The sequence below is a fragment of the Rhopilema esculentum genome, chromosome 14, assembly GCF_057945365.1.
Source record: "Rhopilema esculentum isolate cy_ngs chromosome 14, ASM5794536v1, whole genome shotgun sequence".
Lineage (NCBI taxonomy): Eukaryota > Metazoa > Cnidaria > Scyphozoa > Rhizostomeae > Rhizostomatidae > Rhopilema > Rhopilema esculentum.
This window is the reverse complement of record NC_142828.1, coordinates 6829407-7117764: the sequence shown is the minus strand read 5'-3', so window position 1 is coordinate 7117764 and position 288358 is coordinate 6829407. Positions and strand designations below refer to the sequence as shown.

At 35.3% G+C, this 288358-nt stretch overlaps 20 protein-coding genes across 25 annotated transcripts in view; 16 read left to right on the top strand and 4 right to left on the bottom strand.

Annotated features, from left to right (window-relative positions):
- The window catches only part of LOC135696452 (condensin complex subunit 3), a 31955-nt gene extending 10729 nt beyond the window's left edge, over positions 1-21226 (top strand). The window contains exons 10-18 of the mRNA XM_065215846.2: positions 774-1061; positions 1831-2012; positions 2479-2665; positions 3123-3293; positions 4041-4113; positions 5551-5682; positions 7360-7504; positions 7820-7861; positions 19682-21226. Coding sequence (XP_065071918.2) covers positions 774-1061; positions 1831-2012; positions 2479-2665; positions 3123-3293; positions 4041-4113; positions 5551-5682; positions 7360-7504; positions 7820-7861; positions 19682-19802 — 1341 coding nt within the window. The 3' untranslated portion in view covers positions 19803-21226. The remainder of the gene's footprint in view (positions 1-773; positions 1062-1830; positions 2013-2478; positions 2666-3122; positions 3294-4040; positions 4114-5550; positions 5683-7359; positions 7505-7819; positions 7862-19681) is intronic.
- Positions 7871-13980, top strand: LOC135696456 (E3 ubiquitin-protein ligase MYLIP-B). The gene is made up of 2 exons (XM_065215851.2): positions 7871-11010; positions 12025-13980. Exons 1-2 carry the CDS (start codon positions 10602-10604, stop codon positions 12702-12704), a joined length of 1089 nt encoding a protein of 362 aa, XP_065071923.2. The 5' UTR covers positions 7871-10601; the 3' UTR covers positions 12705-13980.
- LOC135696455 (ribitol 5-phosphate transferase FKRP) lies at positions 13930-17353 on the bottom strand. Its single transcript, XM_065215850.2, has 2 exons — positions 17080-17353; positions 13930-14965 (listed from the first exon to the last, which is right to left on the bottom strand). Exons 1-2 carry the CDS (start codon positions 17210-17212, stop codon positions 13977-13979), a joined length of 1122 nt encoding a protein of 373 aa, XP_065071922.2. The 5' UTR covers positions 17213-17353; the 3' UTR covers positions 13930-13976.
- A 2421-nt stretch (positions 21227-23647) lies between the features above and the next one.
- Positions 23648-34789, top strand: LOC135696459 (transcription factor unc-3). The gene is made up of 14 exons (XM_065215853.2): positions 23648-24277; positions 24418-24497; positions 27477-27630; positions 27775-27832; positions 28442-28497; positions 28894-28967; positions 29270-29338; positions 29763-29962; positions 30290-30423; positions 30725-30851; positions 31127-31215; positions 31961-32432; positions 33233-33400; positions 33752-34789. The coding sequence occupies exons 1-14, from the start codon at positions 24197-24199 to the stop codon at positions 33784-33786; spliced, it is 1797 nt and encodes a 598-aa protein (XP_065071925.1). The 5' UTR covers positions 23648-24196; the 3' UTR covers positions 33787-34789.
- Positions 34790-36694: 1905 nt separating this feature from the next.
- On the top strand, positions 36695-40816 carry LOC135695850 (autophagy-related protein 13). The gene has a single exon (XM_065215035.2). The coding sequence runs from the start codon at positions 36897-36899 to the stop codon at positions 38283-38285; it is 1389 nt and encodes a 462-aa protein (XP_065071107.1). The 5' UTR covers positions 36695-36896; the 3' UTR covers positions 38286-40816.
- Positions 40817-40952: 136 nt separating this feature from the next.
- Positions 40953-54984, top strand: LOC135695849 (triacylglycerol hydrolase DDHD2). Its single transcript, XM_065215033.2, has 17 exons — positions 40953-41181; positions 42049-42833; positions 43118-43325; positions 43808-43897; positions 44525-44663; positions 45321-45423; positions 46021-46126; positions 46557-46591; positions 47971-48053; positions 48685-48877; positions 49712-49807; positions 50477-50830; positions 51503-51514; positions 51920-52010; positions 52705-52914; positions 53308-53446; positions 53609-54984. The coding sequence occupies exons 1-17, from the start codon at positions 40986-40988 to the stop codon at positions 53661-53663; spliced, it is 2895 nt and encodes a 964-aa protein (XP_065071105.1). The 5' UTR covers positions 40953-40985; the 3' UTR covers positions 53664-54984.
- A 760-nt stretch (positions 54985-55744) lies between these two features.
- Positions 55745-67830, top strand: LOC135695852 (uncharacterized). Of its 2 annotated transcripts, none has more exons than XM_065215037.2 (9): positions 55745-56060; positions 56582-56654; positions 57969-58045; positions 58438-58501; positions 60381-60437; positions 61139-61252; positions 62183-62430; positions 63772-64066; positions 66650-67830. In XM_065215037.2, the coding sequence occupies exons 1-9, from the start codon at positions 56029-56031 to the stop codon at positions 66821-66823; spliced, it is 1134 nt and encodes a 377-aa protein (XP_065071109.1). In that variant the 5' UTR covers positions 55745-56028; the 3' UTR covers positions 66824-67830. The 2 variants fall into 2 exon arrangements, with proteins under 2 accessions (XP_065071109.1, XP_065071110.1); XM_065215038.2 differs by having other exon boundaries at positions 55844-56060; positions 66514-66792.
- Positions 67831-67981: 151 nt separating this feature from the next.
- LOC135695848 (uncharacterized) lies at positions 67982-90127 on the top strand. 2 transcript variants are annotated; one of them, XM_065215032.2, is made up of 12 exons: positions 67982-69474; positions 70939-71009; positions 71684-72016; positions 72785-72853; positions 73587-75059; positions 78206-78298; positions 79908-80270; positions 82313-82363; positions 82817-82945; positions 84524-84763; positions 85394-85690; positions 86073-90127. In XM_065215032.2, exons 2-12 carry the CDS (start codon positions 70940-70942, stop codon positions 86744-86746), a joined length of 3792 nt encoding a protein of 1263 aa, XP_065071104.1. In that variant the 5' UTR covers positions 67982-69474; position 70939; the 3' UTR covers positions 86747-90127. The 2 variants fall into 2 exon arrangements, with proteins under 2 accessions (XP_065071104.1, XP_065071103.1); XM_065215031.2 differs by having other exon boundaries at positions 72725-72853.
- Positions 90128-90666: 539 nt separating this feature from the next.
- Positions 90667-92668, top strand: LOC135695851 (merlin). Its single transcript, XM_065215036.2, has one exon. The coding sequence runs from the start codon at positions 90812-90814 to the stop codon at positions 91976-91978; it is 1167 nt and encodes a 388-aa protein (XP_065071108.2). The 5' UTR covers positions 90667-90811; the 3' UTR covers positions 91979-92668.
- A 17027-nt stretch (positions 92669-109695) lies between these two features.
- LOC135695856 (DNA mismatch repair protein Mlh1) lies at positions 109696-115542 on the bottom strand. The gene is made up of 6 exons (XM_065215047.2): positions 115369-115542; positions 113811-114725; positions 113147-113294; positions 112454-112590; positions 110971-111521; positions 109696-110667 (listed from the first exon to the last, which is right to left on the bottom strand). Exons 1-6 carry the CDS (start codon positions 115526-115528, stop codon positions 110353-110355), a joined length of 2226 nt encoding a protein of 741 aa, XP_065071119.2. The 5' UTR covers positions 115529-115542; the 3' UTR covers positions 109696-110352.
- A 20629-nt stretch (positions 115543-136171) lies between these two features.
- Positions 136172-152418, top strand: LOC135695855 (nucleolar complex protein 3 homolog). Its single transcript, XM_065215046.1, has 19 exons — positions 136172-136486; positions 140117-140301; positions 140804-140970; positions 141091-141200; positions 142198-142240; positions 142778-142871; positions 143295-143350; positions 143833-143967; positions 144638-144709; positions 145082-145138; positions 145539-145670; positions 146038-146118; positions 146450-146623; positions 147212-147275; positions 147923-147994; positions 148606-148676; positions 149539-149649; positions 151101-151327; positions 152198-152418. The coding sequence occupies exons 1-19, from the start codon at positions 136206-136208 to the stop codon at positions 152388-152390; spliced, it is 2325 nt and encodes a 774-aa protein (XP_065071118.1). The 5' UTR covers positions 136172-136205; the 3' UTR covers positions 152391-152418.
- A 140-nt stretch (positions 152419-152558) lies between these two features.
- LOC135695857 (uncharacterized) lies at positions 152559-166540 on the top strand. Of its 4 annotated transcripts, XR_016144563.1 has the most exons (11): positions 152559-154721; positions 155367-155438; positions 156840-157077; positions 157611-157795; positions 158431-158566; positions 160705-160793; positions 162380-162511; positions 163197-163397; positions 164476-165483; positions 166043-166095; positions 166400-166540. XR_016144563.1 is itself a non-coding variant. In XM_065215049.2 (10 exons), coding segments are annotated over exons 1-10 (2079 nt in total). In that variant the 5' UTR covers positions 152559-154705; the 3' UTR covers positions 166045-166234. The 4 variants fall into 4 exon arrangements, 2 of the variants coding, with proteins under 2 accessions (XP_065071121.2, XP_065071120.2); XR_010517307.2 differs by having other exon boundaries at positions 164476-166095; XM_065215049.2 differs by lacking the exon at positions 166400-166540 and having other exon boundaries at positions 166043-166234.
- A 408-nt stretch (positions 166541-166948) lies between these two features.
- Positions 166949-170743, bottom strand: LOC135695858 (chitooligosaccharidolytic beta-N-acetylglucosaminidase). Its single transcript, XM_065215051.2, has 4 exons — positions 170524-170743; positions 168632-169718; positions 167554-168054; positions 166949-167261 (listed from the first exon to the last, which is right to left on the bottom strand). Exons 1-4 carry the CDS (start codon positions 170583-170585, stop codon positions 167058-167060), a joined length of 1854 nt encoding a protein of 617 aa, XP_065071123.1. The 5' UTR covers positions 170586-170743; the 3' UTR covers positions 166949-167057.
- A 2934-nt stretch (positions 170744-173677) lies between these two features.
- Positions 173678-182859, top strand: LOC135695859 (sideroflexin-1). The gene is made up of 12 exons (XM_065215053.2): positions 173678-173827; positions 175690-175862; positions 176208-176378; positions 176680-176778; positions 178043-178118; positions 178934-179019; positions 179595-179655; positions 180194-180260; positions 180616-180665; positions 181608-181657; positions 182376-182423; positions 182654-182859. The coding sequence occupies exons 2-12, from the start codon at positions 175690-175692 to the stop codon at positions 182748-182750; spliced, it is 978 nt and encodes a 325-aa protein (XP_065071125.2). The 5' UTR covers positions 173678-173827; the 3' UTR covers positions 182751-182859.
- Positions 182860-186521: 3662 nt separating this feature from the next.
- On the top strand, positions 186522-200558 carry LOC135696081 (uncharacterized). The gene is made up of 10 exons (XM_065215358.2): positions 186522-186898; positions 188007-188233; positions 189248-189303; positions 192157-192213; positions 193114-193237; positions 194532-194734; positions 195244-195395; positions 196026-196163; positions 196816-197089; positions 197757-200558. The coding sequence occupies exons 1-10, from the start codon at positions 186635-186637 to the stop codon at positions 199238-199240; spliced, it is 2979 nt and encodes a 992-aa protein (XP_065071430.2). The 5' UTR covers positions 186522-186634; the 3' UTR covers positions 199241-200558.
- Positions 200559-200693: 135 nt separating this feature from the next.
- On the top strand, positions 200694-207891 carry LOC135696083 (galanin receptor type 1). Its single transcript, XM_065215361.2, has 3 exons — positions 200694-203921; positions 205044-205575; positions 207099-207891. The coding sequence occupies exons 1-3, from the start codon at positions 203609-203611 to the stop codon at positions 207331-207333; spliced, it is 1080 nt and encodes a 359-aa protein (XP_065071433.2). The 5' UTR covers positions 200694-203608; the 3' UTR covers positions 207334-207891.
- Positions 207892-208083: 192 nt separating this feature from the next.
- LOC135696120 (uncharacterized) lies at positions 208084-210853 on the top strand. Its single transcript, XM_065215400.1, has 2 exons — positions 208084-208607; positions 209449-210853. The coding sequence occupies exons 1-2, from the start codon at positions 208084-208086 to the stop codon at positions 210851-210853; spliced, it is 1929 nt and encodes a 642-aa protein (XP_065071472.1).
- Positions 210854-211462: 609 nt separating this feature from the next.
- Positions 211463-216013, bottom strand: LOC135696119 (uncharacterized). Its single transcript, XM_065215399.1, has 4 exons — positions 215042-216013; positions 214081-214596; positions 213284-213547; positions 211463-212602 (listed from the first exon to the last, which is right to left on the bottom strand). Exons 1-4 carry the CDS (start codon positions 216011-216013, stop codon positions 211463-211465), a joined length of 2892 nt encoding a protein of 963 aa, XP_065071471.1.
- Positions 216014-221937: 5924 nt separating this feature from the next.
- LOC135696199 (NAD(P)H oxidoreductase RTN4IP1, mitochondrial) lies at positions 221938-226181 on the top strand. The gene is made up of 2 exons (XM_065215502.2): positions 221938-222076; positions 224758-226181. Exon 2 carries the CDS (start codon positions 224773-224775, stop codon positions 225898-225900), a length of 1128 nt encoding a protein of 375 aa, XP_065071574.1. The 5' UTR covers positions 221938-222076; positions 224758-224772; the 3' UTR covers positions 225901-226181.
- A 3436-nt stretch (positions 226182-229617) lies between these two features.
- On the top strand, positions 229618-261673 carry LOC135695967 (protein RRP5 homolog). Its single transcript, XM_065215205.2, has 47 exons — positions 229618-229850; positions 230265-230381; positions 230940-231110; positions 231946-232125; positions 232605-232701; positions 233358-233458; positions 233643-233714; positions 234258-234371; positions 235034-235231; positions 235735-235802; positions 236061-236117; positions 236563-236623; positions 237215-237361; positions 237670-237875; positions 238192-238300; positions 238768-238827; positions 239094-239300; positions 240079-240150; positions 240856-240951; positions 241220-241288; positions 242314-242482; positions 243398-243450; positions 243890-243971; positions 244470-244603; positions 245606-245716; positions 246166-246236; positions 246691-246774; positions 247334-247433; positions 247999-248081; positions 248548-248704; positions 248981-249064; positions 249683-249785; positions 250141-250324; positions 251072-251131; positions 251550-251581; positions 252102-252198; positions 253072-253185; positions 253843-254027; positions 254581-254654; positions 255261-255293; positions 255847-255942; positions 256592-256663; positions 257280-257464; positions 258152-258320; positions 259035-259188; positions 260072-260237; positions 260788-261673. The coding sequence occupies exons 1-47, from the start codon at positions 229758-229760 to the stop codon at positions 260951-260953; spliced, it is 5313 nt and encodes a 1770-aa protein (XP_065071277.2). The 5' UTR covers positions 229618-229757; the 3' UTR covers positions 260954-261673.
- Positions 261674-288358: the final 26685 nt, after the last annotated feature.

Here is a 288358-nt window from a genome sequence, read left to right as displayed (position 1 = left end):
GCGGTACTATAAATACAGGTAATACGAAAAATCTTATAATTGTACAATATTACAAATTGAACAGTAAAAAACCCTTATCAGAATGCCACACCAGCAACATAATTTTTACATATCTGCATTTGCAGTGTAAGATTTTTTCAAATTACACTTTCTTTTTGTAGACTTGATGATGATTTTTTTCAGTTTTTATATAATTTGGCAATTTATCCCATATTTCCTGTCCCATATATCTGATAGTATCAGTTCCATATACGGTTGTTTTTACTGTTGGTAAATGTAAATCCCCCCTGGCTCTTAAATCATACTTCGTAGTTTTTCTTTAAGGTTATTTTTAGTTTTGAAAATTTCGATTGCAACCAATTGCAGGTTTGTTTACTTATAGTAGCACCTAGCTGCAACGTTGCTATTCTGTGTAATTCAATAAATTTGAAAATTCACATGCCAAGAAAGCAACCTGCTTTGGTCAAACGAAATTTACTAGAGCAAAATCATTAGCCTCCGAAGGCTTCTTAAAGCATTTTCAAAATGGATTCTAAAAAACACTTTCAGATGACGCAACCTGACAGTGTCTAATATCTGATATCAAAACATGCGTATGGTCATAAGAATGAGTATCCCAGAGTGTATGGTTTTAAAACATAAAAGCTTTAACGAACTAGTTACCCTTGAAGTATTTTAAGCCTATTAACCACAGATGTGTAAATGCGCGGATGTTTATATGCTGCTACAATTCAGAAAACAAAGCTGATAATTGATTCTCTCTTTTTCTATAGGCTGCACAGATTGACACGGAACTAGTTCAAATCACTGCAACCCAAGTGATCTTTGACTTAATCCAGCTGTACGGATTTGATGCATTTGAGACCAACAAAAATAGCGCCCCTGTTAATCAACAGCAGAACAATGGTTTCCCGGAAGATGATGATTCTTCTGAAGATGGCCAGAGTCCAACACAAAACTCTGACAGTGAAGCGCGTAGCCTTTTGTCTCTTGGCACTGGAGAGCAGGCTAGTGCTTCGGAGATAATATTAAATGCCCTTGTTGTGCTGTTAGATGGAGAGGTAAGAAAATTTAGAGTCTAGATATAATAGAAATGTACACAGACGATGAGAATGATTTCAATCTGTGAATAATTGGCGGTCGGGTATTCAGCTGATGCCAGGAAGGGCATTAAGAACAAAATGTTCCAAACAATTTTGTTTTCATTGTTTTAATAAAGGTTTGGAAATTTTAACTAGGAAGAATGAAAACGTTTTGGGCCTTGCCCTCTTCTTTTTCTAGATAAAAGAACATAACAGACATAACAAAAGTCTTTATATGTACTCTATACATTGCAATAAATCGACGCCCCGATACAACACGGGCATAGTGTACAGTACCCCCATTGTACAAGATCATAAAATCGAAATATATTAACTGGTCGTCTTTTTTGATTCTCAAACCGAGTTTTAAATCTCTAACCGAAATCCCCTCTCAAAGATTGTCGTACTTTTCTATGAAAATTCACGTTTTCAAAGAGGTATACAAATTATTATAAAGCTGAATGTATCTCGATGCAAGTATTTTTCTGTTTGCATTTTAACGTTGGCTAAGGTCAACAAGCTCTGATCGGAGACCGATCCTGCATTTTTCTCCTCGTCCACTCAACATTCTAGTTTTGCGACGTGATGTCAATAATTCTATGACTGACAGGTCAAAAATTGCGTTACCATATATTCAGTTTAAGATGAAGGCAGATTAAAAATGAAAAATCCCCAATTCGAAGTATATATGATTGATGGCTTTAAGTCGATCATTGCAGCAAGCCACGAGCGTGTCTTTTCTTTTTAGAGTCCCGATATTCGCTTTGTTGTTGCTGAAGGCATGTGCAAACTTTTATTGTCTGGCCGTATACGGAGTGCGAAACTTTACGCGCATTTGGTTCTTTTGTGGTACAATCCTGCAGTTTCTGACGATTTTAAGTTGAAACAATGTCTTGGAGTGTTCCTGCCAAATTTCGCGTTAGCCTCAAGGTATCTATGCATTCTATTCCGGTAGCCATTCGAAATGTCATACTTGATGACAACAGTTGGTATTGATATGACTGGAAATACGATTATATAGCATGTACTCTACGAAGGAAATGTGAAATATACTCATATTGTAGGGAGGAATATTGTATTATATTATATTATATTATATTATATTATATTATATTATATTATATTATATTATATTATATTATATTATATTATATTATATTATATTATATTATATTATATTATATTATATTATATTATATTATATTATATTATATTATATTATATTATATTATATTATATTATATTATATTAATTATATTATATTATATTATATTATATTATATTATATTATATAATTATGATAAGTAATATATTGCATCCTAACAAAATTAAATTAAATATGATATATATTTAAAAAGTAAAATTAATTCATCTGTGCTGCTTTGTCCCGTTATAGAAGCAACCAAGAACTTGTTGAAGAATCCTTCTTTCCAATACTGGAGACGTTATTTGATGCACCCGATTCGTCCCCGCTAACTGAAGTTGATCCTTTGATTGTCGTTGAGTTGTTGGTTCAACTTACTAGCCTTAGGAATCGACAGAACCATGCTACTTCAAACGGCTTTCCGCCTACAGCTGATCAGGTAGGTTGGGTTTACTTGCAAGGCATTCTTTCATTAAGTACAATCAACCGCTAATAATTGCACTGCCTGATAATTCAAATCTTTCTTTATTCGAACAAAAAGAGTTTCCTTTACACTTGGCCCTCTTTTGGCCAGCTTACGATAATTTTGATTCATGATAATTCGAGGTGTTCTTTCCCTTGAAAGTTCGATCCATTTGACGCTGAATGCAAAAATGTATTTTGATATTGTGCTTTTTAAACTTGCACAATCGTCTTGAACAAGAATCCCTCTTGTGTGGCAATATTTCTCTGTCGATTGCTATTTTGATTCAATTAAAACCGAGCCCATTTCAGTGAAACAGAATCTTCCCCTTGTACGATGCTATCACATCTTGATCCAAAGTGGGTTCTGTTTATATATTTTCTTCTTTCTCGAACTCTGATTACAAAATCCTCATGTTAAAATGTATTATTAGGATTTCAACGTACATGACTCGATGGCAGTCAAAGTGGCGAATGAAATTCTTTCTGAATCGGACAACATTGATCTTCGCATGTTGTGCAAAACCTTGTCATTGCTTGAGATATCACCTGGAAATGAGATGGTTGTCAAAGATCTGAGCATTCTCTGTAACCGTATATTGGAGGTTAGTTGTTCTAGCCAAAACTTTTTTATCTCTTACTGTCAAGTTATGGTATATACATATATTCATTTTGACAAGCTGGCTGGAGATAATAATTTCCACAGGAGAGTGCTGCCCAATCGAAGGTACTATTATTATTATACATTCATATACAGTACTCAGAATACATTGAATTCTTAAAGCTAATTTAAGCCTTCAAACTGCTCTTGCTAAGAATCTAGGCCCAGTCTGCGATGTTGAAAACAACGAACATTCCACTGACCCAAACGGCTTCACGAAACGAGCGAAGAACTTCTTGAGCCCCTGAAAATCTCCACCGAAATGAAAGCAGTTGCTTCTCCTGTATTAGCTATAGGCTTTTGTCAGAACAATTTTACCCTATATCTGATATACATTATTAATTGAGAATCTTATTAAACTATTACTACTTAATGTTTCTCAGTTTATAAAGGAATTTCTACATTACTACGTTAAGTTTATCGTATGTTTCTAAGATTTAAAAATGGCACAAAATCATAAAAGAAAGGAAAATTTTATCCGATGTGACTAGCTTTGTAACGGTATCTAAAACTGGCAGCCATACATGGTTGATCAGCAAATGATATTGTTCAACTTTGTTTGCAAATGAATCATACCAACTAGCATAGGAAAACTTTTTTTGTTTTAAAGGACCGAAATAAATTTCTTATAATTTTTGTCTTCGTGATGACTTATAATCGTAAATTTATTTTTCACAAAATATTTTTTCAGGATCTTGATGACAAAGTTTGTTATAAGTTTATTCAAAAGTTTCAAGCAACCTTGCCAGTTTTGGACAAAGAAGGTCAGGCAATTTTCTTTTAGTTTTTTTACCCTACTTATTTAATTAATGGTTTTTTGCGAAACTTTAAGCGTATCTGTAAATACACTTGGATTATAAGCTCTTCCAGTGTTGGAGGAAGATTCCAGATGTTAAGTGTTACTTACGCCGTTGTTCAGACGGGGTCGCTATTTCCATGACCAACTATACATGCTTTCTAGCCACATACTTTTGCATACTGCCAACGCTTCTTAACAGGTACACAATGAAATACCTGATTCCATTCTACCAGGAATATTCCTGACGAAAAATCTAGCAAACGTCTATAGTCAAACCAATGTCCTAGTTTTCTAAGGGGATGTCCTGGTTTTCTAAGGGGATATTCATAATTGCTTTTTCTCGTGCTTGTTTTTCTGCTTCAAGAATTTCTTTATCCTCTTGCCTCTGCTTCTCTTCTCGTTCTTGTTTTCCTCCTCTGCTTCTCCTTTCCCCACTTCTTTTATTTCATTTTCTACTGGTTCCTTTCCTTTCTACCCTTCCTTTCTTTCTTTCTTTCTTTCTTTCTTTGTTCCTTCTACATTTCCTTCCTTCCTACCTTCCTTCATTCATTCTTTCTTTCTTTCCATCTTTCTTCCCTTCCATCCTTCTTTACTTTGATCCTTCCTTCCTTCATCCCTTCCTTCCTTCTTTCCTTCCATCCTTTCTTTCTTCTTTCGCTCGTTTTTTCGTCCTTCCTTCATCCCTTCCATCCTTCCTTTTTCCTTTTATCTTTCATTTTGTCTTGCCTCCCTTCCTTGCTCTCATCGTTCCTTTCTTCATTCCTTCCTTTCTTACTACCTTCCTTCCTTCCTTCCTTCCTTCCTTCCCCCCTTCCTTCCCTCCTTCCTTCCCTCCTTCCTTCCTTTCTTCCTTCCTTCCTTCCTTCCTTCTTTCCTTCCATTCTTTCTCTCTACCTTCCTTCTTTCCTCCCTTTATTCTTCATACCCTACGTTATTTCCTTCCTTTTTTTATCTTTCTCATCATTCGTCTTTGCAGACTTAATTGCATCTTCTCTTTCCTTATCTATTTCATCATCTGATTCAACTTTCTTTATCATTGCGCTCTATCGTATGTTGTACCTGGTTCTACTATCTTGATCTGTTCTCCTGTCATATATTTTTATGCTAATAACATCACGGTCAAGTAACAATATTATTTCTCTTACTATTTTAGATAGCATAAACGATTTGCCAAGTAATTGATCTTAATCTTTTTGGCATTCCTATTTAAAATTGATTTCTTGTCTTAGGTTGGAATTATATCTCCTACCATAAATAGAATGTAATCGATTCAGCAGATCCTTTCCCTAAAACTATCATGTAAAAGTTAATAATTCATACTAGGAGACACAATTTGAAACTTCATAGATGACAAATATTCGTAGATGACAATGTCTTGACATCCATATAAATTATTTTGCAGTTTCAGATCAAAATTCTGTTCCTCCCGATTCAAATACTGCCATACAGGATGATGACAATCAAATAAAAAGCCCGGAAAATGAGCCAGAAGACGTTACCATGGTAGATGCTGCTGCAGGAATGTCGACACAAAGTATGCTTTTTCAACACAATATTTTCTGTTTATGTTTGACACCCAATAAATGAGTTTTAGTATTAAAGTTGATATTGAAAGTTCAAATTAACGATTATGTTATCTTCATGTGGGGAATCTTCAGTTTTGAAAGTCCTCAAAACATCTTGCAGTAATCTTAACAATTATTCTTGTTCTTGGTCTCTTTCTATCACTGAAAACCATATCTTACGCAATTTAGTCGTCTAGAGATGCTTTTTAGATTTCAGGCTATAAGATTAAAAGAGGGAATCAAAGCAGTGAAAAAATCCAGTTTTCTGCCATTGTGATGAAGCAGACATAGAACAAGGTTGTTATTAGATCAACACAACGACATGTATATGAATATACGCCTACCTAATGTAAGACCCTTTTTGTTAAAAAGGATTTTGTTAGAAAGAAGGGATCAGTGGATGAAACTGAATGGTGCATTATCTAACCATGATACCACATTAATCGAACCTCACTGTCTAAGCGAATTACAGCTGCAAACTAATTCATTTATATTATAAATATTATACATTAACAAGACTGAATCTTCACGTCATTTTAAACTTCTCAAAACAGGGCTGCAAGATTTACAAGTCGCCTGTGAAAAAAGAAGCCTACTTACAAAAAAAAGTTACTTTGATTATATAGATAATTACGATTTAATACAAAAAAGAAGAGAAATAAAAAATAGGGGATGGTCTGTGTAAGAGAACCACGTATGTTTTTGGTCTTTATTTGAAAAAATAAGTAGAAAATGCAATTTTTCTGAGTCAAGATTGTTCCAAACTTTTTCTCCGCGATAAGCGAGGATTTTTGTTCATTAAGGGTATCGTGAATGCGCTACTAAGCCAGGGAGCGTATTTGATTTTTGACGTTCCAGAGATGGGAGACTTAAAAAAGAGATGACTTATTAGAGAGGGGCTTTTCAGAATTTTAATATTAAGTCTATAGAAATTTATTTTTGTGTGTTTGTTCTGCATAGACATCTATAAAAAATAACCGATGCTAACAGTTTCTAAAGTGTAGTATAGTGAAAGCCAATAATAATGTATCGTGGTAAATTGATAAGTCTGATAAAAACCCGGAGGGGGGGGGGTCATTTCTAATTTTTGCTTCAAAGGAAGGTTGATAAAACTTATCGACATTTGCAAGCCGAATGTTCCTCTGTTCAAATGTTCCTCTAGACGACTCTGATAAGTACTGAGTGGAATTCTATAGCACTGGATTATTTATTTGTTTATTTATTTATTTATTTATTTATATGGTAGGCAAATAATGTGTTTATATGATCCATCGCCATTTCCTGGTTGTTTTTCATAACCAGATACCATCCTTTTCACAGGTTTGGAGCTATACGTTGTTTTGGGTAGCTGGGTTAGGGCTTCGTTGCAAAACGGCCAAGCTTGTAGAGGCAAAACACATGGGAAAGATTGTGTTTCAGATCCATGATGAAAAGCTTGTTGATAAATTTATAGCTTTTGTGATCTATGCATTTCAAACATCCCTTCGTGATACTTACGTCCCTGTCAGGGTGCCTTAATGCTACAGGCCCCTCTTTGTACCCCCTAGGACTTACCCCTATGTAAGCATCCTACGTTTGTTTGTCAGGTGAATGACATTGCCTGTCTAAATAGAATTCATAGTGTAAAGCAAAATCTTATTCTCTAGATAACAACACACAAAGCAGACGGATGCGGGGTACACGGCCTTCAGCTGCAAGATCAAAATCGCAAAAGAAAACGGGAAGAGGGACAAAAAGAAGTCAAAAGAAAGATATTGTTAAAGATGCTTCGAATGAGGAGAAGGAAACCAGGTATGCTATGGACAATTCAAATTTTTATTTCCAAGAACTGCAAGTAGGGTATCAGCTTTAATGCAAAACGTCCAACCCGGAACCTCAAATCGCTTGAAAGTCGCCAATTTTTAGAGATTTATTCGCATTTAGTTCGATTTTACCTAGATCTTTGTTCGATTTTGCTGTTTTTGCTTGCTTAAGCCATTTGTTTTTAAAAATCAAGAACTAATAAGATCCGGACTCTAGCTAAAGTAGCTTCTTTATGCAGGGATTTACTGTTTCATGTTATTGTTTTACTATTACTCATTCAGTTTTCACCGTTTTTCGTCTCAGTGAATCTAATGTAAAGCCAACTCGACGGGTGCTTTCAAGTCGGTAAGTGAATTATTTTCTATTGCCATCCACATTTCCATATATCGAGCTAATGCTCAATCTTTGAATGTGTACTTTTCTTATCTTAAAAGCTGTATAAACCAAGGTTTTTTAATGCATCCCAGTTGCAGCAAACTGTTTGCCCCCCAAATAGAAGCTGGTACCTCTAAGGAGATTCTGCGCTCTAGGAACAGAATTTATGGTGCATGTAAAGTGATTGGAAAAGCGACGGTGTCTCAGAAATCTGTTTTTAGATTCTGAAAAGATTGCCCTCTTACCTCAGCTTCCTTTGACTCAGGAGCAACAGAAGTCTGTTCTGAAACTGCGAAGATGTAAGAGTTACATCAAATTTTTTGCACCTTCAAGCTAGTCAACACATTTTCAAAATGTTAGTCTATAATAATCTTGAAGGACTTTTAGAAGTGTGTTAAGTGGCTTTGTTCCAGAAGTGGTCTCAAGACAGAAACTTTTCTGGATTTACTTCGTCAGGACTTTTAACTTCAAAATGCTTGCTTTTGGGCAAAGGCACTTTTATGGTTTTGGCTGAGTAATGCAGACGGGATATATGGATTATTGAATAGTTGCAGCAGCGTTTCTCGGGTCTTCAAGGGCCAGAATTTTGTTTTTAAGCCTAGCTGCAAAAATGACTTCAAAACAGATTAAAAATAAAATCGTAATCCGAGAAGTCCCTTGTGCCAAAAAGAAAACCTCGATGCAAGCGGCATCACCTTGAATTACATGTACTTTTGTATATGCGAAAGTGGTTTACACAAAGGTGTAAAGAGGTTGACATGGCTCGTAAAGTACATATTGTTTTAAAGAAAACGTTTTGTAAGCAATGTAACTGCTGTGACTCCAATGTGACTCAGAAATGTTAATCAACTTTTCAATATCCAATACGCTTCGAAAAAAAGAATAATGCAATTTGTTTCCCGTATTTATCAGAAAATTCAGAAAGTACCTTATGACATTCAAACCAAAGAACAGTTTTTCTATAGAACTGAGAATTCACTATAAAACTAAGAAGAATGCCGGGTATGATTGGAGTGAAGTCCATTTGCGCTAAGATTTAAGCAATTTTTAAGAAACTCGAAGAATTCACTCCTTGAAAAAAATAAGGAACTGCATGACTGCGAATTGCCATTATTTCTTAGAAAACAGAATGTATGAAATTGCGAGTTTGGTAGTGTATTTCTTTCCTTCACACAATGAAGATAATGCTTCTAGCATTGATCAAATAATTTGCCATTCTCCCGCGTGCCATGAACAATCTAACCTGATTTTTCATGAAATTGAATATATGATATTCCTAGCCTGATTTTCAAGGGTTTTCAAGGTTTATTTCCTTTTGGCACTTTGTTTTATAATAAGCACGCATTCCACACTTTAATGACCAACCAAAGAGAAATAGAAAACCTCTTTTTCTACTTTAATACCTGTTTGCTGTCCAGCTTTAACTTTGAAATGTTTTGCTGTGGAAATTGTGGCACTTTCAACAACGAGAAAATTTCGTGAGTCTTCGTTCAAAACTTTGCTACGTAGTAAACTGAAATTTTTGAAACAACTTTAATGACCAACTAACTTGTTTTTAACATTTGATATTTCCTTTGAAAGGATTATGTTTCATTAAGTGGGTCGTTAGCATGTGTTTATTGTGTAAAAAACTTGTCTTCAACCGTTTAAAAATTCATTTTTACTTGTCTTTTCACAACCCTATTTTTACTTGTTCCTGGGGCACTCAAATTTTTTCAGTTAAGGAATTATCTGTACTAAACCTAAAACCAAATTTCTGAAAGAAAAAAATAAAAGCACATTTGCCAAAAAATGTGCCACTTTAACAGACTACTTTTTAATGAATTGCATTAATGGCTTTGCTAGGCTACTTAAAAATATTCTAACATGGCTGTTTCTTGTTGTTTTTGATGGGTTTACTTCTTGTGACGTCACTACATCCAGCAAAAAACATCACCCTCCATCGCAGAGGCGTTTAGCCCGGACAACAAAGGTTGGTTGCTTGCCACAGCCTCTGCGATGGAGGGTGTAACACCATTGTACGTCGTAAAACTTTGGCCTTTTTGCAATTCCGTAAATGTGTTTTGTTTATCGCATTCCGACTACACACTAGACGTGTGATTTTTCACCCCTTCATAATAATAGGCGGGCATATGTAAACAGATCTGGTTCTGAACTGAAGTTCTCTGCATTGATCATTGTGATTGCATGCCACAAATAAACAGGTTATGTCAATTATTGCTGTGTATGTAGGCGTTTATGGTCATTTTATTCGCTTCTGGTTTTTAATGATCTTGCCCAACCTTGCCTCAAAAATTTGATCGAAGTGGAAGCGAGCACATGACAAGGTGTCTGCTTTGCATCATCAATGACGAGATCTGTGCTGTTTCAAGGTTTATTTTAGGGACACTTTTCAACAATCGAACTGATATTTAGCCTGCTGCAAAACTGCACATTGACAACTGATGCTCTTCCAATATCTTCATGTAAAGTTTTTAATCAGTGGATAAGCTGAGAAACAAAACGACAGAGGTGTTAGATCTTCTTTCTGACTCAAGGATATGCAAAGGATTCGATGTCATGTTATTACGCGCAATAATTACTGGCCAAGTGTCTTCATCTTTAGCAATTTAGTGTGGATTTTCCTTTAACAAACTCTTGTAATCGAAAGAAAAATTTGGTCAGATTCAACTGGGTGTTTATATACCCCCACCTTGGAGTCCACTTCAAGATGCACATTTCCATTATCCCTCCAAAAGGTAAGGAGATCGTTGTTCCTAAAACAAGCGAATGTTTGATGATACACGGACGCGATCTGCTTTATTACATGTATCAAGAGCTCGATATTGTTGCTTACAAAGATTACTTTGGCCTAACTTACTGTGGCGGAAAGGATGGCAAGCTACGGTGGTTGGAAGAGGACGATCAAATGAGAAAACTTGAGCAGAGTCTTGGGCGAAAAATGACATTCCAGGTAGCAGCAAGCTGTCACCCGGAAGAGCCAGAGGAAACTTTTGATTGTAGACCAAGTCGACGGCTATTTCGTGACCTGATCAAAGAGAAACTGCTCAAAGGGCAGTTAGGATGCGAAGTTGAACTACATGCGGAGCTTGATGCAATTATTCTACAAACAGAACAAGGTGCGTTGCCAGTCGTGTACTTTATTGTAATTCTATCAATTTTCCTCAGGCACCCAGGAGCCAGGAGCCCCTTCACTTTTTTGCTGAAGTGTGATATTAAGTTTTTGGTATCAGTGAAATTAGTGGAAAAATTATCATAAAAAATTGCCAGTTGGTCAAGGGAAAAAATGTGCTCCGACGTCCCTGTCCTTAACAGCATATTTTTACATATTCTGAAAATTGACATAAGGGCTGTTATGTTCTTTGTTAAAAAATTATTGGCAGTCATTTTTTAATAGTATTGGGGTTCGTAACAGAAATAACGTAATCAAGTGTTGTATGACTGCATATTGATTTCATTCTTGGATATATAGCAGCAATACATGGGCACTGTATAGGACTGGGGGTTCTTTGCCAATACCCAGCTTTTGTTTGGAGAATTAGACCTTCTAAATAAAGTCATGCTGCTTTTTTAGGCGGATTGGAAATCTGAGTTTGTCTTTGCGCAGCAGACATAATAACGTTAAAATAAATCTTTAAGGGCAAGTTTGTAACAGAATTACAGATATAAACTTACAAATATAAAAATTGCGAAATCGTAAATTTTCAATTATCTATTACATCACATATATATTTCTATATCTATTTTCAACAATGCTTTACCGAGGTCAGACCAGGCATTTAGCCTTGAACTAACTCGACCAGACGTCATTTTAGGTTTTTATTGAGAAACGGAAACGTTTAAACTTGACTGAGCCAAAGTCATACAACAAATTATTCATATATTCAACCATCCAAATAAATTACGGTGAATTCTGTCAAATTTGAATCCCCACAGACTGTTCTGTACTAGTATACTTCGAATACACCCTTTTTTATACAAACATGTTCTTAATTTGTTCTTATCTTTTGACCAATTTTGAGGCTCGTGTTCTTATAAAATTGTTCTTATAAAAAAGGAGTGTACAAGATCAAAGACTTCGCTTATAAGAGTAAATTTAATACCTCTGAAATCATTCGCATTGTGTCTTCTAGGCGACTACAGCAGCGACTATTCCAGCTACGAAGAAGCTCTTCTAAACCTGGATATATGTAGCCCAACATACTTAAGCTGTGGCAAAAGCCCATCCGAGGCCTATTACCTTAAACTGGTGAAGCAATACCACAAGAAATTAGCTGGTGTTTCCAAAAAAGATGGGGAGAGAATGTACCTCTCTAGATTAAGAGATATTCCTTTCTACCCTTACAAAGTATACCAGACGGTCGAGCTTAACGGTGGAAATGTCTCTGTTGGTCTTAGACAGAAAGGACTGTGTGTTTTAGAATATGGCACATGTGAAAGATTTGTTGCCCCTAAAATCACCAACGAGTACCTCTGGTCTGATCTTCGCTACTGCACGCACTCGAAGCATAAAGTTCGGCTTGGTGTATTCTCTGGTGCTCAGATGGAAGAACTTACATTGAAAATCAAAGGACCGAGGGGTGTTGACGAAGGGAAGTGCCTTTTTAAAGACATCACAAAATATAGAGACATATACCTGGCGAAGAAATGTGAGAATGTTGGCAAGGCCGAAAGGGCAGCAATCCTTATGCTAGGAGGAGCTAACAGTGGACCAGATCGCAAAATCAGTGCCTTCACAGAGTCGATTGAGAACTCTTTTCGCATGTTACGTCAAAGAGCAAAAAACCAACCTCTTCGTGAGTCCCTGGAGTAGAAACATAAAACTTATTGTCGGCAATGTAAAGAATGATCGATGCAAAATTTTGTATTTTGATCTGTGTAATATTGTTTAGTGAAATAGAAAAGTGTGCCCTGGTAATAGCATTTTGTTGGCAAAATAAAGTTTACTGGTAAATTTTTCTGCGGGACTTTTCAGTGATGAAATTTCATCTATCGAAACAACGGTTATTTAACCTTTAGATTTTTAGTCGGTTGAATCGTTCACCCAGAGGTGAAGGAGCGTACTAAAAAGGGGGCACTACAATAAAAGGGGCAATTGAAAAGCACGCCCACTGAGAAATTAAAACTCATTATTGGCTGTAGTAGCCATTGAGCAACACAGCTTGACAAGTCTGTCACTCAAGTTTATTTTGGACAATGTCATGGCACTTTTTTAGACAAATATAACAATATTTGAGTATGCACTTTTTGAATTGAGTTGTCTCATTGTTAACTAGAAGACAATGCTGGATAAGACCTGGATAAAAAACCTTCTCGCTTTATTTGAATTTATCAAAATATTGTTTGCAACTATCGTTGCGCTGTACAAAGTCTTTTGCATCCTTTTAAAATCTATCTTATCAGTCCTTTGCTGATGAGAATAAAGCATCAGTTGTTGCATTTCCGTTCTATTGTTCAAGGCATGATTTGGCAGGCTTTTAGGCGACTGCTCTCTAAGTTTAAGGAGAAGAAAAAGGGTGCTTCCAACAATAATTTATAGGTGCCTCGCCCAAGTGCCCTTATCGCTATCCCTCTCACACTTAAGCTACTCTAGACCAGGGCTATCGAGAGCAACGCTAGGCCAAAGGGCAGGCCCAATGCCTGGCTGTTCTTCACATCCAAATCAGTAAACCCAAATGCATTTAATATGAATTTAAAATGTATAGAAGTTTATTTGCTTTAAATATTTGATTGTAAAGCATGCTAAATTTCTCATCCCAGTACAGATATAATATGTGATGTTTTTCAGAGTCATATTTTAAACAGAGACAGTTCCATTGCCAGAGGGCCCCTCTTTGTTTAAAGGCCCAGAAGCAGTTGTCTCTTTGCCCCCTCTTGCCCATTTTCCCCTCTTGCCCCCTTTTCCCCTCTTGGCCCCCCCTTGCTCATTGTTGGTAGGTCCGACCTTGACACGATATTGGTATCAATTGTCATCTGTTAATGATTATATTTTATGTTCAATGGTAGCTACCAAGAGGCGTTTGAGAAAACCACATTGATCATATTGATCTTAGCCCGATATATATTAGTATCAAATACTCTTTATTCAAGCAATGCATTTATTTTTTGATTTGATTTTGCATAGTACTTGTTGTCTCCACTGGAACCGGTCTCGATAATGAATGTCCAACACCGCCTCCGGATCATTAGGTACCCACGTTTTCAGGCCAGAAAAATCAGTCCTCTTTAGAGGGAAGGTTGTATTGTAAAGATTTGGATACCACGTAAGAGTTGATAGTACTCTCACCCATTTGCTCCCATTCCGTTTCTCGATCTTGTATGGCCACATGTCGATATACACTCGATTTTTTTCGCTGTAGTAAACTCTTCTGAAATTTGGCACTTTCGGATAGAAGCGTGCCCAGTGTCCATATTTTTCTTTCAAGTTTACCAATGCTGCTTTAAGCTTTTTCGTGTTCCATCTTCGCCAGTCGACGTGTATGTCTAAATCGTTTTCATATCGCGGCATAGTTTTACTTTTTACCCAACCCACTAGCCCGCCGGCAGTTAGATAGTACCTTACTCCAATGTCATCAAGTGCTGACGTCACATGTGCAAACAGTTCTAGCACGTGAGCAATGCAACATGGTGGTCTTTCTATCATTTTGTTCAACTTTCTACTGAAATATGGCTGTTCCTTACATTTCCGTGTCGTTTTGGTGCAATTTGGATAATCGATGCTTCCATTCAAATAAATTATACGTTTTATTTTTAACCGTGCAATTGTCTTCTTTGACGGCCTCCCACAATTAGGCCGTCGAACTCGCATTGTCCATGTTGCCATATCGTATCTGAAGCAGTAACGTCTGGTTACATTTCTGTCTCCTTTGTTTCTTCCCAGAACCATTTGATCTGAAGATTTGTTTAATTTTACATGTGACTTTGGAAACATCTTTTCTGCAAAGTCCTTTATCGCCTTGACGGATTTTTTATTCTTACGTATTATCTCTGCTGTTGCTTCAGCCTTGGTCACATACGTCTTCTGTATTCCTGTATGTTCTGTTTTGCTGTTGTTTTTGCGAGCATTCGAAGAATCTAGAATATCAATAAAATAAGCTATCGTTAAGGCAAGCTTGCTACAGCAAGGCTGCCCCAGTCTCTAGAGTAAACTCTTTTTATACAAGAACACACCTTATAAGAACAACGGGATTCAATTACCCAAAAAAATAACAAGAACATAAGACCGTACCCAATCTCAAATAAATTTCAGAAGAATGAAAAAATGATATAAAAACATTAATCTGGTAGATAGTTTGGTCGAAATCTACGATCCCGTGACAATTTTTAGAAGACATTGTTTTGAAAGTTTCTTTGACATTTTGAAGTACACTCTACAAAACGAGTCTGCGCACATTTTCGATAGGCATTGGCCGGAAATGATGACATAAAACTGGCACCTGGAAAATCTCTTTTACGGCCATAATTCGAGATAGGTATGTCTAATTCATCAAAGGAATGCTTCAAAAGTTTTCGATTGATGTAAATTAAATCTCATATTGTTGGTGTCAGCAAATTATGTTATGACGTCATTGTTTGAACTCGCAAACAATGTATTGATCATACTGCTCTCAAGTCACTGTTTTAACAGAAATAGTTAAGTAGCATCAAAGACCCTCAAAATGGCTTTCAAACAAGAGGAGGAGTATACAGCGGCTTCCTCCTGATGAAGGTTCCCTGGCACAACTTTATCGAAAAGAAAATTAGCTACCAATGTTATATTTGGAGAAACTTTCACGAAGCAGAACCTCCTCTTTCCCTTATATTGCATGGGTGGAATTTCAATTCAGTAAGGCTGCTAGAACTAGTCCTGTTGTCATTGCAATCAATCCCTGATGATGTGATAGCTCTACGAGTTAATCGTTCCAACGGATAAGAGGTTGGTATCGTCGTAACATCGCATTAAATTCAAATCATAGTTCGAGGAGCTTTCAGACAGTAAGTCAGAACCTGATGGTCAGGGGCGTGCGTACCTTGACGATTTGGAGTAGGGGGTGTAAAAGTGTGGATTTACCGACCAAAACTCAACTCTTGATAGCCAATGTATGCACATCAAAATACTATATAAAGTCAAGATACGCATCTACCGACAATCCATGACATTTACCGACCATCCGTAAGATTTACCGATCAACTTTCCAAAAGTGGGGGGTGTACCCCCCCCCCCCCCACTCCCTCATTAAGTACGCCCCTGCTGATGGTGCAACGGATATTTTTGATGGATAAACATGGATTGACTAATCGACAGGGTGTAAAAGAACATATTTCTTCAGATCACGAATCCGTCGGATAAAGTTAAAAACATTTGCGAAAATGTTACTTAGTTATTTCTGCTAAGACAGTGACTTGAGCACATAACATGTTTTGGATCTCAGTTATTTCAGAGCAGAATGATCAATATGGGTGTTTGTGAAACGCTAATCGAAAATCAAAACTTACCATAATGTAGAGCGTACTTTAAAATACCAAGAGCAACTTTCAAAACAATGTCTTAATAAGGGTGTCACGGGATCGTAGGTTTCGACCCAACTATTCAATTCTTTGATGAAAAAGCCATTTAAGTGGATAAGAACCTACATTCCTTTAGGTTTTGCTACTTTGTTCATATTCTTTTGTGTGGTTAGTGGAGAGTGCGGAAAAATAACCGACCTGAGCGGGGCTCGAACTAACGATCCTTGACTTTGTACGTCAAGTGCTCTACCGCTTCTTGCATAATAAGACAACCCCTTTCTTTTGAAAAACTTTGAAATTTTGTTCAGTGTTTTTTGTTCAGGGCTTGGAAGATTAACCATCATTTTACTTTACATCGACAGCGCTGCTGCTTGAAACTTGGAAGAGAATTTAAGCTTGTCACTTTATGTCATTGCATAGGGGATATTGGGGCTAGGGAGGCTTCAGCCTCGTCAGCCAGACAAAATTTATCGAATTTCTGGCTCAGTTGGGCAATTTTATCTCCATGAAGCAATAATATTCGGGCAAGACCCGTACTAAGCCCCCGCTACCCCCATGTGTCCTTGTTCTATGATTATTATAATTTTAATATAATATACACACCATGTGTTTGGGGACATAATATTTATGAAATAAAGAAAGTATACTTCGGAATGAAACGGTTTGTATTGATTAAAAATATGACCGAATTTGAACCGTACCTTTTGAAGGGAATTTCATTGTTGTTCGCGGTCCTTTTGGATACGCAACAAAATATCGAATCTGCCAGAAAACAAGCAATACCACAGTAGCGATGCCTGTTTTGAAGACTACGGCCTTCCATTTTCGAAGCATGGTGTTGACTTTATCTTGCTTTGCTGCATGACCGCTCGCGGTTTCTTTCTTACAACAGAAAATTTCCGCAACGTGACCTTCTTCGTTCTTGCCTATTGAATGCTGTAATCGAAGTCGCTAGCTGTGAAAGAACGCCGATTAATGTGAGCGTCGCTCGAGCAGTACGACCGCTTTTGTTATAAGTTCGCTGTAATATCAATTTTGTACAGATACAACCACGGTTTGTTCGATAGGTCATTGAGGTCATAAAGTAACAATTGTTTTTGTTTAAGTCCAAACAGAGTTTGTCAAACATCACGACCACTGGCAGGAGAAAGAAGCAGGGGCGGTGGCCCAGAAAGGTTTTAGATACAAACAGGAGTTGAACAAGGTGGCCAAAAATTTGGAAACTTAAAGAGTTTTGCGTCTTGTAGTTGTGCTGAAGTAATGCAACAAAATTATCCAAAAGGTTTTAAATTCCAAACTTTTCTCTTAAATCATACTGATTTTTCTTTTTTATTCGGATTGCGACCGCAGGCATGTAGAGAAATTCATGCCCTGGGTACCAGATCCACAAATTTCGAGCGCGTAAATAGAAAACCAATCGTAGCAGCTCCTGCGCTTCTCCGCTCTTATCTTCTGTTTTCACTCTTGAATTTATGTGGTTCTCTTACCCAGGGTAAGAAATTCAGCACCTAGTAGGTGCAGGGGGCGCGGACGCGAGGGCTCTGCATGAAAATTCCCATTAGGAAATTCGTTGAAGGTTGATATGCGCAGTAATGGGAAACAAAAGCCTGCGCCCTGACTACGGAAGACAGGCCTGCCGTGAGGTGGGTAAGGGGGGCAATTTTCCCTGGGCCTGTTAGCAATGTGGGGTCCGTTTATAGAACAGGGTCTTTTTAAAAAATAGATCCATTAGCAAAGAGGCCAATTGGCCCTTTTTCAAATATTACACATCGCAAATTTACAATATTTTCCACATTGAAGCCCTGGTCAAACGCTCCAACATTTCACCCAACCTTTTTTTCGCGCAGATTGTTAAAGGACATGGTAGAAGCCGCTCCAAGGCAGCAAAGAAGAGTTAGCGAAATTTGGATCCAAAAAAAGAAAGGCAATATCCGCCTTCTCTATATGTTTTCTCTTCAAGGAAAGCGATGGCAGATATCCTTTCTGTCATCTCGGTCTTTCGTGACGAGCGTCGCATCCCCGATCAAAGCCTTGGCCTAAATTCGTCTCCTGCGCTTTCTTGTGGCTCCTCTGTGCTACAGACTCTTCATTGACACTTTATGCCTCTTCTTGCCCATGGAATTCGTGTTATTTCGTTATATTGTCTATAGTTAGAGTGTAACTGATTGTAGGCAAACGCGATTGTTGAAACGAATGAAACCAGCCCGAGAGACAACAACGATGCGATGATTAAATTTTGGCGCTCTTTAATTAAATGAGCTTGCGCAGAGCTAACAATGTTGGTTGGAAGGCCAAACGATCCAACATTTCACTCAACAATTGACGTGTGGTCATTAAACAGCTGACACCGATGTTCCGATATTTGAATTTACCTGAATAGATTTATAAACAGCTTATGAGATTTTGGTAGAATAAAGAGTTTTTAGGGAGTTTTGGGGATATTTTCTCTGATGTATTTTGCCTGAGGGCGTACGAGATTTTTGCGAAATGATATGCCTCTCTGAGAAGTATAAATTGACTTCATTGGAACATGAAGTGCAATTGGACTTAGGACGCTAATGGTGTTATTTATTTTACAAATTTTATACATTATAAAGGCACAAAAAATATTTTTATTACCTTTTTATTGAATTTGCAGCAAAACCAATATTTAATTTGTCCCCTCTCATTTAGGTCCACCCCCTCTGGGGCCATTAAAATTAAATTCTTTCCCCGTATGACAGGAGGGGCTTTTACTGTTTGTTTTCAAATTTTTCCTCGCTACTTGGCAATGCATTTAAAAGGTTTATCATGTAGGTTTGTATAAAATTTAAAAAACCTGACTCATTTTTTTCTGTTTCAATAAGATTTCAATAAAGTATATCTAGTCTAGTGAAAGTCACCAAGAATTTTTTTGATAGAGAGTAAAATTGCTCACGCAGTTGTCTGCCTCTATTTGTTAGTACTCGGGGGGTAAATTATGCCTAATTTTGGCCGGGGACGTGCCATTTTGGTTAGAATTTTTGACCCATAATTCCGCAAATGTTTGAAAAAATGTGACCCATAATATCGCAAACATGATGAAAACGATACCCATAATTCTGCAGAGCAAATAAAAATTTTAAAGCACATAAAAATCATCAACCAAATTTTGCAAGTCCTATGCCCCAAAATCTCAATATTACACACATTTCCTACTTTAATTTCTTACTGAAAATTCATTTTTTTAATGCTAAATCTCCCTCCTTAAAATCCCCCCCGAGAACAAATAATATTTGTAAATTGAAAGCTTCATTGTTACTTGATCATTGTTTCGACTTTTAGGGCAAGCAAAACGGCAGCCTTAGAATCGACAAGAATGAACCTCGAATCCGTTCTCCTTTCTGAAGATTCCAATGAAAGCGAGGAAGAAATACAGACTGACAGTTCGCCAGAATTCGACTAAAAATTTAGGACAATTCACGCAATATGCCTTTTGGTAAGGTACGTTGGTGCGGTTTTGTAATGGCATCGACTCGGCAATCACAAAACCAACGATTGATCATAACATGGACAGAGAAAAACAAGTTTTATTAACTCTAATCCGAATTTGTAAAGATGTATCTTAAAGTATTCTAAATTGGTCTTTTCAGTATCCAAGCACAGTTTTGCGACTCCTACTTATGCTTTGTCAAGAATTTTTCCTAAGTTCGAGAAATAGACCGCTTTGTAAGCTCCAGAGCGTTGGAAATAATACCGTTCTGAGAAGCCCCTTGGGGACAGGGTGGTTAGTTGGTGTCGCTAGTGTTACTTCAAAAGGGTATTCCGAATAATGGCCCATTTTTTTCAAAATTGATTACGAGTCCCATCCTTTCCTTCTGCTCAGAAGTAAAATGCGATGTGCTTTTTATGAGCACGTTGACTTTTGTTTTCAAGCTAGCTCCACGTGACATATTTCTGTTAATCCTCAAGTATATAAGTTAAATTGCCTCGGTACAATCTATCTTGGTAAACGACTCGTTTTACATTTCATAAACAACTAGTTGCTAAGGAACAAATGTCTTATTTTCTTACGTAACCATTTCGTCTCGAGTTAGCCTTTCCTACTTAATTTTGTTGTGGAGACGAACCTTAATTTGTTCGTGTGAATGAACTATATAAGTTCCACGGCTTTATTTTCACATCACATAATATATTCTGGGGTAGAAACATTCATGGAACTTATTGGAACAAGCCAGTCTAGAATCAAAAGACAATTTAGAGAAGCGGGTGTCTTGAGAAAAATGTGAATAAAACTCTGGTTTATAGGATGGAATTATGATGTATAGTTGTTTTTATTATTGTTTTCATGACTTTGAAGCGTTTTGAAGCCCTATGAAAGGGTAATTCCTTGTGCGAGCCTTTGAAACATTTTTCTCATTGGTTCGGACAAATTGATAGACCAATAGTCATAAACAATGGAAATCTTGATTCGTCTCCCAAACAAAAGAAATGTATTGTGAATTCTCCTCTAGCCTCTAGCCACGTATTTTATTGCTTATTTTCAAGTTTATTATATCCGTCCAGAAGCTCCTTCTAAAAATCTTTCCCCTTTCAAAGATGATTTTCATCAAAAGCCAGTCGATGCTCTTCTGTCCCATTGACTCTGAAAGAGCTATTATCAAAATGCAGTGGAATCTCCACTAACGAACGCCTCTATACAACGGACACCTCTCAACAACGGACAGTTTCACTGGTCCGAACGGTGTCTAATATGAGGGGGTAATTTAATGTTCTTATAAGATTGCATTTTGTTGTTGGTCTTGTATTTGGTCCCAACCAAAAAATGATATTCAATCTTTGAATAGTCTTGTATTTTTGAGTAGATTTAGAAACCATATGAAGTTAAAATTAGTGACATAAGGTTTTACATCTCTCTCTCTCTCTCTCTCTCTCTCTCTCTCTCTCTCTCTCTCTCTCTCTCTCTCTCTCTCTTTGGGTAAAGTTTCTAAAAGTGATTATTTTTATACCTTTGCTCGCATGTAGCAGATTGTCAATCAATGTGCATCATTTTCACCTCTAATTGATAAGTAGATCTAGTCTGCATTATTGTCAGTATTATCTTTTTTTCATTCTGTATTCTTTGCCCGAGGTGCGTTTAAACGTGTAGTCATCTATGACAGTAACCTCTGAAAAATTGGAAAGGTCTTAAAAATCCACTGAAAAGCAGAAATACGGTCCATATTTGTATTTCTATGCATTTTTGGTGTTAGAAACTTGATTTTTGATCATCTGCAAAATAGGACCTTTGCGTTTTCAACTTTTGTATTGTAAAAGTTTCTTTACAAATTCATGCTTTCTAGTTAGGCAATTTTTTTCCATATATGCCGCCCTCGAATGTGAGCTGCAGCAAATGAGGCTCTTAAAAAATGTAAGCCGCACCAACAAACCATGCAACTAAACTTGGTTTTCGATGACGGACCAAAAACTAATAAAAGCCTGATTATGCACTGAAACGAAACAAATAGACGTTAGAAGTTCAACCAACAACATCGTCAAGATGACAGATCATCAATATCGTCCAGGAATTTCTTCTTCATCTGCTACATTATCAAAAGCTTCAAGGTACCAGGAAAGCTTGGCAGGATCTGAATGAAATATTGTAAGCCACCAATGTTTATAAGCCGACCTTAATTATTTGGTATTTGTTTTTGCATTTGAAGTAGCAAGTATTTTGTCCCTAGTACAAGGCACCGCGAGAGTAAGAAACACAACGTTGCTTGCTCTATGAAATGTTAAACAAATTGTTGTTACAGTTTGGCGGCAATCTTATTCTAACAAATAATGCAGCGTGATCGGTAGCATGTTGGTCACCAAGAAAAAACTCCGTACAACTGCATGGTCATATACAACCATCCAAATTATTGGAAACAAAGTTCCATCCTTTCACAGTCAATTAAATTTTTGGGAGTCCAGCCTCAAATACCACCTTCAAACTCTATGTTCATTTTGTCAGAATTCTATTTTGAGTTGAAACAGTTTCAGGGTTGTCAAAACAAAACTTGGGGATTACCAAAAGAGTTTTAGTATGTATGATATGCTCCGTAGACTTTGTTTTGCACATTTTGTTTTGTGAAACAGAAGGAAACAGTTTTAAGTCGCATCTCAGCTTTTCGTGCTCTGTTCATTACAAACATTCAAAAAGAAAGTGTAGTTAGAAAAAACTAACACTACAAATGCAGATGTGTAAAAATTGTGTTGCTGGTGTGGGATTCTGATAGGGGTTTTATACTGTTTAATTTGTGATATTGTACAATTATGAGATTTTTCGTATTACCTGTATTTATAGTACCGCATTGATTATACTTAATATTTTTCATTAATCTGTTTTTATCGAGAACATTGTAAATTAATTAAATAGTTGGCTTGAATTAGCTCCACAGCTATGCATCAACCAACTTAAAGCAAATTATATTATTTTTATTAATTTTCTTAAATGCGTTCGCCAGGCTTGGCCTAAACGGCATGTTATAACACACCGGTAAGTACTACCCCTCCCCCAAACTCGCTCCAGCCCTCCTAGCCTTTTTGAATTCATCAAAGTCAATGGTGGTCGTTATCAGTTGTTTATTGTTTGCCTCGGGTTAATTCTTTTGATTTCTATTCACCAAACGTGTCAATCGTTACTTTTAATTCTGACAATAACTCCAATCGCAAGGGACCCTTCCATGGTAACATGGCGTACGCATATTATTTCCTCTAACGCCTTACAACAACAACGCCCAATTATTACTCATCATTTGACAACTCTTTTATCCACCGGTAGCATAAATTATATAAGTTGCTCTAGAAACCCACCATCCAGAGTTTTCCTAATGCTTTTACAAAATGGAAAGCTCGTCATTTTGCAATACAAAACTTTCTTGCTCTAAAAATCTCTAAAAGTTCTTTTGGAGAATTCACCCTTCAGAATGGTTTAGCTCCATTTCCTTATGCCTTTGTCAAAATAACTTTGCTTTGCCCGTGCAAGCCGTGTCATAAATCTAAATCTATTTTGCGATTGTTGACTCCCCTCTATCATCGCAATTATCATCGCAATAATCCCATCACTACATAGATTCTCAATAGGGTTATGAGAACGTGTCATCAGAACGTTCTCGCCATTTTGGATGATCTTTGACTGGTTCCATTACGGTCAATTTGCGCTTTGAAACCCTTTCCGCCCTATAGAAATACTGCAAAAAAGCCGGTTATTCCACTGATATATCTGTATGGTATATGTAAGCTAACCTTCGCCGAGATACAAACGCCTAGAACCGTTTTTGATACCTTAATTTACTACTAAATTCAGATATCTTTCTGTCGCGACAAGAAGCGCTTTCCTAAAGACTCTTCTTGAATGAAGGAAAAGGGTCGCTAAATGAAGGTGTTTGGAGACTAACTATTTAGATTAAGAAAACTTTACTTTATTTGGCCTGCTGACGAACTATGAGCTATAAATAACGGAAACAGATAGGTGGAGTTTCTTCTCCTCTTTACCAGTTTTGAAAATGGCTTATTTTGCAAGACAAAGGCACTTGTTTTGACTCAGATGCCCTTTTAAATGCTTCTTAACAAATTAACTAAACCAAGAAAGCACTCCGGCTCTTTTGGGGGTGAGCTCAATGTATCGCTTTTGTGTACGCAAGTGAATGGCGGGTGTTCAGTGCCCCCATGTGACATGTCCAACCCTTTTGGCGGTTGCTGATTGGACGCGAAGGTGTCGATGCAATGTGCGTCAAAGGATTTCAAAGAAGCGCGGTACATTTCAGTCTCTTGTTACGTATTTACAATGTAATAAATACGAAATAGAAGTGAACGCTCAATCTCCAGAGATTTTTGATGAGCAAGCAGCAGAGGAAGACTAAGAATCTCGAGAGAAACAACTCGCTGGCCGACGATACCAAACGCTTTCCCCTAATGGTAATTTTTGTATGCTTTTACCAACCTCTTGAGGGATTCTACTTTATACTTCTAATAGTCATTCGTTTCCTTTATGGTTTATGGTTGTTTATCTTTCGACGAAGTGATTTTGTTCTCATGGTGGATATTTTCAACTTCAGGATTCTTCACCAACTTCTGAACGAAGCATCACGCCTGATACCAAGGTCTGGGGTATTCAAGATGCAGATGACAAGCCGAGGTGAGTTCTCAAAACATGCTAGCTATGAAGAGTGGTTGATAGACAGGCTCTGAAATGGTTTTTGATTTTGTTGATATCTCCGGCCTAGAATTGTTTCGCTTCCCTGTTCTCAGTAAGAAAGTTGGTTGAACGCAACGCTGTTTCTCCTTCAAGCATTTTATTTTGCTTTCTCCAAGTCATGGGTACTGTTGCTTTCTTAAAACCAGTTTAATACCTTTTCTTTAAGCATAGCTTTCGTCACATTTCATAGGGATAAAGATTATGTATTACAGCGCAAATGATCAATATCAGGAAAAATATTGCCACATTGTAATATTTCTATTCCTCGTTTGCAGTTAAATGTTTCATTTCTATGAAGCGCTAATACCAAACAATTTCTATGTGAGCTTTTCTATTAACAAATATTCTGCGAACATTTATTTCTTCAATACCAATGTATTTTGATTGCTTTAGAAAGCAGCTAGCAGTAGTAATATATCAATTAATTACCTTATTTCTGAAGGGCTACAGTCTGCTAACAATGTAATCCGCCGCTTCTGATCATGATAGTCTGTTTATGCTAAACTTTGAGTTATTTTATATATCTGGCTTTTTAAGAGTCGAAGAAAGTAATTTGTAGAGGAAAATTATATCTTAATTAATATAATTATATCCTATTCTTTTATTGTTGACAAAACAGGTTATAAATGAATCTTTTGTAGTTTTTAAAGAAAATTGTGTTGTCGATTTCACTTCATTAACAATTACAGAAATTATTGGCCTTGTAGCAGGTTGCATTCTATGAGGTTTTCTTGACGTTTTTCTAGGCTCGTGAACTTTTTTCAATAGCAATTATTCACCGTTTTTTAAAAGAACTTTGGTTACATTAAGAAGAAATATCAAAAAGCCGGAGCAATGCTGCCATATCTTGTAAATTGATAGAGTACTTTAAATGTTTGTTTATCCAAGTATCAGAAATTGGAATTTTACCTATCAAGATTAATTTGAACAAGAAATCTGTGTAGAAGATGGATACTCTCACAAGAAGTGGACTAAATGCAAATTAATGGAACTCATTTAAAAAGAAACTAGATTATTGCAATGGAGGCATTAATACTCATTCACCCAGTGTTTCTTCAATGTGTAATATTATCGGTGAAAGCATTGGAAGGGAGTATTTCTAAGCTAATGATTTAGGAGAAGAACTATACAAGGCCTTTTGACTCCACGAAATATATCTGTTGTTTATGTTAGGTTAAATAATGGTTTGGTAGTCATTCATGTTTTCGCCTTCGTCTATATGCGACCTGTGTTCTCCTTATATCTATTATCTTTCCTAAAACGGTGACATTTGATTTCCATGGGAACGCTTGCAAAAATGTCCGAATTAATGTGGTTACTATAACGGAAAATGAGTAGAAACGACTAGGAAACATAAAGAAACAAATAGAAACAACTAGGAAACAAGTAAGAAACAACTAGGAAACAAGTAGAAACGATTTGGAAAATTTTTAACTGCGGCACAATTTTATTTATTTAGTGGAAATCCTGCATTGATAGCTATGATAGTAGATGTTGATATGGTATTTTTGTAAGAGGAATTAAACTATGAACGTCTGATATGAAGTGCCAGCATTGTAAGAGCAAATCTCATTGGCATTGGGATTAACATGGATCAACTACCGGGAAGGTCGAAATAAAGCAATTTTAATTCTCGGCTAATAATCAAGCCTCCCCCCCCCCCCCTGAATTCAACTGCTTTAGGAACACACTGAAGCTTTATAGATGCTTTAGGGTTGGGCTCCCAAACAAAACATTGTTCAAGAAGTAGATAGTCAACCTATACAGCTTGTTCCTCTAGTATATTGGAGTTCATTCTTTTAGTTTCGGTTTCTTTTGCTAAAGTTAGCTTTGTAGAAACATAAGTAAGCATTATCACTGGGTTTCCGTAACCCCATCAACAGCTTTTGTGGTGGAGAACGACATGACCGAACACTTAGGCCACTGCAACGAAGATGACATTGCTCACGTGGATGGATAAGCTTGCCTCGTTTTGGAGACCTAGTCGTTTTTGCAAAGTCACAAATCGTTTCATGTTGTTTCCTAATCGTTTCTTCTCGTTTGTATTCGTTTCTTGTTGTTTCCTGTTGTTTCCTGTTATAGCAAACGCGCCGAATTAACTGGTCTGCTATGTATCTGGTCCATTGAAGACTCGCAAATGCGTCTTGAAATGGAACATAAAAATTTTGGTTTCGAAAAAAATTAGGTTTGTTGCTTTGCTAGAAGGCACATATAACATATAAATTTAGTTGTAATCGATATTTGTATGAACGATCCCAAACTTTTTTAAAACGATAACTTGCTACAGCAGGCTCAGTGAGTTCAGAGCGCTCTATTCAATGGCTAAACGAAGTTTCGAGCACCTTAGCTCGATAACTAAGCGGCCCCAAATTTATTCGATATTCAGGTTTTTTAGAATTCGCTCAATTTCAGCTCCTCATTTTCAAAAACTTATGCAGCTCTACAGCGTTGGATTGAACGCTCTTTGCGGTCTGTAAACAGAGGCCCAGTTTAAGTTTCCCTTAGGGTCTAAGACTCATTTATATCTTAAGATTATAGGAAACAGCTTACGTGTGTCTTCAAAATCACTGGTACATCATTGCACCCTGCGCGTCTTGGGTTTTGTAAGACCAAACGGTTAGACGAAACCGTTCTAAGCCCCAAGATAGGTTCCCTTGAGTTCCCGATGTGTTCTGCTACTGGTTAGAGGAGATTTATAGGTCCGTTCCCCCGTGCCAACCAAAACCAGACACTGCGCCCCTGAAAAGGTGCTTGGATCTATGACAGGTTTGACCCTTTATTTGATTAGAATGGGCACCCCGGCCCACCCACTGATAATACTACTGAGGTGCTCAATATAAAATTTCTTGTAAATAAAACAGCAGTAAAGCATTTCATTTCATAATGATCTTTCATAATGTCTGAGCTCTTTGGTTGTAGGTTCGAAGTTTCGAGAGCAACTTTCGAGAAGCACCCGCCTAATAACCTTCGCAAGAGCAACTTCTTCCACTTTGTTTTGGCGCTGTATGACCAAAACAATAATGCTGTTGAGATTGAGAAAGGAACTTTCGTTGGGTTTATTGAGTTTTCAGAGGTGAGATACGTTGGCTCCAACTCTTCATTGCATGCCCTCTTTGTCGTGTATCTAACCTATATCGTACCTTGAAGCAATTAGCAGTGCCCCTATTGGGTAATGACTAGTGACTCAAAGTGACTTGATTTTTTTTTCAAACTTTAGGATGACAAGAAAAACAGAAACGGTATCCATTATCGACTCAATTTGGTTTTTGATGGAGGTGAGAAAGGCTAAATCTGAATATTATTCATAAGACAAAATCTTTGGACTGTTTAGACGCAGCAACTGTCTCTCCAAATTCTACCTTTATTTGCAAAGTTCATGTGTTATCTCCAAAGAATTACTCGCTGCTTTATTGAATTCCCTAGAAATTGACTCTCAGCAATATTTATACAAGAGCACTGGTCTATCTAAAATGCATTTTCCATATACAGTCTTTTTTATAAGAACACGAGCCTCGTGATTGGTCAGAAGTTAAAAACGTGTAAAGAACGAGGCTGAGGCTAAGCTACTGTAAAATTTAATTTTGAACAATGTTTCTTCTTGAAAACAAGAAAATTTTTGCAATCTAATGGGGCTTTTTCGGTGAATATTCAAATTTGTCGACAAATGAAGCATTTCTCACTCACTTTGTTGGCAAACGAGGCCTAAACACCTCCCTTTTGCGCAATATCTTGAAAAAATTAAGAAACATCAAGCCTCAGATTTTCAAAAAAATTAAGAACAGCCAGCCTGCACCTCAATTTACTTGTTCATAGAAAAAAGGACGTATCTAATATTTCTTTTCTGCTTGTGTAACTTACAATGCCATGCTCTTTTTATCTTTTAGAAGCGAGAGTTGAACAAGACATATTTATAAAGTTGGTCAATTCGCAGACACGAGAGGCAAGTCTTTTTTTACATGTTGCTATTATATCTGTGCACACCGAGTTTTTAACAGTGATGTTGTTTTGTTAGTTTATCCACAATTTGCAAGCAAAGTTTTTTACAGTGTAAAATAGATCTAGGGAAATTTCGTGCACATTTGAAGGTATGAAAATTATGAAAATAGCATTTAATCAATCTCAGTAGGCAAAGCTGTACACGCTTTGGTATATAAGACGGAACAATTAGTTGCAATTCTGAGCTTCACGCTTAGTGGGATCGTCAGGTATGCTCTTTGTTAAATAAAATAGATGAAAAAACCATCTAAAACTGGCAATTAAAATTGCTTTTATGGGACCTTTCTTTATAACCAATTGAATTTTTTGTTTATACATTTAATTTATTGTATAAAAACAGGTAATCATGTATGAAGGACAAGACAAAAACCCTGAGATGTGCAAAGTTCTACTAACCCACGAAGTCATGTGCAGGTATTTACACACTCTAACAAAATCTTCATTCCCACTCACAATAAGATCGTTTATTGCGACATCATTAAACATTGTTTAAAAACAGTAAGAAAAAGGGATTATTCATAAACGAAAAATCTTTCGCGGCTACAGCCAAGATATTCTATAATGTAGTAGGCAAAATAATTATGATGCCATTCTTACATAATTTCTTGTTATATACACATTTTTTAGCTACGATAGCAATTTTAGCAACATCATTTGATTTAATTATACTGTTGCTGTTTTTGTTAATAGTAATTGTATTTGTGATTTATTTGTAGCCGATGCTGCGAAAAGAAATCTTGTGGAAATAGGAATGAAACGCCTTCGGATCCGGTCGTGGTCGATAGGTTCGTCATTTTCCTACAATCCATGCACAAACTCAATTTTCATATTTGTACACATTTTCCTGTAACACACTTTCTCCATATTTTAAGCTCTTTCCTTTATTTTTATTATTGCTTGGTTTAAAAGCTACGTTTGTATTATAGGTTTGCATCCCTAGAGGTCATTAAATTGTTACTGTTCTTGTTTGTGTAAAGCAAGTGTTTTATATCAACTTTGTTGTTTGTATCATAAGATGGTGAAACGATCTTGAAAGACAACTCTAGGAAAAATTTCCTAGGTTTTGCCAATTTTTGCCTTAAAAAATTCAATTTATCGTGTAAGTGCTTCAGCACATGTTCACTATTGCTTACATCGTAATGTTGTTTTGCAATTCTGTCTTTTATGCTTTCCCTTAGCATTCAAGGTATAATTCCAATTCTTCTGCAGATTTTTTGTGAAGTTCTTCATGAAGTGCAATCAGAATTGTCTGAAAAACGCTGGTAATCCAAGAGATATGCGCCGATTCCAAGTTGCTGTTTCAACAACACCAGATTTGAAGGAAATTCTCGCTTTATCTGAAAATATGTTTGTCCACAACAACTCAAAGCACGGGCGAAGAAGCTCAAAGCGACTAGAACCTTTAGAAAGTGAGTTTCGATTTATCACGCTCCCTGCTATAACCTTGTTTCTTTATCTAAACAATTAGAATAGCTATTTATTGCCCATTTCACCAAAGTTTGTAGCTATTAAGATTAAAATGTACGGGGAATATCATTATAGCTTCTAAAACTATTGGTTCTGCTGAGAAATTGTTCAGTAATTAGCTCATTACATTAACACCGATGGAGTCCGAATGCCAGTGCAAAATGTTAGTTTACTCTTTTCTTATATTTGCGTTTTGGTATTAAATCAAATTTCATTGACATTGGATCGTCACACACCATACATTACTAACTGATGTTTATTACTTGTAGATCCTCCGCTTATAAAAGCAATGATCCCTTCTGAGGGCTGGACCTCAGGTGGTACCCAGATCATCATAATCGGTGAGAACTTTTTCGAGGGGATCCAGATCATCTTTGGAAACTGTATTGTGTGGAGTGTAGAGGTAAGAAATAATACTTGCGACAGAATCTTATAAAGCCGTTTCTTATTAAAAAACCTGTTGTATCAACGAATCCAGGTCATCATCAAAACGTCATGATATCGTCAACATAAAAATTTACTCCCAGCCAAATCAGATATTTGGAAGCTCATCCAAATCATTAATGATTGGGTACGTAATAGCTGTGGTCGCTAGAGTGACGTCACTGCTGGAAGAAGTAACCCGACCATTAGTTATTCTGGTGCAAGATCAATATATTAGTCACTAGGATATTTTTTGACTGAAACTGCTCATTTTTTTCAAGGTATTTTCCGCAACGGCACTTAGAGTAGTTGCCCCACCTCGACACATGCCTGGCATGGTTGAAGTCAGCATGGCTTTTGATTCCAAGCCATATTTTCAAGGCCCGCCTGGATGCTTTATATATTCTTGTAAGTATTTTTGAAATATTTACTATAATTATTTGAGTAGTGCCTTTGAACATACTGTTTATTGGTTCTATTAAAAGCCAGTCTGCTGCCATTAACTTTTTGCTCAAAAGGCAACAAGAAAGAATTCCGCTTTTGTTGTATAAATCTTGTGCCATGTAATTGTACTTTTACAGTTAGCCAGAATTTTTTGCAATTTTTTAGTCAAGAATGTGAAAGAGCCACAAATTTTTTCCAAACTCCTTCAAATTGTTAAAATCATGTTTGCTTTTTTTCAGCTTTAAGTGACCCAACCATCGACTACGGATTCCAAAGATTGTCTAAGCTCATTCCAAGGCATCCTGGTGACCCCGAAAGGATACCGAAGGTTTGTTTTAGACATTCATGGATACATATACCTTTTCATTTGGGAATTAAGAGTTTATATCCTCTATATCAATTATGTAACTACGAGAGCCACATGCTATGAATTTTCTGCTTTAATTTTAAATGGAAAACCCAGAAGCAAAGGGTACTGTCATTATGTAGATTTTTAATCCTTGTTTTTGTTTGAACTTGATCACAGGTTGGCCCAAATACTCATGTTTATGTTTATACCTTTGCTCCCTTATGGTTAAAATGCAAGGCATAAACTATTAGCTGTAACTCATATGGCATAAACTATTTTGATGAACGTTTTATCATGATTGATTCTAGCCTGCGCCCCAGTCCACAAATGCTGCCACATATTGATAAATATCCTGTCCCCAGTTTCCACCAAAATCCGGTGGTAGTTTATGAACCCTCCAAGATTATGCAATTAGTTGAAATTTAAACTCACTTACCATGCACTATTTTTATCGGTTCTGTTTGATTTCAGTGCAAATTTCTTCGAAGGATTTTTTATGAAAGATTTGAATGGTTATATTGCATATATTATTGTCATAAACTAGACTCAGCCCTCTGCCTGGACAGTATTTCTATCAATATTGCAAAGTCCTTAAATGTAGCAGCATTTGTGGACTGGGGCGCAGGCTAAATTGATTGGTGCATGAATCGTTTTGAAATATCCTTTCATGTAATAGGTTTTGGACCATAGTGGTTTTTTCACGTCATACAATTTTCTGTTTTAGGAGGTTATTCTAAAGCGAGCTGCAGACCTAGTAGAAGCAATATACGCCATGCGCAGTCCGGTTCCTCAATATATACCTTCGCCATTACCAATGAACGAAGCGAAAACGCCTATTATTTACGCTAGTGGCAACAGCCCAGGAATGCAAGGACATTTCAATTTTGGCTCTACTAACATCATGAGGAATGCACGGGATGAGCCGATGCAGACTGAAAACTATATGCAAGGTACATATAACGGTTTCGTTGAAAAAGACTACGACGAGAGTGAACGCGTCAGTAAAAAGCGCATTCGTGACAATCCGAGGCTGACTCTCAATGTCTCACTTCCACACGTGAATAGCCTCGCAACTGCCCAGTCGTCGTCTGCCCAATACCAACAGCAAAACTTGTTTTCTCCTGCAACGGCTGGATCATATGGCACATCGGGACAAATGATGCCGCCGCAATCAGCAGGATTTTTGGTTTCTCAAAGTAAGACCCCATTCTGGTGTAAATATCCCCGTAGTTAGGCACAATAACATGTCTGATTTGTGCCTTAAATTTGCAAAGAAAACTTTCTTCCTTGTTCTGTCTTCACATTCATCCTGGTGCGATGCGATGTTACTATTCACTGCTATAACCAACGTATGATATCGTAAACATATTTTGAAATTTAGTTCGGTAAAACTAAAATAGCTAGAATAGAGCTAACAGTGCTCCATCGAAGAAGGGATCAATAAATCTTATGCGTGTTCAATCCCTTGGAGCACCCTTGGAGTTGCTGTGTCTTGTTTTTGTATTTTCTGTTTTTCCCGAATGCCACTAGTTGCCGCTAATCTTCTCGCAAAAAAGATCCTACAAAAAATGTCTCCTTTTTTCATGCATGACTCACAGCATATTCCTTATATAAGTGGCCCAACATCATGGCAGTGAATTGTAGTTTTCCAGGCATCGAAAGTAGCAACACTCTCCCAATAAACTATCATTTGAAAGCATCTCTATTTCTCTAGTTTGTTAGAAAAGACCTGATGTTTCTTTTTGTAAACTCAGCTCTTTTAAATACTTTGTACTTTAACATGTGCTAAAAATTGAAATCATGCATCACTCAAAAGATATTCCTTGATAAGGTGGCCCAACATCGTTGCACTTATTTGTAGTTTTTTAGGCATCAAATACCTTTCCCCATTTTCATCGCAAATTTATTAAAAAGACTTGATTATTCTTTCCATAAAACCAGCTCCTTTAAAACCTTTGTACTTCAACATTTAATATACATTTGTTATTGTTTACAGCTGGACAAAATGTATATTTACCTCCAACACCCAACAGTGTACCTGTAAACCAATCGCACCCATCAAGTGGCAACGTCTTTCAATTTGGAACCACTGCATTGTCTTCAATGAGGCAGAAACAAAGTGCCTACAACCAGCTCAGTCCAGATCCATCACCAGTACCTCAAGGTTAGTATTTCAATTGTTTCTTGTTAATTCGTTGTATTCATTCGTAGGGAGCCTTCTGATAAATGATCATGATAAAGCCACTTTGTGATTAACCACGGACATAGAACAAGCATACAAAGAGACAGCGATAAAAATTTGTCATAATCAGCTTGAAGAACAAAGTAACAGGAATTTTCCTGCAATTTTTGCTGTTCTGTTTTGTCACATTTTATGACAGGTATGCTGCAATCCCATTTTAGTTCTACTTGAAGGGTTGTTGAATTTTGAATCTGACTTCAATTTTACTATGAATTTTATTTGTGCAAGTCCAAACTTAATGGTATTGTTAAAAAAATCTTCTTTCTGTTTTAGACATGATCAATGGAAGCTACATCGTCGCTAGCTAATGAAGAGCTAAATAAAACAAAAGAAACTGTTAAAAAATTAGCAGAGATGGCCATGTTATTGCATTTACAATTTACTGTGATGCACTTTGTATAAAAATCCGTTAAAAGTTCAAGGACAGAGCAAACACTTTTCATCCCAGTATCGCCTTTGAGCCTTGAAAATTATTCTCGTTAAATACCAAGTTTATGATTTTGTCGGTATGCCAGTATTAGAGTTCAGTAGATTGAATAAATTCATCCCAGCTAAAAGCAAGAAAGAAATATAGAAATGTCTCTAGCTCATAGCATTTACACTTCAACATGCAATTGTGACATAGATCCGTCATTTTTAGATAGTTTAAGCATCAAACAGTTCTAATAAGTAGCGAAGTCAAGCGTTTTCAATGTAAAATGTTTATTCGATACACCTGAAATGATATCGGGTTGCATATATTTTCGTTTTTATTTTCACCACATTGTACATAAACACCTAAGTTATTAGCCAGGCATCTATAGTTCGAAGATTAAGGAACGTCCAAACCTTGAGTTAAAGTGTTTTTAATTATTTATACAAAGATTTGTATCTTTAATCGTGTTGCATAGCTATTTATTTTGTTTATTGTGTATTTATTTGAACAACTATATGATGATAAATCGTCTGAGTGGAAGTCTGACTTTTTTATCTAGGTATTCTGCAAATTCCAATTTTGCGTCATTTCTAGCTAATGCCATAATATCCAATTGCAGAATCCTTTTTTTACAATTATATGAAGCCTCAATATTGTTTTACGAAGCTGTAATATTCAGCCATACATTTCCTCCCTGCTTATAAAACTTTTCAAACTAGTGGCCGCCATAAGTTTTTGTTTTGTAGTACATACAATGCTGCATGACTTTAATATTTTTCCTAGGCCAACACGCTATTTGGTAAATTTTCCTGTTTGTAATAAAATGCTGTGAGCCTTTGCCTTTGCTAAGTATACAGCCATACGCACCCATTGCGACGATTTTACTTACGGCAGTCAGCGTGCCAAATTTTGTTTCAATAAATGTAATAAAAATGATTGGACTGCAAATCCTCGAAAAATGATTGAACTACAAGTCCTGGCTACTTTAACTCGCCCACATCCTTAAACTTGGCATCATCAATATTCTGCACAATGCTAAAAGATGTATGACAATATAGCATCAAATGCAGAAAGTCTAAGTAAATTGTTTCTTTTTCGGTGGATAGTGGTAACAAAAACAAGAACCTTGAATAAAGAAATAACGTTTTAGAAATATAGTTACTGTTGGTTGTTCTACCATGCCAGCCTCAAGTGTAGATCGGTTTTTTTCCTTTTTTAGTGAATTTTCTCCAAAGATCGACACTCATTCTAAAAACTTAGCAATGGTGTGACAGTAGTAATAAAGAGGCAAAAATTTGGAAATATCGGAAACATTGATAAAAGTGATTCACGATGCCTCTCTCAAATTTAAAGAGTTGTAAACATCAAGTTTGAAACAGACTCTTGATGTTTTAAAAGTAAAAATCAATATCAAATTCTTATTTTATGTCTTAAATACTTTATGAAAGTACTACATGTTTCACAAACTTGCCATACTTGTTTTTATAAGTTTTGTTAATATTTTTTCGCACGAGTTTGCCGAACCAGCAATAAATTTACAGCTTTTATTAAAGCCATTTTAAAATATTTTTCCTCGAAAAATTGCTTATAATTCCATAGTTAATAAAATAGAATACTAGAAAGAAAATTGCTGCAAAAATATTAGATATATTCGCGTTAATAAACGAAATATGAAATATAATCAGTGCAAACGTCCATAGCGATAAATGAATTGTTTACTGATATTTGATTATTACAGATTTTCATCTGCAGAGCTTAATTTCATCTTTCTTTTAAAATTAAAACCAGTTTACAATTTTTCTAACATTACAGTCCCATGTCTACGCTCTCTTGTCTTGTTTTTGTGTTGCACGACTTCTTGTAATCCCGTGAAGCATAGGGGAAAAATGCATGACGCTGGTCATGGCGGCACGGAATCGCGGGCGCAAATACTCCACATGGCTTCAACATATGCAGTAAAAACTTCAAAGTCAAAGTATAAAAGTTAATTGTTTTCGGAAATCTAGTAGACATACTACTGGATGAAACTTATAAAACAGAAATGCTTGATCAAGGTATATCAAGAAAGAACTTTTAATCATTATTTCAAAACAACAAACAAAATTGCAGGTAAATGTCGAAATATCTACATTTATATAAAATTACAATATTGAGATGAAACATTGTCGCGATAAAAAGAGTAACTTACAGAAAAATATAGATTTTGCTACAAAACGAAACTATTGCCAAAGTAATTGCCAAACAACACGGTTTTTGCTGGTTCTTATCATTTGTTGTGAATGTATTGCCTTTTCATGTAAAATGGAAGAAACTGGCCGCTACTTTTGATTATTATGAATGTGACTTCGTGGTCGATAAGAAATATGAAAAGGCTAAGTTGCCGCGAGAAAAAGTGTAACCTACAGAAAATAATTGATCTTGCTACAAAACGAAACTATTGCCAAAGTAATTGCCAAACAACAAGGTTTTTGCTGGTTCTTATCATTTGTTGTGAATGTATTGCCTTTTCATGTAAAATGGAAGAAACTGGCCGCTACTTTTGATTATTATGAATGTGACTTCGTGGTCGATAAGAAATATGAAAAGGCTAAGTTGTCGCGAGAAAAAGGGTTACCTACAGACAAATCTAGATTTTGCTACAAAACGAAACTATTGCCAAAGTAATTGCCAAGCATCAAGGTTTTCCCTGGTTATTATCATCTCTTTTGGTTGCATTGCCTTTTCATGTAAAAAGGAGGAAAGTGATTTATGACGTAGGCGGTGATGAGGCTGCGCACGTACGAGGCGAAATCTTAGTTGTCGATAGTTTAAGTTTCAAGATGGCGCCAGGGTAAAGCCCTCAGCTGTAGTTAAAACCAGTAAACATTACGTCCGATATGTTAAGATGAGTTACTTCGAAACAACTGACCGAGTTCATCTTTGAGAAATTTAGCGAGTTCAAACTTGCTCAAACTTGTAGATTTTAAATACAGACTGCTGGGAGATTCAGATTTCAGAACCGCAATGGCTGCAGCACCCAAAACAGAACGGAAGGAAATTGAAAAATACATCAAGTTTTTCACTTACAAAGCATTGCAGACTATCGTCCATTCCAGAAGTGGAGAGAAAACAAGGACTTTCTCAAATGCTAATGCAGTCGGAGTTGACTGGTTTAATATTGCTTTGCCAGGAAGTAACATAGGCAATGAAGTGCAGAAGGAAGTTAAGACTGAATTCAACAACAAAATCGCAGTAATTCAAGAGCCGTTATTGCTTTGTGTCTATCTAAAAACTTCAGAAGGTTTTGATAGTCTTCTAGAAAGATGGACATTGAGTTTTAATCAAAAACAGGACCCAAGTGTCAAGAGCCCGATTGCAGTTTATAATAAACTTGCCTTGCTTTTAAAATCACTTGTCAGTGTAACTAGATCTTTGCCATCTTACAAGCTTACACGAAGAAAAGAGAAGGATTTTTCCTTTTATTACAAAATTCTTTCCAAAGGAAGTGGTGACAAAGGTGCAGCGCTTCCAACAGCCACCAAGGTGGGAAGTGTTGGTACACCATTTGGTTCCCTAACTCTTAAAGTTCAGTTTCAGACAAAAATTGATCTTTATTCTCAAAGTAGGCAAGCCAACGCAGTTGACTTTGCAAGGCAGAAAGTTTTGATTAAAATGACAAAAGATGACACTTTTGATTCTCTGGGACCTCTTGGACCAGCTGAAGTTGAAGAGCTGAGAAAAGCTGCCCTTGATGATATAATTGGTAGTACTGCATCACTTCCCACATCATTTACTAATATGTCACCAAAACATTTTGACATCTCTCTAATGCAGCAGGGTATATCAGACTTGCATTTTGATGATGCAACTGAGCTTCAAGCTGTAGGTGCTGTGAATAATGAACATGGTGCATTTGCTGCATTTGGGCATGTCTCAATGGAGAAATCAACACCAGATCTGCCAGACCTGCCATCAACTCCACCTTTCCTTTCTTTCATACAAAGCAAAATAGACGAAAGCACGATATCTCAGTCATCAAAAAACAAAGAAGATAAAGCTGCTGTGCCAGGCAATCTTGGTGATGATAAAGCTAGCACGAATAAAGAGGCTGATGGGAGCTTTGTATCCCTTGATGCTTCTGATCAAAGTGTTGAGCCGACTGCTCAGGCTGTTGGGTTTGAGGATGATTTTGTTCTTGTGGAAGTCAGGCCTGCCTTTGCACCACAAAGTGGCGATGCTGGTCAGCTATATAGAGAATGTCAAAACCCACCATATTTAGACATGTTCAATGAAAAAGCTGATTATGATAGTGATAATGAAGGGAGCATCACTGAACACATAGAGAAATTTGAAAATCAGCTTGCTCAGTACGATGAATTCTTTCGAAACTTAGAACATTTAAAAGTAAATTGAAAAGTTAAGCATTAACAAGCAGTCCTGGCCATAAGTATTTTAACAGAAAAGCGGTAAACAGCTCTTTTAGTATTTTCCAGTTAAGCTATTTGTGAATAAATAAGAACAGAAACAAAAGAACAATTTACTTCAAGGAAAGCAATTTCCTTTTTTGGGTAATTTAGGAGAGCAATCAGTAGCTCCCTTCCAGCATTTGAGGAGAGGCTGGAGGGGGACAAGAGTTATGGCTCACTGCATATGGCCAGGTCTGAACAAGAAACATTAGAGTGTTAGTTGCTTGTCCTCTAAATTTAAAACCTTGTTGAATAAAACCTATTTATTCATCTTGGACATTTTTAATGAAATGTACATATGTCAACGAGATTTCCCTAGTAATCTGTGAACTTCTATTCACTTTTTGTCACTGTGGCAGCTCTTTGACAATCATTTTCAATAAATAGTTAATTTAATCCACAGAATTTTTTACTCTCAAAGATTTCATGCTTTATCAAATATCTTCTCTAAATCTCAAAAAACTTGATTTTTTCAAAGTAATTTAGATAAATGTTACTACTCATTTTATCATCCTGGTTAGATGGATGTGTGTATCAACTATTTTGAATTCTGGCGTTTAACTGAATTCAACCTATTGTTGACTGTATATATTGTTGTCATTTAGGAATAAATGTTTCATCAAAAACACATTTCCAGTCATATTTTCTGACCTAAGCCAACAACACCAGACAATATTAAACCCCTTTTTTAAAAACACAGGAAACATAAGTGAGCTGAATTGACCCCAACACAACAGAAAAATGCTTTGGGGTTTTGATTTTGAACCCACCGCAAATATCTAGAAATACTCTAGGCACTTAGTATTTTGACTACAAAGCTAAGTCTTTATTTTAACTGCAAAGCCTTACTTGCCATAAGTTTTTTATAATACCTGACAGTCTCTTTAGAATTCCCTATGAAATGGGTAGGCATTTCAGCCAATGTTACAAAAGAAATCTTTCAAGGCCATTTCTTTATAATTGATATTCTCTGTGGAAAAATCAAGTACAATTTCACTATAACATTTCGCAATTTTTTTGTAGAAATCAAATTCCAAGCCCTTCTCATAACTTAGTTCTTGAATTTTCAAAACTCCCATGTTTATGTCTCAAGGCCTAAAGAATTTTATAGCTGATATTTTTATTAATTCTGGTATGCATAAGCGGCTTCGAAACATAGAAAATATCTTGCAAAAATTTCATGGAAATAGCTGCCGTACTTATTTAATGGCAAAAGATTTTGCAAAAAGTCTATCAGAATTTATTGCTTAAAATGTATTCAAAATTTCGAAGTTGTCCCAATACATTTTGAACGTCAAGAACTTGTTGTTGTTCAAGTAATACAATTATTTCTCTACCAGTAGTAGTAGAAGAGAAGAAGTAGCAGATCTATTTTGCATTTATTTATCAAATACAAAGTAAGCATTTATTTATCGATATACAATTTAAAATGAACATGGAAACCAATCAAAACCGATGAAATGTATGATGGATTTGAATGAAGGAAGTCAATTTTAATCAGAAAAATTATTTCCCTCATTATTTCGAGTAAGGTTATTGTTAGAAATTTCCTTCCCGGATAATCTTTGTCACCAATGCACTGGCTTTGGAAGCATTGCTGATAATCAGTCTCCATGTTGCAACTTTCTTAAAATTCAAACTGAATGTATTTTTCATTGTTTTGCTCTTTTCTTGATAAAGGATTGGTCAATATATTTTGCATAAATTATCCATAAATGATTAGCTTGTAATTGCCCGCAACTCGCGCGCGATAGCGCGCGAGTGAAGGGCTTATAGTCGACCCCGCGTATAAGTAGCATATGGAAGCTTCAGTTCATGTTGTCAGCACTTTGTCAGCAGATTTTGTCACTTTTCTGCTGCCATGACAACTGTCAATCAATTTCATTGTCAATCAATCGGCTTTGTCGAGGAGGTCGTTAACCGCCACCTCTTTGTGCGGAAGGCAATTATCCTCGGAGCGTTGCTCTGCGAAGACTCTGCTAAAAGCCTTCTTTTTTTGGCACGAAAACGGTGCTGCATCACAGCTCGGTTCTCCGCAATGGGTGGAAGTTTTGATTCGAAGTTTTGGGAATCAAAACCAGTCGAATGCTACACCTTTCTCCCAAAAACTCGAGACCGTACGAGCAAAAGTTATGATTGTCGTGATTATCGCCTGTACATCGCCGTACGATCAATCGCTGTACGAATCCTTTATCGCAATCGATTTTAGCTGTACCCGTTCTATCACGTGTCCATTTTCATACGTCTTTGTTTACTTCACGAAAACAAAAAATAAATGTCAAATCCTCGAAAAACTTCATGATTTTCAAAAGGGTGTTGGACTTAAATCAAAAGCAAACTGAACATCAAAAATTCTTGATAAAAAGAATAGTTTAGCATCAACTACAGTAGCTGTTTTTATAATATTGTGAAAACCCAAGATGGTGTCTTCTTCGAATGTCCTGACCTAAATTTTCAAAACAATAATTATCAAGGAACTGATTGTTTGCGGGCAGTACTAGCAAGAGCTATTTCTAGTTTATAAGTTTATTGCGGCTGACACGGTTGACGTAGGAATCGATGATTACCCATAAATTAAATTGAACCTCGCTTTGCCCTTGACGCGTGTACTTCACAGCCTCTCTCTCCTTGTTCAACGTAGGCCATCATGGCGGCCAACCAAAACAATCGGGAAAGAGGTAATCAGCCAAATTATGGACAGGCAGGACAGTCGCCATTCTTTAACCAGTCTCTCGGTGGTGGCCTTACTGTGGATAGCTTAGCTGGCCCTAGATTATTCACTCCGATTCCATTATCAGCCCCCGCGAATCCGTCCACTCCAATTCAAGGAAGTAATGCAGCAGGTAAATTGAAATTGTTAGAAGGAAGAACCGCAGGATACGCTGTCCGCCGGATTCTTTGAATCTATTTAATTTATTTTGAAAATTTCTCTCATTGGATTCTCCTCGCCGTTTTGCTTTTTCTCTCCTCGCCGTTTTGCTCTCCTCGCCGTTTGTGTCCTGAATTTCATCTTGGCAAATTTAAAGTTTACTTTAGTTGGCAGTTCAGTTAAAAAAGTAATTGCTTAGGCTAAACGGAGGATTTATGTGGATATACACAAAATATTTGCAAAGCCAAATTGCAAAGGGCTTCTTAGGTGGGGGTACCTAGGTAGGGTTTCAAAGTGAGTAAATAAAAACAGACAGTATCAAAATCTGTGATGTTTTGATACTTCTTTAAAATTTTATTCATATTTTCTTATTCTTTTAAATTATATTTAATTATATTATATTAAGTATTTTACAAAATCAGAGACCCATTAAGTTTCGTTATGAGGGTATTTTATAATGTAATGTCAATGATCCAGCTTCAAAATGCTGAACTTGAAAAGTTTTTACATAATTTCAACAATCAAATGCCTGTTTCAAATTATTTTAAAATCTCAATGTAGCTTTCTTCAAAATAATTTTATCATAACAATACAAGGCCCAGACTGAAAAGTTTCTGTTAACAAGAAAAACAAAGAATACAAAGTCTCTAGTTTGTAGGAACTGCCTTTTCCTAGAATTTTCTTTTTCAGAGGGGGCTAACAGTTTTATATTATGTACTTAACAAACATATTTAGAAATTCCAAGATGATATCTTTATGTCCCCATCATAAATAACTCGCTTTTTGTCACTGGTTTCAAATTATCTCTACCAAATGAATCCTAAAACTGTTAATATTCCAGCCAATATTGAGCCACCATCGCAAGCTCTTGGGTATACAACCTCATCTTCAACTCTGTTTGCATCACCATCCGTACCACCATCATCAGGATTTTTACAGGCTTCATTCTCACAACAAGAACTGTTCACTGCACAAAATAATCAGAACCAAGATCCATTTGCACAAAATTTTGTACCCCAAGAAACCCAACAACCCCCTGTCCAGACCTTCAATGAATATCAGGACCCGTCATACATGACACCACAGTTATCAGATGCCCCACCACCAAGCCAAGTTTATGATCAGTTTGGAGCAAGTCCAGGTATGCAGTACATGGAGACTCCTTTCCAAGATTACCCACAGAGGCAGACAGATCAAGGATCATTTCAAGATTTGGCAGGAAATATGCATAAGCCAACACAAGTAGTTTCACCACAGCCTAGCCAAGACCTGTATGGTAGGCCACCACAGCCTCAATTCTATTCTCCATCTGGGCATCCTGTCCAAGCACCAACATACTTTTACCAACCTATCCAGCCACACTGGTTTTATCACAAAGGTGGCAAAATCTGGCTTCCCTTTTCTTATGTTGATTCTAGAAACTTAGAGGCAGCTTTCCAAAGTAAAGAAAGGACTGTCATTGCCACAGATGGTGGTCGCTTTGATGTTGATATTGATTCAATGAAAAGAGAGGCTATCTATTGGGTGGAGGCGAGAACTGAAGTGCGTCGCTGTTCTTGGTTTTACAGAGGAGAGGGTGACACAAAGCTGGTTCCATACTCTGAAAATATGGCTGAGCTGCTAGAGGTATTGCTTATTGGTATCATCAATAACTATTTAACGTGGAAACGGTTCTCTAGAAACAAGACTTTAAAAGCAGATAGTATCACATTTACCGTTATGACTTTTCTTAAAATCTTTTCAAAACTTTTGACTCCTTTTTGGTTTGAGCTTATGTATATCATTTTTATATATTATTTGGAGCTTTTTAAACTTGCTAAAGTTGGTTTTAATTCAGAAAAAAGAAAAATACTTAATGGTAGCAAATCTGAATATAGTTGCAAATATAAATCTAATTGTTTTGGTTTTAGAAAGAGTACAAGCTTGTTGCAACTACTGGTGCATGGAACAAAAAGCTGGATTTAAAAAATGGAGAATCTGTGATTTTCCATAATCAGAATGTGATTGTACACTATTTACCAACCACAGATATGTATGACTGGACTGGAGAGGATTCTAAATCAAGGCCAAGGGTTGTACGAAGAGGAATAACAGACATTGTGGATGAAATTGTTGAGGGTATACATATTATATTATTTTAAGTATAGGTGCCTGGGGTTTTGGCAGGCTGCTGCCGTGCCAAATTGTTTGAAAAATTTGCAACACAAGGTTTGCGCTTCACAATTTTGCTGGAATGAGAAGAAATTCGTGGAATGAATTTCTGTTTTCCCATCCTTTTTATGCTGGAGGATGTTGACCTATGAATTTTTACAATTTTTCTTGAAATATTTATAGGTATAACCTATATCATTCTCAGGACTAGGCCAAGGACCTGGTCTCAGTCATTTTCAATGTGAATGATAACTTTTTAACTAGGAGCATTTTACTGCATCTAGCTGAGCGCGAAAGCACATAAAAGTATATTTACTCATTTCATTTTGACATGGTGAGCAAAAAAATGCACCAGAGACGCTAATAGTACAAGTTTTGATTGAGGTTTAGTGTATCCTTGCTGCTGCATTGCACCCATATGGGAATTATGTCGTATTTTTTAATCCTAGGTGAACCCGAACAAATCGATCACTTGGTTTTTGTAGTGCATGGAATTGGCCCTGCAGCAGATTTGAGGATGCGACCATTAGTTGAATGTGGTAAGCTTTGATTGGTTTTGTTATAATACATAAGACTCTATGTTTCATAATCTGCCCCTTTTTACCTTAGTCAGTGCTGGAATAGATGTGGGTGATATTGGTGCAATCGAAATCATTCACATCACAAATTTACGTCTTGCCTTTGTTGCTACCTCTATTTGTAAAATTTTCAATCTAATTTCGAATAAAAAAATTCAGATCCCAGTTCAACTTAATAGTTATAATCTCATACCAAAAGTCGAATTTTAACTACTTGAATAATATTCAAAAGCCTTGCACTCCCGTTGCTGTTTGAAAATATTTTCCCTGGCAAAAGAAACACAAATTATGTCCTTAGTTATTGTGTCTAGCAACTCGCACATATGCATAAGTTGAATTTCCTCTAATTCTATGGCATTTTGCTGATTTCTCCTGATTCAAATAAGGCAAAATTATCTGTTGCTTTGAAGTATTTCCCTATTTTCCTTGCCTCTAAATTTCATTTTCTTCATAGATGGCTTTTTGAGCCTAAAGATTGCTAATGTCATCTTAATTTTATTCCATACATGCTTTCTTTTGTTATATATTTACATTCCTGTCACTGTCACAAAGACCTGCGCTGAAAATTAATGCTTTGCCTTCCTTTAGTTGATGATATGAGGCAGCAAGGTTTGCATTTGTTGGGGACGCACCAGTTTGTTAAAGAGGGAATACCAGTGGGTCGTGTTGAATTTCTTCCTATCGAGTGGTATTCGAATCTTCATAGTGATAGGCATGGAGTAGACAAGTAAGTCAAATCTTTGGGGCACAATGCATGCTCACTTGTGTAACAGATTTACCTTAGCTCGCACAGTCTTAGATCAGAGATGTGCAACAATATCCTATCAGACGAAAGAGTTACTGTTGGCCAGTGCTTTATGGGCATAGTTAAGTTCTATTTGGTCATTTTGCATTCAATTTTGTTCCATATGTATAGACTCTGCCATGGTTTCTTCAATGAGCATTTTGGCTTAGTTACTCAAGATTTCACAAACATTTGCAGACTTCCTTAACATCTTCATCGGTGTAATATCAGCACCATGGTGCACCAAGGGTTTTGCGATAAGGCAGAAAGAGAGGCAAAAGAAAGATGTTATCTTGAAATGCTTATAGTGAAGATACAATCTCTCTATTTTATAGGTTCCATGAAAACCTCTACCTTGTCCTATACCTTGGTGAGGATAGTCCTGCACAATCCAAAGGTTTAAAAGCACTTGAGCATGCCGTCCCAAGCATATTCTATGCAAAGTTTTATAGTAGTTGACGTATTGTGGAACAAAATAATTGTCCTTACCGTTAGTAAATTTTTACTGAGTCTCATTTCCAGGCACAAACCATGCCTGCATTAGAGGTCCGGTTTTTCATCTTCAAGCTCACTAAATTTTTTCTTGTGTCTATGTTTTAGCCGATTGAATGCGATTACCTTATCAAGCATAAACAAATTCCGGAATTTCACAAATGAAACGCTCACTGATATCCTCTTCTTCACAAGTCCTATGTATTGCCAGGTATTTCCGATTTTTTCAATTTTTATTTGTATGTTTTGGTCTCAATCTTTTAAAAAATGAAATCAGTTAACATTTTGCTCACTTCATTTCGTCGAACCGCAATGTTAGCATGAAAACATTTTTTAATGGTTATTTACATTTATTGTACAATATTAATTAAGAAATGTTAAAGAAAGAAGTGTAATTTTTATTATTATCGATATCCTAGGTATAGATCTTGATAATTGGTTATGTATAGTATTATGTCATTTATGTATTCGTGGTAAGGTCGTAATTTCTCATTACATGTCATAAATTTATCATGTACTTCCTCTATTCACATAGCATCGTTTTCTAAATGTAAGTATCAATGGGCAAGAACCTATATAATGAATACTTTGCATATGAAGAAAATGAAGTCAAAATGTTTATTGACAACGGGAATTCACAAAACAGTTTGATTCAACGAAAGTGATAGCGACTTGAATTCGAGTTAAAGTGGTCATAATTTATGTTCGTTTTAACATCTTATACCCTAATCATTTTCAAAGGACTGCGTCATGGGACCTTTATATTTTTATTGTTTGTCAATCGTTTTCTTTTTGCCTCCTAAATCAGGCAATTTGTGATACAGTGGTGCAAGAAATGAATCGTTTACTGCTTTTGTTCACAAGCCGAAACCAGTCATTCCAGGGTCAATTATCCGTATGTGGTCATAGTTTAGGTGAGTGTGTTAGCATTAACCTTACTGTTTATACGTGTCGTTGTCTGTAAATTTGAAGTGCCTCTTCGACGCTTTAAAATAGTATTTTAATGGGCCATGAAAGTTTTTAAGCAATTTTTCTACTTAATTCTATCTAATTGTGATTGTATTTAATTTGTACGTTTTTCATTAGTATGAATCTTTTTTCTCGCCAATTATATTATATGATAGTATACTCTATTATGTAATATTTTGAATAGAGTGATCGCTCTTACACCTTGAAACTACAGCCGTGAAATCAACTGAAAACTGAAGAAATAAGGTGATTTTAGCCAGTGATTCACTATGGTATTTGAAAAATAGGGTAGCTTTCAATTGGCTTGACTACTGGCAATAATGGCAATAACTGCTGTATTCCTGGGTCAAATGTTTTTTACTTTGTGTCTTGTAGGTTCGTGTATCCTCTTCGATATTTTGGCCAACCAGGTAGGTTTCTTTTGAATTTTCTTGGGCTTACTTTTATTCATATTAGGATTTACGAAGACTTTTTTGTTTAAAGTAATGTTGTACTCTGAGGATTGTCAGGCAAAAAGTACTTCAATGTACTATGTTTTCTTTTTCTTTGTTATTTAATTATTTTGTGGTATCAAGCCTTCTTTGGCTAGTCTGCAATATCTGTTTCCATCATCTACAAAGTGTATGGCTGACTCGGCTATGGTGATGTTGTTGCATTAATTTTTTTTGTGAGTCGTCGTTTGATCCTGTAAGATTAATCACAATACTGTCCAAAACCAAGGCAGATATCTTCAATGTAAAGCAAAAAGTTTTCAAAGGATGCGACGTTTTGAAAGTGGGAAACAGCTATTTCAGATTTTGACTGCTGCTCTTTTTTTTCTTTATTTATTCCATTCTGGTACAAAATCTAGCCACACTAAATCTCATTAAAAAGAACTTCTTTAAATATCAATTGCACAATATAGATAATACAATGTTGCATATGTATTGCTGGCAACAGTGACAAGTACAATTGAACGATGGAAATTTTGAAAAAGAATTTCTTTGTATTTTTAAAATTGGGGAATAAAACTGAGTTTCATGTTTAGCTACATCTATATGGCACAGTGTTAAGTCCATATATTTTGTAATGTGGCTTGTTTTATTTTAAATTGGGAGTTTCAAAACATTCAAATCCTATGTAGATAAAAGGAAAAGTGTTGCTCTGTTTTTAAGGTGTTGCACTGTACTTGATGGCTGACATTTGCCCAATACAAACTTTATATTGAATGTCAATGTCTTACGCAGCCAATCCCTTATTTGACGAAACACCAATGATTATTTTCTGCACTGATATGTCGCCTCGTTGTACGAATCATAAAAATCTTAGCCAAATATAAAGTGGTAGAACAATTTTGTGTTGATTAGATTAATTCGCATTTGTTTATCAAAAAGTGCTCAATTGAACGAAACCCGCTCCCGATTGGCTGCTTTTTGACCAATCAAGGTCCTGTTACCAAAAAGTAGACTGTGGGGTTTTAGCAAGAAGACGGTGCCTGTATGGCTAAATCAAATATTTACTAATCAGTTGTTATATGACACTAATTTTGATGATGCAGGCACTGCAGAGCAGGGGCTTGGGGCGGGGGGGGGGGTTTACTTTAGCCAAATGCAAAATATTAAAAATCCTCTTTTTATTTGTTTTTAGCCTCCACATTCTTTTTAGACACCCCTCCCCTACTTTTCTCAATGCTCCGCGGTGCCTGTGATGATAATACTTTTCAAATAGTTTTTAGCGCATTATACTGCCTGTTACATGCGCTAGCCAATTGTAATTAGCAATCAATCACTGGATTACATTATCATTCCAGGTTAATATTGAAACGGCTGACGACACCAGAGAGGTTGTAGAGGAGATTCTTCATGAAAACACTAGTGATGAAAACACCGAGAGGTATGAAATAGCTGACAAAATCTGTCAATTTTTTGAAAATGTTCTCCTCTACCGCTATTAATAAAACGTTTTTACACAGAAAAATTGCACATGAAAGGGAAGAAGTATTACGATAGTGTTCATCAATCTTGAACACTGTTTTTGTCTTTAACTCTTTTTATTTTATCTCTGAATTTTCTTTCAAATATCGTTTAGGCAAAGGCTCTACAGATTGTCTTCGTCTTCGAGACCATCTGTAGACGCAAGCCTTATAAGATTCCTAAAGTAGCCTTCTGAAGAAATGGGAAAAAACAAAGAATTGACCATTTAACTTGATTGACTGTTATTTTACCCCTTCCCGTAGTGTCTCTTCTTATTTCCTAATTTTTCAAGATAAATTATTAATGGAGTTCTAATTGGTTTTCTAATAATGTTTTGTCTATCGGTGGAAAAATTTTTTGGCAATCAAAGATGGCAATTATTGGCTTATCTGCAAGCTGTACTGTCATCTTTGTAACATTGTTGGAAATGAAGCAAAAAGTTAGGTTCTTTTTTATCATAGGAGACAAAAAGCAATTATTTCATCTATAAGCTGGAAGAAGCAATTATTTCATCTGTAAAGATTTGTAATTGTTTACGATTAATTTTGCAGCTCACCTGTAGACGAAGACTTTGTGGAAACACCAGTTGCTCCTCCGCCAGTTCTTACTCATTCACTTTCACAGACATATGCATCCACTGTGCAGGAGGACTCAATACCTGATATCGAAGATGTTTTGAAAAAGCTCAGTCTGTCGGACTATTTATCGAAATTTCACGAAGAGAAAATTGATACAGAGACACTGGTACAAAGCTAAATGTTTTTAGACGTACTTTCAACAAAATCTCTTTTGATCTCTTGGAAGGAGACCACTGTCGTCTTCTGAATTAATCAGCCATTTTAGAAATTTTGCCAGTCGAGAAAGTAGTATAGTGGATTTCAATTCCAGTAAATACTAGCTACACTTTTAGACAGTACATTCCTAAAATGAGGTTATTGTTTTGTCGTTTTTTGTGAGCAACATGAGCTGGAAGTTCAACTATACTTCTTAAGGTGGAGTACAGAACCCAGAAACTCCCCCGAATCTCTCCTCGATAACAGGGAAGGCATGTTATTGCGTCGTGTTATGTCGAACAGACTCGGTCCTCATTTTCGCTTCAGTTTCTTTTTCCTTTCCTCGTTTTGTTGACTAAATCACAATACTCCAAGCTAATTGACAGCTTAATGGAAACGTTTTCTATCCTTTATGAAATTTATTGCTGCTGAAGGTGTATTCAATCCCCTTTGAAATCAGTATAATATGAAAATGTAATCTACGAAATATGTGTATCGAGATTCATTATTCATAATTATCTAAGGAGGCATACTGCTATGAAGGTGCTGCAGTTGAAATAAGACAAATTCAGAAATGACAGAGAGATAAGATATTTACCCCACTTCTCTATAGTAAGATCTCATCCTGAATGGTCAACAATTTTTACACATTCATTCAATATAGCTTATTCTGTGCCAATTTTCTGTATACAGTTCATTTCTTTCAGTAAAAAAATGCAGAAATATACCTCTTTGAGAAATGAAATACTTGAGGATTTACATAAAGTGTTAGCTATGTCATATGTTAATTATATTTGTTTTGTAGTTGATGTGCTCTGAGGCGGATATGAGGGATCTGGGGATACCAATGGGGCCAAGAAAAAAGTTAATGGGATTTGTTAGAGAGCAAGCACAGCATCAGGTATGGAAATTTCCAAGGAATTTTAGTCTCTACGTCTAGTTGAAAATCGTTTTTAATTTGGGTGAATGATCCAGTAACATTAAAGAAAGTTATAATAGTGATTGATGAAAAAATAGTGTCATTGAAAGAGTATTAATGTTATCAAAGAAAAAGTTTCCAAGGTATTTTAGCCCCCACATCTGACTAAAAATCGTTTTTAATTTGGGTGAGTGATCCAGTAACATCAAAGAACGTTATTATAGAGATTGAGAGAAAAATAGTGTGATTAAAAGAGTATTAACGGTATCAGAGAGAAAGTAGTTCTAGAATTTTTTGGCTTCTTGATATTCCAATTATTCAGTTGCTATTATATTTTTTTATTCATTTTAGTACATTATGGTTTAAAAATATTGAAATTGAATCATTAAGATTTCTGTTTCTTGATTTTTGATTCATTTTACTTGATTTGTATTGACGTAGACTCCAGGTTCTTTGTTGTAATTTTTTTGCTTTTTAGGACTTTATGTCGTGCCAATGTCGTTTGATTTTGCTAACTGTATTCTAAGAAGCTGGGGGATGTCAATTCCATCCCCCTTTCCAGCATAACGACTTTTGTGTCAAACAAGATGATTTTGATATTACATTTTTATATCTATAAGCAGTTCTTTCTTTGATATGCTATTTTTCCAGGAAAAGAAGAAAGCCGCTGACACAAGAAGCGAGCCTACTCCCAAGACTGTGGCAGCAGCTTCGAATTCTGCTGCAACACAAGCTTCCGCAGCGCAAAAGTCGGTTATTACGAAAGGCACCCAAACGTATTTATTCCGGTCATTCTCTTCGGCTAGCGTTGAAGTTGCTTACGAGCGTGGCGTGGCGGGAACCGGACAACCAACGGTCCACTACTCTAAACTGAGCTTTGAGCCGGTAAACATGTTTGCACTTGGCTCTCCCATTGGACTTTTTGTGACAGTCAGGGGCGTCACATCTTTTGGAATAAACTTCAAGCTTCCAACTTGTAACTCGTTTTATAACATATTTCACCCGGTAAGTTATTTGCATTTAAAATCGCAATTTAAAGGTAGAAATCTCATGGATGTTTATAACCTCTTCAATCTTGTACGGCCATGAACAATTATCTCTCTTTTCAAATGCAAAAATTTTTAAAGCAACTCTATATTATATTTACATTTAGCAAAAATTTATATAAAACTTAAAATCGTTCTTGTATTAATCAAATAGCATTTTGTAGTTTTGTTTTTAAGATTCATGTTAAATGCAATAGGGTAGTCACGATATTTAGCTCCCTCCTGGTATCATCTTCGTAGTGTTGCAAAGTAGTTTGTCAGTTAGTAATTCGTTAGTGTAAGCTTCTATTTGGGATGGAAAAATAACAAGAGAATCTTTCCTACAACTTGTAACTGAGCGTTTAGACAACTAAAGGTTCGCTAACTCCCGTGACAAAAAAACTACAAAGCCATTTTTCAATTCAAAACATTGTCTGTGCTTTATGCAAATTATATCTTAGCATTCACCCACATTGACTCAAAACTCATTTTTTTCTATATAAACATAAATTTATTATAAGAGTTGAAAAATTTTCTTGCCCTCGCATAAATTGTAATACTACATTCAATGAAACACTGCCAAATATTTATTTCGTTGTCCTTGATGTCTTTTCATTTTATTCTCTTCTTTTACATGTTCATTCGAATACAGTACGACCCGGTGGTAAGTACATAAATATAATTATTAGTAGACGGTTAAAATTCGCATTTTGCTCAAGTAAGAAATTCTCGACAATGATTTGACTATTTTTTTGTTCAGAGTTTGTCTTCTCACCAATCATGTATAATTTCTTTCTCTCTTTCTCTCACCACTAGAGTCTTTAAACTCTTGGTGCCTGTTTTTGTCTAAAATCGCAACGATTTTTGGTGTAAAAGTTTCGACTCATTATTGTTTATTGTTTTTCTATAACTTCTTGATTTGACGCTTTTGATTCCATTCTTCATCTTTTCGAATGCCAAATCTAAGGAAACTATTGATAACCAGGGTGAATTGTGTGCAAGCTTCTTTCAATTTTCGTTTAAACTACTTGATGTCTTTCTGAGCGTTCCTTCTGTCATTTTATTCCAGGCCTATAGAATCGAACCGCTTGTCAACCCAACAATCGAAGCTCCTCCAGTGCTTATGCCCCACCACAAAGGAAGAAAGAGGTTCCATTTGGGTAAATATACTGAAATTTTGATAAAAATTTCTTCTTTGCCGGTGTATCTTTTAGTGCTCGATGCCGTATAGACAGAACTGTGCACGCTTTCGTGTATAGAATAGAAACATTTGCCTGATGATTGCACTAAGTGTGAAATCAGTTGTTGCATATTTAAACAGTACTGTAATATACACCAAAAAGTACTGAAATTTTGAATAGACGTTTTTGCTTAGTCATTGTAACCATTTTTCCATTTACGTTTCTGATTAAATGACCCGTCCTTTAAATCTTGCGTTTATTGTTTTCCAAGTGAAAGATTCAATCAATAAGTTTATTGAATTAACAGGTTCTTTATTTTTGAAATCAAGACACAGTGAAAATTGCTTTCGAGTTTTTATTGTTAAGACTCTAAACGTTGCTCGTATTATCCTTCGCCGTAACCTCAGTTTTCGGACTGCATGATTTGAATGAAAGAACTGCTTTAAGTTCTCAGGACATGACCGGATGTGTCTATTCTGAATAGGCCGTCTAAAATTGCCTCGGCTTTCTTATTCTTCCTTGGCTTGCAAATTTTGAAGACTCTATAGACTTCTAAAAATGTAAATTAAACTCCCTGCTTTGTAACCCTGAAAACGTCCCCAAAGGCAAGAAAGTCGATTCTTACATTGCAGTTGAACTTGTTTATACGTATAAAACGTTGTTTTTCATGCAGAACTAAGAGAAAACTTAACGAGAGTCGGTGCAAATCTGAAGCAAGGCTTTATTGAAGCAGTTCGAAGCACGTGGGAAACTATAAATCATTTCGCAAGATCTCATCGAACAGAGGCACTGGATTCAGCAGAGGACGAAACAGAGACTGCGGTCGTGAAGCCCCTGCAAAATGTGAACGAAGAAACTCAAGTTGAACACCAAGAACCTGAGCGTATGTATCAAACCTCCATAGTCTTCTTATTTTATTTGTATTGGGAACCGAAAACAAAGCAGAGAAAGGCAAAGTGACTGGAAATTTCTTTTCCATTTGAGATTTTATTCCCTGCTCTGCCTAGTGCGCTGCAACAGCAACAATTTTTAGCATCTAAAAAGCCAGTAAATAGATTTTTATCATACTTTATATTTTTTTTGCCATCTCCTTTTCCCCTTCACAACAATGCATCCATTTTACCCCGGTCATTTTTTCATTCTTTCTCGCAGCCATTCCTTGCGTTCACCAGTATGTTATATTCCTACTTCAGTTAGTTTTATACCTTATGTATTTGATCATGTTTTATTAATTTATGTTCTCTTGCTGATTATTGCCTATGATTCTAAATTTCAGCTCAAATCGAACCAACTGGCCCTGAACTTGGTTGTGGGAAGCTAAATAACGGCAAAAGGATCGATTTTGTACTACAGGAAAGACCATTGGAAAGCTTAAACGAGTATTTATTCGCCCTAAGCAGCCACACGTGCTACTGGTAATAATTTCTTTAAAGTAAAGAACGTTTGTTTATGTCATTCTTCATATAGCTTGCGAATTTCGCTGGGTGTTTGCCATTCTCAGCGTAATATCCATTTTTCCCCTCCCCTCTGAAACCACGAGATTTCATATTTACACATATTCTTTTTTTTTGTTTTAGGACCTCAGAGGACACGGTGCTCCTGATGCTGAGAGCAATCTACGGAGCTGAATGAAGAGAACTGAGGATTTGCGTTAGTTCCCTTAGAGCCGTATAACTCATTGCAGATTTATTTAAACCTAATTGGGCTGGATGCCAAACTTATGCAATGCAGATTCTATTCTCCATACCTAACACTTTTGCCTGTTTCCATGGCAAAGTTTCATAGAACTAGAGGTTTTAAATAAGACATAATATCTTTGTACGTATTTTGTCTTCATTAAGTTTTAAAATGGAGTTGTGGTTGGACATTAAGTTGAACGCTGCTGCAGTTCATTTGATTTTCTTCGTCTGCAGTGTGCTTAAAATTGACTTCAGAATTACAATGGACAATGGCTACAGATTACAAAAAATCACAGCTCAAGAGAAATTTTCTTCATGTCATCGACAAATAAGATACTACATATATTAGCGATGTATGAATCATCAACAAAAATGGTCCAGTTACATTACAAGCTGAAATATAGGAGCTGCAACACAGCTTAAAATGTTTCTTCAGGTTTGGGTGGGGAGGTACTTAGTAAAGAGGCAAATAAGCAGAGAAGATATTTTCAGTTATTAAATTCAATATGTAGAGTTTTTCATCGCAGATATATAAGTTTAGCTCTTCAGATTATGTCTTTTTCGATCTAATCAAATTGTGAATTTTGCATAATGTTCGCCGATGAATTAGCCTTAGAAGTTATGAAAATATCCATCATTCGCAAACACATTGTTACAGAGAATTTTTCTATATTTACAAAAGTATGGTAAAACAATAGTCTTTGATGTCATGAAATGAGGTGCTATTTTGTTTGCATCGACAAATCAAAACTTCGATGAAACCCTTTATAACCGGATACCTCTTAAAAATAGCACCATATTAATATTGTTCCAAAATCTCTTTCCTTTGCCCCAAGCCTTCTGCAGATAACCCCCAAACAAGGGTTCCTCTCTAAGACCGACACCTCACTGCAGCAGGCAATTCTCAGCAACAGACACCTCCTTACAAAGGACATTTCCCTATCGTGCAGTAGCGAAGGAGCCATTAAATTATTTGCTCTTACATGTTGAAATTGCCCCTTTTGGTTTATAAATTTCCCTTTTGCCTGTCCCTTAGTTGCCGCACCCATTTCCCCATTGGCAAACATGACCTTACGCTCTCCCTACCACGGACGCCTCTCTTCAACAGAAAATCCTCTCTTCGTCCTCTGAATCTCCAAAAGTTTCACTGTACCTTGTAGCTTGATGACTCAATGTAGCATAAATAGATATATTTAGAATGTTTAGGTCGTTCATTATCTTGTTCCTATCTGTTATATAAACGATTTGTTATCAAATCTGGGAAAAGCAAATAAGCTATCGTTTTTTCCACGTGAGCTCTTGCCTGATTCAAGAATGAAGTAGCATATCTGCCTCCCCTTCCCGCAGCCTCGAACTACCATGATTGCCGCTACTGCATGTACACCATGTAAACTATCGCGAGTTTCTCTAAAACGAACAGGACTGTCGCAATTAGGGGGTTTTTTCTCGCAACAGCGATTTGCTCGATTTCTTATGCCGAGAGTCGTCACACCGCCACACCCCCATTCCCAATACGACGACCCTGGGAAAAAAGTCATAAATTGTTTTATTGTCGAGTGGTAACATGATGAACTAGCACCCGTAGCAACCTTGGATTTGTCATCTTTTGTGAATGTAAAAAGACTTTTGAATTTCCTCTATATTCCATCGGACTCCTAACTGGATACTAAACTAGAGACAATAGAATTATGATGCATCAACTGATAAGCATTCACTTTTGTGGTTTGACAGCAACAATAAGCGTCGCATGACGTGAAGCGAAACGGTAAGCCGCCGAATGAAGCTTGGGTGTTGGGGCATTTATTAAGTTTTCAGGGGATGTGGAAAGAATATATGATATTTTTGATCGAGAGTGTAACATAATGATTAAAGCAGAGGCACTGCCTCGATATTTTGCTCCAACCCGAGTTGTGGTATTGTTGTGGAAGACGGAGGGTGTACACCGCATGTCACCGCAAGCACATGCTTATTCTGCCACAAGTCGTTCCCTTAGGTTTGTGTCTACCCTCGCTATTCATATGTTAGCTACCAAATGGGCCTTAAGAATACATTGCATGTGAGGGGCTTGGAAAGGGGGTTCTGCATAGTTGTTTTCCTCTGGTGACGTCAGAATGTTTTGTTTTTAATGGCTTTTGGGAATAGCCTCGTTCCCAATTATCGTTTTCGGAAAAATTCTATAGCAGGTTCTACGATGCGGCGGCGAGAAATGCTGTTAAGAATTATTATGCCAAGAAGTTGACAACAGAATTCACATTTTACCCTCAAGTAGTAAATCCTTAATACAAAAGTGTTTCAGAAGGATTTGGTAAAAAGAAGCAATGATTTCGCAGCTAATTTCACGTCTTATGATGTAAGTAGAGGCATGTTGGCCTAGCGCCTTACCTTGCCGTATTTGTTTTCGTTTTTAAAGGTCCTTTATTTGTCATTATTTTGAAAGAGATATAGTTTTTTCTCTCTCTTTCAAAAATAATTCCAATTTATTTATCGATAATCAGTTGACTGCATAAGTTTTGGTAGATTTCGTACTCTCTCCAACGTGAAAAGTGGATAGTGGTATCTGTTTTTTTATCTTGACGGGTTATTTAGTTGTGAAATTAACTTCTCGTTTATATCAAATACTTATCACAACATTTTCAACTTTTAGAATTCTTACTTATTCCCTTAACACACAGAATTTAATACCGTCAACAACTGAATCTTCCTCCACTTATTCCGCTTGTTACCTCATGTTATGAAATATCTGCTTCAGAAATATGTTGTTTTGTTTTGTCATCGTCACAGAAGACGCTTTTAAAACAGGTTTAATATCTAGTGCTTCGCTTTTTCAATTTTATCTGTTTTTATTTCATTTGTAACATATTGCTTTCTTAGACTGAGCTTTGGAACATTATATCCAGCTTACCGTTCGTATAAAGCAGTCAAAACAAAGGACGTGAGAGAATACGTAAGCTTCTTACAGCTTTTGAAACAATATTCGCACCTCTAGGATTAAATCCGTGAAACCTCTTAAAGAATAACAACTTGGTGTTTTAGAAGCATATGATTGGTCTTAGTTTGTTGAATCACGATATTTCTGTTCTCCAATTGTATTTATCGGTTGGCCCCTAATTTTCAAACATGATATATACTTCTTTGTCCTTAAAGAGCCATTAAATGTGTAATTGCATAAACAAAGGACTTTTAGATTAATTTTAGTTTCTGGTATAAATTTTATTCTGAATTTAAGTAGGTCATTAGGCACTTCAATAAACAGATGTCATTGATTGAAAAGATATCTCTTTTGGTGAATCCAAAAAAGCCCTGTTCAGATTTTAGTATTTTATTTTGCAGTGTAGATTAAGTTTCATGATATTAAATTGCAAAAAGACAAACATATGTTTATCAAAACAGATTCGGCAATTTATATCAAGTCAAAGAAACATGATACAAATCATTCATCAAAACTAATTTGCCTCAATAGGCCACTTGAGCTGTTATACCATGTCAGGGCATGACACAGAGTTTAATCAAAATGTCACAGAAATTGTGTACACTTTCCTTGTAGCATAACGGTAGACAAAGAAAGTATTCAATGTTTTGATCTTTCTATCCAGTTTAGCATATCTTATCTCAATTGAATGAAGTTCACAATCATAAAAACTTTTTTCATTAGTGCTATTACAGCTGTTACTGTTTAATGTCAATAATATAGCCAGAAATATTGGCATTAGCAAACTATTTCTGGATGTAAGTACTTGCCCTGTGTAGCCAAAGACTTTTGGAAGTAAAGCAATGTGCCTAGAAAAAACAACAACAAAAATCAATGATCCTTTTCTGAAGATACTTTAAAAAATGCTTGTTAATTATACAATCTTAGGTCTCTATGCTAACTATCTTAATGAAATAAGCACATTTTCTCATGAAAAAAGAAATATGCTTCTGAGAAGTTCAATGTTTTAGGAATTTGATGAATTTCTTGTATCACAGTTATTTTCAGTTCATTTCATAGATAGTGCTATAAACATTTTGCAGTGGCCAACTTAATTTCTTTTATTTAATTGAGCAAAATGCTAAAGTGATGCTCAGAATTGGCATTAAAATTGAAGTTTGCTTTAATAGATAAAGCAGATATCAGTAAGTAAAAATATTGAAATTTCTTTGCATCCCTTGAAATTTACTTTATATAGCTAGGTTGCCCTGACACTGCTTATTTGCATTTGGCTGGCTTGAGGCCAGCAATAAACAAACATCCTTAATGGCGTGTATTTTTTACATTTAGGTAAAATGGATGATGTACTGGATAGTGTTTGCATTCTTCACAGCAGTGGAGAATGCTGCTGATGTTTTCATTTCTTGGTGAGTCAATCCATTAGACATCTATTATTGATGTGTTCGATTTATTCATGGACTCATGGAGTCAATCAACTTGAAAGAAAAAGAATGAATATTAGGAGCTAGCAAACATATTTGAGAGTTGATTCAGTCATGTTATGATTTTGTTAGGTGGAAAGTAGTAAACTTTGCAAATCATTGCTTAATATACATGGCTGAATATAGGAGAAATATTGAAAGAAACAAGTTTCATACCTGTGGAAGCATTGCATTATTACTATCTTTTACTATATATGTTATATTTTGATTTTAAAATTGAAAATCTCTTGAAATTTTGTGTGCATATTTCACATGAAAAAATAGTTTTATTTTTGTTTATAGAGAACACAATAATGTATATTTTGTACTTGTTTTAGGCTGCCTTTGTATTATGAAATAAAGATCATTTTCCTTTTATGGCTTCTGTCTCCTGCAACAAAGGTATTTTGTCAACAACTATACTTGTCCAGTTGTATGGTATATATACATTTTCATTATCAGAATGAAATTGTTTAAGATAGTTATATTCTATTTCCTGATAAAATTGTATAAGTTAGTTATCCTATCAGAATGAAATTAAATTTCCTGTATCCAAAAGTTTGACATATTATGATAGTTTTATAATATGTAATATTTTTTATCCAATCTTTATCTACAAGACACAATTATGAAGATTGTACAGACCAGCACTGTTCCAAATTCTATGTGATATGATGCATTTGAGATCACAAACATTAGTAGATTACGAGACATGTATGATATTGTACAAGACTTGAAACTAATTTTATTTCCATCAACTACTCACAGAATTATTACATTTGATTTTTACTTACTTAAACATAAACTTCATAAAAGTTCTATTAGATTTAACAATAATGACAAATGCAGCTTTTTTGCCAACTAGAAATAACTCTTTTGCTCTATCAAGGCAAGTAACCTCCATAAATTTTTTTATATCACAAAGGTTGGCTGACTAAAATTTATTTTTTCTTCAAAATTGTTGCTGATTTTCAAGTTTTATTGTAAGTAACTAGCTAACAAGCTAGCTGTCAAGTTGAGTTTATTAGCTTTAAAGCCATCCCAACTGTTAGAGGCATTCTGCCTAGCTACAGCTCCACTTCAATGGGAATGCAGCTATTTGATTCAAAAGCTCTGGAATCAAAGTTGTATCTGATTGGTTTAAATCATTTAATTATTGATCAAGCTCAACTGTGGATGAATTTTACTACCATGAAAATAAAGTTGAGCACAATTGATGACAGACTGTCTTTGAGTAAACAAAGTATGACATCTCAGATCATCCAAAATCATATTTTCCTGACCACAATTCCTTGAATGGCAGCTACATAGAATGAAAACAAGGGATACTCTAAGGCCCTTAATAGAAGGGGGTCTTGATAGTTGGGGGGTGGGGTCAGAAATTTTTCAAAAAATATATAAGCTGGGGGTGTCTTAGTAAATGGGGGGGGGGGAGTCAGAAATGTGAAAAATCTGAACAAACATGTGCTGATTGTTTTTGGGTGAGAGTAACTAAATTTCTACATATACTCATTAATAAAACTTTTGTACAAGACAACCTCTTCATTTAAGCGAAACTTTCTAGAAATTTCACAGCTGCAAGAACGAAAAAACAAATTAAATAAGGGATATGAATGACTGCATATAAAAATTAAGCTCGGGGGGTCAGGGAAAATTAATAAGCACCCCCCCTCCTTCTATTAAGGATTTTAGAGTAATTGATTAAACTTTATTTACTGGAAAAGGTGCACACAGTGTTTATGGAAGACTGATATTTTTTTTAAGTCCCAGTGTTGACTGCATTAAATTTATAAATTGACTGCATTAAATCAAATTTAATAAAATACTACGTTTCCAAAAGTTATTTTTATGATAATTTATTAAATCATATATTTTCTCCCTGTAATTTCCTTCTTTTTCTCAGTGTTTAGACTCTTCTGTTGTTTCTGCTAATTTCACCTAAATGCTTTTTTCAATATTTCAACAACATTGTTATTTATCTCCTCCTATCAGAATGATGCCCTACTTGGAATGGAGTATTTTAAAAATGTTGAAACTAATTGTTTGTTTCAAAACTAGAACAATTTTCCTGACATTTATTCAGAGCCAATTAATTCAATTTCATTAAGTAGTTGTCTTGTCAACTTGACTCAGTCTTCAGCTTTTTGTTTTTAAGAGGTCAGTTTTAGCTGATGCGAGTGATGTACTTGATATCAATTGAAAAAATATTCAATATTTACTTTCTGCAATAGATGTTTTTGAAACAGTCAAAATTTTATGGCAGTATCAATTTTCCATTTAGGGCTCAAGCATTCTATACAGAAGATTTGTCCACCCATGGCTTGCAAGGCATGAGCAGGTAAAAGTGCTTCCTATTGGTAATCTAACCTGATTTAAATGCTATTGAACCTCAGTTTTTATCTATGGTGGGACCAGAAAAATAGACTGAAATGTCAGGAGTTTGGAAGCCTTTTTTATCAATAAAAATCACAGTACACTTTTTTATATATAAAAACAATTTTAAGAACAACACAGAGGCTCAATTTGCAGAGAATAAGAACAATGTAAGAACTTTTCTAGCCTCAACAGAATAAGTAGAATTAAAATGCAAAATATTTTTACCAATTTTCTTTCTTTTTAACAAAACAGAGCCTTCTTTATCTGCTATTTGCAATATTCACAGATAGAATAATCAACGTGGAAATAAAAGCAACATTACTTGATTTTCAAGAAAATAACATTTGAATTTGGACAATTAATGGAATTAAAACACGTTATTAGAATTTTGCAGGGTATTCATAAAATGTTTTTATGGTTATTGAAGTGGTTGAAAGTAATTCATCAATTTAGCCAAAGATTTAATGAAATCTGTTTTACCTTATATATATTTTACCTTCTCAATATTCAACCATCCAACTATATTTCAGGAACAAGGGTCTTTTTTAAAGTTTATCCTGATCTTCATATTTATCGTTTTATAAATTCATTTCTTTTTTTAAAGTTCCTAATATTACTCATATCTTTAGTAATCTCCTTAAGCTAATTCTTGCTTTTATTAAGGATATTGACAGGTATATAGACAACGCAAAGCAAAATGGTTATGTGGCGCTGTTGCGTGTTGGCAGGCAAGGTCTCAATGTTGCCACGGACACATTTTTAAAGACCGCTGTAACGGTAAGTTTGGTTCCTCTCATTTTGGTTAAAGTGCTTACCATGAAGTAGCTCAGCCCAGGGTGGTAGGGTTGGGGGGCAAAGGCGATTTGAGCAAGGGAAAATATGGGTCAACACCCTTTGAAACACCAATAATGCCCTTTCTCGCAGATATTTTTTTCCATTGGAGGGGGGGGGGCGTTCTCACCCTTTTGCTTCCTCCGTGCTACGCTACTGTTGACCCTCTTGCAAGGCTACTGTTGCCAATGGTAGCACTCTGTGCCTCATACATTCTGCTAAACATACATTAGGAGTAAATGATTTAAAGAAAATTCTTTCAGCTGAACTCTTCTGCTATCACTTGGTTGGCAAGACTTTTCAGCAATATATTTTGTATTCTAGCCCAGTGTTGTCCATCTAGTGTAAAAGGAATGTCAGGACTTTCTATTACGATGCTAAATGCTGTTTATACAGCAATATTTACTTGACTTTAATCACTGAAGAATGTTTCCTAATTTAATGAAAGATTAATATGAAGATAAAAAATGTCGATACCCTGCCCAGCTGTTTTTCTGTTCAAAAACTATATGATGGTATGCGGAAATACATAGTCAAATCTATTTTGTAAAAAGTTTTCTTGTAGACGACTGCAAACATATATAGCTTTACGAAGTGTTCTGTTCAAAGATTGGTGTTAATTTGCTTTTGCCCTTAATTGGAGTTGTAGAACTTGATGGTTATTAGGCCTAACTGCGAATGTAGTCGCTAGACAAGTAGTCAAAGATTTCCAGGTATGACTGTCTACGTACTAAATTGTGGTCGTAAGTTATTATTGCTGTCGATTGTCGGCATGTCCTCACAATTAGAAAAAACGGACTGAAAGCTCTTAATATGCAGTATAAAAATTTAAAAGGAAAATTTTGCTGAATCCCATTCAAATTATTTTCATTATAGGGACAAACGACGCTGATTAACACATTACGAAAATACAGCAGCATGCAGGAGCTGAATAGAAATTTTGACGAAACAGACGCACCGCAAAATCAGACATCAAGAGTCACGTGGTATGGAAAACCTTCAGGACCTTTAGATGACAACCAATACGATTTTGAAGATGATTATAGGATTTTAGAAGAGCAGTATCAGCATCAGTATTCTGGGGAATATAATACCACGCTTCCAGGAGGAGCGCCTCTGCCCAGGTAATTTCTTTGATTCAATAAGTAAAGTCTCGATATGAAAATGTATTATACACTATCTGAGAAGAAATAGGCTTGTCTGGCTCGAAAAATGTAATATAAACACTAATATAAAACGCTAAAGGTTATGCTGAATCGCTACAATATGCTGAGTCGCTACACTAATACAGACAGACACCAATATAAAACGCTAAAAGTTATTTTGGTAGAAAATTCCAGCTATAACTGTACGTGGATCAAAAGGATTTACAAACCACTACAATATTCTAAAATATATAAAAATACAGACACTAATATAAAACGCTAAAAGTTATGCTGAATCACTACAAACACTAATACAGACAGACACCAATATAAAACGCTAAAAGTTATTTTGGTAGAAAATTCCAGCTATAACTGTACGTGGATCAAAAGGATTTTTAAACCACTACAATATTTTAAAATAACATGAAAGTGTAACATCAGTATTTCTATCACTTGTATTAATTTGAAAAATATTGTAAGTCAATAGATTTGTATGTTTTTGAAAGTTCTTTACGCAATCGTGCAAGATATTCTCTTAATTCTTAATCACCAATGCTATTATTCATTAAACTGCATAAGTGAAAGTACATTAATGGTTTAAAGCTAGTTCAAGTGATAAATATATTCAAAGAGAATGTTATTTGCAGTTTTTTGCATGAAAAATGTTTACAAAAGTACGTTAATTATTAATTATGGAAACTCCGCGGCCTAGTATTATAACTGTGTCTAGTATGCCTTGATGTGATTGATATCTATGTACCTGTAGGTGTAATAGCGATTAAGATGTTCATGTTTATCATATAGTGCTCGATGCTGGACAAGCAGGGTGGTACATACTTGTGTACAGAACAAGGTGTCTTTGAGTTGTGACTCGGAGTATCACGTTCTATACTAGCATCAGGCTTGTTGATGGATATGGCTTCTCTGTTTTAATCATATGTTGCCATCCAATATCATTTGTGTCATTTGAATGGTAGCTCGATCCGTGTGATGCTGATAAAAAATTTAAATTTGATACAAATTCCGATGTTGTCGCAAACAAGGACTTCTCTAAAAATCAACAAAGTGAAATTTTACGCATAAAATCAAGAGTTAAAGTTATTTTTTAAAGAGACCATGAATTGAAAATTTATGCACAAACTATAGCATTGCAGGACTGTGTTATGGTGTACACAATATCCTTTTTTATTTTAGCAAAAGAAAAATCCGTAAGATCATCACGGATATTCCTCAACAAGAAGTATTTTCCATTTCGTTCAACTACATTAAAGTGTGTATATAGACTACGCAAGGTTATAACTTATTTAATTGCTTTCAAAGGAACCCATCATTCCAAACATCAATACCCGAGGCAGCTGATGAGTGTGATGAAGAGACGCAGGCGCCACATGATCCAGAGGCTGATAGAGCTGAGGAGGAGCAAGAAGAATTTGTAGATAGCCACCCACCGCCTAGTGCTCCCCCGCAACACCAAAATACAGCCAATACGAAAAAGGGTATGAAGCAGGGAAACGTGAGCGCCAAAACTTCAAAAGCTGACGAAGTTTCATCAATGCGAGGCTATAGCACTTTGCCAAGGCCACGGACACAACGGTCAGCACCCTCTAGTCAGCCGGTAAGTGTCTCCGTGAGATTGTCAATAAACTTTCATTTTTAAGGTCCTGTGCTTTGGCATGTAATGAGGGTAGATCCACCTTAATACCTTAGATGCTTCTGAAAGCCAACACTCATACAGAGTAAGGCCTTAAAAATTCCTAAATAAACTGGTTTAAAAAAGAACTGACTTACTATAAACGGTTTTCTTGTGTGATGATTACCCATATACACTCCCCTTACGAAAGTATCCTTAGTAAAGTATCATTTTTGTTGAAATGAGAAACCTTTGCGCTACAAGCCTTACGTAAATCAACTGATGTTAAATAAGCGGAGAACAGCAAAGTCAGGTTACTTGGACTCAGTTAAAATGGGCCAATAAAACGTGGTAATTTTTTGCAAACTGGTTCTTGAGTCACAAATAATGTCAAATAAAGAGAAATACAGTTTGTTCATTCTCAGTTTGGAAAAATATTTGTGTGGAAATGCTGCTAATCTCTTATAAAACATGCAAAACAATTGGTAACATTTTAGCAAATCTTTAACTTTCTTGCAAAGAAGACACATCATTCAGTGCGGGGCCATAGAGTCACACTATTTCCTCACCGCTGCAAGTTTTGCTGAAATCGATCAGTACGAGGGTACATTTCCAATTCTTTATCATTTTCCTTGCAATATCTACCTACAGCTTTGGAAGGTTCAATTGTTTGTGAACATATTTTGCGATAATACAATTTTGCGTAATGACCCAAACCAGTTTTTGTGCAAATCAGTTAGGGAGGAACGTTCGGCCGTTGGTGTCGCGAGAGCTTTTGCTTTTTGACCGTGAGAAATTTTTTTTGCGTCTTGTTTTTCAAATTTGTTTGCATATGTTGAAAACGGCAGTCCTTGCGCATCCAATGATGGAAGCAATTTAATGATAGTTTTTCTCTATCATTGTGATAAAACATTATTTCTAGACACTGTTCAAAATTCAACAACAGAATTCACTGTTCAACAACCAAAAAGGCAATAAGAAAAAATTCGATGAAATTGATTAAAACATTTTCATGAAAACTGCCTTTGAAATTTGTAAACAAATTTATCTAACAACAGATTCCCAACTAAATTCGAAACTGTCCGGATACTTTCGTGAGGGGAGTGTAAAATCTGTGTGATTATCCTCATGTGTGATTAAAGTATGTCGTTTGTGCAGCTGGCTCCTTAAATGAATGTCATTTTAAAATAAACATAATTTTATTTATCATCAGTAGTTTTCGCTGTTAATGCTCATGTATCTCTTTATAAATATTATCTTTATACGTGATTATTAAATTTGTTTGATCTCTAAATCGTTTAAAGGGGGCATAAAATTCTTCACGAGAAAATTATTCCTCTTGTTTGCAACCTTTCTTTAGTTATACATACAACATTCTAGAACGTTATTCTTTGATAATACTATTTATCTAGGACCTGATAATCTTTAATGTACATTGAGTTCTCAACCTGAGCAATTAAAATTTTGTTTTATTGGTAAATTTAAAGCTATTCATGCAAAAATCTAAACGATCAACAACTCTGCCAATTTATGATAAAGTTAAGAAGGTGGTGAAAATCTAGCTGCAATGTTGGTAAGTCGAATTTTTTATTTTTTTCTGCGAATTCAGTTTAAAATACAAAGAATTATTTAATGTTCAATATTATAAACTTAGCATAAATGTTCAAAATATAAAGCTAAATATTTTAAAACTGCCAATGCCAAGATGATAGAGCGATCTCGCTTTATCATTTTAATCACCCTCTGAGCGATTGACCTCCTAATGTACAACCAATATTTACCTGTTTTTCACTTGATCAATTATCATGATACACATTACATCGTAATTCGCATTGATCTCTGCCTCTTAATATTTTTGCTTTCTTGAAAATGATTTGGGTAAAGAGAAAGAATAATTTCTGTCGATTTTTGTCCATTCTTGGTCACTTATTCATTGCTATTTGATTGATTTATTTTTTCTCATGTGTTTACTGTTAATTGAAAGTTACTTGACAAACTAAAATGCTGAACAGACACCCACTTTTGCCATATGTCGATCATTGTCTTTTTTTGTGAAATTAGAATGATCTATCGATGATTTTGAAAAGCTGGATGAAATTTCTTAATTTACATATGGCCAGGAATTAGTTATGTTCAATACATTACTCAAAACTGACTCAAGTTTATTTTGGAGAACATTTTGACATTGTGACTTTAGAAGGGTGATCTTTAAGTTGGTGTAAACGAAATACAATTGTGTTGCGATATTAGCAATCGTACCATTAATTTGATCACTTGTTCCGCCTGAAATGGGACTTTTGGGGAGAGGTACGGTGCTCCGACATTTTACTTGTCTCTACTTGTAATTTATGGTAAATAAAACTAAGTGATTTATAGGAAGGCAATTTACTGATACGAAGTTTTGTAGTAATGTGTTTTTGTATCTTTTACAGCATGGTGGCACCCTACCAAGACAATCTCGGCGTAGCAGGCAAAAGATCCAGAGAAGCCAAGAAACGTAAGATCTTTCAAGTTTTTAGATTCCACTAGGCCCTTCGGTTTTCCGCATGAAAATGTTCTTCCTTTTAGCTCTACAGTAGCAGCAACATGTACAGTAGTTATTCGAGACCCAGCTATTTCACAAGAAGCAGCCATGTTTATGACCTTCGACACAGAAGCTCCATGCCAGAGCTTGAAGCAAGATTGAAAGACGATCCACTTGGCAAGAAGATACTGTCTGCAAGAGGCGAAACGGATGCTTGAACTAACAAACAAACACTCTCAAGGACTGATTATTATTATTATTTGTCGTGAAGATAGTGGATAACATATAACTACGTCAGTTTTATAGTCAAACCACTTTAACTAAACTTCGTAATGAAACGCATGCCTTTGAAAGTAAAGTGTCCATAGCCTATGCAGCAGACTGATAAAGACAGGGAAGCCTTGTAAATGCGTCAAAGCTTTCTTATCACAGGTCGTGTCTGCTACGATCAGTTTCGTTTGTCTCAAGTATAGGCGCATCTATATCATTGATTAGTCTCTTGTTTTTCTAAAACGAGGCTCCAAGTCAGTAGACTAGGCCTTCATTTCCATTTAAATCAGCAAGTCAATGAATTGCTTTTGGAATACATTAGAGTTACTAACAAGTTTCTGGCATGCATTGCTTGCTTAAATACGAAATAGAAAGGGTCCCGTCACTGTCTTTCGTTCGTTGCTTTCGTATGCACCTGTCCTCTATACCGGCTGCCTTTTGAAAGCTTAAAATCCTAGTCCAGTTTGGTTTATCGATAGATTCAATTTATTGCAATATTCTCTTAAGATGTTCTACAGATATTCACACCCTATGTCAGTTTTAATTATTTAGTAATTACTGTAGTTTTGTGTGATATAACATCTTGCCGTTTGGTGAAGTTTGGTTCAGATACCTTCCTTTCTAGACTTTAGGTTGTGCTAAAAACCGGCTTATGGATTTTTGACGAATATTGCATTTTATCAAATGATAAAAAAATTGCTCAGACTTTGCCATGACAAAGTTTCTGTTAACCCCAAGCTAATTTGGGAAACTTTTTATATCTTGATATGGGTTGGTCTGTTTTCACTTGTTAATATATAATGTGTGTTATTTTAGAAGTAAAATTTTTGGATAATGGATTTCTTAGCCTTGTTGTAATCTAATTACTTTTGGTATTTAATCGCAAGTTTTGTTTCACCTTGAACAACTGAATTGTGACACACTTAAAGTTCTAGATGAAATGGCAAATAATTAATGTTCCTTTGTGTTTTGAAATATTCTTTTATTAGCAGCAGAAAATGCTCCTTTAGATTAGAGAGAAGCTAATGCGTAGGCAAACAAACAAAGCAAGTAAAACGAAGGAAAGAAAGACAGAAGAAAGATGGAGAAGATCAGACAGAAGAAAGTAGAAGATGAATGTCAGGTAGAAAGAGAGAGGAAATGTAAACTGAAAAAAATCAATGTTACCAAAATTTCTGGTGAATTTTTTCAAAGAAATTATTACTGTCCTTCACTTGCCTTTGTCTTGTTGTATGAAGGTACTTTTGCTGGAAAGGCAGTTGATAAAAATCTATGATAAAGAACCCTGCGACTAAGTTATTTGTAAACAAGCCACGGTTCTTGTTATGTTTGCGCGGACTTGTTTTATTCATCTACAACAGAGTTGCATTATTGGGTGTTTGTTATTCGAGATCCTCTTCCGTTGTCATCATCGTCTTCCACGTCATGATCATCATTATAAATCATTATGATCATCTTCAATCAATATCAATAATCATTATGATCATCTTCACACATTATTAAAAGTCATAATGATCGAGCATTATTATCATAATCAACAATCATGATCATCTCCAATCATTTTTTTAAAAATCCATCAACATCACCCCTTATCACATCAACATCAATTATCTCCATCAACCATAATCAACAATCATCGTGATCGTCTTCAATCATCTTCGTAAGCATCTATCAACATCACCACTTATTAATATCAATATCAATTATCTCCATCAACCATAATCAACAATCATCGTGATCGTCTTCAATCATCTTCGTAAGCATCTATCAACATCACCACTTATCAACATCAACATCAATTATCTTAATCAACCATAATCAAGAATCATCGTGATCGTCTTCAATCATCTTCGTAAGCATTTATCAACATCGCCACTTATCAACATTAACATCAATTATCTTAATCAACCATAATCAAGAATCATCGTGATCGTCTTCAATCATCTTCGTAAGCATTTATCAACATCGCCACTTATCAACATTAACATCAATTATCTTTATCAACCATAATCAACAATCATCGTGATCGTCTTCAATCATCTTCGTAAGCATCTATCAACATCACCACTTATCAACATCAACATCAATTATCTTTATCAACCATAATCAACAACCATCGTGATCGTCTTCAATCATCTTCTTAAGCATCTATCAACATCACCACTTATCAACATCAACATCAATTATCAGCCATAACAATCACCATGATTATAATCATCTCCACCAGACCATTCAACTGTGATATTAAACTGGAAATATGTTGTAATGCATCATTGAGCCTACGACGTTGAGACAGTACCACATATAACATTCTGCCGCGGAAGATGATTTTATTAGCATAAAGTGACGGCTCGTATGCTAATTTTAAATAAAAGCTCTTTCAAGATAACCTACAAGCGAAGACTGTACATCTAAACCTACTAGTGGCCGGATTGTTTCGTCTCAAGAATGGGAGGTCATGCGTGCAAGAAACCCTGACCTGGGATTTCTGGCATCATTACCACCAATTACTCGCTCTCCGCCCGTGTTTTTATCCTGAATTTTGTGATTTTTTCAAGTAAAATGCCATTCCTTGGAACGAGTACTTAAAGATTAAAAGGTAAGAGTTTCTATTTATTGCATTACCTTTCTTCTAACTCGTTTTTTGTGAGTATAAAAATCGGAAAAAATATTATGGTTAATTTGGCGGGTGGTTTTGTATTAATCGTTGCCCTTAAGTTCAATTCCTGTATGCATGAAACTCGTCTTTTATATTACCTTTGATTTGACTTTGATTTATCTTTAACAAATTTAATATAAAGGTATCATTAAAAGCCGTCGAGTAATTTCGTAATAGACAAAGACACGGAAATGTAGCCGATGCAGTGTAGTTCCTTGCTTCAAAACAGTCGTGATCTTAAACAATCATTTATTTTGATAAGTAGGCCACCTATGCTATCTTATAGATAAATGGTCTTATAGATAAGTTACCCAAATTAGTTTAATGCAATGACTACCTCTTTCTATGTAGTGGAATTTTTCCCATTCTATGCTTCGTTATGCACCACAAAAGACTTTACGATAATAAGACAAGAGTTTACAATAATAAATTGCATATACGGCGATAAATTCGACAGCTTCGCCAAACGTCTGTGAAATGAGACTATTTCAATTTAACGTGTTCTCTATGCTTAGTTTCTTTCATCTTTTTCTTGAGAACGGCTACATTTTCAACTGTATTTATCCCCACGGTGCTGTCCTTATGAAATTGTTATATTCTCACCCGATATTCAATTGATCAATGGCTTTTAGCGGAGATGACCTTTTTGCTAACACTGAATACATTTGTTTTTAATACATCTTAGGTGCAATGTAGGTCTTCATTAAAGAAAAAGTAAAAGTCATTTCGATTAGTGAATTTAAGTGCAATGCTACAATATCTGATACAGTTTATGAACTCTAAGTATGATTCATAAATAATTATCAGCAAGATTTGATTTAAATAGGCCATTAGAATATTATGGATATGTTAAGTTGAACAATTCTAAATTCAGACCTTTGTCATGTTTTTTCCTGAAAAAAATACAATTTGGTCTGGAAAATGCATATAAAGAAAAGGGAATTTTTTTAAAATGGTCTTGTCCTGATTTCCTGTTGTTGTTATATTATTCCAAGTAGGGAGCTAATTTTGAGTTATCGTTACGTGTAAGATTAAGAAGCATTTGAATTGTGTAGTACTTTTCGTTAGCAAAGAGAAATTATTTTACTGACATAATATTTATGGACTTCAAAAAAGGAGAGGTAGCATATAAAGACATACTTTTCAACCAACTCCCCCGTTCAAATCCTGGGCGTATGCAATTTGATATCAGAACCATAACGGTTAAACTCAGAGGAGTTGTACCAAATTGTCGTCTTTGAATTCATCTTTGAAAATTTAAACGATAGATAGAATTATAGATGTTGTAAGCAACGAGTGATATTTGTCAATTAAATTATCTGCATTACAAATAGCTACAAAGATACACACGTAATTCTAATAAGTTCTTCCCTAGTTTTTAATTGCTTATTTTCATTTCACTAGGATGCTGAGATTCCTCGCTGCATTTTCGTTGGCTCTAATAACTTTAAGTTTGACAGCTAATAGCAATGACAGTGAGTATTAAGCTTGTCTATAAGATTTTGCATACCTTCTACCATCACACATTTGCTACAGCCATTGTTTATGTTTTGTGAAGATGATACCAGTTTGAATCAAACACAAGAATCAGTTTTGGAATTTATCAGTATTGAGAACCATAGTTTTATTCTCCCTCCAACAACATCGTTTTTTTAAAAATGCTTCAATTCAGGATCGTTGAAGTCTCTATTTAAGTCGTTCAACATCGAATAGTTGATGTTAAGACATTATGCTTCTTTGTCTTCTTTCGACAATCTTCAAGCTCCAATATTACTCAACCGGACTAATAGTTAATGGTCTATGGATGAGATTGTTTACTGTATATACAATGCCTGCCAAAAGTCTTGGAACACTGACATTAATTTCCTAGGTCAAAACCAATCATCCTCCTCTCCCCCACGGAACAATGTTGGTTTACTATCAAACGGACTAGGATTTTGGGAAGCACTTTCTTTTGCGCTTCTTTTATGATACTTCTCTAAATCATCAACAATGTTTTAGGAGGAAGGGGGCGGAAGTAGCAATTTTTTTTCATGAAAGGAATGAGAGATATCAAATTCAGTGTAAGCTGCTGGGTGTTCCAAGTACTTTTGGCAGGCATTGTACATAGAAGAATGAAATTAACAATTCCTTCTTTGTTACCCTGTAGTACCAAAACGATACCGGCAAGCAATCCCTTTGGCCCTTGTGCAGGCTGATATGCTAGCAAGCGCCAAGCATCCTTCAAACAACGAAAAATCTAACTCGACTAACAATGGAACGCTAAACGAGTCGCACAATGCAACCAAAGATGCCGCTGCACAGGCAACACTTCTTCACAAAGCTATCAACATATACAATCCTGCGATTGCCACTTATCAACCCGAGGCGGTGTGGCGAGTAGACCAACAACCTAATTCTGATTATGGCACTGATACGAAGCAAGCGACTGTCTCTGAGAGCGACAACTCTGCACCAGCAAGTGATCAAGACGACTTCGAGGGTATGATCTTTACTATGAAACTTCGTTCAATCGCTTTAGGTTGAGAGCGGCAGACCTTAACATCGAGCGTGAGATATCGTATGATGTTGGAGAGTTTGTAATTGAAATCAAGATTTGATTAGATCAATGCAATACTGGTTATGCTTTGAAGTGAGAAATGAATCACTAAACGATCATATACTTTGACATGTGCAAGGTACCTCTTTTTCCCTTGGGCATACAGAGCAGACAAAGATTGAAGTCGATACCTTCTCAACACCGTTGACAGCACTTTAAAGCAAGTTGTAAGCATAATAAAAAGCAAAGAAAAATCTGGCAGTGAAATCATAAGCTCTTCCACACACCATCCCCCGGTGTAGCTTGTACCCCACATACCCTCTTAACACCGTTGACAGCACTTTAAAACAAGTTGTAAGCATAATAAAAAGCAAAGAAAAATCTGGCAGTTAAATCATGAGCTCTTCCACACACCATCCCCCGGTTTAGCTTGTACCTCTCATTTCGCAACTGGTTGTAAAATGTCCGACAGTTCTTGGTTCCTCTTTCCTTTCGAACCCGGGTGAAATTTTCGACATTCATTTGGTCATCCCCTATTTTGTACTGTTTGTAAAAGGGTCTCTATCTCTTGATAGAAACACTGCTTATCACCAACTAACGAATGCATGAAGCTATGCAAGTACAGCTTTCCCTTTCAATTTTTTGCCATAGAGTTTACGCGGTCTAATCACTCCCAAGAAATACTTGTTGGACCTTTAAAATCCCTTCCAGAGCATCCAAATGGCAATGGACCTCAAGATATGCGGCTAAAAGGACCCGGTGGATACAAGCGGAGCATAGGTTGGTCTGCACAGCAATTTAAATATAGAATTTAAAGATGTTATTTCATAGTACCATTTATAGGCACAATTTAAAGACAAACTTTTTCATTGTCAAACATTTTTTTAAGTATTAAGTGCTGTAAGCTGACCGTTTTTAAGGAAAAAATAGTTGAATACTTTTCACCCCCCCCCCCCCCTCTCCCTTCTGTAAACATACTTTTCGTTAACCTGAATGCTCACATATTTGTTCAGAATGAATGAATAAAAAGTCTTGATTTGCCAATATAAAAAATAATGCCTTCCACATTACTTGGTATACACTATGAACAATATATTTGTTCCTTAAATCTTTAATTAACCCAAAATGTGAATCTAAGGTAAATCTGGCGCTATTTTAGGTTAGGTTACAGGATGAGCCATTTATGGGCTTTACAAGATGAGCTTTTACAAACTAACAGCAGCTCTATATTCCGAAATTTCAAGACCTTAAAATGTTAGAAACCTATTCACATTTTAAAGCCTTGGACGAGTAAGATATTTTGCCTTTCTTGTTGGAGGTCAGGCCCCTCCGAGGTAGAGTTTCTGGCCCAACCACTATGTCAAACTGAGGATAATGCGTTTTGAAACCATGATAAATTATTTTAGTTGTAAATTTTAACCTCTTTTTTAATTATTTGCTAGTTAGAATTAGAATGATTCATAATTTGGCAAGATGCATACGAATTATAAACTCTTAATTTGTCTCTCTGCAGCTTCTGAAGCAAACAATGGTCAAGTCCAACAGACAATCAACCGATTCAAACGAGAGTTTGATGATGACGATGAAGATGAGGAACAAACAGTGAAGAAAAAGAGATCAAAGTCGTTCTTTAGAGAGCGTCGATCTAAAAAGGATAAGAAGGGCGTGAAGCGTAATGGTATTTTTGGTATGCCTTACATGCCCAGCCGATATCGCTATAACTATCCTGGTACGAACCGACAGCCATTCGATGAATCAGAAGTGATGGACGAAGAAATGTCAACTATACCTAGCTCTCAACCGGTAGGCATGGCATCAAGGTTTGAAGCTACGAATTACGATCCTGTTGAAGAGGAATCTCGTTCCGGCATCGATTCGTTTACGCGAAGTCCCGCGCCAAATCCACTGCGTTTGCAAGAGCTGTACGAGAGAAGCTCCTCATGGGAGCCAGTCGGTGCACCTTCTCGCTTCACCTCCGCAGATGAATACAGCTTGGGGCTTCCGGATCGAAATTATGAAAGGTCCATTGAGAGCGATGCACAGACAGTCGATGATCGTTTTGTGTCGAATTATTTCAACCAAGATCGCCGAGGCTCCAACTACAATAACCAAAACAAGAGAAGTGACCCTTCGCTCCTCGATTCACTGGGCATTGGCCAGTCTGAGATTGACGAAAAGTACTTGACTGAAGCTAGGAACATCCAGGAATATTTGACACATCCTGAACAGGAAAATGCTGCAGGCAGTTTAGGCCATGATGAAAGGCAGCATAACAGCATACAAATCAGCTCTTCGCCAGAGCTTTTGCACGAGAACCCAAATGTTTGGAACATGATGGACAGCGGAACTTATACGCCGATGGCCCAAGAAGCTGATTCCTTGCTGCCAAACAACCGTGAAAACGAGCAGGTCCTGCAATCTCAAAATAGCATGGGCAGGGTGTTTGTGCCTATGCAAATGAACAGAGTTGCACAGGCTGTGCAGCATGAACTATCTAGGCATTATTCTATGCCAAGGTTGCCACATCTTACAAGTGCAGACAAGGCTGTTGCAAACTATCCTAGCATTGTCAGTTCGTTCTATCCAAATGTTCCATATCAGACAGTTTCTGGGGCGTCTTTGAGTCCCCCAGTTATAGCCAATGGCAACTATAGGTCTTTTATTCAACAGCCTTCTCAAAATGGCCCACCATTTCAACCCGTGCCCATTATGCTCCCATTTGCACCTATGGCCGGTAACGGTTTCCAGAATATGATGGCAAGTAGGCAGTCTATGTGGGGTCCTGTACCTCTACCTATGTTTGGCAGTGCTTTTCCTATGCCCATGTCTTCACCAATGAATGAGGACAATAGCGACAGTCAGCCCTCAATGCGACAAGCTGCTGACACCAAGGCTACACCAAAAGAGCCTGGTATGCTGACAGTTAGTTCTTCAAGTGACGATGAGGTAGCAAAACATGAACCAGCAAAGTCAACAGATTTCGAAGGTAATTCAAATGGTCGTGTAAGTCATTAATTGAAACCCCCCTTTTTATCTCAACACAATCCCCCTTGTCAAAGAACCATCTATTTCTCTAGATAAATGTTTTTAGATTCATTCTCATCAACCTATTCAGTTGTTCCCATTTTCTCAAAGGCCTTGCCCCCGTCATCTTGAACTGCAGATCTATTTCAGGTTATCTAGGCCAAGCATTGTACGACGTGCTGTCTGAGCTCATGCTCGTTTCTCGCTGCTCAATAATGTTTCGCAGCGTATTAGAATAGAAGAATTACTGATTTAGAGGTCTGGGGCTAGGATTTCTCCCATACTCCTCTGCGGTGGTTTGGTTATATAATTTTGAGTGGTAAGCAACGTTGAGTATTGTCATCTTTGAAGGTCTTTTGGTGATAAATTATGGAAGATCATCACTTCCACAAAATATTCTGTCTGATATCAATTTTCTAATATTTTAATTTTGAAAAAGTTGAAAGAATCAACCATTTGTCAAAACAATTTAAATTCTAAAATCTTATTCTTTAATAATGTTAGCCAAAGGGTCCTTGACACTAGTCAAATCATTGTCTTTGACAATACAGACATCGGGCCTTTCCCATTTTCACAAATAAAGTTCAACAATTAATCGTAATATCTTCAGACTTTTGGTAGGCAGTGCATACTAGAAAGCCTTTACATAGATCTGACAGTGAATACGTAATGGATGCGGAGTGGAAACAAAACTGTAAATCAGAACCAAATTTTTCGAAATTAGAAATGGTTTACATGCATTGTGCTACCTTCTTGAAACTTCGATATCTGTTGCACGTTATGAAAAATGACTAGTCTGAATTTTAAGAATTTTTTACTAACTTTTTAAAAACTATGCTCCGCAACTCATTCACTAATATCTCAGTTATAAAGTTTTTATAAATATAAGCAATTAATGCTTACGTCATTGGTCACTGTAAATCAAATAGACGATCACTCTGAAAAATTAAAACTGCTTTCGAGGGACACTGGTCTTAAGGTTCAAGGGAGGCTAATTCTGCATATTGAAGAGAAAGATTTGGCTTTATGAAGATGAAAATGATGACTGATATAGACCCCCTTGCGCCAGTGTCTCTGCGTGTAGTTTGACTGTTTATCGAGATAGTCAACAAATTTTGACTTATTACGTCACGTTGACTAACTTGCGTTGACGTAATTCGGTGTGACCACCCTCAAACTTGGCCACCAATGTAAATCGAAACAATTAAAAATCCCAATTTTATCAATAACGATTAATAGTAAACTGCAATTAACTCTTTAAAGAAGAATATCGGTTGCGTCTGGGTTGACGTCTCAGAACCCAGAGTAAAGAAAAGGTTTAACCTTCCTCTAGACAATACCTTTGAGTTCTGATGAACAAAGAGAATTATAACATAAACAAAACAGGGTTGGGTTTGAGTGTGGCCTGTTAACCTCTACACTGGCGCTCCTCATTGCCGTTGAACGTGTGACCGGCACGTTTTCGGGCTTTCGCAGAACCTTGTCCTACCTAAAGCACAGTAAACTATACTAACAAGACATCGAATTGTAAATTTATAATTAAACTAATAAGAGCTAACTAAAGATTTCGATACAAATCTTAAACTGTTTTGTAACTAAAGACAAGAAAAATATGCAATATTGCATTTGAAGTGCAAAGTCAGTTTATCTGGCCAAACTTCCATCCATCTCATTAAACAAAGTACTTCAATAAGATATTTGATTGACTTCCTGCAAATGTAACAAAAGAATCTACCTTGATTTGGAAGTCCTCAAGCATGCCCATATACAAAAATATTGCATGTTCTTCTGCAGGGACTATGTTTTGACTAACCCTGTGTTTTTCTCTCTGTTTGATTCTATTGATGTAATAGACTTTTCTTGTAACAACAAACTAGCCAGTTACAAAAGCTAACCATGTAACCATGTAACACATTAAAGAACTTTATAACTGTATTTTAGTTGGAATTTGCAATAATATCTTTCCATCGGGATTATCAATTAACCTCGATTTAATGTGATAACCTCTGTAACTCCTAATGAATTTCAAATTCTATCAAATGTTCTGAATTCAGTTTCAAATGAAATGCAAATTCATTTTTTAAGGAACTTTGTCCCTGACAAATATTGTACGAGACCGACTTTATTAGACAAGACATGTAGTCAGAATCATAGTTGACAGAAAAACTGAATTCTACTATGTGGTCCTACAAAAACACTATCATCGGAAATTTATCAGGCACTTTTTGCCCGCTGCAACATCTATGGGTATCCTCACTTTTTTTAGTAAACACAACAGCAATTCTACCCTTTGTTAACCATTTTTCTCAGGCCTGGTCAGGAAGGAAGCACGATGTTAGGGGCTAGCGGAGAATCGAGTCATATGCACGCGTCATTCTGTCTGCACTGTCATAAGATTTTGGATTAAATTCCCCAAACATCATATTGTTGCTGTAAATAACCCATAATTACTTTAAAATCGTCTGCTTCAAAATTTCTCTCGTCAATGCACGAGTGATTCGGAAAACAAGTATAGACAATTTTTGTAAACAGGTCTATCATCTAGATATATTTTTGTCTAAACGGCAAATATACTGAACAACTGATGCTTATCACATAGTTATCAAAAAAGCCAACTTGTCCTATGAAGATTAGCCAGGCTCGTCGATAAAAATTCTGATCTCCTCGATTTGCCTTTGCCCAAGTCATTTGGCTAATTGTCCAGATTTTATGGCAAAGTGCAACTTAGATTTCTAGCAAAGCAGAGCAGCATTTTATGTTTTTTCTTTCATTCAAAAAAATAGTACTACTGTCTAAAATAAATAACTATTTTTGCGCTACTGTAATGAATGTATTTTGAGATAAATAGATCTATATTGCATCTTAAAAAATAACTTATAATCACTCAGTAATTTATAAATCATATCATAACTACATAAAATAAAATTAATTCAAGATTATCTGGCTAGTAAGGTACAATGATAAAGTTATTCTATAAATTGCGAGAAATGCATTCTATTTTATATTTTGATGTAGCTTTTAAGTTTTAATAAGTTTATGTTTTTTGATAAACATTGTATTTTAGGAACTTGCATTTCTAATACCAGTTGCAAATATCACATTTTGTAGAACTTGTTCCCAATGGCAATCATAATACCATACAGCGAGTCAATGTGCAAGGCAGGCCTAAAAATGACACTATTGGATATCTACGTGAAACAGGTAACAGTTTTACGTGATTCGCGTTTTAATTTATAATATTGCCTGGCAGCATGGCTAGAGAACAAGCCTACTATTGTTTTTCTACTTGAACTACTTGAAAACAAATTGATTGTGATTTATGTTAGTAATTAACTAGTTTATCATTTTATCTAGCTCTCTTTATTTAATTGCTGCATATTTTTTTACCATAGCCATTAAAAATCAAAGTTTTTCCTTTTCATCAAACTCGCAAGTTAGAACAATGAAATATCGTAGTTTCATTTCCAAATTTCAAATGATACTTCCAACTCAGCAATTAAAAGTACAGTATTGTTTTCGATTTATTGAATAAAGCGTTTCGTCAATCTCACAGTGGTAGCGTAAAAATACTAGAATAGGATTTGACAAAGAACTTTCGTCGTTCCATACTGGTGTGCGTCGTAATAGTTTTCATCGAACGGCCACACAAATGAAAGCTTTCTTTTGGAACAGTTTGGGACTGATGACATTTCAATAAACTCTCTGTCTACCAGTTAAATTATACTGAACCATTAAGTAATGAACGATTCTGTTTCGACAATAACTCGAATATCATAGAAATATAAGAAGCAACTGGCTATTTGTTGAATTTCTATTTCCTACGCTGTTTTCTCTATTAATTCAAAAATTGACTCACCTGTACTCATGAATCGCCAAAATCTAAGAAATCAAAAAATGTCAATCCATTTCAATCGAGCATCGTCAGAAAACTGCAGTCTCCGATAAAAACTGCACTCTGCTGCATCATTTTAATGACTGTTACTGATCCAGCCTACATTTTATTTTTATAATGGGACGTTATGACGTCAGATTAAACTGTAACAACGGCTGATTACACGACATTGCTAATGTGTTTGAAAAGGAGACTATACCAGACAGAGACACGCATGTTAGATACATCCCCAGCGATGTATGTACAACACTTGCGCAAAGCTGAAGCTTTTTTTGAAAAATCCCCCCCTACCCCCCATTACAATGTTGTTCAATTGGGATGTTTTGATCCTGAGGGTAAAAAATTTTTCACTGAAAGCTGTATGAAAGTATTGAGAAAATAAATCAACATTGTACGGGGGGAGGGGGTCGAAATTTTTGAAGCGGCAGTGATATTTTGGTGAGGTAGTTTTAGACTTGCTTTGTTTATTTGCATGCTGCAGTGGGAAGGTGTTCCAGTTATTTTTGGCAAGGATTGTAGGTGAATAACTTCTAGCAAAATACACAACTTTTGTCTTTGCAATCTATTTAAAGAGACTAAATGTAAAGCTTATGGAAAAATTGTCTTTTACAATTATTTTTATTGGCCAATACCTTTATTGGTCTCTCTTATTACCCAAAGAGCTGCAATTACTATAATGATTGGCGTTGAATTTTGGTGAAGAAACATTCTAGGTACAAACTCGGACAATTTCTTACCAATTCTTGCTATTGCCTATACATCTTACGCTTTGTTTTTACTTTATCAAGCTTATGGATCCCGGTTTTATGCTCCTATATGTAAAGTGTCTGCACAATGTGCACGCATTTATCTTGTGTTTGGAAGTCTGCCAGGATCTATGCATACCAATGTTTCTAAAATGTAGCCTTTTCCGTTTAGTGTCTTCAGATGTTGACAGCATGAAAATTGCCATAAAGGAAGTGCTCAAAAGTGCAGTTGTTGCTGGAAATATTACCACTGACCAATCGCAAGCCATTTCTCGAGAACTCAGTAATGCATTGCTGGCAAAAGAAAATAACCAAACGCTTGCAAATGCCACGGGCAAGCCAAAACCTGATGTTGCAGCAACATCTCTGGATAAAATCAATACACTTAAAAGCAACGTGGCACATGCGCAGTGCAGTGACACCATTCCAGGATGCACCAGGTTTAAAGATGCAGGGATCTGCCCGTTCGTTGCTACTTTCATGAATGGTGCATGCGCAAAAACCTGCGATACCTGCCTAACCAAAACCAAATCGAGTAAGTGTGCCAAAATTTCTGCATTACTTGTGCTGGTTTTCTGTATGCTAACTTTCTATAATACCTAAACTTTTGCTGAGCATTGTGTTTCTTCTGCAGGATCGTGTCGATCTCGTTTTATCTGCTATATGTCAGTGTCCAAAGACGTGTTCGCCTACACAGAAGTATCTTTTTGTGATAGATATGTGAATATAGAGAACATTTAGAAGAGTGCATGCATTCACCTTATAGAGCTTTTTAAAAGTCATATTGTTTCGCATCACGGAATATTCCATTCATGGAATATACGAATGTTTGCGTTTGCTATTCCATCAAACGATGTCATGACACAAAAGTCAGTTGCGCTGCCACTATTTTTGTTGGCTCGAAAAGGACGTATTTGCTAGCGATTCACAATGTTAGGTCACTCCAAAATTATTGAGATACTCAGAAACCGCAAGTGGCATGCTCAAATTTTCACAGTTTCTCAAAATACTCTCCACTGGCTTCTACGCTCAGTCTCCTACGATAAAACCATATATCAAAACAGTGGGCCCATTGTTCTACGGCCAGGTCAGAAACTGCCCCGTTGAAGGCGTAAAAGCCTATTTCCATTCGACATCTTCTGTACGTGCGGGCGTAGCGCCCATTTCTGTGCATGCGTAGTTCAAATCAAGTGGTCTCGATTTTGCGTCCGCTGTGAGCGCCAGAAAGTTGATAGGGTCTCAACTTTTTTGTGCGCTCGGCCACTTGACAGCAGCACTTAGCTGCGCATGCTCAGATTTTTTTCTTTCACCGTTGGAATAAGAAGTCACAAGATGCCAAATAATGTGAGTATGGCGGGTGGGTCATCAACTGAATTGACTTTTCGGACAGAGAGTCGATGGTCAAAGCAGCTGTGTGAGCGGAAGCGTTGTCATCGTGCCAAAGTAGACCTTTCAAGCCGGTCTCTGAACGTCTATTTCGCCAAACTTTTAGAACCTGTGGTATGCAGTGGTTAACATACCAATCCGCGTTCACTGTACGACGGTCTTCAACTTGAATGGGTGCGACATGACCCGTCTTTGAGATAAATGACGCAACCATCTTTTTGCCGACGCTTCTGGATCGCCGAAATTTTTGCGGCGGGTTTTCACCTGGAAAGATCCAAATTGAGGATTGGCCCTTTGTCGCCGGGTCAAACTGGTAAATCCAACTTTCATCGCCTGTCACAATGTCATAAACCCGTTTCGACTTCCCTCCGTTAAATTTTTGCAGCATAAACTGGCACCAATTGACGCGCTGCTTTTTTGCTCATTTCACAAGCAATGTGGCATCCAGCGGGCAGCCACTTTCTGAACTTGCAGGTTTTCATGCAAAATTGTGTTCAATGCTGCTGATCCAATCTTTACGTTATCCTGCATCATATAAAACGTCATCCGGCCATCTTGCCTTAGCATCTTCTCCACAGCGGCAACTGTTTCTGGCACAACAGCAGTTGGGGGCTTCCCTGGGTGGGTCTCATCTTTAAGGCTCTCCCTCCCTCTCTGAAATTTGGCAAACCATCGAAAAACTGTTGCCCTTGAAGGCGTATTTCTCCAAATGCCTGTAGATGCTGAGCTAGGCACTTCTTTTGTGTTTCAGATCACGTCTTTCAAGCTCCATTTTTAACAAATAAGAACATCTAAGGTGTTTAAATTCAAAACCTCTTTCTATTTTTTTGCCGCGCTTGAAATTAACAAAAATTACATACAAAACATGGGTGAAATAGATGGTACAAGCTACCAACAAAATTTCAAACTCATATCTTAAGCGGTTACTGAATATCTCAATGATTTTGGAGTGACTCTAGGGTTTAATTTCACATTGAGGGGCCTCAAACAGCAAGGTGGTTTTTAGATAGAAAAAGTCTCAGATACGCGTATTTGGCTATTGGTTTTTACAAGTGATCAATTAACATCTCCTACCGACTTGTCATTTTCTTTGACTTATTTTGCACTGCATCAAAAAAAAAGAAAAATGGAATTCAATTTGCGTTTTTTGCTTTCGGAGTTACGTTTTGACACACTTTTAATCAATTTTAGGGATTCAGCAGTTGCTTGAATTGAAAAAGGATGTTTCGTTTGACTCCAAAGGTTTGTTGTTACGCCCTTTTTGTTAACCAAGCAAAATTTGGTGCATTTTGTTCTTACGTCTCTATTTATTGAACTATTCAAACAGTTCGACGTAATTTCAATGTTTGGTGGAAAATAGTCAATCATTTATCTAGAAAAATCCACAACTATTAGACTGTTTCTTTTTATTTAACCCGTACCAATGTCATTTTCCGTTATTTGCAACCCACTCTTAGGCGATTTGCAATTCAGCTTGAAATTGTCTAATCATCCTGTTTTGCAGTTGTGGTTAGACTGATTTGTTTTAAAATGTTTATCTTGTATTTAGCGATCAAATTTTACTGCAAACATAGCAAGAATCACGATTTTTTGTTTGGGGAACCATTTTTTATCTAAACCCTTCAAGGCATCAAATTGCTACTAAGATACCTGGCTATATATATCAAAGCTTTTAAATATTTTCTTTTTACACAGAGCCACATGGGCCTTCGATGTATCTTGATTTCGAGAGTGCCAATAACAACAGTGTTGTTGAAGACAAGTCTGGGAATAAAAATGACGCAGTTCTTCTGAAAGGAGCCAAGATTTCTGGGCGAAAATTAGGTAAACATAATGCAAATTACTCACATTTGTAAGAGATTGAACTAGAAATTTGTTTCTTGTTTTAAAATATTTTGTCTTAATGTTTTCTTATACAGAGCTCCGAAGTGATGACGTCACAAAAATTTATTTTTAGAATTTTTAAATTTTTACCATACAACTCGTGTAATATGACCGTGTATAATCAGTTGAATGTGTTGGCTTTATCAGCACAGGCTCTTTCCTCCCCATCAGATCACTGTAATTTGAAATCTTTCATTGATCATATCTCGCCCAATTTTAAACATACCCAGCTGATCTTTGCAAATTGAAAATTACCTTCTGCTGTTCTTGCAGATTATATGGTCAAAGCCAGGAAATTCTAAAAATAGGCTTTAGATGACGTCATATTTGATTACCCTATGTTACTTCACAAAGCACATAAACATGTCATAACGTAAACCTAGTCAGTCGCAAGTGACTTATCTTTCTATAGATTTCCTTATTGTCTAAAAGAATGGTTTCCACCCAAACTTTAAAAGACGAATTTCTTGTGGTTGACGATGATCACTACAATGAATTCTTAGTTTTTTGACCATCTTGGGGGTCGGTTTCTTTTAAAGGGTTTGGTATAAAAATGCGTTTAGTTTGATGTTTGCTCTGTTCTTTCTCGATAATCTAGCATTTTTTCATGCGTATTATATATTTGATATATGATAGTAGATCTCGACCAAGAGGTTCAAAGCTGCATCCATAAGACCAAACTTTGTTCACAATACAGCTAAACTCAAAGAAGTCTGACCTCGTCGGACCAGGCAGAATAGTCCGACTTATGTGAAGTCCAACTTACATTTATGAAAAACCAAAATGATGCAACACAGAGGAAAAACCAAAATTTGACATTTAGGACTAAGGAGTAAAAACTCTTTATGCTTTTCAGGTGATTAGATATACAATCATGTGAACGACGTTAGTCTTATCAATATTACAGGCATTGTATCTGAAAAATAGTCAAAGATGTGTTTCTGAAGAAAGAAAGCCATTGAGATAAAAATATGTTACAATGTGATAGATTTTTTTCAAAAAATTTTGATGGGTACTAATTTCATCAAATACTTCGAAATAAGTCTGACTTGACGCAAGTATCAGACTTATACAGCCCAACTAATGCAATGAGAATGATTAACATTTGCATCAAGTAGACTGGGACCACGTATTAAGGACCGAGCCATGAAATATCCGGGCAATATGAGTTCGTCCTTTTTTAAGTTTGACTGTATCTTTTAATTGTCACATTAAAATTGCTATTTCAAACGCTATGTATTTTAATGCGCTATTCGAAATATTACTAACGTTTAATATTAACATAGTATATTTAAACTATTAGTTTGACCTGAATTCTATTATTTGTTATTTTTCACTTTAAAATCTATAATTTACAGCCCAGTGAAAAGAGCTATACCAACAGACAAGTTGGGCTTTAGTTACTTAGGAAAGGAACATGTCCTTTTTAGGAGATTTGATTATTTAGTTATTTAGCTGCTAGAGTTGCCAATGCTCTTATCTGGCTGACATCTATTGCTAGCTTTATACTGCTTACAGGAACGTGTGGAATGGGAGCGGAAATCAACGATGGTGACATAACTTGGGAAGGTAGAACCTTTCATAAGAAGCCAGTTGATGCAGTGACCCTTGCGATGTGGGTGAAAGTGCACAAAGGTGGAACAGTGAATTGGTTTGCCAGTGGTGACAAAGGTACAACATTCTACACGAGCACGAAAGATGCGATCATCCCTTCAAAAATTTGGACGCACGTTGTAGGATCGTATGATTCAACTACTGGTAAGTGAATGCTTCAGAATTCCATAATTTGGGTGGCAAAATTTTCAGGGTATGAATAGAGCCGCAACGTCTTGCTCTCATGCAAATCTATTAACAATGGCTTGTGGTTAATTTGCGCGATAAGCAAAGCTCTCCCGTCGTGAAATCTGGAATCAGATGCTAGGTGTGAACAAATTAATTACGAATCCTTTGTTGGAAGCTCTCATTTTGAAAAAAAAATATCTACCCAAATGCATCGTGCCGAATCAACTTAGTTTCTTTTTTGTCTCCAATTCAGAACTAAAATATATTTTTTAAGTACTGGACTTCAAGAAGTGATGCCTAATATTGTTTTAGGGGATTAAAATACATTCTTAATGAAAAATTAAAGATCATCTAAAGATGTTTATTTGAAAACTTCGATTCACAAAGCCAAACCTTTAGTCTCTGCCATTAGTAGTTATTGTTATGGTCAGTTGATTAAAGAGAAAAGATAAAGAAAAAAACATCTTTAGCACTCATTCCTGTATTCTCAAGTACCGTTGGGTCTTGCAATCCTTACTCTAGCAAACAATTTTTAAAGAGATGATTCAGCAAAAAGCACAAGCTTTTGTGTAAATGTCTCCTTTGTGTCCTTGTGCGTAATTTTAGGGCTTTCAAGCATTTATATAAATGGGCAACTGATAAAAGAGACGAAGCAGAAAAAAGGGCAGAAGCTTGTGCAAGACTGGCTGGTAAATGGGATTGGTCGGAGTTTTGGCGATGACAGTATGCATTACGTTGACGAGCTATACATATTTAATCGCGCGATAAAACCGGCTGAAGTCAGAGCACTCTACGATAAATGCACGTTCAACAGAATGGTGATTCATTATGGCTTTCAGAAGGGAAATAATTCTTTGATTTTGGACCAAAGTGGACTGCAAAATGATGCCATTCCAATTGAAGGTCAGCCAATTTCATGTTTTGATATTTCATAAAACTGGAGTAAGGATCATTTTTAACTACCCCCTTTCGTTGAATTCAAAGTTGTGGGCACTGAACGTGATCCATAAAATTAAACTTTTTCAGACAAATTTTTGTCCCAAAGAATTCGATATTTCTATCAATGGTGATGTAAGCAAAAAAGTTAAAATTTAAACAAAAAAAATACTTTTAATTTATTTTCGTTTTTTTCTAAAGTCAGCTGATATTTCAAAATATTTTCTTGCTCAAATGCTCAAAACATGTGAGCAAATAACATTTGCACAAACTCACATCTATTCGATCTAGTCAACTAAAAAAACGAGATATGAGGGTGCAGTCAAATAAAACTCTAAACTTGGTTTAGGTGCTGTACAAAAAGACGACTGCGAACGCTGCGGATCCTGCCTCGATTTAACTCATGGTCTCAACCCAACGCTGAAGATAGAGAGAATCTCTTTGAGTCACATACCCACAAGGTCTGTGTCTCTTGCTCTTTGGGTGAGTATGAATTCTACGAAGGGAATTCACGACTTGTTCATAACACAAGGACCACTTGACGGCAGTGGGTATCGCCTTAGGGTGATTGACGGGAAAGTTCGTTGGTCCATTGGCACTGACAACGGAGAAACAATATTTGATTATGAAACTAAGTCTGTTGTGATCCCAGAGACTCTATGGAGCCACATTATTGCAACATATGACAAAGAATCTGGTGATGTTTCCATCTTCGTCAATGGTGTCTCTAAGTTTAAAGAAACTGTAGATAAAAAGCAAAGAAAATTGCTACCAAGGGACTGGGAAACGGAGGCTAAGCTTGGCGATAAGTCATTTAATGGATATATGGACGAATTCATAATGTACAACTGGGCTATCGACGAATCAGAAGCAACTTACATTCGTAACTATTGCGCCGATCATCCAAAACTTGTAAGGTTTATCGTACACGTTCCGCTAACAAAGAGGGACAAAGTTTCGAGATTATCGAAATCAATGAATAAACGCTCTAGCGATCCAAATTTATTGGGAGAAATGGACTAGAAATAGACGGCTCACTTTCAGAGTAATTGTCGATTAAGAGAAGTGCAAGTAGTGGACGTTGATCTCCGCTAATCGCAGCCACTTCCACAACCAAGTAACTTAGCGCGGTAGGAAGAAGCGGCCAAGCGAATTCTTGGAGAAATTAGAATCTGGACTTTTTTGGGAAATTTTGTGCATCCAGCAGAAATCCATTCTTCCAGTTTCGAGAGATGTTGTGGATTGAGTAGACAGATGGAGACTATGGTTAAGTACGTTGGTCTACTCTTAACCATGTTCCAAGCCCGTAGCCTGTGGAGTAGGGGTGGCAAATCCCCAGACTTGTTGCAGGCAGACGTTTCAGCAATTCCTTTTATAAGTTTTGTTTAGCAGCGAAATTTTTTTTGAGCGCCAGGCACCATCTTGAGAGGCCCAAATAAACTTAATATATAGGTAATATATGGAAAATAAGAGATCCAAATAAACAATTCTCTTGCTCCAGGGGTGGCATTACCATCCCATGCCACCCCTTGGCTACGGGCCTGCCATGTTCACTCCAAAGAACTTTTTTTAAACTGGCAATGATCTGCTATCCCGGACGATGGTTATTTGAACAAATTTGTCGTTATCCACTTGGCTATAACGATCCAAAAGCAGTTTATTTTCATGAAAGTTTCTTTATGAACAAAATTTGTATCGATAGAGTTATTTCGAGGTGATATTTATGTTGGATCTTCCCAACAACGTAGTGCATTTTTTCACCAGAGGCCATTACCGGCAAAGACTCATGCTTTTAGAATATTCCATTTGGAATCCAAAATCGGTTTCGGAAAAAGGCAATTTGTATTTTGTTATTCATTTGACTACAGGAGATCGATTAAAGTGTTCTTAATCTTTAATTGTCAAAAACACCGCATTTATCTAACAGTAGTGCACATTTTTATGCAGTGATTTGGGCATGCGTCAAAATTGTTCTTAAGTAGTGACGTCACACAAATGCAAAATTAGTTGAATGTGTTAGGAATTGGCTAAGATCTCTCCATATAAGAACAGGCTTTTTCCCCGTCAAACCTCTGTATTTTGTTCTCTATTCATAACTTTATGAACAGAGCAAAAATAACAGTAAACTGTTAGAAAATTTAAAGTCTTACATTGGCTATATCTCACCAGGAATTTGACATATTTAACTAATTTTTCATAGTTAGTGGTCAAAATTCTTGAAATACATTTTGTATGACGTCACGTCACACTTTATGGTTATGGGTCACAAAATGATTTCTACTTGATCAATAGTAATATAAAATATTGTATTTATATATTTACTATGCTAACATTTAAATCAATATCTGATAAATATTCTGATATTGATGTCTTTGTAATGCTTTGTAATGCAGTATAACTTGAACGACCAAGTATGTATAAAAGGGATCTAATATTAATGTTTATAGTTTTCATGTTAGTAGCCGATGTAATTTTTAAGAAAAGAGGAAGAAACACAAACTACTTACATTGTGTCAATCAGTCATATCTTCGTAGTCTTTACACAGAAACTTTTACTAGGTAACCTTTCTTAAACGGATTGGCATTAAGCTATGTGCTTGGTGGGTGAATTGCATAGTGAATAGATATAGGAAATTGAATAGATAACAGATGATCGCATTGAACGTGAAACTGGGAGTAGCATACATCAACGCGTGCGCAGCTCTGTCATGACATCGAGCACTCAATAACAGACCGATATAAAATAACAGTAATTTTCGCTAAAATTTATTGATGAAAATGTTTGTGATGGACAGTTGTCAAAAGTTTTTCTTCCTATGGAGTTTTTTTACGTGTTTTTCGTAGGGCATTTTAGTATAAGCAGATATTTTATTTAGATTTTTTATTCAGAGATTTTTTACCCTTTATTACTTTCATTTTTAACCTTTTCATTTTTAGCTTGTAATTACTTTTCATTTTTAACCATGTAAATACTTTTATTTAGAATAGGGCCCTTATTGATAACAGTGCCTCTGGCACTGAAAAGGTTTTACCCTGTATAAATATTTCTATTATTATTATTATTATTATTATATTGAAATTTATATGATTTAACACTGAAAATGTATATATTTTGACAGTGAGACTGACCTAGGTGCTGGACGAATTAGGGTGCGACTCTCGACAATTGATTAAACAAAGATCAGATCTATGAAAAGAAAGGTTGTTGGGCAGAGTCCAAAAAAAACGGTCGCACGGTCATCGAACGAAGGAAGATTTGAGAAACAATCGAAATTTTGAGGAAGATTTTGGTAAAAAATAATTTCAAAAAACAATTAAGACACCTTTATTTTGCACTTTACAGAGTCGATTGGTGGCGCGAGCCACTAGGTTTTGAAATAGTGGGGGGGGGGGGTGTGGCCTAACAAATTTTTTAAGGCCAGGCCCTTTTGCCGCCAGAAATTACATCTGAAAAGAGAATACTGTTCGCGTTCCATGGTTTTGAAATTTTTCAATTTATATTATAGCATATTTTTATCGATTTTATTATTCGACATTTAAATATTATTCTTGAGCAGTAATGTTTTGATTGTTATTCACGCAAAGTTTTATCGTAGGCGATAATTATTGTCTTTGTCAGCCCTTATGCCCTAGCCACTCCCTAGCCACGCCCTATCCACGATGATTGCGTGAAAAATTGGAGGAAGGTTTTGACAAGGAAGAATTTGACCGGAGGAAGGTTAAGGACTTTTCTAGACTTTGTCTTTGAGAAGACTTCATGATTTTCACTCATATCATGCAAGTTGATTTTTATAAGCCCAGAAACCTACACGAAGAATACCCTGGAAAGCGATAGAAAACTTTTGTTGTTTCTTGGAAAATGATGTTACTAGGATTAAGTTAGATTACTACACACATCGTCAGAAACTGCAGGAGTACCAGTGGTGGATAGCTGTACTACATGCTGTGAGAAAGCAGTAGCTATGAATTTCCATCAAGAAAGGAGCTTTATCAGCTCAGGCCCTGAGTAACTCAGCGCTTTTGGATTTTTCGTTCACTTTCAAAGCAAACAGTTGGCATTAGTTGCACCTGTGAAGCCCGATAGCATATATTTCTGAAGAATTGATATACCTAGCAACGGACGAAAGACAATTATTCTTAAAAATACTGCTGAGAATTTAGTTTGAGTGCTAAGCAACGCCGAGAAGCAGGAACTGTTTCAAACAGCATCGATGCATATTCCAGCCAGTAAACACGCTAGAGTTTCTAACACTTAGACACAGAAGTTTCTAACAAGGAAAAAAGAATCTTCAAGAAGACTGGCTCTTCCTGTAAAAATGTTATAAAAGCCAGCTGCCGTGTAACCCTGCATTGAAAAATATACTTGATTGAAAACCCAAGTACACTCGGGGGGGGGGCACTCCCATTATGATCCAATCAGGGTCAAAGAGGGCAAAAGCTAAAGTGCTAAAAATACTCTCAAATGGTAGTCTTTTTTGACAACAAAACATAAAAACAAAGGAAAACTATAACAAAGAAGCAGTTGTTCACTTGCTCTCTACGCAAAGTATTTTATGTACGTTCCAAAATGCTGAAGAAAATCTTTAGTTTGATTGTCTTATGACTTCAATCAACTTTGTTTTGCCAGAGGCTTCAAAATTGTTTACAATATTTACTTTTTTAAAAGTCCTGTTTTTGTCCACAGAACTCTTGGTGTAAATTACCCTTAATAAAGCATTGGGCGGAAGATTTTTTGTTTCTAATTGCAATTAAAACAGTTTAGATAGTGCATTACAATTTAACGAAACTGTGGGACGTAAATGTTACACCTGTCGGTAGAATGTTTTTTTCAAAATACGCAGGGGAAACGTCCGTTGACATGGAAGTTGCTGCGTTTGTTGGTCGGACCACGGAATGGAAATTTCTTGATTTTATGACGTAGGAGGCAATTCAACTAGATAACTTTGACCCCCTGTGGCGACCATCAATATTTAAAAAGTTGAATGGTTGTTACGATCAACTGCAAGATTCACCTGCTTATTGCAGGTTAGTGATTCTTTCGTCTTTACTACAAAATTACTCAACTGCACTATTTGGAAACGATTCGAGATGAGGCACGTGGTTATATTGCCAAACGGTGAGGAAATCCAAGTTGAGCTTCCAAAGTCAGGCCAGCAACCTAAAGGTTCGGATCTACTGCAGCTTGTGTTCCAAAACATCGGTTTTGGCAAGGCCGACCAACAGTATTTTGGACTTTTATATTGTGATAAAGAAGATGGTCGTATGGATTGGCTTGAAAAAGATGACAATCTGAAAAGCATCCCTAAAATCAAATCTTCGGGCTTTGTTCTGGCGGCAAGGTATTACCCACAGCATCCAGACCTGGTTTTGAAGGACACGAACACCCGACGACTGTTTTGCTTCCAAATAAAGGAAAAGTTGATTCGAGGAGAATGGGGGTGTGACGTGGAAACACACGCCTTCCTTGATGGCCTCTTGGTACAAGCAAACCTTGGAGACTTTGATCCAAAGCTCCACCATTATGGTTACCTCAAAGCCATAAAAATGGTCGACCTGATAACACCAAGTCGATTGAATTCAGATGCTGATCCTTCTGAAAATCAGTACCTGAAAAGAGTCAGCTATTATCACAGGCATAATATAGGCCTTACACAAGACGAAGTTGAGAGCTTGTATCTGAAGAAGGCAAAAACCTTAGCCCTGTATGGGTTTATAATGCACACAGTTGTTGATAAGAATAACAATGAGATTTGTGTTGGGCTTAGGGAACAGAGCATTGCATTATTTGATAGTCCCTCATTTGCTCATGACAGGTCATTGATGATTAAAACTGAGCTGTATTGGAATAGCTTGAAATTCTGCATCAATATGAAATGCAAAGTCAAGCTTGGTGTTGAAATACAAAGAGGAAACATGACAGAGTTTGTTTGGAAAGTCAAGAACAAACATTGCTTCCATGGAGCACAACGTTTATGCATTGATATTAAAGCTTTTCAAAACATGTATGCTTCCCGAGATGAAAGTGACTTTATGACAAAGAAGAAGGAAGTAAAAAGAGCCAAGTCATTTGCAAATCCTTCAAAAACAAACAGAACAAAATTCCAACGTCTGAACAGTGTTGCAACAACTTTGAGACTTTCACTGAGAAAGAAAAAGGAATACCACAATGAACCAGATCTGTTGAATTCTAGTAAAACTTCAAAACAGGAAGGGGAGGAACGTCTTGAAAATAGCAGGGTTGTCCTTGTGGGGTAGATTTACTGCATTCAGATTTTGCATTTATTTTTGTTTTATGTTATTAACTTTGTTCCAAACTTTGTGTTCAAAAGTAAGCATTTGAAAACTTTTTCAACATTATTTCAGATTGCTTGCTTTGTATAATAATGGTAGCTTGTAAACAGTTCAAGGTATGTTCTATAAATCAAAAGCCCAGAAGTAGTTTTTTTGGAAAAAACATTTGCATTGACAAGTACCACAATTGACTCAATAAGAACTTGAGAAGCATGGGCAAGTCAGTTTGCTCAGATTTGCACCATTAGATGAATATGTGTATCCATTTATCTGGATAAAGCTTTAAGAATAGCTTTACAGTGTAGACAGATGTGACTGTGATTGACTGAGCAAATATATGTGAACTGCTTAAAATTTTAAATGATTAAACTTTTCTGCCTGTTAAATCGTTTCCAAATTGAAATGTCACTATGACAAGCTAAAGCTGACTCTTATATATCTTAAGTTTGATATTGATCATTTATTTTGTAGTTAATGAATTATGAGACTTGTTGTACAGCCATTTGTCACAGTCATTTGGGGACATGATTTTTAGACTGATTTGTGCCCTGAAACAGTGACATACACGGACCTATCACTAGAAAACAAGCATTGATGAGCTCTTAGAATACTGTTTAGTATTATCATGATATTAGATGAAATTTATTGCTTCAATAGTGCCATGAGTAAGTTTTTTTACTGTGGGTCTATTGTAAGAAACATTTCACTACAGTATGGTCCCAGACTGCCTCTTCTTTTAAAGCAGGGGTTCTTGATTGTTTTGGGTGCTGGGCAAGAAAAACATGTGGATTTTCTCGAGGGCCACTGAGTTTTCGACTTTTACATAGCTTGTGTCTAAAAAGTTGCACAAATTCACAAGTTCTTTATTCTATATTCATAAATTGTATGTAGTGTGCTTATTTTCATGAAATAAATTTGGGAAAGGTGGATTAGAGGAGAGAAAAAGGGAGGGTGACGATAACATCAAGGAACATGCTGGCTTGATGTTAGAGGGATTGGCTCAATGTGCAATACCCAACGGATTTACACGACAAAATTTAATGATTGTGTTTATATTAAAAAAGGCCGCCACCATGGTTGGCGCCAAGAAAAATTTTAGATTATAATAATCTAGGGATGGCCAGAAACTGCATCTAAAATAGAATTTGACTGGAGAAAAGCTAACGGCTCCATAGTTTTATCTTTTTTAATGTTGACATGAAAAGAAAGGGTCTTCCAAAGTTTAGACTTATCTTAACATAATCAACTTTTTTGCAAATGAATGGAACCAAAATAAGATGGAGAGAAGAAATAAAACACAGTTTGGCAATAGAGCATTGGCCAGTGCCCTAGTCCACACACGCTGCCTCATGCACATACGCTAATAAGCATGAACTTCATGAACTAATAAGTCGGGCCTGGGGTCTCAGAAAGCGGAGAAAGGGCTGAGGTCATGGTGAGTTTATCAACGACCAATTTATTTCAATGAAAGCAGTAAAATATTTTGCTATAAAATGTTTAAATGATTTAATAAAGTAATTCTTATTTTCGTACTTCCTTTCGGACCATACTGGTCAACGGGACGCACATTATCATTTACTGTAGAAAAAAAATCACCAGAGCAGTCCAAAAACAAAACTTAATCGAATTCAAAATTTTCAAAAGCGTAAGCCAAAAATATTTCTTTTAGATGAAGCGCTCGGCGGGCCGATAAAACCTTGGTGCTGGCTGTTTTAGAGTTTTAACAGATATCTCACTGTTTGGTAGCAGCATTAATCCAGCTTATATGACTTTTCAGGGGTCCAGTGAGAAACTCAGAAGTAAACTTGCAGGAGCACTCTTTCATTGAAAGGATTTGTAGACACAAGGAGACAATCACTAAGACAATCACATTGTTATTGCACACCCTGCCCTGGTTGGGGACTAATTGCAGGCTGATTAAATTCCCTATAGGGCTCCCTCAGTAGAATTCAATCCCGAGTGACCCACACATCCAATGAAGACATACCCTTTTCTAAGGGAAATCTCCTTGGGGGTTAAACATTTCTTCTCATAAGGGAGATGACAATAGCCTATCGTTTTAAAAAGATGGAATGTATTTTGCTGGAGAGAAGCCCCTTCCCCCCACTATTTAGGATGTTTGAAAGGCCTAAGATGACGATAAAAACAGGGTTGACAGTGTCTTGCTATTTAGTAAAGACTACATAGCATCTTTCATTCGTTTCCATTCAACTTTCGTCAACCGGGATTTGCAGATGTTTAATTGTCAGACAGACAGTTACCTAAGGGGCAATGGTCAACTGTACAGCGATACTGAAAAAGGTTTTAATCAGCATTTGTTTCGATTCTGCCGAACGATGCAACAAACAAACAACTGCTTAACGAATCTTCTGTCTAGTCTTTTCTGTCTAGTTGTTTCAAAGACAGGAAGTATTTCAGAACGAAAGTATTGGGTGGCAAAAATTGGAAGCCACAAGGACGCGTGCGGTTCGATTCTGTAAGTACATTTAGTTTCCATTCTCAGAGTAATATGCTCTAAGGAGACCTTCCTTCAATATCTGCAATACTTTGCTCCAGATATTAGTTCAAGGAATTTTCATTACTGCACAAAACAGCCTAAATGGCAGATTCTCAGGGCCAAATAGGGTGCGGCTAGGGATGTGGCGAAGCTTTGACTGGACCTCTTTTGGGGGCCTATTATAGGAGGACCAAAAGCTGCAAAAATCAACCAAATGCCGCAATCCGCAATGAAATTAAGCGCGAAGACGCGGCCGCGATAGCAAAAGAGGCCCTATAAAGGGTTTTTGAAATATGAAGTAATTAGAGTTTTCGGGGAGAAAATATGACTATTTAGATTTTTTGGTTTTGAAATAACTTTGGTTCCCAGCATGAAATATGAAATAACAAAATAACTGAATACATATTTTAATGTTGTGTTAGAATTATCTATTTGATAACAGCATTGACTGAAGTGACTTTTGATATGTGGAGCTGTTAGGATACCATATTACGCCTGGGTGGCTCTTTTAAATTTTTCAAACTTTTTTGGGGCATTTTCTCACAGCAGGCGCTTAAAGGCTTTTCATACTTCATGATTAGTAAAAAAGCCAATAGCATAGAATCTACCGCAAATTGCTTTGCCTTATATTATCTCATAAAAATAGACAAAAATAACAGATAAGATCATAAAAGTGTTTTTATCTACCTTAATTGTTCCACAACTTTATACTATGAATTCTTTCCAATACAACTAAACAACAGTTTTGTAAACCATTTAAGTTGCAGGATTGATTTGCTGATAAAATCTGTCTTCTAAATTTTCAAATCTCCAAACAGATATTGTTCATTCTTCAATTCTTTTTATCTGAGGCTAGACATGTTTCCCGCGAGGTTATTCTTATTTTAAACAAATTAGACGAAGACTGGCCCCTTCAGGTTGTACCCTCGACGCAAAAGACTTTAGACTATCAGTTTTGATACGTGTATGTTTTTCGAGTTTCTTTAGTTGTTCCCCAGAAACAAGTTGAGCAAAACAAAGATGGATTTCTCATCCAGTGTCCTTAGATTCCCCTCAAAAGTACCAAAGGATCACCACAGTTCCAAAGAGAATCAATTCCCTAATTTTACCTAAGTACGGGGCCCTTTGGCTATTCCTGAACATATTCTTTACACATTTTCAATATTTTATCTGCAAAGTTTGGTTTTGAAGACTCAGTCCATTTTGTATGTGAGTCGGTCCCATGTGTCCTGACATCTCCTAAAAACTTTCTACTTCGGGGGTAGAATGGAACATTTGACAATTTCGAAATACTTTACTTTGGTAATTTGAAATATGAATTAATTGTAAGATATCATCATGAATTATGAAATAATGTCCTCCCCTCTTATAGGGCCTCGCAAAACATCATGAGACACCAAAAGCCATCTACTTGAAAAGGGGGATAAGAAGTAACTGTTTCTAATGGTCCTCACTATATTTCGCAACAAGCTATCGTTGTATCAATCCAAACATTTTTAAACATCTATTGACACATCAACGTGTTTGTATCCAAGCATTTTTCACATCCCAACTTTTTTTAGAATATCTAATTTTTGCAGAGCCACAACATTTTTTAATTATTAAAACTCGCATTTTTCTTGCTTTGAACAAAACTCAAGTAAACCAAAAACTTGATTCTTGATGAAGCTTGAGCGTTGCATTATTCTTGAATTTTTTTAAATTTCAGCGATTTAAAGCCTTAATATTCCTATAGACTATTTTCTTATAAAAAGTGTGTACCCTGAATCATATGAATGGATTAAAATTCGAAAAAAGCTAGCCCTACTCAAGCTCTACTGAATAAATCGGTTATTGAACCTCACTGCGCAACCAAACTGTGCCCTGACTCTGAGGAAGATAGTCTCTTTTGCTAGTCGACCCGTCCTTGCATCACTTTTCTCGCTTCTTAGAAATAGAAACAGTTTCATGAGTTATTGAAAAATTAATTGAAAGCTGAAAACTTTGCCTCTGCAGCTAGATAAAATCCAATACATGAGCCGAAAAATACATTTATTGCTAGGCATATGAAAAATTAGAATTTTTTGCTCAATTGTTTATCGACAACAATACGTCCTTAATCTTAACAAAACGTCTCGACAGATTTACCCCTGGAGATAGCACCATGGTTGCCGTAGAAGGATGAAAAATCATTTTGAGCATAAGTGATTCAAGTTCACTGGAAAATGGACCTTTTGGAGCAATTTTGCCTTTACAAAAAAATTAGATGGTTTCTCTTTATATAGGAACAGAATCTCTCACATTGAATGGTTGGGATAAAGTCTTGATATCGGGACTAATAAGGAAGGCTGGGAGTTGGAAATAAAAAAGGAACATTTCCATAAATGCTGAAGTTGGTTTTGCCGAAAAGCTCCATAGGGAAGACCATATCTTTGGTACAGTAGTCTTTGTGCTCCTTGAATTATAAAAGCTGTTACAATGTTTTCGCTGACCATGTCATTGTTATAATCCAATGTTTTCACTTTACATGTTAGAAGATTGGGCAATTTCATCCCCTCGTGCTAATTTTAAATATTTATTTATTTATAAAGATTTTAAATACTTCCTTTCCCTTGGCCTTATCCTCTAAAATCCTGGTTATTTTCTTAATATAATCAAAAATGTTTCAAATAAGGTCCTCGTTTCCATTGAAGAAACTATGTCACAGAATAGAAATTAGGCAGAAGGGGAACTCCTGCCTATCAGGTGAAGCCTGAAAAAACTTGCGCCTGCGTTAACTTATACGAGGCTTAGAATGTTGGGAAATTTTAAAAAAGAATGAAAGTAGACAACTTTATTTGAGACGAAATGCCCCATGATAGTGAACAAATTCAATTATGTATCATAATTAGTTTATATCTGATTAATGAATGATAATTTTGTCATGGCTAAGTTCGTCTAATGAAATGGAGGTTAAAGGGGAATTAAATAATTCTATTGTTGACTCAGGCTTCAAAAACAACAAAGGAACTGATGAGAGTTACCTTTCTGCCTATTTCCTATTCTGTGACTATGTTTTGTTTATTTTGATCTCTTCGTAGCGGGAGGACGTGATTGTAAAAGCTCTGCCCATATAATTCCTATCATAAAATAAGTGGAAATGTAAGGAGGTAACTAAGAGTTTGTATAAAGTTTTTGGCAAAGACCTTATATGATTTTATATTGCTTGATAGTTGTATCAGGTTGTGTAGAAGCTATGACAGTTCATATGAGACAGAGTCATCTATATAAAATTTTGCAGCTTGTACATACATGTAAAGGTTGTGCATTGCATTCGGGCAGTGATAAGTAATGTAAAACTTGGTTCAAAAACCTGTTAAAGCACAAGTTGGTTTTAATTTTGTTTTTTAAATATGTTGCGCGGCCCCTTAAGTTTACGAGCAGATTATGACACCATATAAAACCTCAGCCTTCAAAATTTTTTGGGGCTAACTGCCACCTTGGCCCAGCTCGCTTTGCAAGGCCATGTTCACAACATTAGGATTGATTATTTATTCATTGTTTCAAATTTTTTAATGATATCCAGTTCAGTTATATCTAGTTGCCTTGTCTGTAAAATTATCTTCTGAAAATTCCCTAGTCATGAATATTACGTCAACCCCTATTATTGTGAATTAATTGGAACTGACCATCCCATGAATCATTCTGAAAACTGTACGTAGATACTTTGTCCGCCTTGCGGAGACAATGTTCTTCGAAAACATTTGACTCGTGTAAGAGAACCCTATGACACCATATAAAACTGCCGAATTTTTCTTGGGGATCCTATTTGTTTGTTGGCCCAGTGGGAGGTACGGCCCTGCTTACACGGCCATAGCAACCACGTAGCTGTAGGTGCCGGCTAGGGGGGGGGGCAAACTCGAGCAAGAACCATACCTGAGGGAGCAGCCTTTAAAACAAGAAAACAGATAGAAAACAAACAGATATATTTGGACAAAATCAAGGTCATAGATTTATAAATATGCCAAATTTTCAAAATACAATTTGGAAAAACTGTAGCCAGAGAGGGCAAGCTGTTGTCAAAATTTTCATTTGGGGGGCACAGCCCCCCGTGCCCCCCCCCCCCCTGCAGCTACTTGGCTGGGCCATAGAGGTACCAGTTACACTATATCACTGTGATATCCTACCTCTTTGGTATGGGCACTATTGTTTAAATTTTCTCTCCCACTCTTGTTCTAACTGACTGCAATGACTGACAGTAGCTTGTCCATTCTTACGTTTCTCCTATTCGACATGGAGCTCTTTTCAAAACCTTTGGTGTAAAGTGAAAAGCCTTGCCGCGGACCGTCTTTCATTTGAAAGCCGCAACCGTATTATAGAAGCCGTAAACCGTTGCGAATTTATACCGACGAAAGACGCAAGACGCACCTTTTGTTGAAACCGCAGTCCGTAGATAAACCATGTTTAAATCCGGAGGCCGCAAGTAAAAATAGGGTCCAAGCCGTGAAGCCGCAAACCTATAATAGGCCCCCTCTTTTGACGGAATATAAACTTTTTACATTATTTTCAGGGACACTTTCAGTGTAATTTAGCCTAACTGCAGCTGCCAATGATTATGAAATACATCTTACAAGAACATATCAAACCTGACCAAAAGAAAACAGAATGGTAATCCTGAAGACAGGGAGGCTTTTCTTTACTTCCACCCTATATATTGAGTCAATATAGTATATCTTTGGGAACGGGAGAAACGAAGTGGAATGCAATTTACACGCATTTCTTATAAAAAAACAGGTTATAAGAAACAGTAGGCTCAATTTTTCGAAAGTTAAGAAACAGCCCTACCCAAATTGATAAAAGCTAAAAATCTTTTATAATTTGCAGCTTTAATTTTCCAAATTGACACTCAAAACAGTCTTGACATTGAACACTACAATTGACATGCAGTTTGCATTCATTCTCAGTAAATTGCACACTCAAGAAAATTCCAATTGAAAATTTGTTTTGACTTCAACTTGACATTGATGAAGCTCTATGAGCTTATGTCTGAATGTGAGTGAACTATTTACTTTACCTTGGAAGCACGTCTAAAAATAATTACCTTAGAAATTTAAGAAACATGTAAGAAACTCTTCATAGTAAAATGGCCAGAAAATTTAAGAAACTGCCTACAAGCACCGGGCCTTAGTTTCTTATAAAAGATACGTGTACTGTGTTTGTTAGTTATTGATTGATCCTTCTTTCTAGGCAAATCAACTGTTCCTAGCTGTTTCTTTTCATAAGAAGCTGTCTTTTAGAGACTAGATCTCTTATCTTTTTACATATATCAATCTACCTAAGAACTATCCACAACATAGCCTTACTGTATTTTACATATTCTTTTATTGTAATATGAGGTTTGTCTTTTTTAACTATATAATACAAATCTGTAACTGCTACTAATCTTTTATAACTATGCCTGGCTAACTTTATGAATACCGAAACCAAAGAAAGTTCTTTTCCATATATAAAACAAAGATAGAATTGGGTCTTTTTGGCCATGCAATGCAAGAAAGCCTAGTTTCTGTTCTGCAAATCAAAGTAGGTGACTGTCGGTACGCACAGACCCATTATCAGGGGCGGCGCCAGGAAGTTCAAAGTGGGGGGGGGGGGGGCTCGAGCTGATAGCATTATTAGACTAAGAATCAACTTTTGAAAACGCATTTATATGCTTCACGATACTTTATGGCTATGACTTTATGGGGCACTTGATATGCTAGTGGTACATTGAAACAGGGTGGAGGAGGGGGGGGGGGGCGAGATGTTGTCGAAGGACCTAGGTATATCCAAGATAAAGTAAGAGAACTCTTGGTAGATCTGAAAGATGAAGCTTGCAGAAAATATTTACGGCCACGCCCTTTAGATTAGTTTAAAATACATTGCACAATATTTTTTGCAGTTAGCTATTTTCTTGCAAATTTTAGGCATTAGGTTTGATTTATTCCAGTCTTAAAATGGAATTTACTACTTTATGAGGCCCCATATAATAGTAGCCCTCGGCCTATTCCTTGGAAATTAAGCAATAAAAGGAATTATCGCACTTTTCTTTTTTCTATTTCTTCCGTTTATTCCTTCTATTTTCTTAAAAACTCTTTTTTGGAAAAGAGTGGGGGAGGGCTGAAGCCCCCCAGCCCCCCCCCCCTCTGGTGCCGCCAATGATTATCTAAAACAAGGAGAAAACCTTTATTGTCAAAGTTGGTTTTGGTTGAGTTCCATTCGTAGCTTGATTCCATTATCTTATTTGATTCTCGATGATATTTTGTATTCATTTGTCTTTGTTCTGAAAACATCCAGATCAGTAGTATTTGGAGTATTTCAAACTGAAAGGTGAAGAAATTCATCACTGCACATTTTTCAATTCACCCCTGCATATTTTCGATTCATCACTGCACAAATTGATCATCACTGCACCTTCAATTAATTAATCTTTGCTTTGCTCTACTTGCTCTAATCTCGTTTCTAATGTAGGGTATTTAATGTAGGGGAATCCTCGTCCTAGATAGAAATGGGTGTGTCTGCGGCATCCTATCTACTTTTGAATTCATACGGCTAACTACGAAGGAAAGGAATTAATGGGAATAGGCAATCTTAACAGCTTGACCGGCTGCAAATTAAAACAAACCATGTATATGACATCAACTAATCTCGCCATATTAAATGTTATTCAGGTCATTTCGCGACCGATCTATGAATAATGAATACAAGTAACTTCGTTTGTAGAATTATGTGATATTTCAGGCTATTAATCTCTGCGATTGAGCTGTGTAATAATATTCCTCTCATTTCTGTCCATAAATATTGTATTACCACACGCTGCAAATGGTACCCGACTTTTGAATATTTGCGTATGGCGCGAAACGATGAAAACATTAAACAAGCTTGTCTCTGTACAATGGAATTGAATCAATTGACACAAGGCCCGCGCCATCTGTCCTAAACTGGAGGGGCAAGTAAGGTGGAGAAAATGTCCTCTTACTCTGCCATCAGCCCCCGTTATGGCAAAATTTTTGCTGTTTTTACTTATGGAATTTGGTTCAATACGTTGGTTCTAATCCACAGGTTTTTCTATAGAAATGTTTCATTTAGCGAAAAATTGGGGAGGCCATGGCCCCTTGCCCTCTCTATGGCGCTGTGATTAATCAAGATTTCATTTGCCTTTACTACCTTGGTGTCTCATGTGAAATGACGGGAAAAGTATAAAACTGTTGATTATTTGTTGAATCTTGTCGCTGATATTTTGATTTTGAGATACAGGGCCCATGCCACAGAGGTGTTGGTCATGTCACACCCACATTTTGCTCAATAATAGACTAACATTACCCCATATACATTAGATTAACTTTAGCCCATATAGCCCATAACTTTAGTTGAATCAAATGTATAAAACGAAAATCCACAGGTGAAACAGCGTTAGTAAAATTTTGCCAAACGAGGGTAAGTCTGGTAAGACGACAATTTTTTGCGGCAGTTTGTGGCAAGACAAATCTTTGAGTCATTTTTCTATAAAAGATGTCCATTTTAATGGCAGTTACGATCTTGTCTAGCCTTTTCAGCAATATCGTTCAAATAAAATAACAACTGAGCAATTTATTCGCGAAAATAATCGTTAATTGTACAAAACAATCTTTTTTTATACCATCTGTCCACGGGTGTGCCTAGTAATAAAAGCAGTTTATGTGTTTGCTGAAAGGGAGTTAATAAGGATGAATATGCATGATGACATTGCATTCAGAAGCCCAAATGAAAGTGACATCGGGTCCAAATACAGTACGATATTTCTAAAAATGCTTTCTAACTTATAACACCATATTAGTTTTGCAATGAATTAGCGAATAAGTTACTGATGAAGAAAAAATCACAGTCTTCATTTGAAGAATAAATTCAAATATTATTTATTTTCTGGATTGTATTATTTTTCTGGCTGGCAGTATTTTGCTCATAGAAACAATTCCACGTTCAGTAGTTCCATTGAAACGCTTTAGAAGATTTACACGGAGGAAGTTCTAATCTCGACGACGTTATATATCATGAAGGATACGCTAAAGTATCATATCATATTTGCTGTCCAATGTGGATGGAAAATCCTGACAGAATCCAAAAGAATTATACCCAAATATTTCAATCCTCAAAAAAAAGTTACCCTGGGTACCAGACTCGCTGTATATGAAATAAAATTATTTTTAAAAGTTTTCAAAACCGATTTCAAAAGGAAGTCAATCAGGAAATTTGCTTACTCTCTCCGTGGATGCTTAACGCTTTTAAATGAAAGTCAGTTATATCAATACCGTGGTCTTATTCACATGTAGCGAATATCTCTTTTTAACCAAAATTAGGCAAAACATGCTCATATTGTTTGAAAAACCTAAGTTCCAAAAATTCATTGAGCATCTTTTCTCCCTTTTAAGTCTTCTTAATGATTAGAAATTAATGCTATCTCCCCGTTAAGAGGTCATATATAGAGGAGGAACAGAGGAATACTATGCGACAAACTGATTTTTAAATTATACGGCTTTTAAATTATTTTATAATAATTCTTTTGGAAGCCCTGTAAATAGGTCTCAATAGAAATAAAGACTGGATGAATTCATCCGTCGATAATCAGTGATTAGTTATACGTTCAAGAGCTCAGTGGATTATTTGAGGTCTATGACAAACGTGTTCCTTCTCTCGAACTAGTTCATTTGAAAAGAAATGAGGCAACAGCATTCAAAATGTATGGGGAAACATTCAGCTGCTACACCACGTGACCTATCGTTATCGACGTTTTTATAGGAACAGTTCTTTCATGCTCACTGACTGCACCATCTTTGCGACTCCTTTGCATCTTTCTATCATTGAGTATAAAACTTCACATATTCGATACAGGAACTCGCTGGCAAACTTGTTTAATATTGTCACTGCTATGCTAGCAATAAATTGGTAGCCACACAGTTGATCGTAGTCTGTAAAAGTGACAAATGCATCTCCGTTTACTTCGCCTAAATCGTAGCATCCGTGTGAAATAGCGTTTCTTATATGTATCAGTGGTTTCTTGTTTGGAAAGGTGTCTTCTTTAACGTCCAGTGGCGGAGCAATCTTCGAAAAAAGCTCATCGAATTGCTTTTTTATATCATCCGTTAACTGCCAGAGGTCATTGTTACTGTCTGTCTTGCTATTGGATTGGTTGTTGTTGTTGTTGTTGTTGTTTTCGCTATTTTCCCGCTCTAACCGGACACATTCAAGCACTCTGTCGAATGCTTCGAAAGGGGCGATCAAGACTGTGAACCAGTATCCCGGCAAAATATGCTTGTTTCCCAGCGGAGTTCCAATCGCTTTTCCATTTCTGATTGTTAGTCTCTGATACTCATTATCAGTAATCAGGCTGTTTATCGTATGGCCGGCAATATAGCCGTCATTTATACGCTCGATAAAACTGAGAAATGCCGCCTTTGCATCCATGTGTTAAACGCTGGTCTCGCTATTACAATCAATGTAAGCCAGATCTGATCAGTGCTCTGATCACTCACACAATGATCTGATCAGATCAGCAGCTAGTTTTGCAGATAGCCACGATGCTGAATGTTTACTGAGACATCTGCCAAAGGGCAGCAAATACCTGAAAAATAACGCGCTGTTAGTTTTGCCCTTCGTGCTGATCGCAGCATTGTGGGAGTGACGTTGTAAGCATCCTTATAAATGCATTTCTTTCAACTGAATTTTCGCTAATGGTAATGATGTGCTCTGGTGTGGTGTAGTGGATTCCTCTCTTAAGAAAGAGGGCTGACAAAAGACTAATAAAACAAGTTTTTACCTTTCGAAGGATAGCGAGCAAGCTCCGATAGCCCCAACCCTGCAGTCCATCCCTGGTACCACCCCTAGCCAGCCTTAAACCAGACCCCCCCCTCAAACAAATGCTTTAAAAAAATTAATATTCGATGTTCATTGATTTCATAAATAACGGGATTTATTCAATGGGTAGGGTTGTAACAGGGAAAAATTTAATCCTTATCAAATGATCACTCAATTCAGCTTTCTTCTAAAATCAGTGCCGTCGGAATTAAACTCATATGGGGGTGGCTGATAATCTAAATTTGTGATTTTAAAGACGGCATCTACAAGATAAAAGTTAGTAAACAAATCATTGGCATTAGCATTTAGTCTGTTAATATTTACAACGTTTAAACAACTAGAAAATAAGGAGGTGGGGCCCTGGCTCCACCTATGTGCCTATTCTGGTACCCTTTTGTCACTTCTTTGCTTGAACAAGTAAAAAAAGTGTTGACTAAATACTAGTATCTGGTTAAAAACCCTAGCCTAGCATATAAACTTTGCTGGACTAGAAAGATGGTCACAAATTTCAAGATTGTAAATTTATATGATTTTACATGCATCAAAACTTCTTGAAAATGCAGCAGACCAAAACCTGCTTTAACTAGGCTTGAAAAATCATAATAAAATCGCAAAACACTAAATGACGTCCTTTAGAATAAACACCATTCAACTGGTTTTAAACTCACGGCACCTGTTTATCATTCGAGACAACATATGTTTCTGATAATTCGTTTCTATTTGCTGATGATAAACATACCGATGTAGAGTTATCTCTGGTTCTATCTGACGAACTTTCGGTTTGCTGTGATCTTGAGGCTGTTTTCTCGGGTGCCAAATCCCTGAAAAATGTGTTTCCTTGTAAATGAAATACCTGGTGCTGGATGAGTTTGTTTATTTTCCAGAAGCAATCGATGAAGCTCCCTCTGTTGATAAATCGCAATCTCAAGTGGAGAGCTTTGTGTTTCTTGGATAACAGCTTGCAAACACCCTGCTCAGATGTTTCAATCTTGTTTCTGAAGATCCTCAGTTTTTCAAAAAGATGTTAACACCAGACCAGCTTGGTCGAACAAAGTAATCCACACAAGCGTAGTACCTGTCCTAAAAGGCGTCAAAACTGCAGCATTAATTATGAATAACAACACATGAATTTTTCAAAGCTAAATGAAATGAAATTTCTCAAGAGGTTGCGAGGCGTTTCCATTTCCTCATCGATACACCTGCTCCGTGTATTTCTTTGCACGCTTCCTGACATGCTGAATATGCGCTGTGCGAGATTCCCGTGTTCGTCTTCACAAGCAGTAATTGTACTAATGTACAAAATCCAAGCATGACCTTCTTTTCTACTTACATTTCGTACAAAATCCAAGTTGATTATTTTCATCAATTATTGAATGAGAAAACTTAATTTATACTGCTTTGCTTGCTATGATTAAACTTTGCAGTTCCGGTTCATGGTTCGCATACTAAATGCAATCAACACGAAATCCTATTGTTACTCAATATATATCTACACATCATCTCGTTAATTAAAAAGAAATGCTTACAAACTAGAAAAACACGTTTAGTATATTGTAAACTATAGAAGCAAGGTCATCCATAATCACCTTCGTTTTAGATTTATGCCTTTTCTCTGAAAGTCACAATTTCGTTTCAATAAAAACTGAATCTCTTGTGCTGTGCCTCCAAAATCTCACCTGGTGCCTGTTTTCTTACAATAGAAGCTATGTATTCAATGATAATTCTCTGTAGTTGAGCTCATTCAATCTATTACAGCATAGTTGAACCAACTTGTGAAAAACAGAATAGATTTTGACGGATGGATGGCTTGAATAGAAAGGTCTAAACATTTGTGGTTGTTGAAAATTGAAGTGATCACTGCTTCATTTTAAAAGAATTTTTGTAACTTGGGTTGATTTACAAAGCGTTTAATTGTTGTGGCTGCATACGTAGCTAACCAAAATTGATTAAAAAAACTAGCGAATTACAACCATCCCATTCTGAGAGTTTCTATCCCAGTGAAAAAGTCAATACAAAAGACTACGTATTAAATGTATTTTTTTAACTACTTTATGCGCGGTTTCAGTAATTTTTTACTACCAGAGGCAACCACCCTCCCAATCATAGGTAAGTTTCTTAATTTGGCATCCAGATTTTTCAGCTGGTTTCTTAGTTCGGGACCTAAAATTGCCTTATTGTTTTGAAGCTAGGAATTTCTGGAAGAACGTCAATGCAGATCGTCATGAAAAAACTCCATCTTTAATAAAATCCAAAACATGTTTCCTTTAACAAGAAAAACTAACAAAATGAAACTTTGTACTCTTTTCTTTCAAAATTGACAGTTTCTTAATTTTTTTAATCTTCGTACCAATGTTTCTTAATTTTTGGGCATCCTTTTACTAGTTTCCTATAAACCAGTTTCGTACAAACGTCTATAATGCTTTTAGTTAGATTTGGTGTTTAATGTATGTGCACAACTCTCTTTAACGAATGGATTTTGTAAAATAACATATGAGGGTAGTTTTAGACCGAGTTTTCAAATCATTCTAATTTGGATGGTACTTGTACGTGGACAAGGGTCTGTTGAAAGACTATCTTCATATACAACTGCCATAATCTTTCTTAAAAACGGGGTCGCAAAAGATAGAACGCTGGAATTGTGTTCACTATCTTCCTTGACACAACTGGCAAATTTATATGAGTTCCCAATGCAACTGTAGTATTGAGACTCTTTGAGAGGGGAGGGGGTACGGCAGTCAAAACAAAATCCTGTCATTTCTATTTATTCGATTGACTTACTTCCCACTTTGGCGATTTCTTGTGCAGCCAATCAAGATTTTTGAATGCTTTTATTTGAGCCTCCTCTAGGTCAAGAACGTCTTATTGCTTGGTCAGAACTACTCGCAATCACGAGGCTATGATAAATCGCCAACAGGACCATCCACTTTCCCACCTCTATGTCCCATTTAATTCCGATGTCACTGCTTGTAGGAAGATTTGAGAGAAGCAGCAACCTAAAATATTGCAATTGGTTATCACGAAGTAGAGACCGAGTAAAGATTATTGAAGAACAACTTGCATAGTTTTTTAGTAGATTAGAAGTATTATTCTGGATTGAAAAAAGTTGATTCTTATCAGATAAAAAGCTTCTGGTGGTTGAAGGAATTTTTCCAGATACCAAAGTGTTGACCTTGAGAAGTAAAGAAGTGCGATAGAATGATATCATTAGTTTTTAGAAAAAATTGTGGACTATCTGGAGATTAAGAAAATCTGCCTTCAATGATTTCATTATTCGCAGTACATAAGATGGCAAGCTTATTGCTAAGCAAATTGCAAAGAACGTCAAACAACGGTGGATCAAAGAACCCAAACATTAAGGGGAGTTGGCCGTGTGACACTGCCGCATTTTTTGGCTGTATTTTGGCTGTGTTAGTACTGAAAGGAATATGGACTTTCAGATGCAGACAAGCTCTATGTCCTTGATTATCCCACGTATACTGTATCCCACGTATACTGTATCCCACGTATATGTTCTTAATTATCCCACGTAACTTTCGTTTGATTTTGAGGTCAAGACTGACATATGATTTCATCGAAATACTCGACTCTCTCTTTTGTGAAATTGATGTATGAATATTAAGTAGCACAGTAAGAGAATTTATGACAGATGGCATGAAGGCACTAGATTAGAACCTGCGGAAGAATTGTTACTTTTCACATGAAAAAATGAAAACAAGAGAAATTTGATTTTCATGAAGGCAGATAATTCCCAATTTAATTTGATAGTTGGTTATTGGTTGACTTAAATGGTTGTAATAGTTGGCGAAAATTTTTCAAGAACCAATGATATTTTAAAAGAATTGATATAAAATTTTTTTAAGGAATCACATTCCCTTGTATATTATGCAAAAAGTATTTGGAACAATCAACACTGTGCTTTCTATTTTTCATTTATTTTCCGAATGCTACTACCTCCATCCCTTTTCCCCCCAGAACAATGTTGACAGTTTAGAAAAAAAATCATACAAGCCACACAAGCATATTCTATAACATCTTTTTCCATAGTAAATCAACATTATTCCTATAAAGAGAGGGGATGGATGAATTTGCCTTTGAAAACTGACGTCTGTGTTTGACGCCAAGATTTTCGCAGTGATTGAAACTGTAATATACAGTTACACTGGCTCGTACCGATCAACCTGGTGCAGCCAACAGATCTCGAATTGCAGAAATCCGAGAAAACAATAATATTGTTACTATTCCACTTCATAAAAGTATTTTTAAAATAAGAAAATATTCTACCTAGGGTGATCAGCTAAAAGAATTGACGAAAGAGTCCCAATTATTGTGTATTCCTAGCACCACACCAGATGTAAGTGTCAGGTCAGATTTAAATGATTTCGTGCAAGTCGCACAAAGATTTCCTGCTAATGCGATACTTTGGTAATTTTAAAAAGATAGGCAGCTGGTAATCAGTGATAAAGTATGAAATATAGCACTTACATCCCCAGTTGAGACAGAAATCCTTGTGAGTAACTTCATGAATTGGCAGCACTTTCCACTAGAAAACCGATTGCAATATCTTAATCCTACGTTTCATTGAATCTTTTAATTCAGAAATTTTGAATTCTCATTTTATAGCAGAAAGAAACTTGAAATTCTTATTTTATATCATAATACAATCATATATAAGGTGAATGAATGATGTCATTGCTATGGTTGTATATTTTCTCACCATCATTGATTCATGTGTGATGTTTAGCTTTTGTTTTGCTATTGTTCTGTGCGGCCTAGATAGCGCCTACACTCGTTTTTTGTATAAAACTTGCTATAAGAAAAGAGCACTTTGCATCCCCAAGAACGTTAAGAAACTTAAGTATATTTAAAAAAAACTCAACAAATCTTCCAAACCTATTTTGAAACCTTATATCTTCCGTAATTAAATGGAATACTATGATACAAAAACTTTTCCACGCATGAAAAATACACATATCCCAAAAGCATATAGCTTGGTCAAGAGTACATTCTTGCTCTGTCTCTTTCTCTTTCTTCTTTCTTTTGCGATTCCCGGCCTACCATATAAACCTAAAATCCCTTTGAATTAGAGAGGCAATCAGCAAGGAAAGGCTTGATTTCTACATCATTAATAAAGATTTTTTCAAGGACCATTTTACGTTTGTCTTTGAAAGTAACTTCTCGGATAGCACTCAGTACTAGGGAGCAGTTGAAATGTTTTTATTTCACATCGTAAAGATTAATAACTAAATGTGGGAGTAATATATTTCAGGGCTCATTTCTACGATTGTATTTCGACGCGACTTCTTCAAGGCACTCAAACACTGGTACAACAATAACATACAGTTGATAAGACGTCTCCTGCATGCCCTCGGAATCTGGACCGTAAGTTCACTTCTTTCTTCTCAAAACGTTTTATCAATACATAAGCTAAATATCTTACTTAATTTTATCCTATGTATAATAACGGGTGACATCATACAAACATGGTTGCTGCTTCCGTTGATTTTTGCGAAATACAAATCGTCTGATTACAAAATATCCTAAGTTAAATCTAGAGCAAAGACGTCTTTTGAAAATAATCGCAAACATTTCAAAACACTTTTTAAACAACTCTTACAGAAAAAAATTAAAACATTAAAAAGGGTGCAGCAAGTTATTCATTCGAAATGTAGGTTTATGTGAAATGACGGTGTCGAATGTTAAAATAGTAGGGTCGTTTTGGATTTTAGCTATTATTACATCTTCTTTATATAAAGTCACGTCGTGTTAATGATTAGTGCTTTAAACTTTTCCTTGTTGGAGAAATTATGTATGACGATGAAATTCGTGATGTAATAACTCTTGGATAACTCTTTTTAAAGAAATACAAAATAGGTGTTTTGTCAACAAATAGGTGCTACAGTTTCCTCAAGTTTGCAGCCTTTCAGACTTGTATTGCCAGCATTCTATTATAAAAACTACATGTCACTGTTATGATAAACCAATTATTATTTCGTGTAAAGACGGCAATTGTCTAGTGCTAACATCTTTCAAATACTTTATAAAGATCTGGAAGATTTGCAACTTGCAAGAACGTCCCGTCTTTCGATAGCCTTTTTGGGGGAACTAGGCCCTGACGTAATGCAGGAAATAAAACGTGTTGAACAATCCATTTCCACGGTTTTTCCTTAGAAGTTGCTCCCTGTGAATCTTCTTCGATTGGTTTACCTGATATGTTGGTATTCTCTGCATTGTCAAGCGGTTTAATATCTAATGAATTAGGACCAAAAGCGTACAGCATGCTGCAAATATCAGCGAATGTCTGAAAGCAAGTCTGCTCTGCCTCCCAGTCAACCTGCAAAAAGATTATAGCGATGTGCTAACTATCGTATAACTGATAACAGCAACAAAATAAACTCCATCATTAAATTATCGTACACTTGTTTTACAGCTACAATAACCAAGATTCAGTAAAGAAAAAGACAAACTTATAAAACATGATCTATCCAGAAGGTAAACAAATATAACTTAAACATTGCATAGGGAAATGACAAAATGTCCTTTTGGTGCAGTGCAGCGCTCTTTGGACTCACCGTAGATATCTGCTATAAAAAATCATAGGTTATATTCTTACGATGAAGGTGAAAAATACACTCACATCGGTTGCTAGTCTCAGCAAAAACATAGGAAGGCGATACAGATCAGGACTGTATCTACGCAGGAGCATGGGCAAAGAAATAATATTGCCTTCTTTGTCAATCTCTAACGAAAAGTAATCTGCCAACATTTCTGCTTTTGACTTCAGCAAATCAACAACGTATTTGGCTAGATCTTCCTTAGGCCCATCTGGCTGAGACCAACCACTTTGTTCTGTATTCAAAGCCATCATAGTTAATTCATAGATTGGTGCTGGGTTTTTGAGCCTCATGTAACCAAAGTTACCAAAACTGAAAATTATTATCTGATAAAAAAGTTCTTTGGTTAATTTTGTAACATTAACCAAGTACAGTTTGGTGCTGTGTTGAATCAAGGCCTGAGAGCGGTCAACACAACCGACGAATATATGATCTTCGATCAGTTCCTTTAAAGCATGATGCTCGTTGTCATCTATTGCTTTGCGTAAATTTTGTATGCTTGCTAGGCCAATGTTTCTTCTAGGGCCTGCTGATGTTGAAGTTTCTTCCGAGTATTGATCACGCTTTCGTTTCACTACAGAAAAAAGAAATGATGCTCAGAGATTATGGCTTCATACTCGGAGATTTCAATCGCCGTTTCACTACAGGGAAGTTACAAGCCAAATAGTTACTCAATACTTGAAATGGTAAATTTATTGATTTGGTGAGTAAAATATCTATCTTAGCAATTAACCGTTGTAAGAAATGTATCACGCATCACCTATCAATATTATAAACAGATAGAATTGTTTTTTTTTACGAGAATGAAGAACTTGAGATTCAGTGTTGAGACTTTGCAACCCCTCCTCAGTTTAATGAGATTCACTTTGCCGGCAAAGAAAAGGGCAATGTGTGAAGGTTAGACCCACCCCCCTTTCGACACACTACCCCAACGAACACTTTTCATGTACAATCATATAGTTAATGACATAATAGCAATGATACTGTCCACGAGCACAGTTACCCCTTTTGTTGGGGAAACGACCCATCTGAAGAAATCTTGGCTTGGACTCGGTATCTGCACAAGGATATGCGTTGGAATTGCGGAAATTAGCTTTCCTTAAAATAAGCAATCAGGATTTGATGTATTCTTTCTTACAAGAACTAGATAATTGTTCCGAGGCTCGGCTTGTCACAATTTTGGATAATTTGAGGCTCAGGTGTTCTTGATAATTATATTTTTTTCAACGTTGATTTTTCTACAACTACAAACTATCAATTGTTTCCAAGAACAATAAAAGCAGTTTTGCATGACATTTTTCGTAGCAAGGTTGATTTGCTGATAAAGTCTGCTCTGTTTTGCTAAGATGAGTGAACATTTTCAAAAATAAATTGTTATCTTCTCTAAGGCTGGGCATGTTCTTACGTTCTTCTTTTTTTGGCAAATCGAGCCTCCGTATTCTAATAAAATGCGTTTTTACAAAAAGAGTGTAATTTTTGACTGCAATTAATTCTTTATCAACTTACGAGGCAGCTTGTTGGAAGACCCTTTGCTTTCGCTTTTATTGGCATGCTGTCTTTCACCTTGAAATGTGGTATCATCAACAGCCATTCCATCTGCATGTGAAATGTTCGTTGATGACTTTGACGTTTTTACAAACGATCTGTTGATTTGGATAAAGTCTTATCATCATTCTTGACACAATCTCATCATTAATATTCATTCGTTGCCTGATAACCGTTAGACAAACAAACATAGGTGCCAACTAATTGAGGGGTTGGGGGCTCAGAACCCCAAACCCTTGAGAAATAGAAAGGTGGGCCACCTCTGACAGGTTTTCGGTGCAGAAATGATTTTCAAGGAACATTTAAGACAGTATATTTTCTAGATTTAAGAAACAGCAAATAAAAAAGGTTTTAGCAGACCATTTTTATGCTTGCACTTGCCAATTGTTGACATCAAAACACACCATTTATACATTGCATATGATATGAGCAACTTTTTTATAAAAATTGTAAAAGTAAACCACCCCTGAAAAAAGTAAAAGACGTCAAAGCAAACAAAATCAAAATATTCTTTTACAAGGGATTGCAGAAAAAATTTCCCATTTGCTTTGAAACTATACAACACAGGACCAATGACAATAATGAAAATGGAAAACAAACTGGATGAATACATGGAAAACAAAGTACAATGCTAAACAACCAATCAAGACATACTTCTCAGAATCTTTTAGACTTGAAGTGCTGGCAACATCATAAAAGGCATCAAGCTTTTGCTCTCTGGCATCAGTGCGAACCATTTGATGGGCATATATTTTTTCTTTATTTTTCTGACTAACTGCCTCAGAAGCCTCATCAGCAATATCTGTGGAAGTATTTCAAATTGACTTAATGAAACTGAGATACATACAAACTACAAGATGACATAAAGAGAATTGGAGTTTTGGTTGCATACCATAGATCAGTAATCATACCTACATGCTTTAGAAGGTGTACTTACTTGCTTTAAATCTCACCCATCATTTCCCTGCAGACTTTTGATGATAATTCAAGAGGTTTTGCAACAAAAACTTGCCAAAAGTAGATCAAAATCAAAACAATTGACCAGTGGTAATCACATGCAAAAAATAACAAAATATACCAAATTACTTTGTTTATCCTTACATTTCATCAAAATCATTTAAAATTGACACTTTTATTCAAATCTTGCTAACTGATAATTCTTAGAAGATTGCAAACCAACACTGCATCAATGTTAAGTTGTTTGCAATAAAAAATACTTTGCAAAAAATATTTGGGTCTTTGTTTTAGTTAACTCTGTGACATAGTCATATCTATTTCCAACTGACGATCAATCAACAATTATGGATAAAAAACTTACCAGACACTGAAGTAGATCCAAATGTTGGAAGAAGTGTTTGTGTATAATAATGTCTTGACTCATTGGCACCAAGAAGCTTAGCATCAACTGCTTTTTGTAAACTTTCAATGATCATATCTTCATGAAGAAAATGTACTTCGTGTTTTGTTGGGTGGACATTCACATCTATATTGCTTGGCATAATATTCAAGCTCATGTACACAAATGGGTGCTTGTCTTTTGGTAGATAATTAGCATAAACAACTTCCATTGCTTTTCTAAGATTAGTACAATCAACAAGCCTGTTGTTTATAAAAAGAAGAAAAATGATCTTTTTCACAGAGTAATTTGCATTAGATATATAGCCATTCATTTCAAATGCCAGTTTGATGTCATCCACTTTGACTTCAAGCAGCTCTTTTGCAATAGTTGGTCCATATATTGTCTTTATATTCTCTATTTTTGATGATTTCGACATTGTCCTTACATCTGCTAGAGTCTCTCCATGATTTTTCAGGGTGAATCCAATACCCTCATTGTGAATTGCATATTTGCTGATGACCTCTGAAACTTTAGTATGCTCCTCACTTGGACTTTTCAAAGCCTTTTTTCTTATACCAACATTATAAAACAGGTCCTCAACAAGAATCTGAGTCCCAGAATTCCCTGCACAAGCTTTTGGCTCACCAATTAAAGAGCCATCCTGGTACTTAGCTTTATATGCACATTTCCCCTGTGCTGTCTTGGTTGTGATTGTAACATGAGCTATATGACTTATACTTGCTAAAGCTTCTCCTCTAAAGCCATATGTTTGAATGGACTTCAGATCATCAAAATTTGTCAGCTTGCTCGTTGTAAATCTCTTGCAGACTATTTCTAGATCTTCTTTTCTGATCCCAGACCCATCATCTTGAATCTGAATAAGTTTTAGACCACCTTAAGGACAAAAGGCGATTTGGAGATAACATCACATCAAATCGAAATTAGCAATATGTTAAAATCTTTGAAAATGTAAATAGATGTAAATGGTACATTTTAGGTACCTAGGACACTGCATGTAAATGTATAAAAGCATAAAAATATATAAACATTTGAAAGTAAAAATACCAAGGTTGAATGAATAATATTAAATTAAAAGCTATTTCTAATGAATTGATGCTTGTTTCCGTATTTGTGGAGCTAAATGCATCCAGACTGTTGAAGAGGCTGATTGGGGCAGGCTGACCTGGTTACCTAGGCTGAGATTTATTAACTTTGCAAGGAAAATACTTTTCAAGTCTGAGCTGAAACAAGGTGACTGGAAATGTTTGTTTTTGTATTCGTTTGAGGCCAAGCTCGATCTTGTGGCCTTAATATACAGTACTTCCATGATTAGGACAAAGCTTTCTTAGGGAACTGACAACCCAAAATATGGGGTGCGGACTAGAAACTTTGTTTTTTGTGTGGACAAGCTTGCCTTGAAAGTTTGAGACTGTGCGTCTGAATTCATAAATTCTTAGTTATTTTATAGTTTATATTCATGTAATCAAATCGGGGTCAGACTCTAGGAAATAACGGCCTAATTACTGATTGAAGCTACCTGATTTCAGAGTAACACTAATATTTTTTGAGCCAGCATCTATTGAATTCTCGATCATCTCTTTGATTGCATTTGCCGGCCTTATTATCACTTCCCCTGCTGCTATTCTATTCACTACAATCTCATCCAACTGGCGAATGTGCGGGGTAGTGTCAGCCATTTTGTTGTCAATTTCCCGCGATGAACGCATATGAAATGCAGACGAGGCTCGAGGGTCTATACCGTACATCCTTATCCTCAATTAAGCCCCCGGGGCTTATTTGCAAAACGAATTTTCGGGTGGGGGTTTATTCATGGGGGGCTTATTCGAGGGGGGCTTATTCGAGGGGGCTTATTTCAAAGTTTGGTTTTTTCCTCAAAGGTCAACATAAAAATGACATACTGTAATTTTCTCAATGAAATATACTCTGGGTACCAGACTCACTATATAAAAAAATAGAGATCCACTTATTCGAGGGGGGTCTTATTTGTAAAAATGATTTTTTAGGTGGGGGCTTATTCGAGGGGAGGGCTTTTTCGAGTGTGGGGCCTTGTTCGAGGATTTACGGTAAGCTAATCTTTTTTGAAAAATAATCGTTAATACAAGTACGGTGCCCAAAAGGTCTCTTAGTTCAACGAACTCATCTTATGTTAAACAAGCCAACTTGCTATTTTTCAAATCCTGTTTCCACATTCTCGAGATTGATTTATATAGGCCTGGAAATTCAGACGATTCGCTCTGACAATTCGCACGCAAACAACCCTCCGGTTTTGCTTTAATAAACCTATCGTCTATGACCTAATTCGACTATGAGACTCATTTTAATTTTAAACATGACAAATACCGTAGTTTTCTGTTTTTTCGTATTTTCATAGATAAGTGAAAATTCGAAGTAACATAAAAGTTATCGAAATCTAGACAAAAATGTACGATTTGTGAAAACAGCCCTCCGGTTTTCCTTTAATAATATTTTGCAGAAAATTGATAAAAATATTATTTTCATCTGAATTTTCTTAGTATTCATGTTTGAAAATATAAAAAGCAGTAAATCTGTGGTATTTGTCATGTTTAAATGAGTCTCATAGACGAATTAGATGAAAAGTTATTCAGGCCTATAAAGACAGGAGCGTCTACATAGGGGGGGGGGGGGCTGGAGAGGCAGCTGCCTTCGAAGAGGGGCAGAGGGGGCAAGAAGTGCCCTGAAATATAAGAAAATACTGTAGAATTTTATCGATCATTGATGACCACTTTGACCACTCTCGTTATGTTAATATCTATTAGAAAATACTAGAAAGATAATAACACCAGCACAAAAACGCAGAAGATGAAAAGTTTATCTGTGACAAGGTCGGCCACAAGAGGGAGAATGGCGAAGATAATAGACGTGTTCCCTCAGAAGTACTCTAAGAACCTAAGGAGGATAAGTCGGTATAAAAACTTAGCGGGTAATAACAATTTTACAACCAGCCCATTTATAACAGCAATGACTTTTATGAAACCAAATATTGTGAATAGTGACAAGGCCATTTAAAACCCATTTTTGTATAGATAATTTCGTCAACAATTTCTCTATCTTTAGAATCTTTGGTAAAAAGAAACCCAACTGTATGGGTGACACATATTCAAGTTAATATTTTTTTTATCTTACCCACCATCGCCCCCTCCTACCTAGGAATACTCGACTTTGTTGGTAGAAAAATTTCATGATTTGCCCTCGGCACCAACACTGCTCCTCCTGCCTTAATCTTGTGAACGCGTCCCTGTATATAAATCAATCTTCTCGAGCACCCTTCAACTGTTCCCGATTCCCGTGTCAAAAAGTTTGGTGTCTGTTCACTTTTCTTCATTTGATTTTCGTTTACCCGGCCAGTACAGAAAGATTGACCGGACATATTTCCGGTGACTGTGCCTGAAATTTTACAAAGTTATTAGATATAAATCTCATTTTCAAATAACCTTGATAAGAGCAAACACTTTTAAACATACTTACCTCTGAAAGTATAAGAAGGATGATCGAAAATTCTAAGCTGGGAAATATATATATATACCTAGTTGTGGTTCGAAACAAGCCAATCAGCAACGCGAGCACATGACTGTTAAGGTTACCCAATCGGTGCCCCTTACATATTGGGTACTTCAATGAACATTCATTCATTAAAGATTAGGTACAAAACAAAACTGTATTCCCGAAGAAGATATGTACCCTCTCGAGGCCTGTCCTTCTGATTCCTCACAGTCTTGAATGATGACTCCTATTTTCCTTATAATTCGTAGCTCTTCATAACAAACCGAACTGACGCTGGATTGAAACCAGATTGAAACCAGATTGAAACCAGATTGAAACCAGATTGAAACCGGACTGGAACCGGACAAAAACGGTTGCACCCACTGAAGTTGTATCTGCCAGTTGTATCTCGCCTCTTTTCCTAGTTTAGTTTACAATGGCTGACATGTGCTAAAGCAACAACTTTCTCAGAGCTTTCTATACGTTACATGATTCTTGTCTGATTCAAGCACAAACAACGAGAGGTGCTGAGCCCCTCTGCTGTTTTGATATTTGGTTGGCAATAAAGTAAACTACCTTCCTAGAAATTAAATCACAAAAAGTGTTGTGTCCTTACCAACATGGCCTATGATTAAAATGAGACATTTAAACCTAGGGTACGAAGATAATACTTTTCAGTTTCTGAACATCCATCCAGATAGGTATCGCATTAGTTGCAGTAGGGCCAGTGAGCTCTGAGCCAAGAATACTGCTTGCTTACAGGGGGCCCCAAATTTTGGAATGTCTTTTTGCAGTACTTAAATACCTCAAAGTAATCTTTTCATTCATTTTGCATCCACTTTTCTCAAGAGTGTCTCTAAGTAACAGCAAGAGAAGAGGGCTCTTACCAAATAATACGAGTTAAAAGCTATATTAAAAAAATCGTAATAATTTTTGGAAGGTCCAAGGGCGGTCGCCCGGTAGCCCGACCGACCGGTCCACCCCTGCCCACTAGCTATGCCCCTAAATAAACATGTGTTGTTTTCTATCGTAGATTGTCTGAAAAATGCATATTATTGCACAATTGATTTTGTCAATTATTTTCCAGTATTCGTGTTGAACCTGTATTCTCACAACACACAAGAATGCAAATTTCTAGAAGTTCCGAGTTAATATTAGTAAACCTAATCAGAGAAAACTCCATCGTGTTGCAGTTGGTTGACACGTGCTACGACTGTAGCTGAAATGAACAACCTTAAATTAGTCTGAGCGTATGAGAAAACAATAAAGTCTCGGCAGTATGTTACATGCTGCTAAACAAGTAAACCGCAAGCCAGACTGAGTCCATCGATGTTGTCTTGAGCAAATCTGTGTCTTCGTTTGTGTTCAGCCTTGTTAATTTGAACTTATTGATCTGAGCAGGGATAAACATTTTTTCCTCAACATTGACGTCAACGTGCAACATTCATGTACGACTTACTCTGGATTTACCTACATATTCATTAAGGAAAGATGTCTGTTTATTTTTAATTTTGACTGACAATGGTGAGGCTGCAGGAAAGAGCATCTGGGTTTATTGTAAAAGCAAATGCCATTCTTGCCATGTGCGTATGAAGCACTCCATCGCAACAAACTCTTAATCAATTTAATCCTTAAGCACTTTCGGCAATTAGATCTTCAAGATTTTAGAAATACGTTGCAGCTTGACAATTCTGTAACTGAAACAAAAGTTTTACCAACAGCCTTAAATGTATTTCTTATTTTCGTGACCTTCGGTGTAAACTTCTTAGAATGCTATGCCATCGAAATTGCAAAAAAGAACAATTGTGTATGATATAACAGAATGCTGAGAAAAAATAAGAAAAATCGATCACGAAACGATAGTACCACAAGGATAGAGTATGACGACATTGATTGTTATAATTAATTACATTATGCAATTTCTCAATTCAATTGTCTGTAATTGCAATGAACACTTTGCAATTTTTTTAGACTTTTAACCACAATATGGCAAATATAATGAAAATGAGCAGGTTGAAGCAAATTCCAGAAATTGCTTGCTTAATGCTATCCCCTATTGCGATGAAATATATTTTCATTAAATAACCCGATGTCACTACAAAACCTGCTGGTTCTTACAGTGCTCAAGTTGATATAATCAAACTTAAAGCTAAAAAATCTCTCTTTGCCTTGATGTCTTAAACCAATGGCTGAAAACGATTCAACCCTAGGATTTTTCTATTCATATTTGACAGTACACTGAAAATTAAGTTAATTAAGGCACTGAAGTATGGAGACCTGGTTCATGGGCCTGTCTTGAAAAATTTCATCTGATGACTTACAAGTCAACCTTAAATGTTAAAAGTTCTACAACTTCCTTCGTGGTTTATGCAGAGTTAGGTCGATGTTCACTGCTTGATCATAGGAATATCAATATATGTAAATGTTGTCTTTGCATCAACATTCTGCTTTAAAAAATATGCATTAGGAAGGCTCTTGTCTTCTATTATTTAGAGGCAAAGCAGCTCGGCAAGTTCTGTTTGCTTTTTTGCAAAGAAAAAAAGGTTTCTAATTTGAGAGGGATTTCTTTCAAGTATCCAATTGGGACTCCATACTCAAGAAATTAATAAAACTTGATTTGAAACAGAGGAGTAATGCTATCAGAATAACAAGGGAGTTCTGCCACAAAATGTTGCCAAAACAATAGCAAAAGTAGAAGTAGTCTATTTTTTGGCATTAACAAGGGGGCTTATCCCTGGCACTACCCCCTGACTTGAAATCAGTGTTTATAACAAACAGGTCTTTTGCTTTGCACTTTCTAATGTTTGCAATGTGGCTGTGAAAGGTTGAGCCTTTCAAATTTGTTGTTCTTCCAATTGTTTGAGTCGTCTCTGAAAGCAGTATCAATTGTAAGAGAGTTAAAAAGTTAACTACTTCGTCTCTGACGAATTTCCGTCTGCAATGTAAATCTAATTAGGTGATTGACTTTTCATATAAGAATCTATACATCATAACAAAATCAAATTGTTGATAAACAAAGCAGATATTTGAGAAACCCTATGTTGGCACCTTATAAAAAAACATAATTTGTTAGATAAAACCAAGTCTTTAATTTCTCATTCCTTTACCCAAACAAAAGTTGCAAAATTCTTGTTTTCTTGCCAAGGGAATTATTTCAAAGCATACCTAACATGGTTTTTGAATCCATAAAAAAAATTCATGGTACGAGGAGAGCTTTTTCAGCTGAAGTGAATTAGGATATTTTTTACAATACTCAAAGATGGAATTGCCCCACCAGGCCCTCCGATTTCTCCCACCATTGATGACCAGATGCTTTTTTTACCCCAATTGCTAGGCCATTGTAGGGCCCTTTCAAAAGATTGTGCTGGTAAATATATCAACAAGGTGTTTTGGTGAAATGGGGCTTGGGTGCACTAACACATGACAAATGTGATCCCTATTGTGTTTTAACAATAGATTTGTTAACTTTGTCTAATTCCTTAAAAGCTCCGTCGCTCTGCCTTATATGCAAGGGATCGGGGGCACAAGGGGCACGTGTCCCCACTTTCAGACCTTCAGTTAAAATGCCCCTTTGCAGCTTACCAAGTTTGCCATTTTTCGCTAACTGCATAACTAAAAATTGTCCTTTAAATACTTAGGTAATCACAAACAAAGAGAGTGGGGGTGACCATGATCTGAAATGTTGCTATGCGATCTGCTTCTTAGGCCTGGTTCAAACGTCGCGCTTCTCATGTGCCGAACCTAACTCGAGAATTAAGTACATGAGGGGCGCGACGTTTGAATCAATTTGGTACGGCAGATTTAGTTAGGAGCGACAGACTAGTTTGGATCGGCAGAGCTTGCCGAGCTGCACGGCTCCAGCACGGCACGGTTTCAAGCGTCGAACTTGTCATGTACCGAACTCAATGTATAATTATATTTAATTTATTTTCCTTCCCAGAATTCATTTCTTTCTTGGAGGGCGCATGCGTTTCAAACAAATATTTGAGATTGCGCGCCTTAACCAAGATACTTCATGTAACAATCCTAAAACCCATTTGGCGCGACATAATTAAATTCGACGTTTGAAACGGGAGTCGCGCTAAACATGCTCAAGTGTCGCTCCAAACAGAGTTAGGTTCGGCACATGAGAAGTGCGACGTTTGAACCAGGCCTTAGAAACACCAAAACTACAAACTCACAACTAGGGCCACCGAAAGGTGGGGGCAGTAGCATACTGCCCTAGGGCCTTGAGGATTGGAAGGCCCCTCAAGGTTTCCAGTTTAAGAAAACAATAAGTAAGAGATAACAAAATTATGTCTAAAATTTATACAACGTTTTAAACAATTGCAATAAATGTCCCCAAAAAAATTCTGAAATATATTTTTAGCTAATCTATAGGGCATGGTCGCCAGACGTTTTTTGCTCTTCTCGCTCGCAAAAGGCCTCATCTTTCCATTTTGCCACAGGACCTCCAGATCCACTCGGCGAAACCAGTCACAATTAAACCGAGAATGATAAAATTGCAGCCAGGCTTCCAGAAACAGCCATTTTTAACCTCTCTGGAATTTGTGTTAAAAGTTTATCCTAGAAATCCAGATTCTTCACTGAAAACTTTTTAATAGAATCTCTTTTCTAGTTTAGTTTCATAAAAAAGGTTTCCAATTTGGTTTATGAACATTATTTAAAAACTTTTTAAAGATATTTTGCTATAGCAATTCGAGTAAAATTTTGAAAACTGAAGATTCAATCCTAATATAACTCGGCGATGAAACAGTCCTTATTTCAAGCTAAATTTTTAATTAATTCCCTCAGGTAAAATCCGTGGTAAGAGCAAATCTTAATCAAATCCGTGGTAAGAGCAAGAAATATGTGTGAAACATTCCATGTAGCTGTCGCAACAACGCCTGGACTTTTTTAGTGAAAATGAAAGCATATTACAATTTGAAGCACCGCACAATTTTTTGTCGTGAGTTTAGCCTCTTTTGTGAAAAGCCCAACTACTGAAAAATCCTAAAGAAATTTCCTGATGGATGCAGGAAAAATGAAATGCTTCTTAGAGAGAACATCAAGCCCTCACAAATTGAAAAAACCATAGCTGAATAGCTGTCATGGCGAAGTTCTTTTCTTTGAGAACTGAAGAGACCAGAGACCGGAAAAGACCAGAAAAATATCCCATTCGTATGATTTATGACACTTAACTTTGAATTAATGAAGGCTTTATCTCTTTTATCGTGTTATTTCAGTTCTAATGTCGTTATGTGATGTCTAAATTTTGGAGAAAAATAAAAGTTCTTATTAGATTTTTATGGGACAAGCTAAATTTCTCGCTCCTCTAATGCTAAGGGTATCTCATAATAGATTTGTATAAGAGGTCACACTGCAGAATTCTATACATGTTGCTGCAGGCTACCCATTGCAGAGAGGTGATAATAATAATAATGTTGTTGAATATGTTCTCTGCTTTATACAAACAAGTATAGAAGCTTTCTTTGATTTCAATACAGATTCGTATTTCTTTGGTAGGATAGCACAAAAGAGGAACTGAGTAGGATAGCACAAAAGAGAAACTGAAAAGTTTCGTGCAAACATTCAAAAGCAATACAGAAAAGCAAAAAGGCCTGAATTGCCAGATATTGTACTGACATGTGCTATCAAAGATTACGTGTTATATCCATATATTGTCTTGATAAACTTTGTTCTGGTAATGCACTTGTTCAAGCCGACAAATATTGTACGTAATGTTGTATGCCTTGGTGGTCTGCATAATAATCTCTTTGAAGTTGCTGACGTTGATTTTGTGAAGCTTTTCTGAGTCGGCTTGCATACAATAAGAAATGCTGCAATGACTAGGTCCTTGAAATATCAGCGTACATTCCATGTACATTGCCGATTCTGTTTTCTATCGGTGTGCTAAAGTGCCCCTTATTTCCTGTCAAATTTTAACATTGTATTGGGCATTTCATTTGAGTTCGTCAAGCAGTACTGGAAATAGAGGCATTTTCATTCTTGGCACAAGTTTTATTGGCGGAGAATATTCACGTGGTTACAGGGCCTCATAAAGATGCTGTTCACAAATAAAGGTTCTCTAATTCTAGCCATCCAGATCAAATAGAAAAAATGGGGAATCGGAGAAAGAATAACTGGGGTTTTATCTAGAAAGGACAAGAGGATGTATTTTGAACCTTGGCTGGGGGTGCTTGAAGATTCCCATAATTCTACGTCCTGTTCTAAGATATTGTATGTCTGATTCAGTAAGAAAAATCTTACATTGAGACATAAATTATATTAATTTTCAATAGTCGTTAGAACGTTGCTGTCGGGAATCAAAAGTAATCATCAATTTACACTCATCTTGTTTAAGCCTATGTGATGTCGATATACTCATGTGGATGAAACCACAAGCTGAGATAATATGTGCGTTTTTGTGGGCAAATGGTAGAGTGATTGAGTCCATAATGAAAAAAACCAAATACAAATAATTCTTTTAGACAATGTGAATGCTTTGAATGAATGAATAATTTCCAAAAAGTGAATGAGCTGTGCAGAAATATCTGGGAGGTAGGCCTCTTGTCCCCAAGAACCCACCAAAATGTAAAATTTTATTGGGTTTTCATTTTGGGTGTTGTATATCAAAAATCCTAAGACAAGACCAGTTTTTGGAAAAATACACGCAACTTCTTCGTTGTAATGTCATTCTAAATTCTGAGTTTTTTCTAAATTCTGAGTTTTTTCTAAGTTCTGAGGTTCTCAGGTTTGGACTCATTTCTGTGTATAAATGTTTCCTGAGAAGTAAATGAAGCGATGACTTTAGATTCTCTCAATTACTGTGTAAGATTCTCATGAAATAATCCACTAAATTCAAGTAACGCATAGATTATGGTACTAATGGAGATAGCTGTACTTAGGTATGGGTCTGGCGATGCTTGCATTCTCTGCTTGCATTGTTGCATTGTAGCAAACTAAATAAAATCATAGCATAGAGACAGCGTCCTCCATTTGATTAGATTCATAGATTCTATAAATTGCAAGCTGACGTTGGTGGCAATCTTGAGAGGAAGCAAGAAGGAACGTTTTTAGGGTCACGGACAAACACTTTTATAATCATTTAATAGCCATTCTGGAAACCACCAGGGAGCGGACGACCTTAATACATCTTCGATTAATCGAGAAAGATGATCTAGGAAGTCTGTTATTAGCATTGTCAATGCATAGATATTTTTCATCAGTCTGTTAGCATGGTTTGCTTTTGTTAATTGCAAAGTTTGTGAATATGCTTGTGAGCGTCCAGCTTCACATTGTGAGGGTCCAGCACGGGTTCACAATACTGCCCTGTCTGCCGTCTCTATCGACACAGGGTGTCGTTCCGTTTGGATTTTAAGTTTTATGTTATCTTCTTAACTAAGGCTAGCACTTGCTTGAATATTCAAACGCTTTAAATATTCTGGTTTAATTAAAGCCTTGTGTAAAATTTTCTCGAATTGGCAAACAATGAATGCAATTAGCATGTATTTAGTTAAAGAATAGGTCTTTGAAATGATTTCTCTATTCCCCTACCCATTAAGAACATTGCGTGCATATAGAGAGTTGAATGTGTGATCGTTAAAACTGCTTGTAAAATGCTGACACGAATTCTGCTGTTCTGTGATATGATTAGTTATAATCGAGGTATTTGTATGTAGATTGGTTGAGATTGAGCTAATCCCCCCCAACATTGTGCAGTACCCCCCTCTCCCAACAATTTGCCGTCGGCAAATTAAGGATTTTTTGCCGGGCAAAAGAAGCTATTTTTGTACTCACCCTGGAACTTTTTTCAACAATTATAAGGTATTAACTTTTCTGTCAGTTTATAAGAGTATTTATCTTTTGACCACACCCTGCAAAAGTGAGGCACGCCCTTTTTTGGCTTCGCCCCTGCCAGCACCTCATGTCTTACGGTATACTGAAAAATTGCAGATGATTTTCATATTGTTCAATGTAAATATCCTTATTATCATTCCAAGGTTCTTTAGATAACTTCTAACGAAAGCTTTGCTTTATTTCTAGGAAATCATACTACAGAGGTAGTGCTCTTGTGAAACAAGAAAAATATATCCCCGTTACGTAAGTGATCTTCCTTAATTTCCTTTGGTATGTTGAAGTTTAAACTCATTTGCATGTTTATCGTATTCTAGGAAGGATACGGTAATTTGAGAGTTGATTTTATCTCAGCTCTATCTTTGTTGCTTCCCCCAATCTCGAGCCAGAATTTATATATAACTGGTTAGATAATTTTCTTCGTATATGTGGCGCCATTTATTAGATAAAGCATCCAGGGATGCTTAAGCAACTGGGGGCAACGTATTGATCTTTAAATTCTGTTTGTTTATAAGGATTTTACTTTATATCTTTTGAATTTGGTAACGTATTGCTACGATTACCGTAGGTTGCTTGACGTTATCTGCACTCGTTAGCCCTTATCCTTCTTGGCCCACAACGGTCCTCTTTTCTAGAATCAGAGGGACCTCTCTAAAACTTTTTAATGGATTCACTTTACTATGTAAAGCGAATATGAGTTTCTCTTATTGAGATTGCTGCTGTTCATGATTTTCTCTTACCCTTGTATCGTGTGTTGGTACCTTACTTACGCCATGTCCTTCATTGGTTACCAAAAATTGCTGCGTAGCAACTAAAAACAAGACTATAGAGTTCTAAAGTGTGACGTCATCAAAAATCCATTTCTAGAATTTTTGAATTTTAACCATATAGAATGTTCATAAAATTATGAACAGAGACCAAAATACAGAGGTTTGATGGGGAGAGAACCAATAAACATGTAGCCATATCTCTGCCAATTCGTAACACACTTGCCTGATTTTGCACATTTAGAGGTATTTATTTCATTATGCTCTTTCAGGTTATGGGATCCAAATTAAAAAACTCTAAAAATAGATATTTGTGACTTCATCACTTTAGAACTCTATTGAAATTCTTTATTTCAGCATCTCAGAAGAGAAAAGAAGGAATTTGATTACGTTTTTTGCAAATCAGTGCTTTGGTAATAAGATTATGCTGAATTGATAGCAAAGGCATAAAGTTAGATTTTCGGTATTGTTACGGTTTACGTATGTATTATTTTGCCTTGATTTTTTCTACGTCACCACACGAGACCTTGAAATGGCTACATTAGGATTCTTTCACCCTTATTCTATTTGTAAAAACATGCTCAATTTGGACATTTTGGAACATCAAAATGCATTTAGGCCTAAATGAACCAACATAAATCAAAATTCAAGAGAAGAAAAGATATATCACAATAATACTGCAGATTCTCCAAATTTATGGTTTCTTTCATAACCAAGGACTGCAGTGTTGTTTTGTTTGCAAACATTGCTGCAAACCAATGACCTACACATTAAAAGTGTCAAAATTGAGAATCTCGTTAGGGAGGTTACGATCCTTCTTGTTTCACTTTTTCGTTATGCTTCAAGTCAAAAGCGCTTATCCACTCACGCTAATAAACTTAAAGTAAAAAGATAATGCCAAAAATGTGTTTATTTCTTATTGATGCCACCCTTGTTGACAATTTAATTGAAAAACAAGATTTGTCTATGTTAAATGGGACAATGAGCTAGCGTGCTCTTGTTGGAGCTATCTTTCTTGGAAAATCTCGGAGATTTGGTAAAAGTTGTTTGTTCTTACACTAACTTTTTTGAAGCAAGTAGAAAACAGGAAAATCTCGAATGCTTGAAGGGGGCCTGGAAGTGAAGAAGCAGTTAATATTGTTGATTAGTTGTTTTCATTTCAATAACCCGGCTTTACAAGACTGGACTCCTGAAGTCACTAATTTTATGAGTGAAAAGCAAAAAGAGCTAAAAAACGAAAAGAACCTGGTCTGCCACAGTTCCTCTATTCTTAAGGTGAATTTTAAGTCAACTTCTAACTATCAAATTTGCAGCTTGTGATAATATAAACATCAAGAGGTGATACAGTTACATATCATGCAAATGTGAAATAGTAAGATAGCATGACAGAGTATATGCTACTTGCATGTCATTTTCTTATAAAAAGGTTTCCACAAAATTAGATCCCTTCTGCACAGGACCATTTGCAATGGCTACAGTATGAATACTCCCCTAGTGGGAGCAGGCATTCGATATCTTTGAATATGAGTAAGTGGCACACTTTTATGCGATCGACTTTTGACTCAAATATTTCTATAATCGCAAAGAAGTAGGTTTTTGACTTTATCTCGACATTTTAAAGGCAAATCCGAAATTTCGAAATTCGAGAGCGACGCAATGTCATTGTGCCGGTCCAACCTATAATCGCCTGAGTCCCCTATCTTTTGACCTGGATCTCTCGTGAACAGCTTTGCATTTTTTCTTGCTAGCTTGCAGTTATTTTTTTGAACAAACAATATATTTTTGACTGACTTGTCTTTTCCAAGAGCATTGGTTATAGATAACGCTGGGCCAAATATGGCCTGTGCTTATAACATAGTTCATAGTTGTATGCACGTCCAATCGACGCAATGCTGACGTAAATTTCTTCCAGGAATCTTTTGGTTGTTTCAAGGATTTTAGTCTGCATCTGTCACGGCCAGCCACCTTTTATTATCTTTATCTTTTATTCAAGTGAATTACGTAAATCAAAAGAGAATGTTCTTTGACTTGATATGAAGATTAGGCCCATGGACTAAGTAACAATTTTCTACCCTGGGTACCAGAGCCTCAAGAAACCGGGGAATAAAGTATTGTAGACCGTTGCGGTGGCAATGAATAAGCGTACAAATAAAAACTACTGTGATCGGCTTTGTTTCTGAGATTAAATAATGGAGACTTTGGCACCCAGGGTGCCATTCTTTAAGCAAAAGTACCAAGTGGCATAAATTCGTCATCTGATATTTCGAATGCAGGTCTAATTAGAATGGTGGACAACGTTTTGTGAACGATGATGATGCCTACTGTAGGCAACGTACAGGGAAGAGAGTTGCCATCTTAGTTGACAAAAAGTAATCAACAATCACTTAGTTGGCCCTACGTTACATTGATTGACTAATCTCTAAATTTCCTTCAAAGTAACACAGGGTTGCTACGAAAAATCTGAACAGACTTTCACAAGAGAAAATCAATTTTTCTGATGCCCTTTGTTGCTAAAAGGTATCATTTCTGATGAGTTCCTAGCCAGAGCACGTCTTGTGACAAAGCAATCTTTTACCTGTTTTTGCATCAGGGTTAATTCGAACGCCCACGTCATATAACTGTTCATCAGACACTGTAATCCATTTCACAGTACACAATCATAAACTTCACCATGTGAATAATGAACAGGGATAAATAACGAGTGGGCAGTTATTCACACGATTTTGGGACGAATTCTTTTAATTCTTTTGACATTTTTCCTTGTTGTTGCTCAGGCAATTAATTGTCACAAGCCAATCACAATTGTTTTTGCATTTCTGCTCAAAGTGAAAAACAATTTCGTGTAGCTTAAAATTCTATTTCAAAATAGGAAATGTGGAAGGGACAATAATCAAAGGATGGTACTGCAAAAGTCTAGATATTCTTTCTTTTTATAGTCAACCCTTCAAAGCTGATATTCTTCGATTTCAGCGGAAATATGCTAATATTTCGTGACTGTATCTCCAATATTCGACAAACTGTTACCTTCTCTAATGAAATCTCACGAAAGCATATAAAAACATGAGAAATTCAAAAACTCATTTAAAAACTACTTAGACATTTGATCGAATCTTTACAATGCTTTAATTTTAGAACTGCGATTTCAGAAAAATTTATTTATCAATAAATAATGTGATCACACTGGTCTAATATATGAAACTTCTGGCTTTGTTATGATTTGTAGCCCGCAATGCAAGGCTGCATATCATATGAAATGTAGGCAATGCAAGGCATATTGTTGCAAGCTCGTATTGATTTTAGAAGTAACAGATCAATACTACACATCTGGATGTTTTACCGCTTTCTGCTATATGACTTGCACTTCGAGGAGTTAAGAAAATGTTCTTCGCCCAGGACAAGAAGCAAAGAACCATTAGCAAAAGTTAATAACCCTTCTCTTAAGGAAAATGCAAGGACATTTCTTGGCTTCTGTTTCTAATATGAAAGGAATTCAACACGATACCATAGTCAATAGAAAGTACCCTATTCATTTTGATGAAATGTTATGATCATAAATTCGATTATTTTCCAGAAGACAGGTTACAGTGACGTCTGGACCTTCAAGTTTCCTGTTTCGTTTTGGTGTCTATAAAACTTATTTCATGTGGTAACGTGGTCTCCAAGAATCTAGTTTCGACCTTGTTCCTTTACAATGCGATGCAAACCTTGTATTGCGTCGTTTTTACCCAGTTGACAATGGCTGTGAAGGAGACAATATCACATTCCTCCTTCGCAATAGACAAAAGGATTTAGTGGCTTTATAGTGGGGCACAATCGTGAACGATCAGTTGTCGATTAACGTCCTATGAGAGCACGTCAAGCATAAGAAGAAACACGAATTTCCTTGCTTGGAAAGGACAGGAAATTTTAATCAAATGTTGGTTTAAGGAAGCGTTGTCAAAATCTTGGTAAAGAATTACTTTTCAATTGTCTCTAGAATATTTTTGGAAGTGATTTTGGCAAAATCGGTATGGAGAGATGTGGATGTGCAAAGAGGAAATTGAATATGGGTGCAGAGCAAATATACCTCGTCATATTTTTATTAGCATCTTTGCTTCAAATTGCAGATAGCAGGCCATTTTTCAATTCACATTTCTACATGGACAGCCACCATCTAAAAGGACATAGACATGCGCATTACGGCAGAAAGACTCCTCACAACTCAGTCGATCATCCGATAGAATTACGGTTTGTTTCCTTTGATGATGGTGGAAAACCAGTTGAAAATAAAATCGAGTTCCAACCAGAATCTAATCATCCCCTCAGCCAAAGGCATGGTGACTTTTTTGTTAGCCATTTATGGAATGATGGAGTAAGAGATAAGAACGAACACAGGACAAATTTTGTTGTGCGCCGAGCAAGAAAACAGCGGAATCGGATGAAGACGAGGAAAAGAGTATCGCATGGACTGTTGGGACTGTGGGGTTAAACAGATCTCAAAATATATGCTATAATCAAATTGGCAACAATTATGAGAAATCGCGATAATCTTTCGTCCGTGAGACAATGCAACAACGATAGAATTTTCATAGAAGATTTTAGAGAAAGCTGTTCCTCTTGCATTTTCAATTTTTATGCACCTGCCTGATAATATCAAATGGCGGTTAGTATAACGTAAAAGTTTTTTGAATGAATTGCCAGCACATCTGAACGCAAATGAATGTATTATAGCTCTGTCTCCATTTCAATCGCCATTTACCAATTTGAATAAAAGCCTCGCGACCAAGGCTATTAGCGATTACTTTCTATTAGCATTTCTGTCTCAGCTTTTTGAAAAGTTTTTCAAATAGATATTGATCGATCCTCCCTTTTCACAGAAACAAAATTTCCTCGATTAACAGGCCCTCCCCCCTGTTTCCTAACATTTATATTTACTGCTTCGAGTAGTTGACCTGTTTCATGCGCTAAAAACGTAGTAGGTTTCATAATTATTGCTTTGAGCAAGACAAAAAACCAAGCTAGACTGGTTAATTTGTATGTAATTTTGTATGGCAATTAGTACGTCGTTTGCGATTACACGGAAAAGAGAATTGTTAGGCATCAAATTTGGCAGTGCAAGCAACCACACGTCGTGTATTGGCAAGTAATTTCAAGTGATTTCGCGGTAACTTTTCAACCTCAGCGTAACTTCATTAATAGTGAGCATAAAAGACCAGTGCATGCCTTGCAGAAAAACCCATCAAATGATCAATGTCCTTTATACCTTGTGATCAGTGTCAAAAACACATACAAGCAGCAGCTGCTTCTTTAGCATAGAATGTTCAAATGGACACGCCCTATTTACCAAGGGCGTGTCCATTTGATTTTTCCTACCCATAAGTTACTTACTATCTCTAGGTCCTGTCGTTGCTTTTGATGTTACCTATTTGGAGCAGGTCTCCTCGGTAACAAAACCAGCGACCATTTCTGCAATGCAAAGAATGCAGCAGATCTGAATAAGACAGGATATGCTTGCAACGCTAAGAAAATTTTCTGTCACGTTTTGCTTAATGATCGAAAACGTAAATCAACTAGTGTCTGTAATCATGTATATTGTTAGAAGCCGAAGAATGTATGTATTATATGTAATCTGAATATAGGGTGATAGAGAGTAGCTAATGAAATGTTCAACCAAAAAGGAATTTTGCCTTTTCTTCTTTTCTCACAGTGAGGGAAATTGGAGGATACGAGTTACGGAAAACGATTATTGTACGATGCAATAACAGGCCTCTTCCATCACTTCTATGGAAATGAGAATCTTCGTTCTTTTTCATGCAGCGCATTTCTTCTAAAATTGTGTGAGTAACACATTCAAATGTTCGTGTGTGACAAACGTTTATTTGACTGCGCAAAGGGTTTTTGTTAACGATAGGCTTGTGTTTCATCCAGGGGCGTAAAGAAGTGTGTGTCTCACTCTTCAGGGGGGGGGGGTCAAAATATAAACACTCTTATATGCCGCTTTTATGCGTTTCTGTTTCAAAGTTGATACTTTAGTGTTATACTTTAAAAGTTCAACTACTACAGAGATGCTAATACGTTACAATTGTTGCAAAAAGGTTACAGGGTGAGTGCAAAAATTGCTTCTTTTGCCCGGAAAAAATCATTAATGTGCCGACGGACAAATTGTTGGGGTACCGCATCCCCCGCACCTCCTCTTTCGGCGACACCCCTGGTTCCATCAGTGTATTTCTTGTTGCGAAGGAGCTTTGATGGGACAGCCTAACCGTCTAAGTAATCAGAGCGTGGTTCTTTCAAAGTTCACATTTATTCTTAATAGATTTCCTGAGGAAGCATTTCTGAAGGGAATTAATTTCTTGCCTCATGGTATTAAGCCCGATGCCAACCTATGCATGAAGGTTTCAATAGTGCAAACTGTAGTCGACATCCGTTTATTTCAAATCATCAAAGCAAACTAAACAAACATTCTTTTCACAGACTTCTATTCCAAAGATTGTTTTGGCTTTCCTCAAGATTCCCTATATGAAAGCAAGGGTAAAAGTATCAAAAGCTAGACATGCTCTACTTGTAGAAGATCCATTCGAAAACGAAAGGTGATCAATTGAAAGGAAGACGTCCATGTTCATGTTCAATACCAAAATTAAAAATTAGCAATAGCAATGTATAAAAACGTTTGCTAAATACCCTAACACGTTTTTTTTTACGAAAGCTTTTTTCAGCCCAGCTCTCAGACTTTTTTTAACTATTTCCTAATTTCAGCACTATATCTTTCTTAACACTTTCTTAAAGTAAGATTGGAAAGTTTTACGTTACTAACATGCGCAGTGATGGAGAAGATGAAATGCTACAAATATGCTATATTTCTCAAAAACCCACAACGTCATACTGTATCCGTCGTTTCCTGCTCAACACATTACTGTATTTTTGAAATATTTCACTCTTACACCCTTTAATTTCCTTTGAAACTTTGAATATCTAAATTTTTCAATTTTCTTAGGTTTGAAAGATCCAGCCCTGAATTTTTAAACTTTTTGAAGAACCGAGCACAATTTTGAAGAACCCAGCACGTCAACACAACGTTCTCCATTGTCTTGCAACTATGAAGAATGATTACATATGGTTATTTTGAGCATCTATTATCATTCAGCGATTTTGTCTGATTATTCACGATCGCTGCCAAGTCTATAATCTCGTAACTAGGCAGTGAATCGAAAGTAAACAGAAGAAATAAGCTTAAAACTTAAAACTTAGTCGTCAACGCTGGTTTAAGACGCTAGATCCCCTAGTTGCAGCAACGCTCATTCCACCTTTATAGACAATGGCCGACAGTCGTGTTTATCTCTAATACTGTTAAACACATAAACATCCATCATGAAGCGCATGGAATGGGAACAGCATAAGAATAAGTCTATTTACGATCATAAAAACACATGCTTTCTTTTGAGGCACTATAAAAAGCTAAACCTGATTATGAAAAGGAATGTTGTAATGCAAATCCTCAATTAACTGCATTACCCCGTTCGTGACATAGAGAAAAACACCTAAGAACTCAATTTACGAACATATTTCCTTCGCAATTCTCTAAATATTCACAGAAAATATGGCTTCCTTTTGAAACATATTGCTTTCCAATCGATAGAGTTTTGGTTCCCTTTTTTCCGTCATTTTTTATGTTAAAAAAGATCGATTCGTTTGGAAGCACAGCTCTAGCCGACTAGGGTAACATTGATATGCAATGCCATGTTGTTTTCCAGTTAATTTTGCATGTCTTAACAATAAAAACTGCTTAATATTATACTAAAAAATTTCCTGCTCCAACAATGCTTCTTCAAAGCGCACGTTATTACCTATGGTAATGAAAAATCTACTGGTCTCGCTTTGGATCTTGACGGGACATTTTGTCTATGCCGCTTCGAGTGGTTATTTTTCTCATTTTTTGTATTTTCTCTTTACTCAACCTAGTTTAATCAATTGTTGCAGAGAGTCTAAGCATCTAAGCAATTTGACTACCGAATCAGAGATAACGGAGACATTTAGAACAGCATTTCTCTTTATTCCCAATAAAGGACATTTATTTAAGACTCATATTCCACTTTTAGCAGGAATATTCGGTTGTATAAACTCGCTAGCTTTAGGATTGAAAAATATCACAGTTTGCGATATTTTGTTTAGATTATCACCATATCATGATTTAGTAACAACGTAGAACGAAGGCTGGCAGATGATATTCAAGAATTTTGGGTCATTCGTGTGGGCGAATGATCCGTAACTTGTTTTTTATTACACCAATACTGTCCTCTCACCGGATACACTGCAAATGAGATTAGCACTGCAAAAAATGATTAAGTTTTATTATTTTTTCAAAACAAAGTCTCCGCCTAGTTTATGCTATGAATATTTTGCCTTACAGGTTTGGCCTTTAGAACGTCAAAGTCAGACAAAACATCATTTCGACTTGATAAATTTCTTTGCTCCAAAAATATTTCTCCAACTGTGTGGAAGGAAAGGAAGCAAGATTAGAATCAGAAAAACAGCAGGTCATTTATTTCAACAAAATAAGGCAAGAAAGAAGTTGAAAATGTCACCTAGGGTCACCAGTTCTAATGCGTACCCCTGTATGTCCTGCAGTTAGGCACCAGCCCCTCGTTTGAATTTCTGTAAATTTTTTAATTGGCTTTCCTTATAATTAATGATCTAAGCATGAAGTCTGAGAGGGAAATTAAGGACTTTTCTGTGACTGAGGCAGCCAAAATATCAACAAAGCATCCCCTGTAGGTGGTTGGTTTAAATATCTGAAATCTGCTTTCATTCTGTTCCACAACTTACAAGAATGTTTTCAGTACTGGGAAGCCTTGAAGACTAAACCCATGGTTTATGCCAAGTTTTGCTTTTTTATATTGTTTTGGGGTGTATAAATAGTTTTCCCTCTTTGTTATTCCATAGAACTACACTATCTTTGCAATCTCTATCTATGAAATAGAACTAAGAATGATGGTTCTAGACAAAGATTTATTTAAAAGTTCATTCTGATTCTACTTACTTGCTTTTTGTTCATCAAAACGTGATTCACTGAAAGTCATTTACTGGTTGCATTGGAATTTCAACTTTCGATTAGCCCATGGTACAAAATAAAGCCGAGTATAGAAATCGGCTCGATTTTCCTTTTAAAAGTTCCGTAGATTACACCCTTAATAGCGAGACTTGAAGCATTTTGTCTTGTGGGTTTAATGACTACCTATTGATTGCCATACCACATTTCATCGCAAAGTATAATTCAGTATTAAAGATATACCAAGTTCAATCATTAACGACACTGAGCGCAAACGTGAATGTAAAGACCTCGATTGAACACACGTGTCTGCTACATTAAATCCTATCCTGATTTAATTGTCCTATCCTGACCATTTGATTTGCCAAGCTTTAAAGAACAAGACTGCCACAAAAATCTCGCTTGGTTTAACCAAATGGGGTGGGTTTTCTCCAGTCAAGTTTCAGTTAGTTTTTTACTATTTTCATGGCATTCTCAACAATCTTTCTAAAGCTTAAGTCTTTTGCACAAAATCAGAGCACTGTGCTCAAGCATTTCCTTCACACTATAGAATATTCATGCATTCGCATATCCTTATATGATTGGCTCTATCTTATGTGCATTTGAATAAAGTGACAGTTTTTACTACGCACTTGAAGTCAGTGGAAAGAGTTGCTACTAGAGCATAGTTGGGGATGTTTTTCAAGATCAACGTCATCGTGGTTCTAAAATTTCACTGTTCCTAGGAGAGGGAAAACAGATGATTATAAAAAGGTCATAGACTAACGGGTGCGAGATCATTAGCCTCTGATTATGCCTTCTGATTGTGTTTTTTTTAAAATTCTGCAAATTTCTACGAATTATACGAATTCCATACAGAAAGACTATCATTCCATTAAAACTACCTATCAAATAAACTTATTTTTGCTTCTATAGTTGTAAATATACAACTCTATAAGGCTTCTTTCAAACTATCCAACAATTTGCACGATTTTTGGGAATTAAATACGATACTTGAATTTTGCTTTATATCTCTTCCCAACCAGCAACTGAATCTCTTCGTATTGGAATTTAGCAATTATTTACCACATTCTTTGACCCTCTACTCTATAGAGGCTCATTTTATAAGTGTAGGGCAGCAAGGTTGCAGGCTCTCCCCATTACCCTTGGTAGACAGTTGACTTTTTTCTACATCCAACGAGACCTCGCTTTCAGGTGGCCTCGTCCAAATCTGTGATATTCAAAATGGGGAAGAAAACACATGCTTCAAAATCAAAATTAAGAAACAAACACCAGAGTAAGAAAAACAGCTCAAAAGACATAAAAAGAAGAAATCAAAAGAAGCCTAAGAATCAAAGTGTAACGATTCAGAAGCAGGATTTTGGTAATCCACTTGGAGTAGAAGACGATGATCAAATTGAAGATAGCGCGGCTGGTATTTTAGGCCCAGATGCTGCACTTGAAGATATCGATTATCTTCTGAGCAACCGTGGGAATTTCTCTTTTTTATCTCAAGGTCTAGAAAGGTAAAAACAATTTCAAGCAGTTGTTTTGGCTCGTTTTCTTTTGATTATTGTGATCCCAAACTCGTGATGTTGAATTCTGAGTGGAATCGGTGCCGTTGTTGATGTTGCTTGGCACCACACCGGAGACCTGTCAACATGGCACGGACAAAACCTTGCATTGGTTTGATAACAAAAAAATTATCAGTCATGAACATTTTCTTATCTTAGCTCATTTTTTTAAAATTAGTGTCCTTGGGCTCTAGAATAAATTTTCACACTACATAATGTGCACAACTGAACTACACATTTCTACCAAAGTGCACACTTGCACACTTGATATTCTGCTGTTGCACACCCAAGATTTCGTTGGAAACTGCTATACTCTGCAGTAAGGAATATTAAAGTGCCAGACTGCAAATTTTTTTTCTGTTCATGGAATGCAGAAATAATATTAAAATAATTGAGAAATCATGCACAGATTTTTTAGCAAAGGGTTTGGAAGAGATCCCGCATCACTTGTTGTTTATTGTAATCAGACATCCAGATGACTGGAAACTTTGTTTCTTGCGTGGACAAGTTCACTTTGAAAATTTGAGACTTCCTGCCTGAAATCATGCAAACAAATTTTGCATTGACTTTACTGCAGATTCCTAATCTGCAGATTGAAAGATTTCTCAGAACAAACACTTTTTAGGCCAGCTATAAAGAAATTTGAGACATAAAGACATTTAGAGAGAAATTTGTAGATAAATACTAGATGAATCAAATATATTTTAATGACCATAAAATAACTTCAGTGAATACATGAAACTTCCCAACCTGTTTAGCAAGGGTGCCCCTGGAACTTATATTCACACCTGAGCTCAGCACATCTGACTTTATTTGTTGTTTTGATTTATTATAAAAGAATGAATCCTGTTTGTTCTCATTACTGCCCACTCAAACCCTTGCACTTGCAGAAGAGGCATTTACTTAACTTTGCATGACATGAATGGTTTTGATTCTTGTATTTGTTTGTTCCAGTAAGGAACTTCCTGCCAGATAAAACTGTGACACAAACAACTTCAGATTCCTTTACACTCTGTTGATATGTTGATATCACCTCAACCAAGTCTAATGTTGTAGATAAATATTTGTTGCAAGGCCCAGGCCATGCTGGGAATGGCGTGCGATCGCACGCCCACGCCTTGGCACACGCCTTCCATTGCTCAGAAGTGCAGTTTATCGCACGCCTTAAATAATCTGAACACTTTATTCTAAAGTGACCAATATGGCCCAAAGTAATTTTTTTATCATAATTCAACTATGAACGAACGGTGATAATCACGCAATCGTTTCTATATGATTTCTACTTGACGGAAAATTTGGCGAATATTCTAATTTGTTATGGTAAACGTTTTCTGGATGAAAACATCCATTTTTCGATTTATTCATATTCTAGTAGCCGGACTTTCAAGGCACACGATGATACCATGTTTAAAACTAACAGAAGTTTTGAAAGTGGCGAAAAACCCCTGTAAACGAAGGTTTCCATAATTTCTTTATCAAAGTTTTGGGTTGAGGTCTGAAAATCGCTCGATCTTTTAAGCCCATGATCCTTGCTTTGCGGTTGTGGTTGCTTGTCTCATTTGCAATAACTGTAGTGGAATCACGATATAACGAACCCCGGATATAACGAACTTCCCGGTATAACGAACTAAATGCCTGGTCCCTTGGATTTTGCCTAACAAACTCCTTACAAATTCTCTCGGTATAACAAACCCCGGATATAACTCTCGCTATTACGACCCAAATTTTAGGGTCCTTCATATAATTACCCTCGATATAACGAACTTTTTATAAATTTTTCATATTTTTTTACGGTACTCATTTTTCACTTTATCTTGGGGGAAATCATTTTGTAATCGGCTGATGATTCATTTCAAGCACTGGCTGATAGACTCAGAGCAGGAGATGAAAGTTTGATTGCGTCAGAAATTACTGCGAATGAGTACTTTGACACTAACAAATAACTTCTTACATATGAGACATTGGCAATGAGAGACGACAAAACATTATTGAGAGACCCAGATGGAGAAGCAGAAGAAGACAAGTAAGAATGTGAAGTAATCGAAGACATCATTCAGGCACCAACTAGGAGCGAAGTTATACCAGCTTTGCCAATCTCTTGGTCCCAAGTTATAAAAGGAACATTAAGATTTTCATTTTCAATGACCAGCCAGTTGTATTATTTGAATTCAGATTGGTTTTTTTTAGTTAAATGGTACATGTATGGATGTACATGTGCACAGAGGTTTGAGATAGCCTAAAAAAGCCCACCACAGGTTTTTAGGCGTGAACTGCGAAAGGACCCCATGAAAAGTTATCTCTCGGTTTAACAAACTCCCGATATACGAACTATTTTCTGGTTCTCTTCAGAGTTCGTTATATCGCGATTCCACTGTAGTTACAACCCCATGGCACATGTAAGGCTGTATTTATTTAAACAGGCTTATTGATCTTTAAGCTTTAAGTGATTTGACCCAGATTACACTGTGGTTTACGAGTGTATCTTGCAAGTGCGATCAGTAAAATCCCGTTTTCTCAGGACTCACAATTCCACTATATACAGTTTACTTTATGTGCATTTTTTCTAATCTGTATGCAAATACAAAACTCTTTAGAAACTTTTACTAATGAAATGTGGCCAAAAATTTTCCAAAATTAAGAGACTTTGAATTGTGAGGATTTAGCTACTGTAGCTTTCTTATAAAATAAAAACGTGTAATTAACCATTTAATTTGTTTTCTCTATGGTGAAAACACAGTTAGAATTCTTAAATTTTGAGAACGAGATTGTCAGGAGAAGCAGACGAGAAGGGTTTATAAACTGCAGGATTACATATAAATCAACCTACCTTATTGTTCATGCTTTTCTCTTTAATATGTTGGGTTTGACGTTAATAAAGCTTGTTTAATAAAATGTATTGATTGGACTAGCCTTGCCTTATGTTTTCTTATGATCAAGTTATGTAGTCTAGTCCATATACAGCTGACTGTATTATTAAGTACTTTGGTGCAAAAGCACACCATTGCACGCCTTGGCACCACAAGGAGTGTGATTCATTGCACCCCTGCTATTTTATTCCCAGCATGGCCTGAGGCCTGTGCCATTGATCCTAAACTGGGTGCCAGAAATAAAAATAAAGTTTCCTCTTACCCCCTCCAGCCCAAATTGTGGCAAATATTTTGCTTTGTTTGGGCTTTGGTTCAATGTATTTATTGTAATTTAAAGGTTTATATAAATATATAATGATATATATTATATATATAAATAATTAAAGCCTCATTTTTAGCAAAAAAGTGGGTAGGCCATGGCCCCTCTGGTCCCCCCTTGTGGAGCGGGCCCTGTGTAGGCATTTGTGCTGACCTGAAAAGGGCTGTTAAATGTATAAATTATGATAATGACTTAGCTGAAAATCAGAAAGTAGTGGACATTTATTTCTTCTACATTAAAAAAGGGGGCATTTATGTCACTCAGCTGAAGAAAAAAATGTATTAAAAGGAAGCCTAAAAAATAGCTGTCAGGCAATGGAATATTTATCATAGATGTTCTGGAACATAAGTCTTCTGAAAGGAACATTTGATTATACTGTATACTTGAATTTAACAGTGATGAGCCACCAAAAAAACGAAAGAAAAATAATGAATTTGAAGAAAGTGGGTATGAGAAGCAGCCAAGAAAACTAGGAAAAGCTTACAAAGAAGATGTTGCAACTGAAAGGATACATCTGCTACCAGTCAAAGGAAAAGATGGCTTAATTCAGCGATCAGTGGCCAAAGAAAAAGAAGCAAAAGGTATGTTTTGTCTAGCTGTCCCTTTTGGTAAGTGTTTGAAAACAAAAGTTCAAATCCTGAACTGAATTGAATGTATAAAATTATAATGGAAAATAGATATTTTTATGAAAAAGGTTTGTGTCTGAGTGTATGGGGAAAAGGGCCAGGACAAGTCTTTGAGAGCCAGGACAAAAATCTTGATATTTATCTAAGATAAATTTTCAGTAAGCTTTGATTATAGTTGCACCATATGTCACTATATAACTATCACACAATGCAAATGTTGATATAAAGGGAGTGTACAGTTTGCATGTCTTATGTTTCTATATAGCCGAAGTACACTGTACCATTTTATAATCATTTTTGCAAAATTATGTCTTAAAAACTTTATAGAACGTAGCCATGTTACAAGTAAAGGCTATGTTTTCTGTAGACTGTTCTTTTTTGAATAGTTAATCTGCTTTGGCAACTTGAGCATTTCACGATTAACCGTTATTACCCCATGCGTTGCTCTTTTTATTAGAAACAGAAAATGACAAAGATGCTAATATGACAGATGATATCCATGAGAATTTCAAGAAGGAATTAACATTGGTTGAGATTTATGCTGAACGAGAAAAGTCTATTAATGAAAGTAAGGCATCCATTGCAGCAGCTTGTGAAGATATTTTGCAAGATCCTGAGGCAAATGTGAGTGTTTTTTTATCGCTATGGTGGAATGATGTTGTAATTTTACAAACGAATTTTATGGGATATTTATGTCATATCTATTAGTTCATGAAAGTGGAATGATTCTCATTATTTCCATAGTTGAAAAGCTTGAAGAAAATGCTAGAATTCTGCGGGAAGGACAAAATTGTTGTCATCAGAAAACTCTCTATGGTATCTTTGTGTGAAGTTTTTAAAGACATAGTACCAGGGTATGTAAATTTATTTCCTTCAAACGTTTCCATGTTGTTTAATACAGCTGCATATTCAGGTTATGAGGCCTATTGTATAAAGAGCTGTGACTTATCTCTCTTTCGATATCACCATGAGAGAGATGAGGATGTATGGAGAATAATTTCTGTTTTGATATCACGGTGAGAGAGATGGGGACTGTCACACCCTGTAGTTAATTGGCACAGAGATAGTGAAGTAATTTGCCAATTCAAGAATAAAAAAAGCCTTTTTTCTATGTGTTTTTTATATCACTCCATCGTAGCTTTCACCAGCTATCTTGCTTTCACTCTCTTGTGCTTTCTGACGACTTGCAAAATCTCCTTTGAAAATTGTTTGTTGAAATTTTTAGGACAAATATTTAACCTTTGTGGCCAAGTTTTGACGCTTTGTGGCCTAGTTTTGTCTTGAATTGTTTGGATGTGTCTGTTACATTTTGGTGTCCGTTATTTGGTGGTTTCACAAAGAAACCTTTTCTTGCCTTACACATGAACAATGTCTCCTTTGTTGGCCTATACCTGGACTATGAGAAATATCCTTGTTTTTGATGCAATCATTAAAATGATAAATTTATTATCCTTCTTTCTCAACTTGGGTTGAATTCTCACTCTAGGTCGAGCTGAGGAATTCGAATTGATTGAGCATTGATACTTAAACAGTTCTAGGTATAAATATACTAAAACTTATCCAGGGTTGAAATCCTCACGAAACGAAAGCCAAATTTTCCGCACTAATTTGATCTCAACACGTGTCTCTTTTTCTAATGTAAGCAGTCTTTTAAAAGCGAACCCTTGTTAAGTTTCTTCTGTTTGTGATTTTGTACATAGTATGTCTGAAATTGTTAAAAGGCCTGTCACCTGAACGGCTGAATTCAACTATGTTTCATATGCACCAACTAAATGACCTTCGTTTTGGTGTATCTTGTTTTTTATTGTATCGATACGATTTCGTGAATGTTTTGCTCAATTGATTTTACAGTTATCGAATTCGACCTCTTACAGATGCAGAGAAATCAGGAAAAGTATGTTATTAAAATTTGTCGAGATTTGATTACCAAAATGATTCATTTTGTTGAAATTCCACGATTCAGTGCCATCCCTTTGATTCTGCTTCATCTAATAATAAAGCGTACCCACATGGCAAGAAGCTTCAATGTCATAGCTTATATCGTATTTCACTCAACTGTACGATCCAGGCAACGCGGAGCGTTGAGAAAAGTGGGGGGTCTAAAAAAACTCGGGGGCTAAAATCGAATATAAAGAGGCTTTACTACTGTATCTCTAATTATACTACCCTTGTTTCTTAGCGTTTCCTCTCCAGGCTGAAAAATTGAAATTTATATAGGGCTAGGACGTATATAGACAAAACTAAGGGGGGCTGAGCCTCCTTGTTCATGCTGATAGGTACCAATTATCTCTTTTTTGCTACTAATAATTATTCTGGAAGGACCCCCTTTCTTGTCATAGCAGTAAGTTAATGGTCATGGCACCAATTTCTTAAACAAAATTAGTTAGAAGTCAATTTACTTGGATTGTTCCATCTTTTCTAACTAAACCAGGTTTCAAGAGAAGTAAAAAAGCTCCGTGATTTCGAAGAAGGACTTGTAACAAATTACAAGAAGTATATTGATGTTTTAGAGGAAGCGGTGCAAGGTAAGTCCATTTATGCTGTTCTTTGTAGATTTGAACTTAACAAGAACAGGAACTTTGCCGTTTTAACAGTCGTACCGAGGTTCCTTTTTCTTGTCGAGTTGAAAGTTGGTTTATATTTTACTGTAATTTTCCTTTCTAACATTATTACTTTAATTCTCTGAATCGAATTCTGTCTCTTTATGTCTATTTTACCATGCTATTAGAAAGTCTATTTCACGTATCTTTTTATTATATCGAGTTCTGCTTTATCAATTTATACACCAGTAGGTTTTCTCATATTCCTAAAGGTAAATGTAAAGCTCGACGCCCAATTTTTTTATGCCTAAGCAGAGTTAAATGAATGCTTTATGCGCTCTTCCAATGATGCGGAATCTGTAATTGTATCGAGTTTCTCCGCTGATTAAATTCTTGTTGTTTTGACAGATTTTGTTGGGAAAAAGAAAAAGGAATCAAAAGCCAGCCTGTCAGCTGCTGACAAGGTTAGTGAATTCTGTATGAGTTAAACTTGCTGAAAGATTGCATTGGATAAAAGTTTGTTCTTAAGCAATTGTTAGCCATCTGAATATTCTGATTGCGAAGCTCTGTCTCATAGTTATTTAATATTAGACAATTTCTAATTGATTGCCAGGAATTCTAGAGCTGTTGTTTTCTATTTACTGGCTTTTCACTCCATTAAATTCTTATGAGTTAGGCCTTTTTCTACAGCTTGCTTAATTTGGGATTGGATTTTTTGCTTCATTTCGTGTAGGGATATTGATGTTAAAATATCCCTCTATGTAAATACTCTATGTAAGGCGAACCCTAGAATTAATATGTTGTCCAGTTTTAGCCAATGTATCTCGTATCTCGTATTCATTTTATTCTCTTACATCTCCAGAGATATTTAACTTCTAAGCTTTGGCATCATTTACCTTGTCGATGCCGGTTTCTTCCAGTTTGTTAATCTTCGTTAATTTCTTAGGTTGCCAAAGGAGTTGCTATAACTGCTGTTAAATGCATGGTTGACGTATTAGCAGTTTTGAACCATTTTAATTACCGGACAAATCTCATTGTTTCTGTTGTGTCTAAAGTGAATTACGGTGGTGAGAAATCAGAGGTAACTTAACTCCTTTGTTGTTGAAATGATAAACGAAATCAGCCTTGGTCCAAGCCAGTTGTCTTATGCCCTTCAATTTCTATTCGTATTTGACAGCTGACTGGATGTTGTCATTGGTTTCACTCACATTTGCTGATAGTATTTCCCTTGTTATGAAAAGAGTATAGAAATCTGCTGATTCCACGGTGACGTTGCTACAATAATTCAATTCATAAGTTGCTATAGGTAGTTAATGACTGGACTAAAATCTTACGTTATTTACCAACAAAAGACATGGTTGCCAAGAAGAAGTAGTTGAATCCAGCTTCCTTTCACACAAATATTTACTTTTAGGCCCGTTACCAGCACAAATGATTATTTTTTGAACACCAGAGTGATAACAAATTGTAAAACAGTCTACAAATATGCCATAGATGAATTCAAAATAGAAATTTTTAAATTTTTGGGTCTTCTGCTACTGGGCCCGTTGATCTCTCTGATGATGTCTCTCCGAGATAAGATAATTTGGATAAGATTATCATTTGGCAAATGAAGGTTTAAGATTATAAGGATTTCCTTTTTTAAATGGGCTGTGTAATAAATGTATTGCTTCAGTTTATCTGTGGGATTTAGGCCCGCAACTCCGTAGTATTTGATTAATTTTTTATTCTTTTTTAAATTCATGCTTTAGATCTCTGATATTTGCTTGGGAGCATTGAAAAATCTATTCAGAAACGATGAAGTTGGAGATATTTCTTTGGAGGTATCCTTCTTTCAATATAAATATGGTTATTTTTTCTTTTCGGCGATATGATATTCTAGGGATACCAATAATTAAACGGTGCCACGGGATTGTTTGACACGGGATGTCTGTCTATCAGACAGCTATTTTCTGTAAGCAGAGCTTTAACAGCTATTTTTTTAACATAATGTTCTCTAAATAACATGTTTACTTAAGCTTAATTTTCTTTAAGGCTGATTTCTTTCACACAAATTGAGTATAGCTACGGAGCATTGATTTGGTAGTCGATATTCTATTGTTTTTTATTTGGAAGTGTTTTGAGTAGCATTTATAGGATCAAGCTGGCGACCAATATTACATACCATTGACCAACTCATCATTTTCTCTTCTTAGGCCATTAAAGTCATCAGTCGACTGGCAAAAACTGGCTTAGGAAAGATCAGACCTCAGGCAAGACAGATATTTGCTTTCAACATTCATGTTACTTGTTGGCTTCCATTCAAATTTCATTCTTGTGCAAGGTTAAGAATCATCACCGTTTAAACATCCAAAAACACTAATTTTTTCTTATATTGAAAACGATTGGCGGTGCTGTATGTGTTCTGTAACTCAAGCTCATTCCTGGCCTTTGCAAAATTCAACCAAAAATAAGAGGTTTCCAGTTTTACCAACTTGTACGTATAAAAATGATATGTAAGCAGAATTTGATGTAGAAAAATGACATTTCTACTTTCTTTCTATGGAATTCCTCGTTCGAAGAATTTTGCAAAGCAACGTCTAGCAAACCCATTCTAGAGAATAAAATTGCATCATAATCTTATAACGTATTTTCCAATTATAAAACATGCAGGTGTTGGAGACACTGTTGTTTCTCAATATTGACGCACAGATGATCAAAGATGCTGAAAATCGAGAAAGTAAGGTAGAAAGACTTCGTAAAAAGAAGGAGCAATTGAAGAAAATGTCTCGAAAAGAGAAAAAGGTAGCATTTTTGCGTCAATTTTAATTTTGAAGATGGTTGTATAGATGACCTACTGTCATTTCACTAAAGTATATGTCCAAAGTAAGTTGCTTTACTTTAGAAGTTTAAAGGGAAGGAAAAAGCAGGTATATTATCGTATTTTCTCCTAGCAACTTTTTTCACATTAACAAAGCTGTTGACTTCTATACTCTATAGACTGCCAGCTTTACTGCATGTACACATTGTTGGTACTCCAGATGAGATTTCTCTTTTGATACATACACATTACATTAAGAAACTGTACATTTTCATTTCATGCCAGTTTTCCTTATGGTATTATTGTGTATTTGGCATTAACGTTAAATTTCGTGTATTTTTCTTGTTTCAGAGAAAAAAGTTGGAATCCAAATTGGATAAAGAACTGCAAGAGACCCAGGCTGTTGAAAGTCGACAAAAAATTCAGAAATTTGTAGGTGAACTTTCATAAATGATTTGCAATTAGTTTTTTTTGCTTCTTGGTTCTTTTAAACGAAGGATTTTTGAATAACTTTTGTTAAAATATGCATCTACGAGTTTGCTTTTGGGACAACCATATCATCCAGAACGATTTGAAATCATCTATCTTGGTACTCTTCAATGTGAAACGAATCTTTGGTTATGGCAAAGCTATTTTTTGACATTTTGCTTCAATGCTCTTGTAGCGTTGCATTTAATAACGATTCAAATAGTTTTTTAAAAGTGAAAATAAATTTCGTACAAATAAGTTGGCCAGCATTTGAATTTCATCTTTCATTTTTCAGCAAACAGAAATTTTGAAATTCGTCTTCGTCATCTACTTTCGTGTGCTGAAGCAGGAAACCAAGACACCGCTGCTGACCCCCGTCTTAAAGGGACTATCTAAATATGCATATCTCATTAATGTGGACTTTTTCAACGATCTGATGACTGCCTTGAACAGACTGATAAACTCGGGGGTATGCTTTTATTTTTAGAGAAGTTTTATCCTGCCGTTACCTTGTTAAAATCTTGGGAGGGTTAAGTTAGGTAGCCAAAAGCTTTGCATGAATTTTTTAAATTGATAAGCAAAATAGCCCTTCTTATCAAAATGAATGTAATCTTTTCATATAGGACAGTAATATCAAAGAAAATTTTACTGGCAGTGAAAAATAACTTTTTTAACCTTTGTCAAATTTTTTATGAAAGTGCAAATAGATTTATTCGTAAATTTTGTTGGCCAGTTTTTTAATTTGTTGGCAAAAGAGAGCTGATAGAAAAATGGGGAGTGAATTTCCGCTCTTTGCGTAAATTTGAAGACTTTTGGCTACTAACTACAGGTGTTACATGACAAAATTATCCTTTGCAGATCAAAACTGTAAAATAGCCGAATCTGAAAATCTCTTAACAAACCAGTCTTCTCAGTTTTCAACGAAATTGTGAAAACTTTATTTCATTGAGGGTGTTTTTGATAATATTTCAAGCACTGTCCTAAAATTTTTTGTGATATTTAATATGCCATGTGTCACTTGTTTTCTTAGTGCTAAAGTTCTTTTGTCATCTTTAAGGATCTTTCATTGACGGAGTCGTTGAATTGTGTTTTGACAGCCTTCAAAATACTATCTGGCCAGGGTATGTATGTTTCAATAGTATCATTAAAACTGGTTAAGGAAAAGTAAACAAATATTCAAAGTGTCTCAAATTCGTTAGAGGTGATGATGAAGTTTTCTTTGCCCAAAATAATTAAATGGTATCAGTCAACTTATTTTACCAGACAGCTTTTTGGCATGGAACGATACAGCAGGAAAACTAATTACAGGGACGTTGAAACCAGCGGTGCACTTAGAGCACATTCCTCCCTCCAACGTTCGAAAAATGCCTTATTGTAGGAAGTAATATTTTTTGCAAGCGTGTCACTCTTTACGTCATGGTGTCCCACTCTACCTCTGTCTCTCTAATTTCAAAATGCCTCTGACGTCACTGACTAATGAACATAGCTTGCAGAAATTAAAGTCGAAAATACAAGTGTTAATATGAATATTAGAGGACTCAGCTAATGTTTGTTCTGCGCTGGTGGTTTTTATTTTAAATATTTTAAAATCAAACTAGATACAAGGTTAGAGAAGTGGGATTTCTAAACATTTTGATGATTTTGGAGTGAAAACATGCATAAATTAAGCATCAGTGAAATAATAATGTTATACTTGGTTTGAGTTATGTATCGGATTTTCTTTCAATCTCAGTTCAAACAGCTAACGATAATGGCTCCATCTTTTCAGGTGAAGCATTGAATATTGATCCCCATAATTTCTACTTGCATCTGTACAACTCACTTGTCGATGTTTCTGGAGGTAATGAAATTGTATATACTCGTTTAATTGTTCTGCAAGCTTTTGATCTTTGCTATTGCTTGCTACAAATATTTTAACAAACCGAGTGAATGTTAAGGCGAACAGGCATCGTGTGTATGCAACAAACCACTGAAGAATTTTCAGTTGTTCTATTATTGAAAGGACGTCTTTTATGTTTTTCCTGCGATTCTTTGCCCTTAAACTTGGTAATATCGAGTTTTTTATTGTGTTTTACATGCTTTCTAGACCTAAAAGTGTTCCTCCTGTCCTGTTTTCATCAAAGCAAATTTAGTATGCTAGTGCCTTTTCAGATTTTCTATGCAGTATTCCTGTACTTGAGAGCATTTTACTTTGCTTAGAAGTGTTTGTAGAGCATTCTTTCTTCCACGATTATTTAAGAGCCTTTCCTGGAGGCATTTTTTTTGAAGAAACATCCCTACCTTCATGTGTAGCGAATGTGTAATTATTGATAAATGATGCCTCACTGGTTCTAAGTATGTCATATATTTTAAGTATATGATTATGCACCCATTCTTATGATATATATTTTAAAATATCGAATACTTTACGCACTGATCAAGCCACGTTTGATTTTTTTATTTCTACTTTAGATTCAAAACACGAGGATATTGATCTGTGTATCGAATGTTTATCATTGATGCTAGTCAAAAGGCGCAAACAGGTAAGCTGCTGTGTATTTTTGTCTTCCTGACGTATTACTTTGTCTTTATTATCTAAGCTTTGCTAACGCCTTTTTAGCTTTCGTATTTATGAACTTTATTTATTTGAAGTACCATCTTATCTTCAAATGGCATCTTATTAAGAAAATGATTGGAAAACTCTGGTTAATCAGGTTTTAGTTCGCTGTGAGTGAACTTGAGGTAAAGAAACTAATTGAAAATATGGACATTGGTATTCTTATTTGTAAAACTACAAGATGCTTCATGAATCGCCTGTATTCCTCCATTTTGAAAGTCGAAAATCATTTTTCTTTGTAAGAATTATTGCTTCAATAATTCTGTCCAATAATTGAAGATTTTATTGCAGACCATAATTTTTTGTTCCAACATTTCTGCGTGCGTATAAAATGATATTGAAAATGTACTCCTCTAACCATTCGTTGTGCATTGGCACTTTCCTCTTGGTCAAAAACTACCACATCCAATGAGGTTTCAGACGCAGTACAAACGAAAAGTGTACCCCTTGTCATTTGGAAGCTATTTTTGCCGAATCGATTGCTACTTAAGCAATAAAGTGTGGCAAATGCCTTCTACACCATATTTTCTGATCCATAAATGATACCAAATGGATGAGACAGTAATGTCATAGTTACATGAGTGTTGCTAATATTGAAAAATTATCAATATTAAAAAATTATTTATTTCTTGATCTAGCTGATGTTTGCTGAAAAGGCCTGATTTGTAGGCGTTTTCCCAGCATGTAGAAAGTGAGATCAGCTCTGGTTTCGATCAGCGAGACTTTTTTAACTTTATCAGTTAAACGCTAAATCATAAAGACAACCTGTTTGTTTTTTTTTGCTGCAGGTTTCAATAAGACGAATTCAAGGCTTTCTGAAACGAATGACAACGATAACGTTGCATCATGAAACAGAGCAATTACTCGCGCTAATGTCCCTCCTGAGGAGCGTTCTGCAGGTGCCAATCAATTATTCACGAGTTTACATTTTCCTCTCATCTTATTCCACTCATATTGTGAATGTTCCTCATACATAACATTTTAGCATTCATGCGTTATCTAGGAAGCATGTATCTTTCTCTACATCGGACCAATCTTCACCTATTTTGATATTCAATTCAGTGAATATTTAAGTTAGATCTGCCACACGTAGATAGGGGCCTGGTGCATTTTTCCCCAGTTTTTATGCAAATTAATTTTCTAGATTTGTCCAAACTTTTTTATATCAAATCGAAGGTAAAAGTGAGAGGAAAAGAGATTCTTCACCTACTACTAATTAGTTTTACAGTGTACAGTCGTTATTCAGTTTACCGCAAAGCGTTTGCTTTAGACAATTGATTCTTGATGTTGCCAAAGAAAGTGAAGCGATGATAAGATGTAGGGAGAATAGAGGGAGAAAATAATTAATTCCATCATTAAAGGGTGTTATACCTTTGATAGTATTATTTAATGAGCTGATTTCATAAATTACGTTATCTTGAAGGGGTTTTATTAAGGGGAGGGGTTCTAGTAATTCTTTCCTTATATTAGTTTGTACTTGATTAAGTTCTGTATTCTTACTGACGTCATTTGCCGGTTTTGCTGCTTATTCAAATCATTGCCGAGCGGCTGTGTTCTCTGAAAGTGAAGCAGCTTAGATTGTTTGCACAACAAAACGAACGATTTGCACGCTATTTGTGTTTTGCAAATACCAAATGAAAAATCTGTTTGATCTTCTGAATAATTATAGTGGCAAAACCCGAACATCAGAGGTTCAGTTTAACGTAGATTTTTCTTTTTTGCAGCGATTTGCAGCACTAATGATATCGCACTGATTTTCAAAACTTTTGAATTAGATTTGTGCCGGCTGTTTCCTTTAATTGGTTGATGTCTACAATTGGATAGTACCAGATGCTCGGTTCGAAGGAACTCGATGCACATTAGAACTTTTTCGCTGATGGATTCATCCAAGGGCGGCTGGCAAGCAGTTCCAGTTCCAATTAGCCCGAATCTAGATGGGTGTGGCTAGGGTGTGGCTCACGACTTCCCCATGATTTTAGGCATAACTAAACTAAGCAAATTTCATCCACTGCTATAGTACATAAATTTAAATTCCTTTGCCTATTTAAATGAGCATACGATTTATGGGACTCTACAGCAACTATTTTTTTTGATATAATAAACCTGCATAGGTCTTTTTTGTTAACCTAAACTTGCCCCAGATTGAATGCCATGTTATGACAAAGTTCACTTATGACATGAAATGTGTGTTGCAGGGCCTAGAACTTTGGGATTGGGACTGTTTGCAAGCTATCAAGATTTGATTTGTACATGATTGTAATTTATTATTTACACAGAAAGAAAGATTCTCCTTTTCAAGATTTTACCTCACAAGGACCCGTTTCTAATTTTGGTCTCCACTGTATTTTAGTTGAATCAGAAGTGTGATGCTTTGCTTGACAACGAGCAGTTAGGCCGTGGAGTGTTTCAGCCTGAACTACCTGACCCAGAACACTGTAACGCAGACAGCACTGCCTTGTGGGAGCTTTCGCTACTCATAAAACACTTTTACACGGATGTTAATCAATATGCCAAGCACTTGCTACATGGTGCGCCATCACAGGGGCAGCATTCGTTGCCTGTCAGATTATCCCAGAGGTCAGAGTCATTTCCAATATTTACTTATATTTTGACAGAACGCAAGCTCTTCTGTTCAATTTGATTTTAAATTAGCAGTTTCTGCCCTTTTACTGGCTTAGCTGCATATAATTGATTTGTTTATCATCCTTTTTTATTAATATATATTTTTTTTGCCAATTTCTTAATATGAAGTTTATTGCATTGCCTCCGAGCATTTGTTGCTGGAGTAAGGAAACACAGGGTAGGAAGAGGCCTTCTTAATGAATCTTCGGCAAAAGCAAGCCTTTGCAATCGCTTCATATCTCACCATGCAATTGAGTATTATCCACCACCCTTAGGCCCACGATAAACATGGTGCCTTAAAGCAAAACGGGGTCATTGAATCTCTATTTAGCTTGAAATGAACTAAAGAACAGTCCATTGACAGAACCTCTTAAAATCTAGCTATTTACTGTGTTTTGTTCTGTACGAGGCACACATAAAAATCATTTTGCTTAACTGCTCCAGTGCAAACTGACTGGCTGTATTGAAACTTTTCCCTTTGTTGTTCTGTGCTTAATGTATCTGAAGCCTAGTTACGGATTTGTTTCCAACAATATGCGAAAGACATTCCATCTGCTAGTACAAGCAATCTTAGAAAACAAGAAAACAACAAGTTGTAATTGTTTGCAAAAAACATTGGGAATAACCTTAATAGACTTGAAGGTGTGGCTTTTGTGTTTGCGATGAAGACATAAGTTGAGGTCGTTGTGGTAAACAGATGAACTTGTCTAGTATAATTATAACCACACTATTACTTTAATTTTCCTTTTGCTTAGTTGAAGCTATTTTCTGGTAAGGCTACTCTCGCTTAGTATTATCCAATTGATTTTCTTGTTACATCCTTAGAAACGAAATTCCAGACATGACCTGTCCACCAATGGAGTTTTATTTCCCGGAGAATCTACCGACTCAAAGACAGAAAAAGAAGAACCAAAAGCTCGAGGACAAATATTTCAGACATAATTTCCAGGACCTAATCAATGACATTAATGGGTCGAAAACCAGTATAAGTTGTGATTTTGCTAAGTTTCTTAGGTAGCCAATATTACGTTTTCTACAGAAAGAAAGAGGAGTATTATTGTGGTAAAATACTTTCGTTTGACAGATGAATATATTTAAATTCTTATTTGTGTTCAGTTTCAAAGCTGCCATGAAGCAGTTGTGGTAAATTTTGGGTAATGAAAATTCTTTTTTAATCCGTTGTTTTCTGAAATTTCGAAAACCTTCCCAAAAAATGATATTTTTTGGATAAAAGCCAGATTCAAATAAAGCCTTTTCCGAACAGAGTTTTCAAATTGAGTCCAATTCTGCTGGTGAGATTTAATCAGTCTGAAATATTTTTGTCAGCTATTCAAAATAAAACTTTGTGCGATTCTTTCAATTGAATCGCTTTAAATTGAAACCTGGACCAAACAAATTTTCGTTCCTCAAAAGGAATCCAAATCTCATTTTAATTTCATCACATTAAAATAGAGAATAGGGAGACAGTGTATATTATAACTATTGCGTAACCTTGATATCTTTAAAAACCTATACATAAAAAGGATTAAGCATTGCCTTTTTGAATCAAAACGCTTCATGCAATCACTGATTTCATGAAATTTTAGGTTTTTATCAATTCCTTTCACTCTTTGATTTATTAGAAAAATAGTTAAACGACAATTAAGAGATATCGACGGACTTTTTCGCTAAATCGGCATCTTTACCTCAAAGGCTCGAAAACAGTGTTGTCTAAAAGCCAGCATAAGATATATTTTGAATTAGGAATATTAAAAATTAGTCTCGCATTTACATCAGATATGCTCTTTGAATAGTCCGGTATTCATTGATCATTTTTGCATTTTCAGCAAATTCAGACGACAGCCTACTGTCTAATTTCATCAAGGGCTTGCTTTTAAGAACGCAACGCTCACATTTTGCACGTGTTTCTTGAACGTCCAACGCTGGGTCAACATCTTGCACGTATTTTTTGTATACTGAGATTTTTATTTTTGCAGAGTATTTGATATTCTTTCAGCAATATTCTTTGAGCATCAAGTTCTGTGTAAGTAAACGAATTTTCATATTTCGTCGTATAAGAAATTGAAGAAAAATAAAATTTTGCATTTTTTGACAAGGAATAGAAAATTTTGTGAGGGTAAATGGCGGGATGTTGCTCTCTGTGCTTAAATATAGATTGTGGTTTCGACTTGATCTTGTGCAATTTTGTGTAATCTGCCGATAATTCAACAACTTTTTGGCGGTGCAAAATTTGAGAATGGCTTTGGAAAAAGCAAACATTTTACAACCAACTGATACCTTTTCATAAAGTTAGGAAGCACGTTTTAAAGGGCTTAGCGTCAACTATGAACTAATAAACTGCTTTCATAGTTTATTATTTTTAACTATCTATAAACACGGTGGCCGCCGGAAATGGGTGCCGCCGGATATGGGGGCTCGTTATTATTGGGGTTTAAATATTTCCCAAGCTGCTTCTAAAAAAATGAAAACAGTTTTGAGTGAGAGGTAAAATATTTCTCATGTTGCTTACAACCCCTAACCCCTGCCCTCCATTTCCCATTCTCCGTTACGAATTTTGTTCTGACGGTCTTGTGAAAAGTTACAATATTCAAGCTTCAAGTCCGGGAATGATTATATTTTGCTTGCTAAAAGTATTGTGAAATTGTCATGAATGTGCAATTAGCGTGAATTTCTTGTAGAAGTGAGAAGCAAATAATGTTTCCCCATCTTTGCAGAAGAAAAAATTGATTCAAAAATTACTTAACATTGTGCAGAGAGGAATTGTAAAATATACAAACCAAGAGACCATAGACAAATTTCAGACAAGTAGCACGATTTTTCTTAAATTGGCCCTTTCAAGGGCGTAGCGGATGCAATAAAGTTTAGGGGTGCGAGGGGTCTCGTATTATCTATACATTGCGACATTACTGCTCGAATTGGGCCTGAAATACGATTTGTGTTGACTGGTTGGGGGGCTGCAGCCCTCTTACCCCCTCCATTGCCCAGGCATATATTGTACGCATGTTGAAAAGGACTGTTTATTTGTGTAGGCAGATGGATTTTCAAGAAGGGTGTTCATTTGTGATTGTGATGTTGAAAGAAACCCTGTCTACATGAAGTACCTTCAACGTGACCCATGACCGCCCGGAGACACTTGAGTTCAACATCAAAGCTTGGGGATGTGCCTCACTATGTTTAGACTAAACTGGATGATGTTTACAATATTCAAACGCCAAGGGTCACATTTACCACGTGAATTCAAATATTAATGGTCTCAGCTCCGGAATATGGCAGCCGTATCGCAAGTTATCGTATGAATCCTCCGTTCTCTGACCTGCTGCATCGCCATCCGAGATGCTGTGCACGCAATGTGAGTTGAAGAATTTAACTTAATAACGGCATTGTTACGGGTAAAGTTTACTAATGTCATCCCTGTCTGTCATAGCGTTTGAAAATAAAGTATGTTTATGAATTAATTTTTTTTAATTAAAGAGTAAGTTATTTGCACCTAAAGTTACTGATTACTTTCGTCACAAGAAGTGCCCCCTTTTTAACGGCTTAGGCCAACATATTTAAGATCTATTTTTTGGAAGTTCAATGTTTGATTTAGAAAACCTGAACTCTGATCAATCAACACTTGAAAACCAAAATCAGATGCCGATGTTGAACATGACAGTGTGATAATCATTGTAGTATCCATCCCTAGCGAATCGTTAATAATGTATTGCACATCTTATAACTTTCCTTTCTGCTTCTATTTTGCTTATTTGTGCAATACATATATATTATCAACATTTTAAGAATTTCATGAAGAAGCCCTTATAAACTTTAGATTAAGGTCTTTTCATGAGTTTTCAGGATAATTCGATTTGGTACTTGCTGTCTGTCTTACTTTAACTTGGGCTTCTGTCAGTAATTATAATTACTTACGGGAAGCCTTGTGAAGAATTGCAGTTATTTTGAAATAGCAACCGTGTCAAGTGGGTTTTTGTATTCCCTCTGCTTTTTTCTCTAGACTGTCGAATTTTGGCTGTTTCAAACACCATCTCACTGTTTTTTGCGGTGAATGCTGTAATCAGTGCACATGGTAAGAATTACACATTTTGAATATTTCATTAATTTTATGATGGAAAAATGCCACCATTTCACCAGGTTTGAACAATATTTCTGCATGGTTTTAGATAATTTTATAATAAAGGGTATTCATTAATCAATGGCTTTTTAGAGACGTTTTAAGGATCAAATCTATGGCCACCAAGAGTATGAGAGTAAAAACAAAGCTTTCAATTGAAAAGTATATGTTGCCAATTATTATTTTCAAAATGAGTTTCTGTACACATATAAGCTAAGTATTGGTTTCTCTGTGGTCAGAAGTCCCAGGAAAAATTAGATCCAGATCATAAATAATTGAGCAATTGCTGGCAGCTGATGTTCAGTTGCAAATCTAACAAAGTTTGCACCTTAGAATTAGAGAAGTGCCAGAATCAGTAACATTTTGTGATGAGTAGACTCTCACAAAATATTTTGGAGTTTTTTTAAATTTTGTATTACTGTTACCAGCAGTGTGACTTTAAACATAGTCACCTGCTGCAATCAATTTTTTACAGCTTGAAATTAGTATAATTTTTACTTTGTGATTGCTCAATAATACCACAAACAAGGATCTCAAAAATGTCATGTGAAGTCTGTGATTTGCTAAGAACAGGAAACTTACAAAGAAATGTTTCTTCTGGAAATGAGATTCAAGTAGCAGAGATTAGAAAGATTATAAAAAACATTCCACAAATAATGACAATAGTTGTGACTAGGATTACCAGCAAAATAACTGTGATATGAGATATCTCTAAGGCATACCTGGGATACTATTCAATGGAACTTCATCCATGTTTTTGGGAAGGTGAGAGCCTTCCATTATGCTGCCTGTTCCTACATCCACGATGTTCCCTTTGAGCATTAGGTATGGAGGATCACCACGTGGATCAATGCTGAAATTTTTTTCACCTAATATTACTGTACTTAACAGGGGAGAAACCTCTGTTTCTTTGGCAAAAGAGAACAAGGGATTGTAGAGTCTTTTCTCCATATAATAATCAGTGGTTCAACAATATTTCCAGGCAACATTTCATTGTATTGCTTTTCATGTTTCTACAAGTTATCCCAGACCATTTCTGCTAAAAGAGTAGCTAGGGCTGCCGGTTTGATATCCCAGAATGAAAGACTCTTTGTATCATCACTAAAAAGAAACAAGTGGTCTGATTTTGAACACATCAACTAACCAGGCTAATCATATAAATCCTTTGCATCTGCTAAAGCAAAATGATGTGAACCACCTTGAAAATCCCCCTTCAAGGTCTACAAATTTCCTTTTTTTCACAAAAATTTGAGTATAATAGCTTTTTGGCTCTAACATGCTAGTACACAATGAGGCTTCTTCTTGAATAAAATGGCATTTGGATTGCGAATTTTGCAACACTGTTTCTTATTTTAGAGAAATGCACAACAGATTTATTCAAATCCAAAGGGGTGATCAAAAGCCCAAACAGGACACAGCTTCAAGACATTTTTCTGCATGAAAATCATGAGAGTAATTTGACATGCAGGTGGATTATTTATCCACAGTCTGGCATCATCAAGCTAGAGTTTCCTAAATTCAAGATGGGAGTAAAGACAGCAGCCAATGAATGTACTAACTCAGTAACTTTGAAGATGATTGATAGAAGTGCACGGTGAATTTTTTTACTTGCTACTGTTGTGATTCGATTTCCTAGTCGTAATGCAGATGAGAATATAAAGAAATCTGTCTAACCAGACTATTTAAAATTGAATCTTTGAGTTTCATGCGCCTGTTAGGATGGGCTTAAAAAAGCATTTGACAATACACCAATTCGACTTACAGCCTCATTTTGAAAAATTCTTCAAAATCATTTGTACAAAATTTCTGACCTCAGATTTGGATTGAGAGCAATTATTTTAGTGTACTTTGAGAGCAAGCTTTCATTATAGTATTGCTAACGATATTGATTTTATGATGACATAAAGATTTTATAAGAGATTTGGCCGTGATTGGCGACTAGAGAAGTGAAGTTTCACCCAGAATGATTTCTGTGGTCAAAGTTTTCAAACTTCATGGGCTTAGAAAAATTTTATATTTAGATTCAGAGAAATTTTCAAAACAAAGCCGTAAGTCAATTGGTGTATATTGTTCTTTTATTCAATCTACACTGGCCTTTTATCTTATTCTTTTACGTTTCTGTTACAGTTCTTTTGGTTCTCCAGAGGAAGTTCGACTGTGTGGTGTTAAGTCACCTCCGAGCTATTTCAGCAAAGGACCTATGCTGGAACTAAGACTCATGGGAAACCTTTTGCATCCTTCTTTTGACAATTTCTCCTTTGAAGCATTGTACACAACAGTCACTACTGTACCCACTGTCCAAGACAAATGTGGTAAGTTTGAGCTCACAGAAAAATATGATTAATTCTTGAAGTTTTAAAAAACAAAAGCGACTTAGATTTGCTTCCTTGTCTTTTGGTGTGATCCATAGACCATCTATGGTTAGGACTAGAAACCACAGAGTGTAATTCAGATTTAGGGGAGGGGCTTGGTGCGGAAAGATTATATATAATATTCTAACTGCTATAAAAATATTTTGTGGAATGTTGTAAGTATATCCAAATTGTGAGCCCAACAACCTGCTGATATCCACATTTATGATCATTTGCTTGGATTATGTCTTCAGCTGCCTTTATCAAGGAAGCTTATAACCAGTTGAATTCTGCCAATGAATTTAGGCCACGTGCCTCTTTTGCTGTAAGTAAACGCACTTTTACCAACAGCTTCAGAATCATAGAATTGCATCACAAAGAATATGGGGCCAAAATAATGCCCCTCCTCTAAATTTTTATCATCAAATTTAGATGAAACAAAAAGTCAATTCTGCCAAGAAACATGGGGGGGTGTCCCCTAGTCTCCTCCTGACGCTGCCCTTGATTTTTTCAGCTGATATGCATATCTGTTTCTAGCTGTATCATGACTCTCCAGTTTGTCACAGGGGGTGCCTCAAATTATTGTTTTGTTTCAGATCCTTGTGGTGGGAGGCTAAACAGAGAAACTGGAATGATCCGATCGCCTAGATACCCCAAAAATTATCCAAACAATTGTGATTGCAAGTGGATTATATCAGTTCGCAAGGGATACATAGTGAAGTTAAAGTTTTGGTATGTTTCTACAATGTATTATTTTCAATGCATTTTGAGCTTGTGGAAATTCTCCTTTAAATATAATTGAATGCTAATTGTTTCACAAAAGCCTCCATTCATCCAGTTAAAAGTTTTTAACACTTGTTAGGTTTTATAATTTGATTAAAAACAGCTGAGTAATGTTTTTTTCCCATTCTATCAATATCTCAAACAACCAAAAATTAACATTGAATTTAAACTGATATATATGCAACTATGAACATTAAATAAAACAAACATACAGATAATGAAGAAATTTTTATCATATACTTTGAACGAAAACAACAGTGTAAGGTTTTTTCCATTCTATCACTACCTCATCAAATTTCAGCGTCTACATAGAAAAGTTTGGAAATTGTTTGCTCTCATTTTGAAGTTTCATAATTTAAGCAATTTACACAACACAACACAACAACACAACTACTTTTCTTTACAACACAATTTGTAAATGTCCCAGAATAACAGTTATTTTTGGTGACACCTGAAAAGAGAATTTCCCACCTCTGCTCCTTCTTCTCCATTCTTCTTTGATTGCTTTCTTTTTTTTAAAATTTGATATAATTTGTCATCCCTGGTCTGAAAATGAATTAGAGCAATGAAATTTGTTCCTTTTTGTAGAATCTGAGGCGAATGAATATTTGTTCAAATATTTATTTCAAACACTTTGACACTTGACAATCTAGTTGGCTTTTTACAACTTCGAGCTTTTTTACAGCCCAGTTTACTAACTTTTCTTATCCATGAAAGTGGTAAATTACTGGAATGCTTGCAAATTTTGCGTTCATTAGTTGATATGATGTTGATATTTATTCTTGTTGTAAAAAAGTTGTGTTCCGTTCAATTTGGTTTACAAATTACTCGATTACACCCAGAGGTGGCGCCAGAATCTTCCGACAGAGAAGTTAAAGCTTCTGACAGGGGGCCCAAATGACCAGAATGTGCAGTTTCCATACGTTATTTTGTCAAATTTGCTCTGACAATAACCTAAAATTTCTTCCGATGGTGGGGGGGGGGGGGGGGCTAGATGCTTCCGACGTAGGGGCTGTAGCCCCCCTAGCCCTCCCCCATTCTAAATAACTCTAAATAAATTGAAGTTTTGATTGGTGGCTGTTTAACTTCCGATCCATTTCCATTCGCAACTTTCACACAATTAATTCGCATACCAAAAGTTTTCGATCATTCATGCGCCATTTCTCCTCCTTCAAGGTGGTGCTTTTGAAAGGGGAGTGTATTTGCAATGCAACGAAATAACATTACATTCATTTTTTTATAAGGAACTGGCTATAAGAAACGAGTACTGGACAGTCAGAAGAAATTAAGAAACTTCAGTACTCAAAGCAAAAAAATTAAGAAAATAATAAATCGTGATAAAACTGAGAACAACTAAATTTTATAAAATCCAAGAACATGATTGCCCTGTTGGCCTAGAATTTAAGACACAACGGATAAAAATAAACTTCCCACATCTAAATACAGCATCAGAACGGAAGCGAATTTCTTGACGTGACAAAAAAGTTCACGAACATTTCATAACATCATTCATGAAATCATAATTAAGAAACTCTTAAGAGACATTAAGTATTGAAAATTTAAGAGACATAAAGTTCACATGGTATGAGAATATAAAATAATCCATTCACGACCAAGTCGCATTTGAAGCGCTTTCCAGTCACAATAATCATGTAGTTTTTCATCCCGTGCGGCAAGAGGCCTTCGTACACGCAATCAGTGAGGGTATCTATCTTGAGAAAAACACTAAGTAAATAAATACCTAAAAAATACGACAAACTAAATTAAATAAGAAACTTACCACCACTAACACAAGTAAGCTCAATGCCGAAACAATCCGACCACGCCACGAGGCTAGGCAAGCCCCAACCACGCCACGAGGTGGGTGTGCGCGCAGGCTTGGCAAGTCCCAAATGTATTGAATAGTTATAAAAACCTCCCGGTGAGATCCTGTCTTATCTCCCTTCGTATCTTTCACCTTTCGTCTATAATTTGACCATTCAGTTGCCCGAAGTAATAGGTTTTTTGAATCTCTGTTTTCCTTATTTGTTACCTATTCTTATTTCTTCAACATAAAAGAACATTTACGAACATTGTTTCTTTTACAGGGCTTTTTCGCTAGAGGAGATGGAAGGTAAAATATGTCATGACTTTCTGTCCATCAATGATGGGACATCTAGCGATGCCACATTGCTAGGTATGTATTTCAAAGTTGTCTTCGACGTCAAAGTTACCATGCAGTAAGCTATTTTTCTGGAATTGGACATGTTGTTGTTTAGAGCCTGTTTCAGTTTGATGAAAAAACGGGCATTTATGAATCTCAGAATAAAGAATCGTTTGTCATGATTCTAAGTTCAAAGTTGGTTACCAATTTAGGAATTTAATGGTGATGTCACCTAAAGGTTTGTGTGTACATGTTGCTCTCAAGTGAGAGCTGTAAGGTGAACCTAAGTACCTTTGAATTAGGAATCTGGTTCAGCCTAGCCTTGATAAACGAAGCTCATGTATGCAGGGATTCACTCTATTCTACGGAGTTTTGATCTGCTCTCTCTCTCCAGCTCCCTTTTAATGATAACATGTGTTGCAAGCTGTATCTGCCATGGAATGTTAGGCCATGAGGATATTTCTATGATCATAGACCATGATCATAGAAGTTATGTTCGAGTCTATGATCTAAAAAATGAGGCAAGATGGCTGTTGTGAAGCACGCGTTTTTCATCGCTCTCCTTTTGGTCATCTGTTTTCGAGTAAGAAAGGCTGCTTTCGTTTCCAGTAGTAGCTTATATTTAAACCATAATGATGAAGACTCAAGCCAGCTCGGTGAGACTTACATTTTCTCTAGTTTTTGGCAGTCAAGTGGTGGCAGATTCAACGTTGCTGTATGTTCAAACTCAACCCTTTTAGGCCTATTGTTGTTGATATGTGGAGACGTCGAGCCTTGTCCGGGACCAAGTCAAAATACTAGATTTAACCCATAGCTGGAAAGACTTACTTTCAAAAAAGGAGTCAAGATACTTCACCAGAATGTGCGTGGCCTATCGTCAAACTTTGACCATATTGCTGAGATATTGAAAAGTTTTCCGAATATGGATGTATTAACATTGAGTGAGACACAGCTTCAGCAGGGAAAAACAGACGAGGACCCTGAGGCTTTGTTTTCTATACCTGGATATTTATTTGTAAACAAACCAAGAAAGTCTGGGAAAGAGGGTGGAGTAGCAGCGTACATCTCGCAAAAAATAACCTACAATAGGCGCCTCGATCTCAAAAATGATGAAAAAGAATGTATTTGGCTGGAAATGAAACAATTGTATTCGTATTATTATTATTATTATTACCTCTCTATGTTTGCGTTACAATTCCACATCACGATACAATAGGAAGAAAATGGCCGTGAAAGCATTAATAATGTAATCAGACTGTATTTGGATAGATTCGGGCAATGCCTTTTGGTAATTGTAAAAACTGCCAGGCTTCGTTCAGATACACACATGCAGGGATTTCATTAGAGGCCGGCAGCCGGCGAGAGTCCGTCACTTACTCATCAAGCCTTCGCCGCCTACTTTCACCTGCCTTAGTGAGACTGCACAAACCTTAGTAAACTTTTAGACTCCTACTTTTTAATGTGAATGATCTACCTCAAAATTTAATGAAAACCCTGCACGTGCAGTCATCTCTGTTTTATTCTATAATGTCAAAGAAATTGCATATCTCCCGTAAATAAATAGAAACTTTTCCGGTTGTTAATTTTGGTAACTTAACTGTGCTCTGTCTTTTATCAAGGTAAATATTGTGGAAACGAAAGTCCCGGAACTATAAAGACGACAAATAGCTATGCCTTTCTATATTTTCATTCGGATTTCTCCAAAGCTAGCTCTGGTTTTGAAATTATGTTCGAGTCGCAGAGAGATGAAGGTAATGTTGAATAGATTTTATTCAGAACTTTAAGGCATCGCTAAAGACCCTAGTGCCAAATACTTTATATCTGTTATTGCAGCATTCCTGTTACCTCAAATGATAAGTGTTTGATACTGTTGTTATAAACATCCAAACTTTTTTTTCTAATAGAGAAAAATAGAAACATGCATTTATAATGTTTATGGTTGTTTATTTAACTGAATCTACCTTTCTTGCTTGCGTTCATCCTTGATTTCAAGGTCCAGAATAACTTCCGCCAAGACTGAACTCTTTATTGTATAAGGCTCAAGGATATATGGTCACTTTAACCATAGTGTACTTGAAGGCTTCTTCCAAAATTCCCATAACTGCTGGTGAAAATCTGACACAACAGTCCAGCATCTTCAAAGTCCTTTACTTTGTTTATAACATCCCTCTATTATACTTGTAAAAAGATGTGGAGCTTACTGCTTATTTCTGTCAAGACTTCTCTATTATGATTTTTCTTTTTTAAAATTGTAGAGTACGGATTGGTATTTATAAGCGCAAATATTACACGCATAATTTTTCGACTCCTATGTTGTCTCTGTGTCACCCAGTGACTCTATTACCAGGCTCCTAGCACATTGATTCTGTTTACACTGATTCTGTTTACACTGATTCGATAAACACTGATCGGCGATCTTTTGATTTTTGACTCCAGAGGACCTGACCAGCCTTCGCTCGATTGCTGCTATTCTTGGTGGCGTAAGTTTTGGCATATTCATATTCATCTTGCTGTGTTCCATCGTTTACAAACGGTATGTTGGTGGGGATGATAGACGGAACACCTGCCCACCTGTAAATGGAGATGATGATTACTTGGACGCAGTACAAGCTGCTGCGCCTCCTTCATACCAGGCAGGTAAGTTGATTGCTGCTTTATCACTGTTTGGTCAATTATTGCTTAATCACTGCTGAATCACTGCACAATCACTGCTTAGTAAGTTGCTGCTTAATCACTGCTCAATCACTGCTTCTTCACCGCTTAGTCAAAGCTTAAGTGCTACTGTTTATTCCCTACTTTATTTCTGTTCAGTCACTATTAATTCACAGCTTAATCACTGTTCAATCGCGGCTCAATCTCTGTTTAATCATTGATCAATCACTTTTTATTTACTGCTTAGTCGCTGCTCATCATTTCTTATTCACTGCTCATCATTTCTTATTCACTGCTTAATCACTGCTTAATCACTGCTTAATCACTGCTTAATATCTGCTTAATCACTGCTTAATCACTGCTTAATCACTGCTTAACCACTGCTTAACCACTGCTTAAACGGCGATGTTTATTTACTGCTCATTCATTCCTTAATACAACGATCCGGAAAAGAATTAAACTAGTACCTTGCCCTGTCTATGTTACTTCATAACTGAAAAATACTGCTATCAATGGCGGTCTCGCATCTCACAACTGTAGTAGGCCTGTAGTATTGATTATTCGATAACACGGAACTTAAACAAAGGATGCTGACACGAGTGACCCTTCTGGTCATTTCTATTCTTGGATTAATCATCTCAACTGATTCTTCACTTCTTTGTCAGTATTCGTTGAGCACTTAATCCATCACTACTTAGTCAATGCCTGGACGTAAATACAAAAATCCGTTACCGTAAATATTCTTAGTGAGACTGTGCTTAGTACTGTATATCGTGTCCATGCATCCCGTTTCGTTGCAACTGTCGTGAGTTATTTTTAGTTGTGACTCTTGTGTGACCTCACTGGCGTCTCTCTGAAACCCAGGCACGCTAACTATAACCCTAGCCGTTGGGGGCTTTTACGTCCACTCACTTTACCCTTGTACACGAAGTCCCCTTATTTTGATAAAGTTTTTGACTCGGTTGAAATTGAGTTAATTGTATTATAGCATCAACCGTTTTTCTGTTTTCCTCAGTTTTTTGCATCTATCAGTATCACATAACTTAATCATTTTTTCCTTTAGTAATGGCAGATCCTGATCATTATCCAAGAACCCCAGAGGTAACTCCAGCAGCCTCACCAGCTGTTACTCCAATTCTGCCAAGACGAAATTTGATACGACCATCACCGTTGCACTATGATGGTACCCCTCATCTAGAGTCACTGGAAGAGGATGAATGGAACGGAGTAGAGACTCCACCACCACCTTATCCGGGAAACGTAGCGCCGAGTTTTGAGGAGGACATTCTTATCAGAGACCTGCCACCCCCACCAACATATGAAATGGTCTCAGATAATGAGGAGCACGAGGAGTCCGTGCCTTCATGGGCACCTTCGGATTTACGCGTAGAACCAACGATTCTTGCAACAACTGAAGCACATAGTAGCTCCTCGAATAATTCTGAAAGCACTTCAACACAAGTGACAGCATGTGAAAGTAGCTGTTGTAGTTCAAATGGACTCGTAAGGCTGGGTACCCCATCCGGAGACTGCAGATCGAGTTTCACGCGTCTACCTCACAGAGACGAAGTACTCTGTTTACGATGTATTGAAGAGTCTGTACCTGAAGTACGGATTCGTCGACAACGATCTGATGGAAGTATGCATGAAAATTATTTATTATTAAGAGATGACGGACATGAAAGGAGTTTACGCTGCCCACACACGCAGCCGCTACGCCGTCGAAAATCGTCTTACGAATGCGGTGTTAATGATGAAATTAATGCAAATACAGACATTACGTGCGATAAAAGGGAAGCTAAGTGGCTACAAGCTCGCAAAGAGCGATGTCGAAGCGTTCCTTCGTTAAGCCAAAGAAGCGAAACTGCAGTGCATCGCCGACGTAATGTGTTCACTAACCATTCCCCACTTACCATTCGGTCGCTGTTTGGCAGACATAATCACAATCATAATTCTAATCGCGTTTCACCTAGGAATTCAAGCTCAAATAGTCATGATTCAATTAGGGATTCACAGCCGAGAACTGACACGGCTACTGCAAACTCTGTTCCCAGCCATGATCAACAACTTTGTAGGTCTTCGCATATTTGAATTTTAGTTATGTTAGGTGAAAGGTTATTGTTTTAATACATATAGTCTATTGTTTTTTTACTTGTAGAGTATATATATGTTAAATAGAGGCAAGTTGATTAGGGAGCGATCATTGCTAATGCCTGAACTAAGGGGTAGGAAATTGATGATGATTTTTGGTATTTCTCAGCCATGCAAGACATTTTACTTGGTTCAAAATAGCTAATAAAGAGGGATTGTCGTTAGGTTAGTTATCTTATCAGCTTCATTTTGGCAACTTATTTTGCTTCGCTGTGCTTATAACTGGCCTTTGAAGCCGCCTAATAAATCAGAAATTATCTGTTCTCAAGATAGAAATGACTTATGCATTTTATTTGTGGCCTATTTTGATGATCGGAACCCAAAAAAATTTGTGCGATGTATTACTTATGTTGCTGTTGGGAACCAATAATGTGTTGCTCTTTGTACGTCTGTGTATATAGAATAAGTATTGAAAATCATAGTTTACGATAAAGGACCTGCTCAATTCAGCAGTTCAACTATCACTTTTATTTATTTAGAATAAACTTTGAGGGAAAAGCCAGCAAAGACAATGTTGCCGCGAGACGCTTAGGTGCTCATGCTTTATTTTAGACCATTTCTTACGAATAATTCAATAATATGTGTATATATTATAATTTAATCATTTGTATTGTATGTGTAGTAGATTTTGGTCACTATCTCAAATGATATTTGCAGATCTTGAAACGCCATGATCTTGTCATTTTTTACATGGGTTTTCGTTTTCATTAATTAAGCCGTAAAACAAATATAATGAAGATTTATTTTGGCTAGGAATTAATGGCAATGCTGCCACTGTTTTCCTTCATGAGAAATCTTTTGTATCACGTTCAATTTTTTTAGATTTTTATTCCTAGTTCTGTAGTACCTGCGTCACAGCGTCAATAAATGATCATTAGCGCAGTGTAATTGGTTGCAACTATGCGACAGACAGCGACTGACTAGGGCTGAAAGACTACGCTGCACCACCGCAAGCATCTGCACGACTTTTCAGGTTATATGCAAACCAGCGTTTACGACCGCAGTGCCACGAAGAGATCGTGAAATGTGTCGATTCTGAAGACGGAATTCATGCCTCCTTCCAAGTTGGTCGACTTAATACGTTTTCTTTGATATGAAAATTTCTTCATTACCCGATATTCTTGAAAGTCAGCAAAGATTTCCCCGCAGCCTCCCCTGCAATGCCTCAAGAAAAATGAAAGGGAAATGTTGTGATAAAATTATTCATCTCCAAGTACCCTTTCAATTTAATAGATGTTGCTCTACCGTTTCATCAATCCGACCGGGTCCAAATCTTTTCTTTCATCCTAATGTTTTTAAGACAATGCATATGTTATCAACAATCCCAACATAAAAATTTCTTTCATGAAAGATATAGCAGGCCTAAAAAAGAGAAAAATCAGTCATTTCTTGCATTTAGAAACTAAGTTTTTCTATTTCTTGATGAACCTCACCCTAGTACATCGCATTTATCTACGTATCACTTTAAATCATCAGCCAAAACGGTCCGATACACTAAACAATACATTTGCCTTCGTTTTGAAGACACCACAATGGCTGTAGAGAGTCACCAGCAATGCCATGATGAACCATCCTTTCCCTGTGCCTTAGCAGCCTGGCCTCTGCGGCACGCCAGTTGGTGTTAGGATCCGACCAAAGACGTTCTGCATATGCAGCTGCACGGGGCCATACTTTGGTCCCAAGGGCAGACTCATCAACCTAAAATAAAACATTTATCCTTATTCCTACAAAATTAGGGAATTGCTTCGTCGGATACATCGAAAATGGGGTCTGCGGGTGAAGCAAAGTAGCCTGTGAAATGATCGCATCTGGTTAAGATTACATGTACCCTGTTTCAATTGTTTGTTTATAGCGGGTCAGAATTGGCTTTTGACAGGCTTTGGCTTCGCTACATTAAAAATGTGCAAAGGTAGTCGAGTCTAAGGTATTTCTTGTGTTTAAGGTTGACTTTACAAATACATATACACTATTGTTTTGCCTCCAGCCCTACCTGTTCCGACCACATCGCTGATTCTCCTCCTAACACTAGTTTCAACTTAGCTGGATCTTTGATTCCAAAATCAGCGAGAATCTTCTTGGGATCGTTGTTGTATAATCTCTGCCATTCTTTGTACGGGGCACACCAGTTGTTGCCATCTGTTACCCAGCCACCAAATCCACAATCCAAGTATACCGCGTCATAATTGGAGAAAACAACACGATACCCTTTGTTGATCAAATTAGAAATTGTCTTGTCAGATTTTTCAGACCATATTTGAATGATGTATTTTGATTTGTCCACGTATTTTTCGATGTATTTCGGGTAAGTCATATGGCTGCTCCAAAGGATTAACGGCATATCTTGATTTTTGTTTGCTTCACGGAATTTTGCCGTTGTTCTGTCGAGGAAGACTTTCCACAAATCCATGAAATCCTTTTCTGTTCTTGCTTTTCCTTGATCTTCCATATGTTTGGTTATTTCTTCTGTTGAATTCCAGCACCCAATGTTCACCTGAAACAGTACTTTTGCTGTCAATTCTCTATTAGTTTGTTTCCAAAAGGACCTTGGTGCAGCTGGTCATTACTAAAAGAGTCGTCATTTAGTAACATGAAACTCGATCGTATCTCGAAACTGCTTAACCTGCCCTCCCCAAACAATGATAACTTAGAAAGCACAGGCTACGTCTTAAGCCTGGGAGACACCCTAGGGCGGGGCGGTCTTAAAAGAGAAAATAAGTTTATTAAAAATAAATATAAGAAGAAGTTTATATAATCGTTTTGTCTGTGTCTCTTTAGTCTGGTATGAATCGATGAGAAGTAACAATTAGCAGCTTCTTGAGCCAATGAAAATGGCTACATATCCTGTTTCAACGACAACTTAATTATGATAATGTCCTCGTCTACATGAAAAATTAGAATCATCAAAGTATATTAATTAGTCATAAAAATTAGGGTGTTTAGTTTAAGTTTTTGCTTTGTTATGAAAATGGGGGCTTTTATAGAAAGAAGAACTTTTACGGTATTTTTATTTTTTTGGGGAAGGTTTAAAACTGATCTTGATTCTACCTGCCACTGGAAGAAATTCTTACCTCGTCACCGCCAATATGGAATATGTCTAGGTCAAACATTTCCAGGTATGACTTGTAGATGGTACCAAGAACATTGTACATGTGATCATTTAGAGGATTAAGTTGTCCACACGGTGGTTCGACACAGTACGAGGTCCACGGGTCTTTATTGACACAGGTAGCCATTCTACCGAATCCCTTCTTGGGTCCCCATTGCCAACCATTACCACAGTGCGCTGGTTGATCAAACTCAGGCATCACTCGTATCCCGCGGGCAGCTGCGTATTGAACGATCTTCTTAACGTCATCTGGCATGTAGATATGGCGCTGGGAATAAGCTCCGTACTGAGTCATTTCAGGTTGCTCTTTGATGTATATTGGAAAGCTGTGTGTATCAGTAATATGCCAATGAAAAGTGTTGAGTTTATTCAGTGCCATACCGTCAATAATTTTCAAAATGCTATCAACTGAGAAAAAGTTACGACTCGTGTCCAACATGAAACCTCGTAATGGGTATGCAGGCGCATCTTCGATGTCAACGTCTGTTACGACTTGCATACTGCCGCAAATGTCGTCGAAAGTGATCAACTGGCCCAGCGTCTCTAGTCCATGTCGCGCTCCAAAGAAGGTCTCTGCGTCTATTTCGGCGGTAATTTGGGAATTCACGGTTCGAATGACAAGACTGTAGGATTCGTCAGTATCAAGATGAAGTTTGGCATCGGCAGCTTTAATGTTGATCTTCACGGAAAATTTGTATTCCCAGACAGGACTGTTACATTGAGCACCGTCTTTGGCAAGGGATTTGACGTTGAACTTCCTGTAAATTTTATTCAACCTTGCCTTGAATATCTGATACGCCGCTGTAGCTAATTGTTCTGCTTTCTTGTTTTGCGGAGCAGCGAAAGTGATCTTTGGTTCTGCAATGTTCCATAGCTGGATGGGCAAGGTCATGTTGCCAATAAACGTCTTACCAGAAGGATGGGGCCATAAACCTCCGTATCTTCCACAAGTAATAAGGCAGGTATTGAGCTGGGTACGGCGATTGGGCGTTGCGTTTGTCTTGAGGCATACGTCGTTTTTGCAGTTGTAAGACCATGCTGACGTAAAGCTTTGGTAAGAAAACATTTATTCTATACATTCATTTCATCGCCTTGTTGTTTAAACTCTTTTTGTAGTACAGAATTTAAAAATAGCTCTGAAAAAGCAAACATTTTGAAACATGTTACTAAAGCTTTTCGTCTGCCACTCTTCAGAGTATAAAACGTCAGAACCTAGATAAAAAAACTCTACGCCAGGAGATATATATACTTAGTTGTAAGATCCACAATAAGTAACATGCTTCAATTGTTTGCTTTTTTAAAGCCTTCTTTGTTGATTCTTCAGTTTTTTCAGTCTCATGTTCTGGATTGTTGACAATGACATTGGGCTGAAATTAATTCATAGAATATTTTCACTGAAGTTGTCACATATTTATGTCTTTATTCTAAAACGCCATTGCTTTAGTTTCATCTAAAATAAAAAAGGTACTAAAACGATACGATGAGATCAGTTTTATATGTATTGATGATATAAAATCAATAATTCTGAACTAGAGGAAATTCTGAAAATGAAATGCTTTGATTGCTTGAAATGCATGAGGAACAGCTTACGGTTTCGGAGAAGCTCTGGCCTTATTTCCAAGCCAAATGATGGTTTCGACAAGGCTACGATAATGGCCTTATTCAGTCTACGGGTTGATAGCAACGTATGCAAATGGTTTCATCAATATTACCTTAGCACAACACTAAGCAGAAGGGGAACTGGATACGTACAAACCACTTTTTGCAATTAACGATTACTTTTAGACGTTAAAATATTATAGAAGATAGCTCCAATACAGCCCGTTGTGCTGGACTAATTTAAAAGTTCCTTACCATTCAGCGACTTTTAATGGGTAGAATACCAAAAGCAGACCAAAGATTGTGGTTAACAACATCTTGTCAAACGGCAACCTTATCGCTTCTGATGGCGATGTTTCCTGTTTTTTATTTAAATGCGCGTGCCTACTCTAGTTCTATTTCAACATTTGCTGCGACACTTCTTATTTTTGGGAATTCTTCAAGCCAGGTCCTTTTCTTGTTTGCTGTTCTCGCAAAGTATGGAATATGATATGTTTTTATCCCGTATGTATGTGTGAGGGCTCTAAGCACCCCCTGGTTTACCCCCGGTAAATTTATATAAGAAAACAGGACAATAGAGGGGCGAGACCCAGAGATATGCAAGAGGGAGAGGAGAAAAATGATTGTAAAAAGGAATGGGGAGAAAACAAGAGTTATGTTAAGGTTTTCTTAGACCGGTAAAAAACATTTATATTTCGTTGTAACCGAATTAGCGATACAGTTGTGAAGCAGAGATCAAACCGGCCTTGTCATTGTGGATTTCTCGTAAAGGACTTCGAGCATTGCTGCGTGTATGTCACATATGGTTTTCAATTCATGATTTTGGATATCTTTTGCTCTATGAGTGTCAAGTTCTTGATTTTCCCAGCAAACTCAGTTGCTTAGCATTTGAAATATGAGCCAAGTCTAAAAAGTCTTTCTGGGATGCTCGGGAGTCAAGAGGGCTCTGCTGTTTTTGCTTGCAAGAATCCTTCTTCATTTGCTTTAGTCTTTAGATATGTTGACTTAAAAGTTGCGATATCAACCTTTTTTCTAGATAGCACGCTACTCTTTGAAGATTCACGTTGTGCTCTTTATTCGTTTTTATAAGAGTTCGCTAAAGTAATTGAAGAGTATTCCAAATAAAAAAGTCGCAGGTATTGAACGCATACGTGTGACCATGGCAACTAAACGATCTAAATTAAATCGTTAAACGTATTTTTAATCAGGGCCTCCGACGAAGACCATCCCCCCCCCACTTTATTGCAAAACAATATAACTTTTAAAATATCTTTTGTTATGGATGTTCAATTTTCCCTCGGCCCCCTCTTTCCAACTCATGTTAATTCGACATTTTCTAAAAGAAACATTTATTTATGGGGATGTAATCTTAGGCTTTTTGGAACAGGTTGTTGGAAAGTTATGGCCGATGTACAAAGAAAAATCCATTTTTGAGATTATATATGATAACTCTTGCATTCTACCAAACCACTAAGCAACTCCTAGTAACTAATTACCCCCGAGCTCATGCACCGAAGCGACTTATCAAAAGACCTTTCAACGTATTTGTCGACGTGAAAAAGGACTTGGCCTAGGATGCGATCGTTCCAACACACGTTGATGATTCAAATAAATGCATGCCTAACCCACCAGCCATCATTGCTATTTAGATGAATAGCTTCGATAAATCAAGTAGCCAAAATTTTAAGCAGTTGGAACATCCGTTGCAAAGAAGCTGTTAAATCTAATACTGCAAAAATTTATTAAGACAAAATGGTTTTCCCTGAGTAAATCTAGAAAACACCTTTCTTAATAGCTGCCCATTCGTCAACGTAAATAGGTAGAGCTAGGAACTTGTGACATATTTCAGTTTGGATTTTCTAGAATATTTAACTTGGTTGTATATGTCACATGACAGACAGTTACGTTACAAACATTTGTTTGGTTAACAACTTTTTTATATTCGTTGCAGGTTTTTTAACGTGCAGTTCTACATAAGATAAGCAGTTCTAAAAGTTTTTTGTGCAGTTCTAAAGAAAAATATGTGCAGTTCTAAAATTTTACTTTAGTGAACACGCCTTTGGTTTGGAGCACAAGCTACCTGTACCTAAGCATCATGTATAAGAATCAATAATTATTCCTGTAACATAGTGCTCCCGAGAAAAAATTTGCAGCTCTAAATTTCCCTTAAAAAAAACCCTGATTCGTTGTGACAGATAATTTTACGAAACGGATTTTCTTTTTTCATAACGATTCGTTAAAAAGCGCTGAATTTTCGCTGTACATCTTCGTGAAAGAATGGCGAATCTGCTATCTCCCAGGCTGCAACTTGTCTTGCCTCGATTTGGACATTTCTGATCAATGTGCAAATTCCCACTCAACGAGAACACAGACTACATGAACTTTAGATGAACGGTACATATCCTGGTCACGGTACTACTTTGTAGTGTAGCAGGTTTAGGCAAGATCATAAAAAACATCAAAGCACTTATTTACACGGGAAACATGATTAAGCTTAGCATCGTAACAGATATCAAAAGATAATTCAAACAAATGTTTGTCATGTGACTCTACATAACTTCTGTGTGGCAAGAGTTATGTGTAGCTAGACTCATAGAATATGAATTTCATCGAAGTTTGTTTTTAAGAATTAATTAAGAGGAAAGAAAAAAGCACGCGTCTCTGTACAGACAAAACAGGGGCAAAGTATTAGGTAATAAGCGATGACGCAAAGCATGATGGCATCAGACCCAGTTACAGGCAAGCTTGTGTTCTGTCTTAATGAGAAAATAGATTTGTCTTTAGGTTTTTTATCTCAACGTACACAGACGGTCTGCAACTTTGACGATAGTTTGAAGCCAGTCCATTTGCAATGACAAGAAGCCAAAAAAGGCATGGATTATAACCAGTAGTGAAAAGCCAAACAATGCAGAGGGGGCATAGCTTTTCTCTTTATTGTATACAAAACAAACGTTTCAATTGTTTTCGCTTGCATGCCTCTTCAATATCAATTTCTTTGCCTTTCCATTTTTTCTAGGGTTAATTCATCTTATAATGTCAACCTGTTACTTTAGTAGAAAAATCTAAAAAAATATAGAATTTGAAGCAGTAAAATTTTGCAAGCATTTATTGAGTTTTTAGTTATCAAGATGACTATTGAGGTCACACATGAATAAAAATATCAAAAAGTAATATCGGTTATGATTTCTTGCTTAAAATTCAACGGGTTGAACGTACAATTGAAATTTATCCAAATCTTTTCAAATCTAAGAGCAAGACTTTGATACCAACTTGCAGTCTTTGAGGCCAATTTTTCTTTTTCTGGACAATTTTATAATACTCCTGATTGAAAATAAGCCAATAAATATTAGCAAGACAATTGAAAAATTTGAAAACAAATAAAGTCGTGATCAGTAGGTTCCATTTTTTTGCAAATTTTTCTTGGAGTCACTAATCACACCTCCAAAAATCTCTTAATGGCAACGAGACTGATAGGTGCATGCCAAGGCCAATACGTATGAGGTGATAGTGGTTGGAAAGAGGAACATTTTCCTTATCTATTCCTCGCGACAGTTATAGGGTAAGTTTCAGGCATCTGTTTGTAGTTTCATGGCATTATTAATAATCATAATAACATAATTTCTTCAAAAAATTTTGTTCCTGCTATGTAAGAACTGTAACAAAAAACCGCCAGTGCCCCACTCAAGAATTGATGGCCTTCCTTTGATACTTGACTCCTACTTGAAAACAGAAGTATAAAACGATTTCATGAAAATCTGCTGAGCCCTTTCTTACTTAAATATTTTAAGATATTGAAAAGAAGAATAATTTTGGGATAAAACAAAGGGTAGAACTCATAATGGGTGGAACAAATATTTAGACAACTCATAATGTGCGTTTATTAATCTCAGGTTTTATCGTGTAGGCCAACACTAGTGGCTATAGGCCTAAGGTTTTAACTTTTAAGACGATTGCCTTTAAATGTTGCTGAACTGCTGGTGGGTTATTGCAAACACAGTCCTGACATTGATCCCGGGGTAATGATAATAGCTGACACACATCAATGTTGAGCATTCTGAAATCCAGTGCTTTTTCGAATGCTTCTTAGCTTGAAAAAGCAGTTTCATTGATGTTTACATTCCACAAACAAATTTTGTGTGAGCTTTCTAAGAAAAATACCATAGATCCTTGCTTTTTGATCAAAATTTCATCCTTGGTTAAGAAATAGCTTTCTCTTGAACAGAGGCCCTTCAGCATTAATTATTACTGAAAGAGCAGCTTGTATGGGCTAGTTCTTTGTGTCCCTCTTTCTTTCTCTACCATTCCAAGCAGTATCTTCCTACTCTAACCAATGCACATTTCTTCCCAATTGTTGCATAAAAATTGGTAAGCCTAAAAACCTAGGCCCACAGCTACTAGTTAAGACCCCAGCTATTTAACCTGGATTTATTAACCTGCATGACCTGCATTTTATAACTCGCCATCATATTTAACGAAAAATTTTCTAAGGACTTTGGCAGGGATTATTGCTAATTATAAACACAATGAGTGATGCAATTGTCAGTTGTGACAAGATCTGTTGAATGTTTTATCAGTTGGCCTTATCAAAATTGGTTTCAATACTTGACTTCAAAAACATGCTTTCACAAGAGTGCATTCTTTAACTGAAAATTTGTGCTGCACAGGTACCATGGAGCAGGGGCTGGGGGCTTTAGCACCACTACTTTTTGCCAAAAATGCAAAATATTAAGAAATGAACCACCAGTCAAGCCTCTTTTTATTTGTTTTGAGCCCCCTACAGCCATTTAAGACCCCTCATTTTTCTCAAGGCCTGATGGTGAATGCTGCACGAACCAAAAGTTTAGTTTATTGCCCAGAATTAGAGAGTTGCTCTCAACAAAATTTAAATGTATCTTTTTATATCTAGAATTAAAAAACACTCTGTAGATCCGACTCAATATAGCTCTATTAAGTAACAAGGAACTAGGTCTATAGCCCAACCTGGTCTATATGGTGTTTTGACCAAGAATGTTGCCATTTAATAAATCTTTGGTAGTCAGGGGTGGATCCAGAGCAAATTTGAAGGAGGGGCAGCTGGTAGCAAGGGTGCTGAAAAATTTTCAAAATTAGTACACTATATACAGCAATTTCAGATACATTTTCAGAATAAACAACATATGTTTCAGATCATTCTTGAAGCGAATTAGCCAATCGGTCTCAGAAACTTTTTCACCTGATTCTCATTCTTCAAAAGGGGCATACAATTTCCAAAAAAGGGGTGCCAAACTTGCTTAAACTCATTGAGGGAGGGGCAACTGCCCCTAGTTGCCCCCCTTAAATCTGCCACTGTTGGTAGTTGTATGCTTCTGAATTTTCACTTCGGGATTAAAGTCTAAAGGATCTCCTGAAACATCTAAGGTCTATGTATATTTTATTCAACAGATGTCTGAGGCGCCAAAAGATGCTAATGGAAGGCTCCAGTTGAACAAGCCTCGATATGACCAGAGTGAATTTGTTGGCAGAGCCAAACACTTTTTCAATGTCACTGATCCTAGAAACCTTTTCACTTCAGCAGCACAGCTAGATGCAGCAAAGAAACTAATTGATGATTATAAGTAAGATTTTGCTTTTTAGAATATTTTTTTGCAAATATTTGTTATAATAGTTGGTATATTATAATAGTTTGTTATATAGAGAGACTAGAGAAATGGCGGAAAAAGTTAATTCCTTTTAAATCTCTTCGTATTTATCGTTTTTTGCCAAAGCAACCTAGATACTCATACAAACTATTTAAACTCCCTATTTAACAACCTAGGATCCAAATTATGACTTGGTATTAATTGAAGTTACTAATAATTGGAGCTATGTAAAGTCTCTCTCAAATCTCATTTTATTAATCAACATAACATTCAGTGATAATCCTCTAAGAGAAATCACATTACTTTTCTGTGGTTTCATAGAATTGGCAGAGAAGCTGTGGGAACTTCTGAAAATGATGTCTGGCGTGCTAAAAAGCTCTATGATTCAGCATTTCACCCAGATACCGGCCAAAAGCAGTTTATATTTGGCAGAATGTCTGCTCAAGTTCCATGCAATATGGCAATCACTGGTGCAATGATGACATTTTACAAGTAACTGGTTTATACAATACCTGCTTAAAAAATTGGTACATGGTACACTGCATTGAAGTTATTGAAAAATCTATGCTAAGTTAGCAACCCTAATTTTACAGTGATACCATTATAAAAGCACACCTCCTTATATAGGAGGCCTTTATAATTATCAAAATCTTTTCCCTAAACATTATTTTCTAAATACACCTCCTCAAAGCAAATTGTATCCCATTATCCCACAGTTGTTTGATATTTTGAAGCTACTACCTTTTTTAGGAGTGTGTAAGTAAAGCTATGATTGCAATCAACTTTTTTGTAGAACAACACCAGCAGTTGTGTTTTGGCAGTGGTTTAACCAAACATTTAATGCTGTAGTAAACTACACAAACAGAAGTGGTGATGCGGAGATAACCAACAAGTAAGGATATTTTTCTAATATCAGGGATATTTCAATTGAAAGACCAATTAAAGCTACTTATTTTCTGAAGTTCCACATTGACTTTGTTTCATTGTAGTTAGGGTTTTATGTAGGTCAGGTTCGATTAAATTATGCTTGCAGCAATTTTCATTCTGTTTAAAGGCAATCTGTCTTGTTGTGGATTGGTTAACGAGAACAATAGCTGGAACAATAGCCTAAACATGATTCCAGCACTCTGCCATATTTTTTACAATGCGATAAATTAAAGGGGGACTGGAAACAATAAATAAACCCTTTGTTCTTATAATCAATCAACGTCGTGACAGATTGCCTTTAATCAGGGGTATCCCAAGGATCAATCCCACCTTAGAATATTATTATGAAATCCACCAATGATGACAGGTTTTATTTCATTAAAGAGACTTCTCTTGCAAACTCTGCAGATAAAAATACTTTTAGAACATTTTTCAGAAAGCCTGCCTCTACTAATTAAAGTGGCGAACATGGACCTTACATGACTTGATCAGAATCAAATGAAAACTAACCGAGAACAATCTTATGCCTTTCTTATAAAAAACATCAAACAAATACCCCCAGGCAATACATCATTTCTATTCAAAGGGAAACTACTTCAAGATTTCACTAAAGTTGCTTCGTTTAACTTATAATCATAAACTACGTTTTGACACACTTATATCTGAATTTTGTGAAAAGGCAGTCATACAGTTATTTATGCTTAAAAAACAAAAGTCTTTCATTGGTTTTTCGGTTAAGAAGTATTTATCTAAACTTTTGCCCCTTTAGTGGTAGGTTGGAACACAAACTAACAAAAGAGTATCTTTGTACTGGGATTTTTTCGAAACTGTCAGTAGGTTAAATCCTGAATTTATGCAAATTATTTTCGAAACAAGAGCCTCTAATCGGGCTTTTGCAGTTGTAACGTTTGCATAAGGAAATTATTTTATTGAAATATTGGTAGGTGTTTGCAAGTATCAGAGATTTTTACTTTGTGTATTTGAAAAAAATTGAATTAGATAAGTCACTGTATTGTAGCTTATAATTATTCTCCGTGTTTTTTTTGTGAATTTGAGTGTTGCCAGTTTAGAAACTGGATCAGATGAACGTCGCAAAAGTTTGCGACGAACACAAAGGTTACAGAAAGTGAATTGGCAAAATGATCTTTCAGTCGAGCAAAACTATTGGAGTTATTTCACATGGAGCGTTTTTCTCAGCTAAACTTGTAATTCCTTTTGCCTATTTTCAGAATGTTGTTGCAAGCATATCTATCAGCCACTGGTTGTGCCCTTGGAACAGCGCTAGGACTTAATGCAATAGTAAAGGTGAGATTTGCATGAAACGATCAAGGCTTTTATCTTTTCCTATCAAAGTAGATATCTACATGATAAACAACGAATAACATGATAAATCGCTATAATGTCTTAAAGCAGTGCTTATGCAGTATGCTGGTGTATTTTTCAAATCAGTTGGTCTAGAAAAAGAGATATTACGAGAAAAAGGAGGCTTTGCCAGGCTCCATTTTCTTTTGTAAAAGAGTTAACAAGACATTCTAAAGACATATTACTCTTATCATTTACTATATAAACGCTTATTCTGAACTTGCTAAGGGGTGAATTTTCTCACTGGACAAAGGCTCTCGGATTTCTCGGTTTCCCATTAGACACATGCTTTCTCAACGGTAGGCGATAAAATCTCCCCACTTAGGTGAAAACTTCCACTTTCAAAAAGCTTTAGTAAAAGAAATGTTTTGCTTAGTTTATAATTTGCACTTGCCTCCCCTTTCTTTTAAATTTGGTTTGAACTACGCGCATCCTACCTATTTTCAGATGAAAAACCGTAGTCCTCTGTCACAAATGATTGTTACAGTATCTTTGTAAAATCAGTCGAACTGCTAGACATTGGTCTCTCTTCTTAACAGTGGCAAAGCTTTCCATCCCCACCTATTTGCCCTGCTAATGGGGGAAATGCTGCTCCTGTCCTCTTTACACTCATAATAAGATAACCCTAATTTTACGAGCTTTTTGGACATCAGTTTCTAGCGGCTACCATCTTTAAGTGGTAATTGTTCTAATCAAGATGTAAATTCTCAATGTAAATAGTTTGTTTTGTTATCATGATGAATTTTGTTTGTTTGTAGAAACTGCCTCCAATTGTTGGAAGATTTGTACCTTTTGTGGCTGTTGCTGCTGGAAACTGCGTCAACATTCCACTCATGCGACAAAGGTTCATGAAAACTATCGGTTTTTCATGTTATCTTCTTAGAAACAGAAATGACTATGATATATCTTTTAAGTGCTATGACATTTTAGACAAAATATGATTTTCTTCAGTTTTGGAGCCTTCGGAGCTCTAATAGATAAAAAATATTTAGAGTGCATAAGAAGCCTTTTGAAATCCAATCAAATTTCCTTGATGTCACTTAAAACGTCAGTCGTAAATATGATCTGGTAATAAAACCTCAATATGGAATGTCAAATTAGAATGATGGTTCATTAAATTAAAATTTATTGCTTTAAAATATAGTTGAGGTTAATAGTTAAGGTTTTTCCGATGTCATGACCAGGGAGAGAAGAGAATAACCTTTCTACCTTACCGTAATTGTCATAATCATACACTTCCATTACCTTGGGTTCTCAAAGTCTCCTTCTGCTACAGTTACAGTGGCTTTCTATTGTTATCAGCTGCTCTGTCGAAATATTTTGAAAACTACTGAAGACCGCCAGGCGATCATTTTTCTGCAACAGTTTATCATGCACTTGAATATCTTTTTGTAAACTTTGTTTGTATCTTTTTCAAAGGGAATTAATTCATGGAATTCCAGTCTTTGATCATGACGGAAATCGTTTAGGTGAATCAAAGGTAATTTCTGCGTGAAGTTTTATGCCTCATTCTTTCATTTTCTCTAATAGAATAATGCACACGAAAATGGCTCAGAACTCTAACGCAAAAGAAAATGTGACCCTCACATCGTACTTACGTGTTAAGGGTGACAGTTGTGGAGGATTTGATTTCTAACCAATGTGTGGTCTTTGAGTTAGGGTAGCTGTGATAGTGTAAAAAGTCTACCATGTGTATAATATTGGCATGTATATTTGTTCGATGCTTACAATGGTGCTCAAAATTGAGCGATAAGGAAATGCGGTAAAACGTGTACCAAGATCTGCGTGTAGAGAGCTGCATGAAAGGGAGCATTTTAAACCACTAAAGCTGATATCATTTATATCATGCAGTCAGTCAGTTTGATTTGAAACAAGGGTGATGGAAAATGAGGGTGTTGAACTCCCTTTTAAGCCGAGCAGTTGTCTTTTTGGGGCTAGTCATAAATATCATAAAGTAAAGATGAAAGATAACGATACGGTTATATGATAAATTACAGGAGAATTCTTTGTATTGTTAGGTTGCAGCAGAAAAAGCCATAGCTATGACCATAATATCCCGGATTTCAATGGCACTCCCTGGGATGTGTAAGTTCTCTATTTTTTCTATAATTTACAGTGCATTTTCTAATGAGTTTTTATTGAACTTGAAAGCAATATCTATCAACTAGGGTCAAAGGTATTTCACCGGGGGTTATTTAAATCCTAGACGTTATTGATGTAAAGATATCGATCTACTTCTTTTCCCATTCGATGTTAAGGTATCTTTCTTTATTCCATTCCATCCCATTCCATTCATTAAATGAATTTCATCCAAATGTTAACTGTACTTATTCTCCACTTCTTTATTATCAATGTTTTAACTTTTTTAGCTTGAATTTTTTGGGAATCATGTAAATAAGGTCTTCGCTTTATCCTCCTCACGTATTGCCTTCTTTTTTAGGTATCCCGCCATTTTTTATGAATCGTCTTGAAGAAAAAGCGTTTATGAAGGTAATTAAAATAAATGATCTTACAAATGTATCATTTTCCACATTTCTTTGCATTTAGATGGCATTTGCCACCGTTGGTGTATCTAAGGCTATTTGCTTCTGAAAATGCTTAGCACGAAAGCCTCGCCATCCAGGAACACATTAACTGTACTGTTTCCTCTACCTTCCCCTTTTTCGCATCCCCAATATTAACTGTGATTAAAATCCTTTTTTCAATTGTCCCATTTTAATGCTCGTCCTCATTTGCAATGACGATGTCTTTAACTGTTTAAAGGCAGTTTCTCGTGTGTTGACAGTATGTAGTCTGAATAATGGGATTGCAAATGTTCATGGGTAGCAGATTGCAAGTGTTCAGTGGTAGCATAGGGTCTTTAATTAAACTCTACTTCCCCAATGCATCAAGATGTCTTTAGGCTCTAAAGCTACGTAGTTTTTTCATTATTGAATTAAGTTCATTTGTAGTCAATATTGACACCCTAAATGAAATGGCCTATTTGCTAATCATAGGCAGTTGATGAAATTCATCTTCGTTATGCAATTTACCTTCAAAATTCGACGTCCTGATAATTTGAAATTTTCCGATCAATTCAGGTCAACTTTGGATAATTTGAACAATTTGTTCCCTTCAAGAGTTAAGATTATCGATACCTGCAAGCATTTTAAAGCTAAACAGACAAAAGCACCTTTCGAAGCTAAACCATGTATAACAGTCACAACGGCAAATGGTTAGCACCTTGCAGTATATCAGGCATAAGCACACTTATGAAATATCTTTACTTGAAGTAGCATCTAGAGCTTAAAAAAGAGTTCAAGATTTGTGTAAACCAAGTTTGTAGGTTATGTTTCTGGTAAAGCAGCATGTTGAAGAAAAACATTTGTTGAAGAAATTATTTTAGCGAGCATAGTTTTGATAGTCCCTTGATATTTTTGGTTGTTTTTACAGAGAATGCCGTGGTTGGCGAGTCCCATTCAAATTCTGATGGTTGGCTTTTGGTATGCTATTTACATATTGACTTCCACTTTCAAATGGCCATTAGAATTTACTTCACGATTTCATTCATAATGAAAACTTAAAGTTGTGATTTAGTTCTAATTTTGATGGATACATAGCTGTGTCTATAGAGTTCTGTTTCAATCACGACAACTTTCTACGTTTAATTCCACAATGATATTACGATAATATTACGATAGTGTTGTTAATTTCAAGATCTTATTCATAACCAGCCAAATTATGCAAAAGTTTCTTACAGAGGGCAGGGAAATCTATTGACCGTCGTATAATTTAATGATCAAAGATCTCTACTATTGAAGATGTTTATGACTTCCTATGTGTAGGCCTCTCAAATCACCTGCGGGTGAATCAATTTTGAAGATTTTAGATCTAGAATCTAAGCTTCAAGCTACGAAACGTTTTGTATGATGCACTATTTCTCCCAGAGACGTTTTACTAAACTGTTGCAAGCAGAATCAAAAATATTTATTAGAAGTATAAACTCTCCGTCTTCGAAATTCTTACACTTTAAAACTTCTGTTCATCTGTAAGCCTTTTTATTTGTAGATATGCTAGGCTTTTCCTTACATTTTAACAGGTGTTATTCATAACCATAGGTGTCATAATCTATTTTTTACTAACAGTCAGACATCAGTCAATAGCAATGAAATGTTCATTAAACTCCAGCAAACACTTTTATGTCATGGTATTCCTTTGCAGTTTGGTTTTTGCAACACCACTTTGTTGTGCAATATTTCCCCAAACAAGGTAAGAATCAGACATGCATGTTTTGCCTCACATTTGATTCAAATTGGATTTTGCATTTTTCCGGGAGAGATTTTCTGCTTATTTTCGCCTGAAGGTTTGAATTTATTAGGAAAGTCGTATATTTCTTGAACATGATAAGGTAAATTTCATGGTAACGCTAAGTCAAAGAAACTTTCAATAATTTCTTATATTTTCAACCATCATGCCAAATGGTTTTGCTTTTTTTATAGCTCTATGACATTTGATAGCCTTGAGAAAGATCTGCAAGAAGCAATTCTAAAGAAAGACCTCGCCTATGATCGTGTATATTTCAACAAAGGACTTTGAAATTTTATGGAGTTTTGGGTAGTTTTATGGCTTGTTCATTAACCGTGTTTGTCTGTTGCAAAATATATAGCAATGCGAGATCTTAACTCGAAAAAAAGCTTTAAAAATATATAATAGCCTTTCTTGGGTATAATTTTCCTGTTGCAGTACATAATTCCTCATCGAAAAATCTGATATTTTATTCATGCCAAATATTGCTGATGCTATAGAATTATTTACATGATGTTGAGATGGTGTGAGGTACATTATTAAGGTAATATACAATGTGCATGTACTGTTTTGGAGTTTTTGTCTTTAAACCTTGCAATTCCTGTAATACACAATGGTAACGAAAAGAGGAAGGCTGCTGTCTTTAGAGTAGCAATTGAGCACAAAGACAACTTTCTTCTAAAAGTTTATCTGCTTTTTATAACGACATAGATCGGTACAATATGTAAAAATAGCCTGAGATTAGGGCTAGAGCTAGGAACTTGGAATTACAGGGAAAAACGAAAATAAAGTCATTCCTTTTGTCATTTTTCTCGTCTATCCCTTTACCGTCCAAACCTGACTTCAGACTAAAACGAAAAATATCATTGTTAGTTATTCAAATTTAACTATATTTTGGGATTTTTGGTATTTGGAAGTTGCTATTTTAATGGTGCTTTTATCATATATGCAAGCCAAGTTTGGTTCCAGGAAATCTTGTTTGAAGTTTAGATTTAAAATCTGCTGAATATAGGGACGGGACTCTTAATTTGATTAGTACATACATCAGCTTTAGTGTGAATGTAATAAGAAACTTTAATCGAAGTTAGATGAGGGGATAAAATACATTAACCTACCAACGATCATATGAAGTTTGATCAGAAGCCAGGTACGTTCGCTGGGGTTCCATTAGTTGTTAGGTGAATAATCTTTGGACTAACTCGAAAATTCTTTATGGACACGAGTTTGAGTTTTTCCTCTTGAAAATTTGTTTTGGGGTTATATGAAAATCACTGATTCAGGTCTTTCAGTTGGTACTAGATACCGTATAGAAAGAAATGTACACACTTTGGTGTAAAAAGCAGGACCTTCAAAGTTTTAACTCCGAGTTTAGAATTGGCTTTGAAAAAAACAAACATTTTGAGTCACACGTAAGCTTTTCGTCTGACATTCTTCAGAGTATAAAATGTCATGCTAGGAAATATATATACCCAGCTGTGGATGGAAATAGGCCAATTAGAAACGCGAGTTGCACGCTTAACTCAATCATCTGGGTATGAGGGTTTAAAAACAGACTTAAAGGTATTCCTCCAATCAGGCCCGTTGTAAGGGTTTCCTGGTACTTTTAGGTGTGGTTCTATAAAATGAGAAGGAAAGTGCTCACAAGGAAATCCAAAATGTAGAAATAGGTTACTCTTTAGCATTAACAAGGGGGCTCTGTCTCCTGAGTTCCCCTCCCGCTCTAGAAACCTGCTTTCACTCTTGGGTTCTGTCAGTGCTATGATATCGCTATAGGAATGAGTCCGAAAGTGAATCTACGCACTCGGTGCCCCGTTTTTCTACGAGCATGCTAGTGCCACGCAACGATTGGGACCATTGCGAAAGCTGTGCCTGAAAATCGTAACCGGGGCACTCTTCTACTTTCGAGTTAGGGGAGGAGGCTGGAGGCCATGCTAGCAAAAAGATGTTTGTTAATGAGTGATAGTATAGAGAATGGTTGTAAAACTTGTAAATTATTGCCCTTGGTTTCAATCAACTCAGAAACGTTGAATGGATCCGCTCCGCTCTGATCAGCTCCGATCAGCTCCGATCAGCTCCGATCAGCTCCGATCCGCTCCGATTAACCTTATCAAACCCGTAGTCTTTGCGAACCCCACCCTCGTTTGTGTTAAAAAATTCCCACCGTCAAGAGGAACGAACATTCAAGTGCTAAATAAAGACCTTATGTGACGTCACACTTTCTTGTATGTTCCTCAGTAGGGCGAGAGCAAACATAACTTTTGCAAATGTAAAGCAGCGACACGCCCGTTTCCGTTTTTGTATTAGGCGATTTGCTTTTCGGATGCGAGGTACATAATCTGGAACAATGGCCATCCGTGTTGGATTACAAAGATACATGACTTCTGACGACAATAACGATATTGAATTTAACTGGGGTTAAGGAAGAAGTAGGTTAAAGTTAACAAATAAAAGGAATAAATAACGATCGCTCTAATACCGTAATATTTCAAATAAACATATAACATAACATAACATGATATATAACATAACATAACATAACATAACATAACATAACATAACATAACATAACATAACATAACATAACATAACATAACATAACATAACATAACATAACATAACATAACATAACATAACATAACATAACATAACATAAAATAACATATAGTATATAACATAATATTAAGAAGAAGAAGAAGATTAATATAGAGGAAGATTGTCGTTATTGCCTGCGGAATGCCCATCATATTGATGTATTTGTAGTTTTTATGTACGATGTACTGTTTTTTCGAAAGCGGAGGTATGTTACCGTTACCGGAGGTATGTTTTTAGCGTTACTGGAGTTGGTCTGAACTCGAAACAAGGAACTTTGTATACACTCTTTTTTTATAAGAACAATTTTATCAGAAAACGAGCCTCAAAATTGGTCAAAAGTTAATTAAGAACAAATTAAGAACAAGCTGAGGCTGAGCTTCTGCAAAATGCATATTTTGAACAACGTTTTTTCTCAAAATCGAGGATTTTTAGCGATGTGTGGGTGCTTTTCGGTGAATATTCAAATTTGTCAGCAAATTGAGGCTGTCTCACTCACTTTGTTGGCAAATGAGGCCTGAATAGAACACCACCCTAGAGCGAACAAGCTAGCAATCGCACTGCTTATACCCTATTAGATTAAGAACAAATTAAAAACAATCCAGCCTCAGATTTTCGAATAAAATGAGAACAGTCAGCATGAACTTAACTTTACTGGTTCTTATAAAAAAATAGTGTAGTAAACCTGAAATTTCAAAATTGATAGAACCCCAAACCCCAACCCCCTGAAAATTTGTTCGCCGGGGACCCTTGCCCCGAGCATAGACACAATCATTTAAAACATAGCTACCGTAAATCTTTGAATTGCCCCCCCCTCGAAAAATCTTCCCCTCAAATAAGCCCCCACTCTAAAACTACAAACTGTCAATAAATCCCCCCTCGAATAAGCCCCCACTGCTACCGTATATTCTCGAATTGGACCCCTCAATTTTGCCATCTGAGGTTGCCTAAGGTGTTTTATTGAATTACCACGACATATTCGTACTTTTAGTAGTAATTAATTAAATGCTCATAAAGAAATTCCTACTAAAATAAACAAGGTCTTTCAATAATGTATTCTTATTGTCTACAATAATTTTATAAGCCCCCCCTCGTATAAGCCCCCCTCTCGAATAAGCCCCCGTCCAAAAATACCAAAAATAAATAAGCCCCCAGGGGGCTAATTTGAGGATTTACGGTATTTGATTTTTTTCCATGAAGTTTACCCAAAAGTGGGGTGAACATTTTAGGCATGATTTTTTTGTCTCCCAACGGTGGCCACGCGATTTTTAAAAGGTCAAAAATTTGGCTTCCCGCATTTATGTGTTTAAAAACTTGCGTATCAATTATTTCGTTTTAGACGTAATCCTATCCTTTTATGTCTTTTATTACCTTTTTATTGTTATAAAACCGAAAATGTTTTTTTCTATTATAAGGATTCTTTATCCAATATAAGCTTTTCATGCTATGGTTTCGGCTTGCATTTCAATGGCCAGTTCAAAAAATAACCGTTGGAATTGGATCAGTGGCTTTGAGAGGGCGCCGTAATTCAAGAGCACTAGAAAAGATTCTTTTTCCACACATATTCATGTACTAAACAGAACATAATGCTGCCATTTTCAAAAAGAACCTACTCGTTCAGAGCAGGTGATGTAAAGGAAGCTAACAAGGACAATGCTACTCCTGTAAGGAAAATCAAATCTCGCGGGCGAACCTTCATTGGTTCAAAAACCCCAAATGAAAACACCCAGGAAGAAGCTGGTTTCCCATTGACTCCATTCACAAGAGGTAGTGTCCGGCTTAAAAGTATCCGTAAAAGGAAGATGGCAAGTAGAGACGATGTGAAAAACGACGAGACAAGTTTCAAGAGGGTATGTTGTATGAGCAGTTTATATGTTGATTTGTTTTTTGGCTCAGAGATGCGACCAGTTAGGCCATCCACAACAGGCCTAGACGCGCTTATCAATCATCACGTATAATGTGATGAATCATTGCTCTAGTTTTGTTTTGTTATCAATACAACTAATTTTCACGTTTCAAGGCGCTTTATATTGTTGAAAAGTTTTACCTACCTAAAATGTAAAAGCATTTGAAAACTTAATTCCTCCAAATAAATAAATTTATACTAATCTAGTCGTGGAATTCAAAGCGGAAAGAAAGTTGTATCATTTGGTTTTAAAAAATATCTACCAGCATTGTGTGGAACCAAACAAGGTGCATAATTCATGAGAAATTAGCAAGTTTTGGAACTGTCATGATAAGTTCTATAATAGCAACTGCATATAAAGATAATTTGCTAGATACAATACAGTTTTGAATTGAAAAGAAGCCATTTCTTGCTATTTGTTTGTCAAAGATCTCATATAACGAAAATATTCAGAAATTTGAGATCCCGGAAAATGTCTTTTTAAAAGAGTTGTCGGTGAAATGTCGAATTGTCGGCGACGTGTAAATAGGTTACTGTTCCGATAATAATGTTCACAACTTTTGTGTTGTTGCACCTAAAGTTGCAAAATTATCTTTCGATAGCAATTTTTTCGAGATCTTTGTGTTTTCATCACCATTCGACCGAAATACAATTCTAAATTCTAATAAGTCTCAAGTTAGATTTTATATTTATCTATACTCTGCTTTGCTTTGTTAACATAGTAACTATTTTATTTTGTTATTCAGCTTAGTTATTTATGTAAAAATTCTGTTTTTTATCTGCGGGAAGTGTGCTATTTTGAAAGTTGTTTCTCAAAACCACATTCCTAAATAGGAGGATTTTTGGTTAAGCAAAGGAAGTTGATTAGCATATGGTTTTTGTGCTTTGTGGTGAAACTATGAATAGATATTAATTATGTAGTCTTTTCAGAGGAGACTGTTAGAAAGAAGTTCTGAAAAATTGTGTTCTGTGAGCTACCAGATAAAAACACTTTGTTGTCCATGATCAAAAGTAAATTCTTCATGATGCCTAATTTGGTTTTTCCTATAAAGGGCAAAATGGTTGGAAAAGGAAGTGATGAAATTGAAGTTAAAATTGAGGAGAACATAAGAATGAGAGATGGAGTTACAAAGTTGCTGTCTGGATGTCATGATACAAGGCAGGCTATGGAAATTGGAAAGAACTTGTTGACAATTAATTCAAGAGTATTAAGCTTGATGTCATCATTGCAAAAGAAGAGATCAAGTAATATATTAAAAGATTACAACAAAAACCATAGGTAAATATTCCGATTTGGTCATTTATGTAAACACTTCAGGCCACTGAAAATGTAAAAAAATATTTATATATATCTAAATTGTTTTCTAAGAATTGGATTCAACAGGAAATTTGCTAATGGAATTTTTTCAACTGTCAGAGCTGGCTGCAAATCGCTCTTTATCATCCTTCTGTCTCTTACTGGCTCATTATCACACCCATTAAGTTTTTCCCAAGACAATACTCTTTGGTTAATGCTGTCATTATCCTAGAGAAAAATGAAATTAAAAATTCAAATGTGGTTAGAATAGCACTTGAATCATGTGAGGGAAAACCTTTGAAAATCATTAATATATTTATTAAATTAATATATCAATTGAAAGGGGTTCCACAAACATTTATTTACTCAATGTCCAATTTAGTCCCAACTAATCAATTGTTCTGTTCTCATAATAAACATTATTTGTGATTTTATATATATTCTTTAATTTTGTTTACTAATATCATATCAGACAACTCATGAAACTACTGTTTATATATATATATATTGTCATTAACCTGCTTTAAATACTCTTTGTTAGGAAGTCATGCCTAGAATTCAATCTAAATAGCTTCAGTGGGTTAAATGAACTACCCTCAAATTTTTAACATTTTTTAGTATGTACTATATTTTGTATGAATAGTTTTTCTAGTCTACCCAATAAAACATTCAATCTTTAATTTACTTTTATAATTGTGCTTCCTTTTTGTTGATTACTTTAATCTTGAATATTCAAAATAAAGAATCAATCAAGGCCATGTTTTTTAATTTCACTTGCATTTAAAATCATTCAAGTAGAAAGTCGGAAGTTTTAGCTGCATTTACCATTTTTCTGATTGACTGGTTAATAAACTTTTTTTTAAAAAAAAACATGATCCACTACATATATATATATATATATATATAAATATATTCTTGTGTAAAAGTCAGTTTATTCTGTGTTTCAACTTTGTTATACTCAATGTGGAATTTTGACTTATTTTATAATTCACACAGTGATTCTGACATAACGAAAATCATTCAACCATGTCTTGGGGATATCACTGTATCAGGTATTTCATTTTGTTTGAATTATTTATTATGTTGGGTTCTCATTACAAGGACCGGATAAATGCTATGCCATGTAAAGGCTTAACCTTCTTCTGTAAAATTGTTTTTTAACAGCAATTATTAGCTCTTGTGTTCATTTAGGCTGCAGTTGCATTTAAATCAGCTGTCCTGACCTAGATTGGCAGAAAAGCACTGCCATTAATTTTGCACAGTATCATGAATGTCCTGTTGCTATTGCCTGACTAAGATGGCTTACATTTGTAGTACAAAAACTTTTGGAAGTGTATTTGTGGGCTGATACCCAGTGTTTATTTGATTGAGTACCAATAGCCCCAGTTTTAAAATCTTTGTGATTTAAACATGATCTACTTTAGAACGCAGTTTATGTTTTAATGGCTTTGAAAAAAAGCAAACATTTTGAGTATACTAAAGCTTTTCGTCTGACATTCTTCAGAGTATGAAATGCAAGAACACAAATAAAAAACTCTACGCTAGGAAATATATATACCCAGTTGTGGATCGAAATAGGCCAATCAGAAAAGCAAGCACATGACTGTTGAGGTTGTCCAATCAGTGTAATTTGCCTATTGAGAATGTTACCAATGGAGTCCTGAGGTGAAAACAAACTCCTTCTTTCTACAAAGTAGCGGCTTTTTCGTGCTTATGTAGATAGATTTCAAAACTGCTAGATATGGAACGACGATCGAGCTTTACCAATAATCTGAAACATGGATTTTCCCGTAAATGCTGCCCGATGGCAGAATCGAAATATTTTTAGTTGTAGTTTTAGATCTGCAAAACCAAGGTGGCTGTTCTCTTTGGGGATGAGTTTTGTCTCTAATACTAGAAGGAACATGTGGTTTTATTCTATCCTCCAATGTTTGGGTAATGCATCCTACGTAGCCAAAGTCACACTGGCACGTAAACTCATAGACAACAGAACTCTTTTGGGTATAGGAGAGCAATCCTCATGAATGAATGGAACTTGCCATTACAAATTGTTTCTTTGCTGGTAAACTGCATATTGTTTACTGAAAAACCCAGATTGTGTAAAAACTATAATGGCAACATGTTTCGGATTATTGGTAAAGCTGAATGGTAAAGCACAAAAAACCGCTATTGTGAAGACAAAAGGAGTTCGTTTTCACATTAGGACTCCATTGGTAACATTCTCAATAGGCAAGTGGCACTGATCAGGCAACCTCAAGAGTCATATGCTTGTGTTTCTGATTGGCCTATTTAGATCCACAACTTGGTATACACTTACGTAACAAAAGTATTAGTATGATGTCCTCATAGCAAATGCAGTTAACCCTTTGCTCAAAGAACAACATAGAAAATCGGTGGAACATAATGTGATGGCTGGTTGAGATTTACAATTGCAATTTTACCAAATTGTAAAAATAAACATATATTTAATAAATTGTAAAAAAAAACTTTAAGTACAATTTGCTTTATTTCATATTTTGCTGGATGATCTCCAGGAATCTGGCAGCCGCCATTCGCATTGGAACTCCTGAAATAATTTTGCAAGGAATTATCTTCGGATACAGGAGGAAATCTCAAGAAAATGCTAAAAGAGCTTACTTTTGGTCTTAGAAGATTTCATTTCTTTGATTTTTTTTATGATCACTAGATGTTTTCAATCACATCAAGGCTTTGCCTTTGACAGGGTTATTGAAAGAACTTGATGTTATTATTTTTGAAATTTTTGTTACAATTGCAGGATAACTAGGTTTATTGTCTTGCTTAAAAATAAATGGTCTTTGCAAAGAATCATTTCTTGTTTCTATACTTGCCTGGGGACTTTCCACGAAATTGGACAAAATATTCAGCATTGATTGACTTCTCGCACAAAGCCAGCTTGCAGAGGCCATTAGGCCCAACCAATAGTCGGGCTGCCCTGGCCTACCATTCTTTTAATTTTAGTCGGCATTGTTGACTTATTGGTCTTGTGAATAACATGTGTTGAAGGCTCGCTGCAATCAAACTTTCTTGCAGTTTCAGCAAAGGAATTACTCACTAGACCCAAATGTTTTATGCTTCTCATTCCCTTTCTGTTCACTTTTGTGTTTTCGGTATTGAAACTAAAACATTGATATTTTCCATTTCTCCCTGAAATTTTGTTACTTTTCTATCATAGAAAGGTAGGAAATAAATTGAATTTGCTAGGTATCGCGCTTTTGCTGACACCATTTCTAGAATCCAGCCAAAACAGCAAAATTTGTTCAATCAATGTTAGAATGCTAGTTTTGGAGCCACCATTTTGTTTTTCATAGTCCCAATACTTTTGTCACGTAAGTGTATATATTTCCTAACATAGAGTTTTTGATCAATGTTTTAGCATTTTATACTCTGAAGAGTGTCAGACGAAAAGCTTTAGTATACTCAAATGTTTCCTTTTTTAAAATATATTTTCAAGTTTTGTACCACCAAAAGTATTATAAACTTCAACATCAAGGAAGTATATGGCTATTTGACAGATTTGTTAGAATATTAGACAGAAAAGGCCAGTTCTTCTAAAATAATAGGTTAGCTTGATACTTTTCTGTTTCTGGTGCTTTATGGCTATAAATTTTTGAGAATTTTGGTCTCTGCTTCCCTGTGAGTGGCTGTGATTCCATTTATCTTTATATCAATGATACATTTTAAAGTTGGCTGAGCCGCAAAGTTTCTTTGAATATGTATATATTTGTATCTAACTATAAAATGTACATTTATCTTGACTCACTAATATCTTAATAGGTTATCAATTCATTCTGGTGTATTAATCATCAAGTTTTGAAAAAGCATCCATGTCATAGTGTTTTTGTTGTCCTATTTTAGATATACTGTAATTATTACTTATTTTTTAGATATTAGAATCCCATTGATGTGGAAACAAGATGCTCATTTCAAAACTAAAGCTGGAGGTAAAGTATTGTTTGTTTTCTTGTTACCTCAAATCAATTTAAGTCAATCTAAAACTCCTTTTTCAAACTGAAGAAATGAAAAAGTATTGAATTGTCTCAAGTGAACATTGTGACAATGCTCAAAACGATAAGCTTTAAAAATTTAAGAACATTTTCCATGGGAAATTCGGGGTATTTTATAAGTTCTGAAAAGAATTTAACAACTTGTAAAACACAGTGTAGTTACAAAACATTGATGAAATGTTTAACTGTAAAATATCCAGTTTTCACAATGCTGGAACAAGCCCTGGGCAAAGTTACATGATACAAAAATACTGCTGAAATATATTTGAAACCAAATTGATTCAACATTTTTCTTATAATGCAACCTGTAATTTCAGCCAAGTTATATGCAACAAGGGACCTGCAAGTTTTGAAGCCTGAAGTGCTAAAATTAAGCTTAAAAGATAATTAGAAACAACTTTATCCCCAGTTTTATGTTTTATGTTAGGTTTTGTTATGTGACAGTTCTATGTTTGTTTTAATCTGAAGTCAAAATGAAATCTTTGAAGTTTGCAAACTATGAACTTTAGCAAGTTTGTCAATGTTTCAAATATATGTTAGTTTTTTTATAGACACAGTCTGGAAAGGATTGATTTTTGTGCTTATTAGGCTTTAAGTCTAGGTTTACAGGCCATTAAATTAGCATTTTCTTAAAGTTGAATAGTTTTGAATTTGAATAGGTTGTTACATCATTGATGTTAAAAAAGGAAAATCTTAGTTCTCAAATTCAACTACAAGTGCATTCTGTTAAGTTCAGATAATGCATTAGGACTGAAGCCAGTAGCTAGGTATCAGAAAATTCACCAAGGACACTGGTTTAAGTATAATTGCTGATCAAAATATTTCTATATTTTACAGAACAACCAGCACTGCTTTATCACATGTTTTGTTTGCTGAAAATAAACGACCAAGTATTGGATACACCCCTGTTTCAGTTCAGCCAGGTTGATACAGATGTGACTTTTGATGATGTCTTTACTTTGTAAGTTCTAGTCTATTTTGATTTAGTTTCTACATTGCACATCACAAAATATGAGCAGGGGGTTGCTGGTTGAAACTATATATCACTCAGTAGAAATGGCCTGGCACTGAACATCCCTGTTCAATCTATGACATAAGTTTTTAAATGTCTTTAAAGATTTCAATTCTAATGAGAATAAGGCTAGCAAAAAGAAGACAGAGAAATGAAAGTAATTTGAAAAACCTGTTGAACTTACTCTCAGGTCAGGTTAATGGAATGTCATTGTATAGACGTCTTTGTGGGTTGTGCAGAGGTGTCGTAAAAGTCAAATCGTTTTGTTGCCACTACATCTCCATCACATCTGTAAATTCTAAGAATTGTCTTTACAGTTGTTTGTAAAGTTTTTCAAGACAGCTTTGCAGTTGAAAGTCATAAAAAAGCTACAATACATTATTCAGGATTTGTGTTTTCAGGAAGCTAACGAGTTGTGTAACAAAAACGTAATATAATTAAGACAAGATTAGGCACCATGAGTCGTTGGGCTAGCAGGGGCTATAGCCCCCCCCCCCACTTTTTGGCAATAATAGGTTAGAAAGTTTTTGGGAAAGTTTACTCTAACACAACTTTGGATAGTTTACTCCTTATGTAGTAGCAGTTTTCTTGACTTGAAACCCTTTTTGTTCATTTTCTAGGTTCATTTTGTTCATTCTAACCTCTTTATTGATATGATGATTTTCCTAACTTGGTTAGCTTGGTGTTTTATTATCCTCAAAAGCTAATTTTATCAATTATGTAGTTATTGATATTTTCTCTGAGCAAGACTGTTTAGAAAAACATCAGTACAAATAAAAAAACATTTTTTAAAAGGGGCGTTTCCGGCGTTCTAGAGGGCGCTTCTCAAAATTGTTCGATGATACCCTTTTCAGCCTCCCACTTTCAAACTGGTGCGCGGTCCGAACAAGATGAAAGTATAAAACGATAGAATAGTGTTGACGACCGCGACCATGTGAAGTAGACAAAAGCTAAGCACGATCATGTAACAACTGCTTTGCTTTTCATATAGCATATTGGAGTTTGTAAAAACAGACTGCCTGCCTGGCTATATGTCCATCGTTTAACGATAGCTTGCTTCTTAAAGTATTTTTTCAAAGCAAACAAACTTTCGCTGCGAGGTTCTGGCGGATTATCAATAAAACTTTAATCACATTGCAGAAGGAAAATCTTAGCAAGCGCTTTAACATCAATATACGTTAATAGCATGATAATATAGCTTAATATACTTCTATTCTAAATGAGATTTCCTATCCAAATACAGCCGCAGTGTTCCTGCAGACTTCAAACTAGAGATCGAGGCTTATTATTCTGTGGTGCAAAACCCGGATAATCCAGCCTGGACTCCGATGAGAACACCAAAGAAGTCTGTTTATAGCTCAGCGCCGCACTACTGTCTGGTTGCACACTCCCAGCTTACGGTGAACGACATCAAAGAGGGTTTCGTTGTATCAGATTTCACCATGGGTAATTTCAAGTTTTCTTTTGCCGTGTATATGTCTTGCTTCATGTAATTTTGTGTTTAAATTACTAGCATCAAGGTAAACAAGCTTTGAAAAATTCATTTGTCCTTTTACAGGAATTGTCTTATGGACCTTAGATACAGTTGAATCCTGTTAAATGGATAAGGAATTGGTCCGACTTAGCGATTTTCCGACTTATTCGGGGTACGACTTATGACTCGATTAAAGTAGAAAAACCCGACGGGAATTGAAAATAAGTCGGACTTCGAGTAAAAGTTTGAGTTTCCCGGGGTACGACTTGACGGTATTCAACTGTAATACTGTTGATGTAGGGTTGTTAAGGATAAGCACAGCAGTCATTCTGAACCCCCGTTCAGGTTGACATGAGATAGTTTATCATTTCAAAGGCTTTTGCAATCAACTCTCAGTAATCGATGGCAGATTTATTTATATAGCCAGCATATTTTGTGTACTTAAACAGATCTCAATTGGCCTCATCTGGTTTTCTTCTAGGTGGAGTCGGGGCCAGTGCAACAGCCGTGCTAGGCCACGATGATGATTTCCCCGACAACCCCTTATCTCTTTGGGGTCACTTTTCTTGTCAACTACACGCAAGACCAAAATGTTTGTTGGAACAAAAATTAGATGGACATCTCCTGTTCCAGGTAAATTTTATTGTTACTTGTTTTGAAAACATGATTTCGAAAATATGTGCCAAGTCTCTTGCAGACAGTCAAAACCCCTTGCGTTGAACAGCATTGCCATAAACTTTAAAGTAACCAACAATTGTATAAGACCGACGCGGGAAGTAAAGGAATACACTTGCTGCTTGCCCGCCATTTTGAACAGTTAAAGTCTTTCACGGGGAATGCGCATGCGATTGCAAAACCTTCCCAGTTTCAACCGACTCTCTGTTAAGACTACAATTTGAACAGAGATTACACTTAGTGAATTCAACTCAGGTTGAACCCGGGTATTTTTTTGTAGTGTAAACTGGGCTTGAATCATTTATTGATAATAATAGCCGCAATTAGAGACGATGTCTGTCGTCGGGTTATCCACATTTCAACATGGGTATTGATCAATGTACCTTTTAGCTGTCGTTCTCTGACAATTTATACATGCTTCCTACTACCAGAACAGCGACTTTTCAAGATTTCACAGAGAGTTATCTTTACTCTCTCAATCTGCGCAGAATCCAATGGCATTTAAAGGGCTATTTTTGTTATTTTTTCTTAAGAATTTTTTTACCTGCAAGCTGCAACGCTAATATTGTAAACCTTGAATCACATCAGAGTGCCAATGGTGGGCAGCCGGTCTGGGAGAAGTACTACTGCCGGCTTAGAAACTGTACGATACAGTGCTGGAAGCAATTTCCATTGAAAGATGAAGGCTTCACGATGAACCCTGGGATGTCTATAAGACTGAGAAAGGTACGTTTATTTGTCATCTTTCTATTTGATTCAGTGGATTTAACCCCCACCTCCCTATTTTAATGCGCATTCAAGTTCACTGTAGCCCTCAGTACTACGCGAAATGGACTTCCTTATATTTCATTATCCAAGGCGAAAATCAAAGACAATGTTTTGACTTTTCTTTTGGCAAGACCAGCGGTGCTCTGACTCTCCATTTGATTTTTAAATTGCCATGTAGCGGGTCTGTATTTCTTATCACCCAAATAGTGATCTCGATCCTCTTGATGATTTTGATGATACGAACGCAAACCAGCATCAAACCGGGATCATTGTAAACCGAACCGAAATCTGATCTGCAATACGTATCTTCTACGCCTTCTTGTCCATTATTCAAAGCATTAACTTAAGAAATAGTTTTTGAATTATAATCTCGTTTGAGCTTGATTTCCAAGAAAAGTTGCAACTTCCCGCGTTTCCCGTCCTTTCAACCTAGAAGCCAGAAAATTAATTGCTTTCTATCTCCTGAATTTTGTTCTCATCAATTCTTTTCATTCTATTTTTGCTCCTGCCACTTCTATCCATTACGTCTTATCTCAAACCTTTTGCACATCATCATTTATCAGAACTTAGGTTTTTGATAACCTTTTCATGTGATGTCTTGTGTTTTTAGGGTATGAAAATTCGCGTTGAAAAAAGCACCGACGATTCGAATCGCGGTGCTCTTATTTTGACATCAAAGAAAGCTGAAGAAAAAGAGCCTGTATTCGCTTTCGAAAGTGACGATGATTTTAAATCATGGGAAAATGGCTTACAGCAAGCTCTTGTTGACATCAAGGCATGGAAGGCAGCATGCTACACTCTCGTAAATATAGAAGAGTTTGAAGCGAAGAAAAAAGCCTTCAACAAAGCTCTAAATTCCTTCGAACAAAACGTAGTCAACACTGGTGAGTTTCTGTTGTAACTTATTCTAGATGGTATGAAACAGCCATATATACAGTCTTTACATAAACGATTTATGCAATATGACGTCATTGTCTGACGTCATGAGACCATTGTTTGTAAGTATAGGAAATTGTTAATGTGATTATTCTCGAAGTTTGCTTAACCTTTTTAGCAGAGCGTTTCGTATCCTCAGTCTCTTTTGTGTTGTAGATACAACCGTTAAAAGAGAGATTAAAGCCCCTTCTTTCGCCTACAGAGATGTAAAATGTCGATCCCCATCTTTTCTTATATGAATATTCGAACTGTTTGACTCGAATACTGAATGTTATTTTAGTCGAAGTTTGTTCAGCTTCCGACTAGTTAGGCTTCTAATTCAATGTATTCTGTCGCAATTTTCTTGCACTAAACACACCACTTTGCTTTGGTGCATGGCAAAACGTTTACTTGTTCAATGTTATAAGGCGATTTACCTTTGTATATTGACATATTGATGCATATCTTCAAAATGTCACATTCGTCTCTGCAAATCCTATAGCAGAGTATTTCAATGGAGCACTTGAGTGCTTAAAAAATCGGTAGCAAAGTATCATACATAGGCCTCATTGACACCTTGTTTGTTCACGATTGTAATAAAGTGGTTTTTGACTTATTTCGTCTCTCTGTCCTCAGATATCAGGCAGATGTCACCTGTTTTGGCGCGTAAGTCTACGAAGACGTCTTCTAAAGCATCGCTATCATTTAGTGAAATTACGCCAAAAGTACGATCGTTTTATGACCAAATAAATATTGCTAGCGTTAAAGACAATGTTGATAGTGGTATCGTATCTAATGGGGAGAATCAGGAAAATCCTAAAATAGAAAACGCATCAGAAACGATCGATAATGATGCTTCAAGTGTAGAAGGATCAGATCGTTTAGAAACAAATGCAGCATTTGCCTCTGGGGTGGAAGAGAACAAGAATGAAGAAGATGCTGAAGATATGGAAAGTACGGATGTTGACAAAGCCAAGGAGGAGGTAGAAATTGATGTTGCATTGGTAGATGAAAAAGATGAAATACAAGAGGTGTCTAACTCAATAGAAGAAGAGGACAAGTCTCCACCGGACAGTGATAAAGGTGAAATAATTGTTTCAGAAGATTCATGTGAAGATGAACAGACCCCAGTTGCAGAGGAAGCAAGTACGGATGAAAATATTGCCCAAGAACGCAGTGCAGTAGACATGGTGCTATCATCAGTTAGTCAAAGCACTGAAAAAGACGGTGTTTTGCAAACAATAGAAGATGACAAATCAAGTGCCAGTGGTTCTGTGAGTGAAGAAGTTGCAATCTCAAATGGCAAAGAAGAGCCAGAAACAGAGGAGAGCGTCCTAGATTATTTAGTAGAAGCGATTGACTCGGCAGCTCATCTTGACGAATCCACGGACTCTTGTCTTGAAAATGCGGACGTAGCAAAAGCGGAAAATGATAACAAAGCATTTGATGAAGAATTAGACTCTACAAGTGTAAATGATTCTCCTTCTGATAATACAGAATTGAATGGAGATAAGAAATTAGAGGACATCGGCAACTTAGATAACACTGAGTCGGTACACGAAGAGAAGGAAATTGATATGATGCAGTCAGAATCACTTACGAGTAATGATGTAAATACAACCAGAACTCCGCCAGAATCTGTAGTAGAAAATATCAAACCGGAAGTGAATAAAGAGGGAAATGATATAAACAACGATGATCTTGATGAAGATTCGTCTTCCAGTGATCATGATAACGTTGTGATAGACCAGTCGTGCGAAGAAACGAAGACGTGTGATACGAACTCGGATAATAATGAAGAAAGTGACAATTTTGTAGAAGACTGTCAAGCGAAAAGCGTATCCCAGTTGGAAGATCTAGAGAAGATTCAGTCTTGCGATGAATCTCATGTTGATGAAGAAATGAATGAAGTAGATTTGGGAAAAGAAGTAGATTCGAAAAACGAAGTTTCACTAGACGAGGAGAGCATCGGCATCGAAGTAGAAGGACAAGCGTGTACAGTTGCTGAATCGCTAGAAAGCAGCCTAACGAACAATAAGGAAGTTGATACAGAACTAGACACTGCTTCCTCTACAACCAGCTCGTCTGTAACAGCAACTAAAGTCGAAACTGAGGTTTAACAGAAAGTTCTTAATTTGAGATACACTATTTGTATTCCCACTTAAAGGTTTTTCAACCTGTGGCCAATAAATGCAATCACGTCCCATACACTAAGCATTATGCTTGAAGTGAATTTCTCGTGCTCACATGTGTAGCTCTGTATTGATGACCTCAACTGATAATCATTTTTCAAACAGCAAAAACTGCAAACTGTAGAAAAATACCAAGATCAATGCCAGAGTCACAATGAAAAATTATTTTTGAGTTTGAATTTTTCCAAAGTCACAACGAGAGATTATTTTTGAGTTTTAAGTTTTAGTCAATATGATGGTTGTATTGTATATTCACTGTTGTTGTAAAATCTTCTTTTCTTCTATACATACCCGTTTCTAACAATGGCTAACATCATTAGAAATAGCCTTTAAACCCTTAAGTACAGATACTTTGTTTGCTGTTCATGAAATTAGATACTATATTTCATTCTTTATGCAATATTGACTGCTTTTACTACCACCTAAATAATTGAATTACGCTTTCGAATTCGTTATCACTAGGAAAGTTTCTGAAGATGTTTTACATTCAACAGCCCTGTATCTTGTCCAGCAAGGTTAACATTTATGTGTAACAGGTCATGATCTTATATCCTTTACCACCACCCCCTCCAAGTCTACACACTTCCTGTTGGTGTTTTCATGTAGAACATTGTAACCACTGGAATGCACTGTTACTTGATACAAATAACAACACTCTTAACACCTAGTTTCGACGTCAGAACAGATATGAAATCCGTTTTGAAGCTTTTCCAAAAACAATTTACTGGTTAAACTCGGTGTTGTAGATCTGACAGTCGCTGTACTCTACGTTTTACAATGTCATTCTCATAAAGTGCCATGAAAATTGAAAAAGTTAATTCTAATTTCGTATATTTTGTTGCTTAGGATATTTTATATTAGTATTTGGTAAAATATATCGATAATGTATTTTGTTGATAATATGATGTTGTCGATTTGTCGTTTAAAACTGTTAATATTGCAGGTGATCTAGGTTTTACTTTGAATGAGTTTCTGAACATTAAGTGAAAATGTTTCTGTAGATGATTGCGACCGTTTCTCTTTGTTGATATTTTTGCTTCCAACGCCTCTTCTACATTTGCTAATATTGTGACAATTCAATCGAAAGGCACGGTAATTAATTTGATATCAAGGAATGAATATATGTTATTTGCGTGACTGATATCTTTTAATTGTATTTTACGTACTCCTGTTTAGATTAAGATCTAAAAATTGTATTTCGGTTTTTAATGGTCATTTGTTTTAAAACATATATATATATATACTACCAGCGGTAAAGACTTTTTAATCGTGTTGTCTTTTTTAATTGCAATAAGCATGAATGATATAGATATTAAGAAGAAGGCAGTTGCATAACATCTACGCTGCATAGACTTCAGAAATGTTCCGTCAATCCAAGTGCCATAATGATTTGAATAAGCAACCTGAGGGCTTCTCAAAATTTTCGTTTTTTCTACCCGGCGCTTATTCGAGAGTGGCACTTAAAAGAAGCTGAACGCGTTTTCAAATCATCATGGAGTGTTTCCCTTTAAATGTCTTCCGAAATAGCAAAATACGCCTTGGTACTGTATATTTTGAAAGTAGCGTTAAAAAGCGGAAATATGACATACCAAAAGCACGCCGGATACTGACCAAGAAGGTACGAGGAAATATATGTCCTAGTGTTGTTCAAAATTAGAGGAAGAGGAAGCTTGATGCGCTTGACTGACTCCTCGGTTTTGGACCGATCAGCGACCACTAACGTCTCGCTTAATTCAAGAATCCAAGAGAAGAAACTCTTGGATCCTAGAGAAGTTTCTCCATTTACACAAGTCGACTGATTCTAAAACGCCTTCATGAGTAGACGATCGTGATGGCCTGATGATTTTAAGTCGCCACCGTACTTTTTAGCAACTTTGGATTTCCCTTCGTTATTTTTGGGCATTTCGATTTTTGCAAATTCACGGCGGCTGTACTCCTTTAGGAACCCTTCTGCCTGCAGGAACCCTAACTAGTTGCTGGCCTATTACTTGCCAAGTTTCTCATCGGCCTGAAATTCGTAAAAAACTTAATTTTTCGAAATTAATAACATTTTAAAGACAGTCCTTTCTAATTTGTTGGAGCACTGGCTTGGTACTATAGACCATACAAGGCGGTCGTTGTCATCAAACCTTAAAACTGTGAAACAGCAGTGTCGATTAAATCTGACGAAATACGATTTACGAAACCAATTAGTTTTAGTTTTCATTCTTTGGAAATGCAAGAAAGAGCGGAAACATATTCTACCATTACTGGTGGTTTTGATTCTTTTCTACTAAAAGAATACGTTTTCCTTCTAACTTGTGAAGATACATTATTCATCAAAAATTAGAATTTAATTAAAAAATGTCCAGTACTTATTTTTATAAGAAAACTGCTTTGAGAAGTGACATAGACATATAGTAGAATCTAGTTTCATAACTGGTTTTAAGTTAGACTCTTCCTCAGTATTGTTTTTGATGCCTTATTTTGTAAGTTGTTAGAGAAACTTCAACCGGGAATGCTTTGTCCCCGCTCCACTGTTGTATAGGTATCGGCATACATATTACTGCATGATAGAAAGATAACCTTTAAAATATCACTGAATGATAACATTTTCAAACATTATGATGAAGTGAACAAAGTTTTTGGGTAAATACACAACGACCAAACATGCAATATAAATATATGTCTCTTTATTAAGTGTTTAGAAAACAGTAATTTATCAAAAGGGTGTAAAATATAAGATTCTGCGGGGATTACTTTTTTATTTGAAATGTCAGCTGGTTTCTGTTGTTTGAGTGTTTTAATTCAGTATCATGAAATTGTAGCTCAACCATCAATTTATATTGTAACTAGGCTGTTTGTAGAGTAACAGAACTGAATTATGTTACATAGGAATCGGGTATTGATGAATAAGCATTCCTATCATTGCCTACCCTGGGTGCCACAGTCTCGATTATTTAGTCTCCGAAATTTTTCTAGAGAGCCGTCTACAGTACTTGATCCCCGGATCTATGATGCTCTGGTAACCAGGGTACTTATTGCCAAACCAACTGCTATAATGCTATATGAATAAATCAATTGTTTTTGTTCAGGTTCATCCATTCATCCATGCTTGGCTAGCTCATTTTGCCATGCAAGGAAGCAATTAATACTGGCATGTTAAAAGGGGCTGAGCTTCTGAATTATAGCTAGGGGAGCCCCCTCCAAGGTACCCCTGCTTTAAAAAAAATGTCTGCGGTAAAGTAAGAGTGTTAGAAGGTTAGAAGGACGTTTCAAAGACTTATTGCAAGATCGTTAAGTATTTAAGTTAGATTTACAGAGGTTATCGTATTTGCTAAGGCATCTGATGGAAAGATTAACAAAGGTAATGTCAGATTAATGAGATGAAAGAGAAGCAACATGTGGAGGATATTTTTGCACCTTTCCTAACAACGTTGGAACTTAGAATTCTTGAAAAGTCCACTGTTTTGTTCAATTATTTTTAAACCATCATTGCTATTTCTCATTGCAGGTTAATCAAGGCAATATTTATCACTATTTTAAACACAAGTGTAGAAACTATAACTAAAAACAATCAATGGCTTTGAGGGTTACGAAGAAGTTGTGATAATAAAAATCATGATTAGAGGGTGAACAAATATGGCTCAGAATGACCAATGTCTTGGTTCTTTCGAGTTTGAGGTATTAATTGATTCTATAAGGAAGTGTTAGAGAAAGTTCAAAGAAGTGCAAAAAGCTGGATGAAATGAAAGTTTGACTCAACAGGGCTCCCGTATTCAGAATCAGTTCGTACAACCTTTTACAAACACAAGCTTTCATTGTCGAAGAATTCACATGAAAAGTAATGGAAGCAGATAACTCATTGTCCCATCGTGTGAATAGTTCTTCTGAAAGGCGTCTTTTCGTTAATATTTTCGAAAAACAGGTGGAGCTCTATTTTTTTTCTGTTCAACGGATAGCCTTTTAATTTAAAATATCCTCAGTTTTAGATGACATGTTTTTTCAGCTTTTCAGGAACTAGAAAAACCCTTCTTTCATTGCTTGAATTTCCTCAATGTTTACAGTAAAAATGAATTTTAGAAATTCTCATCAGAAATAGATCTTCCTTTTTTCGCATGAATATATGCTGATAACATATACATTATTAATTTAACTTCAAATGGCTCGATACTTTGTAACCACAACTGGAAGGAAAATTGTGGCTGTTTTTGAGGAAGTTGATTCTTTGCCAATTCCTTTCCACGTGTTTTCTATTTGGATTGTTGGCAACTTAGAAAAGGGCTGGATATTTTGGATTCTGAACATTTTCATTCAATGATGGAGAACTATTACAAAATAGGCCGCAAACTCATGAATGTACTTTCAGAAGTAAACAACACGACCAATTCTTCAGATGTAAAGTATCTCGACAAAGTGAGAGTTGATGTGAATGCTTTGCTTCCTGCCTATTTGATCATACTGGTAGCTTGTGTGATTGGAAATAGCCTTGTCTGTCTCACTGTCATTAAAAACCCAGACATGAAACGAAAAAGATGGTACTACTTCTTGATGAATTTGTCCGTTGCTGATATGGGATTCGCCCTTGCCACCCCTGTACATGTGCTCCAGTTCTCTCGTGTGGATATGGGTAAGTACTTGATCTATATTTTTTATAAGAACCAGTAAATTGATGGTCAGGCTGACTGTTCTTAATTTTTTTCGAAAATCTGAGGCTGGATTGTTCTTAATTTGTTCTTAAATTAATCGGGTGTAAGCATTGCGATTGCTCGCTTTTGGAAGGTATTTAGGCCTCATTTGCCAACAAAGTGAGCGAGACAACCTTCATTTGCCGACAAGTTTTCATCTTTACCGAAAAAGCACATCCTAAAACTTGTTTTTTAAAAAAAGTTGTTCAAAATTTTACAGTAGTCCAAGGATACCTGTTCAAGAGAGCAAGGAAGGAAGGGAACATGAAATGACGAAGTGTTTTGAAATATTGAATATGGTTGATGTAACAGGATGAGCTGTGAAGGATGGGAAAGCCAAATTTGATTAAAAGGTTGATAACCAAATTGTGGTGAAATTGTCCGTTATCCCAAGAATTTTTCTTTGACAAAAGTAAAGAATAGCTGTGTTTCATTTAAAACTTGCGTTTAAAAGCAATGGATATGCAGGTGTTTGGGCTGAATTTCATATAATTTCTGTTGAAAAAATTTGTTAAATGTCTGGAATGGTTTGTCTGCTAGGTTGCATCATAGTAAAATGTTATGTACAATGCCTGCCAAAAGTACTTGGAACACCCACCAATTTACGCTGCATTTGATATCTTTCATTCCTTTCATGAAAAAAATTTGCTACTTCCGCCCCCTTCCCCCTCAAACAATGTTGATGATTTAGAGAAATATCATAAAAGAAGCGCAAAAGAAAGTGCTTCCTAAAATCCTAATCCGTTTGATAGTAAACCAACATTGTTCCGTGGGGGAGAGGGGGATGATTGGTTTTGACCTTGGAAATTGATGTCAGTGTTCCAAGACTTTTGGCAGGCATTGTAGGCTCTAATGTCTAGTAGTTCCCCAAGGCTCGGTGCTAGGCCCTATTCAATGGTTATATGAATGATCTTTTTCTATTTTGTAATCGATGTAAAGTAAATATGGGACAACAACAGCAACGACAGCAGTAGATCTAATACCTCTTTACAAACAAATAACAAGGTACATTAATTGACGCGAATTGAAAAATTCTGGGATCTAACATATGGCAATTTTTCTAGGTGACATCGGATGCAAACTTGGTGTTCACATCATAGACACATTTATGATTACGTCGATAATGACCCTGGCTTATATCAGTATTGATCGCTACATCTGCATTTGCTTTCCCAAGGTTGGCTACACCAAACGTGCCAATCCTATTTTGATTATAGCAGCTATTTGGATGCTGGCAATATTATTTTTGAGTCCTTTCTCTATATACTGTCGGAAAAGCAACTTTGCAGGCAATAGCTGTGATTGTCGCTATGCATGGCCATCTCCGACCCACTATAGAGTCTATAAGTTCCTGCTTGCAGCCATTTGGTTCCTTATTCCTTTTACGACTATGATTTTCTGTTATACAAAGATCGTCCTACAGCTATGGGGAAGGAAGGGAGAAAGTAATTCCATCGACAATGATCGATCAGGCAAAAAGAAACGCAGTATCAAAATGATGATTTTGGCAACTTCGCTGTTCTTTTTTTCATGGTTTCCCTACACTATGTTGTATTTGCTAAAAGAAATGAAGGTTGGCAATCCACGAGTAGTTGGGTAGGTCTATGTAATTTAATGCTACGAGTTTTTGTTTCCTACCCTCTATCTATTGACGTTCTACCATTTGAAACTTGTTCTTAAATACCGATTTTTGAAATGCTGTCAGTAATAAAGAGAGCCTCAACAAAGATTGGCACTCTCCACGCCTTTGATTTAATTTGTTGTACTGTTGTATTATTTTTATCTTAGAAGGAGAAACAGAGCAAGGTCGAAGGCATCATGAGTTAGGATTCAAGATAGCGCCAGGAGCGAAACTAAAGAAAGTTGTTACAGGGGGATTGGGGGGGGGGGGCAATAGATCTACAAATTTGCTGAAACAATGGTCCTTCTAAAATGTGACTGTTTGCAATCCTACAATATGGCCAACCTGTTTCCAGTGAAACCTTGTGCAACTTGGGACTACGCAGCAAATATTTAGGCAGGAAAGGAGTACATGATATAGATGAATTTGTCTATTGCTTTTTATAAATTTTCAATGTTTAAAATATTGAAAAACTAGATAATAAACTTGGAATCTATACATTTTTACTGTATTTGCCGACATACCAAAGTTGAGGTCACGCACTCCCCCAAAAACCCTTGGTCGAACCTCTCTTATATGGAAATATAACTGTTACGCCCCTGTATACCCTTTTCCACAGGTAATATGAAAACTTATTTGTGCTCCTCAGTGACAAAAAATGTCTTCCTCTGTGAGCTCAAAAACCAGCCAGGCAATTGCTGACTTTTCCAAGAGAGTCGAAAGAATGAGCATATTTTGTATCTGGTTTTACATATGTGGAACCAATACTGAGGCAGTGTTTTGTACGTTTCAAGTATTTTCAGCGTTAAGTCAATGTATTCTCTTGTTTCAGTTGCTGTGTGACTTACTTTATCAAGTATTGTCTAAAATGTAATTTTATATAGAAATTAATTTAGATTTTACAGAAGCTTGTAAAATTTTACTCTGGGTACCAGACTCACTATATTATTTATGATAATATAGATTTTTAGAAGAGCCGTGGCATTCGTTTTGCCTAAGCAGTTTCTCTAAAAATCGAATCAGTTAATCTTTGACATTCCTCCCAACAAACCTTGTTTATAAGCTAGATCTAGGAGGGCTAGGAATATAACAACGACATTCGGCCTATTTGTACAATCAGCTTGAACTTTCTTTCTGTCGCTTTCTTGACAATTACAGAAGGTTTTGTGTCATTGCAAAGTATGTCGTTAATGCCTTTACCAGCTTTAAGTTTAAATGACCTTTCCCGAGGCACACGCAAGATGCAGGCTTCTTTTTTTCTAACTTCATCTAAGCCAAATGAATGTTTGGTCTCGAGAAATAACCGTCAGACAGCTTTCTTAAAACTAAGGGCAAAATGTTCCATGCGGTTATTGAGAGAAACGCTATGATTCTATTGAATTATCAAATAGTTTGGTAACCCTTTTTTTCTTCAGCTTTAATTTCTTCATTTCTCAATTTCTCTGTTTCAAGCATGTTTGCTCACACTCAATCTTTAAGAAAGCTAATTTTTTTACAGAAAATTCTGGCTTTTAATTCAACTGATTGCGTTTGCCAATTCTGCATGGAATCCATTTACTTACTGTATCTTCAGCACAGATTTCAGGAAAGGGTTCAAAAAGATATTCTTTTGGAAAAAGACGTCCGGGGAAGCACGAATTCAGGAAGCACGTAGGCAACAGTCTGATATGGAGCAAAATTGCAGCAGTAAGAGTGACAACTCAGCCAAGAAAACAGAAAGTGAGGGTCTGTGAGATACTGCAATAGCTTGAAGCAATGCAGATTGACTATTCTGACGACTGCTTAGTGTATATTTTCGTATGAAATTATAGATTCGTACCCTGTGTGCAACAGACTCCATTATATAGTCTCAGAAATATAGTTCGAAGCTAGTCATAGAAATATTTTTTGAGCACCGCAGTCGTCTACAATACTTTATCCACGGATCCGAGGCTTGTACCCAGTTTATAGATTAGATACTCCTCAAGTAGACCTTTTAAACAATTTTTTACGTTAAATGCAGTCTTAATATATGAAATATGACATATATGTATTTCTTTCTACCTAGAACCCGAAGGTAGTTTTTACAGGACACTGAGAAGCTGATCCTCCCTCTCGATGAGAACATACCACTAACCATACCACGTGATATGGCTGTCTGTAACTCATCCTTCAAAGAAATGACGAAAATTTTAATGCCTGATCGCAGCCCTCCCAGCTCCTTTGTCTCCTACACCTATGAAAATCAGATTCTGATCGCAATTTTTTCCTTTATATATGTTGCGGGCTCATGTACTCCTATTGGGGGGCCCTATTGGAAAATTATAGCCTGCGTCACAGACCATCACCACCAAGGAGGAGAGTGGTCTGTGCAACGGAGGCCAATTTCGTGTTCTGCGATTTTCCCAAGATCTTGGGAAAATTAGCATATTGCATAAATTAATTCGCATAATTATAATTCAGCGTGATCGTTACTGCGGCGGTTCTCCTGCTATCTATTCAACATGGAGGCCAAAACAAGTAGTCCAGCAAATCCATGGTTTTCCGAAGATCAGTTAGGCGAGTTAGAAGAACAATTTTCGATGGTTGCCTCATTTTTCAATGTTATGGAATTATATGAAGATCAAAAGAACGCCCTACGTTCCTTTTTCAGAGGGAAAGATCTTTATTACAGTTCGGCTACTGGGTCTGGAAAATCATTGATTTTTCAGTGTATACCGCCATTGATAGATTTGCTACGTGATCAAGCTTTGGGCACAAGTACAGTGCTAGTTATTTCTCCTTTGAAGTCTCTGATGCTTGATCAAGTGAACAAGCTACAGCAAAGTGCAGTTAGCGCGGCTGCAATTTACAACGGGCAAAGCCAGAGCGTTCTGGACAGGATAGTTGATGGCCAAGTTTCACTTGTTTATATATCTCCGGAAGATCTTTTAGACCACGAATTTTGGAGATCAGTATTGAAGTCAGAATGTTTTCGTAGACATTGTGAAGTTGTAGTTGTTGATGAAGCTCACTGTATAGTTCACTGGTAAGCTTTTTGAATATTTGTCTACCTGTATATTGCCATTTATTTAGCTTATGACTTGGTTGTTGGATAGGCATGTTGGTTAGAAGCTGAGTTTTTTCATCAACATCTGTATAAGTTAGAACTGATTAAAGATTGTGATAATAATTTGAAGATAGCACTACTGGTTCAAAAGAATAAATACATACATTACACAAATAGATGTGATTATCTTTAACTAAATGCGACCTAAGGTCCTTAATCCATTGCAGCTGCAGTGTTGATGCACTGACATATCTCTCAGACATTGATATTTACCCCATGTTTTGTTGACATGTAGTCCAACGTGCTAAGAGGATTTTCAATTCAATTCTATTCATATATAACAGAAGAAGAATACTAAAATGATACTGTAATATGCATGTCCCAGAAAAGTACGGACTTATCTAGATTGAACCGTTTACAAAAGGTTTAAAACATGACAGTAATTGCAAAAAAGAAACAAGATTGGTTTTGTACTTTTTAAATTAGAAGAAGATAAATATAGCATGAGGAATAGGCTTTAGGAAATTACCCCATAGTTGAGCTTCCTTTATTTTGTAGCATTAAACCACTCCAACCCTTATGCAGTTTACTGTTTAAGTGCATAATTGCTGCAGTTGCTTGTATCTTGCTAATCAAATCTGATTGTAAGAGCCTTTTGTGATGTCCTTTAGATGATTGAAGTAGTTCTAAATGTCATAAATAATGTAGCAAAAAGAATACTCAATTGAGACTCAAAAGAAACAGAATAAAATGCCATGTAACTGATTATTGCTATTCATTTTCATTAGGACTAATTATTGATAAATTTTCTAATTTGTAGGGGATTGCCTGGAGGTGGTAAAGAAGGAACTGGAGTGCCTTTTCGCCAATGGTTTGGAAATTTAATTGAAATAAAATCCCTTTTGAATAATCCAAGATTGGCTGTTTTTACTGCAACTGCTTCAAAAAGCACAAAAGGTAAAATTTTCTCCACATTGCAGTTGGATCCATTGAAAACTTTTGAAATTGAAAAATGCCCATTGAAGCCAAATCTCAAGTTCATCACTAAGTTCTTGGATAGTGGTCTCCCAATAGAAAATGTTTTCAGCGTTGTAATAACTGACATCAAATCAAGGCAAGATCAAGCAAAGGGAACACTAATTTTCTGTAGAACAAGAAAACAGTGCAGCCTGATTTATAGAACAATGGTTGATTCTCTGGGATCTTATTTATACAAGGATGGAATCAGAATTCCACAAATGCGTCTAGTAGAGATGTATCATGCTGGCACTCCAGAACAGGTGAAAGAACACATATTGAAGACAGTGACATCACAGTTTGGCCACATTAGAGTTTTAATATGCACCATAGCTTTTGGAATGGGGATAGATTGTCATTATATGACACAAGTGGTTCATTATGGGGGCTCATCTTGTATTGAATCTTATTTACAAGAGTGTGGTAGAGCTGGTAGAAGAGGTGAGGACAGTCTGTGCATCCTTTTATACAATGGTCACTTAGTGAAACACAGCAATGATGACATGAAAGAATATATCTATTCCAGAGACTGTAGGCGTAAAAGACTTCTAAGAGAATTCTCTCATCTAAAGGAATCAAAAGAGGTACTCCATGGATGTAATTGTTGTGATTGTTGTGCTCAAGAATGTGAGTGTTATCAATCAGAGTGCTTGGGGAAATTCAATTTGATGCCACACAAAGGAGATAGTGAGGATGCAACTGTTGGCAGAAAAAGGAATGTAACTCCATTCCAAACTTCAGCACTAAAACAACAGTTAGAGTCCTATAAGCAGTGCCATCTTGTAAATGGTCTTGCTGATGTCAAACCAGTAACTTACCCAAATATCCACCTTGAGTTCACAAATTTACAAGTTTCTCAGGTTTTGAAGCACTGTGACAAGATATTCTCTACTTGGGACATTAAAAAGTATGTAGAGATCTGGAATGACATCCATGCAAATAACATACTTCTGGCTATTCATGATGTGTTTTCTGATTTTGATTTAGACAAGAATGCACTAATTTTAACTGAGCTGGAAGACATAACAGAGGAAATTGTTGATGTTGATAATGAAAATTCTTTTTGGGAAATCAAAGACTGTACAAACAGTTCATCAATCTTCGACAGTATGGAGGAAACCTACCAAAATGAAAGGTCACAAAACATTTCAGGAGGAAGTGATATATTTACTGAAGCTGCTGAACAAATATGCTCAAAATTTGATTAATTTTTTTCTTCAAAGAATACAATATATTACACAACTGTTTTAAGTGTGATGCTTTTATAATAAAGGTTAGGGTTTCAGAGATAGGCTACATTACCAATTAAAAATAATAGGTCCATTAAAATATCTTTCCCACAAGGAACTATGAACTACTTACATCAGATCTTTATCAATACAATTACAAATGCATTTCAGTATCAATATAATAGCCCAATACAATAGTGTATCAAAACAATACAAATACCACAAAAGATAACTGGAAAGGTATTTATTGATGGAATATATGCAGCCTAATTGACAAAATGATAACTTAAGATATTTGTTCAAAAGACTCACTCTTAAGAATTTACTGTTTTGAGCTGGCAATCAAGAGCTCATATGGTTGGGTTTTTGCATGTTCTGCCACAATTGTGAGTCATCCCTCTGTCAACCAAAAAGGCCTGGCCATAAACCAACTCACCAATCCTAGTAACAAGTTAGGTATTTATATCCAAACGTTAATATGTCACCACACTGTGTTTTTTAATTAGGTACTTACTCTGATGATACGTTAGGACAGTTTTTAGAATAAATTGTTATTTTGGATAAATCTTATCAGCTTTATTAACTATTCTAACGTGCAGCTTTATTAACCTTCACAAGTCTTCTGTGCTCATTTATCCACTGAAACAAAGCCGACATGTCCAAATCTGTAATTATGCTTTGCTTTATTTTGTTGTAATGTTTGTATTTGCGACCTGAGGTAAACTTCAAGGCTCTGTGTTCCATAAGATGCTTTATAATCTTCTTTGTATCTTCAGATGCATGTTTGGATCTGTGTTTTCCAGAATGGCAAATGAATGAAGAAGATGAATCCCATTGTTCTATGAATTTCTTCGTAGTTGACAATGCTTTGCAATAGCGATCAACAGCAGTTGAGTTTGATGCATTTGGGCCTAACATGCGAAGAACATTTTTCAATATCCTGTTGTACTGCTCAAGGGCAAGGTCAAGGGGAATATTTCCACCATAGCCATTTTGGTTTTTTGCAAAGCGATTCCAAATAAGATTGTAGGCTGCACAAGGAGAAAGAAGACAATATGCTTGGCATATTAGGTAGAAAGCTTCAAGGCTGTATTTACAACTTCGCTTACCATCAGCTTTTAGGTAAAGCAGCACAAATTTCCAACAACGGAGAATTCGTTCACCATCTCCTTCTGAAATGGCATCAATAAAATTTTCAACTACCATACCATAATCCATCAATGCCAATTGGTAGTTGTAGCAATCATCATCAGGTATGCCTTCAACATGAGAAGCTTCATGTTTTTTTCTGGCATCACCACCATTAGCAAAGGTTTTAGTGCATTGGAATCTTCTATTGCTAATGCCAACCACATCACCAGCAGTGCTATGGGCTAAGCAGGACTTCTGGAATAACTCTTGAAATTTGTCAAGTTTCAGTACATATGTATCAACCACAATAGTGGCTAATTTCTCAATATAGTCCTTTTTGCATTTTGCACTTTCATTGAGTAAACTAGCCGGGAAGTGATTTTGGTCTGGTTTCTCATCAATGCACTTTATTCCAAGTATTTCCATTGCTGCTGCAATAACTCTGCTCTGCACTTCCATTTGAAAAAATCTTTTGCAAGCACTATATCGTTGCTTTACTTTGCTGCCAATATTTCTGCGATTTATATATATACTGTCAGCAAACATTGTGCATTGATCTGAAGCAGCTGCTCCATTATAAAAATAATCAAAGCCAACCTTAAAAGAGAAAGTCAAGAGCACAATGCAAAAAGGGTACATAAACTTGATGATAGTCAAAAAGTACTTATTGTATTTAATTTAATTATTGAGACAATAGTTCAAATAGAAAACGATCTGAGATTGAACATGTAAAATTGGAATTGAACTGCTGTGCCAATCACCACGAGTTAAATATCCCAATGAAATAGAAGTAAATGAGAGAATTTCTGAAGGCACCCTTGGATATCTGGCAATAGCTCTAGCTCTCTTGTCTGAAGATTTGACAATAGATTCTTCAGAATACCTTTCACTAATTTTCTGAAGCAGCATATAACAAATGTTATTTTTTACTGATTTGAATAACATAACGGTCAAGGTTATAGACAGGTTAATAGGAAGTCATAGGAGGAGGGAAAAGTTTTTGGCAAAATCAGCTAAAGTGTAATGATCATAATATAAAGCCACATCACATAATCAGGAAATAAATAAATGATGAAGGAATAATAATAGAAAGATACCATACAAACTTTGTACTGTACCATACAAACTGTACTTTGTCAAAGTATTCAATTTTTATCAGATAATCTCTAAAATTTCATAAATAAAGAAGTGAGGGTTGAAAGCAACCAGGCCATACACCAAGATAAAGTTTGTTATTCTATTCTTCTTATATTCTTATTATTTACATTTTATGCATACCTGCAAAAATTTCATCGTTGCATGAAAGTCACCAACTTCAAAGTGCATACCAGTGAACTGCTCTTCCTGAGTAAAACCATTTGATGCTTGCAATAAACAGTTAACCCCACGCTCTACTGATAACTGGTCGCCAACAAAGCCTTGTTCTGAATATACTTTTTCCTCACCTTTTCCAGAACATGGTGTAAATTTATGTAGTTTTTCTATTACTCTTTTGATTCCATCTGCGTCATTTTCATTTTCATAGATGCAACCATGAAAGACCTAAATAAAAAACAAATAATTCTAAACAATACAAAAATCACTTTTTCTAGAAATCTATATACAATTGATTTCATTTCTTCAGCATACATTCAGCAGTGTTACTGCTGTGGTGATGAAAATGTAGCAATGACTAAATACAGTGAGGGTAATGATGTATTTCCAAAATATCTTTCTTCCTATTTCAAAATTTGTGAGAGAAGAGGGAATAAAGTTATAACCCTGTTCTCAAAACTTCATCAATTAAAAGTGCTTGCATTGCAAAAAACAGAGGTTTTTTGCTTATGTGAAATAATGAATTATTACATTTTTCAATCAGAACATTATTGAGCCTAAAAATATTATGAGTTTTGAAAGAATCATCAAAATTAGACAAAACTTCAAAGATGGCCAAAAAGCCTGCATTACAATATTCCCCTGCAAAAACAACACACATCCCTAATAGATACTTTCTGACAGTTCTCTAACATAGCAATTGATTGATGTTTGAGAACTACTCAGTCTTGGTATTTACAATATTTACTTGCACTACTCACTGTTTTTGTGGCATTGAATGTTTCTTTAGAATGCTTGTGAGGCATGTGTTTTCTGACAACACCACCAAGCGGCTTCAGGCATTCAATATATTCTGTGCACAATCTTGCTGTCAGAAATATATAATCTTGACGTTGTTTTGAATGATCTATTTTGTTTGGAAGAAACATGGAATTAGGCATATCATCAAGACACTTTTGTGGCTCATTCTGTACCAAATGACTAGCACTAATTCGATTTTCAGTGGACATATATGAAACCCAATGATAGAAAGGATTTTGATGACTCTCACTCATATAATGGACATGCTGTTGATAATCAATATTATCAAACACAATTTTTTGATTGATCATTGTACTCGATGGTAGAGTTTGCATTTTGAATACAGCATCCTCCTTTCCTCCTTGTGTCAAAGCAGAAAATGATTCTTCTTGCATCTTTCCAAACTCATCCAACTTTTTAGTAATGCAAGGATGTGACACTGTGAGCTTAACTGCCCTTAAACGTGCCATTGCAGACTGCAATAAAAAATGAAGTCATTGTTGAGCAAAATGTCATACTTGAATGCAGCTTAAAGAGATATACTCAGGGTCATTTGGGATGTCGCAGCTGTTTTATTTTCGATCAGTAAAAAGGCTTTTTTCATACTTTCAAACAGATAGTACCATAAAGAGCATTTCTGCACTGTATAGAACCAATATCTATGGAACTCTTCATCAAAAAGGAAAACTTACAAATCTGCTCATGTTTTTTCATTTCTGTTGGAACTTTAAGTTCCATTTTTGAGAAAGTAAAAATTACCCACATTTAATGGTGGTCTGAATGGGATGGTTGCAGCAATCTGTTGGAGTCTGGTCCACGTACCTTAACCAACATGACCTAACAAACTAACATGGACCTGCCCTTTGATTTTAGCCTGATTTCAATATTATTACTACTTAATAAAAAACAACAAATTCTTACCGTTAAGCTGCAATGTTGTAGTATCAATGACACAAGCAACTGCATCAAAGTTGCGTGAGGTGAGCGTGCTTTCATGCAAATGGAAGCCGCCATGCATACAGCTGGTATGGAGTAATTCGTTGTCTTGTAACTTGCATTTTCAAGTTTGCTCATGGATGCAGTTTTCAAGATACCATGGAATAACGGTGCTCTAGCAAAAATGTCTTCATTAAGGTCTTCAAATTTGAATTTCACTATGTCTTCACCTTTCAGTTTTCGCATCATACTGGGGTTTTTTCTGGCAGTTAGTCTGGCACATTCATTGTGTATACATTTCAAAACCAGGCTGATTATGTATGGCTTTAAGGATTCACTCTTCCAAGCAGCAGCTGCAATTTGTTTATACGACCCTCTAACAAGCATTTTACCAAGTGATTCCAATGGTACTGGTAGTTGTTTTTCTTTGGTGACTGATTGCCATTCTGCTCTTACAAAAACTCTTGTGCCCTCATCAACTGGCCTTTCAAGAGGCGAATCCCGTTGAAAACATTTAGTTGTCTGGACACCGATGGACTTCAGAACTTTTTGATGTGCCAACTCTTTGTTTCCACCCATCTGGTTTCTGCTACTTTTCTTGAACGGTGGCTGTCCGTCGTCATCTTCACCGGTAGACCGATGTACCTTCAATTCGCTGTTGCATTTGTTCGTATAATCAATAAACAACTGTTTATCTGTCTCAGCAAGCTTTGTCTTGTAACCTTTTCGTTTCTTCAGAGCATTTAAACAACGCTTGCAAATGTACTTATAATTTAAGACCACTTTAAACGGCAAATCATTCAGTTCATCAACAACATTAAATGAACTTTTTCCTTCAATAAGATTTCTGTCACCTTGCTCTTGCAACTCTTTGAAGCAAAGAGCACAAATCCACTCGAAATTAATGTTGCTGGACGACGATAGACAACTGCCGATGGCAGCAGACAAGGCCGCCATTAGCAAAATAACACGCTGTATTATAATTATGCGAATTAATTTATACAATATGCTAATTTTCCCAAGATCTTGGGAAAATCGCAGAACACGAAATTGGCCTCCGTTGCACAGACCACTCTCCTCCTTGGTGGTGATGGTCTGTGACGCAGGCTAGAAAATTACAGTTAATCCCCTTATAAAAATCCTATCCAGGAAGTGGGCCTGCGAGTGCACCAGCCCTTGACTGCCTGGAGAATACTTCTCTTTAAGGTCGGTGGCAACAATGGGAAACTGTTTCCCGGCTGATGCACCTGCCCGCAAGACGACTGTCTCCGGGGGAAAGCTGGAAAGCAGAAATTGGAAAGGAAAAAAAATTAGTCAAGATAGAAAGAAAAAAGAGAGGAGTGGGTGGGTGGGGAAGCTTGTAAAGCGTATCTATCTGTCTCGTTCTGCTTGCAGAATGAGAGTGCACTAGCTATCGTGCTATGCGGGCGTACCATCACCACATGGAGAAATTAAGGGAACGGAAGAACTATTGTTAACAGGACAATAGGTAATCAAGTCACGTGTGGTATTTTTTTTTAGTGGATTAACTCTGTTTAAACAAGTCTAAACAACATTTAATCCCCTTATAAAAATCCTATCCAGGAAGTGGGCCTGCGAGTGCACCAGCCCTTGACTGCCTGGAGAATACTTCTCTTTAAGGTCGGTGGCAACAATGGGAAAACTGTTTCCCGCCCACAAAACACCAAGTGTTGCCTCCAGACACCGACTCCTAATAAACCCTTTCTGCACTAAGGAGGGAAAAGGGAAGGGAGCCAAATCTTTTAACCCCAGATCAGAGCATGGGAGGGCGCGTCACCTATTTGCCGAATAATCCGAATGTAAGGCTATTTGCCGAATAATCCGAATGCCTGAGGGAAATCTATCTGCATCTAAAATATAGCAAATTGGGTTGGGCTACTAGACCTATACCTAGCAAATGGGAAATGACAAATGAGACGCATGCGTAATATGAAATTTGCCATTGAAGTAGATAAGTCGTCGGAGATATTGGGATCTCCGTCCCCCCATATATCACTGCTGGTGTAGACCCTGCCCCAGATGGTGCTATTTACCTAGTGGATATACTACTAGAGGGAGAGGAGGGTGAGGGGGATTACATGGAGAGGCGGGTGATGCCGGAAAAAGGTAAGCGGGTAAAGGATAGTGAGGGCAGAAAAACACTCTTCCTGTGAAGCCAGAGATAATCTGGTTCAAGCAGGTTCGTGATAAACAATCATGCCAAATTTCAGGCAAATAAAAACACTCACCCCGTTGAGAGCCAGGACCACCCTGGATCAAGCAGGTACATGAGCAACAACCAGCCAACCTTGTGGCGAATAACCATCACTCACACTACGAAAAGCCAGGAATAACCTGGCCCAAGTAGGTTTGTGATAAATAAATGTGCCAAATTTCAGGCAAATAAAAACACTCACCCCGTTGAGAGCCAGGACCACCCTGGATCAAGCAGGTACATGAGCAACAACCAGCCAACCTTGTGGCGAATAACCATCACTCACACCACGAAAAGCCAGGAATAACCTGGCCCAAGTAGGTTTGTGATAAATAAATGTGCCAAATTTTAGGCAAATAAAAACACTCACCCCGTTGAGAGCCAGGACCACCCTGGATCAAGCAGGTACATGAGCACATAGCAAGCCAGCATTGTGGCGAATAACCATCACTCACACCACGGAAAGCCAGGAATAATCTGGCCCAAGTGGGTTTGTGATAAATAAATATGCCAAATTTTAGGCAAATAAAAACACTCACCCCGTTGAGAGCCAGGACCACCCTGGATCAAGCAGGTACATGAGCACATAGCAAGCCAGCATTGTGGCGAATAACCATCACTCACACCACGGAAAGCCAGGAATAATCTGGCCCAAGTGGGTTTGTGATAAATAAATATGCCAAATTTTAGGCAAATATAAACACTTACCCCGTTGAGAGCCAGGACCACCCTGGGTCAAGCAGGTACATGAGCATATAACAAGCCAGCATTGTAGTGAAAAAACACTTCTGCCACGCCCAAGTGGGTTTGTGATAAATAAAATGCCAACTTTGTGGAAAAAATAAAACATTCATCCCTGATTACGAACCAGGACTAACCTAGCTTTTATTGAGTTGAATTCATTAACATGATCACGTTGTGGTAAATACAAACAGTCCCTCATCCAAAAATAGAACCAGGACTAACCTGATTCAAGGTTTGTAATCACTAACATGCCAGCATTATGGCAAATATAAATGATTTTCCCCACTGTAGTCAGGTGTCCCTAGTCAAAAACACGTTTTTCAATTGAAAGTGAAACATTTTCCTCGCTGTAGCCAAGTGTCCCTGGTCAAAAACACGTTTTCCCAATTGATAGTAAAAACATTCTCTCTTCTGAAGCCAGAACTACGTGGTCCAAAACAAGTTAGCAATTATAGTGAAAACATTCTCCCTGTTGAAGCCAGGACTAACCTGGTCAAAAACAGGTTTGCAATTTATAGTGAAAACATTCTCTCTGCTGAAGCCAAGACTCACCTGGTCCAAACAGGTTCGCAATTTAAAGAAAAAACATTCTCCCTGTTGAACCAAGGTTTAACCTGGTCCAAACAGGTTCGCAATTTTATAGCAAAACATTCTCCCTGCTGAAGCCAGGAATACCTGGTCCAAACAGATTTGCCCTGAATCGGAAAAAAAATATCCTCCCGGCTGCAGCCAGGAACAACCTTATTCAACGCTTTTTCTATAAAACTGGGATGTTGCCTCATTGTAAAAAACTAATCTTAAGTCCGAACGATTTGTAAAAACTTGCTTAGATAATGAAAATCAGCTGGGCAGTGAAAAATGAAAGACAATGCCAATCAGCTACCCAGTACAAACGAAAGAGAGCAATTGCAAATATATTGCCTGTCAATGACAAAAAGATTGTAATTTTGGTCCAAAAACAGGTTTGCCATTAATAGTAAACATTCCCCCGCTGAAGCCAGGCCTGACCTGGTCCACAACCCAAATAATAGTAAAACATTCACCCCGCTGAAGCCAGGAATACCTGGTCCAAAAACAGGTTTGCAATGAAAAGGAAAAATATCCTCCCTGCTGAAAAAGGGGGGGAGGGTCCAGGTATTTTGGCGTGATTGTGCAATAAGCGTATTTTCGACGCATGAATTTGCGAAACAAAATCCAATCATGCGTAAATGCGCGGGTCGATATTGGAGCGAGACCTGTGAAACAGCACCACTCATGGCGCGACCGCGTGAAAATGATCCTGCAAGCGAATTCCAAAATGGAGCGCTTTCGTTTTTACATGCAGAAAGTCTTGATTTCCGGTACCAGACCAGGTAAATGTCTCAATTATTCCAATGCTCCGCCAACAACAAATAACTACTCTTTTAGACTGGTGTAACGATTTACACAACCTGCTTAGACAATGCAAATCAGCTACCCAATATAAATGAAAGAATGGAATTACAAATATAGTTCCTGAAGGTTGCCAATTTGGCCCTAGTATATACCATATTTGGTATCTGTGGCATATTTTGAAAGCGCATAGCATATAAAGCAGGATTTTTTTTTTTTTTTTTTTTTTTTATGATTTATTTTTTAAATTTGGCATAATTTTGACATGTTTGGAATAATAAGGAATACCATGCCTTGCCACCTTACCAACAATCTTGGTAAAGAAAAACACATTGTCCTTCTTTACAAAAGGCCGGGATTGGAAATTTTTTTTTTTTTTTTTTTCATTTCTTTACACAGCTTGAATAATTATCTCCATGTGACAGTAATTGACGATACCCGATTTAACATTAAACACAGATCCCACAAAACCTCTACCATCCAACAAAAATGGATTGAAGGCAATGCTGACATGCCTGTCACTGATGAATGACCGTTTTCCTACTATTTGATAAATGTTTAACGCTATAAATAGAAGAACAGCACTTTTATGGTATTGAGTTTCAAGTGGGAACGACAAATGTCTCCTAAATAACCTTCACAGCTACACCTAGCGGGGCGTTTTTGTTTTGTTTTGTATTATTTAAACCATGCAATTTGGCCAGTTTCTAGATATGTAATTGGCAACTGGGATTACAATGACATAAAACACCCTATTAAATTAGTGTGTAAGTGAGCCACCACCCTTGCTTAGGCAAAGCAAAATGCAACCAACCTGACACTTTGCCACAAGAAAAAAAAAATAACACGGCAATAAGCCAGTGCGATTTGTACAATATATTGCTAGCGAATAGCAAATTTTTAATGTGTCCATATAAAAGGACAGCCTATACCAGACTTGTCACGTAACATCAAAATAAAGGCTTGCGATTGGTCAGTATGCCTGCAACACAAAACTGCTCACATGAGAAGCTAACCTTGCAGCAGGGTAGATAAACAGAACGACCATAATAGCTGGGCGATGACATGAAAAATCACATGCTTCCGAAAAACCCCCGCAGAGTTGCTTGCTTGGACACATTACCTTAATGTGATTACCATGACAATTGTTGTCAATAGCACATAAAGAAAAACAAAAACAATTTATCCAACAAGCATGTGTAATAAGAGGGCAGAAAATAAAAAGGCATGACACTTTAAGATCCACTTAGGCAACGATGCATCTTAAATTCTGTTTTAATAGCCAAATCATTTAATTCCATTAGTGTATGGAGGCAATGACTTTACTTTCGCAGGCAAAGCAAAAATGAAACCAAAATGACACTTGAAAAAATCTGCTAAGGTAGTGCGAAGGCAACTACAAAGACTTTTTTCATTGGCGCTAAACCCAAAACAAATTCTTCGGTTATCAGTGTATACAGACAGTAACAATCATTGCTTAGGCAAAGCCAAAGGTGTTACAGATATGATACTGTTGAACAAATGAAAACGCGACAAATGAAAATGACTGTAGGTACCAAGACACCTCTTGTAAAAGCAAACAAATCAATCAAATAAATGTGATCTGAAAGTAGCAATGAGCAAGATTCAGGTAACGATTACCCCTTAAAAATGACGTTTGTGAAAATATTTTCTTTGTTTTTTTTTTTTTTTTTTTTTTTTTTTTTAGTTTTTTACAATTTAGTTTTGCCGAACCCTAGTGAAAGGGGTGTTGTTTAGGAAGTGGGTTGCCTAAAATCGCAGGTTAAAGAGCAAAACATGACTGAGGGGCCCCACCGCATGCATGCAAACTACTATTTCCAAAAGGCCTGTCCGCAAGCTAAGCGAAACGAGGGATAGTGGCAAGGGTCGAGGGACCAGTCTTAGGTTGTATAGTTACGCCTACTGACATATGTATGACGATGACTAAAAAGATGATAATCGAAGCAGGGAGCTCTTGCTTGTTCTGTACACCCAGGCTGCTTATTTAACGCTTCGAAAGCAAAAACGAAGTCGTTCTATGGCCTAATCTATAACCTTTTAAGCTAGGTTAACAGAGGAACACTTTCGTCCAAGCCAGTACCATTATTTCATAATCAGGAAATGTCTTTCAAGAAATAAGTGGTTACAGGAAATTCGAAAAATAGCGAGCAAACATCAAAATGCACACTGTCAAGAGAAGAAATAAAGAACGCTCTCACCAAGGCTTATTGTGGTCGTAAAAAACATGAGCAAATACACTTCCAATAAGTGCATAGGGTAACCATAGCTCCAACAGAAAAAACTTGAACGTAACGCCTCGGTCTTGGGTGATGCCTCCGGAGAAGAATCCAAAAGCTTGTAAAGCGTATCTATCTGTCTCGTTCTGCTTGCAGAATGAGAGTGCACTAGCTATCGTGCTATGCGGGCGTACCATCACCACATGGAGAAATTAAGGGAACGGAAGAACTATTGTTAACAGGACAATAGGTAATCAAGTCACGTGTGGTATTTTTTTTTAGTGGATTAACTCTGTTTAAACAAGTCTAAACAACATATATTTTCTAACCTTTTTATTAGCCCCTGCGGGGGATTTGACCTCTCAGTCACTTCTTGTTGTCTTTTGTTTGCAAAGCTTCTTTTTTGCTGGGGTTACATCCGAATTGATAACGATCACAGCATAGTTAATCACAGTAAGTCTATTTTGATTTTATTTTTGATTGAAGAGATGATTATTTTTCGTAAGAAAACTGTAACCTGAAATTTTGTTATTTTGGAATCAAAGAAATGTCAAGAAGGTCATGAATCAAAGTTGATTCTGTCGGAGAGGTCAGCGGTTTGGGAAATAGCCTAGGTTAAATAAACCAGTTTTAAAAAAGGCAAAATCAATGTGTTACAAAGATGATATAAAACTATGCTCTTCACAGCAGCAAACCCCAGCCCCTATAAGTACGAGTGCCTCACAGCTTTTGTGAAAGTGTGCACCCAAGTTTTTCTCATTGCTTTTTTAAGAGGAGAGAAGAAGAATAATATTGTGAAAGAAAATATAATGAACAAAATTTAAGTAATCAAGAAGCTGTGCTCAAGAAGCTGATTAAAATGTAGGGCAAGGATAGCCAAGTAAAGCAATTAGTGTTTCTGAATGAAAGCTGCATAAGGTGCTGTGTATAGCTGACATCCAGTTAATATGGCTGATAATGACAAGATCTTAGGTACTCCTCCAGCCCTGAACCCAATGTGTGGGTGCGCAAAAACAATAGAAAATGCCAGAGGTGCCACTCAGGTATCCCACTGGGGATGTTCCACTTGTGTGAGGCTGGCTCAGTTGTTAGAGGCGCTGACTACAGACCACAGGGTCCGTGATTTGAGTCCCTGGCATGACCAAACTTTCACCCAGAGTGAGGAGAGTTGCCAGCTCTCTGTAATTCCAGGCATAGGGATCACGAGGTGTGGTCACATGGAGAGGAAGGACAAGGACACTGCATGATAAGCATAAGCTTCTTAGTGTCCTAAAAACTACCTTCCGATGATAGGTAGAAACAAATACAAATACAAATACACAAAGTCACTGCCATTTGGGGGTGCCAGTATAATCAATTTATCCAAACTTGGATTTTGTGCATCTAGTATTTAGGTCAAGGCCCACGCCATGAATTTGAAAGTGGGGGGCCAAGGCTTCTTCCCCTTTTACTGACAGCTTTAAACTTACTTGCTTTGCAAAAAAGTGGGGCCACCTTGCCCCCTGGTGGCATGGGCCCTGTAGGTGCACCCTAAGTTACACCATGTTTGCATCTTGGATGCACCACCCCATGCTATGAATAATGAGCTGACATCATATATATGCTTGGCCTTTCTCACCGGCAGAAGGCAGTGCCTTTGGAAGAAGAGCCCTTTGCCTCAGGTGGATCATGATTAAATGATAATGATAAATGCATGATGGAAAAGGTCATTGGGATTTTTGGGCATACCAATCGAGAAATTTTAATGACCTTGGCATCTCAAGTCCTGCCACTTTCCCCTTAATAATTATTATAACCTATTAGTAAAAGATACTTGAAGAATAATCTGCAAAAAGCTGCTCTTAAAAAGAACAGGAATTTAGCACTTTTTCTGAATTTTAATCAGAGTTCAAGATCTTCTTCCCAGGAGTTACAAGGAAGTTGTCTCACTTGGAATACCCTACTGGCTAATTGCAAGCTGTGCATCCCTTTCCAGCCTTAAGCAACTCTCACAAAAATTAAAACATACTAATTAGGGGGAAAATTGCCCCTCCAGCCCCAGTGACCACATTTTTAAAACAGTAGGCTATTGTTCTCCTCTTAACAAAGGCAGAGGCTTGCCCCTTAGCTGATTCCCTTCAAAAAGGCTAGTGTCTTGATGAAATAATAAATGGTATGTTAAAAAAGTGGTTAAAAAGTTTCAAACAATGGTGTGGTTTTAAACAATGACTGTAAAGTTGTGGTGAAAAATTTTAATTTTGCTATTAATTGAAGTCATATTATCAGTTGAGTTTTATTGTCATGTTGTCTTTTCTAAGAATTTACTACTCTGGAATAGCAAGAAATAAATGCAAGATAATTATTTGCAGCATATAACACGCCTTCCAGTTTCTGGTCCCCTCTCTCTCCACAAGATCATTAGCAATTAAGGCTTCTAGACCTTAGTGGGCAATAAAACTTTCCATTTAAATTCTCTTATCCGTTTGTGTAAAGTTATTTTTCTCCTCTATTTTTCTTGCATGTTTGTTTTTCTCCATTTGTTTCAAGCAACTGTATACTGGCAAATGGTATGAAGTGGAATGTTCTCAATCCTAAAAATCCTCAAAATAATTAAAAAATATTTTAAGCAGTAGTTTAAAATGCACTAGTTAATTCACAAACAGAACAAGTTGAAAGGTATTTTCATTGCATATGTTGGATTGCCACCTAAGAAGTATGTTTAGCTTAAATTTTGTTTCAGAATATCCATAAAGTCGGATGCTTTCTACAGTAAATGTATATAGCTTACTTCAGAATGCTTAGAGTGTTTTTCTATACTGCTTTGAAGACTGAATTTCTCAATCAAGGGTGTTTTCTAATGCCAAAACTTTCACATAGGCTTTTTCTACTCCAATTAGCTGCGAAGAGTACCACAAAATTATTGGGAATATATTGCTTCCGTAACATTTGTAAATATCTTTAACTCGTCCTTTGATGGAAAAGGCTTTATGCATGTAGGACGTATTGGCAGCCCTTTCTTGTTGTGCTTCATAAAGTCGTTGAATCCATTATACAAATGAATATTGAATGTTATGTTCCATGTTTCTCAGTGGTCAAATCTTGGTTTCAAGTCGTGCTATGTTTTCACATAATTGTGCCATTTTATTCTACCATAGTTAGCAAGAACAGTGATGTTTCCTACGTCAGCTGTAAAACGCCAACCTTCGCTGATCTTTATTCGGTATGCTTCAGCATGCAAAGCTATTGTCCAGAATTCTTTTGGCCCTAGCAGTGTACTAGAAGTAGTTGATGATTACAAAGTTGAGGAACCTAAAAAGAAAGAAGTCCTTGTCGAAGTTTATGGCAGCTCAGTGAATCCTTTGGATTGTCAACAACGAGAAGGTTTTGGTAAAAGGTTTTTCGAAGTAACTACTGGACAAAAAGCGACTTTCCCTATCTGCCCTGGCTGTGAATTTTCCGGCAAAGTCCTGAAGGCTGGTCCCAATTCTTCATTCAAAGTTGGAGACAGAGTTTTCGGAGCTTCGTTAGCTGGAAGGAGCTGGGCAGAAAGAATATGCATCAATGATGGAACTGTCGCACTTGCGCCCAAAACAATCCCCCTTGAAGTTGCAGGCACGTTCCCCAAAGTTGCAATTTCTGTTTCAGGTTTTCTGAAAGCTGCAAACCTTCATTCAGACAACTGTCGGGATAAACGAGTTTTTATAAACGGTGGATCAGGGGGTATTGGCACTTTTACTATTCAGTTGCTGAAGTCGTACGGTGCTAAGGAAATAGCTGTCACTTGTGGTCCAGATAATGTCGAACTCTGCTCTGAGCTAGGTGCCCACACTGTTATTAACTATAAAAAGGAAGATTTCAGAGAAGTGCTACGTGACTTTGATGTTTACCTGGACTGCATAAATTCAAATGACGAAGACAGGCGCAGTGGGTATGGGGTTCTTCGAAAGGGAGGCCACTATTTGACTCTTGTTTTTCCATGGATTGGCAATACTGATGAATCAGGCTTGCTTTGGGGCACCCTTCGAGCTATATCTTGGCTTGCAAGGATGAAAAGAGATGCATCAAAAAACTTTGGACTTAAGTTTGATCCTTGCGTTGGTATGCCAGACCAGAAATTTTTAGTTGAAACAGCAACACTTATCGATGCCGGGAAAATGCGATCAGTAGTGAGCCAGAATTTTTCATTAGAAGATATGAAAATGGCGCATGATATTATTGACAGTGGAAGAGCCAAAGGAAAATTAAACGTTATTTTAAAGAAGGAAGAGGACTTTATGGTCGAAAATGTTGAAGGTTGAGAGTGAAATAAATTATAGCATGTCACACGCCTTTTTATAGAAATTCATTTACAAATTCATTATATCTGAAGCGTTTTTACACATACACACTTTAATTTAGATTCATAATTGAGAGACAGATAAAGAAAAATATTTAGAAGATTTCAGAAGTGATTAGTAGTTCGTTTAAGCATTAACAGATGCCCATAGGTCATGCAGATTCATCATCAAGTTTCGATTTAAATTTAATTGACAATTTTCATACATTGCAAGGATATTTGATTGATGTAGAACTTTGCAATGTGAGGACACAAGAAAAAGTGTCGTCGAAACGAACTCATATTGGGGGTTAAGGGGTAGGTTGTACATTCAGTAACTTTGGTAATCTGTTTTAAAGGAATAGAATACACTTTAGCTATTATTTTGGGGAGGGAGGTTGCACTTACAACGGCCCTAAGAGTTGCTTACAATGTCAAAAACAAATTTGATTCTAAATTAAACTCAAATACACAAGGGAACGTTGCTTGCTTATATTATTTTTGAGTTTTATTATACCATACTGCAAAGCTCGGGTTCTTATATTTATGTGATATGGATAGCATCTATTCACTACCATAAACCTTTTTGTATGCATGTTTGCTTATTATTATTGAATATTCTTGAATGCCTGTTGAATATTATATTCCAATTGTGTTGAAAAAAGTGTTTTGAATATACGGTGTGAGTTTTGAAAAACACTTTTTAACAAGGGAACCAGTGGCATGGCCAGCTCAAAAAAACTAGGGTGGACAAAAACAAATTTTCTTTGCCACGCTCTTCAGACTCTTGCAAAGTTTTTTTTAGTGTTTTTTGATCTATTTCGAAATATTTGGACAAGAATCATTCTCAAGCAGCATTTTTCGTAACGGTGGCTTTTTTGCAGGCTCAAAATCGAAATCGATCTGACCTCCCTCTCCCCAATACATTTCTTTTTCAACGGATTTCGAGAAATTAGAAAATCGATTTCTGGGAGAACTGGGGTCCACCCCAGTCCACCCCTTGGCGACGCCACTGAAAGGAAGTTAATAATTTAGTAGTAAAAAGGATTTTACCCAAGCAGGAATGAATGATGAAAACATGTGAGCAAAGAGATCAAGATTCATTTTTACTAAGAGGCTGGCATTGATTGGGATGAAAGGTTTTCACTAACGTGCATTATTGTGTATTTAAACTGATTCTAAGTCAGTGCCTAGAGAATGATATGATAGAGGAGTTATAATCATGAATACCACTCAATTTAACATTTATGATTTAGAATCAAATCCTCTCCTTGCGCTGTTAGGGGTCATATAGAAAAAGCGATTTGGATATACAACTTGATATTCTGAACATCAATAAAAGCAGCTACTGTGAAAAATGTTACGGCAAATATGTCGTAATCCAGGGGAGGGGGGAAGGGCTCCTGTTCCCGTGTTCCCTTTGGAAAAATAGTCTGTATTACCGTTAAGAAAGAAATGATGTTTCCATCGAGAAGAAAGTGTTTCTGTCTCTTTGCTAAGGTGTGGCAATGCTTTCGAACTGCCCCCTAATTTGGATGTTCCATGACAGATGTCTGAATGCTAAAGTAAATAAAATCCACGAAAGAGCACTCAGAATTGTTTATAAAGACAGTCATGCTGACTACGAAGCATTGCTGACTTTGGATAATGCAGTATCAATTCACCAACGCAATCTACAGTACTTGATGATAGAAATATACAAAACCAAACATAACCTGAACCCTAGTTTCATGAGTGAGATTTTTGAAACAAGAAATGTACATTATGATTTGCGAACTAAAAATAATCTTTGCATTCCAAAAGCCAGGACAACTTCTTATGGTATAGAAACTGTGAGATATTTAGGTCAAAAACTGTGGCAAACACTACCTCACAGTATAAGAGAGTCCCAATCATTGGCAACATTTAAAAAAGAATTAAGAGCACACCCTATAGAATGCGACTGTAGATTGTGTAAAAAATTTATTGCTGGGTTAGGTTTTATTTAGAACATTATACCTTAAACCTTTTTAATATTGTATCATATATTTTTATTTCATACTAACTCTTATTAGATAGTTGGCCTTAATTAGCTTCTTTATAGCTATCAACCGTTCATTTAGTACGCCAACTTTAAACAAATTATTTATTATATTATTATTATTTTATCGAAAAGGCAGTGTTATGCGTAATGTTAAATTCGCAATGGTTTTCAGCATGCTTAGGGAAACTAACGAGCATTCTAGGACACAGGAGCATGATCTTGAAAACATTACCAGTGACCTTAAATGCTTGAAACTGCAACCTTTTTTTAAAAACCTGAGTCAGAAATAGTTGCTTGCACCGGGAACATTTTCTTGTAAAAATCTTGAAAACCTTAATAAAAGGATTAAGTTTCACAATCTATATAGCGATTTTATGAAAAATTGGGAAGCATCATATCCGTTCTCCCTTCCCTATGGCGCGCATATACCGCCAAAAATAGCTCTTTTTAAAATTTCAGCAACTTTCTAAAAGTTTAGTGATCTTCTAAAAGTTCAGTTGCTCTGTCTAGTCTTAAAATTTCAGTCATTTCCAAAGTTTCAACCACCGTTCAACATTTTCTAAAATTTCAATTACTTGAGCAACGTTTCTAAAATTCCAATCGCTTGCTCTGCGAGATTTCTAAAATTTCAGTCATGCTAGGTTAGTTCTAATATTGCAACCATTTCTAAAGTTTGAACCCCCGCTCAACATTTTCTAAAATTTCAATCACTCTAAAGTTTCAATGGCTTTTCCAAAATTTCAATGGTGAATGTTGATAACCTCTTCCTGAACTTTGCCAAGCAGCCTCCTTTTGTGCTCCAGCATAAAGGAAAGTCATGGCGGAAGCTTCTCTGCCACAACGATGGTCCGCTGCTGATTTGCTTTGTGACATGATCAGAAGAATAAGAATTGATTGCGAAAGATCAACTTTTTGAGAGGTACGGGCCTGAAATTCATCGAAAACTCCACAAATGTTGTTGCGGACGTATTTGAAAGCTTTCTAGGCTGTTTCGACCCAAAAATATTTTCTAGAAATTTCTCATTTTTTGAGTTTTTTTGCATATCCGGGGTCATGGATTTTTTGAAGCAATAATGCCAGCCATGCTGCCACCTGCACTTACTTTCTCGGGGAAATGGTGGAAAAGGAGGCTGCTTGGCAAAGTTCAGGAAGAGACGATCAACATTCACCATTGAAATTTTGGAAAAGCCACTGAAACTTTAGAGTAATTGAAATTTTAGAAAATGTTGAACGGTGGTTGAAACTTTGGAAATGACTGAAATTTTAAGACTAGACAGAGCAACTGAACTTTTAGAAGATCACTAAACTTTTAGAAAGTTGGTGAAATTTTAGAAAGAGCTATTTTTGGCGGTATATGCGCGCCATAGTTACTCATTGTACAACTTAGACAATGACCGATTTCTTTGATCTTATATCCCATATTCAAATTTATATATGTCTTCTATGGTTAAGACATAGCAACCAAGCTAAAGCTGAAGGCATATGTAAAGGATTACTAAGCACAGTTACTTACCGAATGATATACTACATTTATTTCCACTTTTGCCGAAAGTTTTCCTTTAGCTCCCCAGAAAAGTGGGGGCCCCCGCTTTCGCCGGCCCTGAAATAAATACATGAAAATAACGATTTTGTGCAAGAATAAAATATAAGTACGACTTTTCGAGGATATCCCACTGGCATATCCGCATTAAAGCCACTGTGAAGGAGGTTGCATTTTCATATCGAGGCCGTTGTACCATCGACCATGTTGGACCATGCGGTAAAGTTTCAAGTGACAAAATTTTGAAAGAATCAACTGATTTTGGTTCAGGAAAGCCATGGAGGACTTTCCAAGAGGAGGTGCAAGTGCGCTTTCACCACTAGAAGTCAGGAAGATCAAAGAAAGTGCCGCAAAAGATGTTTTATTTGGGGTAAGAAACATAATAGGTTATTTCTGTAAGTAGTTAGGCCTGATCTAATGGGTGGTAGTCAGATCAACAATATCTTAGCAAGAATAAGCCTGAATCCAACATTTTGCATACCAGTCTCCTGTCTATTGATTGTGTAGAATCTGATCTAGAGTCATAAGGATCGACAAGTTCGAAGCTTTTCCATTTGGAATCCCCCCTGGATGAGGATTCGTCATTCAAAAAATCAACAGCAATATTAAAGATCATGAACTTCTCTGTTTCTTGCAATCTCCAAATGGTGATGATTATCAATGAATTTTGCACTGTAAATTCTCTTTAACTCAGCAATCTATGTGCTGCTTATTATCCAAGTATGATTTGATATAGTGTATCTGAGTAAGATTTGATCAGCTAGCAATGTTGATTTGATTGTAGAAAACCATCGAAAAAGAAGCAGGGAAGCCAAAAAAGAAGGTAAAGGAGGATGTAGAAGAGGAAGGCACATTAATTTATGATCCAGATTTAATATCAGTAGAGTCATTGACATTCAAGGTATGATCTTTTATTTCATTATAAAACAGTCCTCTTTTGAAGCTCCACTTGTCTTTTTTGAAAGTCTACTCAACTTGAAGGATGCTCTTTTGAAATTTATTAATGATTTAATTAAATTTGGATATGTTTTTATCAAGCCTTTATGTGTTATATCAGGCAATGCTTAAAATGTTGTTTTTTTAAAGTTTGCTTTTTTAAAGGTTCCTAGTACAAATTTACCTTAATTTCAAGTTGTTATAACTTTTTGTTTCATGCCTGTGATTGTCCTGGCCCTTTCCCAATTATTGGTGGGGCTATTGACTGCTCTTGCAAAAACATTTTCACACGCAAGAGACAGGAAGAGAATTTATGAAAAAGCTAGTTTCTGTTAATTTGCGATATTCCTAAATTAAATATCAAGATGCTCCTTCAAAAATTTTAGAATATTGGCACCTGTAATTTATCATTGCGAAGAATTTATAAATACCTTAATCATGGATTTTTATAGCTCTATCTAAAGTGTAGCCTTTTGATATATACCATATGAAGTTTTCATAATTTGTTTCTTTGTCCAAACAGAGGGTTGTTGAAGGTATGAAAGTGCTGGGTTGCATCAAAGATATACAGAAGATGGAAATTGTAGTTAGTTTGCCAAATTCCATGACTGGATTTGTCCCAATAACCTGTGTCAATGAAATGCTCACCAATCAGCTCCAGAAATCTTTAAATGAAGAGAATGAAGATGATGAGGCATGAATTTATATTTATACTGTTTTGTGTGTCTATATATATCTTCTTTCAAGCTCATCTAATTTTCAAGCTTTGAATAAGTTTTTTTAATAACTAAAAATCAAAATATTGCTTGTAATTCTGATTTCGTTGTTAAGAGTATCATTCTGCACGTTTTCCTTCATCTGTTATTGCTAGGATTGCTTCATTTGGCTCTTTTTGTTTAACATATTTGGTTGTGTAACTTGAGATTTACTCTTTCCTGCAGCAGCTTCCCACATAATTTATTCTTATTTAACCAAAGGCATTCTTTGTTGGAAATAATACGGGATACTTCAAATTTAAATATATTTTTCTTTAGTAGTTCAGTTTGTCTGTACAAGTAATGGGTGTTTACTTTAAGAGGTTGTAGCTAGATCTAAAAAAATAATCACTGAGTAGCTTAATTCATTTTAGCATTTCATCAGCTGTTGTATCAAATGATAGTGCTTGCAGCTGAAATTTATTAGACACACTGCCTTTTAGACACACTGACATTGATATGTAGTTTTTTAAGACTTTCATGTAGCAAATACTATATTAAAATTAATATCTTTTGTATATAAGGAAAGTTTATAAATTATACCTGAGTATTTTATAACATCTTTTTATTTCCATATATTTATTTTTATATAATTTCTATGCCATCATTTCTTCATTTTAAGAAAAAGAATACCTAGTCTGACATATATGTTATTTTTAGCATCACTAAATATATTACCATTGTCTCTCATAACTCAATTCCAAGTAAAAAAGCAAATTTCATTTCAATATGTTTTTCTGCTTTGCTAAGTCTGAATTTAAATTTTTATCTTAGGAAGTGGAAGAAAGCAATGTTTTGCCCAGCCTAGATCACTTATTCAAAGTTGGACAATTTGTACCATTAGTGGTTAAAAAGCTTGACTTATCAAAATATGGGTACAAGAAAATATCATTATCACTGGACCCAAAGGATCTAAATCGTGGCTTAAAAGTATCCCATATGGTTGAAAATATGGTAGGTTATTATAAAGATGCTTTAGTGAGATATGAGATCAAAATAACATAATTTTCTTGCCAATCTTAATAATCTCACATACTCTAATTTTTCATGATCTAAATCTTACTAATTTACAGACAGTGACCTAAAGATTTCCCTATCCAAGCCTTGCAAGGAGAGGCACTCTAACTCGATCAAGTGCTCTACATGCACCTAGAAAGGTCTAAGAGCTTGATTGATCAAGTACCTAGTGTGTCTATGCTGTCTGAAAATGAAATGTGAAAAACCAAATGTTGTTATTGATGATATTTGATGATACTCAGTCAAGTGCCTAAAAAGTTGAAGGTGCTCATTTTGTCGAGGGCCTGCTTTTTGTTCCTCACAAGGCCTGTCGCTATCAAGACATCTGCGTTTGGAAAATTGCATTTTCACTCTGTAATATTAAGCATCTAATTTTTTGCAAATCATTGTTATATATATTGGTATTAACTTTCCAGCTTGTATGGGGATATGTATCAAGTATTGAAGATCATGGTTGTATTGTTTCATTTGGAACTGATGGTGTTAGTGGCTTCATTTCAAAGAACAAGGAAGGTACCCTAAATCTCTGCATATTGTACACATGATTATATATAATCATAAAGCCATTTTCAAATCATCAGCAAATCATTTTTATTTTAAAACTAAACGTAATAGGTAGAGATAGAAACTTTAGATAAGTCTTGCAATTGCCTGATGATATGAAATGAAGTTTATTATACACATCTCAAGATATTTCTGGTAAATAACGTTATCTCATGATGCTCTAAACCTTTGGTTCTGGATATAAACAAGCTATTATCAATGTCCGTCAATCTTGAAACTCCATCAACTACTTGAAAAACTCATTCAAAGTTTTGACAGAAGTTTGACCTCAATTTCCTTTTGTTTCTGTACCTGCAATTACAACTAACAAAGCACAATTTTTTACCTGGTTTTAATCAGGTTTCTTCTTTGGTTAACATGCAAAACACAGACAACTTCTGTATTCTTGAATCATGTAGTCAATGAATGTAATTTTCATTAGCAGTCAGTAACAGATTCTAGTAGATTAATCATTTTCCATGACTTCAAGATTATATTCTATGTTTTAGGCATGATGCCAAATCTGTAGAATAGCAGGTCCCTGCCTTGGCGTACTTCCTCCCTTACCCCCTACTTGCCTGTAGCTATCAACTGTATTGACTAAATTAAAATTTTTGTGTGTGAAGGGGAGCTGAAGTTAGGACATGTCCAATGGTTTTTGGTGCAAAAGGTGGGCAGCAGAGTGTTGAATGTTAGTTCAAATATGGAAGAAATAATAGCTGCAAAGGTAAGAAGTACTAGAAAACCTTTTTGTAATGTGAATGTTTCTTTCAGATTCTTTGTCTCATTAAATCTCATATGAAGTGTCTCTTCCTTTTTTTCTGCCATATGTACCTATAATCACAGATATTTTGGCAAATATTTATAAAACATTCCCACTACAATGTTTTTGAATTCCTTATTTGTTGCAGTATAAACCGGACAAAGACCTAGCACTGGAGAGTTTGTATCCTGGTGCTCTTGTAAATGCCAGTACAAAAAAGGTATGTTCAGCCCTCATTTTCTGTCATTACATTGACAAAATTTCAAGAAGATAGTTTTATGGTTGTGTTGTACATGAAATTTATCATAAATGTTAATGTAGCCAATTATGATTGATCCCCAAAAGCTCAAGCTTCTGAAAGGACCGGTGTCTGCTTTCATTTGTGCACAATCGAAATTCGAAAAATTGTGCCTTTTTTCAAATTTTAAAAGTGTTGATATATTTTCTGAAGTTTGGAATTTTTCAAGCCATTACTTTCGTAATTTCTTCACAAGGAGCAACCTTTCATTGTTCGCCTTAGTTTTTTTAAGGATTGTTCGCTACTTTTGCAAATTAAAACTTAATTAATTGCTGTTACTGGAAGGTAGTGGGATTAAAAATAAAAGAACTCTTTCGTTTGGTATTACATAGAAAACAATTAATCACAGAGTTAAATTTTAAAAGAAGATTTCAGATAGCCAGTTTCCATTATCAGCTTTAAAATGTTGTTATCTCCAGTTAATTTGATTCCAGTTTAGAAATAATGCAGAAAATTTATTTTCAGGTTTCAAGTAGAGGAGTCGTTGTCTCATTCAGTGGTTTTAAAGGGGTCATTGACTCACTCCATCTCCCTGGCCATGGTGCCAAAACGGAAAACAAAGACAAAGACAAGAAAACGGTACTATAGTTTTATATTAATTTTGTAGTTGATATTTGAAAGAAGCAAAAATTAGTAAACTAAAGCTCTAGTTTACTAAATGTTTGCTTTTTGCCATTTTCAAGTTTTGTACCACCAAAAGATAGTTGATATTTGTTCCCTCTTATTTTGAAATGATCAGTTGTTTGTTTTGTTGTCCGGAGAACTCTCACGTTTTTTTATTTATGTCAAACTGGTTTATAAAAAACTAGTACTTGGATGCCAAAAAATTGAGAAACTTTATTTCTAGGCTCAAGAAAATTGAATAAACTGCAAAGTTCCGATTCCTAAGAAAAAAGATTCCTAAGAATTTTTTATATATTTTGTTGATTTTTTTTGGAAAAGAAAGCATTCGATTTTAATCTGCATAAGATTTTTCGTGACGATCTGCGTTTATATTCTTCCAGAATTACTCAACTTCAAAACAATAAGGCAATTTTGGGTCTCGCAATAAGAAACAAACTAAGAAACTTTTGTACTGAAACGCCATAATTTGGGCGCCAAATTAAGAACCTTTTTAGTACTTAGTGCTGAGCCAAGTTTTTTATAAGAAAAAACGTGTATTTGCTTTATTTCCTAAGAAAGACCTTTTGTGTTACTATTTTTTGAAGCAACATCATATATTCAATGATTTGTTTCTACAGATGACATGCAGAATAATTTACGTCAATCCATTGAGCAAGATGATTGGCTTATCAGCAACCAGCGACCTTGTGAACCTACGGTCAGACGTTGATACGGAAAATTTCATCGGAGACACCCACAACTGTACAATCGAGACAGTCGATTCTAAACGAGGATTGGTTGTTGAACTCAGTAATGGGAAAAAGGGATACGTTAATGTAAGTTGATATCAAAATTTTGACTGTGTCCAGGGTAGTCTTCAGTGACCGCAATGTTTTTGTGGCTCTGTTTGACCGCAACATCCCCCACCACTTTGACCACGAAGACGATCACAACAACAACAACCACTTTCACAACCACGAAGTCTATAACAACTACAACGACATTGATGTGCATAATCGCATTCATCATCCAAATCTTGATCGTGTTCTTACGCATCAAGATCGGGCTATCAATTGGTTTTTCATTCCCCAGATATTTATCTGATCTTAGGGTGCTTGTTTAAAAATTCTGCATCACTTATTGCTTGCTCTGTTTATCGTTTTATCCTTATCTTTTTTATCGTCACATTTCTTACGTCGCAATTTTCCTGTATTTCGTACTTCTTTTCCTTCTGTATTTCCCTGTATCTCTTGTACTTCTTTGCTTCTTGTTCCCCAGAATTTGCTCAATTTCTTATCATTTCGTTTGAGTTTTATATTGGCTGTACATTTTGTTTCAGATATCGAAAGTTTCCGACAAGAAAATTGACAAAATTGGGAAGAAATTTAAAGTTGGCTCTGTTCACAAGTAAGATATTCTCAATTTTAATCGCCTGCTCTCGTTTCTCCGCATGTTGTTACCACAGGGGAAGTTAAGAACTTTATTGCATCAGGCTTGCAGCATCAGCAGCAGAATCACATACCACCCGTTTCAGCGTAGAATTAGTGCCTTTGCTTGGTTTTTCCTTTTTAGATTTATCTTATCTTGTTTTAACTTGGCATTATACGCATCTGGTTATGCAAATATGTCACCACGAAATATATTTCTTTTGATGTTTTCTTTAAGGGGCAGGATTATAAATTACAATGGATTGGATGGCCTTTACCTATTATCAATGCAAAAGTGAGTATGGCATTGTAATGCTGTCATTTTTATGTATAGCTGATTCACCCTTCCACTAGAATAATAATATAAACAGGCTTGTTAAAGTAATCCTTTTTTTCATAAGTTGAAATAATTCAAATGACTACCATGATAATAAGTCTATCAGTCCGTAATTCATGAAGGACGTCATCCATTCCGTTAAATCAGATAAAAACAACGATTGGAAGTTAACATCTGGTGTGACGCTTTGAGTGTATTTTTGTTTCTCATTTGTCTCTCTAACATTTACTTTCATTAGAAAATATTATTTGTCTCAATATTATTTGTTTATTTTTTTATTTGATCGATATTTTTTTAATATAATGAGAGCTTTGAACTTCTCTCGCTGCCTTTCTTTAGAATTATTGTACTTTTGCTCTCCGTAGTGATTCTCTGTAGTTTAATGAATTTTTAATTTTTACAGATCAACCTTAGAGCGCCCTTTTCTCAGATACGCTGATATCAAGCCAGGCATGGTTGTTGAAGTTAGTAATGTTTCTTTCTTATCACAAATTGTTTAAGAAACACATTTGTTTCAAAATATTCATTTGCTTTTTTTCTGAACAACGGAGTGGGATCGTTTGATTCGTTATGAACTTTATGGATCACGTAATAGATATCTGTTTGGATCACGAAGTTTTCGTTGAGTGGAACATTATAGTGGCATATCTGCTCATCATCCTCGTTTTTAGCATTAGCTTTTGTGGGGAACTGTTGGTGGTTTAACAGCATATAAGTTGTTGCCTGAATATTTGACAGCTTGTTACGGCCTTATACACATTAATGTATAAACATAGGAAGCCAGGAGCGATTGTGGGGAAAAATCCATTGACATCATCCAAATGTCGTCATTACCCTGCTACTGTAATTCTGTATACGCCACTCCATTATCCGAAAACATCAATCGCTATCTTTTCTAAACGATTGCCTGTACTTCGTAGAGCTTTCTAGGCCATTTGCTAAGGAAACATCAACACTTGGATGGATCTCCTTTTCTTTTTCTCTGCTCGGATATTACATCACTGTTGAAGATGAATAGTCTCAGTTTGTCTGATCGTTCATTTCTCCAATTATAGGGCACAATCGTTACGCTTGAAGACTTTGGGATTTTAGTGAAGCTGTCTGATCAAATCAAAGGCCTATGTCCGAAGTTACACTTGGCTGACATTAATTTGAAGCATCCTGAAAAGAAATTTGTAGACGGCAAGAGTGTCAAATGCCGGGTAATTAGTATTGAAGCATTTGAAGTGGCTTGTCTAAATGTTTAAACCAGCATTGTCTATTTTGTCTGTTTAAAACCACTTTGAGATTATCAATGATAAGCCTTGTATAGCGAATTGGTGATGTGTGTGCCCCTTTATCATTATGTGGTTTGTTCCTTATAGCTTGTAGGAAGAAAATGATTTGGGTAGAATATTGGAAATAAAAAAATATTGGAAGGCTTGGAGTTTGTTTTTCCTAATGATAAACTCTCTCGACATTTCACACTTGGCTTACCATTATTGGCAAATCCTGAATATCTTGTTTCCAGGTTATTGCAGTGAAACCCGAGAAAAAGCGTCTTACGTTGACTCACAAGAAGACTTTGGTCAATTCTGAGCTGCCAATCGTAACAAGCTACAGTAAACTTGAGAGGGGTATGGAAGTTCATGGCTACATCGACAGCATTAGGGATTTCGGACTGATAATCAAGTTTTACAATTACGTCAAAGGACTTGCGCCCATTGCTCATTTGAGGTAAGACGTTGTTACAAGCATTTTCCCAAAAACATTTTGCCTCCTCAGATTCAATTTCAGTATTGATTATGAGAAATTAGTAAAGCATCGGTCATCGAAGTTCTCCTCGAGCGTTTTCTTCATTAGCTGTTTTTATCATTTCCAATTTCTCAGGAGGCGGCCTTTTTGCGAGCCCAAGACATAAAAATATTCGAATTATTTTGCATATATTTCCTGATTAAATCTCAGCATTGAGTATATATATGAATAAAAGAAAATGTAGCATCGAAATTTCGCTTCTATGGGTCTGTAGGCCTCATTTTGCTTTCTTATTCAGTCTACAGGAGGGCGACAAAATTGAAGATGTGTTCTATATTGGACAAGTCGTAAAATGCAGAGTTCTGTATAGCAATGCTGAGACTAAAAAGCTGACCCTTACGTTCAAGGTTATTTTGTTGGTTTTATATAGACCTGTTTTATTAAAGCAACGATTCCTCTTGCAAAAGCTCGTTGATACTACTCAAACAACCTCATAAAGGGCTTGTCTTTCTATGCTTCACATCTGCGAATCATCGAAGCCTTTTGTTGCATTTTTGCTTTTTGTCTAGTATATCCTTCTAAGTATATGTCCCATGCAAAGTTTGAGAAATATATAAGATAGATGTTGCTACCTTGGTAGTAACCCCCTTTATCTTGGATTTTGGCAGTCCTACATTACTTGTCATGCTTGTATTAAAATTCTCTTGTTTTTCTGTGTAGCAGAAATATTTTCGTTATTTCTTAGGATCATTTCCTAGTTCTTTATCCCCAGAGATATTTTGTTTTTATTTAGCACTGTTGTTTCATTTGTCAACCCAGTGAATTGTTTCTTTTGGAATATCCCCTTCTATTTGATAAATTTGTTATTTTACAGAGCTTAGAGGAACTAAATAGCAGAGTCGAAAATGCAAAGGTTTCCTTGAAAGTATTCGAGGTTAGTACAACGTTTGCGACCTTAAAATTATTTGTTCGGCTATATGCCAACTGTTTTAGTCGTATCTTTTATAGCCCTCAAGTTTGGATTTCATTTGTTGTATGCTTAAACCATGTTTAATACAGTTTCTCTATTTGCATTCTATATTATATTCTCGTTATGGTTTTAATGTTTGTAAGGTCTTTTTTTGGGAGACTATCCATCTCCCTTATGTCACTACCTCGTAAAATTTACTTTTTTCAATTGCGTTGTGTATTCTGTTACAGAAAAATGATGGTCAGCTGCTGGAAGTGAAAAGTGACAGTCTGGTCATCCAACTGCCACACGGTGGAAAAGTGCACTTGAGCAAGGAGCATCTGTCAGATTTTGATTGCAATACAAATGGATGGATGTTTTTGTATGGAGCTGATAAAGATCGCTTTAGTGATATGAAAGATTTAGTGTATCTTGGAGTTCAAAAGACAAGACACATCGTATCTTTTTTGTTCTATGGAAAGAAACGTTGTTAATTGTTTCTTTGGAATAATTTATCTATGTTCTGACGATTTATACTCAGAGTCAGACAAAAAGCTTTAGTAAAATGATTCAAAATATTTGTTTTTTCAAAGCCATTTTTAAATTCTGTATAACAAAACGATTGTTAGTCTGTTTACGTTTTATCAGAATGTCTATATCACAGTTTTTTCATCACTATATCAAATCACGTTTGTGCATAATTAGACTGCTTTTGGCTGGTACTTGAGCAGCAAATTTTTCCTAACCGGGATAATTTTAATAATTGTTGAAACTAGTTAGTCTCACAATGGCGTGTGTGGTTTAGTCTAAATTTCGAAATCCAAAATATTCATGAAAATTCTCAAGTAAAAGAAAGCTACCGCGATATAGTTTCATGTTTTTATTAGGGAGTGTAGTCTCCATCTTGGTTATTTGATATGTAAAAAGCAGTGTATTCTGCCACAACTTATAGTAAATCACCCTTCATTCTTGTATCGGAAATTTAAACTTGTGAATCTTCAACATTATTCTCAAATTTATCTTTGATTTTTCAAAACTTGATCTGAATTTTCTTCTTTTCTGGAAATTTTAACAAGATTGACCTTCCAGGATTTTTGAAAAACAAATTTGTTTTTATGCACATATTATGCAATCTTTGATCAAATTGTTTTCAGTTCTAAATAATCAGGCTATAAGTAGCAATTGTAGAATCTACCGAGCTACTGATCCATTCTTCCTTAATTTTGTTAACAATAGGTATCGAAGAAGGAACTTATTAACTTAGTTGCAGAATCAAAAGAGTTCGTTACAGATTTCAGTCAAATAAAGGTTTGGCTTTTTATCTGATATCGTAGCATGACTATATTGAAATATCTTAATTTATTTTTGATGAATATATTTTTTGAAGAATTTTTAAAAATATAAACTCTTGGAAATATCAGTTACAATTTCGAATAGTTTCCTTTCACTCGGGACTTTTCCTAAAATTTGACCGAAAGTTAGCACATGGATTGGTTTGCAATCATGTTTAGTTGTTGTACCATAGAACGCTCTTCCTACTCAACTCAATCTGGTTTGATTCAATAGCGTACCAAAGTAATGACGTCATAAAAATCTACTTTTAGAATTTTTCAATTTTGACCGTATATCCCAAAATGCAGAATTAAGTTGAATGTGTTTTAAGTGAGCCGAGTTATGGTCACATAAGCACAGGCCCTTTCCCCATCAAACCTCGTCAATTTGGTCTCGCTTCATAACTTTATGAACCAGGCCAGAATAGCAGTAATCCGTTAGCAAACTTCATTGGCCACATCTTGCCCAACATATCTAGCTGATTTTGCATGTTTAGAGGTTTTTCAAAATTAAGAAATTCTAAAAAAGGATTTTTGATTGTATCATATTTCGGTACTCTATTCAAGTTAGATCTTAGTATAGTACTAACGATTAGAAATGATTAGATGATTATAAAATGTAGATGAATGTCAGTTTAAGTGAGAAAGCTGTGGCAATGTATAATTGTACAACGATTTCCAGGTTGGGCTCCAAACTGTTGGTGTTGTGCATCATATCATGCAGTATGGAATCTTCGTTGAGCTGGCTCCTGGAATAGTTGGCCTAGCGCCGAATTCGGTAGGAGTTATTTTATATTTATCCTTGTAATATCATCTACTTTTTAATCTGAATTAATCATAAAATACATTGTTTCAAGCAATGGTCAGTGGACCGGTGATGAGATTTCCATGCTCAAATTGATCCGCATGAAAATAACCGCAGCTCTGAGGTCTGCTGTTGCGTTGCTAGAAGCTAATGCTAGAAGAAATGTCTTGCCTGTTATTGATTAGATTGTCGGAACCTATTCATTGTTTATGAGAAATCTCGTCTTCTAATTCATTTACAGAACATCGCCAGCTACTTTGTATCAAGCCCATCGAATCATTTCCATGTCGGGCAGACAGTTTTGGTCAAGGTTCGTATTACATATCACATGTTTAGATTTGTTGGGTTTGTTTGATTCAGTTGATTTTCACTGGAATAAGCTGATCTTTCAATTGGGCCCGTGATCCAATTACTGATTGGAGGGTTTGATTGGCCAATAGATAAATGCAGGCTTTAAGTATCGTACAGGCTTGAAGTTGCTTAGAGCAATCAAGCTTTCTATTCAATCCAAAAAATTGTTGTATTCATGATTTGTTTTTCCATGTAATTTTATATGTATTTTTAGTATTCGTCTATCTTTTATTATTAGGTTTTTAAAAACACGTTTCAAATTAAAGTTAGCTGTTTGCTTTTCTTTTGTTTCCGTTATAACTCGCTTAAGTCCCCCTCCCCCCCTCGAACGAAATCCTCTGTCTAATTTTGAGTTTTGAATAAGCCCCCTTTCTGGATTAAGCCCCTCTTTTATTCAGTTAGAATTTGAAGATAATAAAGCCAATTGATTTCAACTGCTTTGCAATGTTTTTGTTGCTTGATATTTGTAAAATTAAATCTAAGAACTTTTATTCAGTTCAATGTTTATTCAGTTCATTTTCATCCAGTTTTTTGGGTCGTAAATCTTGATATTTTTACCCGGGACTTCTTCGACTTATTACGAAATTAGACCAATGCCCACGTGTTTTCTTGTCAAATTTTTGTCATCGCGTGGTCTTCGTCTGCAGTTTGGCTTCTATATTTTATTTGTATTGTAGTTTTTGTTATCTTGGTTTACTAGTTTTCTATGTAGTTTTCCGAGCAAGTTTTCTACTTTAATTTGTTATTCCTAGATTTGTAATTTTAAGTTAATATATTTGCTATGCATTTTTATTATTGGTTATCTATTGTTACCAGCTAGATCTGTGATGAAAAATCCATGCTCATATTGATTTTAACATGAAAAGGATATTTTAATCTGAGATCTGGCTTTGTCAACATCTGCTATTCTTTGAAATTTTATTTTTAATAAGAAATGCAAAATTGCATTGAAACGTTTGCAGTTCGATCAATTTTTTTTGTTAGGTGAGCGAAGTTGACGAAGAGAGAAAAAGGTTTCTGGTGACCTTAAACCCCAAGGAAGTGACATTGGCTGATTCCAAAAGCTTAAGCAATGCAGTTAAAGGAGAAAACCTTTTATGCTCTTTATTAAAAGAAAAAGAAGAAATACTAACTGCAATGAAGCAGCTTCCAGGTATTAACAGAATTCTTTTCTCGTCTTTTCAAAAGTCTGTTTCAAGAGCTTGACATTTATTGTCATTTTCCACCTCTGTCGGTTTAGCTGTATATGATATCTCCAAACTACTAAATCTTGCTCAGAAATAGAAAAAAGCTTGCCTCATTTTATGTTAAATTTTATAATTAGAACAATAAATGAGTTTCTTTTCAATCTTCCAACCGTACGATTTCTTGGCCTTTGAAGAATTAGATCAGCCAAAAAGGCCTTTGTAAACTTTCTCTTCGATCATATCGCCCCTCCTGTTCTCTTTGATATATTGCGGTAGATCTGTGATGAAAAATCCATGCTCATATTGAACCAAATGAAAATATGTTTGAGATCTCTGAGATCTACCGTAAATTTGTGTCTATGAGCAAAGTTCATTAGCCTATAGATGAACCTGAATACATGAACAGCTTTATTACCAAGACGTTTATCAATCAGCGGAAATTTATTATAAAAAGCATGTCTGCGCTTGATACAACTTATTTCTCTTCTCCACTTGCTGTTTTTATCATTTTCTTCATTTCATCCAATGTCTCCAGCATTTACACTTTTTTAGACGAAAAAAGCTACTTATATTTACTCTTTAAATCATAAAAAAGAATTATGACCTTGGATATAGAGAAGATCTATCTTTTTATTTGTTCATAAATTTATTGCAATGGAACAGCCATCTTCTTCACGATCGTCTATAGCTGGATAAAAAAGTCGTCAAACAAAATGTCAAGAATTTAAAACCATATACATGATTCGTTATTTCTCAGTTTTTAAGCAATAATTGCTCTGTTTTGCTCTGCTTTTGCTTCCGCTCTGATTTGCTCTGATTTTACATATTTGACTTCCGTTCTTGTAACGATGAAATTAGAATGAAATACGCCTAATTTTTAGCTGGTCATATCCAACTTCTGCCTGATTTGGTGGGACAACTGGTTAATGCAAAGGTAAAAGCATTTAAATTGTAAATATATTTTTGTTGAATGTAATATTAAACCTATTTTATTTTCGAGTGATTAATATGCAAAGCGCATGCAAAATCTTCCCTGTCTTGCTTGTGTTCAGGAGTACATTAACCTCTTGTAAGGGCTGCTTTGAGTAGCTAGCTGTATCAAGCCAATCAAGTCGACATTAATTGAATGAATAAAGTGATGTTCTTGGCTTGTGCTGTGTATTTGAAGATTTCTTCCGAGACTTGTTATCAAGGTGATTTGATAATAAATAGTCTTGTTTTCTTAGGCCTTTTTAGTTTTGTAAAGTGCTTATTAAAGTCCACACGTGTGTAAAGTGTTGTAAAGTTCAGTGACAGTTCACACAATGCATAAATAGAAGCTTTGTCATTGCTTCGGATGCCAAACATTAGCTTCTGCATTTTTGATGTTATAGGTGATGTCAGTGAAGCAGGAAGGTGTGAGTTTGCAAACTGAAAATGGTACACAGGGTTTTATTCCAGCCAAGCTGAGAGCAGGTACATGCATTAACGTTAATTTAGATTAAATCATTAAACGCTTATTCTTTGAGTGAATCAAATACTCTGACCAACAGACCGTCTCTGAACAAACTGTTGACAAACTCGCTTTCTCTTTCCGGTTTTTATAAGGATCTGGTCTTGTACAAGTTTAGATTTTGCAACAGCTGAATCAGCTCAGCGGATATAAATTGATTTTTCCAAGTATCGGGGTGGGGGGGGGGGTCTATTACTTGGACCCATCGATCAATTTTAATTTTGATTTATATTTCTTTGAAAGATAAAACAGTGTTCTTATCAGATATTTTGATACTAAATTTATGGCTAAGAAACGGATCCCCAGTGTTCTTCCATGGACTCCCATAGTTTCTGAACATACAAGCTACTTCTTCTGAACTAGACTAAGCCACAAAGCTTACACCTCAAATTCATTAAACACGATTCATTCGAAATAGTTTTCTAAGTATTTTTTAAGAAAAAATAATGTTTTCCTCACAGGTATTGACGTTGAGACTGGTGATGTCATCAAATGCCTAGCAATTGACATTGATTTGGAAAAGTTTTTATTCATTGGCACGTTGTTGCCAGAAATTATCGATATTGTTGGATCAGGCAACAAAAAGAAGAAAAAGGTATTAAAAATAATATAATGTATTCTGAAATTGAATTTTTTGGAGTTGAGAGATATCGGACGTTCATTTGAGGATGCTTATGTTATTGCAGTTACTGTAATCTGCTACCCCCCCCCCCTTCTCCCAGAAAGCATTAAACGTAGCCGTAAAGTTGATTCTTTTAAACAAAAAAAATGATTTTTACCCTCACAACGTTTGTGATAATACCACACGTTGCGTATCACGAATTACATCTACACACAATACGTTTTGGTGTTTCGACCAGGTCGTCTCTTACTCTGAGTTTCAATTTTCCCGGTAAATGTTGTTTTGTTATTAACACTTCTACTTATTTCAAGCTTTCATTGCTAGTCACGCTTGTGAATTTTTAAACCCTGTTGCCGAGTAAACGGGATCACAGGATTAGTTGCACCAGTAAAGATCTTTTAAAAGATGCCCCTACATGTGAGCCACCTTAAGGCTTGTAATAGGCCCAGGCTGTGGAATTGTTATTAGTTATTAGTTACAGTTCTGTTGTTAGTTATCCATGTGAATGATAACTTCACCTTGTTTTATGATACATGTTTGAAAAAGACAGAGCAATCCTTTAGAAGATAATGGTTATAACCAATAACTTTACGGATGCTATCTTTAGATTCACCGAAAAAGTATTTAAGTGAGTTTAATTTTCGATGCATCTCTCATCCTCTGAAGAAATGCACTAAGAGGCTCATTTTTTATTTCCCAGTATCCTCTCTTATTTCAATTAATGACGTTATGATCTCAAGTAAAGTACCTCAGTCGTCTTCATTTATGTCGTTAAAGAGTCGTCGTTATTGCAATGTATACCTTATTTTGGTGCTGTTTTCTGGTAGATCTATGATGATAAATCCATGCTCATATTGATTCAAGTGAAAAGATGTCATATTTATCTGAGATCTATCATTAATAGATTCATGCTCACAGTCAAGTTTCTCTAGAATATCCCGTATTTTATATTACTTCCCGCTCTTTTCTCTACAGTTAAAATCTGGAGACGATGTTGAAGTCATAGTCCAGCTTGTCTCCGCGGATTATATTTTAGCTGCTGTTCCCGATCGTGCCATTCCAGTAGCATATATCGTCGCCAGAGAGGTAGATCCGATTCCTTATTGCTGCTTTCTTCTAGGAATAGCTAAGACATATGGTATTTGATTTAAACCCATTTTACTAAAGTAAAGATCGCCTCTAAAGTATCCGAGGAATGAAAACGAAGGTTATACCTTGAACCACGGATGCTTGTAAAAAAGGAACTTACATATTTTCTAAACAAAGCAGTTATTTAGAAAGTTGAATCGATATTTTCTGTCCTTATCTTAGGCCCTTTTCTGTCCTTTTTGCTTGGAAAAACACCGAAAAATTTCAAATTTTGAAAAAATTAATAATTTAGTGAGCTAGTATCTTTGATTGCAAGTAGCTTCGAGGCGCTCCAAGGCAGTAAACTATTGTCCCTGATAGAGCGGATGAATTTTTTTAAGCTTCTATATTCTTTAAAAGAGCAAGTTTAGTAAAATATGTATTAATTACCTTTTTTTGTGTTTCAGCACTTAAATGACATTCGAGACGCCGAAAAGCGGTATTTTATTGGACAGAAATTACGGGCGACGATCGCAAGGTACTTGTGATTGTATACCGATTATATTTTCAACTGCTTTTTCATCGCCATTTTAGATTACCTTTCCAGCAGATCAATGATGAATCTTTCCATGCTCAAATTGAAATCATCATGAAAAATTTTGATCATATTCTGAGGTCTGCTAAGTTTCAACTGAACTTTCATTGTCTGTGTGTTTAAAAGTTGCTTTCAACTAGTTTTCCTGTTTTTCATCCTTTTTCCTGGAATCTGTGGCCCCAACAATTTTCAGAATTAAATCAAATCTTAGCAAGAAACGCTTTCCAAAAAATCAGGCATCACAGTGAAGTAAATCAATCCTATTTGAAGCTTGATTAGAAAATTATTTATACCTCTCTAATAATTAGATCTGTGTTTATTATATCTTTATATTTGTATGTATATACTTTTATAACAATTATTCTTGCTTGATCAATATTATGTGTTTACTTTACAGTACCGCCCTGTCTAGGCCAATACTTATTTGCCAAGATACTTTTGATGGAGGCAAGCCAAAGTTGGGCGAAATCGTAACTGCGAGGTAATCATGATTTATTGTTCGTTGATTGTCGTTTATGTTATTAATGGTACAGCAAAGTGTATCTTTGGTCTAAAATGGTACCAGGTTCATTGTAGCCTCAGCTAGAAGAGTTTTGTAGGCCCATGTCTCGTCGTTAAATAAAATTTCTATAGAAATCACTGAAGATAAAGCTGACAACTTAAAATGTACGCCGCCAGTGACTCTATCCATATACCACTTAAGCCGACTTTTCATTGAAAATCCTGCTGATTTTTGCCTTATATTATTTTAACATTTAGGCCCAATTTAATGATTTCGCGTCCTTTCAGCATTCAGTCCTATCTTTAAAATGTTTCGCTCACTGAACAAGGTTGTTTCCAGCTTTAACTCTGTGTTCCAAAGCTAATTCTATCAACAGGCAGTCACGTGTCCCAATCTTAGTGGGCTTTTTGATGGGTAAAGAACTAACATCAGTTTAAACGAGATATCAGAAAAGGGATTCACTCTTCAGTTCTCCATCTCAGAGCTTTTCACGATTGCCAAATATGAATAGTGCTTAAGGAATACATTTTCGTTACAGTGTCAAGGCGATAAAGGCAAGTCAACTCAACGTCTCAATCCGAAACACAAACCTTCATGGAAGGATTTTCATATCAGAAATATGGGATGAAATCAAGGCGGTAATGAATGTCTCCAATCGTCTTAATTTTCTTGTTTTTTTTCTTATCCTTTTCATGTCAATTTTCTTTATTCTTATTCCTTGCTTCCTTTTATTGTTTACTTTCCATTTCCTTTCTTTTCGTTTTCTTTCATCCTTTGTTTTTTCTTTCCTCCCCTCAAAAGATATTTCAGTATATTCTGATGAAGTTTGCCTTCACTTTCTCCATCTTGCTACATTTTTAGGTTGAATGAGGGCGTATTCATTAGACCATTCTACTTTCTTCCAGTCTATCAATTTCCTGTGCTAATATTAAACTTTTTCTTTTGGCAAGAGTACATACCATTTCCCCCTTTCTTGTAGTGACAAAAATATTAGTTTTTTATGATTGATAATGCTTAGAGTATTTTTAATCGTTTTTTGCAATCCTACTCACGGAAACAACTTTTACTCACGTCGATTTTTAAACTTGTATCTGCTGCAGGTGCCTCTGTAGCTAACGTACAAAGGCACATAGCAGTATTCTATTCCAATTTTGGATACATCATCATTATGAAATATTATGGAATGGTTAATTTGCCTTTCAGGGTCAGTGCCCATTAGATGGGTTCAAAAATGGCGATTTAGTTCGGTGCAAACTGATCGGGTTTCGAGATTTTAAAACCAGCAAGTATGCTCTTTTGAAAAATAGATCTCATTTTTTAAATACCATCTTTTTCTTGTCGTATTTGTAGAGTGGCCAGCTTTTAATTGACATTGACTGGCAGCATGGCCCTTTGAGGTCTTTCGAGTTCTTATATGTGATTTTGTGATAACGACGCTCTTGACGTAAGGGAGAGTGCTTTTCGTTCAACTCGTTGCGCGGACAAAGTCTATCATCAGTTTAACAATTTTTTATACATAACAACACTTTCATTTAAATTTTTCACAAGGGAAAAATATGAAATTATCTACATTTCTACTCCTGATTAAAGCACTATTTTGAACCAACTAATGTGACAAATTTATGGAGCTTTATCAAAAGCTTTCTTTGGCAAAATTTAATTCCTTGCAATATTTCCCATCTAACACGACGGAACGCGACATGTCACGCATTTGTGATGCTAGTAAACGCTCTTGTTTTTTCCTTGCCATAGTTACCTGCCAATTTCACATCAACATTCTACGAAAGTTTTGGCAGAGCTTTCCTGTCGGCCCAGTGTCATCAACAGCTCAAATGTTGAATCACTCTCCGAACCAAAGGCAGCTTCACAGTTCAAGAAAGGAGAGACGGTTCCTTGTTTTGTGAAAGCGGTAACCTAATCTTTATGAATTTTAAAATTTCTTCGCTATCTCTATTCGAGGTATCACAAACATTTTTTTTCTCAAACCTGAACTCTAAGTAAAATGGAGTTTTTCAATGAAGAAAATGGATTTTTATGTTGATGGAATAGTTATCTATCACTAAAACCTTCTTTGTTATTCTTCACTCGGCATCATTTGCTTCTCATCATCAATTTAATGTATAATGATCGATTACAATATATATCTATTATATTTGATGGCTTGTTGCAAAATTCTATTTTGAAGGTCTCTGAAAGTTTCTTGACGGTTTTTGTCAACCCAAGGGTTTACGGCAAAGTAGCCATTCTTCATTCATCAACCGACAAGAAGGTAATTTGAATTTTTTGTATTTTTTCTTAAGTTTTTTCTACGAGTTTATCAACTCCGTTTAGAAATTTTCGATTACCGCAGGCATTAGGCACAAGAAACTGTGCAATGTTCAAAGGCACCAGTTATAATCAAGGATTACACATGGCTTTGTTTTAAAGCGTGGCAAGATGCCTTAAATTATGTCATAACACAAACGAGATCCCAATGTAGCTGAAGGTCAGATTGAAATATGAGATGGTATGCAACAATAAAAGCCCCTGCTCAATGATTATATTTTTCGTATTGGTCTGTCAAGGGGATGTTAATAGAACTTAGTCCTGTGTTCGAGTTTTCCTTTCTATCAATTTCTTGTAACATCTTTGTATTCTATCTTTTTCGTTGCGTCTCATTTTTTTCATCTCATAAGAAATACTGCCGTTTGGAGAAGCTCCTTTTTCAAAGCCATCCAATTAAGAATGTATTTTTAATAAAGTGTTAAACTTGAACAATCATATTTGTAAACAACGTTCTTTTGATATCCTTTAGTTTCTTCTTTACAACATTTCTGTGGATAAGTTGATGATAAATGCAATCTTTTGGTTACACGTACGGAATATATTAAATATAATCAATTCTTAGGTCCTCAAGCACTTCACTTCAAATTTCAAACATGGTGCCGTGTACAACGCAACAGTTCTGCACGATGGAAACAAAGACGAAAATCTTGAATTGTCTTTAGTTGGTAAGGGAAATTTTATTAAAATTTCGAATAAAATATCATCATTCAGTGATTAGCAAATCTAAGTTCCTAGAACATTCAAGATTGTTTAAGTAAACCGTCATTTTATTTAACTTTGCCGTGCGAATTATTTGTAGATGAACGTTTTATGTTTTGATCTATTCCATATCTCATGTTTAGAGCCGAGGGCGTTCCTAGCCACCAAATGTTAGCCACAAAATGTCCAACGTACTAACATTAATTCAGATCTGTCATGGTGTCCATAACAGTATCCTTGCCAAATCACAAATGTTTTTCTGCGATGCTTAAAAAATTATATTAATAAGGGGTTTAATTGACATACATTGTGTTGCTCAAGGCAATATTACGGATGAAGTGAAGAAAAATGGAATCGTTTGCGGAAAGATAACAAAGGTCCTGTCTCGCTCCGGTTTGCTGGTAGAGCTGCCCGGACACAAATGCGGACTAGCGCATATAACTGAATTGTATGATGAATATAAAGAAAATCCATTGGAAGAGTTCAAGCCAAAGATGTTTGTTAAGTAAGTTATCCCAAAGTATTGTTTATAAATATATAGCAAAGTATTTGAAGACGAACGTATCTATGAAGCCTTTTTAGTACGACCAATGTAAAGCCAGCAAACTGCAGGGCAATAAGGGGGCTTTGTAGATTGATTTTGTCTGTTTCTACTTGGCAGTAATCGTCTTTGACTGAAGCTCACTAAAATTGTATCATTTAATATCATTTAATCTGTTAGACACAACAATCTCAAAGCTCTTGATAACAGTCACAAGCGGAGTATCAAAGTTTGACTTAAACAAGGATATTACATTGAGAAAATTTGTAATTAAAATTGAGTTATCAAGCAATCGATTTATCGAACCCTCATGTTATCAAGACATTGATTGAATGCAGACCTAATCATAATACTGAAGAATGGTTTCGAATTAATGCTTCAAAGAAAGCGTAGATGCTCGTTCTCGTTGTTTAATAAGAACTACAAGGTCAATGATGAAAATATCCATGCTCATATTGATATATGTCATGAAACTGACGTTCTTTTCTGAGACCTATATCATAATATCATGAACTCGACTATAAATCCTCTGTAGATATGACTTATTGGGAGTTTTTGATTTGGCAGCAATAGAAAAGGGAGAATAGGCTTTTGTGTAAATGTAATAATTAGCGAAACTAAAAGCAAAGCCTGTATTCACCGACTGCTTCTTAAACATATTAAGATGATTGCACAGAAACGTCATATTTCTCGATTTTGCTATTCATTTAGATGCTGCATCCTGTCTGTTAGAGATGATGATCAAATAGACTTGTCTCTGAGACCTTCAAGGTGAGAAAAAGTTCTCTTACGTTTCCTCTACATAAAATAATCACCTGTTTAAGATTTCATATTTTTATTTAAACGTATCCCATCCTATTCTGTTTAGAAAAAAAGATTATATTGCCTGACCTGAAGTCTATAAGTTTGAAGAAAACATCCAAACGTTGCAAAAATTCCTTCTCTTTGATTCAAAGAAGGATAAGAAAGCATAGGATTATAAATTTTTAGTAGATTTTCGAATTATCTTGACAAGAAGATAACTCATAGGCTCATTATTCAGGTCTCCAGTAGTTCTTGAAAAGTTTTGACTAGAGTTCTACTAATGTAATATGTTTTTGTTTCTTTGTGGGGCTCTTGATCTGGGTTTTTGCAAATCAGGTAAATCAATGATCGATAATTGGTAATTATATCTCTTATTCCTTTTCAGAACTACTCCGGAAGAGACCGAGATGAAAGAGAGTGAGTTAATAATGTTATGGTTTCATGACATGTACTGAAGTTCTGATTTTTGGACATTGAGAAATATTAGAGGAGTCTACTCTTCATGAGCACTTTTACGAATTTTCCTGTTTTTGTCCTACATCTACATCATAGTTTATCGTCCATCGCATATCATCCACATTTGTAACTGTTTCCCATAAAACACAGACCATTTTTATTGTCAGATATAACGTAAAATTACCCAAGATAAAGTCCTCCCCCCTTGATTCATGAAGTCTACTGTTTCAGACCTTTATTTTAAAGGCAGTGAAAAAATTTGAAAGAGACCCTCTCCTACTCCAGTATTCTTTTCTACCGTTCCCCTTTACAGTCCCTCGATACCCCGTTAAGTTATTACTTCATTTGTAATAGACTTTAGATTTAGATAGCCTTATTCTTTGTTCTTGAGCGAATGTTTTGATTTCGTATGTTGCAAATACCATAAGTATATCCCCTATTTATAATTTCTTGCCATTCATTTGAATAATTTCTATCTTAGTAAAAGATCGTGCCATCCACTCCTTGGATGACATTCATGAGAATGATATCATCCGAGGTTACGTCAAGTCTGCATCTTCATGTGGAGTTTTTGTTAAGTATGTCACATATGTAGATATTTGCTTATTTTTTTAAGACAGTCATTTCATGTCTCATGCTGTAGAAAAAACGCCAGGATTATAAAACTTTCTCTGATGACAATAATCCACAACACTTCAATGTATACAGCTGAAGCAATTGCATTACAAGTCGTGAACAAACTCTGAACAAAAGAAACAAAGCACAAAATACAGTATTTTAGCTATTATATCTTATCAATGAAAAAAGGTGTCTATCGGTTTGAATTACTTTATTCACACGTTTGGGTCTGCAGTAAAAATATATGACTGTGTTCATAGGGATGTGTTGCCTGATAATATGTTTTGCATCTCACTCGGAGTAGCAACTATAACTGCCTTGTTTTGAACATAAAAACCAATATAGCTCTGTCTATACGCCATCAAAATGCTGTATCAAACTGGTTAGCAAAAATCTCCACTTTGTATGGTTCTATGCCTTATTTAAACTATTAAATCTAACTATTAACTATTAAATCTAACTAACTATTAGCTTTTTAACCTTGACTCGCTTAACCCGTTATCTAAGTTTGATGTAGCGTGTTGGTTTTCAACATTATGATATTATTGCGATTTATTCCTTCCTTCAATATGGCCAAGGTTTTAAAACTTTCCATACTTCCTTCTTTAGGCCCTGCTTAGCTGAATATCCTTTGCTTCAATAAATCTTGATGTAGATAGTCCTATGCTTGTAATGTGGTTTTCATGGTTAAATTGTCCGGTTGCTACCAGCTTTTTGCGCAAGAACAGGTTCTGAACAGTGGCCGATGTTGCTCCTAATCCTTTCATTTTTACAATTTACATCAAGGAAATTATATTTAAATTTTAAACCGAAGTTTCTCGATCCTTTTTCAGTCTGTCATCGAAAATTGTTGGTCGTGTACAAATAAAAAACCTTTCGAAATATTTCGTGAAGAACTGGCAAGAACTCTTTCCTGTGGGAAAACTTGTGAAGGCTAAAGTTCTCAGGTATTGAGCCATTAGAATCCTGTAGCTCTTTCCTTAACTTATAATAATTTTCAATACTTTGAAACTGTTCCTTTTGTTATTGTTGTACATGTAATGCACTAGGGTCATCTGTTGTTTATGCACATTTGAAATCACTTTCAGATTAAATCAAAGAGTTATTGCTTGAGTCGTCAGTAGAACCTTCTACAATGTATACTATCTTTGTTGAAAAAATATATAAATTGTAAATGAATCTGACATTTTAAACTAGTGTCAGAAGGTAAGGTTATAAGTGTTTATCCAAGCTATGAACCTTTTTGCTGGTGATAAGCAGTTCCAGCTGATATTGAATAAATTCTTTTACTTCATGGAAGCCTTTTCTAGTACAATCAGCTTGATTTGGTCGTTCCTTCAGTATCGATTCAATCATCTTCTAGAGGTATTGAGTTAATTTAAGACTAGAGTCTTATGGTGCTAGGCTGACCAAATTCTTTTCAATTTCTTAAAAAGTTTCTCCTTAGACCCTAGATAAGCCATTATTTTTCTCGCGTTGAAAATGTGGTAATTTTTCTCCTGAAGGAAAGAAGTGTGAAAGCAACCTAAATGACCTCTTTTCGTAGCAGACATCAAAATTTTATTAGCTTGTGTTTTATCAAAACCAACGCTCCTTTTTTGCAGTATTAATCCAAGCACAAATCAAATAGAACTCTCGTTGCGTGGTCCTGATGTAAATGACGTAGACCCTGCTCCTCCTCCTCCAAAGCGGCGTTCGACAGAGAATACAGGCTCTGAGCCCAGCAAAAAGCGAACGAGAAGAACAAGTGGCGATCTTAAGATAGAGTTGCAGAAAGACACAGACAGTGGTAATGCGAATACAGTTGATTTCGTTGATTTAGAGAGACTGAACGCGTGCTTCCTCTAGTAGTGTGAATGCGTAATTGTTATTCTACAAAAGGTCAGCTACCTACTGCGAAAATTGCACACACGATATTGCCAGCTCGCTATGGCTCTGCTCTTTTGTACTTGAATTTTTAAGAAGTCAACTGAAACAAGTACCAAAAACATACTTTTTTACGTTTAATACGGTTGTTTGTTTGATCTGCTAAGTACTGATAATTTTGGCATTTTTTGACAGGTAAAAATGGTAATAATTAGGCAACATATATTCCTCAAAGCTATTATTCCCACTTTTTTGGAACACGAGAGTAGAAAATTCCTATAGGCAGAAGTCAGATCAAGATTTTTTAAATCATTTATTTTAAGATTCAGATTATGAATAAGAAGATTATCAATCACAAGACTGTAAATTATGGATTATAACTTGCAAGATTATTAATTACTTTCATGCTTGCTAGATTTATTTAATCGGCATTTCATCTGCTAACTTCAAATAAAATTACTATGCTTCTTTTCTAGATGATGACGAATTGCTTCTTTTTAAAGACGATGAATCCGATTCCGACAAGGAGGAGACTATCGAAAACAAAGAGGTGTCTATCTTCTTAGAAATTTCTATAGGCCTGAAGTTTATTTGTTTGACTGAAATCGGAGAACGTCAAAATGATTTCCACAAGCATGGGCAACATGTCCTGATTAGAAGCTGCAAAGATTAATTAATTCAATTCAGGGCAAGACAATTTAGATAAATATTTTTATATCTAATCTATATATCTCAATCTTGGCCGTGACAATTTTCCACATCGATATCCTCTAGATATCAATATTTTCATGTTTGTTTTTTTCAAAACAATTTTCAAGTTCTGTACCGCCAAAAATTGTTCAAATACTGCCCACGGTCAATATACCCACCATCTTTTAGACCAGGCTTTTTCAATTTTTTTCGTAGAAAACTCGGAATTAATGTCAAGTTTTCATTAAAGATCAAACACTGCGTTGAGCTTTCAAACCGACGCTTTGGCTCAAAAGCAGTAACAGAATGAATAATTATAGAAATATTTTCATTCGCAAAGAAACAAAATGTTGTGAAAAATTATTAGCCGTTAAAGGATAAATTTAAGCTGAATCGTTTTGTGTAAGCATAAGGCTGACTTTAAGGTCGTATAAATGGACTTGATTTTCTTAAATTGTTTTTCCAGGTGAAAGAAAATAAAGAAATGACACGGCTAAAGGTGAGACATATACCTCTCTAAGCAAATTCATTCCATACTGTAATAGTGCCGAGCTTTGAATCTGAAGTCCAGAAATTCATGCATTTTTCCATTTTTCATTTTTCAAAATCAGCCTTTAGAGAAACTAACCACTTGCCAGCAAATAGTATAAGAATTCTCTTGTTTATTATTTTTTCAGTCCAGTGCCAGATATTATAATTTGTAACAAATGGTCAATAACAGTGCCAGATGTTATCATTTGTGACAAATGGTCAACAACACGATCACCCATTTATCAAAGCCTTCCCAGAAAATTACAGACACCCACTTTTGATAAATCGTTGTTTGAAGATTTTTGGACCAATTTGCTACCAAAATTCTACCCCATATTGTACATTGTCAAAATTTGCGCCAAGACTTCTATCAGACGGCTGCCATCGAAAATTCATCCTCTAATCCATGACCAGTCGCGTGAACTTTTAACATATTCTAGCCACCAAGCTGGCTACTTAGTTTTGCCCGCTATCCTTTGTCCATACATAAAGTATTTTAATTAGAAACATTTTCGATCCAGCTTCCAAGTGATTTCGATTGGAATGCAAATCTGAACGAAGAGGCGCAGAAAAGAAAGCATGATTCAGACTCCGAATCAGAAGAAGACGACGAACAGGTGGGGATATACAAATCTATTTACTGTTAGCTATTGCTAAACTGCAAAGGCCACTTTTAAGAAGCTTCTCCCTTTGTTACCATATGATAAAAAGAATAGATAAAAGTAGCTGTTTACTGGTTTGTGTTATGGTACTAAATGCTATAAAAACAGATCTTTCTTTGCTTAGGTGTCAAGTATAAAACTCCAATTTTCACCCTTAATGCGACCACTGGACAGTTTTTCTAACTTGAAATTCGCACGATGATAACAAAACCTGGAGTTGCAACGTTCTATTCCACCCACTAATTCGTCAGTACTTCTGGCATCGTCGATTATTCCATTCGAGTCCACTGCAGCCTTTGTTCTCCTCTTGCTACCTAACATGCTTCTCCTTCCTAAGTGGGGCTGATTATTTGTTTACTTCGCAGCAGAACTAGCCCCTACAAGCATCAAAACATATGTTTAGTTAGTTACAAGTATGGTCAACATGGCGTAAAGATGCAATCTAGAAATACAGAGCACCACATTATGTGTATGCCAATGTCTTGACACTTACCCTCGAAGACTTGGCAAGCAACTTTCAAGACCAACTACAAAACTGCTATTCTTATTATTATCCTAACTCTCAGTTCTGTTGATTTCCAATATTATTCATTATTTCGTTTAGGCCCCATCAGCCAAGAAGTCGAAAAGACAGAAAAGAGCAGAGAAAAAAGCTGAAGAAGAATATCTGTACAAGGTCACATACCATTCATTTTGTTTATGTCCTTTATCAATGTATACAAATGAACATTTAAACATATTGATCAACGTAACATATTACTCTAATATATTGAAAAAGGCTGTCCTTTCCAACAGTTAGCAGATCGTCGCTCGAGACTATTATACTAGCAAACAATAGTTTTATGCAAACTTTTAAATAAAATCAAATTTGATGTGCCAAGATTTCTATATATACGGAATGCTTTTTGAAAACCACTTTTGGTAAAAGGCCTCTCTGTACTTAAATGAGAATGAAAAACTGTGTTTATTCATAATTCTTTTCCCAACGTGGACAGCCAAATTTTTAGGCTATTTTAGACCCTATACAGATCTAAATTCATTTCCAACTTTAAGATTGTAAAATAAATTGAAACATATCATTACAAATTTATTTGCAGATTGGAACCAGATTTAGATTGTACTTTAAAACGTATGAATAGAGCGCTGTTTTTGGGATGTTGATGAATCGTATAAGGAAATTTGTTATGGTAATTTTTTTTTCTTAACATTTTTAAAGCAACAGGATATTGGGATCTACATCTGCATTTATATTCTAAGCGGTATCAATAAACGAAGTACCATTTCTACCCTAGACCGAGTTGGCACTGCTTGATAAAGATCGAGGCCCTGAGACCGCAGATGATTACGATCGCATGCTGCTTGGCTCTCCTAACAACTCAATGCTTTGGATCCAATACATGGCTTTCTTTCTGAACTCAGCTGATATCGATAAAGCGCGAACAGTGGTGGAACGGGCTCTCAAGACAATCTCTTTCAGGTTAAAAGCTTTGTTGTATTTTATTTTTACATATTACAGCTTAGTATTTCCTGCTTAAGAAAATCTTCTAACAAGTACAGTCAACTTTGTGTAATTCAGTAAACTTTTTAATTCAGTAAACTGTCTGGGAGATCTTCAAATTGTTTGATTTGCAAAATGTTCGATATATACGATTTTTTAAAAATATCTTGAATTTTGCCTCAGTTGTCTTTACATCAGCTTTAAATCTTGCACAGCAATTGTAAATAACAAAACATGTTTATTGCTAACGTATTTGATCTTTTTTTAATAAAAATGCAAGACAAAAATAGGCAATCCCGTTAGTTTTTGAGAGCTCGGCACGGGACAGGCCAAGTCTCCTTGCACTTTTCTCATTGAAGAAAATTCGAACTAAAAATATTATTTTCCTAAGAGGACCGACAAAATTGGTCGAGTAATGAAAGGTTCGATTTACAGAGGTTCAAATTGTTAAGGATGTGTTAGGAGGTTTTCAAGGGATCTGGAAAATTTGTTCGAATTAGTAAATATTCTAAATTCGTGAGTTCTAATTTGGGAGAGTTCGGTGTATCATCTTAGACTTTGCTCGAGGTCTCTCTTCAGGTATTCGTTTAGAAATGATGGCAACACGAGTTGACATGTATCCACCGCAACATAGTGCATCCTAGAAATGTTTTTTTATGTTTACAGAGAAGAGAAAGAAAAACTGAATGTGTGGATTGCCTCCTTGAATTTGGAATGTCTTTACGGGACTGACGAGACAGTGCAAAATGTTTTCAATGAAGCAGTGAAACGAAACGAACCGAAAAAGATTTATTTGAAAATGGCTGATATTTATATTCGCAACAATAAACCTGAGGTAAGATCAATTTTTTTGTCAAGTTGTTAACGTGTTAATTTGCTTCTTGTAATGTGAAATCGTATATGACTGATAAATAAATACCGTAACTCCGTTGTTTTGTTTTGGAATTTTTCTAGATATATAAACAGAAATTTTTGGCTTGCATATGACAAATTTTTTGTCGGAAGCTCATCAGAATGAGACACTGAGCGATACTTTTTCTAGATGTGAATCTAAATGACTTTATCTGTTAATCATTCATACTACATAAATGCCAGTCATTCATAGGTTTTGACTGGTTAATAATCATCACTTTTTTCAGCAACGGATTATTCATAATTCTCTGCTAAAACTTTTTGAATACCGTAAATCGAATTTCGCCATTTTTTGAGATGTCTTCCGCTAGTACGTGTGCACCTTTATGGCTCTTATGGCTCTCCTGATTGATATGTTATTTTACAGTTTTACAGTTTTTTGTCAAACGCATTATTTATCTTCTCACTTTATGATCGGTTCACCCCTGGATATGCTTACCTTATTACCTTGCTTACCTCGTTTATTTTGGAGTATCAGACGACAATTATTATAGTATGCTGAGTTTCCGCTTTTCATTGCTACCTTCAAATTTTGCAAAACCAGTCGCTTATTTGGTAATTTGTTATAAGAATACCGAGTATAGCTTTCGTAGCTTATATTGTCCATTGATGTCTCTTTCGCTCATTTTCATTCTAGAAAGCTGAAAAGCTGTATCAAGTGATGACCAAGCGATTTAATACAAGTAAAAAAGTTTGGATCAGTTACGGATTTTATTTGATGAAGAATGGCAAGGCTGAAGCAGCAAGAAAACTGCTCCAGAGGAGTTTCCAGTCCTTGCCTGTCAGAAAACGTAAGGAATACTTTAATCTGTTTTGCTTATGTCTCTTTTCTAACGTAACTACAGGTCAGTTTCAAAATTCTATAGAAAAGCAGCCCTCAATAATTATGATATGAAGTTCGAACCAGATAAAGGTTCTCGGCCTCACTTGCATCCCTATACAGAAATCTACACCTCTTTTTGGATCAATAATAGAATGGACAGTGACACGGGATTAACTCTTTGTTGACCAAACTCATACTGATTACAGTTTTGTTTCTAAACCGTAAGCTCAAAGAAAGCTCCTATGAGTTTAAACTTAGGAAAGTCCATAAGGGTGTTAGCAAACCTATAACACTACTGTTTGTTATAATGGAGGCTAAATTGTATATGGGGAGTGGGAAATAGGAAGTGAACATTACTGTAAATATGAAGTTGTTTAAACGATGGAACTGGGTTCCTTACGATCCAAAATAGACTTGGAAACATTTCAACCTAAGCTGTATCATTAGCGATTGTTAATTCTCAGTTATGCCCATAATATTTTTGCATTTCTCACCTCTATATATTTTTCATAAGACGTTGATTTTCACACGTTGGAAAACAAAGTAATAAAACAAACTTTATAAAGCTTTGAAAATAAAGAATATGTTTATTTTTTTTGTAAGAGCACCCTGAAATTGGACACATTAGTACATCACGCGCTGTTGCTAGACATGTGACGTCATAAATGATATTAGTTATTGTCCATGATCTTAATTATATGCTATTGAGTGAAGCTTGACAAGCACAAATACATCCAGCCTCTTCACCGAAGTGAAGCTATCGTTTTTTCATTAGGTCCCTGTCACAAGGTACCACCTTCCTTATATTGTTTTGTAAATTCTTATGTTGTTTATTGTCATTCGCTTATCAGATATCAATACCATCCTAAAATTCGCCTTGATGGAATTCAAGTTTGGTGAGGCAGAAAAAGGCGTCACAATGTTTGAAAGTGTACTGAAAAATCACCCAAAGAGGACGGACATCTGGTCAGTTTACATCGATATGCTAATCAAAGATGGGGAATATGAACAAGTCAGGTATGTGAATTCATTTAATTCGGATAGGATGATTGTTTTCTGGGCTTTGTTTTACTGTTTGTATACCCAAAAACCAAGAACTTCTCTGTCGTCAATTTCAAAACAAAGAATTGTCTTCAAAACACTTTCTAGACAAAATCAGAGAAAAAGTTTTTTATAGTGCCCCAGCCTATCAAAGCGTGCTTTATTTGAATAGAACAGTTTTTTGATAGTATGAGTCTACAGTCGTTTTTTGAACGATAAGATTTAAAATGTGGCGTTTAAATATGACATAAACAAATCATGTAGCATAGAAGTTTCCTTTTATAAATATATATGTTTGGCCACTATTTACAATTCAATATGATAATCGTCCGATATAATTTTACAATTGTCCGATATAACAATCTTTTTGCCACTGGTGAGAGTTGATGACTTTTAATCATTGGTGACTCAAAATATTTCACATTCTCTAAACAAATCGATTGATAGGAAAATGGCTGTATCTTATTTAGTGAATAACCTTCCTAACAAGGAAAGTTTTGTAAAGGAACAACAACTTTTGTTGTAGGAACGTTTTCGAAAAGGTTTTAACACTGAACTTATCCACGAAAAAAGTGAAGTTTGTATTCAAACGTTATCTTGAATTTGAGAAGAAGCATGGGGACGAAAAACGAGTGGAGGGTGTCAAAACCAAAGCATTGGAATATGTTGCAAGCAAAAATGATATGAGCTAAAATTTCATGAATTACAATTGATAGCTTATCGTTAGAGTATTTTAAAGTAGCTTAATGATATTTCTGTAAAGGTGTTTTTAGCTATGCATAAATATCGTGTCCCTACATTTCGAGACTTAATGACCACTGGTTATAATCAAGGACGGCTAACTTGAATAAGATGTGTTGCTTTTCACCTTCAAAAAGAGAGAAGGTATTCATACTTATCTGTCCAGCCAATGGTATCGTGCAAGTTTTCCCCCAGAGCTCAGTGTCCCTTACAACCCTCTTCCAGCCTGATTTCTTGGTCAACATCTTGAAATTGCAAACTTTGCTTGGCTCTAGGCAGAGAGAAATTCAGTTAAAAAATTTGTTATATTGCTTAAAACAACTGGACAACTTACATGATTGTATAAGTTAGAAATTGTGTTTGCCCAAATCTCGTCTTAATGCAAGAAATTACAAAACGTAACTAGCAAAAGGGGGAATAATTTTAAAGCAGCTAGTTGCTTTGGAAGGCTGTCAGTTATTTTTGGGCCATGAATAAACCTTTAAAAAGGGATAGGCAAATAGGATAGCTAACTAAACACATGCAGTGAAAAGTTTCATTTAAAGCAAAATAGAGCATTTGAACACGTAGAAAACCAATTTTCTCCATAGCTTTCCACCTATATACTTATCATGAGGTACAATGAACCTCATTAATATTTTTGCTCATATATATTAATGGTACTAAACTATGTACGAAGTAAACTTACTCAAAAGAAAACGCTTTCAGTTTTGCGAATATCTGATTTATTTACAAACAGTTAAAAATGGAAACTATTTTAATTCCTCCTTTCCAAAACACCAAAAGCGCCATTAATTTTACGGAAAATCAAAGGTCTGAAAACTCATCGTTTTTGCAAAAATGCAGGTTTTCTGCCAAAAAATATTGATTTCCAGTAATTTCTAGTAATATTAAATCATTTTGGTTAACCTATAGTCTTCATTTTTGTAATAAAAATTGAAACTCTGAAAAATAACGATTTTCTTAAAAATTCAAGCAAGGTTTATCAACATTTATTCATTTCTGGCTGTTTCTGATCAGGTTAGACCTAATCACCTAAATATTTCTGCCAAAATATACTAGGAAAACTGCCCTAGCGAAATTCCACCCTTTTGGTAAGCCTATAGCCTTGCTTTCTGAAAAAACATCGACGTTTCTAACAAGCTCAATTTTTGAATACTCGAGCTTTGCTGACCAAGTTAAAACGATTTTAAATGGAAAACTAGATTCAATCATAGTGTATTCTGATCATAGAGAAGCTATTCATGCTGATACAAAAAGAAAAAATTTTCGAAAAAAAATCAACGATTTTCCTAAGGCTATAACCTTACTTTTTTATCAAAAATTGACCCCTCCAAAAAGTCGTGATTTTCTTAAAAAAACGACTTTAAATGGAAAACTAGATTCAATCATAGTATATTCTGATCATAGAGAATCTATTCATGCTGTTACAAGAAGAAGAAATTTTCGAAAAAAAACAACGATTTTCCTAAGGCTATAACTTTACTTTTTTATCAAAAATTGCTCCTCCAAAAAGTCGTGATTTTCTTAAAAAAAACGACTTTAAATGGAAAACTAGATTCAATCATAGTTTATTCTGATCATAGAGAAGCTATTCATGCTGTTACAAGAAGAAAAAATTTTCGAAAAAAACAACGATTTTCCTAAGGCTATAACCTCACTTTTTTATCAAAAATTGACCCCTCCAAAAAGTCGCGATTTTCTTAAAAAAACGACTTTAAATGGAGAACTAGATTCAATCATAGTATATTCTGATCATACAGAAGCTATTCATGCTGTTACAAGAAGAAAAAATTTTCGAAAAAAAACAACGATTTTCCTAAGGCTATAACCTTACTTTTTTATCAAAAATTGACCCCTCCAAAAAGTCGCGATTTTCTTAAAAAAACGATTTTAAATTTGAAAACTAGATTCAATCATAGTATATTCTGATCATAGAGAAGCTATTCATGCTGTTACAAGAAGAAAAAATTTTCGAAAAAAAACAACGATTTTCCTAAGGCTATAACCTTACTTTTTTATCAAAAATTGACCCCTCCAAAAAGTCGCGATTTTCTTAAAAAAACGACTTTAAATGGAAAACTAGATTCAATCATAGTATATTCTGATCATAGAGAAGCTATTCATGCTGTTACAAGAAGAAAAATTTTTCGAAAAAAAACAACGATTTTCCTAAGGCTATAACCTTACTTTTTTATCAAAAATTGACCCCTCCAAAAAGTCGCGATTTTCTTAAAATAACGACTTTAAATGGAAAACTAGATTCAATCATAGTATATTCTGATCATAGAGAAGCTATTCATGCTGTTACAAGAAGAAAAATTTTTCGAAAAAAAACAACGATTTTCCTAAGGCTATAACCTTACTTTTTTATCAAAAATTGACCCCTCCAAAAAGTAGCGATTTTCTTAAAAAAAACGATTTTAAATGGAAAACTAGATTCAATCATAGTATATCCTGATCATAGAGAAGCTATTCATGCTGTTACAAGAAGAAAAAATTTTCGAAAAAAAACAACGATTTTCCTAAGGCTATAACCTTACTTTTTTATCAAAAATTGACCCCTCCAAAAAGTTGCGATTTTCTTAAAAAACGACTTTAAATGGAGAACTAGATTCAATCATAGTATATTCTGATCATAGAGAAGCTATTCATGCTGTTACAAGAAGAAAAAATTTTCGAAAAAAAACAACGATTTTCCTAAGGCTATAACCTTACTTTTTTATCAAAAATTGACCCCTCCAAAAAGTCGCGATTTTCTTAAAAAAACGATTTTAAATTTGAAAACTAGATTCAATCATAGTATATTCTGATCATAGAGAAGCTATTCATGCTGTTACAAGAAGAAAAAATTTTCGAAAAAAAACAACGATTTTCCTAAGGCTATAACCTTACTTTTTTATCAAAAATTGACCCCTCCAAAAAGTCGCGATTTTCTTAAAAAAACGACTTTAAATGGAAAACTAGATTCAATCATAGTATATTCTGATCATAGAGAAGCTATTCATGCTGTTACAAGAAGAAAAATTTTTCGAAAAAAAACAACGATTTTCCTAAGGCTATAACCTTACTTTTTTATCAAAAATTGACCCCTCCAAAAAGTCGCGATTTTCTTAAAATAACGACTTTAAATGGAAAACTAGATTCAATCATAGTATATTCTGATCATAGAGAAGCTATTCATGCTGTTACAAGAAGAAAAATTTTTCGAAAAAAAACAACGATTTTCCTAAGGCTATAACCTTACTTTTTTATCAAAAATTGACCCCTCCAAAAAGTAGCGATTTTCTTAAAAAAAACGATTTTAAATGGAAAACTAGATTCAATCATAGTATATCCTGATCATAGAGAAGCTATTCATGCTGTTACAAGAAGAAAAAATTTTCGAAAAAAAACAACGATTTTCCTAAGGCTATAACCTTACTTTTTTATCAAAAATTGACCCCTCCAAAAAGTTGCGATTTTCTTAAAAAACGACTTTAAATGGAGAACTAGATTCAATCATAGTATATTCTGATCATAGAGAAGCTATTCATGCTGTTACAAGAAGAAAAAATTTTCGAAAAAAAACAACGATTTTCCTAAGGCTATAACCTTACTTTTTTATCAAAAATTGACCCCTCCAAAAAGTCGCGATTTTCTTAAAAAAACGATTTTAAATTTGAAAACTAGATTCAATCATAGTATATTCTGATCATAGAGAAGCTATTCATGCTGTTACAAGAAGAAAAACTTTTCGAAAAAACAACGATTTTCCTAAGGCTATAACCTTACTTTTTTATCAAAAATTGACCCCTCCAAAAAGTCGCGATTTTCTTAAAAAAACGACTTTAAATGGAAAACTAGATTCAATCATAGTATATTCTGATCATAGAGAAGCTATTCATGCTGTTACAAGAAAAAAAAATTTTCGAAAAAAAACAACGATTTTCCTAAGGCTATAACCTTACTTTTTTATCAAAAATTGACCCCTCCAAAAAGTCGCGATTTTCTTAAAAAAACGACTTTAAATGGAAAACTAGATTCAATCATAGTATATTCTGATCATAGAGAAGCTATTCATGCTGTTACAAGAAAAAAAAATTTTCGAAAAAAAACAACGATTTTCCTAAGGCTATAACCTTACTTTTTTATCAAAAATTGACCCCTCCAAAAAGTCGCGATTTTCTTAAAAAAACGATTTTAATTTTGAAAACTAGATTCAATCATAGTATATTCTGATCATACAGAAGCTATTCATGCTGTTACAAGAAGAAAAAATTTTCGAAAAAAAACAACGATTTTCCTAAGGCTATAACCTTACTTTTTTATCAAAAATTGACCCCTCCAAAAAGTCGTGATTTTCTTAAAAAAACGACTTTAAATGGAAAACTAGATTCAATCATAGTTTATTCTGATCATAGAGAAGCTATTCATGCTGTTACAAGAAGAAACAATTTTCGAAAAAAAACAACGATTTTCCTAAGGCTATAACCTTACTTTTTTATCAAAAATTGACCCCTCCAAAAAGTCGCGATTTTCTTAAAAAAACGACTTTAAATGGAAAACTAGATTCAATCATAGTTTATTCTGATCATAGAGAAGCTATTCATGCTGTTACAAGAAGAAAAACTTTTCGAAAAAACAACGATTTTCCTAAGGCTATAACCTTACTTTTTTATCAAAAATTGACCCCTCCAAAAAGTCGCGATTTTCTTAAAAAAACGACTTTAAATGGAAAACTAGATTCAATCATAGTATATTCTGATCATAGAGAAGCTATTCATGCTGTTACAAGAAGAAAAAATTTTCGAAAAAAAACAACGATTTTCCTAAGGCTATAACCTTACTTTTTTATCAAAAATTGACCCCTCCAAAAAGTCGTGATTTTCTTAAAAAAACGACTTTAAATGGAAAACTAGATTCAATCATAGTTTATTCTGATCATAGAGAAGCTATTCATGCTGTTACAAGAAGAAACAATTTTCGAAAAAAAACAACGATTTTCCTAAGGCTATAACCTTACTTTTTTATCAAAAATTGACCCCTCCAAAAAGTCGCGATTTTCTTAAAAAAACGACTTTAAATGGAAAACTAGATTCAATCATAGTTTATTCTGATCATAGAGAAGCTATTCATGCTGTTACAAGAAGAAAAACTTTTCGAAAAAACAACGATTTTCCTAAGGCTATAACCTTACTTTTTTATCAAAAATTGACCCCTCCAAAAAGTCGCGATTTTCTTAAAAAAACGACTTTAAATGGAAAACTAGATTCAATCATAGTATATTCTGATCATAGAGAAGCTATTCATGCTGTTACAAGAAGAAACAATTTTCGAAAAAAAACAACGATTTTCCTAAGGCTATAACCTTACTTTTTTATCAAAAATTGACCCCTCCAAAAAGTCGCGATTTTCTTAAAAAAACGACTTTAAATGGAAAACTAGATTCAATCATAGTATATTCTGATCATAGAGAAGCTATTCATGCTGTTACAAGAAAAAAAAATTTTCGAAAAAAAACAACGATTTTCCTAAGGCTATAACCTTACTTTTTTATCAAAAATTGACCCCTCCAAAAAGTCGCGATTTTCTTAAAAAAACGATTTTAATTTTGAAAACTAGATTCAATCATAGTATATTCTGATCATAGAGAAGCTATTCATGCTGTTACAAGAAGAACAAATTTTCGAAAAAAAACAACGATTTTCCTAAGGCTATAACCTTACTTTTTTATCAAAAATTGACCCCTCCAAAAAGTCGCAATTTTCTTAAAAAAACGACTTTAAATGGAAAACTAGATTCAATCATAGTGTATTCTGATCATAGAGAAGCTATTCATGCTGATACAAAAAGAAAAAATTTTCGAAAAAAAATCAACGATTTTCCTAAGGCTATAACCTTACTTTTTTATCAAAAATTGACCCCTCCAAAAAGTCGTGATTTTCTTAAAAAAACGACTTTAAATGGAAAACTAGATTCAATCATAGTATATTCTGATCATAGAGAATCTATTCATGCTGTTACAAGAAGAAGAAATTTTCGAAAAAAAACAACGATTTTCCTAAGGCTATAACTTTACTTTTTTATCAAAAATTGCTCCTCCAAAAAGTCGTGATTTTCTTAAAAAAAACGACTTTAAATGGAAAACTAGATTCAATCATAGTATATTCTGATCATAGAGAAGCTATTCATGCTGTTACAAGAAGAAAAAATTTTCGAAAAAAACAACGATTTTCCTAAGGCTATAACCTTACTTTTTTATCAAAAATTGACCCCTCCAAAAAGTCGCGATTTTCTTAAAAAAACGACTTTAAATGGAAAACTAGATTCAATCATAGTATATTCTGATCATACAGAAGCTATTCATGCTGTTACAAGAAGAAAAAATTTTCGAAAAAAAACAACGATTTTCCTAAGGCTATAACCTTACTTTTTTATCAAAAATTGACCCCTCCAAAAAGTCGCGATTTTCTTAAAAAAACGACTTTAAATTTGAAAACTAGATTCAATCATAGTATATTCTGATCATAGAGAAGCTATTCATGCTGTTACAAGAAGAACAAATTTTCGAAAAAAAACAACGATTTTCCTAAGGCTATAACCTTACTTTTTTATCAAAAATTGACCCCTCCAAAAAGTCGCAATTTTCTTAAAAAAACGACTTTAAATGGAAAACTAGATTCAATCATAGTGTATTCTGATCATAGAGAAGCTATTCATGCTGATACAAAAAGAAAAATATTTCGAAAAAAAATCAACGATTTTCCTAAGGCTATAACCTTACTTTTTTATCAAAAATTGACCCCTCCAAAAAGTCGTGATTTTCTTAAAAAAACGACTTTAAATGGAAAACTAGATTCAATCATAGTTTATTCTGATCATAGAGAATCTATTCATGCTGTTACAAGAAGAAGAAATTTTCGAAAAAGAACAACGATTTTCCTAAGGCTATAACTTTACTTTTTTATCAAAAATTGCTCCTCCAAAAAGTCGTGATTTTCTTAAAAAAAACGACTTTAAATGGAAAACTAGATTCAATCATAGTATATTCTGATCATAGAGAAGCTATTCATGCTGTTACAAGAAGAAAAAATTTTCGAAAAAAACAACGATTTTCCTAAGGCTATAACCTTACTTTTTTATCAAAAATTGACACCTCCAAAAAGTCGCGATTTTCTTAAAAAAACGACTTTAAATGGAGAACTAGATTCAATCATAGTATATTCTGATCATACAGAAGCTATTCATGCTGTTACAAGAAGAAAAAATTTTCGAAAAAAAACAACGATTTTCCTAAGGCTATAACCTTACTTTTTTATCAAAAATTGACCCCTCCAAAAAGTCGCGATTTTCTTAAAAAAACGACTTTAAATTTGAAAACTAGATTCAATCATAGTATATTCTGATCATAGAGAAGCTATTCATGCTGTTACAAGAAGAAAAACTTTTCGAAAAAAAACAACGATTTTCCTAAGGCTATAACCTTACTTTTTTATCAAAAATTGACCCCTCCAAAAAGTCGCGATTTTCTTAAAAAAAACGACTTTAAATGGAAAACTAGATTCAATCATAGTATATTCTGATCATAGAGAAGCTATTCATGCTGTTACAAGAAGAAAAATTTTTCGAAAAAAACAACGATTTTCCTAAGGCTATAACCTTACTTTTTTATCAAAAATTGACCCCTCCAAAAAGTCGCGATTTTCTTAAAAAAACGACTTTAAATGGAGAACTAGATTCAATCATAGTATATTCTGATCATACAGAAGCTATTCATGCTGTTACAAGAAGAAAAAATTTTCGAAAAAAAACAACGATTTTCCTAAGGCTATAACCTTACTTTTTTATCAAAAATTGACCCCTCCAAAAAGTCGCGATTTTCTTAAAAAAACGACTTTAAATTTGAAAACTAGATTCAATCATAGTATATTCTGATCATAGAGAAGCTATTCATGCTGTTACAAGAAGAAACAATTTTCGAAAAAAAACAACGATTTTCCTAAGGCTATAACCTTACTTTTTTATCAAAAATTGACCCCTCCAAAAAGTCGCAATTTTCTTAAAAAAACGACTTTAAATGGAAAACTAGATTCCATCATAGTTCATTCTGATCATAGAGAAGCTATTCATGCTGTTACAAGAAGAAAAAATTTTCGAAAAAAAACAACGATTTTCCTAAGGCTATAACCTTACTTTTTTATCAAAAAGCGACCCCTCCAAAAAGTCGCGATTTTCTTAAAAAAACGACTTTAAATGGAAAACTAGATTCAATCATAGTATATTCTGTTCATAGAGAAGCTATTCATGCTGTTACAAGAAGAAAAATTTTTCGAAAAAAAACAACGATTTTCCTAAGGCTATAACCTTACTTTTTTATCAAAAATTGACCCCTCCAAAAAGTCCCGATTTTCTTAAAAAAACGACTTTAAATGGAAAACTAGATTCAATCATAGTATATTCTGATCATAGAGAAGCTATTCATGCTATTACAAGAAGAAAAATTTTCGAAAAAAAACAACGATTTTCCTAAGGCTATAACCTTACTTTTTTATCAAAAATTGACCCCTCCAAAAAGTCGCGATTTTCTTAAAAAAACGACTTTAAATGGAAAACTAGATTCAATCATAGTATATTCTGATCATAGAGAAGCTATTCATGCTGTTACAAGAAGAAAAATTTTTCGAAAAAAAACAACGATTTTCCTAAGGCTATAACCTTACTTTTTTATCAAAAATTGACCCCTCCAAAAAGTCGCGATTTTCTTAAAAAAACGACTTTAAATGGAGAACTAGATTCAATCATAGTATATTCTGATCATACAGAAGCTATTCATGCTGTTACAAGAAGAAAAATTTTTCGAAAAAAAACAACGATTTTCCTAAGGCTATAACCTTACTTTTTTATCGAAAATTGACCCCTCCAAAAAGTCGCGATTTTCTTAAAAAAACGACTTTAAATGGAGAACTAGATTCAATCATAGTATATTCTGATCATACAGAAGCTATTCATGCTGTTACAAGAAGAAAAAATTTTCGAAAAAAAACAACGATTTTCCTAAGGCTATAACCTTACTTTTTTATCAAAAAGCGACCCCTCCAAAAAGTCGCGATTTTCTTGAAAAAACGACTTTAAATGGAAAACTAGATTCAATCATAGTATATTCTGATCACGGAGAAGCTATTCATACTGTAACAAGAAGAAAAAATTTTCGAAAAAAAACAACGATCTTCCAAAGGATATAACCTTACTTTTTTATCAAAAATTGACCCCTCCATAAAAACGTGATTTTTCTAAAAAAACGACTTTAATTTGAAAACTAGATTCAATCATAGTATATTCTGATCATAAAGAAGCTATTCATGCTGTTACAAGAAGAACAAATTTTCGAAAAAAACAACGATTTTCCTAAGGCTATAACCTTACTTTTTTATCAAAAATTGACCCCTCCAAAAAGTGGCGATTTTCTTAAAAAAACGACTTTAAATGGAAAACTAGATTCAACCATAGTTTATTCTGATCATAGAGAAGCTATTCATGCTGTTACAAGAAGAAAAACTTTTCGAAAAAACAACGATTTTCCTAAGGCTATAACCTTACTTTTTTATCAAAAATTGACCCCTCCAAAAAGTCGCGATTTTCTTAAAAAAAACGACTTTAAATGGAAAACTAGATTCAATCATAGTATATTCTGATCATAGAGAAGCTATTCATGCTGTTACAAGAAAAAAAAATTTTCGAAAAAAAACAACGATTTTCCTAAGGCTATAACCTTACTTTTTTATCAAAAATTGACCCCTCCAAAAAGTCGCGATTTTCTTAAAAAAACGATTTTAATTTTGAAAACTAGATTCAATCATAGTATATTCTGATCATAGAGAAGCTATTCATGCTGTTACAAGAAGAACAAATTTTCGAAAAAAAACAACGATTTTCCTAAGGCTATAACCTTACTTTTTTATCAAAAATTGACCCCTCCAAAAAGTCGCGATTTTCTTAAAAAAACGACTTTAAATGGAAAACTAGATTCAATCATAGTATATTCTGATCATAGAGAAGCTATTCATGCTGTTACAAGAAGAAAAATTTTTCGAAAAAAAACAACGATTTTCCTAAGGCTATAACCTTACTTTTTTATCAAAAATTGACCCCTCCAAAAAGTCGCGATTTTCTTAAAAAAACGACTTTAAATGGAGAACTAGATTCAATCATAGTATATTCTGATCATACAGAAGCTATTCATGCTGTTACAAGAAGAAAAAATTTCGAAAAAAAACAACGATTTTCCTAAGGCTATAACCTTACTTTTTTATCAAAAATTGACCCCTCCAAAAAGTCGCGATTTTCTTAATAAAACGACTTTAAATGGAAAACTAGATTCAATCATAGTATATTCTGATCATACAGAAGCTATTCATGCTGTTACAAGAAGAAAAAATTTTCGAAAAAAAACAACGATTTTCCTAAGGCTATAACCTTACTTTTTTATCAAAAATTGACCCCTCCAAAAAGTCGCGATTTTCTTAAAAAAACGACTTTAAATGGAAAACTAGATTCAATCATAGTATATTCTGATCATAGAGAAGCTATTCATGCTGTTACAAGAAGAAAAATTTTTCGAAAAAAAACAACGATTTTCCTAAGGCTATAACCTTACTTTTTTATCAAAAATTGACCCCTCCAAAAAGTCGCGATTTTCTTAAAAAAACGACTTTAAATGGAAAACTAGATTCAATCATAGTATATTCTGATCATACAGAAACTATTCATGCTGTTACAAGAAGAAAAAATTTTCGAAAAAAAACAACGATTTTCCTAAGGCTATAACCTTACTTTTTTATCAAAAATTGACCCCTCCAAAAAGTCGCGATTTTCTTAAAAAAACGACTTTAAATGGAAAACTAGATTCAATCATAGTATATTCTGATCATAGAGAAGCTATTCATGCTGTTACAAGAAGAAAAAATTTTCGAAAAAAAACAACGATTTTCCTAAGGCTATAACCTTACTTTTTTATCGAAAAATGACCCCTCCAAAAAGTCGCGATTTTCTTAAAAAAACGACTTTAAATGGAAAACTAGATTCAATCATAGTTTATTCTGATCATAGAGAAGCTATTCATGCTGTTACAAGAAGAAAAACTTTTCGAAAAAACAATGATTTTCTTAAGGCTATAACCTTACTTTTTTATCAAAAATTGACCCCTCCAAAAAGTCGCAATTTTCTTAAAAAAACGACTTTAAATAGAAAACTAGAGGCAATCATAGTTCATTCTGATCATAGAGAAGCTATTCATGCTGTTACAAGAAGAAACAATTTTCGAAAAAAAACAACGATTTTCCTAAGGCTATAACCTTACTTTTTTATCAAAAAGCGACCCCTCCAAAAAGTCGCGATTTTCTTGAAAAAACGACTTTAAATGGAAAACTAGATTCAATCATAGTATATTCTGATCACGGAGAAGCTATTCATACTGTAACAAGAAGAAAAAATTTTCGAAAAAAAACAACGATCTTCCAAAGGCTATAACCTTACTTTTTTATCAAAAATTGACCCCTCCATAAAGTCGTGATTTTCCTAAAAAAACGACTTTAATTTGAAAACTAGATTCAATCATAGTATATTCTGATCATAAAGAAGCTATTCATGCTGTTACAAGAAGAACAAATTTTCGAAAAAAACAACGATTCTCCTAAGGCTATAACCTTACTTTTTTATCTAAAATTGATCCCTCCAAAAAGTCGTGATTTTCTTAAAAAAACGACTTTAAATGGAAAACTAGATTCAATCATAGTTTATTCTGATCATAGAGAAGCTATTCATGCTGTTACAAGAAGAAACAATTTTCGAAAAAAAACAACGATTTTCCTAAGGCTATACCCTTACTTTTTTATCAAAAATTGACCTTTCCAAAAAGTCGCGATTTTTTTAAAAAAACGACTTTAAATGAAAAACTAGATTCAATCATAGTATATTCTGATCATAGAGAAGCTATTCATGCTGTTACAAAAAGAACAAATTTTCGAAAAAAAACAACGATTTTCGTAAGGCCTTACTTTTTTATCAAAAATTGACCCCTCCAAAAAGTCGCGATTTTCTTAAAAAAACGACTTTAAATGGAAAACTAGATTCAATCATAGTATATTCTGATCACGGAGAAGCTTTTCATACTGTAACAAGAAGAAAAAATTTTCGAAAAAAAACAACGATCTTCCAAAGGCTATAACCTTACTTTTTTATCAAAAATTGACCCCTCCATAAAGTCGTGATTTTCCTAAAAAAACGACTTTAATTTGAAAACTAGATTCAATCATAGTTTATTCTGATCATAGAGAAGCTATTCATGCTGTTACAAGAAGAAAAACTTTTCGAAAAAACAACGATTTTCCTAAGGCTATAACCTTACTTTTTTATCAAAAATTGACCCCTCCAAAAAGTCACGATTTTCTTAAAAAAACGACTTTAAATGGAAAACTAGATTCAATCATAGTATATTCTGATCATAGAGAAGCTATTCATGCTGTTACAAGAAAAAAAAATTTTCGAAAAAAAACAACGATTTTCCTAAGGCTATAACCTTACTTTTTTATCAAAAATTGACCCCTCCAAAAAGTCGCGATTTTCTTAAAAAAACGATTTTAATTTTGAAAACCAGGTTCAATCATAGTATATTCTGATCATAGAGAAGCTATTCATGCTGTTACAAGAAGAACAAATTTTCGAAAAAAAACAACGATTTTCCTAAAGCTATAACCTTACTTTTTTATCAAAAATTGACCCCTCCAAAAAGTCGCGATTTTCTTAAAAAAACGACTTTAAATGGAAAACTAGATTCAATCATAGTATATTCTGATCATAGAGAAGCTATTCATGCTGTTACAAGAAGAAAAATTTTTCGAAAAAAAACAACGATTTTCCTAAGGATATAACCTTAGTTTTTTATCAAAAATTGACCTCTCCAAAAAGTCGTGATTTTCTTAAAAGTAAGACTTTAAATAGAAAACTAGATTCAATCATAGTATATTCTGATCATAGAGAAGCTATTCATGCTGTTACAAGAAAAAAAAATTTTCGAAAAAAAACAACGATTTTCCTAAGGCTATAACCTTACTTTTTTATCAAAAATTGACCCCTCCAAAAAGTCGCGATTTTCTTAAAAAAACGACTTTAAATGGAAAACTAGATTCAATCATAGTATATTCTGATCATAGAGAAGCTATTCATGCTGTTACAAGAAGAAAAATTTTTCGAAAAAAAACAACGATTTTCCTAAGGCTATAACCTTAGTTTTTTATCAAAAATTGACCTCTCCAAAAAGTCGTGATTTTCTTAAAAGTAAGACTTTAAATAGAAAACTAGATTCAATCATAGTATATTCTGATCATAGAGAAGCTATTCATGCTGTTACAAGAAAAAAAAATTTTCGAAAAAAAACAACGATTTTCCTAAGGCTATAACCTTACTTTTTTATCAAAAATTGACCCCTCCAAAAAGTCGCAATTTTCTTAAAAAAACGACTTTAAATGGAAAACTAGATTCAATCATAGTATAATCTGATCATAGAGAAGCTATTCATGCTGTTACAAGAAAAAAAAATTTTCGAAAAAAAACAACGATTTTCCTAAGGCTATAACCTTACTTTTTTATCAAAAATTGACCCCTCCAAAAAGTCGCGATTTTCTTAAAAAAACGACTTTAAATGGAAAACTAGATTCAATCATAGTATATTCTGTTCATAGAGAAGCTATTCATGCTGTTACAAGAAGAAAAAATTTTCGAAAAAAAACAACGATTTTCCTAAGGTTATAACCTTACTTTTTTATCAAAAATTGACCCCTCCAAAAAGTTGTGATTTTCTTAAAAAACGACTTTAAATGGAAAACTAGATTCAATCATAGTATATTCTGATCATAGAGAAGCTATTCATGCTGTTACAAGAAGAAAAAATTTTCGAAAACAAAACAACGATTTTCCTAAGGCTATAACCTTACTTTTTTATCAAAAATTGACACCTCCAAAAAGTCGCGATTTTCTTAAAAATACGACTTTAAATGGAAAACTAGATTCAATCATAGTATATTCTGATCATAGAGAAGCTATTCATGCTGCTACAAGAAAAAAAAATTTTCGAAAAAAAACAACGATTTTCCTAAGGCTATAACCTTACTTTTTTATCTAAAATTGATCCCTCCAAAAAGTCGTGATTTTCTTAAAAAAACGACTTTAAATGGAAAACTAGATTCAATCATAGTTTATTATGATCATAGAGAAGCTATTCATGCTGTTACAAGAAGAAAAATTTTTCGAAAAAACACAACGATTTTCCTAATGCTATAACCTTACTTTTTTATCAAAAATTGACCCCTCCAAAAGGTCGCGATTTTCTTAAAAAAACGACTTTAAATGGAAAACTAGATTCAATCATAGTTTATTCTGATCATAAAGAAGCTATTCATGCTGTTACAAGAAGAAAAAATTTTCGAAAAAACACAACGATTTTCGTAAGGCTATAACCTTACTTTTTTATCAAAAATTGACCCCTCCAAAAAGTCGCGATTTTCTTAAAAAAACGACTTTAAATGGAAAACTAGATTCAATCATAGTATATTCTGATCATAAAGAAGCTATTCATGCTGTTACAAGAAGAAAAAATTTTCGAAAAAAACAACGATTTTCCTAAGGCTATAACCTTACTTTTTTATCAAAAATTGACCCCTCCAAAAAGTCGTGATTTTCTTAAAAAAATGACTTCAAATGGAAAATTAGATTCAATCATAGTTTATTCTGATCATAGAGAAGCTATTCATGCTGTTACAAGAAGAAAAAATTTTCGAAAAAACACAACGATTTTCCTAAGGCTTTAACCTTTCTTTTTTATCAAAAATTGACCCCTCCAAAAAGTCGCGATTTTCTTAAAAAAACGACTTTAAATGGAAAACTAGATTCAATCATAGTATATTCTGATCATAGAGAAGCTATTCATGCTGTTACAAGAAGAAAAAATTTTCGAAAAAAAACAACGATTTTCCTAAGGCTATAACCTTACTTTTTTATCAAAAATTGACCCCTCCAAAAAGTCGTGATTTTCGTAAAAAAACGGCTTTAAATGGAAAACTAGATTCAATCATAGTGTATTCTGATCATAGAGAAGCTATTTATGCTGTTACAAGAAGAACAAATTTTCGAAAAAAAACAACGATTTTCCTAAGGCTATAACCTTACTTTTTTATCAAAATTGACCCCTCCAAAAAGTCGTGATTTTCTTAAAAAAACAACTTTAAATGGAAAACTAGATTCAATCATAGTATATTCTGATCATAGAGAAGCTATTCATGCTGTTACAAGAAGAAAAACTATTCGAAAAAACTACGATTTTCCTAAGGCTATAACCTTACTTCTTTATCAAAAATTGACTCCTCCAAAAAGTGGTGATTTTCTTAAAAAAACGACTTTAAATGGAAAACTAGATTCAATCATAGTATATTCTGATCATAGAGAAGCTATTCATGCTGTTACAAGAAGAAAAAATTTTCAAAAAAAACAACGATTTTCCTAAGGCTATAACCTTACTTTTTTATCAAAAATTGACCCCTCCAAAAAGTCGTGATTTTCTTAAAAAAACAACTTTAAATGGAAAACTAGATTCAATCATAGTATATTCTGATAATAGAGAATCTATTCATGCTGTTACAAGAAGAAAAATTTTTCGAAAAAAAAACAACGATTTTCTTAAGGCTATAAGCTTACTTTTTTATCAAAAATTGACCCCTCCAAAAAGTCGTGATTTTCTTAAAAAACGACTTTAAATGGAAAACTAGATTCAATCATAGTTTATTCTGATCATAGAGAAGCTATTCAAGCTGTTACAAGAAGAAAAAATTTTGGAAAAAAAAACAACGATTTTCCTAAGGCTATAACCTTACTTTTTTATCAAAAATTGACCCCTCCAAAAAGTCGTGATTTTCTTAAAAAAACGACTTTAAATGGAAAACTAGATTCAATCATAGTTTATTCTGATCATAGAGAAGCTATTCAAGCTGTTACAAGAAGAAAAATTTTTGGAAAAAAAAACAACGATTTTCCTAAGGCTATAACCTTACTTTTTTATCAAAAATTGACCCATCCAAAAAGTCGTGATTTTCTTAAAAAAACGACTTTAAATGGAAAACTAGATTCAATCATAGTATATTCTGATCATAGAGAAGCTATTCATGCTGTTACAAGAAGAAAAAATTTTCGAAAAAACACAACGATTTTCCTAAGGCTTTAACCTTTCGTTTTATCAAAAATTGACCCCTCCAAAAAGTCGCGATTTTCTTAAAAAAACGACTTTAAATGGAAAACTAGATTCAATCATAGTATATTCTGATCATAGAGAAGCTATTTATGCTGTTACAAGAAGAAACAATTTTTGAAAAAAAACAACGATTTTCCTAAGGCTATAACCTTACTTTTTTATTAAAAATTGACCCCTCCAAAAAGTCGTGATTTTCTTAAAAAAACGACTTTAATTTGAAAACTATATTGAATCATAGTTTATTCTGATCATAGAGAAGCTATTCATGCTGTTACAAGAAGAAAAAATTTTGGAACAAAAACAACGATTTTCCTAAGGCTATAAGCTTACTTTTTTATCAAAAATTGACCCCTCCAAAAAGTCGTTTTTTATCTAAAAAAACAACTTTAAATGGAAAACTAGATTCAATCAAAGTATATTCTGATCAAAGAGAAGCTATTAATGCTGTTACAAGAAGAAAAAATTTTCGAAAAAAAACAACGATTTTCCTAAGGCTATAACCTTACTTTTTTATCAAAAATTGACCCCTCCAAAAAGTCGCGATTTTCTTAAAAAAACGACTTTAAATGGAAAACTAGATTTAATCATAGTAAATTCTGTTCATAGAGAAGCTATTCATACTGTTACAAGAAGAAAAATTTTTGGAAATAAAACAACGATTTTCCTAAGGCTATAACCTTACTTTTTAATCAAAAATTGACCCCTCCAAAAAGTCGTGATTTTCTTAAAAAAAACGATTTTAAATTTGAAAACTAGATTCAATCATAGTATATTCTGATCATAGAGAAGCTATTCATGCTGTTACAAGAAGAAAAATTTTTCGAAAAAAAACAACGATTTTCCTAAGGCTATAACCTTACTTTTTTATCAAAAATTGACCCCTCGAAAAAGTCGTGATTTTCTTAAAAAAATGACTTTAAATGGAAAATTAGATTCAATCATAGTTTATTCTGATCATAGAGAAGCTATTCATGCTGTTACAAGAAGAAAAAATTTTCGAAAAAACACAACGATTTTCCTAAGGCTTTAACCTTTCGTTTTATCAAAAATTGACCCCTCCAAAAAGTCGCGATTTTCTTAAAAAAACGACTTTAAATGGAAAACTAGATTCAATCATAGTATATTCTGATCATAGAGAAGCTATTCATGCTGTTACAAGAAGAAAAAATTTTCGAAAAAAAACAACGATTTTCTTAAGGCTATAACCTTACTTTTTTATCAAAAATTGACCCCTCCAAAAAGTCGTGATTTTCGTAAAAAAATGACTTTAAATGGAAAACTAGATTGAATCATAGTTTATTCTGATCATAGAGAAGCTATTCATGCTGTTACAAGAAAAATTTTTTTTCGAAAAAACACAACGATTTTCCTAAGGCTATAACCTTACTTTTTTATCAAAAATTGACCCCTCCAAAAAGTCGTGATTTTCTTAAAAAAACGGCGTTAAATGGAAAACTAGATTCAATCATAGTATATTCTGATCATAGAGAAGCTATTCATGCTGTTACAAGAAGAACAAATTTTCGAAAAAACAACGATTTTCCTAAGGCTATAACCTTACTTTTTTATCAAAATTGACCCCTCCAAAAAGTCGTGATTTTCTTAAAAAAACAACTTTAAATGGAAAACTAGATTCAATCATAGTATATTCTGATCATAGAGAAGCTATTCATGCTGTTACAAGAAAAAAAAATTTTCGAAAAAAAACAACGATTTTCCTAAGGCTATAACCTTACTTTTTTATCAAAAATTGACCCCTCCAAAAAGTCGTGATTTTCTTAAAAAACGACTTTAAATGGAAAACTAGATCCAATCATAGTATATTCTGATTATAGAGAAGCTATCCATGCAGATACAAGAAGACAAAATTTTCGAAAAAAAACAACGATTTTCCTAAGGCTTTAACCTTACTTTTTTATCAAAAATTGACCCGTCCAAAAAGTCGTGATTTTCTTAAAAAAACGACTTTAAATGGAAAACTAGATTGAGTCATAGTATAATCTGATCATAGAGAAGCTATTCATGCTGTTACAAGAAGAATAAAGTTTCGAAAAAAAACAACGATTTTCCTAAGGCTATAACCTTACTTTTTTATCAAAAATTGACCCCTCCAAAAAGTCGTGATTTTCTTAAAAAAACCACTTTAAATAGAAAACTAGATTCAATCATAGTATATTCTGATCATAGAGAAGCTATTCATGCTGTTACAAGAAGAAAAAATTTTCGAAAAAAAATCAACGATTTTCCTGAGGCTATAACCTTACTTTTTTATCAAAAATTGACCCCTCCAAAAAGTCGTGATTTTCTTAAAAAAACGACTTTAATTTGAAAACTATATTGAATCATAGTTTATTCTGATCATAGAGAAGCTATTCATGCTGTTACAAGAAGAAAAAATTTTGGAACAAAAACAACGATTTTCCTAAGGCTATAAGCTTACTTTTTTATCAAAAATTGACCCCTCCAAAAAGTCGTTTTTTATCTAAAAAAACAACTTTAAATGGAAAACTAGATTCAATCAAAGTATATTCTGATCAAAGAGAAGCTATTAATGCTGTTACAAGAAGAAAAAATTTTCGAAAAAAAACAACGATTTTCCTAAGGCTATAACCTTACTTTTTTATCAAAAATTGACCCCTCCAAAAAGTCGCGATTTTCTTAAAAAAACGACTTTAAATGGAAAACTAGATTTAATCATAGTAAATTCTGTTCATAGAGAAGCTATTCATACTGTTACAAGAAGAAAAATTTTTGGAAATAAAACAACGATTTTCCTAAGGCTATAACCTTACTTTTTAATCAAAAATTGACCCCTCCAAAAAGTCGTGATTTTCTTAAAAAAAACGATTTTAAATTTGAAAACTAGATTCAATCATAGTATATTCTGATCATAGAGAAGCTATTCATGCTGTTACAAGAAGAAAAATTTTTCGAAAAAAAACAACGATTTTCCTAAGGCTATAACCTTACTTTTTTATCAAAAATTGACCCCTCCAAAAAGTCGTGATTTTCTTAAAAAAATGACTTTAAATGGAAAATTAGATTCAATCATAGTTTATTCTGATCATAGAGAAGCTATTCATGCTGTTACAAGAAGAAAAAATTTTCGAAAAAAAACAACGATTTTCTTAAGGCTATAACCTTACTTTTTTATCAAAAATTGACCCCTCCAAAAAGTCGTGATTTTCGTAAAAAAATGACTTTAAATGGAAAACTAGATTCAATCATAGTTTATTCTGATCATAGAGAAGCTATTCATGCTGTTACAAGAAAAATTTTTTTTCGAAAAAACACAACGATTTTCCTAAGGCTATAACCTTACTTTTTTATCAAAAATTGACCCCTCCAAAAAGTCGTGATTTTCTTAAAAAAACGGCTTTAAATGGAAAACTAGATTCAATCATAATATATTCTGATCATAGAGAAGCTATTCATGCTGTTACAAGAAGAACAAATTTTCGAAAAAACAACGATTTTCCTAAGGCTATAACCTTACTTTTTTATCAAAATTGACCCCTCCAAAAAGTCGTGATTTTCTTAAAAAAACAACTTTAAATGGAAAACTAGATTCAATCATAGTATATTCTGATCATAGAGAAGCTATTCATGCTGTTACAAGAAGAAAAACTATTCGAAAAAACAACGATTTTCCTAAGGCTATAACCTTACTTTTTTATCAAAAATTGACCCCTCCAAAAAGTCGTGATTTTCTTAAAAAACGACTTTAAATGGAAAACTAGATCCAATCATAGTATATTCTGATTATAGAGAAGCTATCCATGCAGATACAAGAAGACAAAATTTTCGAAAAAAAACAACGATTTTCCTAAGGCTTTAACCTTACTTTTTTATCAAAAATTGACCCGTCCAAAAAGTCGTGATTTTCTTAAAAAAACGACTTTAAATGGAAAACTAGATTGAGTCATAGTATAATCTGATCATAGAGAAGCTATTCATGCTGTTACAAGAAGAATAAAGTTTCGAAAAAAAACAACGATTTTCCTAAGGCTATAACCTTACTTTTTTATCAAAAATTGACCCCTCCAAAAAGTCGTGATTTTCTTAAAAAAACCACTTTAAATAGAAAACTAGATTCAATCATAGTATATTCTGATCATAGAGAAGCTATTCATGCTGTTACAAAAAGAAAAACTTTTCGAAAAAAAATCAACGATTTTCCTGAGGCTATAACCTTACTTTTTTATCAAAAATTGACCCCTCCAAAAAGTCGTGATTTTCTTAAAAAAACGACTTAAAATGGAAAACTAGATTCAATCATAGTATATTCTGATCATAGAGAAGCTATTCATGCTGTTACAAGAAGAAAAAATTTTCGAAAAAAAACAACGATTTTCCTAAGACTATAACCTTACTTTTTTATCAAAAATTGACCCCTCCAAAAAGTCGCGATTTTCTGAAAAAAACGACTTTGAATGAAAAACTAGATTCAATCATAGTTTATTCTGATCATAGAGAAGCTATTCATGCTGTTACAAGAAGAAAAAATTTTCGAAAAAAAACAACGATTTTCCTAAGGCTATAACCTTACTTTTTTATCAAAAATTGACCCCTCCAAAAAGTCGTGATTTTCTTAAAAAACGACTTTAAATGGAAAACTAGATTCAATCATAGTTTATTCTGATCATAGAGAAGCTATTCAAGCTGTTACAAGAAGAAAAAATTTTGGAAAAAAAAACAACGATTTTCCTAAGGCTATAACCTTACTTTTTTATCAAAAATTGACCCCTCCAAAAAGTCATGATTTTCTTAAAAAAACCACTTTAAATAGAAAACTAGATTCAATCATAGTATATTCTGATCATAGAGAAGCTATTCATGCTGTTACAAAAAGAAAAACTTTTCGAAAAAAAATCAACGATTTTCCTGAGGCTATAACCTTACTTTTTTATCAAAAATTGACCCCTCCAAAAAGTCGTGATTTTCTTAAAAAAACGACTTAAAATGGAAAACTAGATTCAATCATAGTATATTCTGATCATAGAGAAGCTATTCATGCTGTTACAAGAAGAAAAAATTTTCGAAAAAAAACAACGATTTTCCTAAGGCTATAACCTTACTTTTTTATCAAAAATTGACCCCTCCAAAAAGTCGCGATTTTCTGAAAAAAACGACTTTGAATGAAAAACTAGATTCAATCATAGTTTATTCTGATCATAGAGAAGCTATTCATGATGTTACAAGAGGAAAAATTTTTTGAAAAAAAACAACGATTTTCCTAAGGCTATAACCTTACTTTTTTATCAAAAATTGACCCCTCCAAAAAGTCGTGATTTTCTTAAAAAACGACTTTAAATGGAAAACTAGATTCAATCATAGTTTATTCTGATCATAGAGAAGCTATTCAAGCTGTTACAAGAAGAAAAAATTTTGGAAAAAAAAACAACGATTTTCCTAAGGCTATAACCTTACTTTTTTATCAAAAATTGACCCCTCCAAAAAGTCGTGATTTTCTTAAAAAAACGACTTTAAATAGAAAACTAGATTCAATCATAGTTTATTCTGATCATAGAGAAGCTATTCAAGCTGTTACAAGAAGAAAAATTTTTGGAAAAAAAAACAACCATTTTCCTAAGGCTATAACCTTACTTTTTTATCAAAAATTGACCCATCCAAAAAGTCGTGATTTTCTTAAAAAAACGACTTTAAATGGAAAACTAGATTCAATCATAGTATATTCTGATCATAGAGAAGCTATTCATGCTGTTACAAGAAGAAAAAATTTTCGTAAAAAAACGATTTTCCTAAGGCTATAACCTTACTTTTTTATCAAAAATTGACCCCTCCAGAAAGTCACGATTTTCTAAAAAAACGACTTTAAATGGAAAACTAGATTCAATCATAGTTTATTCTGATCATAGAGAAGCTATTCAAGCTGTTACAAGAAGAAAAAATTTTGGAAAAAAAACAACGATTTTCCTAAGGCTATAACCTTACTTTTTTATCAAAAATTGACCCCTCCAAAAAGTCGTGATTTTCTTAAAAAACGACTTTAAATGGAAAACTAGATTCAATCATAGTATATTCTGATCATAAAGAAGCTATTCATGCTGTTACAAGAAGAAAAAATTTTCGTAAAAAAACGATTTTCCTAAGGCTATAACCTTACTTTTTTATTAAAAATTGACCCCTCCAGAAAGTCACGATTTTCTAAAAAAACGACTTTAAAAGGAGAACTAGATTCAATCATAGTATATTCTGATCATAGAGAAGCTATTCATGCTGTTACAAGAAGAAAAAATTTTGGAAAAAAAAACAACGATTTTCCTAAGGCTATAACCTTACTTTTTTATCAAAAATTGACCCCTCCAAAAAGTCGTGATTTTCTTAAAAAAACGACTTTAAATGGAAAACTAGATTCAATCATAGTTTATTCTGATCATAGAGAAGCTATTCAAGCTGTTACAAGAAGAAAAAATTTTGGAAAAAAAACAACGATTTTCCTAAGGCTATAACCTTACTTTTTTATCAAAAATTGACCCCTCCAAAAAGTCGTGATTTTCTTAAAAAAACGACTTTAAATGGAAAACTAGATTCAATCATAGTATATTCTGATCATAGAGAAGCTATTCATGCTGTTACAAGAAGAAAAAATTTTCGTAAAAAAACGATTTTCCTAAGGCTATAACCTTACTTTTTTATTAAAAATTGACCCCTCCAGAAAGTCACGATTTTCTAAAAAAACGACTTTAAAAGGAGAACTAGATTCAATCATAGTATATTCTGATCATAGAGAAGGTATTCATGCTGTTACAAGAAGAAAAAATTTTCGTAAAAAAACGATTTTCCTAAGGCTATAACCTTACTTTTTTATTAAAAATTGACCCCTCCAGAAAGTCACGATTTTCTAAAAAAACGACTTTAAAAGGAGAACTAGATTCAATCATAGTATATTCTGATCATAAAGAAGCTATTCATGCTGTTACAAGAAGAAAAAATTTTGGAAAAAAAAACAACGATTTTCCTAAGGCTATAACCTTACTTTTTTATCAAAAATTGACCCCTCCAAAAAGTCGTGATTTTCTTAAAAGAACGACTTTAAATGGAAAACTAGATTCAATAATAGTTTATTCTGATCATAGAGAAGCTATTCAAGCTGTTACAAGAAGAAAAAATTTTGGAAAAAAAAACAACGATCTTCCAAAGGCTATAACCTTACTTTTTTATCAAAAATTGACCCCTCCATAAAGTCGTGATTTTCCTAAAAAAACGACTTTAAATGGAAAACCAGATTCTATCATGGTATATTCTGATCATAGAGAAGAAATTTATGCTGTTATAAGAACAAAAATTTTCGAAAAAAATCAACGATTTTCCTAAGGCTATAACCTTACTTTTTTATCAAAATTGACCCCTCCAAAAAGTCATGATTTTCTTAAAAATACGACTTTAAATGGAAAACCAGATTCTATCATGGTATATTCTGATCATAGAGAAGAAATTCATGCTGTTACAAGAACAAACATTTTCGAAAAAAATCAACGATTTTCCTGAGGCTATAACCTTACTTTTTTATCAAAAATTGACCTCTCCAAAAAGTCGTGTTTTCTTAAAAGTAAGACTTTAAATGGAAAACTAGATTCAATCATAATATATTCCGATCATAGAGAAGCTATTCATGCTGTTACAAGAAGAACAAATTTTCGAAAAAAAGTCAACGATTTTCCTAAGGCTATAACCTTGCTTTTTTATCAAAATTGACCCCTCCAAAAAGTCGTGATTTTCTTAAAAATACGACTTTAAATGGAAAACCAGATTCTATCATGGTATATTCTGATCATAGAGAAAAAATTCATGCTGTTATAAGAACAAAAATTTTCGAAAAAAATCAACGATTTTCCTAAGGCAATAACCTTACTTTTTCATCAAAAATTGACCCCTCCAAAAAGTCGCGATTTTCTTAAAAAAACGACTTTAAATGGAAAAATAGATTCAATCACAGTATATTCTGATCATAGACAAGCTTTTCATGCTGTTACAAGAAGAAAAAATTTTCGAAAAAAAACGATTTTCCTAAGGCTATAACCTTACTTTTTTATCAAAAATTGACCTCTCCAAAAAGTCGTGATTTTCTTAAAAGTAAGACTTTAAATGGAAAACTAGATTCAATCATAGTTTATTCTGATCATAGAGAAGCTATTCATGCTGTTACAAGAAGAACAAATTTTCGAAAAAAAACAACGATTTTCCTAAGGCTATAACCTTACTTTTTTATCAAAAATTGACCCCTCCAAAAAGTCATGATTTTCTTAAAAAACGACTTTAAATGGAAAACTAGATTCAATCATAGTTTATTCTGATCATAGAGAAGCTATTCATGCTGTTACAAGAAGAACAAATTTTCGAAAAAAAACAACGATTTTCCTAAGACTATAACCTTACTTTTTTATCAAAATTGACCCCTCCAAAAAGTGGTGATTTTCTTAAAAAAACGACTTTAAATGAAAAACTAGATTTAATCATAGTACATTCTGATCATAGAGAAGCTATTCATGCTGTTACAAGAAGAAAAAATTTTCGAAAAAAAACAACGATTTTCCTAAGGCTATAACCTTACTTTTTTATCAAAAATTGACCCCTCCAAAAAGTGGTGATTTTCTTAAAAAAACGACTTTAAATGGAAAACTAGATTCAATCATAGTATATTCTGATCATAGAGAAGCTATTCATGCTGTTACAAGAAGGAAAAATTTTCGAAAAAAAACAACGATTTTCCTAAGGCTATAACCTTACTTTTTTATCAAAAATTGACCCCTCCAAAAAGTGATGATTTTCTTAAAAAAACAACTTTAAATGGAAAACTAGATTCACTTATAGTATATTCTGATCGTAGAGAAGCTATTCATGCTGTTACAAGAAGAAAAAAATTTGAAAAAAACAACGATTTTCCTAAGGCTATAACCTTACTTTTTTATCAAAAATTGACCCCTCCAAAAAGTGGTGATTTTCTTAAAAAAACAACTTTAAATGGAGAACTAGATTCAATCATAGTATATTCTGATCATAGAGAAGCTATTCATGCTGTTACAAGAAGAAAAACTTTTCGAAAAAAAACAACCATTTTCCTAAGGCTATAACCTTACTTTTTTATCAAAAATTGACCCCTCCAAAAAGTGGTGATTTTCTTGAAAAAACGACTTTAAATGGAAAACTAGATTCAATCATAGTATATTCTGATAATAGAGAAGCTATTCATGCTGTTACAAGAAGAAAAAATTTTCGAAAAAAAACAGGATTTTCCTAAGGCTATAACCTTACTTTTTTATCAAAAATTGACCCCTCCAAAAAGTGGTGATTTTCTTAAAAAAACGACTTTAAATGGAAAACTAGATTTAATCATAGTACATTCTGATCATAGAGAAGCTATTCATGCTGTTACAAGAAGAAAAAATTTTCGAAAAAAAACAACGATTTTCCTAAGGCTATAACCTTACTTTTTTATCAAAACTTGACCCCTCCAAAAAGTGGTGATTTTCTTAAAAAAACGACTTTAAATGGAAAACTAGATTCAATCATAGTATATTCCGATCATAGAGAAGCTTTTCATGCTGTTACAAGAAGAAAAAATTTTCGAAAAAAAACAACGATTTTCCTAAGGCTATAACCTTACTTTTTTATCAAAAATTGACCCCTCGAAAAAGTCGCGATTTTCATAAAAAAACGACTTTAAATGGAAAACTAGATTCAATCATAGTATATTCTGATCATAGAGAAGCTATTCATGCTGTTAAAAGAAGAAAAAATTTTCGAAAAAAAACAACGATTTTCCTAAGGCTATAACCTTACTTTTTTATCAAAAATTGACCCCTCCAAAAAGTGGTGATTTTCTTAAAAAAACGACTTTAAATGGAAAACTAGATTTAATCATAGTATATTCTGATAATAAAGAAGCTATTCATGCTGTTACAAGAAGAAAAAATATTCGAAAAAAAACAACGATTTTCCTAAGGCTATATAACCTTACTTTTTTATCAAAAATTGACCCCTCCAAAAAGTGGTGATTTTCTTAAAAAAACGACTTTAAATGGAAAACTAGATTCAATCATAGTATATTCTGATCATAGAGAAGCTATTCATGCTGTTACAAGAAGGAAAAATTTTCGAAAAAAAACAACGATTTTCCTAAGGCTATAACCTTACTTTTTTATCAAAAATTGACCCCTCCAAAAAGTGATGATTTTCTTAAAAAAACAACTTTAAATGGAAAACTAGATTCAATTATAGTATATTCTGATCATAGAGAAGCTATTCATGCTGTTACAAGAAGAAAAAATTTTCGAAAAAAAACAACGATTTTCCTAAGGCTATAACCTTACTTTTTTATCAAAAATTGACCCCTCCAAAAAGTGATGATTTTCTTAAAAAAACAGCTTTAAATGGAAAACTAGATTCAATTATAGTATATTCTGATCGTAGAGAAGCTATTCATGCTGTTACAAGAAGAAAAAAATTTGAAAAAAACAACGATTTTCCTAAGGCTATAACCTTACTTTTTTATCAAAAATTGACCCCTCCAAAAAGTAGTGATTTTCTTAAAAAAACAACTTTAAATGGAAAACTAGATTCAATCATAGTATATTCTGATCATAGAGAAGCTATTCATGCTGTTACAAGAAGGAAAAATTTTCGAAAAAAACAACGATTTTCCTAAGGCTTTAACCTTACTTTTTTATCAAAAATTGACCCCTCCAAAAAGTGGTGATTTTCTTAAAAAAACGACTTTAAATGGAAAACTAGATTCAATTATAGTATATTCTGATCATAGAGAAGCTATTCATGCTGTTACAAGAAGAAAAAATTTTCGAAAAAAAACAACGATTTTCCTAAGGCTATAACCTTACTTTTTTATCAAAAATTGACCCCTCCAAAAAGTGGTGATTTTCTTAAAAAAAAAACTTTAAATGGAAAACTAGATTCAATTATAGTATAATCTGATCATAGAGAAGCTATTCATGCTGTTACAAGAAGAAAAAATTTTCGAAAAAAAACAACGATTTTCCTAAGGCTATAACCTTACTTTTTTATCAAAAATTGACCCCTCCAAAAAGTGGTGATTTTCTTA

What these genes read in the sequence shown, in the direction of transcription:
- LOC135696455 (XM_065215850.2), bottom strand. Translation starts at nt 17,212, where the DNA reads ATGCTTCGAAAATGGAAGGCCGTAGTCTTCAAAACAGGCATCGCTACT. An exon ending in AATGAAATTCCCTTCAAAAG is followed by an intron (nt 14,966 to 17,079) that starts GTACGGTTCAAA and finishes TTGATATTCTAG; the next exon opens with ATTCTTCGAATGCTCGCAAA.
- LOC135695858 (XM_065215051.2), bottom strand. Translation starts at nt 170,585, where the DNA reads ATGTTGTTAACCACAATCTTTGGTCTGCTTTTGGTATTCTACCCATTA. An exon ending in TCCATATTGGCGGTGACGAG is followed by an intron (nt 168,055 to 168,631) that starts GTAAGAATTTCT and finishes GTACTGTTTCAG; the next exon opens with GTGAACATTGGGTGCTGGAA. An exon ending in CAGCGATGTGGTCGGAACAG is followed by an intron (nt 167,262 to 167,553) that starts GTAGGGCTGGAG and finishes GTTTTATTTTAG; the next exon opens with GTTGATGAGTCTGCCCTTGG.
- LOC135695849 (XM_065215033.2), top strand. Translation starts at nt 40,986, where the DNA reads ATGGCGGCCAACCAAAACAATCGGGAAAGAGGTAATCAGCCAAATTAT. An exon ending in ATATGGCTGAGCTGCTAGAG is followed by an intron (nt 42,834 to 43,117) that starts GTATTGCTTATT and finishes TTTTGGTTTTAG; the next exon opens with AAAGAGTACAAGCTTGTTGC. An exon ending in AAGAAAGAGGTTCCATTTGG is followed by an intron (nt 52,011 to 52,704) that starts GTAAATATACTG and finishes TTTTTCATGCAG; the next exon opens with AACTAAGAGAAAACTTAACG.
- LOC135696456 (XM_065215851.2), top strand. Translation starts at nt 10,602, where the DNA reads ATGCACATTTCCATTATCCCTCCAAAAGGTAAGGAGATCGTTGTTCCT. An exon ending in TATTCTACAAACAGAACAAG is followed by an intron (nt 11,011 to 12,024) that starts GTGCGTTGCCAG and finishes TGTGTCTTCTAG; the next exon opens with GCGACTACAGCAGCGACTAT.
- LOC135695848 (XM_065215031.2), top strand. Translation starts at nt 70,940, where the DNA reads ATGCTGAGATTCCTCGCTGCATTTTCGTTGGCTCTAATAACTTTAAGT. An exon ending in TGGATACAAGCGGAGCATAG is followed by an intron (nt 72,854 to 73,586) that starts GTTGGTCTGCAC and finishes GTCTCTCTGCAG; the next exon opens with CTTCTGAAGCAAACAATGGT. An exon ending in TGATGCCATTCCAATTGAAG is followed by an intron (nt 85,691 to 86,072) that starts GTCAGCCAATTT and finishes AACTTGGTTTAG; the next exon opens with GTGCTGTACAAAAAGACGAC.
- LOC135695855 (XM_065215046.1), top strand. Translation starts at nt 136,206, where the DNA reads ATGGGGAAGAAAACACATGCTTCAAAATCAAAATTAAGAAACAAACAC. An exon ending in ATGCAGAGAAATCAGGAAAA is followed by an intron (nt 142,241 to 142,777) that starts GTATGTTATTAA and finishes TAACTAAACCAG; the next exon opens with GTTTCAAGAGAAGTAAAAAA. An exon ending in ACAGACTGATAAACTCGGGG is followed by an intron (nt 146,624 to 147,211) that starts GTATGCTTTTAT and finishes GTCATCTTTAAG; the next exon opens with GATCTTTCATTGACGGAGTC.
- LOC135696199 (XM_065215502.2), top strand. Translation starts at nt 224,773, where the DNA reads ATGTTTCCTACGTCAGCTGTAAAACGCCAACCTTCGCTGATCTTTATT.
- LOC135695850 (XM_065215035.2), top strand. Translation starts at nt 36,897, where the DNA reads ATGGCTGCAGCACCCAAAACAGAACGGAAGGAAATTGAAAAATACATC.
- LOC135695852 (XM_065215037.2), top strand. Translation starts at nt 56,029, where the DNA reads ATGATTTCGCAGCTAATTTCACGTCTTATGAT. An exon ending in CAAAGGACGTGAGAGAATAC is followed by an intron (nt 56,655 to 57,968) that starts GTAAGCTTCTTA and finishes TTTTACATTTAG; the next exon opens with GTAAAATGGATGATGTACTG. An exon ending in GCTGATGTTTTCATTTCTTG is followed by an intron (nt 58,046 to 58,437) that starts GTGAGTCAATCC and finishes TACTTGTTTTAG; the next exon opens with GCTGCCTTTGTATTATGAAA.
- LOC135695967 (XM_065215205.2), top strand. Translation starts at nt 229,758, where the DNA reads ATGGAGGACTTTCCAAGAGGAGGTGCAAGTGCGCTTTCACCACTAGAA. An exon ending in TCATGTGGAGTTTTTGTTAA is followed by an intron (nt 252,199 to 253,071) that starts GTATGTCACATA and finishes ATCCTTTTTCAG; the next exon opens with TCTGTCATCGAAAATTGTTG. An exon ending in CTCAAGACAATCTCTTTCAG is followed by an intron (nt 257,465 to 258,151) that starts GTTAAAAGCTTT and finishes TTATGTTTACAG; the next exon opens with AGAAGAGAAAGAAAAACTGA.
- LOC135695857 (XM_065215048.2), top strand. An exon ending in TGCTGTAATCAGTGCACATG is followed by an intron (nt 155,439 to 156,839) that starts GTAAGAATTACA and finishes TTCTTATTTTAG; the next exon opens with AGAAATGCACAACAGATTTA. An exon ending in CGAGTCGCAGAGAGATGAAG is followed by an intron (nt 162,512 to 163,196) that starts GTAATGTTGAAT and finishes TTTTGACTCCAG; the next exon opens with AGGACCTGACCAGCCTTCGC.
- LOC135696459 (XM_065215853.2), top strand. Translation starts at nt 24,197, where the DNA reads ATGAGCAAGCAGCAGAGGAAGACTAAGAATCTCGAGAGAAACAACTCG. An exon ending in TCAATTCGCAGACACGAGAG is followed by an intron (nt 28,498 to 28,893) that starts GCAAGTCTTTTT and finishes GTATAAAAACAG; the next exon opens with GTAATCATGTATGAAGGACA. An exon ending in GTATTGTGTGGAGTGTAGAG is followed by an intron (nt 30,424 to 30,724) that starts GTAAGAAATAAT and finishes ATTTTTTTCAAG; the next exon opens with GTATTTTCCGCAACGGCACT.
- LOC135695859 (XM_065215053.2), top strand. Translation starts at nt 175,690, where the DNA reads ATGTCTGAGGCGCCAAAAGATGCTAATGGAAGGCTCCAGTTGAACAAG. An exon ending in GACTTAATGCAATAGTAAAG is followed by an intron (nt 178,119 to 178,933) that starts GTGAGATTTGCA and finishes GTTTGTTTGTAG; the next exon opens with AAACTGCCTCCAATTGTTGG. An exon ending in GCAATATTTCCCCAAACAAG is followed by an intron (nt 182,424 to 182,653) that starts GTAAGAATCAGA and finishes CTTTTTTTATAG; the next exon opens with CTCTATGACATTTGATAGCC.
- LOC135696119 (XM_065215399.1), bottom strand. Translation starts at nt 216,013, where the DNA reads ATGGCGGCCTTGTCTGCTGCCATCGGCAGTTGTCTATCGTCGTCCAGC. An exon ending in CATTCAATGCCACAAAAACA is followed by an intron (nt 213,548 to 214,080) that starts GTGAGTAGTGCA and finishes TTTTTTATTTAG; the next exon opens with GTCTTTCATGGTTGCATCTA. An exon ending in CAACGATGAAATTTTTGCAG is followed by an intron (nt 212,603 to 213,283) that starts GTATGCATAAAA and finishes TTCTCTTTTAAG; the next exon opens with GTTGGCTTTGATTATTTTTA.
- LOC135696083 (XM_065215361.2), top strand. Translation starts at nt 203,609, where the DNA reads ATGATGGAGAACTATTACAAAATAGGCCGCAAACTCATGAATGTACTT. An exon ending in GTTCTCTCGTGTGGATATGG is followed by an intron (nt 203,922 to 205,043) that starts GTAAGTACTTGA and finishes CAATTTTTCTAG; the next exon opens with GTGACATCGGATGCAAACTT. An exon ending in GGCAATCCACGAGTAGTTGG is followed by an intron (nt 205,576 to 207,098) that starts GTAGGTCTATGT and finishes ATTTTTTTACAG; the next exon opens with AAAATTCTGGCTTTTAATTC.
- LOC135695856 (XM_065215047.2), bottom strand. Translation starts at nt 115,528, where the DNA reads ATGGCTGACACTACCCCGCACATTCGCCAGTTGGATGAGATTGTAGTG. An exon ending in TGGATCTACTTCAGTGTCTG is followed by an intron (nt 113,295 to 113,810) that starts GTAAGTTTTTTA and finishes ATACTTCCACAG; the next exon opens with ATATTGCTGATGAGGCTTCT. An exon ending in AGTCTAAAAGATTCTGAGAA is followed by an intron (nt 112,591 to 113,146) that starts GTATGTCTTGAT and finishes CCAAATCAACAG; the next exon opens with ATCGTTTGTAAAAACGTCAA.
- LOC135695851 (XM_065215036.2), top strand. Translation starts at nt 90,812, where the DNA reads ATGAGGCACGTGGTTATATTGCCAAACGGTGAGGAAATCCAAGTTGAG.
- LOC135696081 (XM_065215358.2), top strand. Translation starts at nt 186,635, where the DNA reads ATGCTGCCATTTTCAAAAAGAACCTACTCGTTCAGAGCAGGTGATGTA. An exon ending in TTTCAAAACTAAAGCTGGAG is followed by an intron (nt 192,214 to 193,113) that starts GTAAAGTATTGT and finishes TATATTTTACAG; the next exon opens with AACAACCAGCACTGCTTTAT. An exon ending in ATGGACATCTCCTGTTCCAG is followed by an intron (nt 195,396 to 196,025) that starts GTAAATTTTATT and finishes GAATCACATCAG; the next exon opens with AGTGCCAATGGTGGGCAGCC.
- LOC135696120 (XM_065215400.1), top strand. Translation starts at nt 208,084, where the DNA reads ATGGAGGCCAAAACAAGTAGTCCAGCAAATCCATGGTTTTCCGAAGAT. An exon ending in GCTCACTGTATAGTTCACTG is followed by an intron (nt 208,608 to 209,448) that starts GTAAGCTTTTTG and finishes TCTAATTTGTAG; the next exon opens with GGGATTGCCTGGAGGTGGTA.